General features: G+C 43.7%; 11 protein-coding genes and 3 long non-coding RNA genes across 17 annotated transcripts; 11 read left to right on the forward strand and 3 right to left on the reverse strand.

Annotated features, from left to right (window-relative positions):
* Positions 1–1,132: 1,132 nt before the first annotated feature.
* EVX2 (even-skipped homeobox 2) lies at positions 1,133–4,171 on the reverse strand. The gene is made up of 3 exons (XM_039554603.1): positions 3,748–4,171; positions 2,357–2,613; positions 1,133–1,786 (listed from the first exon to the last, which is right to left on the reverse strand). Exons 1-3 carry the CDS (start codon positions 4,169–4,171, stop codon positions 1,133–1,135), a joined length of 1,335 nt encoding a protein of 444 aa, XP_039410537.1.
* Positions 4,172–11,739: 7,568 nt separating this feature from the next.
* HOXD13 (homeobox D13) lies at positions 11,740–13,931 on the forward strand. Its single transcript, XM_039555556.1, has 2 exons — positions 11,740–12,448; positions 13,243–13,931. Exons 1-2 carry the CDS (start codon positions 11,740–11,742, stop codon positions 13,491–13,493), a joined length of 960 nt encoding a protein of 319 aa, XP_039411490.1. The 3' UTR covers positions 13,494–13,931.
* A 5,047-nt stretch (positions 13,932–18,978) lies between these two features.
* Positions 18,979–20,633, forward strand: HOXD12 (homeobox D12). Its single transcript, XM_010406741.1, has 2 exons — positions 18,979–19,615; positions 19,890–20,633. The coding sequence occupies exons 1-2, from the start codon at positions 19,054–19,056 to the stop codon at positions 20,126–20,128; spliced, it is 801 nt and encodes a 266-aa protein (XP_010405043.1). The 5' UTR covers positions 18,979–19,053; the 3' UTR covers positions 20,129–20,633.
* Positions 20,634–26,253: 5,620 nt separating this feature from the next.
* HOXD11 (homeobox D11) lies at positions 26,254–27,814 on the forward strand. The gene is made up of 2 exons (XM_010406740.1): positions 26,254–26,938; positions 27,512–27,814. Exons 1-2 carry the CDS (start codon positions 26,332–26,334, stop codon positions 27,745–27,747), a joined length of 843 nt encoding a protein of 280 aa, XP_010405042.1. The 5' UTR covers positions 26,254–26,331; the 3' UTR covers positions 27,748–27,814.
* A 7,529-nt stretch (positions 27,815–35,343) lies between these two features.
* HOXD10 (homeobox D10) lies at positions 35,344–38,455 on the forward strand. The gene is made up of 2 exons (XM_010406739.4): positions 35,344–36,162; positions 37,560–38,455. The coding sequence occupies exons 1-2, from the start codon at positions 35,421–35,423 to the stop codon at positions 37,835–37,837; spliced, it is 1,020 nt and encodes a 339-aa protein (XP_010405041.1). The 5' UTR covers positions 35,344–35,420; the 3' UTR covers positions 37,838–38,455.
* Positions 38,456–38,920: 465 nt separating this feature from the next.
* Positions 38,921–43,568, forward strand: HOXD9 (homeobox D9). Of its 3 annotated transcripts, XM_039555531.1 has the most exons (4): positions 38,921–38,937; positions 40,561–40,618; positions 42,025–42,642; positions 43,217–43,568. In XM_039555531.1, the coding sequence occupies exons 1-4, from the start codon at positions 38,935–38,937 to the stop codon at positions 43,456–43,458; spliced, it is 921 nt and encodes a 306-aa protein (XP_039411465.1). In that variant the 5' UTR covers positions 38,921–38,934; the 3' UTR covers positions 43,459–43,568. The 3 variants fall into 3 exon arrangements, with proteins under 3 accessions (XP_039411465.1, XP_039411468.1, XP_039411467.1); XM_039555534.1 differs by lacking the exon at positions 38,921–38,937 and having other exon boundaries at positions 40,466–40,618; XM_039555533.1 differs by lacking the exons at positions 38,921–38,937; positions 40,561–40,618 and having other exon boundaries at positions 41,731–42,642.
* A 3,000-nt stretch (positions 43,569–46,568) lies between these two features.
* LOC120410333 lies at positions 46,569–47,536 on the forward strand. The gene is made up of 2 exons (XR_005602416.1): positions 46,569–46,933; positions 47,175–47,536. It is a non-coding gene; the product is annotated as an uncharacterized LOC120410333 (long non-coding RNA).
* Positions 47,537–48,212: 676 nt separating this feature from the next.
* HOXD8 (homeobox D8) lies at positions 48,213–50,248 on the forward strand. The gene is given in 4 exon segments (XM_010406738.4): positions 48,213–48,390; positions 48,392–48,491; positions 48,494–48,832; positions 49,413–50,248. Coding segments are annotated over 4 exon segments (840 nt in total). The 5' UTR covers positions 48,213–48,285; the 3' UTR covers positions 49,709–50,248.
* Positions 50,249–53,079: 2,831 nt separating this feature from the next.
* On the forward strand, positions 53,080–68,146 carry HOXD4 (homeobox D4). 2 transcript variants are annotated; one of them, XM_039555020.1, is made up of 4 exons: positions 53,080–53,833; positions 61,921–61,947; positions 63,779–66,462; positions 66,867–68,146. In XM_039555020.1, exons 3-4 carry the CDS (start codon positions 66,054–66,056, stop codon positions 67,169–67,171), a joined length of 714 nt encoding a protein of 237 aa, XP_039410954.1. In that variant the 5' UTR covers positions 53,080–53,833; positions 61,921–61,947; positions 63,779–66,053; the 3' UTR covers positions 67,172–68,146. The 2 variants fall into 2 exon arrangements, with proteins under 2 accessions (XP_039410954.1, XP_010405039.1); XM_010406737.4 differs by lacking the exon at positions 53,080–53,833 and adding an exon at positions 57,405–60,693.
* Positions 68,147–71,983: 3,837 nt separating this feature from the next.
* LOC120410284 (collagen alpha-1(I) chain-like) lies at positions 71,984–78,347 on the forward strand. The gene is made up of 4 exons (XM_039555080.1): positions 71,984–72,426; positions 74,219–74,601; positions 77,171–77,488; positions 77,800–78,347. Exons 1-4 carry the CDS (start codon positions 71,984–71,986, stop codon positions 78,345–78,347), a joined length of 1,692 nt encoding a protein of 563 aa, XP_039411014.1.
* HOXD3 (homeobox D3) lies at positions 76,814–82,825 on the forward strand. The gene is made up of 4 exons (XM_039555019.1): positions 76,814–76,934; positions 77,661–77,744; positions 81,016–81,558; positions 81,987–82,825. The coding sequence occupies exons 3-4, from the start codon at positions 81,066–81,068 to the stop codon at positions 82,739–82,741; spliced, it is 1,248 nt and encodes a 415-aa protein (XP_039410953.1). The 5' UTR covers positions 76,814–76,934; positions 77,661–77,744; positions 81,016–81,065; the 3' UTR covers positions 82,742–82,825.
* Positions 82,826–85,012: 2,187 nt separating this feature from the next.
* On the reverse strand, positions 85,013–92,273 carry LOC109145694. The gene is made up of 3 exons (XR_005602331.1): positions 92,189–92,273; positions 88,503–90,859; positions 85,013–87,572 (listed from the first exon to the last, which is right to left on the reverse strand). It is a non-coding gene; the product is annotated as an uncharacterized LOC109145694 (long non-coding RNA).
* Positions 92,274–105,537: 13,264 nt separating this feature from the next.
* MTX2 (metaxin 2) lies at positions 105,538–139,452 on the forward strand. The gene is made up of 10 exons (XM_039555169.1): positions 105,538–105,673; positions 119,617–119,664; positions 120,640–120,686; positions 132,432–132,504; positions 133,757–133,833; positions 134,939–135,031; positions 135,750–135,788; positions 136,194–136,319; positions 136,935–137,011; positions 138,962–139,452. The coding sequence occupies exons 1-10, from the start codon at positions 105,556–105,558 to the stop codon at positions 139,167–139,169; spliced, it is 906 nt and encodes a 301-aa protein (XP_039411103.1). The 5' UTR covers positions 105,538–105,555; the 3' UTR covers positions 139,170–139,452.
* A 74,131-nt stretch (positions 139,453–213,583) lies between these two features.
* LOC104693842 lies at positions 213,584–228,384 on the reverse strand. Its single transcript, XR_002047142.1, has 3 exons — positions 228,311–228,384; positions 223,734–223,830; positions 213,584–214,386 (listed from the first exon to the last, which is right to left on the reverse strand). It is a non-coding gene; the product is annotated as an uncharacterized LOC104693842 (long non-coding RNA).
* Between the last annotated feature and the right edge of the window lie 58,028 nt (positions 228,385–286,412).

Below are 286,412 nucleotides of genomic sequence, written 5' to 3' on the forward strand. Positions count from 1 at the left end.
GCTCTTCACATTGGTGGAATATCAACTTAACAGAGAAAAGTCTACCCGGGGTGTCCAAGTTACCAAAATGAAAATTGGCAATTGAGATGATAAGAAAGTGGCTTTCTTGTGCGAAATCACTTCAGGTAAGAGAGATAACATTAAATAACATACATTCTATGCACCAAGAACAATGTTTTATGTACCAAGTCTCTTATCTGTCTCTTCTAATGACTTCCCTTAGCGGGTTGTTAGTACTTGACAGCAGGTCTCTGTGCGGGGAACTTTTTTCCAATTCCACATTCAAAGGAGGTCCATCAGAGAACATGATTGGCAATTTTCGTCATAATCTGCACATTATTAGCATCAAAATTGACATGGCAGTAACACTGGTGGTTTTTGATGTGCCTTTCTTCAAGTTCAAGGAAGTCCCTCCAGTAGCAGTGGTTTGGTATAGCAGGTCTCAGTTACCCAGTGGTGGCTTTTCAGAGGCAAAGACGCGATAGAGATGAGTGAGAAATAAATCCAAGAGCCGTTTTACCGAGAGAAGAAAAAGACGTCAAGAAAAATAATTAAATTTAGAAAAGTGTCTGGAAGGTAAATGCTTCAGGACAACAGCCTACACCTAGAGAGATTCAAGTATTTCCCAGATAGCGTGGATTATGGTAGTTAGAAAGCGTGATCTTAAAAAATGCCTCTCCCCATCCTGTCAGTGTCACACTTCCCGTTACTGGCCCGGACGCGGCTGCCTCATTAGCTACCGCTTGTTGTGTGGAAATACTCGAGACATTTTCCATTTACTCGAACTCAAACCGAAATAATAATTATTAAAAAAAAAATTAAAAAAAAAAAAAGGCCAGAAACACGTTCCCTTCCGCCGGCTGCCCCTCCCTGCCCCCGCCGGCCCGGTTGCCTGCACCCCGCAAAGCCCGGCAGCGCCCGGCAGCGAGCACCGCGGGGCCGCCTCCGCAGGGGCGCAGTGGGGCGCGGAGCGCCTTCCCCGCCGGTCCCGCGCCCCACGGCGGCGGGGCGGTCAGCAATAAAAAAATAGACAGAACTTTTTGGCCCAGTGCGGGGGCACCCCCCGCCCCGACCACCCCCATCCCCCCGCGACTCCCTCTACAAAACAGCCCCGGACTCGGGCCGGGGGTAGTTATCTTGTGAGCGGCGCCTCCTCCCGCTGGTCCGGCGAGGCGACCGCGGCCTTGCTGAGCACGGCGGCCGAGTAGGGCAGGAAGCCGCTCTCGGAGCGCTGCCCCGCCGCCGTGCAGGGGAAGTCGGCGGCCGCGCCGCCCCGCGAGCCCAGCGCCGAGGCCGCCGCCGCCGCCGCCGCCGCCGTCTGGCTGCTGTGGCAGCTGAGGCAGGAGCAGGGCGCCGAGCCCCCCGGCGGCCCCGAGCCCGCCGCCGCCGCTGCCGCCGCCGCCGCCGCCGCTGCCGCCGAGGCGGCCGCGCTGCTGTTGAGGCCGGCGGCGGCCGGCGTCTGGTACAGACCGGGGTGTCGGAAACTGCAGAGCAGCTCCGGGCGGGAATAGGGGTGCGAGAGGGCGCGGAAAGTGTCCAGCGGGCGGATGGAGGTGGCGAAGGGCGCGGCGGCGGCCCCCGAGGCAGCGGCGGCAGCGGCGGCAGCCGTGACCCCGACGTGCGGGTAGTAGTGGAGCGGGACGTGGGAGTGGAAAGGGTAGGGCAGACTGCCCGTGGCCGCCGCGTGGGTCATCATGTAGGTGTAGAAGCTGGGGTCGGCCGGGTGGGGCCAGGACATGGCCAGGCGCTGCCTCTTGTCCTTCATCCGCCGGTTCTGGAACCACACCTGCGGGGACACAAGCACAGCGCGGCCTCAGCTCCGCTCCACACCGCGCCCCGCCGCACCCGTTCCGCCGCGGACACCAGCGGGCACCCACCGACATCTATTGCTAAGGCTTGTAGGCGACCCCTCTCCCGCCCGGAGCAATCTCCCGTGACCTTGCCCGAGGGGAGCGGTGGGTACGGCCCCCTCTCTACTCGAGGGGGACCCCTTCGATCCGAATAAACATTTTCCCGTCGAATCGTCCCCTCCTCCCCACGCAGGACTGTGTCTTAAGGGTACTGACACTCCTTCCCCCTACACTTATTCTCTCCCCTCTTCACTTTAGGAAATAGGCTAACGCGATAAAAACTGAAGAGGAAAATGAAAATAAAAATAACAGTAATAACAACAACTTTAAAAAGCAAATTTCAAGTGCTGGTTGCAGAAAAGCAAACGGGCAAGAGAGTCGCTCATAGCTGTGGGCCCTGCGAGTCCTCCAACCGGAGAGCCCTGCCGGCCGCGGCCCGGGGGACCCGGGTACCGCTGGGCTGCGCGGGGCAGCCGCGGCTCGGTTGGGTGCGGAACGCGGCGTACCTTGATGGTGGTCTCGGGGAGATTGAGGGCGGCGGCCAGCTCACAGCGCCGCGGCCGCGACACGTAGTTCTCGCGGTAGAACTCCTTCTCCAGGCGGGCGATCTGCTCTCGGGTGAAGGCGGTGCGGTACCGGCGCACCTGGTCGGCCCCCGCCGCCGAGCCGCCCAGCGCGCCGCCGCTGTGCAGGCTGCCGATGCCGGCGGCGGGGGCGGTGGCGGCGGCGGGGGCGCTGGGCGTCGGGCTGCTCTCCGCGTAGCCTGCGGGGCGAGGGCACGGTGGTGAGAGCGGGAGACTCGGTGGCCCCCCAGTCCTCCCGGCCAGGCCGGACCGGGCCCGCTACACCCGTGCTCAAGGCCAGCTGTCATTCTTACAAATCCCTGCTGCTAACAGAATCGATAAATTTGGATTTGGAGGTTGTTTGTTGGTTATTGGTTGGTTGGTTGGTTGGTTTGGGGTTTTTTAATCCTTCGTAACCGCTTTATTTTTCAGATGGGGCGGGCTTGGAGACTGCAGGGCGGCCGAGCTCAGGGGAGAGTGGGCGAGGGCGCGGGCCGTAGCTCGGGGCCCGGCTCGGCGCTAGCCTGTTCCCCTTCGACTGCCGTTCTTTATTTTCGTTTGAGACGTACAAAATAAAAGCAGCCATAAAAGCCTTTTTTTTTTTTTTTTTTCCTCCAGGGTTACGTCGAGCATCCCTTCCTTTCTCTGGCACATTTGACAAAAAAGGCATGCACTGTGGCCCCTAGGAAATCCACCGTTCATCTGCCTCCACCTCCCAATAACCTCCAGCAATAATAACAGCCACCGTCCATCACCGTGCCCCGCAAAGAACGGGGAAGGAGACGCGGCTGTTTCAAACCTCCTCTTACAAGCAGAGGAAAAGTGAACAATGCCAAATTACCCCGAGGTGGACACTGACAGCACGTTGCATATACACAGAGAAGGACACACACAGTCAAATGCGGGCAGTTTCCTCGCATTCCCCCCTCTCTCTCTCTAATTTAATCTATGTATATACACTCATATACAGCTCAAGAGACGCCGAGAGCTCCAAGAGAGCGGGGAAATACACGGACAAAGCTTTGCCTAAATATAGGTGGGTGGATATTTGTGCCCACATATATTCTGGATATATATCTACGTATCAATGGATTTGGGCATACACACACACACACGAAGGCACCGACACAGGAGCTGCCCGGACAGTGTATCTCAGCTATCAGGGTAGCGCAGTAATTGCAATAATATTTTACAGCCTGGAGCTCTGTCTTCGCAGAAGAGAGAGCGCCGATGCAGAGGCGAGCAACTTTGGCGGTGGCGGTGGGTTTCCTTTGGTTTTTAAAGCCGGTTGGCAAAGAGCGGGGCTTAGATGAAGATGATAAAGGAAGAGTTACCTTTGTTACTGTTTTCCTTCAGCTGGGAGGAAGTCAGGCTGGCCGGGGAGCGGAGCGCGGAGCAGCCCACCTCCACATCACTGTTCATATCTGCCTCTTGAGCAACTTCGGAATAAAGGCTGATTTTCTTCCTGCTTTCCGACGGCGGGATTTCGGAGGAGACAGTGCTTTCACTGCTCGGATGCTGGAGATTGAATAAAGTGTCTATTTCAAATTTGCCTTTGGCGGAGATGTCCCCTATAGCGCTGTGCAGGGAGGCGGCAGTCAGTCTCGGGCTGAGGCGACCACTGTGCGGAGAATTTTCAAGGGCCTCCAACACCGCATTTCCAGCTGAGTCTGACAAATTCGAGAGCCTTTTGCCAGCTGTAGGGCTGTGCAGCCCTCTCTCCATCAGGATCATCTCTTTTCTTATTCTTTCCATCATCTCAGCTTTATAAAAAATGTCAAAGTTGCAGGGCTGGTCCTGTACTAATGATGAGCTGCAGCAGGGGCTAATTCACATTCAGCCCGGCAAGTGTCTCTAAATATTATTATCTGTTTTTGAGGGAGGTGTAAAAATTGTGGGATGCCAAAGCGAGGGAATGACTGGTCAAAATGACCCATACATCCTTTCTAGCCCGAAATGTCATTCATCAAAAAGTGGTGCTCGTCATTAAGGTACGAATGACGCTGTTCGAATAATCATTTATTGTAACAGGTTTATAAGCAAATAAATACAAGCTCCTGTCAGTGGATAATGAAGGCGGCTTCAGAGCAGACAAATATATCCAGGTGGAAAGAAAGAAAGACAAGAAGTGAGGAGTAAAGCTTCTGTCCTTAGCTTGATCAGATCCTGCTTGAATTGCTCTGGGGTTTGGCCTCTGGGGTGGAATTGACAGTCTGATTAATAAAATGAGCTGTGCAACATTTCCCCCTTCATTTAGGTGCATCATTATGCTCTGATTTTTGTTTTGTTGCCTTTTAGGTCCTAATGATGCAGCTTCTTTCTCATTTGTCCTCGGACAGAACTACACGCTAAATATTAGATAATGCTTTTCTTTATTATTATTTCTGAGGCGAATTTTAGATCACAAGGCAAGGAAATACTGGAAGAGGACCAGAGGATTGAGAACCTCCTGCCGCTGATATCTCTTTACTTTTCCCTCCCATTTCCAGACCACGTTAGTACTTTTATTTAGGAATTTACACTGACACCCCCACGCACCCCCTCACACGCACGGACCTTATGCCCAGACTTTATAAGTCTGCTGTACAGATTCAAGTAGTTACCTGGAGATTAAAATATTTGTTATAATCTAGTATATTACAACTCTATTATCTTTCTCTTCGTTGCATCCTTAAATATGATCTCATTTTTACTTTCTATAATCCTGCTTATCGACGAAGCTAGCTCGGGATTTTTCTTCCCTCTGGGAAAATACTGACTGTTGTACGGTATGATAGGGGAAGGAAATAACTGGAGAACATTAAATGCATTCGTGATTTAAAACACTCCGTGGGCGTCCATTTCATTCTCCCGGCAGGTTTCGCTCCAGCCCTCTGCTTCTTTCCTCCCCACCACCAATAAAACCTACGCATTTGAAAATTTTAAAATAATCATAGAATTAAATGATGGATGGGGGGTTATTGCCCGCAGGCTCCGACCTATCAGAAACATCACCTTAACACCCTCTCTCCAAAGTTACCTGTGGCTCAGTTAGCTCATCCCTCCGCTCTTTGCCGGGTGCCGCGGGGCGAAGCGTCGCCGCGCTGCAGGAGACACGGGCTGCCGCGCTCGGCAGACGTGACAGTCGGAAAGTCTCCCTTCAGCGGTAACTTTGCTAGTAATAATGACGCTGATAGCAACCATTTAAACGAAGATAAATCCTTTGTCGTTAGCATCTCTGGAGTGCGCTTCGATAGCTGCCCAACCTTTTTTCTCGCCGCGATTTTTTTTCACCCACATCATCTAGTGTTTAGACCCTGGGAATATGAGTTTCATCTCCCGGAGAAACACCCGAATGTTTCCTGTAATTAAACGCGGGTTTAATTTCTTTTCTTTTTTTTTTTTTTCGTGAGGAGAGCTGTTCCTGCTAATCTTGGTCACACGCATCTCCTATGTTCTTGTGCTCTTGCGCATTATTCATAGTTCGAAAATGGGATACTTGTCAGATTTTTTTTCAGTAACGTGTCAAAGTCTCCCTAAACATTCCACCAAATATTTAAGAAACATTCTAGACATTGTTTGCAAAATCCAGCCTTCTATGGATGACAGTTTTATGTCAGCCCTTTGAAATGTGAATTTAGACTGCAGTGTGGTGTCCTGCGTTTTACAGTCCCCAAACCAGATGAGTAAATGTCAACTTTTCCTTGCCCGCCGGCGCGGCGGAGGAGCGGGCCGGTGCGGAGGGGAGAGGAGCGGTGCGCAGGCCGCTGGGCCGCAGACGGCACCCGACGGGGTCCCCGGCAGGGCTGGGAGCTGAGGCTTCGGGCGCGCTCCCGGAGGGGCGAAGCGTGTCCCCGGGGTGTCCCCGCGGAGCGCGGCCGAGCAGACGCCCTGCCGGCGGCAGCTGGCACCGCCCCGCCCCGCCCCGCCCGGGGACGCGGCCCCGCCGCGGTCCCGCAGCCCTCGCTCCCCGCCGTGCCTGGCTCCGCAGCAGGCGGCGGCCCGGCCGCCGGTCCCGGCGGGGCGGAGGGGGAGCGGAAGCCTGCGGCCGGGTTTATTGCTGTCGTTTGGCGCCCTCGTCTGTTTTCTTACACGCTGTAACGCGACGAGCATCTTTCTCCCTGCTCCCTCGCAAACCGCAGCCGAGATACCACATCTCGGAGGCAATCGTATGTGCACACCACCAGAACAGGCACAGCTTTAGACTCAAAAAATGTTACTGCACCACTAAAAAGGAGAAAACGGGTTTTATGTTATTTGGAGCGGATGGAAAAGACTATGTGAAAAGCCTCAATGTGAGAAAAATAAGTTACACTCAAGTGCGGCTATGAATGATCTTTACTAGGGTTATATTTTGCACCTTTTAAATAATACTGATACCTTAGGTTATGTACAGAGTATCTTAAAATACAGCTAGATTCACATGCAAGGGTTATAAAATGTTATACAAGATGTTAATCTTCCACTAGGTAGAGGTAAGGTTACAAAACCGTTCCCTGCAATGCAGTTAATCAGTTCACCCCAAACCATCAGCTCCCTAATAAACTAGTTGTCTGTTGTTTATATTCCCGGAAAACTAGAGTTTTTTACTGCACTGATATTTATCTCTTAGGTTGTTTTTTTTTGTGTGCGTGTGTTGTCAGGAGGGTTTGTATTTTGGGGTGGTTGTTTTGTTTAGCTGTGTTTTTTTTATTGTTGCTTTTCTTTTGTGGTGTTCCAGTGGGGGCTTTTTTAGTTGTTTGGGTTTTTTTTTTTTTCCCAAATGGAATAGCATAGTCTACAAAATCTTTCTGAATATGTTTGCAGTTGTTCAAAACCAACAGCAAAGCCTGAAGAACCACGGACATTGAAGTGACATTAGTGGGCAAAGAGGGAGGAAGTTACAGAGACCGCTGAGAAACTGCCGAAATATGTGTGCTTTTGTTAGACTCTGTTTACTCAGTTGTTCTTGTAAGTTTAAATAGCTGTTTAGGCCTTTGGCCAGATTTTTACCTTGAAAGTTATTGCTGGAGGCATCAAAGAATATTTCAGTACTCATTTATTAAATCTTACCCGGGGAAAGGGGGTCACGTAGCTTAATTGAAATGAAGTTCGTATTAAATGAAACAAACATCTTGTGCAGCTTTTCACCAGTCAGAGCCTTCTTGGGAAGACGGGAGGGAATATCTACTTCCTACCCCGCAGCGGGGCAGGCTGCCAGTCGGGCCCCAGGGCCGCTCGCAGCGCTGGCGGAGACAGCCGCCTTAGCTCAGGGTGTCCGGGACGCGGCCCGCGGGGTGGGAGAAGGCGGCGGTGCGGTGCGGCGGTCGGGGGCGGTGCGGGGGCGCGGGGAGCCGGTCCCGGCGGGGGCCGCTCCGGGGGACCCGCGGCGCGGGGGCCGCGCTCGGCCCGGGCAGTGCCGGCGGCAGGCTCGGCGGCGCCACCTGGCGGCGCTTCGGCGGCACTGCCCGCCCTGCCCGTCCCGCCCTGCCCGTCCTGTCCTGCCCGTCCCGCCCTGCCCGTCCCACCTGTCCTACCCGCCGGCCCTACCCGCAGGCTCCACCTGACCTGCCCGACCTGCCCGTCGGCCCTGCCCACGGGTGCTGCCCTCCTTGCTCACCTGTCCTGCCCGCAGGTGCTGCCACCCTGTCGTCCAGCCCTGCCCGCCGGCTCTGCCCGTCGCCCCCCCGCCAGCCGGAGGCCATCTGGCGGGGCGGCTCCGCGCCCGCGGAGCGACTGTCCTGCGTGTCTGAGCAGGCAGCACGCTCCTGCTCAGCCCCGACTCTCCCCTCCGCCTCAGGCTGCCATATAAGCATAGGACCAGTCTTGGGGCGTGTTCAGTCCATATTGTCTGTTAAATGTCACTCGCGAGTGAAGGACACGAGCACAGCGTGTACCCGAGTCCCGCGGGCCCTGCACACCGTCCCTCCCCGCACTGCCCAGACAGACATCCACGGGACCCTACGCGAGCTTCATAGTTACATGATGTCTTCTGAGGCTGCCTTTGCACACAGACGGGGTTTAATGCAAACGATAAAGGCCACATCCGGTCGCCAAGGAACTCGGCCGAAGGTTCAGTTTAGGTTGCAACTGCGGCAGGCTGCCGAGCTGGTCCAAGGTCAGGGTCCCGAGGTCCCCGCGCTGCTTCAGAGCGGAGGTGGCAGTCAGAGATCGGCCAGCACCAGCCCGTGACCCGAGAGCTCAAGTTCAACGCCCGCAGTGCTCAGCCGCCCGTGGCCGCTGCGCCCAGGCCATGCGGGGAGCCCGAGAAAACTTCCTCCAGCTCGAAACGGATTATTTAAGGTTGAAGTAACTAAAGACATGAGAAGCTGTGGCACAGATCTGGAGGGGAAAATAGTTTAACGATTCTCCACGTGTTGCTGTTAAATCTTTTCGTTATCATAACTGGCTATTTTTTTAAAGGCATAGGGGAAAATGAAAGTTCTTCTGTTCTGTTTAGCTATTAAAAGCCCATACAAGTTCAAAGGTAACAACGGAACACAGTGGACACAGAGTAAGGTTTGGGAGACGTATAAATCGAGTGGTTTTGTTTGCGTTCTCTGTTTGTCCTGGACAATATTTTTTTTCCTACAGCAAACACTAGCATGAGAAGCAACTTCCTATGGACACGATTACCATCGGCAAATTCTGGCGAGGGAGGAGATAAAAAGTCGGGGGGGGGGGGGGTCCTGTAAGAGACGGATACTAAGCAGATGCTAAAATCCTGTGCTAAAAGTTTGAGTGGAATCCTAACTGTGTTAAATCATGGTAAATGCACTTGACTAAATGAGATAATTTCAGGATTGTAAAAATAATAAAAGAAAAAAAAAAAACACAACCTTTTCTTCTGGGGAGGCACAAACACGCCTGCAGCGGTGCTTTCTAGCTCATGTATTCTGCGGATTCCCGTGCAATGTGTCAACGGAAAATGCGACGTGACTCCGCGGGGCGCTGGCCACCCGCGGAAGCGCTGCCCAGGGAAGACAAGGACGGCCTCGCAGGCAGAGACGCCCGGCCAGAACGGCAGCTCCTCCTGCCCTGCCCGACAAGGAACTGAGCCTCGATGGGAACTGTTCTCCCTGGGCAAAGGAAGCGCCGGGCTGCTCGAGGCCTCCGCACGGTGCCCCGCACGGCCCCCGGGTTCGGGGGTGTGGGACGCATCCTGCCCCTTGTAAACTGGGTGGGTGCTCTCAGAGAACCGACCTTTGCTCATGAGATCATTTATTCCTGTGCATAATATCCTGCCGTGCAAGGCAATGCTGTTTTCTACACCCTTCACAAAGCAGCTCATTATAGAATTGAAGTTGTTGCTCATAAACCCGCCCAAAGAGTTTTTGGTGAACCGAGGGGCTCTCGCTGGAGCAGAGGTCTCGGCAGGGCTGAAGACCTCAAAGGGAGTCGCTGCGGCTGCACCGTGGTTTACTTTGATGCAATCGACCTCAAAAAGCTCCGAAACCCTGCGCTTTAGTTGTTCCTTACTTTCGCGTCCTTTTTGGAAAGGTCCTGACATGAGAGAAATTTTCACTGCATTTATTGAAAGAGGAAACACAACAGGACGTGGGAGTACACATAGAAAGATGTCCAGAGAAATAAAGTCCTTCGTTTCTCTGGACTTCTTTTTATAGCAACGTTTTCGCTAGGAAGTTGCTTTCAGGGACATAAAAGGGTGAGAAAATTGTTCTTCGACAAAACTTCCTTCTAATTACGGAGTGTTTTATGTCCTGAGAGTAAACACGGATTCGGCTTATAACCGAGAGAAACGTATTCACGCCTGGCTCACTTTTTAGCTGATTATGAAAGATTAATAGCAATTAAGCGGTCAGAGCTAATAAACATGAACTCGTCTATGCCATCCGGTTGTTGCCGTAATTATGGGCACTCGTTTGTCATTCCAAACCCCGCTTCCAGATACTGCCGATGATTATTAGACCTACAAAGTAGGGCTGCGGGTCGGGCGGCTGCTGCGGGACCTATCCCGCGACAGCCCAGCGATCCGGGGGCCCCCGCCACCACCTGCCCGGGCTGCTCAGCAAGGACACCCCCAGAGCCCCGAAATGGTGTCAGCCCAGAGTTTCTCCTCCATGGCGGCTGCCTCTCTTCTCTCATGCGCCTGAGCCTCCGTAGGGACAGTAAACAGAGCCCCAGCTATACGGTTTTCAGCGGCGTGGAGTTTCCGTGCCCTTCCCTGCGAAGCTGACACTTTTCCCAGCACCTTCTTGCCCTCCGCACCCAAGAGAGAGCTAAGTGTGCAATACACAACTGCGGAGCGACTGGAGTCAGTCCAGAGGGGTAGGGGTTGGGATTGTGGTTGAGGTTGCGGTTGGGGCTGTGGCTGGAGTTGGGAGTCGTCTTCGGAGCTTTCTCCACTTCCAGTACTTCGCGCTCCTTCATTTCCATCCCAACTCAGTGCGAGAGTCGAGAGACACGACAGAAGGATTGGCCACCGTCTTGGGAAGTCACCACGAGAACAGCCGTCAGTGTAAGCAAACTCTGTGTTTTAACTAGGCTGCCTTACCACGACACGAACTGACACTGCACGGGGAGAAAAAGCCACATCTAATGAGTGCCAGGTTTACCATCTTGCGCTGCACACAGACCCGGTGCCTTTTCCTAGCCGGTAGCAATATCGGGGGGTTTGGGGGGGTGGGGGGGGCAATGGGGGACTAAAGGGAGGGTTCTCCCCGGGACCGAGAGTTCAGTGAAGCCAGGGGGGACCCCTTTTCCCGTGTAACAAAGCCCTTCTACTCTATATATCGCCGGGAAGAAGGGAGGTGGGGAGGATGGAATACAAAGACTGTGTTGGGGTTTCCCCCTTCTTGCAGACGCAACAATGAGCTGGAGAAGGTCTCGCTGTGGATCCGGTGAGACCCCTGTCCGTGGCTGTAAAAAGGGCCCCTGCCCGCGGCCTCAAAAGGTCCAGTGGTACTCGGCTGGCCTTTTTGAAGCTGAGGGCAGGAGGAAGGGGGGGGATGAAAGCAACGGGGGCCCAGGTTGGTCCGGAGGGGCATCACCGCCGCTCGTCAGCCCAATCTCCCCCCGCTCCAGCGCCGGGGCCGTGGCGGGGCGGGAGCGCGGCGGCGGGGCGGGGGTGGGAGTAGAGGGTGGGGGAGCCGTCGGTGCGGACCGGGGGGCTGCGAGGCGAAAGGGGCAGTGCGGGCAGCGGGAGGGTCACATGTTCCGACGGCAGCCTATGAGCAGCCCCCCGGGCTGAGGCAAACTAATCTGGGGCCGGCCGCCCCCACCCCGGTCCCCCTCCCAACCTGGACTTCGTTTTTATAAACGTACCGCCAGGATCCAACCTGTTGGAGGCAAATAACCATCCGCATCATGCCCGGCCGGGGACCGAGCCGCCGCCGCCGCCGCCCGCGATGTGCAAGGCCATGAGCAAAGCAGCGAGCTGGGAGATGGACGGACTGCGCGGCGACAGCAGCGGCGGCGGCGGCGGCGGCGGAGGCGGCGGCGGAGCCCCCGGGCAGTGCCGTAATTTTCTCTCCTCGCCCGTTTTCGGGGCGGCGCACACGGGCCGAGCGGCCGCCGCCGCCGCCGCTGCCGCCGCCGCCTCGGGTTTTGCCTACGCCGGCGGAGGGGAGCGCTCGGGGGCGGCTGCGAGGCCCGACGCCCAGACCAAGGACTGCCCGGGCTCAACCACGCCGGCTGCCGCCCCCGCGCTGGGCTATGGGTATCACTTTGGCAATGGATACTATAGCTGCAGGATGTCCCACGGGGTTGGGATACAGCAAAACGCCCTGAAGTCTCCCCCCCATGCCTCCATTGGCGGCTTTCCCGTGGAAAAGTACATGGACGTCTCCAGCTTGACCAGCACGAGTGTCCCCGCCAATGAAGTCTCCTCCAGGGCAAAGGAAGTGTCCTTCTACCAGGGCTATACAACCCCCTACCAGCACGTTCCTGGGTACATAGACATGGTCTCAACGTTTGGCTCTGGGGAACCGAGACACGAAACATACATATCAATGGAGGGCTATCAGTCTTGGACTCTGGCTAATGGCTGGAATAGTCAGGTTTACTGTGCCAAAGATCAGACACAGAGCTCACACTTCTGGAAATCGTCCTTTCCAGGTACGAGAGGGGGAGAAATGGTCTGAGCAGAACTCTCCCGCGCCTTCTCCGCCTTCCCGTCCCCTCCCCCGCCCCCCGGGCTGCAGGGGCGGCCTGCCGACCTGGACAAGCTGCACAGACACGCATAGAGCAGGGTGGGGGCGGTGGATTTTCTCTTTTTCTCACTCCCCCCTCGGCCGCCCACCCCCGAGAAAATCCTCACCCTCAGCTTTCCATACCCGCGGGACTGACCCCAGAACCTCCGCGCCACCAGCGCCAGGGCACCGGACGCCCGACCCGCGAGCGCCGGGGCGGCCTCGGGCTCCTTCTCCCGCTGCTTCCCTCGGTGGCAGGGTTTGTAGTCGCGTTTGAAGTTTGCAGGACGGTGCTCGAAGGCTTGCTCTCCTCTGCCTCTCCGGCTGGCGACTGATGCGGCGGCCCCAGAGCACTTAAGAGACTGCGAGTAGTGAGGGCACAGAGGCACAAACCACATGCAAACAAACCCGCGAAACTCTCACCAACGCGATTTCTGTGTGTGCGCTGCCAGCACTGACCCGCTCTCAGCCCCCCAGCCAATGCCCCCGCCGCCCTGAATGCTCGGTTAGCGATGCATGCCTGAAAAGTGATGACAGTCCATCAAAGTTTTGGTGGTGCTTTACTAGAGTGCAAATAATGTGGCAGTGTAAATAATAATAAACTGTAAACAACCCGGCATTATTTATTTGCCCATGAAAACCAGTGCCCAACAAGTATCGGTTAAGCTTTAAACGCCTGTAATAAAATTCTAATTTTTCACATAATGTCTTTTACAATAGGGGACGTTGCACTAAACCAGCCCGATATGTGTGTCTACCGGCGTGGGAGAAAGAAGCGAGTGCCGTATACAAAACTGCAGCTTAAAGAACTCGAGAATGAATATGCCATTAACAAGTTCATTAACAAGGACAAGAGGCGAAGGATATCCGCAGCCACAAACCTGTCTGAGAGACAAGTTACCATTTGGTTTCAGAACAGGAGGGTGAAGGATAAGAAAATAGTCTCCAAACTGAAAGACAACGTATCCTGATACATTAGTTGTGGACAGCGATGAAAATATAAACTCAATTTACAACCAGCTGAAGACTTTTGGAAAGACTTGAAAATATATTTAATTTTTTTTTTTTGGTCCTTCCAGCGGTGGCGAAATTTCGGGAATTTTTTTCCGTGAAAGTCAGCGTTTTTCTCTCAGTGTAAGGGAGTGTTGACAAGCCTTGAACTGAATTATAGTTTCTTCATTTTGAAAATAATAATAACATTAATATTAATTATATTTTCTGTTCTTCCCTCTAGGCCAGTATAAACGAATTTAAATATGTTGAACGGTAACAGTTATAACTTTTTTTTAATGCTTAATTCTTCGGGGGGGGGGGGGGGTATTCTGTGATTTTTTTTCTCTGAGCAATATCCAGTGCCAAAAAGTGTCAGTTTTGATTTGGTATCGTAAACTTCAAAACACGCCGAGTGAAAAAAAAAGAAAATCAATCGGAAATGCAAGAAAGCCGGAATACGGACCCGTGGCAGCACCCGGCTTCTGCCAAACCTGCCTAGTCCATTGGGACCCGGCGAGAATTGAGTGGAGGGTTACTGGCTGCAGCAGAATTTTTAATTGCTTTTTCGAGGGAGGGAGAACCTCTCTGAGCTCTTGAGGGGCGCAGAGTCGCAGGCATGTCCCATCGCGCTTCCCGCTGCTGCAGGTTTGGGGTTGAGGTTGGGTTTGTGGGGTTTTTCCGCCGCAGTTTCGTTTTCAGTGCAAGCAGTCCATACTGCCGGGTTGAAAAGGGAGACCCGGTTGAAAAAGGGAAGAGGTTGTGTCCCGGGCGGGCGCTGCCGGACGGGGGCTGCGATGCTGAGCGCTCCGCGGAGGCGCAGATCGCGGCGCCTCGGGGCAGCGCTTTCAGCATGACGGACTGCCCATCTCGCCCTGCAGCCAGAGGAGAGGCTGCCCCTACAGAGGTGTGTATGGACCTGCACAGACCTGGCGGAAAATGTCCTCTCTACCCTGCTTGTCTGGACCAGCGCAAGACTCTTCTCCTTCCTCCCACCCAAAAAAAGTCCTTCTTGGACAAGCGAAGTTCATTATTAGCTTTTAATTTACAAAACTAAACGGGTGTTAATGACAGAAGCAATAAATAAGGAAATTCAAAAGATGCCATAATTTATACGGGCCGAAGGCTAAGATTTTGTCGATTTTTTTATTCTTTTAAACCTAGTGTGCATGTTATGATATACACAGGGTGATCAGACACGCTAATCAACAACTAGGAGAGAGAAACGGTATCCTCTCTGTTAATGTGCCTCGTCTAATTATTAAAATGTGTTCCAAACTAGTACTATTTATTATAACATACTATTGCTCTAAACACTTTGATTATCCTTGTATGTGGTAAGACATACGATAAGCCTATTTCTCCATAAACCATTTTTTAAAAATTTGTCTTAAGGTCCGCTTTTACTCTGTGTTGGAAATACAATCTGGACTTCCAAACTGTTAATGATGTTGCAAATCTTTTTCTGAACGTCTTTAATAAAACGATTTCTTTTCGCTATACATAAAAAGAGAGAAAGAAATTCGCTTTCTTTTGCCGCAAGGGGTTTCACGGGCTCCAGGTTTGCCTGGGATCCTATCGGGGACACTTACAGGACGCCGTTCCTGGGAAGTGAGAGGTAGATACAATGAGACGCGCATCAAAGGATGAAGAAGAGTATCCGAGAGTGCCTGGTCGATAGGAAAGGGGTTTTGGGAGAAAGAAATGTTGCCGGCGAGGAATACAGGGCGTGGGAAGCAGGCGAAAGGCTGTCTCTCCTTCTTCCTCCGAGCCCTGCTCTGCCTGCCCGGTGTCTGGCGGCCGAGGGCGGCCCGCCGCCCCTTTGTTCTCCATTTCCAAAACGTCCCGGCACTTGCCGCTTCCCCGGCGGCCGGGCGGCTGGGCCGGAGAGATGCCCCTCCGTTTTCTCCGCAACCGGCTGGCTCCATCGCGGGGTTATCTTCTGTCTCCTTCGCCCTCTTCCTTCCCCTTTCTACTCCGCTTGCACGCTCATGGCTTTTGTTTTCCCTGAACGGACGAAAAAAGTTCATTTCGGAGCAGTTCAGATTCTATCGCAAAGTGCATTTCTGTTTAATTCTATTATAAAAGAACACTTGTGATGCACATCATTTACGTGCCTGGAACAGCCCTCTCTGCTGATGCAACCTTGTTTTCTCCGAATGTTTTAAATTCTTGTCTTCTCCCCCTTGGCACCCCCACTCATCCACACATACTGCCATTAATTCTACAGAGGTTTTTCCTCCCACCGAGTCTCCCTGCAGACAGAAGGCCGGGCACTGCCAGAGCTGTTTTGTTTCCCGTCTGCGGAGCCATCGCGGGCTGTTCTCTTCCTCCTTCCAGGCTTAACCTTTGGCTTTGCCGGGCTCCGTGCTTTCAGAAGGCGCAGCTTTGCCGCGGCCAAAGCCGCCTTCCCTGGGCAGAAGGAAACCCGAACTGTCTGGCAAATCGGTACCAGATGGAAAGGAGTCGTCTCGTAGTTTCGTAAGAATGTGCAGAATCATTAAGAAGCCCGCAGCTACAGGCCGGAGGAAAGTGAGGCACACATCTGCCCGTCTACCTACCGGTTCAGATTAAAAGGGTTTTCCAAGCCTGGAGTTGGGGCATTGGTGAGCCTTATTCAAAACCTCCGTGGCCACAGCTTGGACTCTTCCAGGACATCAGTTACACGTGGGCCCGGGGCCGGGCTGCAGCCGCATAGCCCCAGCTGTAGTCGGCCACGGCTGCAGTCCGTGTTTAGAGAAAAGGGTATGATGATTCGCCTGAAATGTAGCGCACGTTATTGCAGATAATTAACATGTACCTCGACAAACTGAATTGCAAATGCACAGTGGCGCAGTGATGCATTTCTTGGCTCCTGTCAGGCAGCGCTATTTCCCAGCCATGTCTGAGGCAATCCTGCCATCTCCTGGACAACCCCTGGCATAGGCAGGAGAAACCATCTCCTCGCTTCAGGCGCTGCGTTTCCGAGTGATAAATGAGCGAGGGAGGCAGTTCGGTCGCGCGCAGAGCACCCTACGTCTGTAAACTGGAAGAATATGCCAGTGAAATTACAGCGTGTGGTCAGCTCTGATGTCCAGGCCTATCCGGATGCCTATTCAAAAACCAAGGGGAAAAAAAAAAGAGCGGAAAAGAGGAAAGGAGCGTGTGAAAGCAGGCCTCCGGGTCGCCCTGTTCCTCAGTGGTGATATTTCCTGTACAGACACAGGCGGGGGGACACCCGCGGCATTAACACACCGCCCCCCAAACCAGCAGCCGGCTGTGGCTGGAAAAAGCAGCACAAATCCGTACGAGGCTCTCCCTCCACTCCGCTCCGCTCCCCTCGGCTCCGAGGCCAGCTGCCTCTGGAACAAGATGTTTCTGTAAATGTTTTTCCATGTAGATTTAAACATTTTCCGCAACTGTGAGCGTCTCCAGCTATTCCAGGTTTTGATCTTCTTTTTTTTTTTTTCCTGCATTAATTAGCAATTACAAATGAGTTGAATATTAATTGAAAGCTCTGTTTTCTCTAGCCCCATAAAAGTTAGTTTGAAGTGTCACCTTTCTTTCCGGTAACTGGGAACTCACATCCATTCCTTGTGTTTATTGCAGACAAAAATATAGCCTTTGAACTGAATGTTCCTTTTCTCTTCCAAGAACCGAAAATCAGAGTCAGCTTTTTCATAAAAGGGGATTATGAAAAAAACTTATACCCATCTTCTTAGGGAACACAAAGTCAGAATACAAGCCACCTAATAAGAGGGAGATTCAATTGGTAGACATAACTCAAACAATAAAAATTAAAGGCAGTGGTCAGCAATATCCTCCAGCGGTGCTTGTGTGGTCCTGTGTGGTCTAGGAGAGAGCAATCATTTAAAGATTTTTTTTTCCAAGGCAATGAAATTACTGCAGAATTTCCCTCAATTTCCCATTAAACAGAAAGATGAATTTGATTAGGAGAATGTCAAGAAGGGCAGCGTCTCTGATCTCGCCTTAGAAATAAAACCAAGATTAAAAGTGTGATTAAGAGGATAATAACAGGGAAAATTAACCCTACATGCTAACTAGGTTCAAATTTTTAACCGAGGTAATGAAAGTGGCAAAGTCCGGGCATTAAGGCTTCGCTTGACGCCGGACTCGCACACGCTAGGGGAGATCTTCTTGGGAAAGAGGCCGAGGACAGAAACGCCCGGTGCGGGTGGCCGATCGGCTTCCAGAGTGTCCCGCGGGTTTGTGGGGCGGCGGGGCAGGGAGCGGCCGGGAGCGCGGAGCCGATGGGTACTCCACTCCTTCCCGAGCCTTCCAGCTCCTTGCCAGTGTCTTTGGGTGCAGCATACGGGGTCTTGCATCTTCTCGGTGGGAAGAACACTGTCTCGCGATCCTCACGGTTTGGGAAAGGACATGAGCAATCTCCTGAGAGGATGCTCTCAGATATGATTTTAATTACTCTGGGGCAATGGGGAAATGAGAGAGATAACGGAATAAATGGGCTCTTGTTTGATCAGTCAAAAATGTAAAAATATGTGTAACTCCCCAAAATAACACAGTAATAAAGCAGTGAGGGATAATTTTCTTCTCATGAGAGAAAAATCCCTCACACACAGCCTGGAACATAGCAGCGGACGACCCAGCTGAGGCTGACTGTCTCCTCTGCCCGCCGTTGCATTCACACCCTCTCTGCTGAAGACCAGACCTTGGCATTTTCTTTCTTGAAGCCTTTCGATTTTATTTATTTATTATTTGTTTCATCTCAGAGGGTTGCTCAAGTAATTCCGTGTTGTTGCTGTTGTTATTCTCTGTTGATGTTTGTTTGACTGTATTTTAAAGACAAAACAGACTCCGAGTTTTAGAAGCATTGCTCGCCTAGAAGCGCTTCCAAGTGAAGATGAAAGGCAAAAGGGGTAAAAAGGGCAGACGTGCGGACCTAAGAGAATACTCGTCATTTGTGTGCCAGAATGACTATCCCGGTAATATCCGATCGATTAAGACTTTATTTGCACGCATATGCAGATGCATATCATGCATTTAGGGGCAGAAGTAGATACGTGTGCCCTAAACATTCACATCTCATAGACATCACAAGTTATTTCCAGTCCTCGGTGCTCACTCTTACCGTGGGTATCGTTCTGGCCAGGAGGGTGCTGCCAGCCGGCGGGTACTGCCAGCCGGGGGACACCGCCGGCACGGGGGCTGCACCCGGGGCTGCCCTGTCCTCTCGGCAAATGTTTGTTTTCCTCTCATCTCCCCGCTGGCGCCGCAGCTCTGCCAACCCGCCCCGGCCACTTTTATAGAACCGGAGACCATGGTTTCCCCTCCCCCTTGCGAGCTCGATATTTTCATATTTCAAGTGTTATCATAAGACTTTTAAAATGTGGGGGTGAAGAGAAAGAAAAAAAAAGAGGGGGGGAAGGGGGGGCTCTGTGGCTCGGTCGCTGGAGGCGGTGCTGAAATTACCGGCTTTGAAGAACCTGTCTGCAAAGTTTCGTCCAATCGTTTCAGGCTTTCCGCTTATTCCCTGTTGTAACTAAATACCGCTGTAAGAACAGCTGAAGTCCTTTGTTGGAAATGTGTGATCGCAGTCTCTACAGATCTGGCTACGTTGGTTCTCTCTTGAATTTGCAATCTCCAGATTCCTTTTATTTTCCTAATTTGCGGGCTAATGGCAGTCAATTGGCGGCTCTGCCCACCATTTCCTACCCCCGGAGCTCGATCCCCTGGACTTGCTCAAGTTCGTGCGCAGCCCAGCCGCAGAGCCACGCGTTCGGCGGCGCGGCGCAGCCTTACCTCCCCGGCTCCGTTCCAATCAACATCAGCTCCAACGGCAACAAGGAGTGCCTGGAAGACAACAATAAATATTACGCCCACGATGCGAGCTCCAAACAAGAGGAGAGATGCAGGCAGAGGCAATCTTTTGCAAATGAACCAACTGTTACTCACACAGCCAACTTAAAGCCCGTCAAGTATGACCACTCGAGCCTGCAGAGAAGTTTGCATGGCTCGGCTGCTCTTTTTGAAGTGAATTCCTGCAATTCAAGCTTAAAGGAGGACGTCAAGAATTCCGTCAACTTGAACCTGACAGTTCAGCCCTCAGCAGTCCAGTCATGCCTCAGACCTTCAGTGCAGGATGGTATGCCTTAAATATCTCCCTTTAGTTAGAAGCGACCTAGCTATACGTTCTTTTTAAGAGATGCCTGTAATTACTTTGTAACCCTCTCTGTAACTCTTTCGGAGCGAAAATCGCTTAAACTGACTCGGAGGTTAGATAGAAATTGTGCTGTCAAATGTGCTTTGCCCAATTTTCTGACCTAATTTAGCTCTGTTATTTTGCGGGGCTTTTTTTCATATTCCTATATTTGCATATCCAGACTTGATCCACTAAATTATCCACGTGTTTGTTGTAGGTTTGCCTTGGTGTCCCACCCAGGGGAGATCAAGAAAGAAACGGAAACCATACACAAAACAACAAATTGCTGAATTGGAAAACGAGTTTCTCCTCAATGAGTTTATTAACCGACAGAAGAGGAAAGAACTATCAAGCAGACTGAATTTAAGCGATCAGCAAGTTAAAATTTGGTTTCAGAACCGGAGGATGAAAAAGAAAAGAGTAGTAATGCGAGAGCAGGCTCTTTCTATGTACTAGAGCAGAGTCCGCCCGTTCCTGCATGAACTTGTGCCCGGAGTGTTCACCCCTAGAGTAGAGCGTACGCGCCAGTGAAACGCGGGGAGCGTGTCTTTTTACCACTCGAAACGCGTAGGATCCCTGCGTAAGTAGGCAACGCTGAGTTCTTAGCCAAGATGAAGAAGACGAGCCGGACCAGCATGGAAACATGTATTATCAGCTTTTTACCTTTCTTTCTCCATTTATATAGATTTTCTCCTGCATCTTACCCTCTCTTTCCCCGGAGAACAAGCGGTGCTAAACTAAGATCGATTTATTTTATCTGTATGTAAACACCATTTTGCAGCAAAATAAAGGAATAACGCCTAGTAAAGACTTCAGCTCTGTGAGTCCCGGCTGCTCCCTTCATCTGCTGCCCTGCACGCCAGGGCAAGCCTGCGGCGCCGGCTTGTTTTGTGGTTTGGAGTAACCTGCTCGAGCAGCGATGGGGAAAGTGGTTAGCAAATAAACCTTTTTCTTCAGTCTTTTTTTTTTCCCCTTTCCACCCTCCCCCCGCCAGCCCCCGGAGCCGCAGATCCGACCGCAGCCCGGCGGAGAGTGCACGTGACAGCCGCGCAAGGCCCGCGCGTAACCTGAGCGCCGGCTCCGCGGTGGCCGCTCGGCTCCGCTCCGCTGGCGGCGGCCCGCCCCGACGGCAGAGCACGGCCGGGAGGCCCCTGTGCGCCCGCCGGCGGGGCCGCCGCCCCCGGGCCGCGGGCAGGGCTGCTCCACGGGCACGGCCGAGAGGTTTCTCTCTCGGGAAAAAGCTCCCCTCTGCCCCTCGCCGTGCGCCAGCCGCCTCCGGGGCAGCGCGGCGTCCCGCGGCGGCGCAGGGGCCCGCGGAGTCGGGCGCCGGGGCCTCCCCAGGTGGCCGGGCCGGGCCTTGCCCTTCCAGCGCTCCTGACTTTGGCCTTGTCCAAGGGCTGCCCCAAACAGGCGAAAGACAGCGGGCGGTGCCGGGGCAGAGGCACAGGCTCGGCGCGGCTGGGGGAGGCTGGGGCCCACGTCTCACCCCGAGGTGCTGCAGGCACAGGAGACGGGACAACACGGAGGTTTTGGTGGGATTGATTGTTTCACCAGTCAGTCCCCATGGCGGTTTCTGCACAGATTTTTATGAGGGAAAAGTGAGAACCGGTTTGGGGTTTGCCCAGGTATAGACCTCAGAGGATAACCCAACCAGAGGGGCTGGTAGCAGTGTCAGAGCCTTTTGATCATGGTTTTGGGACGAGAATGAAATCGATTTTCCCCGCATCTTGATGAGAGGCTTTCTTTGCCGAGAGCCGCCGGCCTCTGCAGCACCAAAGCAGTCAGACTGGCCAGAGCTCCAGTGCCTGAGGAAACTACACATTGCCCTAGCCTGATACCTCAGCATATACATTCTAAAAGAAAAATCTCACGGATTTTTAGGTCCGTATTAAAATGCCACCTAAGTCTTCGTTTCTCAACGAAGAGCGTTTCCATGCCTCCCAACGGTAATAATAATTAGGCTGGCAGAGGCTTCCTTCTTTTCTGGAATGTAAAGTAGGCTGAGATATGGTTGTTCGTGGCGTATACAACAAGGCTAAACAACCGCAGGGAACGGCACAAAGCTGCTACCTACTTACACAGGGCTATAGCCTTCCCGAAGGCAATAAACCCATTATTTCATAGTCATATTTGAACTTCGCTCCTACTCACTCCTGTCCTTGCAAGTACTGATCACGAGGGCACGGTAGTCCAGATGATTTTGGACATAAATCCCGGATTCCTAGGCGGGCAGAGATGAAGCCATTTTCCCGAAAGCTTTCCAGTGAGCCCCAAAGGTAACGCTCGGGTGGCGTTTCGGGGGGAGAAGGAAAACCAGCCCAAAGCATTTGTCGCCGCTCTTACCGCATTGCCCTATGCAGACAAAACCCTACCTCGCTCATGGCGGGGTGGCTGCTAGTAGGAAAGCGGGGACGAAGCCTCGCCGGGTGACAGCTCCCCGGGGGCAAGGGATGCACACCTAACCATCTAAAGCCACGGGAACCACTCCTTGGTCCCTCCAAATCTTCAATACGTTCATCCTCTGTGCTGGGAGTTGACGCATTGCGGACAATAAGGGTCTCTTCATCCAGTGGCATTGCCTAATTAAAAAAACTAGGAGCAACCCCAATGATGCAAGCCAGGAGAAAAGCAAAAACCAGATAAAGCCCCTTTTCTTACCCTCTCCTGCAGCACTACTCAGACGGCTACAGCCCATGAGAAATGGACCCCTTACAGTGTTCTTCCCTATCCTAGTCCTCCCCAGTACAACCCGTCTCTTTATTACATGGGTGATGTGAAATCCGAAGAGGAACCTCGGGTGAAAATACGTGAAAGGCAATATATTATTTATTAAACGCATCTGATCCACGATGATGGCTTATTGTGAAGCTCCTAGTCTAAATCGCCTACGGAGAGAGAAAAGACAGAGGAGGTAGGATCTAAATTGCAGTTTGCTGAGAAAGTATTTGTATTATATATCTCTGTACGTGTCTGTGTATCTATAGATGCACTTATTTCAGCAGTGCCCGTTGTGTGTAACCGTGTGTGCACACTCAGACGTACGTGTTTGTGGGCTCACACTGCACACAGACACATCGGCGGTAGAAAATGCTGCATGATTTCATCACGAGTGCCCGTACTACAGGTTTCATCCCTTCCTCTGAAGCAGTGGGCGAGGATGGTGGTTCGGGCGTGGGAGGCACACACACGCGTGGCAGAGCTGCAGACGCGGGGCGCGCCCTGCCTGTGTGGCTCTGCCTGTGCACACCCACCCGAGCTGTCCCCTGGGCACATGTGTGCACAAGCGTGTGCGACACGCCGGGTGGGCGTGCAGGCGATGCACCCGTGTGAGGTGGATGTACTCCACGCCCTTCGACTGGATTATTTCGGGTGTCTTATCAGGTGCCCCTTGTACCGGCTTCGCGGGTGTATGCGGGGCGGGATGGAGCAGCGGGCACCCGCTTGCTGCGCCCACGCCCGCGTCCCTCCGCAGCATGCAGGAGACGGTCCATCCCTTTATTTACTCAAACATCTTTGCATTTCCACGGCAGCCTAAACATGATAAAGCCCTTCCGAGGAGGCTCTCCATTCCTCCTCGTTTGATAAGGCTGCAAACGCAACTCGGCTTGCTGGGAATGGCTCTGGATGCCTTTGTGCTTCCTAAAAGAGCATAAATAATTAAAGTTTGGCAGAGAGGAAAAGCTTTCTTGCAGAACTGTAGTGGCAATAAATGAAATGACTCAGAATCTCTTCTCCAGTCGGTTTTTACGAGAGCTGCCAGACAGTGTCTGTTCACGTTCTCCAGATACTAGGGGCGCCATAACAAAGTTAAGGTCAAGTTAGTGTCTTATCTTGGGTGGCACAAAAATACCGCATCTTCTCCAGCCGGACCGGGTATATTTTTAAGCCCAAATGTTACGCAAGTCGCCTTAATTTCCACGGAGAGCATTTGGAAATGTCTCTTGGACCTGAATACTTGGTGATTCCAGGCAACGATTGCAGATGTTTCAAGACGCCTAACGGTAAAGTATTCGCCTGACTGTGTACACGATTTGCATTTATGTTTCGATGCTGCTTAATCTGCGTAAGGGAAAAAGAAAAAAAAAAAATAGTGGGGGGGGAGGGGGAGTTGTGGTGGTGCTGTTATTGTAATGTTCAGAGCTGGGCTGGGACCGACCCCAGGGTGAAAACGGTCTGGCAGGCGAGGACCCCCAGCTCTGCCTTATTCCAGCGGGGTCTCTGCTGTGATATTGGTCTCACATTCCCCAAATTAGATCGCTTCGTAAAGGACTGTTTTATAAAAGGGCTTTCGTACTTACAAATCGTCGCTATGTCTTTGAACTTGAATTAGTTGAAACCGGCTGGTTCCTGCGCCAAAATTTAATTGATGCTAGGCTTGTTGCATCGAAAAGAAGGTGAAGGATTCTGGCTAAGGCGTAATTAGTTGTTTGAACGGTAAAGAAAATGAAGATCCATAGGTTTCCAGAACCATCTCTCTTGACGAGATAGGCGATCAGAAACCTTGGGGGGGGGGAGCACAATCCAAACGGAGCCCTGCCATGCTTTGCTGCAAGGTCCAGGGTAATTAGTGACACAGGAGCCATTTTAACTGCGCAGACATCATTTTTGGGAGGTTGTTTTTTCTGTTGCAGCAGAATCAAGAGGGCTCGAAAGTCGATTAAGGGAGGGAATCGTGGTTCTGTGCTTTGATTTCTAGTGATAACTAGCAACTTGCGAGAGTCTATCTGCTGGGAGCAATGTGTGGCGTTTGAGGTGTTTTGCGAGTGAGGCACCAAAGCAAAAAAGAAAAGAAAAACTGTACAAAGAAAAGGAAAGAAAGGGGCGGCGGGGGGGGGGGGGGGGGGGAAGGGGGGGGTGGGGTGGGGTGGTTAGGAATGAGCTCCATAATATCTGCCTGGCTTTGGTATTTTTTATTTTCAGAAAGGGCAAGCTGGGCTGCAGCATGGAAGCCCCTTGGTAGCCCTCAACTGCTCTGGGGAGCCAGGGGATGCAGGAGGGGCCGTGGCGGTGGCGGCGGCGGGGCGGGGGGCAGGGTGCGGGGCGCAGCCCGGGCTGCGGGGCTCCCGCCCCCGGAGCCTCTCCGCATCGCGTAGCCGGGGGCGAGCAGGAGGCGCCTGTCGCAGCGGAGCCGAGTCCACAACGGGCACGGCAGCCTCGAGGAGCCGGGGAGCCCGCGGGCCTTCTCCCCTGCTGCCCGGAGCGCTCTGGGGCCGGTTCCCCACCTGCCGGGCTCTCCGCTTGCTATGGGACCTGGAGGCTGCCTTTGTGGAGGTGATGTGGGGCCTGTCGACTTGCCGGAGCCTCCGCCCGGGGATTGCCGGGCTGTCCGGAGGCGTCCGTGCTCGGCGTGGGGAGCTCGCCCAGATTTCGGGTTTACTTCAAGTGACATGTGGTGGAGCTAACCTGGCTATGCTGTACAGTGGCAGAAAAAAGCCATTCCCATAGAGAGCTGGCAAATGTTTCTGGAATGAGGAATTTGGTCGAGCATAGGTCTATTGCTGGCGTGTATTTATTCCCTTCTCTTTTCAGCCTTTGCGGCCCTGTTTATGCTTTCCTATACAAAATCATATTTCAAGGAAAAAAGGAAAATTGGCAAAAATGAGCCCTCGAAGGCAGGGCGGGAGCGGGGCTGGCGGCTGCTGTACGTGTCGCCTGCTCCCAAGTCTTGCTTTTCCCTTCCAATGAAAATGAACATTTTGGTGGGAGTTGGAGGCAGGGGAACAGAGGTCACTTTGTCTGCTGCTCTGCTTCCCAAGGAAACCGTGCTTGGTGGACTTTTCCTGCCATAGCTCTTTGCCTTACAGAGAGCCCAAAAGTATCTCCCTTTCATAAATCCGGCTGCTGAGAGATGTTCTGTTTGCATATTTCTCATTTCAGTTTGGCGCCCTGACACAAGTGCGCAGTGTTTGGGCTTATAAGCGAGGGAAAACGAGGTGATCGAAACTCAGGCTTTGAATTTCGTGACCGGTTTTGATGCCAACTGTGGATTGCAGGAGCCGGGCGGGCAGATCCGGTCGTACACTCGAATGTGTGAATGGGACTTGGCTTTCCTGAGTGAACCATCACCCACCCGCTCATCATCTGCTTGAGCGGAGAGTATCGCTCCCTCTAAGGAGGAAGCGATCACGTTTCCGAGCCGGGGGTGCCGGGTGAGCCCCAAGCCCTCGCTCCGGGGGCTGCCTTCCCCGACGGTGGCAGTGCTCCCCCTCTCTGCCCGGGGAGGCCGGGCGGAGATGCGGGCGGGGGGCTGCGCGCCGTGGGGCTCCGCTCCGGGCTCCGGCGGTGGGCAGGCGCCTGCCCGGGCGGCGCGGCCCCAGGTGATCCGCCGCACCACCTACGTGTATCTCACATCGCCTGCTGAAAGGATGAGACTTAAAACCGGCTATATTTGTACAAACGGCGCTCTCGCCTCCCCGTGCTGGGAGGGCTCTTTGGAGAGATCTTAGGAGCCTTTCCGAGGGGCTGATATAGATATAAGGACATTTCTACATCGCGTCACGTGACATAATTACCACTAGAATCAATCAAGATGAATTGCACGTCAGCACACGGTGGGGATTTTTTCTTAGTTGATCCTGTCCAAACCCTCTTGTGCAATAGATGGATCTTGTTCAATGCATTGAAGCCTCCTGGTTGCTTGCAATCGCAAAAAGGAAGACATGACTGAGTTTGACGATTGCAGTCACGGCACATCCAATATGTATCTGCCAGGGTGCGCTTATTACGTCTCACCCTCAGATTTCTCGACGAAACCCTCTTTTTTGTCTCAATCGTCATCCTGTCAAATGACTTTTCCTTATTCTTCTAATTTACCTCATGTTCAACCTGTGCGTGAAGTAGCATTCAGGGAATACGGATTAGAGCGCAGCAAATGGCAGTATAGGGGCAGTTATGCTCCTTATTACTCAGCTGAAGAGGTGATGCACAGAGACTTTCTGCAGCCTGCGAACAGAAGGACGGAAATGTTGTTCAAAACGGACCCTGTCTGCGGCCACCACGGACCGTCTCCTGCCGCCTCCAACTTCTACAGCTCGGTGGGGAGGAACGGCATCCTGCCGCAAGGCTTCGACCAGTTTTACGAGACAGCCCCCGGACCCCCGTACCAGCAGCACTCCGAGAGCGAGGGGGACGCGGAGAAGGGCGACTTGAAAGCCCAGAACAGCACTTGCAGTAAAACACCTTCCAGCCAGGAGAAGAAAGTGACACCAGCAAACAGCGCCGATTCCCCTTCTGGTGAGGCTGTTGCAGAGAAGAGCAACAGTTCAGGTAGGTATCAGTAGTAAATTGGGGGCAAGAGTACAAGGCCAACACTTTGTCAAGCCGCATTTTATGTGCAATTTTATAAGCATCCAAAGGATTTTATATATCCTATAAGATTTCCTTTACCGTTGTAAAGCGTGTTTACGATAGGAAACCAATTTAGGTGGGCTTAAGGTATTCTTGGAAGAGGATATTAATTGTTATTAAATTGTTGATTTGTCGGGGGGAGATGGAGAGATTTCACAGGTAGTGCTCAGAGCTGCCTTCGGCTCAGAGCTTAAGATCTTCGTTTGTTTGGGGCGGGGGGTGTGTGTGAGAGGAGTTTGAGAAACTTGGAATTTTTCCAGCCCATTTAAATATCTCTCTGTATTGCTCGAAGACCTCTCTTTTAAGGAGAAGTTGGGAAATATTAGCTTTTTTTGCTAAGTCACCCGGAGATTATAAGCGTCAGGAATATTTTTTGAAGTGCTAGAGGGCTGCTTTCCAGGCAATGGGATATTATCAAAGTCTCTGATCAAATCCTAGCTGAGCATGTTCGTAGCAACAGCGTAAATCAGATTCTTCTCTCTTGAATTTCAGCAATTCCCCAGCGATCAAGGAAAAAGAGGTGCCCCTATACCAAATATCAGATAAGAGAACTGGAACGGGAATTTTTCTTCAACGTGTACATAAACAAAGAGAAGAGACTGCAGCTGTCCAGAATGCTCAACCTCACTGACCGGCAAGTTAAAATCTGGTTCCAGAATCGAAGGATGAAAGAAAAGAAACTGAACAGAGATCGACTCCAATATTTCACTGGGAATCCCTTGTTTTGAAAAAAAAAAAAAAAGAAAAAAGAAAAAAAGGGGGGAAAAAGGAAAAAGAAAAAAAAAAAGAAAAAATTTAAAAGTAAAAGAGAGCAAGAGAATAGGAAGAAAGAAGAAAAACAAAGAATATCTCGGTCTCTCTGACCTACCATCTGAATGCAAAAGTTAATTTGTTTACTTGACACATCCACCCTGCGGAACTCAAAGTTTCATTTTCATGTGCAACTCCCCACGCTGAATGGCCACTGGAGATTTCGGGGCTTGGCGGAGCAGATTCCTGATAAGGGGAAACTAGGGTAAATCCAGCTGTCCACTCTCGAGTGTTTTTCGCCAAAGGTGCTTTTTTTCCCTCTCCCACAGTACCAGCAATGGACCTGCAGTGTGTCTGGTAGTTGTTGCTTACAATTCATTGAGTTCGGGGGGGGCTCTGTTGTTGCTTTTGAGCTAGGATAACACTTTCGTCCCTTTAAGTGAATGCGGTTTATTTAAGAGATGGTAAATGTACGCTCGCTATATATAAAATATATATATATATGTTTCTATTGTCATCCAAAAGCATGGGCCACTGTTTTTTTCATGTGAATAAATGGTTTCTAGCAAAGTTAAGGTTATAGCTTCCGTGCACTGTATGGGTTTCCATCTCCAAAGGATCCTAGCATTTTCCGGGCTAGAGCCAAGTTCAGTTAAATAATAACATGAGGAAGCCTAGCCGGGTTATTTAAAACGCATTTTAATTAAGTAATAGTACAGATGCCTAATTCTCCCTTTGTAGGTATGCGTACCTTCCCCGTTCGCTGTGAGACAGAGCCAACATGGCTGTCTGCAGACCATCACTTCTGATGGTGCTACCATTACTATAAACAACGAAAAAGGCTTTTTGTTTAACTGGTCAGGCTCCAAATAAGCCCCGAATCCCCAACGTCAATGACTGTTTACTTGTTAGTGAAGAGCAAGGCAGAAAGACCGAGGGCTCCGAGAGAGTCAGACAAGAGGGAGCTATAAACAATTGGCACTAGTTGGGGAGAAAAAAAAAAAAAAAGGAAGGAAAAAAAAAAAGGAAAAAACCACCCCAAACCAAAACCACAAAACCACCCCCAACACTTTGGAAGCAGAGGGGTGGTTCTCTTAGATCTGATTGCCGGCCAGGGCGAGCGGAGCGCGGCGCTGGCGGGAGCTAAGCTCAGCCCGCTGCCGAACGCGGCGGGCCCCGCCGGGGGCCGGCACCCGGAGGAGATCCGCTCCTCTCCTCGCCGCTTTATCTTGCGTGACCTGGCTGGGCTGTTTACAAAACCTTGAACTGTCTAGACAACACCATAAAACCCGAGGTTCTAAACAGCTTAATTGGGTTATATTATACACCTTCTGGTGGGTGAAAAAGAGATTTCCGCAATGTGCAATAAAGGCGACGAGTGAGAAAAGAATTTGCCTTTTTTGAATAGGACGAGGTGGCTCTCGCTACGCTCGCAGGCAGGGAAGGCAAAAGTGCCAACTAAGTCAGGAAAAGACCGAGAATTCAAAAAATAGAGAAATAGAAGAGGAGGGAGGCATGACTAAAAAAAATTTTTTTAAAACACTTTAGCAAGAAAAACATAAGTGTATGCCTTTGAACTTCCAAAATGTCAAGGTCATCACCTTTAACCTTTCTGAATAATTAGGCGCCTTAAGGTTCCTCTGTTATTTTCAACCACCACCCACTCTCTCTCTGTCTCACTCTCTCCCTCCCTCCCTCGCCCTCTCTCACACACACGCACAGCCACACACACACTTTTTACCGCAGAGCTGGCCATATCAGCAAATGCATCATAATGCAAAGAAAATCCCGGCTGGGTCGAGGTGAGCTCTCGGCGTCTTGCAGTGAGCGTACCCTGCTCCAATCCCTGCCAGCTGGAGCACGGGGGGGTCCTCACTTCCCTCCCTTTCTCTTCCGTGCCTTGGGAATTCGACCCAATTTTTTTTTTTTCTTTTTTTAGTTCATAAGAAAAAAAAAAAGGGGGGGGGTTTGCTTAGAAGAAAATTTTAAAAATTTGTCGTAATTTAGGAGAAAGACGGTATTTCTATGCAGTTTCCCCACAAAGCCCATTAACTAGAAATGCACGAAGTCGCGGGGAATTCCTCACAGCATTTTGCCTGACCTCATAGCAAAATACTCGCGTGTCTCCCGGTCCTTAATCCACAGGGCGAGAACGACCCGTTTGATTTTCTCTTCCCTGCAGTGCTTTAACACTCTGTCTCAGAGTATTAATACGCCTTCAAAATGCTAAGACACGGCAAAAGCGGGGCACGGAAACCGAAATACCGTAGCACTAATCTTGCATGAATGCTCAATGATAGCGGTGTTAAGTTTCTATTTGAAAAGAAAGGAAGAAACCCATGACTGAGAGCAAATTGAGCTGAGGAGAAAGACCTGGAGAGAAAATTCCCGGTGTCTGGCGGGCAGCGGCCACAGGAGGGCGCGCCCAGGCGCTGCAATGCCGCAGCCTCTGGTGCTCCAGTCTCTTTTCCCCCTAATAATAATTCCACTGCTAATAAAATATCTAATATATAAGTAACGGTAAGATTTCAGGGCCTTCCAAATGAGAAAATAAAGCATCAAAAAGATTTATTAAACAAATAACCCATAACCGTGACGTGCCGGAGAAATATGCCACTTTAAAAGAAATTTTTTTTGGTCGTAATCTTTTATAATGCATCCGAGCTTTTTAAAAAGTGCCATAATTTTAAGAAAGAAAAAACTCAAACCCCAAAGATATTCAGAATTCGTTCCCTAGAACGAAAATCTATCTACTCCTTTAAGGACAGCCTTAACGCGGGTGAAAAAAAAAGTAGTATAAAAAACGTGCATTTCCACAATTTATCTTCGATTCTTATTCCAGGATTTTCTTAAATAAACCTCTAGGTACAGAAAACATAATGTTAAAAACGTATTTTATTTAAAGGCGAGATTAATGTTAGCTCCTGAGAATGCTTATTTTTTAAAAGAAAGAGAGAGAGACTAAAGAGGAAAGGAGATATTTTTAATATCCTAACATCACCTTGCCAAGGCATTGCTGAATGAAGTCCCTCTCTTTAAAAGTCCTATGGAGATCTATTAAAATGAAAGTAGAGATTACAGAATTAAAGTGAATCTTATGAATTTCCTGGAAGTTCTCCAGCAACCGAACATGTTCTGTCTTTCTGAGATTTTTTTTATTTGGTGGGTTTGGTTTTTTTTTTTTCCTTCCAGTGTACACTTCTGGTCAGAACCTGAGGAAAGAAAGGGTTTCGCTGCTTTCTGCTTATTTTCAGAATTCATCGAAATCTATTTCGTGCTGGCTTAGCCATATTCTGCATTTTTAAAAGCCCAGTCTCTCGTGAACGCATTTGTTGGCACTTTGTCTGCTGGATTGTTGGTGTGTGGTTTTGGGTTTTTTTTTTTTTTTTTTTCAGAAGTTCATTGTTAACACTTTCCTAGAAATAGCCTTTCCGTCGGTAATAAAACGGCATTGTACAATCCAAAATCCTTGGGATCCTTGACGCCAGAGGTAGCCTTTGCAGGCAGAGCCGTATCCCGGAGGAAAATGCCCTGGTCTCTCGGTGGACATACACTCTCCAAGGAGGAAATGTTGAGCGAAGTTTTCGTGTTTGTTTTTCTTGGCATGAGAGGGCTCCTTGCTAGAGCCCACACCAACCCCGAGCCCATTAGGCTTCATACGAAGTGCTTTAACCCCCTCGCAATTACAGTGAGGCCGAACTCAGCGAATGTGAACGGGTGATGGGAGCCAGGGTGTGCTGTTAATTTTGAAAAATTATATCTGTACACCAGAACACGGAAATGCCGCTTTCTTCCTTTTTGAAACATTGTGTAAATGTGATGATTCTGTGCGAGTCTGTAACCTCTTCTATTTTTCCTTTTTACCCCTTTCTCAGTTAAATTCCTCTAGATAGAAAAGATTGTGAGCTATTTCCAAATGTCTTTGGGCTTGTCCTTTACATAGAACGAAAAGGGCATTTGCTTATTTTCTGATTAAAATATAAATGCGGCAGGAATCTGCCGGAAGATAAATGTCCAGCACAAATGCCGAGGCTGAGGGCTGCACCGGCCACCAATATACACGCTAAAATCTCATCAACTCATGCACTTTTGTGTCCACAGAAATATGGAAATACAATAGGAGAAGAGCTGGGGCTTCGGGCGAAGCTGAGTGTACGGTCAGTGCTACTGTGCGATCCTTACGCTCAAAAATAACACCTTTGAAGAAAACACCAGCGTGCTATTTTGTTTATTTTATAGGCTTTCATATTTAGGAAAAGGCATAGTGTCATTAGTATGTCGTGTCCGTCCCCTAACCTCGGTCAAAAAAAATCTAGAGGATCTGAGCCCTCAGCCCAGACGCCGACTCTTTCTATGAAAATATGGCACATAGAAATCCGGGCAATGTGACAGTTGCTTTATTAAAAGAAGAAAGGACACAATATTGTAGCCAATTTTTTTTTCTTAAATAAAACTATTCTTCAATGTCCCTGCAATATAACAGGATGGCATAAAATATACAGTCTGTGCGTTTAAAGATACCCTAAATAAAATGCTGAAATCGAGTAAATCAAAGGAAATTTACTAAAAGCTTCCTGGGTTCCAGACTATTTTTAAAATAAGACATTTCTTGCAATACCTTCGTTACTGAAGGCATCTGCAAAATATCTAGCTTCTTTCGTACCCCTCTCCCATCCCCCTCACATAATGAGACACAAACACAGCAAATTGCAACTATGAGAATGCTCGGCACAGCCGAGACAAAAACATAATCATATCACCAGTAATAAGGTTCAGGGAGATAAGGCAGTGAAAATTAAGCCCTGCTGCCATGTCTGGTAACCTCCAGTTTTTAGCCCTGACATTTGCTAGAGGAGAAAACTGTAATGTCCACCTATGCTTTATTACAAACAGTAATTTACATCTGCATGGACCCATTGGTTGGGGCATTTTTTCACCCTCGTTCGGAAAAATATGGGGCTCTGAGAGCAAAACCTTTATATTAATGTAGATTGTATATCTCATTTATTGCACAATATTGATTTATTTATTAATGTTAATTACTTTATTCCATTTTAATATGATTTAAAACAATAGTGACATTAAATGCCCAGAGCCTAAGTCCCCAGTTCCCCAGTGGCTCTCGCATGTTTATTCAACTTCTATCTACATCAAACTTAAACTTTCTACTGTTCATTTTCGATAAAAAATTGCTGCCCGTTTTAAAACCCCTCATGATTTACCGTGAGCGAAGGGTCTTACGGAGCCGTTTGCCAGTCCTGAACGCAATATTTAAATTATTATAATCACAACAGTCATCTGAGTTTCCCTGTAGTGACATGCATGAAATTAATATTTTCAATTACAAAAAATCAAAGAGCCCTCATGTCTAATCAGGAGCCCAGAATTCAGCTCCTCCAGCAGCAGCAGCAGCAGCAGCAACAGCAGCAGCAGCAGCAGCAGCGAGGCCGGCGTGGAAAGCAGCTCAGCATTTGCTTATTGTTTTAACTTTACTGTTGGGCAAAACCCGCCGCAAACCTCTGGGCTGATACTTTCAGCTGGGATATTTCTAGGACCCCTTTTCTTACAGTGTAAATAAAGATTATGAAAGAACCATTTGATGGGCATAAAATTCCTGATTAGATTTAATAGTCAAGTCTTAAACTGCGTCAAGAAAAATAGTATTTTGTTTCTTTAAACTCTGTGGGTTGTCCAGGCTGTTGTTGAAGAGGAGGAAATTGCTAGAAGGCGAGGGGGGGGACGCGGCGCTCGGAGGGAGCGTCGTGGGCTCCGCCGCGGCTTCTTCCCCGGCGCAGGCGAGTCTTAGCCATGGCTCTGATCATGATCTTACGTGGCCACCGCGCCGCAGCGCCCGCTGCTCGGCTCAGCCCGCGGCGCCGGCCAAGCGTGCCCGGGGAGGGCAGGGGCTGCGCCAGGCGCAGGGGATGCTGCCGAAAGAGCCTGCGAGCAGCGAATATTACGAAGGTAATATTTAAACTCTCCGGCAACCCAGGAGCTGGAGACTGCAGCTATAAAAGACACTGGCTCTTAACCTGACAATGATGTTGTATTTGAACAGCTGCGATAAGGTTTTAAAAGGTCTGTCTCATTGCCACCGCGAAATTTTAAATAGGGTTATTGTTTCCAGCAGTGTAAAGCGTACGGTAAAGTACAAAAACATCCAAATGCCAGGAAACAGAGGAAAATTCAAATCCGCGCTGGTGGAAAACGCATGTTTGTAAGTGTGCGAAAGACGCATTTAAATTTTTTTTATACTTTCACCTTCTGCCTGCTCTTGGGGATCTGAAAGGGTGTTTTGATGGTAGAAAGGCCCAAAATAAACAGGCGAATGAATCCGAAACAAAAATTATCAACAAGTTCACTTTGTGTGGATGAGGGTCCTTGACAACACTAGTCCCGGATAAGAAATACTCCAGTTTTGGGGGGAAAAAAAAAAAAAAAAAAAAGAGAGAGAGAATGGAAAGTAAAACGATAAAGAGTAATAAACAGTTTCTACCGCCACTATTTAAAACGTAGTAGCTGCGGGTGCAAATACGGGTAAGAAGTGGGAGGAAAAACAATAAAACACGTTTCAAATGTTGGGACGGAAAACTCTGATCTGCCATGTAGACAGTTACTGTTGCCTTCTGTTGGTTGCTTTCTTTGCTGTTTGTTTGCTTTATAATACAGATGCATTTATCATTCTTAAAAAAAAAAAAAAAGAAAAAGTTGCTTAAAGGAGTTAAAGGACTTGCAGTGAGGATATGAGTTTCTGCATGTTTTTTAATGAGCAATACTACAGAAGGAGAAATTACCTTTTTGATGCTTTCGGTTTGCAGGGCAAGTGAAAAACCCACTTTTTTTTTTTTTTTCCTCTCTCCCAGGCGGTCGGGAGAGAGCATTGTAAAATAATTTTAGGAATGTAGCTTCCCTATAAAATTCGAGTTATGACAAAAGTCCACCTTTTAATATTTGACGATTTGTGTTAAAACAAAAATTGACCTTCTCGGTTAGCAGCTAGGAAAAAAATCAATAGTATAATTTTCAATAATTCATAACGCGAACGCCATTATGCTAAATCTTAACTATTAATCTTATCCTTTACAAAGTCTCGATTGATTTGTTAATAAAATATCTTCCCGTGCGCGGCAACAGAGGGTATAACTCTTGAAAAAGCTTCAGAAGCAAGAAAATTACCGAGTAGCCCGAGAATGTAGATGAGGGTTTTATTGATCGCCCCTGATTCTCCTTAATACGCATTAATAAATCCCGCAACCTTTTGTCCCCGCACTTGTCAGCGGCGGGGCTTTTACAGGAGCCATGGCGGGCAGGCGCGGTTTTGCGCCCGCCGCGCCGCCCCGGGGGTTCCGCGGGCGCGGAGGTTGCGCGGCGCGGGGGGGCGCGGGCCGGGCCGGTGCCGCAGCGCGGGCGGCGGGCGCGGTGCGGTGCCGGCGCGGCGGCGCAGGGGGCGCTGTTGACCGCGGCGGGGCGCGGCGGGGCGGCGCGGCGGGGCGCGTCAGCGGCGGGGCGGCGGCGCGCGGGGCGGCGGGCGCTGCCATTGGCCCGCCTGTCATGTGGTCGCGCGGAGGCATCCGCAATTACACGGGAATGTTTTCCTAGAGATGTCAGCCTACAAAGGACACAATCTCTCTTCCTCAAATTCCGCCCCAAAATGTCCTTTCCCAACAGCTCTCCTGCCGCTAATACTTTTTTAGTAGATTCTCTCATCAGTGCGTGCAGGAGTGACAGTTTCTACTCCAACAGCGCCAGCATGTATATGCCACCTAGCACAGACATTGGGACGTATGGGATGCAAACCTGTGGACTCCTTCCGTCTCTGGCTAAGAGAGAAGTTAATCACCAAAATATGGGTATGAATGTACATCCTTATATACCTCAAGTAGACACTTGGACAGACCCGAACAGATCTTGTCGAATAGAGCAACCTGTTACACAGCAGGTCCCCACTTGTTCCTTCACTACAAATATTAAAGAAGAAAGCAATTGCTGCATGTATTCCGATAAGAGATCCAAACTCATTTCTGCAGACGTCCCTTCCTACCAGAGGCTGGTGTCTGAATCATGCCCCATTGAGAACCCCGAGGTTCCTGTCCCAGGATATTTTAGACTGAGCCAGACCTACGCCACTGGGAAAACCCAAGAGTACAATAATAGCCCTGAAACGAGTTCAACTGTAATGTTACAGTTAAACCCTCGCGGCAGCTCCAAACCGCAGATATCTGCTCAACTTCAGCTGGAAAAGAAAATGAATGAAAACCCGAACAACCAAGACAGCACCGCTAAAGTCTCTCAAGTGGAAAGTCCCGAGCCCAAGTCCACGTTGCAAGAGGAGCGGAGCTGTCTGCCCGAAGGCTCTGTGTCCAGCCCAGAAGTCCAGGAGAAGGAGAGTAAAGGTCTGTATTACCGAGTTTAAGCCGTGCCGTGGTGTAACTCCAACACGCCAGCGCCATAAAGCACGCTCGAATATACTAACGAGCATCACAGCCATCACATTTAATGCTAAGGAGTATCGGGCTGCAGGTGCTGTCTCTCTGAAGATTTTGGCAGGCAAAAATGCTACACAAAACGGTCCAAAGATTTTCCGTAGAGATCTGCCTCTCCCGTGCACGCAGACAGCCTCTGTGATGCGGGGAATATAGCCGTGTGCTCTGTAATGCGCTGCAGCAGCCAAAAGCAGCCCCATACCTCTAAAAAAAGCAGGTCCGGAGGTTGTAAAATACGAGCAGCTCAACTTTTCTCTCGTAGTATTTCGCCTTTTTTTTTTTTTATTTTATTTATTTATTTTCCACTGAGCCTTACTGCGGTTTGATTGCATTTAGAGTTAATTACGATCCTCTTAAAATAGTTGAGGAATAGGTGCTACCAGGCTGGGTAAAGTTGGAAAGAAATGCACAATGAAAACAGCAGCCCGCTATCTGCCTGGTCCAAGGGTTGAATATTTCAATGTGATGCTTTAGATAACCTTGGGTTGGTCTCCTAAAGTGCACCAGTATTTTGAAATGCTTTTGAAAGCTAAAAGTGGTAGCACACTGATTTTATTTTCCCTTCTAAAGTGCACTAACGCCTTTCTTTCAAACGGCGTGTATCGAAGAATCCCAAAACGAGAAATTTTCTCTTATCAAAATGTACTTTGCAACCTCTAGGTCGATTTTTACCCTCTGTGTGCATTGAGAATTTCTTTATCTGAATTATATTTAGTAGCCCAGGTCTAGCTTGATGTGGGGTAGATTTCTTTCTGGTGGGGAAAAGAAAACATAAAAGGAAAATGAAAAAAATTCCAAGACAGGGGGTCGTAATTTCTTGTATATCATTTTGTCTGGGAAATGTCTGTATCTGTTTATAGGTGTTCTTGTGTGATTCAGCTGATGTGTGTGGGGATGCTGCTTCAAAATACAGTGTGAGACTGTTTTGTAATTGGAATATTTTCGTGGCAATTGTCGTGGGAGCCCGAGTCGGCCATGGCGAGGCTAGACCCGTTAAGATGCGTCCATGGGGCGGATGGCAGGTTAAATATTGTTGAAATGTTAAACGCCAGCCGAAAACTTGAAAGACCCTTACTGGCAGGAGCAGGAGAGCGGGGTGGCCGCAGGGCAGGGTGCCGTGCTGGGGACAGGCGAGCCCAGCCTGGCAGCAGGTCCCCTCACTGAGCCCACACCTCACCCGAGCGGTGTTTAATGCCCACATCCACCATATCTGCCAGACACTGCAGAGGAGGGGTCATGGCCAAGGGTACACTCTAACAGTCTGAGGTATTTTGATTTTTTGTTTTCTTCTTCTTTGATTTTGATAGAGGAAATCAAGTCTGATACTCCAACAAGCAATTGGCTAACTGCAAAGAGTGGCAGAAAGAAGAGGTGTCCTTATACTAAACACCAAACACTGGAATTAGAGAAAGAGTTCTTATTCAATATGTATCTCACTCGAGAGCGCCGTCTAGAGATCAGTAAGAGCGTAAACCTCACTGACAGGCAGGTCAAGATTTGGTTTCAAAACCGCAGAATGAAGCTCAAGAAGATGAGCAGGGAGAACCGAATCCGGGAACTGACCGCTAATCTGACCTTCTCTTAAACCCTAACCCCGGGGGGGGCACCAGTGAGGAATGGGCACAGCACCGCCACTTGATAAAGGCAGGAGAGACTCTGGCAAAACCCGGCATTTTCCAGTTTTGTTTTGTTTTGTTTTCTGATAGAATGTGACTCTTCGTCCTTCTTTTAGCGCTGCAAGTGAATATGTATTACTATGATGAGTATATATAAAACCTAGCACGTGTAATTTATTTTTGTTCTCATCGTAATGCAGGGTAACTATTATTGAATATTATCATTTGGTCTTAACTTATTGGAACTGTCGAACATCCAAGCAATGTGACTTTTTCATGTTTTTACTAACAAAATGGTATTTATGTGGGGCTGTTACACGGGCCATAACATTTTGACTACATTCAATACTTTCAGAAAAAGAGCGGGGGGAAACTGTGGGGGCGGGGGGAAAGAGAAGCACATTATAATGTAACTATCCTCGCAAATGAACTTAGAGATTGTCCTTCGTAAAATGGAATATCTCCTTCTTCTCCATTGTAGACATTTCCTTGTGGTGCATATGTGGAATAGTAGTCGTTCAGCAGCAAATTGTCCTTCTTGTGCATGTTCTGTTTGCATGTATAATGCAATAAACTCTGTAAACTACTGCGGTTCCTTTGGTTTTCTACAACTGTTTAAAGCACGGATGCAGGTTGGTCTCCTGATCTTTCTCTATCAGCAACTTTTTGGACTGGTGTGCCTTTTTTACCATATTCTGGTCTTTGTGTGTGTCTGCCTGGCATTCTTTCTTTTCCTCCATTTTTTTCCCCTTCCCTTTTTTTTTTTTTCCTAAGGGGTGGGGTGGAGACTGGGCCGGGAAATGATGTAAACCTAATTAATTTATAAATGTGTCTGTAAACAATTGATTAATTGATAAAATGTTGTGTGCTGTTCACAGTCTGACAAACTGAATGCAAAAAATCCCAAAAAACAAACCAAAACGAAAAAAAAATCAAAACCAAACCAAACCAAAAAAAAAAAAAAAAAAAAAAAAAAAAAAGAGAGAGAGAGACCGGATAAAATAAGTTGTAAAATATTATGACCTAAACTGGACATCCTCATCCAATCAACTCGTACAACTCGTAAATGGTAAGTGATAAAAATATCTTTCTACTACAAGCTGTCAGGAATATGTGTGTCATTTTATTTGACGTTCGTACGTTGATTTTAAAAATATCACTCACTGTGTGCTTACAATGTGCAGGCTTTGATTTCTGTCTTTGCTCGCTAAAAAAAAAAAGAAGGAAAAAACAACAAAAACCCTCCATAATAAATGCAAAGCTGGGTATAAGTAAACGTTAAGGAGCTAGGTTTTCGGTCGGCTCAACAGCTTTCAAAAGACCGTGGATGGAAAAAATATTCCTTCCAAATATTCCCAGCATCTGGCGAGATTGGCTTTTTTTGAGCAGAAACCCTCCCAGGCGTGCTTACAAAAGTACACCAGCCTCTTCAGACCTACTTTTGTCACCCTGCACCGTTTCTGTTTGCTCAGAGATCGTTTTATTTCGCGCAATTCCATTTTAGTAGCACACATCCAGCTAATGACGTTCACGACTCTTAACCCTTTCTGTACACAGCTGAAAAATGGTATTAGCAGGGCTCTGAGCTGGAAGCTGGGGAAAGGCATGTGTGCGTGAAAGCGGGTGAATGCCCGTGTGAGCACGTATACTAAGTAGAACTGCAAATAGCTTGCAAATGAACATGACTTCAAATTGAAGTGCAAATACTTGGGCATACTTTCACCTTCAAACGGTACTGGAAAAGTAGCGTGGCTACTGTTTGGGAAGGGAAACCAGCTTGCTCAAAATCAACGCCCATTTCTCCCCTAAGCTGTTTCTAAATCAAGAAATTAAACTCAAGATAGTGCCAATATTGTGCGACTTGGTGACAGATACTGCTCATAATGCTGTTGGTGGCATTCTGTTTGCTCTTTCGTCGCTGATATTTAATTTAAGCCAGTACTTCCTCATGTGCACATTTACTCATAGGGAAGAGGTTATATATTCTTCAAACCAAGGCATCATCATTTTGAAACTTCGTGAGCTGCAAGCACCTAGGTACTTCGTGCTTCTTCCCGTTTCAAAAACAAACAGCAAAACGATGCTCAAAAAAAAAAAACCCCAACAAACCCACAAAAAACCCAAACAAACAAGAAAAAAATACCAAAAAAACCCGAAAACCCCAAACCAACAAAAGAACCCCAACTCCTCAAATATTGCATACATTCGCACGGCCTTTTCTTTTCCTTTAAAGATACTCGCTACACCACCAAAGAAGTTTCGGCAGTGGGAAGTAAACAGCTGGCTCCATACCAAGTGTTTAACGTATATAAAAAAGGAGGCTCACTCTAATCTGCCTCCTTCACCAATTTATATCTGTTTGAAGCGAGGGACAATTCTTCACCATACCACAAACCCTGCCTTTAGAAAGCAATATAATGGAACTTAAAAAATCGCAGAAGAAAATGCTGAAGTCAAAGGACCAAAAAAAGTAAAAAGGGGGAAAAATAAGGTAAAGGCAAAGGGGGAAAAAAAAAAAGAAAGAAAAAAAGGAAGAAAACAACCTAGGAGAGTAATAAATCATTAAATAAACAGGAATTTCAGTCCCTTCCTCATAACGGCCCGCGAGTAGGAAGTGTTTTCCCAGCGCTGCTGTCCGTGCCCCGGCGGGCTGTGCTGCGGGCTCGCCACTAACTCTCTGCGTTTCCTCCAGATCCCGACACAGCCACCGTCCCTCGCCCGGGGAAGCAGGCGTGGGCAGAAGACCATGGGTAATCCACTTTTCAATACTAACGGGGCATCGTTTCTCTCGGGCTAGAAAAACCAGGCCGGGAGGGAAGGGTGGGGAGGGAAGGCATGGAAAAGAAAGCAAAGTAGGCAAAAAAATTTCACGTAGGCATTGAACGTGGCTCCCCCTGAACTAGGGGCGGAGGAGACAGCTCTGCCGGCGAGCTGCAGTCAGCGACAGCCCCGTGCCCTCCGCGGGCCGGAGCCTGTCCGCCTGCACGGCCCCTGCCCGCGGCCGCCGCTGGCAGCTGCGGGGCCAGACGGCCTCCTCCGGGTTGCCTTTGCCCGCGTCCCTCCCGGGCCGCACTGGACACCTTAAGGGGGGCTCTGTTAGGGCTGTGTAGCCCCGAAGTTCTGCAGATAGAGGAGCATGTGTTCAGCCACACGTCAGTTGTGCTCAGAGACACAGGCTTTGCTGTTTCCATCCGTCCATTTTATTAGGGACACATTAATCTATAATCAAATACACCTCATAAAATTTTTATTGAAAGGCATAAAATCATTACAGAGGTCTTCCACCTGTTTTAAAACAATACAATGGGCATCTCTTTTTAAAAGTGTATCCTTTCCATGGAAACTTTCTGTCCGGGGGTGGGGGGAGCGGATAATAATACCCGCACATGCTCTGAAATATGGAAGTACCGCAATGTGCTTTTACTGTAACATTTTCCTGTTTTATGAGAAGTCGTTACAGTCCCAGCTTGCGATGGTTTGTTTTTACAGGCAAGAATCCCCCTTTCCCAGCGGGTTCCCTCAGCAGCTTGGAGTGTGATTAGCAAGCCAAGGCTGTTGGATTTATTTAAACACCCTGCCTCTCATTGATTAAGAAATGAATGGCAGAAATCACTCAAAGAAGGTGAAGAAATAGTCCGCACCCGCCGCGGCCGTGGGCTGCCAGCGCGGCCACGCCCGCCGCGCCCCGGGAAGGCAGGGCAGACAGGCGGGCAGCGAAGGCGGGCAGGGCGGGCGGGCAAGCAGGGCAGGAAGGCAAGCGAGGAGGGCAGGGGAGGGCAGGACGGGCAGGGCAGGACGGACAGGACGGGTGGGCAAGCGGGCAGCAGGGCAGGCAGGGCGGGCGGGCGGGTCGCCCCGGCGCGGTGCGGGGGCGCAGGCGGTGCGGCGCACCGTGCGGGGCCGTTGTTGATGATGATTTTTTTTTTTAATCACAGCAGCTCCAGTTTAGCGGATTGATTTACTCACAGTATTGGTAAATATGATCACGTGGGCTCCGCAACCAATGGTTGAGGGTTGCAGTCTGCAAAATACTACGATTGTTCTCCGGGAGGGTATCATATACAGTTAACAGTGTAACCTTTTATATGACTAAGAGGGGAGCCTAAAATGTCGTCTAGTGGCACCATAAGTAACTATTATGTCGATTCTCTCATAGGCCATGAAAGCGAAGAAGTTTATGGGAGTAGATTCGTCCAGGGAGGTCACAGTGCGACCTCCAGGCCATCAGGTGTTGCAGAGAGTTCAGATTTTTCCTCTTGTAGCTTTGCACCAAAATCTACCGTGTTTTCCACCTCCTGGTCCACTGTTCACCATCAGCCGTCTGCGGCAATGACCGGGATCTACCACCCCTATATGCACCAGCCCCACTTAGGGGCAGCCGACGCTGGCCGCTACGTGCGCTCCTGGATTGAGCCCTTCCCTGGCTTCCCGGGTGGCGGCGGCGGCGGAGGCGGCGGCAGCGGAGGCAGCAGCAGCGGCGGCTCCGTGTCCAGCTCCGGCTCCTCCAACGGGCGCCACTACGGAATAAAGCCGGAGACGGGAGCAGCCGCCTCCTCGTCTTCCTCCTCCTCTTCCTCCTCCTCCAAAAGGACTGAGTGCTCCTCGTCTCGGGAGTCCCAGGGGATCGGTGTGCCCGAGTACACGTGCAGCTCCTTCCTCCAGGAGCCCCGGGAGAAAGCGCCTGCCGGCAGCTCCAAGGACCCCGCCGCCTGCAGCCACAACCCCAGCCCGAACAGCGATCTGAAAGAGGAGAAACAGCAGCAACTTGACCCAAGTAAGTAAAAAAGAAAAAATAAAGAAAAAAAAAGAAAGAAAGAAGGACAAGAAAAAGAAAATAAATGAAAAAGGCAATCAAAACAAAATGGGGACTGGGGGAGACAGAGAGGAATAGAGACAGGAATCGGGGCAGAGAGAGAGGGAGAAAAAGAAAGAAAGAGAAGGAAATAGAGAAGGAAGGAAGGAAGGAAGGAAAGTAAGAAAGGAAGCAAGCAAGGAAGGAAGGAAGAAAGAGAGAGAGAGAAAGAAAGAAAGAAAGAAAGAAATTGCCCCTTTGATTTATTGCCGAAACCTGTAAGGCTCGAATGTGCAAAACTGATAGTTTTACTAACCTATAAAAACGTCTAGACGCCTACCCCAGCGCAAGCAGCAACAAGCACCCATAAAAGACTCCACATAACCACCTACCATCAAGACATCATTTGTACAGTAAACAGACTGGGGCATTAAGGCTTTTATGATAATTCCTCCAAAGTTGTGAAAACAGTCCATCCTTCGTTAAATTAATTTAACGACCTTTCTCTTCCCCCCCCCCACCCCCCCCCCTTCCCTGTATACCTCCCTTCTTCCAGATAACCCTGCAGCAAACTGGATCCACGCTCGTTCAACGAGGAAAAAGCGTTGTCCCTACACAAAGTATCAAACTCTGGAACTGGAAAAGGAATTTCTGTTTAACATGTACCTCACCCGAGACCGCCGTTACGAAGTAGCTAGGATTTTAAACCTCACAGAGAGACAGGTCAAAATCTGGTTTCAGAACAGAAGAATGAAAATGAAAAAGATGAACAAGGAGAAAGGCAATAAAGGAGACTAACGCTGGGGTAGAAACGCAGTTGGGGACTATTGATTTAGTTTTGCGTTTGGTTTTTTTTCGGGGTAGTGTGGGTTTTTTGTTGTTGGGGGTTGTTTTGGTTTTGGGTTGTGGCTGATTGGGTTTTTTTGGTTGTTTGGCTTTTTTTTTGTTTGGTTGCTGCTTTTTTTTTTTTTTTTTTTTTGTAGTTTGGTTTTAGTCTTCCTCTGCACCCTTAGCCCCCCATACATTCCTCCTCCTCCCACGCCGCTCCACCCCAGGGACTTTAAACAATTTTTTTTTTTTTTTTAATAGAAGTGAAACGTGGTCTATGTCAGGTATTTCGGAAAATTTTGTCTTGCTCGACAACGTGTTTTTCAGAGTCTCTTGATACTCCCCTCCTCCTTCCCAGACCATTTAGATGACAATATTGTGAGTGCACGTTAGCTTTGGGAACTCTATCTGATGTTAAATGTTTGACATGTTTCTTAAAAGTGATGTAGACTAGATAGTTATTTTGCCAAAATAAAGGTAAGGAAATTAATTATAATTACGATAATAAAATATATATTAAATTACAGTCGCTTAAATCAATGGGGGTTGCTGTGCTGTCCACGATCTACTAAGAGGAAATCTTTCCCCAAACTTCTGCTTTCTAGGTCTGTATCCTTCGCAATAGATGCCACAGAGAGGCCACGAGCTACTTCCCCCCTCCCTTTAGTGCACTGTTAGGAGGTTGTCTCATCCTTGGAGCCGCTCGCCATAGGCCTAACGCCTCCCGGTCCCCCGGCTAGCTGCCGTCCCTGCCCCCCGGTGACTGTTGTACTAATTAACCGCTCCGTGTCTCGAACTGCGGACCTGTTGTAATTGTTGTCAGTTATTACACAATAAAGTCTGCCGTGACCGAACGACAGCGCTGCGGTGAGAGGAGAAATCTGTGCGCCTCTCGCGATGTCCCCTGCGCAGCCGGCCCCGCCGCGCAGCCCCGCGCAGCTCCCGCGGAGCCCCCGCGGGCCGAGCGCGTCCGTGCCGGGGAGGCGGGAAAGGCCGGCCGAGCTGCCGGCCAGCAGCACCTCTGGCACCTTCCCCTGCCTCGCCTGAGCGACATTTGCTGGCAGAGGTCAGTGCGGAGAGGCCGGGTCTGTGCGCCCGCCTCGCCGTCTGTACGTACCTCCGTACCGTGCCTGGGCCTCAGGTACTAGCTCTCTTTCAAACATCAGCGATCCCTTGGGATCATTTAGGAAGTATTTCCACACCGGTCCTCAGGAGCCAAGGAAACACAGTGATGCCCATTAGGTTAAACATGTTTTTTAATCCTATTTTTATTTTTCCTGGTGGGTCGCTTCTAACCTCTGCTTTCTTTAACGGTGAGGCTGGAAGCTCTGTGGGGGGACACGGCTGCTGCCAAACGTTCGGCTTTGTTGGCGAGAGCTCATTTAGCAACTCTCCTCATGCCTTCTGCATTTATAAACACACATGACTTTATCAAGATAATTGAGATGAAGTTCATTGTAAAAAATGCTTTGTTTAAAGAGCAACCATTAAACTGAAGGACCCGTAAATATTTACGAGCAGTTCGGTTAATTCGAGATTAAGGGGAGAGCTGAGAGACCTGGTGTTTAATGTTTTTTACCTCTGTTTAAAAAAAAAAAAAAAAAAAAAAAAAAGAAGAAGAAGAAAAGAAGGCAAAAGCATGCATTGCCAGGAAAAGGTGTTGCATTGCTTCCCATCCATTGTCGAGAAGATACCTATAATTCTTTTAAAACAGGAAGAACCGTGGTATAATAAAACCATTGAGATGGCTAGACGTCTGGACCTAATGAGTTTACGATATGCTATGGCACTTTTCTTTGAAAGCACCTTATTTTGATGTTTGTGTTTGTTAGGGGGGAAAAAGGCAAAAAAATGCAGACAAACTAGGTCTTAAAACCTTGGACTATAAATTTCAATATGTCAGCGTTGGGCCAAGGCAACAGACTCAAAAAGGACCTGAAGGTCATGAAACAGAGATTTTACAAAGTTCACTTATTTGTTGAAATGTATTTTATTGGATATTCTACTGCAGTGAATCCTAGGATGCCAGCCTCAATATTTTCGCAAATACCTATAGAGGGGGGTGATCTATAACAACCCATAAACAGTATTCTTGTACACAAAACTGCATTATGTTGATTCCAGTAGAGGCTCTGTTAAGAAATCTTCACCAAGCCCTCACCATCTTTTTAATATTTTATAGCAGGCAGATTGACACATTTTACCTTGTTAATTTTTTCCCTTTTGTTTACCTGTTTTTAATATTGCATGCATTTATTTCAAAATGGCAGAAAGAAAACCAAACACCTCAATCGATGGAATGCAGTTCATCTATGGAAATTACTCTTAGTGTCAAAACAGATTAATTTAACTCCTGCCCGTTGGTTGTGTTAATATATGTTTGCACATATGCACAGTCTCGTGCACACGCATTATACCGAATAATTCACAGGCATTATTATGAAGGAGGGGGTGAACAAAGATTCATCTTTACTTTCATTTATAAAAATCAATCTATAAATACATAAAAGCACGGGCAAACAAAATAACATCTTCAATACAAAAATGTGTAACTCTGAAACTACCACACATGGAGATTTCGTGGTGTAATATGTGGGGAAACATGATCGAAAACGCGATAGCAGTCGTCTTCAAAGCTCAGGCGTCTTTCCTGGCTGCCATGTGTAAACGAGGCGCATTCTTTGTATGCAGTTAATTATAGCTCTGGCAAAAAAATAAAAGAGGGTCACCGAAATGTGCTAAGAAAATAGCACTGTAAACTTAACGGGGGGGAGGGGGAGGAGAAAAAAAAAAAAGAAGAAGAAAATAAAAAAGGAAGAAACCCGACCCCAAACCAGAAAGCAACGGGTGTATAGGTCAACACGGGCCCCGCCGGTATTCCGCAGTTTGAGTTTCTGGAGAGCCAGCGGCCGGCGGCGGGGCCGAAGGGCCGCGGGCAGCGCGGGCAGCGCGGAGCGGGGGGCGCTGCCTGCCGCTGCCACAGCGCACCGCCAGAGAGCGCCCGCGCTCCACCCTTGCGCGGCCGCCGCGCCCCCGCTCTGCGCGCCCGCGGCCGGGGGCACCCGCGGTTCCGCCGCTGGCACCGCGGCCCCACGCGGGGGACGGCGCTGGCCCGTGGAATGAGCGCCCTGGCGGGATGCACAGGAGGAGGGGCGGGGGTGTCTGGCACGGATGTGGGAAGCAGCCACTGCCCCTCTGTGCCCTCGGCAGGGTGAGGCAGTGTCTCTGTGCTGCCGCTCGCCCCCTGCCAGGCCCGGCCTCCTGCCTTCCTGCTGGTCTCTGGCGAAGGGCTTTTGCTGCTGTCTGTCCATGTGTGTGTGCCCGAGCCTTTCCCGCCTCCCCCGCCTTTCCCTCGGCTGCACAGGGGTCCCTAAGCCTCCGCGAGTTCCTAAAGGCGTGCGCCACGGGCAGCGGGGCCCCTGCCCGGAGGAGGGTGTCATTGCTGGTACGGGGCCCGTCGGGGTGCTCACATGCGGGGCAGCCGGGCTGGTCAGCGAGACAAAGCGAGTTAATCGGCATGGAGGCGTCGGGGTGGTCGAAGAGTGGGGTGTGATGGGGAAGGAGTCTGAGATGCCTTTTATGTAACCACAACTATTTTTTTGTCAGTTCACATCAGACGATCACACGTGGCTCTGGCTGGGCCCATATTATATTTCACCTACATTTTTCGTCTCTCTCCAAAATAGGGCGGACTCGAACTCCTGAGGGTTTCTCTCCGAAAAGCTGATTCCCACTCCAGGACGAAGCGGGAAAGAGAGGACTGGAGACGACGCTTCTCGGGGCATGGGGGCCAGCGGGGGTGGCCGGCCCGAGCGGGGGCAGCGCCGAGCCTGCCGGGCAGTGCTTTTCTTCCTTCCTTCCTCCCGGAGAACAGGGCTCACTTATTTCGGACCGAGTCCCTGAGCGGTGCTAACCGTTCACCCACACATTTTTATTTTTTTCCCCCTCCCTCTCTTTGCCTCGGTAATGACGTCCACCAAGGGTGAAATGATGGAAAGTATATTCATAGGCATGATTTCCATTAAATATCAATTAACCTGGAGCCTCAGCCATGCGTGCACGGCGTCAAGGGTAAATGTGCATCTCATTTCCCAGCGATCGGCTCGCCTGGAAGGAAATGACCCGGAGGGCCCGTTGGCAAGGGGGCCCGGCCGCTGCACACTGCCGCCCTACGGGCACCCCACTGCTCTCGCCTACACCCTGGAGTCCCTGCGATGGGCATCGGCTCCCTCTGAGGGGCTCTGCCCTTGCCGGCCGGCGATGCAGGCCGCGCTCTGGGCAGTGAAGCCTGGGTGAGCCGGGCGGTGTCGCCCCGGGCAGCGCGCCCGCGGTTATCGCGCGGGATCTGCGCGGCCGCCTCGCCCCTGCACGGCGGGGGTTTCAGCAGCTCCTGGCGAGCGCACACCGGAGGAGGGGGAGCGGGGGTGCCGAGGACGGGGTGGATCTGGGCAGGGCTGGGCCGGGTTTTTTTCTTGCCCGAGGAGCGGCACATGTAAACTGAAGCCAAAAGTCCCCCCTGAGCTCATGAGCGTGTGTGTGTGTGTGTGTGTGCGTGCGTGCGCGGGCTGCTGTGTGCCTAATAGGAAATAGTAAAAGCAGTGAGGCAGGTCATTTTGGGAGCGATTATAATCCAGTCCTGGTCACCACATACACAGAGAGCAGGAGCGGGGAGCGCACGGGCCAGCGACGGCGGCGGCGGCATGAGCGCGGCGTAGAAGCACCGGCCGGCGGCGGCGACGGCGGCGGCGGCGGCGTGAGCAGCGCCCCGTGCCCCCGCCCGCCGCTGCCCCCTCCCCGATGAGCTCCTACTTTGTCAACCCGCTGTACTCCAAGTACAAGGTGGCGGCGGCCGCGGCGGCGGCGGCGGGGGAGGCCATCAATTCCCCGTACTACGACTGTCACTTTCGCACCCGAGGTGAGCGGCCGACACGCCGCCGCCGCCGCCGCCGCTGCCGCCGCCGCTCTGCTCTACGGGAACGGCGCGGCCGCCGCCGGCTTCCCGCACCCCCGCGCCCGGCGGGGCGGGGGGCGGCGGCGGCGCGGCCGCGGGACTTTTACCACCCGGCCGGGGGGAGCCCCACGGCCGCCTACCAGCCACCTCCTCCTCCCCCCGCCGCGCCTCCGCCTCCTGCCCCCTGCAGCGGGGTTACCTGTCACGGGGAGCCCGCTAAATTTTACGGATACGATAACTTACAGAGACAGCAGATTTTTACGACACAGCAAGAGGCCGAGCTGGTACAATATCCTGACTGTAAATCGTCCAGTGCTAATATTGGCGAGGAACCAGACCACTTAAATCAGAGCTCGTCTCCTGCTCAAATGTTTCCCTGGATGAGACCACAAGGTTGGACGCAGTCAAAAATTTGCTTCCATCTCACGTCTGAGTTTGAAACTTTCTTTTCCTCCTCCTGCTTCTTTCTCGCTGACTCTCGCTCCCTGCCTCTGTCTCCCCCACTCCCTACCTCTCTCACCGCGATTCCTATCACCGCGGTGGCTTGCGATAATAAAGGGATGCAGTAAGCAAACAGAAACCTCTGCAGCAGGCAGCTGCCAACCCAAGAGTAGCCTTTGAGACGCGTCTCGGACTCTGAGGTGCAGCTGACACGCTCGCCCGTCTCCCGTCGCCGCTGCCTGAACGGGAAGGGTACAGGGTCGGGAGGGGATGGTATACAAGATGATAAAGTGACCCCGTAACATCCTATGCTGAGAGACAACTGAGGCGCTTCGTGCATTTACTATCGCTGTGTTTCTCTCACTCGTGTGTAAAGCTCTAGACTCCTCTCTGCCCTCTGCTTTCTCTCCCTGCGGTTCTGTGGGGCTTCTCTCGAGGGATTCCAGAGGGACCGGAGTCCTCGCTGCCTGGCTGTGCCTTGTTTTGAACGGCCACACCAATCTCCAAATCCCTATGTTTTTGTTTTAAACAGCAGCGCCGGGTAGGAGGAGAGGAAGACAAACATACAGCCGATTCCAGACTCTAGAGCTGGAAAAGGAATTCCTATTTAACCCCTATCTGACCAGGAAGAGAAGGATCGAGGTGTCCCACGCACTAGGACTCACCGAGAGGCAGGTAAAGATCTGGTTTCAGAACAGGAGGATGAAATGGAAAAAAGAGAACAACAAGGACAAATTCCCCGCTTCCAGACAGGAGGGAAAGGAAGGGGAGGCCAAAAAGGAAGCACATGATCTGGAAGAAGACAGAGCTGAAGGCCAGACGAATTAATTTTTGCCCCAAAAGTCTTCGCGAAAGTCAATCAAAAATAACCAGGGCTAAAGCCCGAGATCTTGGCTCATCTACCCCTGTACGTGATCTTGTCCTGGGACGAGTGACCCCATGTCCCTCTGTTTGACATTTCCCTGCTTCGGGTGCTTCACTTGTTTGTGCTTTTATTTTGTTTATAAGCGTATCCAGAATGATCTCTAGATTTAACATTTCATCTACTTATTTTTTTCAAATTTGATACAGAGTTTGTAGCAATAAATTTCTAATGATATATAAATATATATATATTTGCAATCTTAAAAGACGGTGATTGTGGGAAACGACATAAACTTCCTAATAATAGATATCAATAAGCAAGACATTTAACAACGCTTTATTAATCAAGACAAGTGCACTTGTACTATTTTAATTCTTGTTCTTATCTTGTGGTGAATAAATTAAATAAATTTAATAATCTTGAAGAAAATATCTTAGAAATATATTTAACCTTCTTTTATAATATTTGATTAAAATAAACCGAATTTATTCAATTATAAAATGTATCGGCTTCCCGATATCTCTTTTGTAATCCACTCCTCAAGAACCTTCAGACTTTCCACTGGTCTGGGCTAACTCTCCCCTGATCCTTACCCCCGTCTCTCCTCCGATGCTGGGTGTTTCTGAGGGGTCTGGGAATGGCACATTGCGTACAAAACCTGCTTTTGCTCCCTGCCACGAGTGCTGTGGGGCTGTGGTCCAAGCAGCGGCCAGCGGGGACTGCGCCCCACCTGCGAGCTGAGTCCAGCCTACGGGCCAGCCCGGGGAGTTCCCGACGTTTGCGCCTCGGCCTTGCTTTCGCCTTTTCCTGCCCCCTACCCCGGGCTGAGGGGCGGCCGTGCAGGGGACCACTGCCGGCAAACACGGCCCTTTACCCTGGGGAGCCATTTGCTGCCAGCCCGGCTTGGAGGGAGACGAGCCCGGAGAGCATTCCGGCCCCACGCCATCCCCAAGGGCTGCTCCAACCGGTGCAGGGCCTCCAGCCCCGCCACGCAAACCACGGCAAAACGGGCCCAGCCTCCCCCCGAGGACGGCTGACAGGCAGAGAAATGCAAAGCTTTCGCGACCCTGCGTGGGGTTTCTCGAGGGCTGTAATTCCTAGGAGTCCCAAACCATGCATAGACCGAGAGAAGGATGTTTCTACCACTAAATATTATCATATGATGTGTTTCCCAGCGGAGGCTGCAGCTGGTGAAGACAGAATCTGCCTCACGGTTCCCGGAACCACGGGAGGAAAGGTCCGCTCTGATTAGCACAACATTTTAATTTTTTCCTCCATCTCCCCTCCCTGCTCTTGCTCCCGCTCCGCGGTGGGGTCCTGCAGAGCATGGTATCAAACAGGACGGCCGAGAGCAGTCCTTTTTAGGAGTAGCAGGCAGAGGGTCGAGGCATGAGGTATAAATCCCCACCAAGATTTCTACGTCATTTTTTCCCTGCCGGCTGACGCTCCCCCGAGTAATGGCTCCGTGAAGGAAATCGAATGGACGCGCCAGAAACTGCGACAAACACGACATATAAATCTATTATCTGCCCAGAAAACGAGCGCGATCCCGACGAGGCCGGGGCTGAGCCGAGGCCTTGCTCGGAAAATCACAGCCAGGTTTTCGAGGAGGTGCCGGCCGCTGCTCTGTCAGCCCGCCGCTGGGCCCTTCTCTCGCATCCCACCGCTTCGCTCCCGGGAATACACCCAGCACGGCGAGAACCGCCATCCACGGGGATGGGCCTTGTAGGGCGGGTTTGGCTCATTTTGCTTCCCTTCCTCTTCCCCGCTCCCCACTACCGAGGCAGGCACGTTTCTACGGCTGCAAAGCGCCAGCTCTGGAGGGAGGCACGAGCAAGCGGAGCTATTGTTCTTGGTTTTATTTTAATCGCCTAGTTGGCTAAAGGTTGTAAACGAGGGGAAGCTGCAACAAAGCGGTGAAGTAAACATTTTTGCTGCATGGATTTGCATAAATACACGGGTATCCCTAGTGTCAAGGGAGGATGTGGGGCTGGTGGCTGCGCGTTTAAAGCAAGCCAGTGGCCCGACGCGCAAAACCCCCTCCCTTTCCAAAACAATACTCGTGCTAGTGGCACCGGCGTATTTGGTCTCCGGGCAGGAAAAGCCTCTTGCCTTTGCTGCGCTAGCGGCGGAGGCTGGACTCAACACGGTTCTGGCGGGCCTTGCTGCGGGGAAAGCCGTGCTGGTGCCGCCCGCTGCCATCCCGGGCTGCCCGCGAGGCGAAGGCACGTCGAAGACCTTCACACACCAGCGGAGCACTCCTTAGGCTAGTATTTGTCCGGAAAAGAGCTGCTGCGCTGCTGCGGTAGTTGTTTTTAATTAGCAGACAAAGAGAATAAAATTAAAATATTCCTGAAGAAGTTTCCGTTAGCGTTGCTCTCCTAGGACCGACTGGGAACGCAGCCACGCAGGCAAAAACTGACTTCCCTGAGCGCACATGATTGGTGAAGGCCTAGTGGTAACTGGAATCGCCCCTGTCTTACTCATTAAGAAAAACAAAACGTCGCTGTAGTTGTTAAGGTATTTAGTACCGCAGCCTGGCATCTGAATCTCTCCCTCGGTCTTACTTGGAAACTTGCTAAGAAAAAAGAAAACCGAGTCAGAAATTGACCCATGCGGCCACCGAGACCCCTGTAAAACCGGAGGCATCGGACTTCTGGCAAGGAAAAGCCGTAGCTGCGAGGGTTGCGGCGGGAGCGGCAGCGAGAGGCCGCCTGAGACGGCCACAGAGGGATGTACCGCGCTTTTGGTTTCCGCGGAATTTCTCCGTTCCCTTGAGGAGCAGCTCAGCGCGGCCGTGAGTGCTGCAGAGACACCAAGAAAGTTGCCATTGCCTCCTCCGAGGCAATATTCAAAGGTGTGCAACTGCCTGAAGCAGCGTGCTAAAAAGATCCAACATTGATCCTACATCTTTAGGCGCGTTTACTTTTGTTAGCAGTTACAATCAGCACGGAGGTCAAGGATTGAGGGCTCTGGCTATTCCCTGAAACAAAACTTGAGCAAGAAACATCCACAGTACTCCGTCTCCGAGCCGAGTATTCCTTGTGGACACAGGCCCATTTAAAATTTTTTAGAATACTTTCTAGGAATCGGATTTTCCCTGTTGGTGCACCGGGAAGGTTTTATCGGGGGCGGAGGCAGCCTGCACTGGGCGCGGTGACGGTGCCCGGCGCAACCTGCGGGAACCGCACACTGCGGGGTGGGGAAGAGGCTCGGACTATTTTTATGTCGGCGACGGCTTCCGCTTCAGTAGTGGGCGCTAAAGCAGATGTGATTTCTTTTAGTGCCCGGCAGAGCGGTGGGGAGGGGTGGGAGAAGAGGGTGGGGATGTGGGTTAAGCCCTCTTTCGTTTGGCAAGAAACGGATCCTTCGGCACAGTGCCCTGCCTCTCTGTATGCGGCTCCTCGACCGCTTGCCCCTCTCTCCGCGGCCCACGCGGATCTCCCGCGTCCCGGCCGTGCTCGCGGGGCTCCGCCACCGCGCCCGTGGCGCGCAGGCCGAGGGCAGGCGGGACCGAAGCCTCAGTAAAAGAGCAGCGCGCAGGCGAAAGAAACATGGCGCTGGGAAGCAGTATGTGCAAAATCCGCAAGGAATTGCAGTAAATTCCTTTTTGTTTGAAGAAAATTTACAACTTGGTAATAGACCTTTTTATGACCTATTTGGGCTCGTCATTGGCTGCGGCTGGTCATGTGCAGGCAGCGAGCGCTTTCATGGCCTTTTCCTGATTTCCCTGGCGAATTTCCCCCTGCATTCTGCCTTCAGAGAGCCTCAGCCCCTCTTTTCCTAACCTTTGTCTAGGCTGAGGTGTATGGCAGTCGCCCGCATGTTTGTGCCCCGCTCCCCCAAACCCGCGGCCGGTCCCGTCGCCGCCGCACTGACACTTCCCGGGCCCCGCGCCGCCTCCTCTCCCGCGCCCACGGAGGGATGCGCGGACCGCGCCGCCGCCGCGCTGCCTGCAGCCCCTCGCTCTTCTCCCACCGCCCGATACCCCCGCTGCCGCTATCTCCTCCACGGATTGCTACGAGGGTGCAAAATGGATTACAGCGACCCTCCCGGGCTTCTCCGCTGGCGGGCAATTCCGCGAACTGGTAAGCACTCAGTTCCCCTCGGGCTGGTCGCCGGTACTCCGCGATATGCGGCACGGCACCAGCTCCCCTGTCCTCCTGCCCCTGTTCGTCACCTGTCCCTCGAAACCCCTTATTCTTCCTTTTATTATTGCTATTACTATTTTTACCACTATGACTGTTGCTGTTGTTATTGCTATGGTAATTATCGGTGCTGTTACTATTATTAATAGTGGTTGTGGGCATACCGCAGAGTGAGAGCTGCTGTTGCGCGCGGGCTCTCACAGAAAATGTGCCGCGGGCCACGATGTCTCGGTGTTCCGCGGTGAGGGGCGGAAGCCTGGGGTGCAGTGCGCGCAGGCAGCGCCTCTCCTGCCGGTGGGGTTTCTTCCAATATAAGGCCTCTGGTTTTGGGATACTTTCCCCCCTGCCAGCCTGAAGCGTGCTGTGGCGATGCTCTGGTTTGTTTTCCCCATGGCGGAAGGGCGGTCGCGTAACTTTAAAGCTTAACAGGTGTTTTCGCAGGAGAATCGGGGTCAGTGCTCCCGCGGGGGCGGAGGGCGCGGGGCGGCTCCGCCGTGCGGTCGAGCCGGGGGCTGTGCCCGGGGCCAGCCTCGGGAGCCCCCGCCTGCCCCGCCGGACGTTTTCTCACATCCTTGTCCCGCTGCAGCGCGGAGCCAGGGCTGCGGCTCCGAGCTGCCCGGTGGGGCAGCACACGGGCCGGGCTCGGCAGCCGGGCAGCGCGGGGGCGGCTGCGCCGAGGCCACGGCCAGGAGCGCACGGCCGCGGTACGGCTCCTTACCCACGTGGAAATCATCGCGGGCTAAATGGGGGATGAGTTCTCGAAAATAAAACCAGCAACAAATCCCCGAGTTTATTTTGAAATATGTCGAGGAGATAGAAGAGTTATATAAACTCTACCTACGTTACCTATATATGTATATACATCCATATTCACATTGCCTATATACATATATATATATGTATTTACACATCTATTTCTCTCTGTAGAACACATATTCATTGTAAGTACGCATTTGTGAACGTATATATGCTTTACTCATTTCATCTTCATTTTCAAGCTGTTAGTGCACAGTAGAAAATCCGTCGTTTGGTATTTAGCGTTCACATCGACGGTCGGTGGTCGCAGTGCACCGTGCTGTCGCACTGCAGGAATTTACTGACTCGCCATTTACCCCAAAAGCAGCCAGTTAATTAACGGTGAAGCAAAACGCCTGACTAAACCATACACAGTGAGGGTGGAAAGGTGCGAGTCATGCTCCGGGTACATATTTTGAAGCCATAGAAGGAGTTGTTCTTTAATCCACCCCCGAGCACCCCCCCAGCCTGCTAAGCCCGAGCCCCACTACAGTAAGCTGTAAGATCTCTGTCCCCCACGCTTTGCCTGTTTGCACTAGCTGGCCGCCCTACGCTCCTGCAGGTCTTGGGGATTATTTGGGACGATTCATTTTCAACATAGCAACAGTCTTCAAGAGTAACATGGAAAATATGTGCTGCGTTAGGTTTCGCTCTCAGAATCCCTCCTAGGTGACACAGTAATTATAGCTACTTGACTATAAATCTCTCCAAAAACTTTGGAAAATCTCGTCCTTGAGCTGTTTTGAAATTATTTGCAGCCTGGGGAAAAAGAAGAAAACAAAAGCAGGATGTTCTAACGAATTCTAATGTGCATGTGTGTGTCTGCGGGTCCGTCTGCTGACACATACGGATACACATATGCATTTATGATTCCACTGGTTTGTGTGGGAGTTCGGCTTTTTTCTAAAGGGCTTCCTTCCTTGCTTGCTTTTGTTCTTATTCTTTTTTTTTCTCTGATGTATTTATTTATTTATTTATTTATTCTTTTTTATTAATATTCAAGTACACATAGGTCTGTTTATGCTCTTAAACATACCTATGGAATTGTAAGTATTAATAGCAAATAAACACGCGTTTATATATATGGCACATACATATATATTTATATGTACCTGTTTATATATACATGGCACATATGAGGACTGTATTTTATATCTATTTATACACCTATAAAACGTGGTATGAGTATAGATGTGTCGGTGTGCTGAAATTTTCGGAGCACAGGATTCACAGTCACATTTCTCGCACTTGCTTCGTTTCCCGATGTGTTCGACAGAATTTTTGACTCATCTCCTTTTTTTTTTTTTTTTTTTTGTGTTGGAAGGAAAGAGCCGATTCCCAGTCCACTCTTTACTGACGCACGAGCAGTATAAAAACACCATCACAAAGCAGCTGGCAGGAAGCGGCAGCCTTGTCTCCCTGGCGGTGCCGGGGTACCGCTGGCACTGGCTGCCATTTGGGAAGTCACGTTGGGCTCCCGCTTAGCTGCTGCAGGTTGCCTGGAAGAGAAGTGCAGCCTGTGTTCCCCAAGTCTGGCAGGGCTTTGGTGCAAGGAGGGGAGGCGATGTAAACTGCGGACCCGGGAAACCCAGTAAGATTAGGCAAAGATATACACGTTGGTTTTGCGTTCTTAAGAACTGAAAATCCCGTCGATTTATTTTCTCGTTCCTCAAACAAATATAATTTCCACGGGATGTTTTATGAGAGCTTGGGACAGAAAAAAAAAATCCGAACAAAGACGGTATTTCACCCCTCGGTTGGCAGGCAGCTGTTAAAGGTATTTACTGCTCTACTGCAGTGCGGCACTCAATGCTGCTGGATGGAGCAGTAGAGGAAAAAACAGGAAGCGAAAGGAAAAGATGAGGCGCAATAAACATTGCAGCAGGTCGCGGAGGCCGGGCGGGGCGCGGAGGAAGGGTCTCTGCGAGAGACAAGAGGCAATAAAGTGCATTCAGCGGCAGCAGGCTCTGCCCAAACTCAGCACTCGCCTCCCATCACCCGCGGGGGAGGGGGCGGCGAGAAGGGGAGGCAGCCCGCAATGCCCAGCGCCCCACGCCGGGAGCCATCCGAGCTGGAGCCTGCGCGAGTGCAGGGCGGCGGGGGTCACCTCAGCCGCCCGGCCTGCCCCGCCGTCGTGGCCCGGCTCCGCCGCCTCCGTCCGCGTGTGGGCGCACGCCCCGACGGGCCGGGACGCGGTCACCTGCCCGCGGCTCCCGCCTCAGGGCCGCCGGGCCGGGCCGTGGAGCGACCGCCGGGGGCGCGACAGGGCCCGGCCGCCGCCACCAGCCCTCATGTCTCCACGGCCTCTTCCAGGAGAAGGCGCTGTAGGACAAGCCTGGCCACTCTCCCCTCCGCGGGGCGAGGGGCCCACCGCCCGCCGGCAGCTTCCCCCACTGCCCGCCGGCCACGGAAGAGGCCCACCGGCGGGCGGGGGGCATGGGCAGGGCTCCACCGCCCTCCTCGGGCGTCTCCAGCCTCGACCCAGTTGCCCCACTCCCTCCAGCTCCGCGGCCTCCCGTCTCACCCGGCCCGCAGACCTGGCGCGCCCCGGTGCGCGCCCCTCGCGCTCTCCCTGCTAACCCGCAGTGCCGCGGGGCTCCCCTCGTGTGCCCGCTGCCCTCCCGGTCACCAGCCCGCCCTTTGAAGTCGGGCAGCCGCCTCTTCCCTCCTGTCCCTTTGATGCGGGTGCCAGAGCACCCTCCTTCCGCCGGCTCCCTTCCCGCGGGCAGAGCCCCGGCCCCGCACATCCACCCTTGCCTCCTGCAAGCCGGGCCCAGCAGAGTTCCCTGCCTCTGCTTCACCTGTTGCCTGCAGGCTTCACCTTCCCAAACCGTGCCCGGACACGACCCTGGCGGCACCCACCCTCACGGGCCGTGCCTACCCCGGCGAGACGCTCCCACGGCCCCCGGCCTCCCCTCCCTGCCCCGCACTCCTCGCCCTCTTCCCCCGCGGACCTAAGGTGTCGCCGCCGCTGCCCCCGTTTGATGTTGAGGCGCGGCTCGACGCCGCCCTGCCCGCTCCGGGCCTCTGCTGCCACCGGATCTGCCTGCGGGCGTGGGGTGCTGTGGGCAGGGGCCTTTGCATGCCCACATCCTGCTCGGCGAGGGCATGGGCGACGAGGTGACTGTTGAAAAGTCGGGGATATGATAAAAGCAGAGGGGCAAAATGTGTTGGACGCTATCAAGGTGCTAAGTAGGTCTTCAAAGTCAGAGATGGAGCCTGTAATTTTCTGGCAGTGTGGTCCTCAGGGTAAGATGCTGGTCATCATGTCTGTCAAGTAGCATTGAGAGTGATGGTGGCATACACATGTGATTCAATTCCCCCAACCTTTTTACCACAATTACCAGAGAGAAACCAATTGTTACTGTGTTGTTTCATTACAGCTCTTATCTGTCTCCAGATCGTGAGCCCCAAATATGAAAACTTGCATGAAAGCCTAGAGAATGAACTGGCCAGAGCTTCAAAGTCAACTTTCACATCTGCATTTTAGAATAGGAAATATGAAAATCGTTCTAATTCCCTCTTCAAAAATCTCATGGCTAGAATTACTCAGTTACTGAGAGATTCATCTTGTCCTTAAATGAGAGGGAGCTGTATCTCAATCATCAATTCCTCACTATCTCATAGCCTCACCTTTCACAGCCCCAGTGTCCTGGACACATGTGCCTGAAGCACATGCCCAGCCTGGCCACTCCATTTGCCAGGGGCTGACACTTCTGCAGGTTGGCCGCCATGCCACCTGCCTCACCATGGCTCCTCTCCTCCTGCACACGCCGGGCAGTCTCTCATCTCCAAAGCACAGCTTTCTCTTGCCCACAAGACAGGCCAAGAGAGCCAAAGCAGTCACAGACACTCAGGGAGGGATGTGATGTCTCCTGTACTGGCACAGGGCGTGGAGCCCACCCAGGGGCCCTGCTGCCTGGGACCTGACCTTTGCCATACCCAGCACTCAGTGCCAGGCTTGGGGCAAACACACTTGACTCTGCATAGTAGTTCTCATCCCAAACTATTTTCCCCACATTTTATTGCACTTTCTCATTTCACCCTACCCCTCATGTCCCAGTACATAGCCTTTTCTTGCACCTTCCCAGGGATGGCCGCTTTGGCTCCCTGCAGCTGCTTGCTGCTGAAGCCCTTCCTCCAGAGGCCAGTGAGGGTGATGTGCCTGGGGAGAAGGGTGACTTGAGACTACCACAAAGCCTGATCTAGGGCCCACCGTGGCCAGGCCCAGGTGCCTGAGTAAGGCTCAGGGAGCTCCAGGGAGCTTTTCCTTCTGCCTGCCCAGGACTGGGAGCACAGACCATGCTCTGAAAGAGACCCTGAAGTCAGCCCCATGCAAGGCAGCCCAATCCTCTCTCTGGGGTGGCTGACTGGATCCCCTGGATCTGTTACAGCTTCTCAGACTGTGCACTGTGTCTGAAATGTTGTCTTATGCACTGTCCTTGCCAGCTGTCCTGGGCAGGGGAGGCAGAAAAAGCTATTCCACAACTTAGGCCACTAAAAAAGCATGAAGGCGATGCTGTATGATTAAGGCCTTGACAAAGAGCAAGAAAAATAGTGGAATGCAAAGCCACTCTGGATCATAAAGAAGGAGCAGGGAAGGACCTCGGGATGCCTCTTGTTTTCTGAAGGAAAGCGAATTGTTCAGCTGTGACTGGAGCCATCTAAAGAACACAGCAAGAGCCGAGCTGCCCCTTTTGGATGACTTCACACTTGTGTAGCCAGATTCGTTAGGAAATGGCCGAGTAGGAGCAGACTCTGGTGTTAAACAGGCACCACCCAGTTGGTGCCACCACCCAGCAAGGAATTATTGCATTTGGCTCGTTTTTCAGAGCTGAGCCCCCGGGCGGAGGCGCACTCTCACCCGAGGGCCGGGCGAGTGGCCGGGTCCCCTCTGCACGCGGCCGGTCCCCGGCGGGGATGACACAGCTCCCCGCCCTCTGGCGAAGGTACAAACCCTTCCTGGGATGCACCAGAGGTGCTAGCCGCTCCGACGTTCTCATCTTAGCCATGATAGATTGGGAACTGATGCCCGGGTTTCCTCATGCTGTGTGACTGCCAGAGACATTTGACTTCCTGTGCTCGGGCTCCTTGAAATTCTCATTTGCTAACTCACACCTTGCTCCCTTCACACCAGGGCTCTTTTATTGTTTTATAACCGTCCTTAAACTTCCAGTCCTCAAAGATCTCATTGTGGCAGGCTTCACACTTTCTCCCTTTCCGAAGCCCTGTGCCCTCGCTGTTTGCAGCAGTTTGGTCACTTACAAAGGTCCCTCGTGCGCCCGGCGAACCTGCAGCCCCTGGCACAGCTCTCCCAAGTTTTTAAAAGAATAACTCAAAACCGTTTTGCAGGGGAGCCTCGCCAAAATGCCATAAACATCCAGGAAAAGGAGAAAAGGTTCCATCTTTCAGTTGTTTTGTTGTTGTTGTTGTTGTGTTTTTTGTTGTTTTGTTTTGTTGAGACTTTTTTCCCCTTTCCTCCTGACGATGGGCTTCCCTGTACCCTAAGAGCTATAAAGAAAGGTTCGAACGGGTACTCACAGCAAAACACCCCCGGGTCCTTTCCCAAGAGCACTTTGGGAGTGATAAGTCGCCTTTGTAGCTTTCCCTAAAACACGCTTCTCAAAAAGGCCGGCATAACGCCATGCAGCTGAACTTCCACCCATCCCCGCTATTTCGACCCGGTCCCATTTTACAGGACAGATTCAGAGAACCTTTATTCAGCGAATAAAAGTTTAAAGCTGAAGGTTATTTATGGTTCCACAGAGATAAGTCCTGAGTGGCTATTTAGAAGCACGTGATTCCAATAAACTTTGTTTTATGGCTTGAGAGTTGACAAGCCAAAATATAATTCCCACCATAAATTAGTTTAAGAGCATACAAGTGCAGATGCTTTCGTTCCTGGAAGCAGTAATCGGGAAAGTGTTAGCAGGGAACCGTCGGCGGAATGCGACCGTACAGGCACCTCTGCTCCCGGGTCCCCCAGGCCGCGGGGGGAGCGCACAGTAAGTCCGCTACCAGCCTCCCCTCCGCCGCCGCCGCGTCCGGGCTCTCGGGACCCGAGCACCTCCGCGGGAGCGGGGTGGCAGCGCTGCGCCGCCCGGCAACGCGGAACAGCTCTGCTGGGGAATGAGCAGGTACAGCTCAGGTGGCTGCGGCTGCGCCGGGATGGGCCGGCTGGTCTCTGTCTGAGATTTCTGAATTTAATGGGATTTCTTAGATGCAGATAAGCAATTAAAAAAATAATAATAGTAAAAAAATTTCTTTTAATAAAAAAAGAAGAAGATAAAAAGGAAAGGCTCGGTAAGGGAGTGCTTAGTGCCAAAATGTTGATATTAATCCACTCTTCTTGCAGGCTAGTGTTATCTAGAGTGGGCAGAACTTAAAAAAAAAAAAAATTAACAAGAAAGGTCTTGGGAAGCTCAGTGCAGTGAACTATTGATACCGAGGCAATTGCTCTGTGTTTAATACAATAACTCTCCAAGATATTGTAGAAAAGCAATAGAGGAGCTGAAAAATCACATACAGAAAAGAACCCCCCCCCCCCAATATTATTTATTTTTAAATATACGACGCATTTCAGGAGTATTAGACTAAGCGTGTGGATTTGTTTCCCTTACGTGATCTTTGAATATATTTAATGAAATATTTAAAGGAAAGTTCAAGTCAAATCTACCCTTCTATAATGCAAACAAAGACGCATGTGTCGTGGTCACTGATAGGTTGATTAGGTGATCTTAAAAGAGATGTATCTTAGAGTAATCAGATATTTATTCTAATAAAATTGTAGGTCTTTCTGTGCTCAGCACGGATATAATGCTGCATGGCGTATTTTGTGGGTGATGGTTTAGCAAAGGTGATCTGAATGTGACTGGATTCCCACAGAACAACAACAACAAAAAAAGGCCTTTGTTATTCTTCTTTTCCACCAGTAAAAGAAGGAGGTCTGGCTCTTCATCTCTTTAGAAATTATCCGGTATAAAATTTAGACTATGAATATTAAAAGTGAAAGATCACACCCCAGGCACAGGCAAAGCGTGTGTTCATAAAAAACTGCCTGAATGCAACGTGGTCCTCATTTGGAAGGGTCTTCCATCCCACCACTCCGCTGCTTGCAGGATTTACCACCAGCTCCTTTCTGCCTTCATCTATCAAACGTGGTTTGTAACTGTTCTCCAGAAATATCACCCGTATGTGGAATACAACAGTAACAAACGTTTTTATTGCAACAGGTTCGGCAGCATGGAAGAACATCCACAGTAAGTAACCTTTTATTTCTTGTAGAGTTTGCGTTGTTTGAAAATCCTGGTTCTTCCCTTCAGATTGAAAAAAAAAATAAAAATAAAAACGATGATTCCTGGTGAATATTGCTTCCCTCCCTCCTGCCCCCCTTCCTTCCCCCCCCAAAACAAAAAAAAGGACTATGTCAGCATGTGAAGGCTCTTGTGGAGTCCGTTTGTGGTACCATGTCATAATCCTGGCTAGCATTAAAAGCAGAGGTGCGGTCTCCTGGGGGTTTATTACAGGGCTGTACAGGTGTCGTCCTGCGCTTAAGCACTCCAATGCAACTAGCAGCGTTTCCATTTTAACTCGGCGGGACTGTACAGCGCCTCCCCGTGCAGAATCCGGACGGATCACGTTGTATCCCAGCACCTCATAACCTTGGCTACTCCCACTCTTTTCTTCGGACGGGATCCCAAGTAGAGCTGTGCCTGCTTTCTGATGTTCCCCTCGTCTGGCACAGACTGGTGGCTGGGTGAACGAGGCGGCAGGAGCTGGGGGCGGGCAGCGCTGGCCAACCGGGGCAGCCCAGCTACAGCCGGGTTCTGCGGGCGGTAGAGCTGATCCGCTGGTGCTAGAGGTCTGGGGGCAAGGGAGACTCTAAAGTGGATTTAAACGCTGTGAAGGCACGGAATGGAATGGGTATCAGAGCTTAGAAGGGCAATCTTTTAGTGTAGGGGTTTTCGCATCCCAGATGGTCCTGCCTGAGCTGCGGCAGGGGGGACCGAGGGGAGGGCAGAAGATCAGTGTGCACCAGGAAATGCTGTTGAACCTTTCTGGCTCCAGTGAGGAGCTAAGTGCATTGGTCCTGGTCCTCCAGGCAGAGACTGGCTTGTCTTTCAAAGAGGGAAGGAAAGCCTGCGACATTTGGAGATGCATTAGGTTGTACATTACCCTTCCCGCTTCTGCCAGCCCCGCTCTGACCGGGAGCATGTAAAGGAGAGGAGTGTTTGCGTGTGTGTTTGTTTGCGTTTCCCCGCTTCCTCTCCCTGCTTCCTGATAAATAATCTATTTCACTAGATGTGCCAAGCTTCCCCTGATCTTTTTGTCTTGCATTGCAATATTGGTTTTCGAGTCCTATAAATACGAACTAAAGAATCGCCTCCAGCGCTGCAGTTTTAACTGTGTTCCATAGGTAACTTTCCTCTCCCCATAGCTCAGTCCTGCACTACATGGACGCCCTTGGCATTTTATTCCAGGGCCGGCCCTAAATGTATGGATTACTTGTTTTCTGCCAACGTACATTTAGCATACTGATTATGAACCAGAATACAAAAAGGCTGATAGATCAAAAGTATTTTGTATGGGCAGTTGAACAGGAGGTGAATATATAACGCTTTTGTTCATCAATAACTCTTTGGCTTTGACCTGTCTGAGCAAGTCGTGCAATAAGGTGAAACGCAGGTCACAGCGTCTAACAAATATGAAAATGTGTAGTATTAAGCAGAACGGGGAGCTGCTGCTTCCCCAGCTCCATCGCTGCTCCCTGGGCAGCCCTCGGCGGGCTTGTCCGCTCCCGGGGGCTGCCCCAAACCATAGCTCTCTTTGGGGGGCGGAGGAGAGTTACCCTCCCAGTTCAGCCGGGTGGTTAAATAACCCCCACGAGGGCGGGGGGGGGGGGGCATCCCCCCTCCCCTCAGAGAAAGGATGAGAAAGCGGGGAGAGATGCTGAAAATAGCTGGGTGGAGATTTGAAGAATCCGGGGGGAGATTAAGGACATAAAGTCGTTTCCAGTTGCACTTGCTGTGAAGAAGGCACCACCGCAGTGGTAAGAAAACAGACGTTTCAAAATAGCATCTCTCATCTCAGGCAGTTGGGAGCTGGAGCCATCCAAACTACCCGGTACACATCGCTCGGATAAGCGCAACACCCCCAAATCTGCCCTCCGCAGTGGTTGGATGTATCACACCCGCACCATTATTTGTCCTTATGGTGCCTGTTTTAAATAGTGGAAGGAGAAGAGGTTGACCGCAGGACAGCAGTGAGGAGCTGGGTCAGACACAATTCATGAACTTTTGTACTCCTGTGTGCCGCTGTCGACAAAGTAAAAATAATGAAACTTTGTGATATGTTTGTAAATGATTTCGGCTGACCTCTCGCCCTGCCCTTCACCATAAACGCTACGGCGGGGAAAACCTGGGAGGGTGCGAGGCTGAGGCTCGCAGGCAGATCGCGGGGATAATAGCTAGACCAGCATAATAGGATGAAGGTAAATTTGGAAACTCTCTTTTTCCCGAGAGCAACTAACTCCAGCTTTTAACCTCATCTTTTTCACCAACCGCTGTTTCTGTTGTCGGCTGTTTTACTTCTGTTTCGATTTTTTTAAAATTCTTTTTTTATTTTGGGGGGATTTCTAATTATGGAGAATCTTTTCAGATTCGTGTTAGCCTAAATATTTAAAGACTCCTTCCTAAATTACTTTAAGCATTATTATTCTAAATAGCGCAATTTGATCGACCACGTCCATTTTCCATAGCGAGAACGTAAATGGCAGAGAATTTAAAGAAAACGGCAGGTCTTTCTGAGAATTTGGTAGGCGAAATTCGTCGCTATGAATTGATGGAGGGTCTTATAGCTCTATTGCAGCAATAATAACAAGCGTGAATCTTTTCCGAAATCCCACCTTCCTGCAAATCTGTATTTCAGAATTGAGTCCCAGCAGAATAGTTTGAATTCCTCAGAAGACAGTAAGAGACTAAGAGAATTGCAAAGACCTGCTATATTGTAGATGAAAACAGAATGTTATTACGTTGTCTATATATACCCTGTAGAACCGAATTTGTGTGATATTCATATAGTCACAGATTCGATTCTAGGGGAATATATGGTCGATGCAAAAACTTCACCTTTCTGCAAATGGTTAGAAGTTAAAATACTGGCGGAATCAAGAGGCATGTGCGTGCTGAACACTCAGAAATTTTAAAAGTTTTGCTGCCTCGCTCCTATTCGCTGGGTTTTAGGACGTTTCTTAAAACTTCAGTTGTCGTTCAAACCTAACTCTCAGTGACAATCTGTGAATTTAAACAGTTAAACTCACCAGAAGTTACAAATTTTCTGGGGGGAAAAAAAAAAAAAGGCATTATCTACCAATCAGTGAATGAGTATTTTAAAAGATACTCATAAATTAGCTAGATATGCCAGACGTTAGCAAAATTTCCCTGTCAAGGGTCCAGATCGCATCAAAATATTTACGACAGCAGCAAAAGCAGCATTCGCCTCACTGGAATGTATTTACTTGTGCTCCAGGAATGATATTGATGAATGAAGACGGAATTTATCGCATTAAACCCGTGATATTTTTAACCTAATTAAATGACGTCTCCAGTTCAATTGATTGAACTTTAGTGGTTAAAAGTGAACTCCTTCTTGCCATCTGCATGATTTTACATACATACATGTGTAGGTTTATAAATACACGCTGGCGTTTGCATCTGTGCATGCATACGTATGCACACGTATATATTGAGGCTTGAAAGTGAATGAGAAGTTACTGATTGCCTAATTTTATTCAGCAGAACTAAATTCTGGTAACTTTTGGATGACCTCTGCTAGACAAAGACAGGACAGATCTATTGTACATCATATTACCCTCTTCCTTAATGGCTTTTCTTTCTCTCGCCTGCTTATCAGTTTCTTCCCTTTTAACCCCGCTTCAGCTCATCTCTCTGTATATTCCTTTCGATTCTTTTTCTTATTTTATTTAAAGTGAGGTACCAAGCCCCGGTGGCGATCCTGGCTAGTAGATCAGACGGCAGGGCAGCATCCCCCGGGGATGGGGGAAGCCGGCTCAGACAAAAGGCTGTGGGCAGGGCAGCGGCCGCCGCCCCGGGGTACCCCTACACCTCCGGTACCTGGTTTGCGGGTGCGGCCCGCCGGAGAGGGGGGTCACTCGGTTAGAGGGATGTTATTGAGTGGAATCGCTGGAAATGCGGGGAAATGCGGCGGTGGGCGCCCGGCTCCCCATTGGCCGGGCCGGTCACATGCCCGCCTAACTTTATTCAGTTGACAGCAAGTAGGAGGGCTCTATGGCAGGGGAAAAAAAGACAACACGAGAAAAATTAGTATTTTCTACCTTCAGAAATTAATGGCCATGAGTTCGTATATGGTGAACTCTAAGTATGTGGATCCCAAATTTCCTCCTTGTGAGGAATATTTGCAGAATAGCTACTTAGGCGAGCAAGGGGCCGAGTACTACAGTGCCTCGCAGGGCTCTGATTTCCAGCACCAGGGACTCTACCCACGGTCAAACTACAGCGAGCAGCCCTTTAGCTGTAGCAATGCCCAGGGCTCTGCCGGGCAGCCGCGGGGTCACGGACAGGAGCAATCCGGCCCGGCGAGCCACTTCCCCGGCCCAGCAGAGCATTGTCCACCGCCTCCAATGTCCAACTCGCGAGCCTGCAGCCAGCAGCCGGCCCTCAAACCCCCAAACGGCTCCGCAGTTAAGCAGCCAGCAGTAGTTTATCCCTGGATGAAGAAAGTCCATGTTAACTCGGGTAAGGATCCTCTTCTTACTTTGCTCTTCTACCCTGCTTCCGATCGTCCTCAGCGGCGCTCTCCCGAGCCCCCGCCAGGCTCGTGGACGAGCTTTTTAAACCGAGGTGGCCAATTACACTCGCCATAAATTTTTATTGCTGAGGAAATAGGCCGTTGGCCATGCGGGGCTTTGCCGTGCAAGATAAAACTCCATTTTAGGAGCCTTCTAGAGGCTCCCACCCTACCTAGCTGCGTGTGCCTGTAGTGCCTGCCTCAAACGAGGGGGAAAGCAGCCCGGCCATTGTAAGCAACTGGGATGAATCCAGCTCGGCCACATGCTCGCAGCTCATAAGGTTTTCTTTTGTAAAGTCGGACCGGCAAGTCAAGATTAGCTTTGTAAAAGTTCTCCGTATTTTTTTCCCAGTGAATCCCAATTACAACGGAGGGGAACCTAAACGCTCCCGCACAGCTTACACCAGACAGCAAGTCCTAGAACTGGAAAAAGAATTTCATTTTAACAGGTACCTGACCAGGCGCCGCCGTATCGAGATAGCCCACACTTTGTGTCTCTCTGAGCGCCAGATCAAGATCTGGTTTCAGAACAGAAGAATGAAGTGGAAAAAAGATCACAAACTGCCCAACACGAAGGGCAGGTCTTCTTCCTCTGGTTCAAACCCCCATTTACAAACTGGTTCCAAGGACCATCAGACTGACTTGACAACTTTGTAGAAGAGGTGAAATTTTCCATTTCATCCTTCGCTTCTGACCAGTACTGTACATAACTGACACTGCCCAAGCAGAACCTGCATGTAGCAGCTAAGGACACGAGAAACTGTCATCTTTCTTTAAGGTACTGTTGTACAAAGGAGACAAAATGACGCTACTTTGGACTTTATTTTATTTGCCTCTGCTAGCACAACCTAAAAAAGGAAAACAAAAAAAGGGGAAAGAAAGAGAGAGGGAAAACCAACCAAACAAACCATCATGCAGGCAGTGGGAATTGGGAAAATATTAAATGAGACCTTCTGTCCTTAAAAAATAATAAATCATTGAAAATGAAACTGTCCTGTGTTTCAGTTTTGAATTCTAAAGGGAAGATTGGATGCTTTATTATGGGATTTATACTTTTAATTGTCTTTTTATCCCATGCAATTTCGGGAGGACGTATTTTGGGCAAGTTGAGGACAGGAAATTCATAGCATAGTCTTTTATTTGAACATAAAGACTAGTAATTGTGAACTTTTTTTTTTTGTACTGCTTTACCTTTCTCGGTGTAATGAAAATACTTGCCCATTTCCATAACGTCACAGAAGGTGTGCATAGAAATTAAGTGAAAACGGGTTATTTTGTGTTCTGGTAATGTTAATGTATTTATTTATTTGTTACATAGAAGAAGACAAAAAGAAAAATAGTCAAACCAAAAACGAGGAAGGGGAGCTGAAATACAGTATTTTTCCTTCCCAGTCTCATGAACACATATGTAATGTTTACTTGTCTTGAACGTACACAACTTTCTTGTCCCCCACCCCGTTTTCTTCTAAATTTCCTTCTTTGTGAATAGGAAAAGCGTCCCTGCTCCTTACCGTGTGCCATCCAGAGCTAACAGGCTTGAAATCTGTTTCCAAAGTCTGCTCTGCTCAGAGCTGTGCTTTAAACCATCGATACCTCATTTTAAAATGGAAAGAAAAAAAAAAGAAAAAAGAAAGAGGGGAGACCACAAAAAACAACCCCACAAAAACAAACAGCAGCCCAGACTGAAAAAATAATGTGATATAAATTGAGCCATTCAAAGCTGAAAGCTGAACACATTCTTTCAAACAAATTTAAAAATTCTTTTCTGCTAGGGAGAGAGAGAGATAGTCTATGTGGGTTGCTGCTTTGTTTTGTTTTGGGTTTATTTTGAGTTTTTGTGGCTTTGGTTTGTTTAGTTTTTAGGTTTGGGTGGGTTTTTTAAGGTTGGGTGGATTTTTTTGTGTTGTTTTGTGTTTGTTTGGGGTTTTTTGGTTTTTTTTAAGAACAGTGATTGTTTTTAAGCAAACCATGACACATGACTGCAATGGTTGGAAATCTCAGCAAGTTGCTTTCAAGAAACACGAAAGCCTTGGATGGGAGCAGAGCTGATCTAATACCCACGAATTTGTCCCTGACTGCTGGTTGCCAAAGTTTTAGTGCTCTGTAACTACGAAACCAAACCAAACCAGCTCCCTGAGCCACTTACACCTCCGCTCAGGCGGTTTTAAAGCTCAGCCCTTATCTCCTGTACCCTCAGGGCAGCCTAGGAGAGGGACCACATAGTCAAAATTGTAACGAGGTGATCCTTTTATTAAAGAGAAAAGTGGCAAAGAAGGAAACTCATAGCAAACACTGAAGGGAGGTGGAAAGAGCAGGGGGTGAGTTAACGTGCCCTTCTCCAGGCTGGATGCTTCCCACTGAGAACTCACAGCTTTCTGGGCTCGCTCACGAAAACACTGGCCAAAATGGGGTTGAATTAATTCTAAAATAAAAGGCGAGCTTTTCAACAAGAGTGTATTCGGCAACGTTAACTGTGGCCAGCAGTTAATTTCTGTCCTTTTCTCATCCCTTGAAGTCCGCAAAGTGTCTTTAAGACTTGGTCTTTTGTTTTAGAGCCTGGAGAAAACTCTTTGTTCTTCCTTAGGGTTAGCCCAGTTCTCAGACTTGCACATGGCAATACTTGAATATCTCCACGTCGTGATATTAAAGATGGATATTCCCGCATTATTCGCATCATTGTTTCTATGACAAAAAGCACCGAGTTCATACATAGTAAAGACGTCTTTTTTCTGACGCCTTCACGTTGAGAAGCTGAAAAGGTATTTTACTGAAGTTCGGCTAAATTGCAGGAACAGGTTCACCCAGAGGACAAATTTTCTATTCGATTAGTTGTATTTCAGCCGGGAAGAGTGACCTCTAAACCCTTAACCTTTTGGACCCAAACTACCCTTCCCTTTCTCTAGCATGGAGAGCAGCTAGCAGCAGCGCTTGAGGAGGGAATTCCTGAGACAAGTTTTCAAGTTTTGTTACACCACGTTCCTGCAGTAGTGGCCTTTCCTCTCTAGAGCTGCTCAAAGCCATCTTTTTGCTCTTCATACGTATCTATTGAAATAAAGAAGAAAAAAGGGTGTGAGGAAGTAAAACTCCTCTAACTACTCTTCTTGAAAATCCTCCTCCTGGAACCCCGCTGTTTTCTTAAAGCCTGATAAGTTGGCTGGGAGCAGGGCAAAAGTGCTGTTCGGGAGAGAGCTACCAACTCTGGCATCTGTGGTACAGCTCTGGAAAATAATGGCCTTGGATAAGTAAATCCTTGCTTTGTGCTTCTAATCAACCGAGATGGCTCCCGAAGTTAAAGGACCAACTTCTGCTCCCAAATTTCCTTCCCCCGCCCACTGAAGTCAAACAGGCGTGTAGCTGCTAGCAGAATTTGTCTCATTGTCTTTTGAAATGTTAATAACTCCAGGAAGAGTGTTGGCTTCAGCAGGCACAGCTCTTACAACCCTGTTTGCAAGTCCCATTTGAGCGAGGCTGGAGCCCTGTAGGTTTACATAGGTGTAATTGCACTGTAAGATCGGAGAATACGTGAAGTGAAGGTAGAGAGTACCAAACAGAAATAGCTCCCAGTGCCAATGCTCTGAATGGTCAGGAATGTCTGTAATAATGACCAGGAGCACCCACTGGTCGTTATCTCCCGTGCAAAAAGAACCCGAGGTTTATTTTTTAATGGTTTTAACCCTCCTCCAGAGTTATTTGGTGTATGAAGGGAAGCTGATTAATTTTGTTTATCACGGGTGAACGTTGTGCATTGGAGCCTTTGTTAAACGGTCGCATTGTCCAGCACTGCTCTCATCTCTGTTAAAGTGTGATGCTTTTAATAGACTTTGCTGATGTTTTGCTGCCATTGATTAAAGCGTTATTTATACTAACTGTCGCCTGTAGTTTTGATGTAAGCCTTCCACATAGTTTTGAAATAATAAAAGGTGTAGCAAAATAGATTCTGGTTTGTACCTTCAGCAAGCAGTTCTTACAAGGTGGGTCTCTCTTCTGTGAAAATTCTGGTCCCTCCCATCATTACAGTGTTAAAAGACGAGTGACTTTGCATAGCATCCTTCCAAATGTCCCTTTGAACAGGTTTGCTGTTTGCCTCAGCCATAATGGTGTGACTCTAGGCCAAGCTGGAGTCTATATTTACTTTTGGGCTACAGTTAAAAGTGCCTGTCATCCATTTGCTGCTGCTTTGCATTTAACAAGCCCTTCTAGAATGACTCCTGGATTTCTGCATGTGTGGTAGGAGGCAAGGAGCCACACCTGAAGTCACCTCGATGCCCGCACAGATGTGTTTCTTTTAGGTGAGTCCTGGAAAGAATCAATTAAATAAAGAAATGGAAATTTGAAATTGCAATGCAGAGAGTAGCTTTTCCTGAGCAGTAACCCTCACTTTGACAGTGGATACAAAAGAAAGACTACAAGAAAACACAACTTGGAGACTTTAAACTTTCCCATGCACCTATGGCAAGCATTTTTTTTTTTCTTCCCAGCGTAAGCACGTCAGACAATAACACATACAACTAGCCAGGAGAAGTCGATTGCACTATTTTTGTCATAAGTACTTGTCAGTGAGGGCTTGTCCTCTCCTGGAGCGTGGTCAAGGCACGAGTCCAAAAATACAGTCTCTGGCTCAGCCCGGGCAGGGAGCAGGGTGCGCAGCAGAAAGCATGTGCCCTTACTGCCCAAGTGCGCCGAGGGGAGCCTGAGGTTGCCTTTCTAAGCACACACTCGCTAAGTTTAAATATTGAGGCATATCTTGTGATTATACTTTCTCTCTCTGCTGTTTAATGGCTCCTCCTGTTACTCTCGATACATCAATACAGTTCTGTATATTATATCACCACTAGTCGTTAAGGTAAGAATGAAGAGGAAAGGCAGAGTCAATAGCAAACCCCACTTACTGTACAGTACAGTAAATAGGGACCTCTCGGTGCAGAGCCACACCGCTTCCAACGGCCATGTTTGTTAGCCCTTTTCCCTGATTCTTTTTTCCCTTTTTTTTTTTTTTCCCTCATTTCCCCCCAAGCCTAGAGACCAAAATAATCTTGCTAGGAACAGTCATAACAGGCAGAATTTCAAAGTGCAAGGAAGATGATAAGAATAGATTTCTACAAGTCCTGACCACGTGATTTGCGAAATAATTAATTCAGCACGTCCCTTAAGAAACACGGAGTCGTCATTAATCTGCCAAGCAAAGGACTCTATCAGACTTGAAAACTGAAGAGATCCCAAGAATATAATATACAAAGGGTGCAGTCGCTCTCCCTGCACACCTAGCTCTTTGGTAGCTGCTGAAAAAGAGACGCCCGGTACGTAAATATTTTTTACTTTTATTCCTCCTTATTTAAGCCTTAATGAACTCAGCTGTCAAACACTTGACAAATAGGGCACGCTGCTTCCTGATTTCCAGCGCGGCAGCGGCCGGGAACCGGACCGGGCGCAAGCGATGACCTTTGCTTCCCAGGGAGCGGGGGAAAGAGGATGAGCGCGGAGCGCCGCGGAGCGCCGCGGAGCAGGGAGGCTGATCGCCAGACCGCCTCCCGGAGTGGCGGCTCCGGCCGTGGCTGCCTGCGCGGGGAGGCGCGGAGCGAAGCGGAGGAAACAATGCGGCTGTCAGGGCAGCCGCTGCCCGGTCCCAGCGGCGGGGAAAGGCCCTCAGCTTTTCTCAAGCGGGGTCGTAAATTTTGCCGTGCGTCTTTGACAGCGGGCCCGGAGCCAGCGCCAGGCGCGCATTTCCCCCGCCGCCCGCACAAAGGCCGGCTCCGGCCCCGCTGCCCCGGCCGCCCTGCCCGCTCCTGCCCCGGCCGCCCGAGCAGCGCCGTCCGGCGCGGGGCTGCGGGGGAGTCCGGCCGCATCCAGCCCCCGGAGTGGGCATGCCGGCTTGCAAGTCCCCGATCAATAGCCCGGACTAGGGAAAAAATAGCGTTTGTGTTTTTATACAAAGCCACTCTCTATAAACTCCATAGAATACGGACGCGACTGAGATTTCTCTGTGAAATCCCAGTCAGATGGAAATACCTTCTGCAAACAGGATATTCTTTATTATCCCTTGCTGGAGTAATTTCTAAAAACCCTAGATTGTAGCTTTTTATTGCTTCCGTTTCGTTGGCAGGGCAGAGACAAAGTTTCCTATGTTATGAATTATACATTCAAACAATAACACATTAATTCAATTATTCAAAGATGACAAATGCTTATGTGCTGTGGTAGTGTCTAAGGAACAGATTTGCTACTTCACAAGAACTCCTACATTTTTATCAATGAAGTTTTATATTATCTTATTGGGCCGGGAAAGAAACTAAACTCCACCAAGACACGCAGTAAAATGGACCTGAACATAAATCGCAACCCTTTCATAAGAGCGTTTATTCTCGCATATAGCCCGGGCTATTTTATCAGTTTGACAATTGCCGGAGTTGTTGTTATAAATCATCATAAGTAATTCCTGAAAGGGTGCGAGGCTGCTGGGGGGCGGGCGGAGACTGTAAATCTTTCTGTTTTATTGCTGTATGAACATATGCTCCGATTGAAGAAGTCTTAGATCCTTTACTGGAGACAAATTCGCGCAAAGCTGGAGTCCCACCAGCCAAAGGATTAACATTTCCTTAATACTTTTTCAGTCCCCTTTAAAATATCTTAATTCTGGCAGTGGTGGTGAAGGTGCTCCTTTCTTTCAGCCGTCCTCCATTTTCACGTTAAATTTGCTTGGTTTTCTGGTGGTTTTGTTGTTGTTGTGTTTGTTTGTTTGTGTGGTTTGGTTTTTTTTGTTTGTTTTTTTTTGTTGTTGTTTGTTTGTTTTTTGGTTTTTTTTTTTAAAGCACTAGACTCTGAAAAGACACCGAAGGGCTGTGAGGCTTTCTCCGGGGGTTCCGAACTGCCCTCCAAAAAGGCATTTTCTTCTGAATCCTCTTCGTGTTCTTTGCTCGTGTCCAGCTTTTCCCCTCGCACTTTTGTGTAGGAAGCTAAAGACCTCTCCGTCATCCAAAACGCCTAAACAGCGGCCAGAATTATGTTCGGCTTTGTGTGCATGTACACAAGTATGCAGAACACGCTGTGCGTGTAGGGGTTGCTGTATGTACACACAGACACGCGAGCGCGGGGGGCTCGGCAAAACTACCCAGACACCAAAATATATGGCTGACTGAAAAGGATATAAAGAACCATTACCTCTTACTTGAGGCGAGATTTAAGTGCATCATTTCGAAGAAATATAGGATTATAAATCCGAAGCCGTACACAATAATTTACATTGAACTTACGTTTCCATCACTGGACTCCAATCTTTTTATAACTGGTTTGCAAAGTCAGGAAAAGCAATGTAATTTAGATAAATGTTACAATGCACTTACGGTTAGTATTGTAAGGTAATACGTTACTGTCACATCCCCATGCTTTGGATGGTAATGAAATCATAGCAGATGTTAGATTAGGTGTGGTGTATTTATAGCTACAGATATGTTACAAAAAAAAAATCAAACAGAGAAGCTAACATATATATTTGTTTCCTTTTGCCTAACTGGTATTGTTGGGGAGCTTTGTGGGCACACATGACAGATATACACAGGGTTTGCTCCATGTCTCTTCATACACACAGAGCAGGGAGGCAGGCTCAGGGCAGACACACACACGCACAAATGTCATGAGGGTTTTTTTCCCAGCGCTTGTTTAGCCTCCAGACAGGGGTAATCCCCGCTGCCCCGCATCTTCCCGGTCCAGAGAAGGAGAAAGCAAAAAGTCGCGCAAGCCAGTGGGCCCCAGCGCCTGTCCGCCAGAGCAGCGTTGCTGCGGAGCTGCCCCCGGCACATGCTCCCGGCCGCAGCCGGTTCCAAATACCTCTTCTGTCTCCGCTGGGAATTTCTGCGCGCTGGGATCATCCCGCGGAATTCACCTTTTTCCTCTGCTCCGCCAGCCCCACGGGGCGCGTAAGTGCGGGGGCCGCGGCGGCGGAGCGGCGCGGGAAGAGAGCGGGCTGGGCAGCGCGGTCGGGCGCGCAGGGGCGCGGGGGCCGCCCGCCCCACGGGGCCCGGCGCGGCAGCCCCGCTGCGCGGGGGCGCGGGGAGCGCGCCAGCCTCGGCCCCGGCGCGCTGCTCTGCGATCACGTGGGCAAATATGCCTGTATTTTAAGGCAGTGCCTATATTTCTGATTATAAAGGGATTTCTCCTGCTCGCCCCCAAAATTCATCAATGGCCGCACGATTTAAAACCAAAACAAAACAGGAGCCGGCCAATTGCTGTCGTTGGTTCCAGGAGGCTGATGGCTAAAGGGTTGTGTGTTGATTTTTTTTTTAAAGCCCAACAAATTCCGATTTCCACTCGCTCTCTTTTATTGGTAGTTGAGCCTGAGCCTGTTTTCGTTCTATCGGGAATTCTGGTGTATGGAAATATTTGTAAAACCGCAAGATCAGGTTTAGGAGAGTATTGTCTGCAGACAAAGGGTGAAGGATATATTCTAAGAACTGCAAGCGCAGATCCTGAAAAGTGAGGAACCCAGGTTTATGATAAATTGATACACAGGTAAGCAACTGCATGACAAAATGGGACGTTTAACCGCAGGGGCTGTATTATCTCCTTTGCTCAGAGATGGTCTGGAATTTGTTTGCAATCTCTGCCCATAGAGGCAAACGTATGGAGTGGTCTCCACCTACTTGAACGTTTTAAGCTGTATCTTCTTTTTACTATGTTCTTTAAATAAAAAGTGAACTCATTTCCAAAAGCTAGGGGAATACGTTTAACCCTATCCTTTCCTCAATTTTCGGTGGTTTCAGGAAGGGAATTACAAATAAGTAAACAAACGAGGGAGAGAACTTTGCTAGATGCTCCCATTGCCAAAGTGAGATTGAGCATCACGTTAATGCGTTGCTGCGGTTAGCCGGGCAGGGGGTAGCCGCGTTGATTTGTAAAGGGCGGTTTAAAATAGGCTCATCGGTAACGTAGCCCCTGCATAGGGTCTCTTAAATATTCGTGCCAAGTGTCTTCCCGAACCTTTTTCCCTGGCCGTGCATTCGTGCTCCTTAGTGGCTGTTGTTTTCCTTCCGCAGTTGTTTTAGTACTGCTATTACCGGTGTGCTCATGCCTTCGAGTTACACATGCTAGTTGAAGCAAGGCTTGATATTTATCTACCGAGAAGTTTCTTGCCCTGCATTTGTGTGGTTTGATCAATAAGACGGTGGGAAGATGCCTGGGGGGGACCGGTGCCTCTCTGGGCGGACTGGGGGTCTGGAAGCGACCACACAGCCTCCCCGCGTACACTTACAGCTCAGCTCCCGCTTGGGCTGTTGTAACTAGCCCGACTCTCCCAGGAATGCCTGTTTCTACTGACTGGTGGCTTGCCTGGAGCCCGGGTGAACTCTCGGTTATGTCTGTTGTAAAGCCCCTGCGTAAAGCCCGGCGTTGTGCTGTCGAGCAGGAGCGTGTGTAAGGCTGGAACGGACCCTGCCTGCCCCGAGTCACCCGGGCAAGTCCTCGGCGGGGGTCGGAGTGCCCCGAAGGAACAGGGTGGGAGAGCAGGGGAAAAGGAGATAGTTAGGGTGTTTATTTATTTATTTTTTTTTAATGTTGCATGTTGCTCTGCTCGATCAGAAGTTAAAAGCACTGAACATTTTTCTTAGCTGTATGCCTCCAAGCTGCTGGCCTGCCAAGTTAGTCAGCTGAATCCAATTACTGCAAGCAGCATTTCATTTGGCTCGATGGAAGCACTCACTTATAACTTCACCTAAAATTTCAATAATACCTATATTGGTCCCACGCCTGAATAAGTCTAAAGATTTCCCTGGGTTCAGCTCCGGCAACGTCTTCGCCGAGCGCTGGGAGCCGAGCACAACCCCAGCGTGCCCAGACTCCTCTCTCTGCAGTACGAACTTTGGGGGTTATTCCTGTGGCCGTGGAAGTCTTGGTATTTGGCCAAGCTCTGGCTAAATAAAGCATGTCTAGAGCTAGAATGCTATTGCTTGTGAGGCTGAGAAGCTGCTTCGGAAAGGGATGAGAAGTCGATAATTAATTAGGCACAAAATGAAAACTTACCGTGTTAATCAACAGCGGCTAACAATGACTTGGTCTGCAATATTATGATCTCTCCGCTCAGGGGCTAAGGTGCAACCCACCTTAGGTTGCCTTCATACACCGTGTAAAGTGCTATTTCTAATGAATTCTCTTTAAAAAAATAAAGCACTTAAAGTTGACATACGCCCACGTGAATACATTATATAAGACGTTACCGGGACAGGCCCGGGCCAGGAACCTGAGCGAGCATCATGTGTAATCATGAAGCTCCACTTCCCTAACTTCAGTTTGCCAGCATAAATTAAGGTGATTTGGAAGGGGAATGTAGCATCCTACTGAGTTTGGTTAGGGAGAGAGAAGACTTGGTGGAAAGTTGTGAGGTCTGTTGTGTTGTGAGCTATCGGAGGCGCTTCCGTTGGTTGTTCATTAAGTGGTGAGTTATTGCTATACGAGCCAAAGGTCATTTCAAAGGCTTATGGTGGCTAGATATCGTCTTTATAATGACCTGGGCTTCTTTGTGGGGGATTTTTTGGCACTCTAAAGTTCTTAAAGTCCTGAATCGACACATTGCACAGACAAAGGCAAAATACTCATTTCGAGACGCAAATGTTTGCAGCGCATTTTCAATGCTGGGGCTTCTTCGCTTATCTTTCTCTCTGTCTTACTCAGTATCTGGGGGGAGAAATGGAGAGAGACCCGCGCTAGCTTCGTTTCCGCTGAACTCTTCGCGGGCCGTGGGTGCGGGCGGCGGGAGACGCGCTTGTGACCGTCGAAGGTGCCCGCAGCTCCCTCGAAAGGCGCTCCCGTACCCCCGTGCGCTGCCTCCCCTCGCCCCGGCCCGGCCTGGACTGGGGGCTCGGGGGGACAGGCGCGGTTCCGCGGCCGGTGCGCCGGGCCCGTCGGAGCGGCTGCCGCAGGCCGCCCTGCCCGGGTCCGACCCGCAACCGGAGTATTTTGCACAGTTTTTTGCTCCCCGCCTCTCTCAAGGCGCTATTAATAAATGAAGAGAAACATCTGCCCTTTGTCTGGTAAAAGATCTGACGCGGACGGAAAGACACGGTGAAGGGCTGCGGACGAGATGTGCATTTATTAACAAAGTCCTAAGGAAGAAAGTCCAAAACAAAGCAGTTTCCACTGAGAGTTATCACTTCTGTTGCAGGTCCGTGCCCACGGATTATCCAAAGGAACCTGAAGATCCTACTCACACAGTTAAAGTCAAAAATCAAGAAAAAACGTAGGTTTGGTGAGTTCTCTAAATTTCCTTTTCCATCCATCTCTCGCTTTCCCTATCGCGACAGGCCAGTCGCAGGGAGCACAGCCCGGTCCCGGTCCCGGCCCCAGCCCTGGCCCTGGCCCTGGCACCGGCCCGCCGAGCGGGGAGAGCCGCTCGGTCGAGCCCGCCGGCGGCGGCACCCGGGGCACGCCGCCGCACACGTCAGATAAAGAACGGCCCGCAGAAAGCCCCGCTGAAAGCAGCCCCTGCTCCGCGGAAGCCGAGCCCGGCTGGGGAGCAGCCGAGGCCTGGGCCCAGCGGCGGGGAGCGGGTGGCTCCCTGTGGGGGTTCCGCAGCTGGTTTAATAGGCCCCACGGCGGCCACCGCTCTGTGTCTCGCGGGGCCCCTTCGTGCTCCCCAGTGCTCTCAGTGCCCTCAAAGACGAGACATCCCCCGGCTCAGGCGCAGCCCCAGCGGCGGCTGCCCAGTTCCCTGCTTGCGGCCGGGTCCGGCGGCGGCTCCAGCGCTTTCCTTATATACAGGGCTGCCCCGGGCCGGCAGCCGGGAAACGTGCCGAGCAGGGGATTCTTTTGCCGGGCTCCCTCCTACGCGCCGGCTGCTTTGCACTTCTGAAAGTGCCGGGGCTTGGGAAGTGTTTTCCTTTTCATTCCTGGCCGGAGCGTTTACTGCCACGGCGCTAGCAGTCATAAATTTTGTTACAACCGCAATGACAGGTGCATTGATATGCACCCTGAGAGCTCCGGCTGCTTTAATAACCGCTTCGCTGGCCGCTCTCACCGCCTCTTATTTATTCGGTATCATATTAGATATTGATCCGAAGCAGAATTAAGTGTAGTGGAAGTTTTAGTAGAGAACTGCTTAATATGAAAGTGTCGGTAGGAAAGCGGCTGGCAGTGCCGGGCCGGAGTCAGCCTGGGCCAGCCGGGTTCCACGCACACGCACGGGTGGACGCTTGGGCTCTCAGCTGCTCTCCAGGCAGAGCTGTGAGAGGGTCGGCATCCCCTAAAGACACTGGAACCAGTGGCAGGACAAAAAGCCCCATTATCATGTGCAACGCCTAACAGTTCAGATGAGGTTAACCTTTCTGGAGAGGAGGAAGGGAAATCTGAAGCACAGACATGGATACTTTGCGTTTTCCTACCCTCGGTGCCTCCGAGCCCACCTCCCACGGCTCGGCCTCACCATTTGGATGTCACTTTTTTTTTTTCCCCTGGAGGCTATTTCTGGCCAAACCACCAAGTGTTGAGCCCCCGCTTTGGTGTTACCTATAAAAACATCACCCCAGGCCTTTCGCTCGTGGAAAATCAAACCCTGGATAGGTCTCCCTCTCCCTCTTTCTCTCCCTCTCTCTCTTTTTAAGATCTAAAGATGAGCCACCAACAGTTGAGCATTGTCCATGTGATTTATGGCCCATAGCCTCCTTTTTAGGTTCAAGCAGAGTTCACAAGCAGTTGGTATTTCAGAAAAGAAATAAGGCTTTTAACAGCTTAACAGCAATATTCTTTCTTAAGATTCTGTGTATTCTTTTGGGAACTATATTTCACAAGGCTTATAAAAGCCTACGCTTAAGGCAGTGTTGCGCTAACAAAAGTCCTCAGTCCAGACCGGTCCCGAAAATGTAGATGATAGAAGTGGGAAAACAGCAACAAAGTTCTTGGCCAAAACTACTTCCAAGACTAGTCAAGATTATCACATAGTATTAGAACTCATCTTTATCGCCACCGTCCATTTCTATAGACTTTTTAAACTAAAATTTTCCAGTAGAGGAAAACAGTTCCCGTTTCCGTCAGCTTCACAGCTCATCTCGAGCTTTTGTTTAGGAAAGAAAAAGACCCCGGCGGTTTGTGACACGGGATAAACCGCCGAGAGCGGCCGTGGATCGCAGCTCGCTGAGGTTATTTTGTCTTAGAGAGATGTGTTTCCCGGTTAATTGCAGAGAACAGATCAACGGTACTTGACAGGACCAACGGTACTTGCGAGATAAAGAGGAGTACTCTCCTCGTATTGCTTAAGTATAGGCTGGAGAACCATAATCGTCGGACACCTTTGAAAGATTTCTAGCTACTTTTCTCTGGTATGTTAGTAGGCTTAAATCCTGCAGAAATACAAGGAAGTCTTAAGATATGTTGAGTTACAGACTTAGATTGTCAGGTGAAGTATGAGCTAATTTACAAAATTACCAAAACTGTCAGAGAAAACCCCTATCCCACAAGAAAAATAAGAGCACGGAATATCAAAAATCCGCACCAAAATTGCAGAACAGTTTCCATCTTGTACTAAGCGCAGAGAAGTTTTGGGAGCAGCATGGAGAAAGGTAACAGCACTCTGCCTCAAAACATCTGCCCTAAGGGGACCGACCGTGCATTTTCGGTGGGAGCAGCCTCATGTGGGAGCCGGGGGGCGGGGAGGGGAGAGCCATAAGTTTGCAGGCTGAAAAAAGAAAAGAACCCTCTAAAAATTATCTCAAATATCTCAGGTTCTTTCTACTGCGTACAAATAAAAGGGACGAGAAACGTTGGGTGAGGGAATTTAATTCATCACAGAATTAAAATAGAGGAGCTGACCTGCGACTTCCTTTATAGTGCAAAGTGAAGGGAGTGAATGGCGCCGGTTATACTTTAACTCTGGAGGAATCCGGGGAAAGAAGAAGGGCGGGTTTACAAAGGGGACGGGATTTTTCTGCCTCTGCCCGGCCGCAGCCCGGGCTCCATCCATCATGTCAACCGTGCACAGCCGTGCGCACGCGTGCCGAGCGGGGGGCGCGGGTGCACTCGGCCGAAATGGGCCGGTGGGTCTTTAGGGACACCAGCCAGCGCAGTTGCTCACTGAGAGCCCTTGCCCACAACTGTGCGGTCCGATCCAGCCAAACTCGAGCGGGAACGGTCCAAAGGCAACACAAAGCAAATAAAGCATGCCCTAAAATGCTTCAAAAGGTGGCCTGTATGAAGTCCCGCCAATGTGTTCCCGTTCCCCCCTGCACCATCGATCTCGGATGACTCTTTCCCTGCGGCGCCCCGGTCTTTCCCTGGTGTACTCTGCTCTCTCCCTGGTGTGGCCCAGTTTACCCTGACTCCTGCCTGGCGACCCTGCTCCTCCCCTTTTGTCCCTTGGTCCTTCTTTGGGTCCCCTGCTCCTTCCTTGATGTCTCCCAGCCCTCCCCGGGTTGGGAGGCCGAGGGTGTCGGGGTGCGGGGGGTGCCGGGACCGGCCCGTGCCGGCCGCTACCCGCCAGTTTCCCCTGCTAAAAGTGTCTTTTGTGTCCCTGCTGTTTCCCTCCCCAGGTGGCTGCGAGTGGCCCGGGCCGACGACGTGAGGCGCGGGGCTGCGGTCAATGTTATTTGAGCGGGGGCCGCGGGCCTCGGCGATCACAGAGCAGAGGATGCAGAAAGCCGCCTACTACGACAACGCGGGGCTCTTCGGGGGCTACACCTACAGCAAGGCCGACGCCTACCCCTACGGCGCGGCCCACCAGCCCTACGGCCAGGCCGGCTTGGACGGCGAGTACCCCGGCTCCGCCTGCTCCGTCCAGGGCTCGGCGCCCGGCCGCGCTCCGGCCCACAAGGGCAGCGAGCTGAGCGGGAGCTGCATGCGGCCGGGCGGGGGCGGCCCCGGGGGCAGTCAGCCCCCGGGGATCGGCGAGCATCAGCCCCCGGCCCTGCCGCCTTCCTCCCCGCCCAACCCCCCTCCCAGTGTGCCCCCTCCGAAAAAAGCCAAGGGGGGCCCCAACTCCTCGGGCTCGGCCAGCGCCACCATCAGCAAGCAGATATTTCCTTGGATGAAAGAGTCCCGGCAGAACTCCAAGCAGAAAAGCACCTGCGCCCCCCAGGTAGCCCAACACCCGCGCCCCGACCCACTGGTCGCCCGGGGAGCCGGGCTGAACCCCTCGGGCTGAACCCCTCGGCCTGAGCCCCCTGGCTCCGCGCCTTGTCCCCAACTCCTCCAGCTGCCATCGCCCCCCTCCCTCCCACCCCGCGGGGATCCCAGCCCTGCCGGGCGCTGCAGGTGGGACAGGCTGGGGGCGGGGTCCGGGGACTCCTGGACGGGCGGCCGCTGGTGGTCTCTGGGGGGAGGCAGCTGCGGGAGGGTGTGTATGTCGGGCAGGGAGGAGTGGGAGGCTACCTCCAGGCCCTCTGCGCCCCCTCCCCGGGCGCCGACAGAGCGAGAGGGGATAGCAGTTTTCCGAGGGACCCCGGGAGAAAGTGGGGGAGGTGTCTTTCGGGGGAGGCCAATGTCTCTTTGTGCCTCTTCCCTGCAGGAGAGAGCTGCGAGGACAAGAGCCCCCCCGGGCCGGCCTCCAAGAGGGTGCGCACAGCCTACACCAGCGCGCAGCTGGTGGAGCTGGAGAAGGAGTTTCACTTCAACCGCTACCTGTGCCGGCCGCGCCGCGTGGAGATGGCCAACCTGCTCAACCTGACCGAGCGGCAGATCAAGATCTGGTTCCAGAACCGCCGGATGAAGTACAAAAAGGACCAGAAAGCCAAAGGCATCATGCACTCCCCCGTCGGACAGTCCCCGGATCGAAGCCCCCCTCTAAGTGGCCCAAACCACGTCGGCTACTCCAGCCAGCTCCCCGGCGTCAACAGCCTCAGCTACGACGCGCCCTCGCCCACCTCCTTCGCCAAGTCCCAGCAGAGCATGTACGGGCTGGCCGCCTACACGGCGCCGCTGAGCAGCTGCCTGCCGCAGCAGAAGCGCTACGCGGGCGCGGAGTACGACCCCCACCCCATGCAGAGCGGCGGCGGCGGCTTCGCCAACCCCAGCCTGCAGGGCAGCCCCGTCTACGTGGGGGGCAACTTCGTGGACTCGATGCCGGCCTCAGGCCCCATGTTCAACCTGGGGCACCTGCAGCACCCCTCCTCCGCCAGCGTGGACTACAGCTGCGCCGCCCAGATCCCCGGCGGCCACCACCACGGACCTTGCGACCCCCACCCTACCTACACGGACCTTTCATCTCACCACACCTCTCAGGGACGGATGCAGGAGGCGCCCAAGCTCACGCATCTGTAGCGGGGCGGCGGCCGGCGGGCCCCGCTCCCCTCTCCATTACCTCACTTTTCTGACGGGACAGTGTTACTGTGCTCTCGAGTGCCAACAGTATTAGTGGATTTGTCTCCCCTAGCAGCTCCCTTCTTGCTTCCGCAGCCCCGAGTAGGTCCGTGAGCAGGAGCCTTTCTCTTAGAGCTGTTTTAAGCATGACAGTGCAATATACTGCCAACCGAGGGACTGATAAGCTGGTAATGATGTACTTGAAGGTAAGTCTTAGAGATGCTGTAGTGTTAGCAGCGCGTCATGCTGAGGTGTTTTAGACCAGTCGTGAGCCGTCGGAACTCGCCCGCGCGTAAGCTTATTTCAGAGAAGTTAATTTATGAGTTCTTCCGTAACGTAAGGATCGCATTGGACTAAATGATATGTATTTATTATTTTAAGCGAGACATTTTTTGTATCACTGATTATTTATCCTCGTCTTAATGTATTTATGTGGGTATTTGTAGAGTTTCTTCACCAATACTTCGGGAGAGGGATTCAGGTCCATGGTGACTTACATTTCACCTATTTAGTATAATCGGTCTGAGCTAGTTGAGAGAGTAGTCTTGAACAGTTGTAACAGTGGCTGGTGTTTGTAGTTTATGTAAGGATTAATTAAGACAGCAAGTCGTAAATCATTAATAGAGTAAATCAAACTGTGGCATCACACAAAGAGCCGTTACACTTAAAAAAATATTGAAACTATTTTTAAAGTATTTATTTCTAATCGGCTGGCCCCACTCAAGCGCCTCGGTGGCTTGGCTGGCAGCTGGCTCGGCCGGGTGAAGCCACCTTTAGTTGGAAGCGCAGCCGCTTTGAGGAGGCAATCTACAAAGCGGGGCTCTTGGCCATCTTGTTTCAGATCAAATCCTGCATACAAAAACCTCGGTGAGGTTAACATTTATTTATTGGCTGGGTATCTATCGTGCATATTATTATTATTTTGGTGGGCTATTTTATTTTTCTTTCCTTTTTCCTCTCTTTTTTTTTTTTTTAAGTTACACTCTGGCTATCCAAAATAGAAAATAAATTAGAAGCTTAGAAGGCAAAAGAAATTAGAAACCCTCTGATAGTGCTAATTTCATTAGGGTCTCCATAGCAATCCGCGCAGCAGCTGCCGCCTCCTTTGTTATTTTTATACTGTTGTCTTTATACTAACCATAAATCAATTTTTAGACATCTTTGGAAGCCCGAGCTTTTCCTCTTGTTTTGTTTTTTTTTTTTTCATAAATGTAAACTTTGAAAGAAAATTGACAATCAGATACACACAGCCGAAGGGAGACGCTGAGACGGGGTGCGGGCAGTGGCCGGGCGGTGCCGCCGCGCTCCCTCGGTGCCCGGCAAGGACAGTCCCACCCCGCCTGACCGCGGCAGGGGGGTACCACCACCTCTTCCTGCCACAAGCAGGACAGTTAACACGGGGAAGAAAAAGTAAAAAGAAGAGAAAACGCTAGGAAAAAGAAAGGGAACGATGCTCTGAACTCTTGTGTTTCCTCCTCTCTAGTTACACGGCTGTATTGAATTCCTCGCTGGATTTACAGAGATACTTCTTTTGTAAACGCTGTGATTAAAGTCTCTTCCTGACAGTACATATCGCTCTGAGAAGACTATTCTTATCTCTTTCTAAAAGTGTCGAGTTAAATATTAATCCAAACTTCTGAATTCCCCACCAAAGTGTCTGACGCATCACTTTCCAGTTTGACAAACACTGCAGCTCCTACTCCATCCTCTAATGACAGACATGGCATTCCTATTGTGAGAAATATTCTACCACCTCCAATCCTGGTCAACACAGACAAGTTTTCTTTTATTTATTCTTCTTTTCTTTGCTATCCCTACTTTTTTCCTCACCATTTGGTATTTATGTTCAGCTGAACACTAACAATTCAAAATATTACTTAGGGTTTTATTTTCCCCTCTGTGAGATTTCAACAATGCTGTGCTACAGTGAAAAGTGTATCTTTTGGTAAATTTCACTTTTAATCAAGCAAATTTGGATATATGTGTTACAGATCTGTAAACAAAACAGAACAGAATAAACTGCTTTGTTTGGAGATATATTTTAACCCTTTTAAGCCCTAAAATTGTATTCTGTGGAAGTTATCACACAAATTGTTTCTTAGAAGAGCCACCCAGGAGTAAACAAAACATACAAACAACACAAAAAGTAATGCTAGACACCACTTGTGATTTATACTTCTGTAATATTCCATAAATATATACACATCTTTGTCTCTCCAAAACTTTCTGGAATCAATGTGCCCACAAATGAAATTGTCCATGTAGGTTTTTTTGCGTGTTCTTGAAACACAATATATTTCACGTCACCTGCTTCTATTTGCGAAGCAGCAAGGCACCACCATTTCTGCAGGACACCCAGCACCCTTTTCCCTTTTGCTTTGTGCTCTGTAGGCTGTTAGTCAAACAGCATCTACTCCGACTTACACTATTAGTCCTTCACTAAATCTGTTAAGAAAGAAAAGGCTGTTTAGAGATGTGGGGAAGGAAGGGAGTTCAGAGGAACCCTGACCACAAACACAGTGTTACTGAGGCCCACTGCCCTGAATTGCTTTCATATTGCAGAAAGATGGGGTCTGCAGACATGGTTTCCAGTGGGGGAGGAGGAGGAGCATGCGTGAGGGAGAATCTTCCTGTAAATAAATTCACTTTCTTCTCCATGACTCTGGCAGAGGCGTCTTGTTTGTAATGTGATAGAAGTCCATGATGATAGCCTAATTATTAGAAACAATGTAACTTTAGCAAGATCGCTGGCATTTTTACAATGTTTGTACAAGCATCAGCAATCTAGAGGAGAGATACACTTTGGCACAAGCCAGACTTTTTCTTGGCCCATCATTTTAAAACCCATAAGTTATAAACAACCCCCTTTCACACTCAATAGGAACTCAGCTCCTTTGCAGCAGCATCTGATGTGATGAACTCCAGTCACCTATTTAAAACACAACTAGACAGCCAAGGCCAGGCCTGGGGCTGATCTTAGCCTTGCCTTTCTTTACAAACAGGAAGCATAGCACCCCTTCCTCTCCTTCCCTGCGCCCTCCATCTGCTCCAGACCCATAAAATGGTCAGTGAGCCAGGGCCTCTAAATGCTGGCAGTGATGCTGCACTGCTTGGGATAGGGAGCTGCTGACTGGTTGAGAGGTGTCAGGGGTGCATCAAACCTCGGTGAGGCCATGCAAATTCTTCAGATCAGTGGGGTTTGAATCTCCACTTGTTGGTTTGGTGGGTTTACAGTAACCCACCCTTTAATGGTGCTCCAGCAGTTTCCCCGGTGCAAAAAGGAGCTGAGGCTTTGTGTTATCTCCATGCAGTCAGTGCAGGGCTATGCTATCCCTTTGCATCCTGTTTCTTTTTGAGGGGGGCCCATCAATGTCCCACTGTCTATGGCTTGGTTAGCAGCACCAGGGCAGGGAAACCTAGACAGGCACAGCCAGGAGCTTCCAGGGATGCCACAGTTTTTTAGGTGCCACTTGTGTTGGGCTGGAAAAACAAATCCAAATGCCTCCTGCTCCATTAGCAAGTACTTCCTGGACAGACACTGCAGGCTCCCAGCCCTGGACCCTGGGCAGGCCAGGGAGGGACTCAGGGGCACCCTGCATGGCTTCCACCATGAGACCACACCAGGGTCATCTGGGACTGCAGACAGCCATGTCCAAAGATGAAGAGGAGGCAGATGGCTGCAGATGGCAGGAGGCAAGGGCATGCAGGGAAGAGGCTGTCTAAGAAATAGGGAGCCCACCAGCTTCAACTAGAAGTCCCCTGACTTTCTTGAGGGCCACCTGGGTAATTTTGGCTCTGTGGCAAAAAGTCTGAAGGCAGGATCCACCGCTGGGGTCTCTGCACTCCTCCAGCCCCATGGGAAGCCCTTTGAAACAGCCTGCAGGGACGTCCAGGCACTAAAAGGACTTTGGCCAGGGGGAAAAAACAGGGTAAAGGGGATGGGGGTGCTGGTCTACCACTGGAAGGGTGCCTTGCTGACAGCTGTTGGCTGAGGAGGGAGAAAAGGAGCTTCAGGTTGTGATGCCATCCTTCTATATGTCAGCCTGCTGGGTGTGCCCAGTGGCCATGCCCAATGGCAGCCTGGTGAAGGCGTAGTGTGCTGCACAGTGGACAGGCCCAGATGTCCAGCACTCCACTGCAGACCTGCCTGGAACAAAAGCTGGAGCCGGACAGGCAGCACAAAGGGGCTGGTGCTGCCAGGGCAATGAGGGCAGTGGCAGCTGGCTGGTTGCCACGTGATGTTATACATTGATGAACAAGTTACCTCTGCTTTTAAAAGTGCAAGATAAGCTGGACCAGAGCTCTGTTGGCTGCAGCCACTTTCCAGGGATTGAATGGCAAGTTAATCCCTGAACAGGCAATGTCTCTGTTCCCATGTGAGAAGCAGCAGTGGGTACCCCGTGGTCCTTGCTTGGAGTGGGGCTGCCGGGGGAGTGAGAGGGCTGGCTCTATTAAGGGTCATCAATCACACAAAGAGCACTTTTTACTCGACAGTGGTTCCTCCTACTTCTGCTTGGGCCTGAGCCAGCTGGGACCCGAGCAGAAACCCCACCCAGCAGAAGCAGAACGCAGTCCCAGGGCCTGAGAGCCATGGACTAACAGTGCAGGACTGAACCCCTTTGGTCACAAAGGCTGAGATACAAAATGGGACATATTGAGGTATCTGTGCCTGCACATCCCCAGGCCTCTGTAGATGCTGCTCAGGAGCAGAGGCGAGTCTTTGTCTGTGTTTCTGGAGCCCAGGGTCTCAAAGCTTTCCAAACTCTCTGGGATGAATTGCAGAAAGGCTCAGCTGCAATGACAATAAGGACAGAGCTGAGTGAAAACAGCAAGGAATTGGTACTAGACAGGATGGACATCTTCTGGGTAAAAATACACATGAATATAGAACTTGAATGCTAGGGTTTATTTTTTTATTTGCTGATGTGCAGTTTTTCTTGCAACAGCTGAAGTTTTGGGAATGGTAGGCAACCCCATACTGAGTGAGCTACACAGCCTCAATCTTTCCTCCAAGAAACCTGGGCCACATTTTAGGATCTTTGGGAGCAAGAAGGGCTAGACAAGACAGAAATCTTGGCTGCAAACTTGTTGACACCTCTGTTTTGCACACAGCAGCACGGCTTACCTTGACACCTCTGGGTTATCAATATATGTAATATTTCCATCCCACCAAATTCACAGCCATGGGACAGGAAACAGGGCTTTAAATGGCAAGGGGCCAGTGTGGAATCACTCTTCAGAGCAAATCTTTACAGAAGGAGGGATAGACTTTCCTCTTCTCTGTGTCCATATAGAGGGTCTTTGTAGGTAATCCTACATACTGGGAGAACAGAGGTCCCTGCCTCAGGGGTCATCTGGGAAAGGGGAACTTGTGGCAGGGAAATATTGATGGCAGAGGGAAACACACCTTCCTGAGGATTGCTGTGACTGCCTGAAAGGGCTGTGCTAGTGTGGGAGCTGAGGCTGGCTCCCCTGCTGTGTCAGAACAATTCCCCATCTCTGCCCTGGAATCTCTGTTCATCCCTGGTTTTATTCACATTTTACAAAATAAACTCCCAAGAGCTTCCCCTCCTCCTCTAATAGCCTTTCTCCCAGGAGCCTTTGGTGGTTTGTTTGTGCTAACAGGGCCACTGCTTAAATACCCAGTGTTTGCTTACCTCCCTTCAGGATGCCCACCCACACCCTAGCTGTCTCCACACCATGGATATACATTCCCACTCACCACTGAGAACCAGCTTTCCCCAGCTGGCAGTGTTGTAGCAGCAGAGGGCAAGGACAAGGTAATGTTTGAACCAGACCTTCCAGGTCTGGGGGCTGGGGAGGGATCTGTTGGATCTCCTGTATGTTAGTCATTGTGAAAAGCACAGAGGGTAGAGCGTGGACTCTTGTTCTAGGGAGAAAGACCACATGTCCCAGTCTCAAGGCAGTGTCTGTGGCTCAGGGCTGCCATTGCCTTCAACACACATGCTGCTCAAGCAGGTGCCCTAAGGTGAGTTGCTGGTGTCTGCAACCAACGGGACTCAGGGCTTTTTGGCTGGAATTTTTCCTACATCATGTCTTGGTTCCACAGTGGCTTTCTCAGGCTTTGCAGAGGCCCACATGTTTCCAGAAACATGGTGACACAAGGACTCATTGTTCTCACAGAGGTTTTTGCCTCAGCAGCTCCCCTGTCTTGTGCCATCGCTTGACTGCTCACACAGACATCCCTAAACCTCCCAGCCATTCTCAAACTGTCTTTGACAGCATCATGTTCTTCATGTTCTTCTTTTTGCCACTTTTCTTCTTCCTCCTTTTAACTTCCAAGGAGTTCTTTGTCTTTCCCATTAGACTCCTTGTAAAAAACCAGCTGCAGTCAGTCTATTCTATCACTGGAACTTAACTGTTTAAGTCTGAACACTGTGAAATTCCTGCATGTAGGAAAAGCCCTCTCTCAAAAACCAGAGCATCAATAAGAGATGCTTTGCCTATATTTAGCTACTGATTTCTGCTTTTGTAACCCCTTAACAGTCCTGCCAAAACAAACGGGTAATGAACACGAAACTCGTAACAGAAATCTGGCTGGGTAAATGGAAAGATTGTATGTTGGTGTGAACACAGACAGCTCTTCTAGCATTTAAAACAGTCTTAGGTGTAATTAAACCAGTTGCATTCTGCAAACACAAGACTCAAGTAATGCAGCAGCCCTGCTTTGGAGCCAATTTTCTTTCTTTCCCTGCAGGCAGGAATTTTTACAGCAGGGGAGACTGAAGAGCACAGATGCTCTCCTGCATGGACTGCTATTCTCTGCTGAAGAGAAAACCTGGTGTTCCCAGGCTTCTGATTTTCGGAAGATAACATCTTCCAAACCGCTTTGATTGCCATGGGAGTGCTGAGCAAGTTTGCATCATGCAGAATTTAACCCCTTCTTCAAAATGTATGTTTCCTGACAAAGTGCATTTGATTTAAACTGTTCTTCTAATTTATACCCGCATCCTCTGAAAATAGAAATTTAGGTGATACTCCATTATTAGGGTATCAGGGCAGCACAGCCCATCACAGTGAGCAAGTCTGTATCAGGAGAACACCAAGCTTCAGGGCTCTGAGCTTTCAGTGACTGCTGTGTCTGTAGACTTGAAGTTCAAGCATCTTGAAGACATAATCTGTATAGCCAGCCTTTGCTCTGTAACAGTTGTTTTACAGCAGATGGGCAGTCTTAGCTGGGGAGAAACTGTGGCTGATAGGAGGTCGTGTTGCTGATCAGAGTCCTTATGAAGGGAAACACTCCCATACCTTTGCAGACTTGCGTATGCCTGTCCCAGCAATGTGTCCTCTCAGGGCTCCTACAGGAAAAAACCCAAATAGATCTGCTCTGAATTCATCAGCTGGGTATAATGGTGGAGCTGAGCTGCAGTGCACAAATCTCCATGGGAAAGAGGTGATGCTGAGTCAGTGAAATGATCTGATTACATCTCCCCATGATATCCTTTTTCTGTCGCCAGTCCAGCCCTCTGAAATCCGCAGGAGAACCAGTGGAATTTTTCCTTCTCTGGGGATTCTGGCTGCCTTCATGAGGTTGGCACCATGCTCGGTCCTTGCAAAATTTGTGGCCTCTTCCTGACCACAGCAAATGGCACTTTGGCCAAGAGCTTGTAGAGCTGCTTGAGCTGTTGAGTGGAAGGCACTTGATGATGGATGAAGGTATATAAATTTCATGCTTTTATTTAGAAATAAAATATGTTTTCTAATAAAGTACAACCCTTGAATTTCCCAGCTGACTCCACATCCACCTACTAAGAATTAGAAGGGTGAAGGTCTAATTCAAAGCAGCATGATGTACCCCTTCTTTGTGTTCCTTGTCTGTCCAGTCCCAAGTCACCAAAGCCCAAGTGTGCTCCGCCCAGCACACCCTTTTGCTGTTTTGAACTGCACTAACACGTGGTTATCAGCTGAGGCATTGGATGAAACCCATCATTATCCAAATCAAACATCAGCGTGGCTCAGACTGGATGGTCAAGTGTCACTTGGAGACATTTAGGGAAAGATGATCACTTCGGGAGTCCAGATTTCACCTCCTTCACCTTGTTGCTGTTTCCTGCCATTCTGGGGGATAGAAAATCAAGAGAGAGTGGGAGGATTTTGCTGGGTAGAGCAACTTGGTGCTCTCCGCCAACTGCAAACCCTCAGTAAACAATGCCGAATAGCCAAGGGAAAAATAAAAGTCCATTAACGGTGTGAGCCCGTTAACGGTGAGGGGATTCACTTTTGAGAGGCTGCAGAGCACTTATCTAATGGAACGAGACCATTAAGTGCCATGAGGTGCAGTAGCATCCCGCCCCTCGCCCCAGCCTCCGGGTGTGGACACCTGGGTGTGCCCGCGTGGGCTCCCATGGGAACCTCCAGGAGCCTGGCCGGCAGCAGGGCGAGGGAGAGCGCAGACCTGCACCTGGGCGGGAGCCCGGATAGCGGGAAAGCGCCGGCTCACTCACCTTCCAAACTCCCAGCAAACGTCCCAAGTGTGCCGGGGGAACGGCTTGTTCCGGGGAATCCCGGGACGGCGCGCGGGACTGCCCACCTGCAGCCCCGCGCCAGCCCTTGGCAGCCGGGCGTGTACAGGGGAGCTGGCGGCGCCCGGGACCCCCGGCGCGGCCTCCCCCTCCGGGCTCCCATTGGCCGCGGGCGGGACGTGCCGCCCCGCTCCAGGGCCTATATTAGGGCAATATTGCCCCGGTGGGGCGCGGTGTTGCCCCGTGGGTCATGGACCTGGGGTACTTTGCTCTCGCCTTTCCGCCGGGGCTGCGCCGCGGGGCCCCGCAGGTCCCGTACCCCCAGCGAGGAGACGACGCCTTCCTGGCGCTGGGCACCACGGCCAGCGCCGCCGCCCCCTCGGCAGGCGCTGGGGTACGCGGCCGCTCCCCCCGCGGCGCTGGGCGCCGGCTACCGGCCGTCCCGGGGAGCCGGACCGCCGGGCTACGCCACGTCCATCCTTCCCGGGAGCGGCCGCCCGGCGCCGCCGCCGGACCCCGACAGCCCCTGCCTCTGCCTCGGCGCGGGCGGCGGGGGGCTGCGGCACCTCTCGCCCTGCCCCGGGGCCGCCCCCGCGCCCGGCTCCCCTACTCCCGCGGCGGCCCCGGCGGCGCCCCGCACCTTCGAGTGGATGCGAGCGAAGCGGAGCCCGCCCGGGAGAAGTGAGTGCGGCGGCGGGGAGCGGGTGGGGGCTGCTCTCATCCCGGCTCCCCTCTGCCCGTCTCCTGCCTCGACCCCCGCCCCGCTTCCTCCCCCTGCCCTTGCTCCTGCTGAAGCGCGGTGTTTTTCGGCGTTGCAGGCGGTGCGGCGCCGTGCGGGGGGGAACCTCCCGCCTGCCCCGCACGCCACCAGCTTCAGCACCCGGCAGCTCACGGAGCTGGAGAAGGAGTTTCACTTCAGCGGTACCTGTCGCGGGCCCGCCGCCTCGAGGTGGCCCGCTCGCTGCGCCTCCGCGACGCCCAGGTGAAGGTCTGGTTCCAGAACCGCCGCATGAAGCAGAAGAAGCGAGAACGGGAGGCGCTCGCCGCCCCCGCCGCCGCGCCCGCGGGTGTCCCGGGCGGCCCCGAGTGAGGCTCCGCCGCCCCCACGGCGGGGCCCGCGGGGACGTCGGGGCTGGGCTGGAAGCTGCGGCCGGCGGGGTACCCGGGTGTCCTTTCATGCGGGACTGCTGCGGTGCAGTTCCGCTGCTTTTTCTGTTGCAACTTTATGTACAGTTTTATTTATGAGGATTCAGGGAAAATCGCCGGCCCGGAGCGCCTCTGCTCGGTGTCGGACCGGGCCGAGGCAGCGGGCGGACGCAGCTGGGAGCCAGGGGAGAGCGCTGCTCCCCCAGGGCAGGGCAGTGAGCGGCTCTGCCAACTCCCCTGGGTTCAGTGGGCGGTGGGTGCGTGGAAGGGCTGCCACACGCTCCCGACCTTTTCTTCGTTTTGCATTTAAAAAGACAGATCCATGGGCTCGAGGAGAGTTGGTGCAGAAGGGGAGAAACCCAAAGAAAGCGGAGCAGGGAAACTTCCTCTTACGGGAAGGGTCAGGGATGGTCATGGCATGAGTCCAAGATCCCCTTTTGAAAGAAGTGTCCTTGTCTTCTGCCCTGCCCTTTGCAAGATTGCTGCAAAAAAGAGGCGGTTTTTGCTTGTATTTATTTGTCATTCATTCATTCCCATTCCTTTTCCTGATGTGGCTGATTTAGTCAAAAATCTGGTTTTGACAGAAAAAACTACGAGGTAAAATTTAAAAACAAATAAAGTCTTAAGAGGAGCATCTCTTCCCTTTCAAACTGCAGAGGTGCTGGAATTTCCCTTGCAGAGGCTCTGGGTGGCCCAAGACTGGCCAGCAGCCACTCTGTTGCCTCCCAGCTCCCTTCACATGTCCCTAGACAATATAAAGCCTCTTACAGCATCTAGGGACAGACTCTCAGTTCATCTAGCTCTCTCAGTCTTCATTGTACTTATGGCTAAAAAATTGCATCATATTAAATAAGTTTGCAACAAATCTCACCACATGCAAAATCTCAAGACCTGTTAAAGCTCAGAAAGATCATTGAGTTTGACCAAAGACTAAAAGGCCAAGAGGATTCCTGGGTCTTTTACTTGGATACTTGCATAAAAAAGATTGGCAATGTTCCCATCAATAAAATAACGGTATCAAAGTGGAGAAAGGAACTGAATTTAGACTTTTTTCCCATTTGTGACTGGAAAGCGTAACAGCAATGTGGAGAGGAATGACATATGGATTTATGTGAAGGTGATTTTATTTATTTGTGGACAGGTCTTTTATTTTGGACAAGTCTCTTTTTGCCCTGGATTTCTGCTGGGTATTGGACTTCGGAGTGAAGAACCAATTATGGGTCCAGGGGAGACAGACCTCAAGGGGACCTGTGAAATGCACTGGGTCCCTGTCTGGAAGCCAGCCCCAGACACCAACAGCTGTTTGTCTTTGTTGGATGCTTGCTGGGTAAAACGAGCACAGAGAGAGGATGAAGATGGATGTCTGAAGTCAGAAAGTCTGCAACACAGAAGATTGTTACTCTCTGTAATACCTTCCATTCCCTCAGGTGCCCTTCTGCTTAAGGCTTTCTTCTGAAGACTTCTGCTGAGGGACTGGGAAGCCACTGCTGATGGAAGCTTCAGCAGAGGTTGGTGGGAGCCCTGGGAAACTACTTCCAAAAGCTGGGCAGGCAAGTTGTGATGATGTTGTGGCAACAGGTCAACAGCTAAATGGGGGCAGGAGCCTCCTTGGCAGGGACATGGGTGTTCCCCCCAGGGAACATCCAAAGGAAGGGACTTCCCAAGACAGAAGTGTTTGGTCACATGTCATATCCTGACTGTACTGGCAAAGGACAATAATGCTAGAGGCTCATGGTTGTGCATGCACACAGGCACATTTTTGTTCTGTATATAGTGTTATGGTTCATGTCCCTTGGGCTGGTTCACTTCATGGGATAGCCCTAAAAATTCCCAGGGTTGAAGTACTCATGTGAAACTAGTTGCAACCAAAATATGTGGTTTGCAGTTCTTCATTAAAGTAATGACACCAAATAAGCATTTATACTGCAGGCTGATCATTCATTAAAAACAAGAAATAATACTTCTGCCACCTTTTTCTTTTTCTTTTTTTTTTTTGAGGGTGCTATTTAAAGCAAAATAAAGCAAAATGTGGTAAAATTAATGAAAATTTGAATAAATCAACTTTGTTTAGCAAGTTGAATTTTAAAGGCAAGTAAACTAACCATCTCTTTTCTGCAGCTGTCTTAAAGGTGCATTTTGCGAACTCCTCTGCTACTACTCTTTGGTTTTTTTTTTTTCTTAATACTACAAGTGAGCATAGACATATAGCCAGAATAACCCATCTTTCTCAGAACATATGTTTCACATATTAGAAAATAGCTGTATTTTCAGTTGCCTCCAAATTCGTCACATGTCTATGGGGTTGCTTGTTTGTCAGCCTTTTATTTTCCTAGTAATTTTGACATTTGTGCCAGGCACTTTAGGTCAGAGGAATGCTTTCTATACTGCTGGCATGCTCCTGCACTACCAACATGGAAAGAAAGATTCTCATTGATTTCAGTGATGCTGGATCAGACCATTAGAGAACACTAAGTCTTTTACAATGAATGTTTTCATGACATATATTGTCCTGAATAAATAAATATATGTGCTGGCCTTGTAGCAGTGCACAATTCTGTATCCATCAAAATGACACAGACTGAATACACGGAGATTTACTCTGAAATTAAGATGAAACCTTACGACTCTTTTATGGCAGTCTGAATCAATTTAGTGGTATGGACATAACTATATTCTGTCTTAAGAACCAGAACTTAGTATTAAGTGTAATTTCCGCTCACGTGACAGGGCCAGTTTAATAGGATCTTTCTCTTCACACACAGTTTTAGCTGTATGAGGATTAGATATTGCTCCTTTGCACTATTCTGTCAGCAAGATATCCAGAGGAAGGACCTAATGCAAGTCACGTGCCAATTCTTGAATAATTAAATAAAAATGCCTGTGATATCCATGGGTGCACACATGAGACAAATAAATGATAGATAAGGTCTAAGATTCACTCATTTAACATTAATCCCAAGAGTTGTGTCTCACACATGCTCAATTTGATGCCTAGCAGTTGGAAACAGGTTTTAGATTTGGCAGCTAGAGGTAAGAGCATAAGGTGCAGTTTTCACTGCAATCGGAGAAAATATTCCAGACTGGACTCAGTAGATACCCACAACCATATAATTTATTGCAAATTATAAAACTACTATTTCCTGGCCTTATTTTTCCTCAGCCACCATCAGAAACCTCAGAAAGATCATTCTCTTTCAGTCATATATTAATTTTTGCCTACTGACTGTTGCTCAAAGGGCCACAGGCTACAAAGGGATATGAACAAAGTAATTTTTTATGTGTTTCCATTTTGCCTGAAACAGAACAAAAATATTGATTTGGAAGGCTTCCAAGAGGAAAAAAAGTTGTTAAATTACTGTTCCTACGTGGCATATGTGAAGGTAGAGATTTCATATTCTTTGGATAGGTAACTGATAACAGAAAATTGCACCTCTTTGAAAATCAAGCTTAGGTAAGAACCCAGGCTTGCTTGGGTATCTGGCTTCCCAAGCGGAACGGATTTAGTATGTTACTGCTTGGAATTACAGCAAAGGGAACACTTTGCTGAGGGTCAAACCAACGACTCTGTTTTATGGTATGAACTGCATATCCAAATTTATTTTGACCGTGCAAGTAGCCAACAGTAAGATAGAAAACAAAAATACGCAACCCAGTTCCTATATTTTAATCTCCTTTTAAAAGTGTCCCTCTCCTTTATTTATGGTACAGCCTGGAACTGTGGCTTATGCAAATAATGGTACAGACTACAAGCAGAGGAGAACAGACTACTACTTCTTCTAAGAAAAATCTTTGTAGTCAGAATTACAAAATGCAAACACCTCTTTGGAGTTCCAAGAACTTGTCTTTAACAGCTAAGAATCATACTTATGATTTGTCCTGCACTGCTCTGTCAGCCTAAGTTCCAAGGAACCCCCAAGAATGCTTGCAAATCCCTGGTGACTGAAGAGAAGTGGGTATGGAGAGAAACTCCAAATGAGACATGGCTGTTACCAGTTTATCAATAAGAGGTGACTGAAGTTTAGGGGACACACATTTTATTCTATTTGCAATATATGGCTATATACAGCTGTATGTTTATGTGATTCATTCAATCTCAACCATGGTTTTTTCATGATTTTTCCTAGTATCAGTGAACTAAGGAGTCTTTGCCCAAGGAAAGTCACCTTGATAAAGAAAGGTGAACCAAATGACAAATCATTCTCCTCCCTATCATAACAATATCTGTTATTCCACGACTACTTAACCACATCTCTAAAATGTGCCTCAGATAATTCTGGAAATTATATAGGGAAAAGACACTTCACAGAGACAGTGTCTTACTGTAGTTTAGCTTTATCTGGAAGCCTTTTGCTGTTCTCGATCATCAGCCAAGCGAACAAAGTAACCCTCAGCTGTACAATATGTAAATCTTCCTTGGCTGTTAAAGCCAATTTACTCTTGCACAGAATGTTAAAATCTCAGATGGAGATACAGTCCCGACACCTTTTTGTAAACTGTACAAGGCTTCCTTTATATTGAAAAACTTTAGACCACTGGTCCACAAAAGAGCTTTTCATAAACAATTTTGGTACTCTTGTGGGTTTTTTCCTCAAAAGACAACAGCCACTGGTGATTAGCAGATTGAAAACCAGCAGTTTAAGTAAACAAACAAACACAGGAACAAATCCAGTCAGTTTCTTTTCTACTAGCCTAGCAGACTTCCTACCACCTGGAAAACAGATCTCTTTTACTATGCTTCATCAGCAAGCATAGTGTTGCAAATAGTAACTCAAAAAAAATTTTCATTTTATTTTGAAAAATGTGGCATTTTTAACCAGGATGGCATATTATGTCTTATGAAAGTGTTTAACAGGTCTAACTCATTCAGTCTGGCCCGTGGCCCTGACCTTAGAGTGATACCCCTACACCGACCAGCATGGGGGACATACCTAACCTGGGTGCTTGAGCCCTTACACAGAGAACAAAGACCTTTGCAATGCATCAATTCATGCTGCTGTGGGTGTGCATAAAATTACACACAGGTGTGAATTCAGTGGATCAGGAGACCTGCTTCTATGGGGCAAAAGGAACCATTCCTTCTGCCCATGCAGCCAATGAAAACCACCTGAAACCCAGTAATATGATTTTGGTGACATTAGTATAGCAGGAGAATCTGAGAGCTAAGGCTTTCCTGCCATTACTCTTCATCTTAATGGCTGTGCTACACTAAATCTACATTCCTAATGCCTCTTTTTATGTTCCTTTAACAAGTAAGCTAGATTAAACACTATAAAGTTTAGAGTGGTATTTGAAAATAGATAAAAATATCAGTAAATTTTTTAATGACTAACTCAGATCTGATTTTGCACAGTTACTGTTCAGATAATGGAAACAGTTTCTAATCCTGGCAATCTCTAGTATTAGATCCATATCTTAAGCATAGATATTGGTATAATTATTTTTAATATGTAGACATTTATAGATTTATAAATTACACAATTTATGTGGAGTGACATTTTCTTCAACATCCAAGTGTATCAAATCCAATGATAATTATCAAACAGTGTTAAAAGCCTATCAATAAAATAATCTATCTTTCCCTTTAGAAATCCAGCCAAGTAAAAGTGTAGTAGGTACACGACACCAATGAGCTATCAAACCCATTTTCTCATGCTAGAGAGACTAGACCTCAAACCGTGCATGTAACAGGGTGACATCTTCTAATAGGTCCAAGATTTTGTAAAATTTTGTAATTGTAACCAGCACTGTGAGCACTGTGAGCACTGTGACTTTCATTTCAATGTGACTAGGCAGAAAGTTAAAAAAAATGGGACAGGACTGGATGAACACTCTTAATGTCACGTCTCACTTAAGAAATGGACCACCTGGTGCTTCTGGTTGCCTTTCAAATGTAGTACCAAATCAAATAGATAGATTTGATAATCTGATTTGGGACTTTAAATGCGTGAATTGTTGCAGCAAGAGTTATACAAGAAAATGGCTATGACAAGTCTGGTGTAATTATAAATGTGAAAGAAAAAAATAAATCCAAACAAGAATAAAAACATTACATCCTGTCTGCAGGTTGTCAGTGTCATCTGTGATGTTGTTGTGTCCATCACCCACGATCTAAGGCCTGCAATAGAGCTCACCCACTCCAGAGGCAGATGGCCATACTTTCAAGAATTGGAAGAGCACAGCTTTGGCCTGTTTTTCTGAAGAAAAATTTCCTAAATTTGAAGTCCATTGTATTTAATAAAAAACGATGGTACGATGGCATATCTAGATGTTGGCATCAGTCACATCCAGACAGGGACACCGAGATCTGCAGTCACTGCCAGCCTGCAATTTGTGTCCTAAAGTCTTTATCAGCTGCAGCCTGAGCCTCACCAGTGGCCACATGACGTACAGGCAGTGTAACTAATTGCACACATTTGCTGGATTTGTCAGTCTCAGGGCTTGTTCTGCATTGGTCCTCTTTGAATCCAACTCTGCTGATAGTTCAGACAGACTGGCCATCTGACTCATCAGTGCAAGTCTCCTGTACCAGCAATAATTTAACTGAACACATTTAGTTCTAAACATCTGACTAAGAAGGTTTCAGATCCTAGCAACATTACGCTTGCAACTTTTGCCAGCCTCCGGGGAATTGAGAGGAAGTAATGGATTTGGAACATCCTGCATACACATGGCTGTTAGCTGGACTAGGCTGGAATTTAGCTGGATTAAACTGAAATTTAGCTAGCTTGTGCTCTCTGCACACTTATGGAAACTGAATATGGCTCATGTGGCTCAAAGTATTTCTCAACCAGGCGTTCCTTTTCCATGTCCCAGTGTTCAAAAAGATTAAAAGTGTATCTTATTTGCAAAATGTTCTGAAATCATGGCTGCACTACTTTTTATTTCTGCTTGTTCTGTCTCTACAAAGACCAAAGAAAACACCTGGTGCTTTTCTCACATCCTTCTCCTGGTGCCAGGAAAAGGATCAATCTGATCTGCCACATCCCCTCACAAATCTCAAGAGGTATCCAGCTTCACCAACTCATACCTACAAGCAAGAAGACCATATGTTTTTAATGTATATACATTCAAGTTATTTCAGTCAGCATAATTTTTTTCTTTACCACAGTCGTACCCTGGGGAGAAACTATGTCAAGTATGAACTTCTACGGCTGTAATGAAGATATGGCAAAGCTTTCCTTGTTCCTTTTATGGAACAAGACAATGATTTTAGATGGAATAGATTCAACTTCTGGAGATTCTGATATGTTGTATCCATAGAATCAGTTCTCAGCCTCCCTTAAAAATATAGCATGGCACTTCGATATGGTCAGGCTAAGTGCCTAAACTGGGGGTGTTGGAAAAAAAACCCACTAGAGAAAACTTCTTATCTATGAGGCACGTGGGGGAAATGATTCAGAAAATAAAGTCACTTCCATGTAAGCTTTTTAAAAGAGGAGGTTTCCCATTCAGAGGTAAAAATTTTATAAAAGATCATTCAGCTCTGCAGCATTTAGCTCTAAAAATGGAAAAGTCAGTATAAACAATGGGTTGCTTCTATAAGGACTGAGTAATCAGGTAGAACTGGTCACAACTCTTTTGCTGAAGTGAAATGAACAGCATGAAAAGCCAAGACCTAAGCCCCATCCTGGCTCAGCAGTGATGGCATTCATGCAAGATCAACAAGGCTCATGTCCCTGCTCCTCCATGTTGGTCTCCCTAAAGCACTTCCCAGGGATGTGGAGGTTGAATGGGATGGTTTGGATCTGATTAACTCTCTACCAAACTTTATTCTCAGGTGTTCTAAGACTTCTATGCATATGACTGACGAGGGGGTTTTGTAGGTGGGTCTTGCTCCCTCTCCCTTTCTAAGATCTTGTAAAGGGCTTTTGGTTTTATCCTGGTGTGGAACAGCAACACATCCTTAATCTCAAAAAATCTTTTGGGACAAGGCAACCATTTCCTGCCCAGCTCTACAATTAATCACGGCGCATCCCTCTTACAGTGCGTTGCAGATAAATAATTCATTACAGCTGCCTCTTCCCTCCATGCAGGCTAGGCAGTTTTGATCATTTCTACAGAAGAAGAAAAAAGTTAATTCCTTCTATACTGGCCTCCAGAAAAGGATTTAGACCCTCTCACAAGGAACTTTGATGAATTAATAAACCTCCTCCTCATGCTTGTCCAGAAACTGAGTTCAATTGCAGCTCCCTAATTTTCCAGATAACATCTGTAGAGTTTGAGAAGACTTGCCTAACCAGTGCCTACAGTCAAACTGTGAACAATTATTATTTTCATTAACAAGATGGATCTAGATTTTGCTACAGTATGATTTACACAAATATCAGGATGAACCTTTACAGGCATTGCTACTGCAAGCTGGAGTCATAATTGCTGCTTTGACATTCATGCTGTTTTGACAATGCAGTCCTGATCCATGCTTTAAAAAAAAGACTTGTTGGTGTCTGGTCAACTAGGGATTAAAAAAAGATAGACAAGTATGGAACCAGCCTGTTAACACAGGTTGAGTTCAAGGAAACCAAAGGCAGAGTTTGGCAGGAAGGCAGCGTGGACCTATGCAGTAGCACAGGCAGGGAAACCAGGACAAAGCTGTTGTCTCCCTTCTGGAAGCTCCTGCTTGCAGGTCCCTCTGACCTGAGATTTTGTTTTAAAGCATCCTGATCCCACAAAGCATAAGCTATGTGAAACTTACTGCTCTAAATCCACCACTTGCATGGAGAAACAAGCTCCATGGGCAGCTGAGACACTCTCATGGTCCTGGGCCCCACCTGGGACACCCTCCCCTCCAGTGGCCTGGTGGATCTATTTGAAACTCAATCCAGGTCATTGTCCTCTTTGCCTACCCATGGCTCCTCCTTACTTGGACTCTGACTTGTGAGCTGATGTCCCTGTCCCCATGGAGGTGCCTGCTGTCCTGGGCTGAGAGCACCGGGATGTGCTGTAGAGGCTGTTCCCTGCCCACCTGCAGAGCTCTTCTGGGAAAGCTCAGGTAAAGCTGGGAAGATCAAGGTCTGACTTCGAGATATTGGGTATTTCAGAGCACAGAGCAAGCTTCCTCAGCAGCTGCTGGGAATGACAGGGATATGCAAGAGCCTAGGGGCTGGTAACACCTCCAGTGAATAAAATAGTGAAGTTTGGGTTTCTGCACAGCTGCTTTGATGTCCACTCAGTGCAGCTGCAGGGATGACAGATGTGCTAAAGTAGACCTGGCATCCCTGAAAATCTGACCCTGCTGAATAAAAGAAGGCAGAAAAGGAGCTGAGAAAAGGAGATGAAAATGATTAATCAAATGGCTTTCATACAGTTTGAGATTCCCTATTTTCTTTCAGAAATGCTATTCTTGTATCTCTTAAAACTCTAATAAACACTTTCTATCTTCATGTAGGTTGCTGGAAATGCATCAGCATTATTTTGTTCGTCAATTAAGTATGCAGATCTTCCTTACATGCAAAGTGGTTAATGTTAATACTCTGACTATTGCATTTTTATAGATGGATGTTCCTAGAAATCATATCTTATCTTGTTTACACAACAATTAGACCCTTTTGAGCCTACCTGATTATGAAAATAAGGGAATACTGTCAGTGGCATGCAATTCATTTTATTAGAATGAAAATCTATTGTAAGGTACACCTGAACTGTCATAAACCCAACATTATTTCTTACTCCATCATGGACACTACCACAAAACATTCATGCCAACTTCCCAAGGAAGTGCATTGGAGCTACAGAGGTGAGTTTGGCCTCAATTTTGAATTCAGGTTCCATATAAAATGGTATCTCCTTAGTAAACTCAGAGGACCATACGTGTAACTGAAAAATTTGCAACTTGGCTCATGCTTGAGTAGTTTTGGCACCATTCCTCATACTGAACAGTGGATTGCATGAAACGGCTGATAGGCAAACACTTGTCTTAAAAGTACACTAAATGCTTTATGAGATCCATTTGATCATACTAGTCCAGATTAATCTGTTTCTGTTGGTCTGTGTACTTTGCCAGACTGTTTAGTGTACAGAGAACCTCTGGCATGAAGTCATGCTAGAAACACCCTCCTGCTGCTGCCTGGCACTGGATGTGTTGGCAGGGAAGGACTTATTCAAGTCTTCCTTTATTGTAGAGATTTCCAGCAGCCATAATAGCTCTTTAAAGACACTGACAGGTAGCATAATGCTGAGCAGCCCCCAGGATGCCCTAAGTTACACCAGAGGGGTAGCCTGGCTGTGGGCCAGGCAAGGAGAAGGCATTTCAGTGCTGGCTTTTCCCCCCATGTCTCTTTACTGCTTGGCCTTTCCTCAAAACTCCAGCCGTACCACACAAGCAGCCTTCAGACATTTCACCCATAAACAAAATTTCTGCACAGTTCTCCTTGACAGAACCGTTGCTAATTGAATCTGTGACTGTCAGCACTCCTCCTGTGTCTTGGAAAGGCCTGAATTGTTAGAGACCTGCTCCACAGAAATGCAGAGCAGTGTTTTGGGCAGATGTCCCCAGTTGTGTGCTGAGAAAGCGCTCTGATGAGGTCTGTCGAGCAGCATGTGGCCCCAGCTTGTTGTCTTGTGATGAAGAAAGGTTATACTGCAACACAGATCAACTCTGCAGTGTCCTCTACCACCTCAACAGTGCTCTGAAGAGGAATATTTGCTATCAGTGCTGGGGTGATACAATACTCTTGTATCCACCTTAAACTGGACTTAGCCCATAATGTGCTTCATAAACTCGAGAACTGTGTGTGACACCTAGCAGTGTTCTCAGTTTTGGAGAAACTAAGTTAAATGCCTTAATTTTCTGGTGATTTGTTTAATCTTATCTACTGTCATATATATGGCTAGCTAGACTATAATTTGAATGGCCAGCAATAGCGTTACAAAGCAAAGAGCTTGAAAAAATGCACAAGACCAAAAGTCTTTCATTGCCATCTCACAATTCCTTTTGCAAAATATTCCTAACAATTGTATCTGCAAAGGACTCGTAATGCAGGTAAAGGTATGCACTGTTGTTAGCCATAGGTTTTGTAAAATATTAACAGAGAACCAGAGATGTTAAAAGTTGTCTAAATAATATTATGGGAACTAATAAGAACAGTTGCTTTTTCCTAGGCAGAATATTAATCCTATTCAAGTTCCATTCTATTTAAAGTGGAATGCTTGTATATGTGTCCTAGCCCTGCTTCACCCGTGGACAGTTTAACCCTAGGAATTAACACCTTACATGGTAAAGGCAGCCCATGTGGAGAGATGGGCTATGAGAAAACTGAGCTCCACCTTTTTGGTGTGCCCGTGTAAGCACCCCTCATCAAGGGCTGACCTTCTGAAATGCAAAGCCCAGGGGACAGTGTAATTCTGCTTTTAGTTTCCCTTGAAATCCTATCTGAAAGCGCATCCTTCTCTGCATTCAAATCAGAGGGACCAGCACCCTGAGATCTGCTGTGAAGCCTTTACAATCTATGGAAGCTAGGGAGCTTTCCATGGCATGGAGCAAGAATTACCAGAAAGAAATTTGTTAATGGTGAGGCCATCTGAAGAAACAATTCACATGCAGACCCTGCAGGAAGCCAGGCTTACAAGAATGATGCATTTCCTCGAAAAGCTGAGGGAGGAGAGAGGTGTATTGAATAAATTGAAGGTGGGGATGCAGTCAGTTTCATTGCTCCTATCTATTGTCACTGGAGATCTCCCTGGAGGATTTCCTACAAGGTACTCTGCTGAAACAGTCCTTTTAGTGGGAGCAGGGAGGAGGACAGGGAATGCAGAGACAAAAGTACTGCCCCAATCTCCTGTCCCAGAGACAGAAGCCTGAGCGTCTGTGTTCTGCCACTTGTTGGAGGCATGGTCTGAGCATCACTCAGTTTTCCTCCTGTTTTGGCTAACTGTTTGGATCTGGCAGCAGATTGCTGTTGATATTTATTTGTTCATACTTGCTAGATTACTTCCTGATTTTTGTTCCCTAATTTAGTTTGCATCATCCACCTCCATTTCTGCAGATGACTTCTTTGTATCAAACTGAGCTCTACAGAGAAACATTCTTTTTTAATTGGGTGCTAATATATGGATTTGACCTTGTTTATCCCTAGTTTAAGCTCAGCCTTTTGCCCCATGGCTTGTGTTTTTAGCCTTCTAAGTACTGCTGGTGATGAAAGGACCCAAAGAGCACAAACCAGCTTAATTTAGACTCTTGCAATCTCTTAATACAAAGCCACTCAGCTTCTCAAGACTGCTCAGAGCTTCTGTAATTTCAATGCTATTCAACTTACAGCTGTAATTAGAAATGGAGCTTTCATCAGCATTTAAAAATAATCAGTTCAGTTCTCTTCCACATCACTGTTTTAAGTCCTCAGTCCATTGTTCCAATGCATTCACTGGCTCTTCTGCTTTTGCTACTGCTCTAATAGCATGCTTCCACTATTATGGGAAAAATATATTCAATGTATTCATATGAAGAATGATTCAGTAGTAAGTGTCACCAGAGGAGTTTCACATACTTTACAAACATTAATACATTTATACATCCCACGTCTTCTGTACGTAAAATATTTAAGATTTTACAGGACTGAAATGTTGTGCTGTCTGTCCTTCACGGTAGAGTAAGTCATACTTGATATAATGAGATATTCTTACTAAAGTGTGGCTAAAGAAATGAGGAATAAGAGGCACTGCAGGATAATGGAACAAGTAATTCACATATCCTTTATCTTCTCTGCAATCAACATACTGGGTATGTAATTTTATAGCACTTTCCAACACCTAAATAGTCTTTATGTGATAGAATTAAGACCAAGAAATTAATGGTTGCTTAAAGGCAAGGTGTACATTCCAAAAAGCAGAGTTTGTCTTCTGGAATTAAGACTCCCAACTAGGGATGAAGAAAAAGGCAGCTGTACCCTTTAGTTCTAACCTATCGCCCCAGACGCTTCGGGAGGCATTTCGTTGTTCTGTTTCCTTGTGTCCCTGTGCCCAAGCTAAGGGCGCAGAGGCCGAGCAGGCAGTGCCGCGCTGGGAGTTCCCGGGGGTTTGCCCTCAGGCTGGGATAACAGAGGGGACTGTCGCTCCCAGGCCGGGGTGCTCGGAGATTCCCGGCCCCGCACAGCACCGCTCCGCGCCCACGCGCGGCAGCCCCGGTGCAGCCGCGGGGCCCCGCCCCGGCCCCGGATGCAGTCGCTGGCCCGCCGGGGGCGCGGCGCCCAGTTCCTGTGCGTGCCCTCGGTCCGCCCGCCCTCCCTCCGCGACATGTCGCTGGTGGCCGAGGCCTTCGTGACTCAGCTGGCCGGTGAGGGGCGGGGGCGGGCGGGCCGCGGGGCCGCGCTCCGGGCCGCGGGGTGAGGGCGGCGGCGGCAGCGCCGCCGAACTGCCGCGGCCTCAGACCCTGGGGTGACCCCTCGGGATGGGGCGGGGCGCCGCGGGGAGGGGGCTGTGGTTGGCTGAGGGCGGGCGGCGGTGCCGTACGGAGGCCGGCCCCGGAGGACAGGGACAGGTCACCCCGCACGGCTTCGCACCGAGCACAGCCGTGCGCGGCCGCCAGGTCCGCTCCGCTGTGGGCTCCCTAACCCCGGCTGTACCGGGGCGCATCGTTACTTTGATTTAATAACTTTTCTTTCTTTGAAACGACTTAACGTTCTTCCGTGATCCAAAAAACCACGTCATGTTTATAATTCTCGCAGCTGGCGTTGAGCCCCGCTGTGTGGGAGAGCTCGGTGCGGCGTGCTGCCCTGCCCGTGCCCACGGGTGCGTGCCGTGTCCTCGCGGGGAGCCTCGGAAGCGTGACGGGACCTTTGCTACCTGTTAGTGCTCCTGTGAGCCGCTGCAGCTGCGCCGTCTAAACCGGACGTGACCTTGAGATGTAACAGAAGTGTGCGTCACTGTGGAGTTATTTAGCAAAAAATTATAATAATATGCTCTTGAGGAAAAAGTCAAAACATGAGCCTTAGATAATGCCTGGCTAGGAAGTTCAAAACACAGTGTGTTGCATGCTTAAAATAAGTGCTTTGGTCAATTTATCCTTTCTTCTTACTCCCTGTTCTTGATTTTTTGCTGCTACACAAGCTCCCAAACAATAAATACTGCAAGGGAACAGCATGTTGATTAATACTGACCTTGAGTTGAGGAGGAAGCTGGAGTTTTGTGCCAGGAGCTGTGTCTTCTTCCAGTCAGTAAAGGCCTCAACATAGGAATCTGATTTGAATTCTCTATTATGAATGTACCCTGACTTGTCGGTCATGTGAAGGTAGTGGATCTTTAATCTAGGTCTGTAGAGGTACCCATAGACAAGCTTGAAAGTTGTGCTGGCCTCTTGAGTTGGCAGTTGCTAATACATAGATGTTAGCACAAGCCATGCTTATGTTCTGAGGGCCAGAACCCTGCATCCTTGGGATATGGAGAATACTGTCATGATCAACATTGCTTCATGCTATTTACTTACTTACTTTATGATCTCTTTAGTGTATTTTATTCATGTTGTGAAAGACAAGGATAATCACATACATGAGTAGATCTTGATCTGTGCTCTGTAACCTTTTTGAATATTTTAGAGAGACAGCTTGCTAATACTTATTTTTTCTGGAATTACAAATACAAACTCTATATGTATATATGTACATTGCTCTCTTATTCAAAAGCTGTTGTTTCACAGCTTCTTGCTAAACAAGCAAATTGTTGTGGAATACAATGAGAGATCCAAATTAAGTATAGAATAAAGAAAATACATATTTGAAGAATGGGAAATAAGAAGACAAAGTTTTGCAACAACTGGCTTTTCCCTTCTGTGCTGAAGTGTTCTTGTGTTCCTGGAGAAATTCTTACCTGCTCTTTGGGGTTGTTGCATCATGCTGCTTTTACTAGTCTCAGACTCATGTGTTAACAATTTTACTGTTAAGGTGGTGCTTTGAGGGCATCAGAGCTGCTCAAGTACTTCTGGACCCTCCTCTGGTTTAGTAAGCTTAAAAGCAGTAGTACTTGGTCTTTTACCTGTCAGTCACAGGTTAAATAATGCTCACTTTGATTTTATAGGTAAAGTAATATGTAAGCATCTAACATAAAAATACCATCAGTACTCCTCCATTTCTGCAGAATGGAAATGGTTGGTGCTTATTTTATTAATCTTGTACTTCTTCAGGATATGCAGCTACTTACTGTTTCTCAAGCTACAGTACAAATAGTTTAAGACCTGTCCACTGAAACATTCTATAAAACAAAATTATTACTTTGTCTTTGCTTTCCCAAAAGCAAATCAGTTTCAAAAGAAGTTATCTGCCTTAAAAATAAAAGATACCGTTTCCAGTGGGTCATGACATTTCTAGCTTGTCTGTATTAAGCACCAGGTCTAGACTGGAAGTAAGTAATGGTAAAATCACTCAAATTGTTCATATGAAAGATTTTTCAAATTAAAAGAAAGTTAACCAGGATCTTGGCAAGTACCCACCACACATCTGGATTTCCTGAGATGTTAACACAGACAGAGGGAGTGTTCATTCTGGTACTAAGAAGATGTAAATATCCCCCAAATCTAGGAATATTTGTGAGGAAGAAAAATGTTGTATCTGCAAGGAAAAAATACAGTGACTATTGACTAAGATGCTATTGTTTTAATATCATCTTATCCCATATCTGTGGTTGTGAATGAGAATTTTTTCCACATTCCTAAAAATGAAATTTCATTGGCTTTTTGTTGGGGGTCCTATTCATGAAGATGTCACTTTGTCGTAGCAGTTGCAACAAGCTGCTGCTGTTCTTAACATGTAACAGCTATAATGCACGAGTCCTTACATACAAGTGTTTAAGACAATCAAGTCAACATAATTTGTTTTCTAGAAATGTTCTAAAAGCTGAGGGGAGGCTTTTAGTGGAGAAGGGGATCGTAATTTTCTTTAACACACCAACTTTTCGTGTATGTATTTGAATATTCTTTTTAAAGTACTACCTGTCTTCACCTTGCCTGTGCCTTGTACATTCACTTCTGATGTGCCTGTTCACTGTCTCAGCACAAACTGAAACACAGAAAACACCATCTGAATGTAAGAAAAACTTTTTTCAGTGTGAGGATGATTTAACATTGGAGCAGGTTGCTCAGTGCAGTTGTGGAGTCTCCACCCTTGGAGGAGAGTGGGGATGGCAATCTGCTGCAGCTTACCCTGGACATCCCAGAAGTGTCTTCCAACTTCTGTGCCCATCAGTTCTCACCCTACTTGCAGTGCTGCAGTAATTCAGCAGCCTCTCTGAGCAACATGCATTCACCTGAACGTGCTGGGCACAGCCTGCTGCTCTAATGCATTAATGATTAAATACAGAGTGATGACTGAATCACCTGCATGGAGTGTAATGCTTGTATTAGTGGCATTCAGCTATTCAGAAATATAAAGAGGTTGATACTATGTCTCAAGGAATAATAAACAAATATTTCCATAGCTTCATGAATTGCAAGCATTCATGAAAAAGAAGCATCACGGTTTAAATCATCCATTTCTAAACTGTAGAAAATATTAATTGAATAATATGGTAGAGGATTTATTTAGAGTAGCTCAGCATCAATCACATATTAACAGGATAGGAAATGAGTGTTTATACTGTAAGAAGAATTAGAGTGCCAGCTTTCAAGTGGTCTACAACATTAATCTTTCTAACTAGTAGTTTGGAGAAGCTAACTGCTCAAATAATCTCTAAAAGATTATTGAAAATATATTTAATTGATCACTAAATTACTCAATATGCTTTATTTTTTTTTTTTCCCCAAAATACATTAGTTTTAGGTCAGTGATCAAAGGAGAGAAAATAATATTGTTGTTTGTCCTGTGATCTCTGGAAAACAACTTCTGTGTATTGCTGTGATGTCCAAGGGTCTTAGGCTGTTTTTAATACTAAGGGAAATAAATCCAGTGTAAAAAGCAGATACCCTTCTACCTTTAGGTATTTTACGTTCATAGTGAGTCTACCTCCAGTGTGACATGCCAGAGTCCAAATAAATCTTTGACATGCATGTTTTATGTATTGACACAAGCTTCAATTTGGCTGAGAACAAATTCATAGGGAACAAAACCTCACCACCTAAATTGTTCCCACACATAAAGACATGGTATTTAAACTGAGTACGTATTTTGTACATCAGATTGCGCATAGGTAAGTGTTAGTGCTTCCTCCATGTGTAAGATGAAAAAAATAGTTATTCTTGCTTAAAATAGGTTGTTGGCAGCAGAGACTGTTTAAGCCTGCTGCAGAGGTTCTTGTAATGAAAAATTTTAGTTTATTTGAAAATACCAAATTTGTCAGGCTACATGATTTTATCTTACAGTGTTTTTTACATGTGTGCTTTTCGTTTGGTAATCAAGCTGGAAGGAATCCTTTTTAACTCTTGTTCAGTTTCAGTAAGGAAGTTTCTTATGTTTCTCCTGCCAGTTTATGCTCAGACATGTTTCATGGCTTGAGGTGGACCAATCCTTTGAGTGGATTGCTTATCCAATCTTTTTTTTAGGTCAGGGAAAACATTGCTTTCACAATTATGGGAGTAGAGTACATATTTCATTTTGAAATATTGTTATTTCTTGTTTTTAAGCAGCAGCATAATTACAGTTTATAATAGAGCATGCTTCTATAATTGTTTCTGTCTCTGTTAAGACTAAGCAGTCTTTCTCTAATCATAATTTTATTGTTACATGTTTTCTGCTAAAGTGATGTCTTCTCATTCCAGAAATGAGATTGCTCTAGAAATAGTGGTAACAAAATTGGTAAACCAAAAGTAGCACCTATTTTGATATTGTCCAGTTTGAATTTCAAGTAAACTTTCATTGGCTGATGAAACCACGACAAGTGGTTTGAATGAGAGTGCTCTTTAGGAGCCTCAGCTCAATAGGTCATAGAAAAAAATAGCAAATCATGAGAATGACTTTGGAGAGGAACCAGATTTTTCTTCTCTTTCTCACTCTTTTTTTCTCTCTGGTCCTCGGATGCTCTGTTCTCTGACTGTCCTCAGGAATAACCTGGTCTGTTCCTGTAGGTTTGGACCAGGTGAGTCACTTTTTTTTTGAAACAAGAATAAATGAAAGTGCTTGGTTGCTGTTCTTTGCTCTAGTTGAACAGGCATTACATGTTGCTACACTGCTGGGTGTTTTCAGCTGTCTGTTTTGAAAGTGAGTGAGAAACTGCAGCTGCATGCAAGCCATGGCAAGGACAGAGAGAAAGTACACACCATGCTCTCAAATTTGTTATTACCTTTAAATTCTAGTCTTCAGTTATTGAGAAGATGACATAGCTATCACATGAACATGGACGTTCTAGTACAGGCTGGAAGAAGTTATATGTAGTAATAAAACCCATGAAATGCTCAGGAAGAATTGGAAACATCAAAGGAAAAAATTCCAATGATGCTGCAAAGAATGCAGGAAAAGTCTCATTGGGTAGGATGAGAGCTCAACCAAAAAAATTGGTTTGTACATACTGAATTGGAAAGTAGACATGCTGAGAGATGGGACTTTTTAACAGTTCTGCCTTTTAGCTGTGGTATGATGACAGTGAAGGCAATGCAATGTTTGTAGTCCTAGCAAGAACTTTCAAAGTTCAATTGCACATGTGTTTCTTTTTGCATTTGATTGCCATGTTGGAGAAACTTTGGATGCATCAGAGTGTTCTCACTGAAAGCCTTGGAAAAGAAATGAGGAAGACTGTGAGGGTATGATTAAGAGAACAGGGTGAATGTTTTCAGGTTTTGAAGCAGGGAGTCTGCAGTGTTTCCCAGAAGTGAGGGAGAGCGTAAGAGGTGCTACGGCAAATACCATGATCTGGTTTGGGGTGACTTAAAGGCTCTGAGCCCTAAAGCAGCATCTTCCCACTTGCTAGCAGCACTTGGCTGCCTGACTGCAGCAGTGCTAACTGTCTGCATTTCTACCCTGCAGAGCTCTCCTGCCTAGACATCTCAGCTCATCTTGCACCTTTGCACGACTGGTGCTGCTGTGCTTAGGGCTGTGGGCAGGATAGGGAATGAGACAGTGAAGGGGAGCCTTAATGAAAAGCCAGAGGGGCCAGGGCTGGGTGAGCAGGAATTGTGTGTGTGGGAAGCAGCTTTTGGAGCAGGTATGGGATACTGATGTCCTGTCTGGTGAGACAGATGCGTTGGATCTTTGTTATGGATCAGAGCAGGGGTGCTGTGGATGAGAAAGCAGGGAACTCCTTGGGGCACCTTCACAGAAGTGGTGGTCAGACTGCCTGCCAAACATCCTTGGGGGGAGGAGGAGTTCAGACTATCACAGAAAAGAGGGGTCCTAATCTAGGAGAGCTTTCAAAGGGCTGATTTAAAGTATACAAATATAGATATCATGGCTAAGAAATGTCCCAGTTCAGTAAGGCATTAATTAATATCATGCCTCCACTGTCCTCTTCACAGCTCCTGTGCTTGAAGTTTGATTTCTTGGGTCAGGGCCAAAGAGAAGCAAGGGAGTTAAGTAGCACAAAGGGAGGGGATTGATTTAGAGATCTATAAAAAGCTAATTTTAAGAATTACAGTGCTTCTTTGAGATGGAGCATTTATGCTGAATATCGGAAATAAGTAAAATAACTCCAGCTTGTCAGGACTTTATAAATAAATCTTTTGAGATCATTTAGCTGGCACACTCTCTGATTTTTCTGAAGAAATCCAGATGTTGATTTAGGAACAACTTTTATTTATGGATTTGATTTTGTTGAGATTTTTTTGGCCTCGTCTCCTCACAGGATCTCCCTCCTGTGGCCTGCCCAAGCAGCAAGAGTGCTAAGCACCCTGGAGGGTTGAGCCACAGATGTGTAACTCAAAGACAGTAACAGAATTATGCTTAAATACATGCAATTAATAGCTCTCTTGGAGGGTGAAGAAGTAGATTATGTCATGGTAAATGGCTGCTGCAGTAATGTCACATCCTGACTCTCATAGTGGTACAGCTACAGGAAACTCAAGTTTGAGAATTGCTGCTGAGATTGAGTCTTTACATTGACTGTCTGCTCAATCGATAATTACTGAATGGTCATGTTTTATCTGGATTGTAATAGCTCTGCAGAGGAGGCCAGGGACAGATTTAAGCAAATGATGTAATTATTTGATACATGATTTAATGCATAGTGTTTAAAGAGTGTGAAAGTTGGTTTTCATTTGGCAAGGCACTATGAAACATGTTTTGGTCTTTTGTCAGCACAGCCAGGGAGTTGCTGATGCTTTCGTTTTTTCTTGGCCCTTGTTAGTTTACAGGATCAGGCAATTACATGAAATTGATGTGTACTCCGTGTGGGTAGGTTGAACTGGTGGGTCTTAAGGAAGCTAATTCACAACTTTCTCATACTTCCTTTATTGATCACTCTTAATGTATGAGATGTAGACATTTAACTGCTTTGGTTCCAAAGTGGCTGCAGCTTCACTGTGTTAGTCAAAATGTACCCCTCCACTTATTTCCTGGATACAAGAAACACATCAGTTCCTGGCATTTTCTTTTTAAACAATGTATTCCTACTTGAAAATACCGATTTGTATTAAGAAGAGTATGAACTGCTTCTTTTTTGATGCATTTTAACATCAAGTGTCTTGTAATCCTCCTTCCTTCTGCAGTTCTGGGGAATAGCTTTCCATGTGCTTTTCTTTTGGTTGCTACATTTAGGACATTGTGGTCCCTTCCAACTCAGAATATTCTGTGATTCTTTGGTATTGAGCAGCAGGTCCCCACCATATCACCAGTCTTAGGAAACCAAAAGTACTTTCCCTGCTGATTGTTGTGATGTTTGCTTCATGGCATTTAGAGACTAGTAAGTAATGTTGTTGGATATGGATGTTGCCCGGATGTAAGACTGAATTTCTTTTTAGTGTTTACTCTTGTGAAAAAGCAGTTTTGAGAATCCTCATTATATTTTAATCAAATTTGTACCTAGGGAGATGCTAAAGGAAACTATGTGAAAATAATGCATAAATTAATCTCTCCAGCTGTAATACTGCAATACTGCAATACAGTGATTCAGATTAATGCCAAGTGTTTTTGTTTGCTTGTTTTTAATAGATGATATCTTGCCTCTTGTAGTAGGCCTTTAATGCCGTGTGAACCAGACTGGTAAATACAGATGTTTTTAGCTTTCCTCTTTTTTTATGTAAGTTTAATATCAAAGTGTTTAAGAAGATTATAACAAAAAGGAAACTGATCCATGCAAATGTGGTGATTTTGGAGAAGGAGTGGTCTTTATTTTTATCTGATCCATAAAAGCTTCATAACATTTCATGAAATGGCTCTATCAAAGAAGGTCAAATATTCCCAGGCCAGGTCCTAGCCTCACCTACACAACAGCACACAGTGAACTGCATGGGCAAGATTGTTAGTCTGCTGAGTACTGCATTTACAAAAACAGAAGATATCAAACAAAAAATTGATGGCAAACTGAGAATTTAGTAAATTTTAGTTTAGAGGAGATTAGGGGCAGACATTATCTTGATTTACTTCTCACTGTATAGTAAGTGCGAAATAATCGATGAGATAATAACATTTGGTATTAATTCTTTAGCCTTGATTCTTATTAGGCATAGGCTAGTTCTATAACAGAATATTATTTCTATCTTCATTGCCTTTCAAAAATATTCTTGTCCCAACAGAATTCCATGGTATTGCTGAGAGCTGGGAACAGCCTAATTTCAAGTTGAGTGTTTTCCTACAAAAACTTTTAAGTTGTTGATGACTTAATTTCCCATGCAGGAGGGAACATCTTGATGCCTGGATCTAGAGGTCTCTGGCTTTTGTCTGTGGCTGGTATTCGAGAATGCCGCAGCTTGCCAGCAAGCTAAATTAGTGGCAGACTATGGGGCAAATCGCACTGCCTACCCTACTGCTGAAACTGGCTATTCATACTAGACCAACTGAAGTGGCTAAATTGTTGTTTAGCATATTCCACAATTTAATATGCAAAGTATTTTGTGTCTTCTCATTTTCACAGTCAGAGTCTTATTTTTTAAGTAAGAGGATTAAAGGCATAACTGTAAACCATTTATTTCGTTACATCTCTTTCATCATCATCAAGCTGCTTGGGGAAGGTGGATAAAAATGTCTGTTTCCCCCATACATCCCGGCAGCACTGAGACAGGATGAAGTTTCCCAGTAATTTGGAGTGTAGAAGTTGTAATCGAGTTTTATGCACTCATAAATAGATTCTGAACAGCCCAGACAAAGAGTTGGTGGGGCTGAGGCACTGCAGAGCATCTTGGAAATGTGGTGCTTCTTCTTGAAAAGACTTCACTGGGGGAATGTTAGTGCAGCCTCTCATTCTTTGAATTAAAATTCACCAATGTGCAAGTGTAGTATATCCTGTTTTGAGAGCTTTAGTTGGAGCTGAGATGTGTAGGCCTCAGGTGAGCTGCTGATCCCCTGCTGATAGTGGAGTCCAGTGCTCTTGAGTATGTCTTCTTACAGCATGTATGCATTCTTTTCTCTTACTGTCCCAAAAGTATTTGGGTTGATAAAGTCTTATTGAAATGTCAGTCAGAAACATCTGGAAACATTGGAATCAAATTGCTGTTTGAATGTCAATCTCTGGTCTTAATGTTGCTCAAGTAAAACATTTCACCACAAAATCTGAAAAGTGCACCTAATGCTATAGAGTTTTAGTGGCAAAGAATTTGATGTGACTGTCATGATTCATTCTGTGTTTTGGAAGTTTTTCTAAGGAGCAAAACTTATGTTTTTTCTAAGTCATTTTCTGATATGACAGGTGAAGAGTTAGGAATCTGTTTCAATAGTTACAAACCTGAGTACTTAAAACTCCACTGGGAACATGCAACATACCAGTTCACAGAATTTTCTTCTAATTTGACACTAAGAACCCTATTACCACTTTGAAATCTTCAGCATTTTCTATGCTAAACTGTTAATAAGTAAAACAATTAGACTAACAAATACATTGAGCTTAGTGAAATTTTCATGCATTTTTAGTTATCCACAAAACCAAAGAAGATTTGGTGTAGGTTTGGTTGCTGTTTAACTTCCCCAGTTGTTGGGGTGCTGTGTCTGCTGAGTTCTCATCACCCAGGATAACAAGGCTTATGTAGTGATGCTTTCTGTGTCCATGTCTTTTTAATTCTCATTCCCCTCTTACTTTTGAACTCATGCCCTTTTCAGACAATGTTAATGGGTGGGGGGAGGGAGGGTGCGGGGGGGGAATAATCCCACAGATTGTTTCCCATAGGCTGTTTCTTATAACTGGCATTATTGTTTTAATCAACAAGTAGTGTGGTAGAGGAGAAGTAGGGAAAGACAATAGTATGAGATTTGATTGTCGTGAACAGCAGACAATCCACATGAAAGACTAAATATTTGAATTTGTTAACCATGGGAAAAGTTTTGGTAGGGTGGGAAAACAATTTTTACTAAAGACTGCAAGCCTGAGAGACAGACCCATTGAAAACCACACAATAGTAATTCCTCTGATTATGGGGGCAGAAGGAAGAACCAAATAGTTCCTTATTCTTAAGAAATATAGAGAAGCTGTTCCTGTAAGGCATGCTTCCAGGCAGTTATTTCATCCTGTGAGCAACTAATGATAAAAATGTCTGTTGCGTAGGATCTAACACATAAATGTTGAAAGCTTCTGAAGCTGAATTGACATCACATTTGTTAATTTTCTCTTTATATACTGAGTGCCACAGTAGCCGTGGTTAGGAGAGAAATGAACATCTACAGACCAGAAGATTATAGTTGCCAAAGGATAAACTGGATTTGACTTCATTAGTGCACAAATGATAAGTTTGTGAGGAGTTATTATAGCATTAATCAACTTGATGGATTGGAAATATGACAGAACTGAAGCAGCGTGTAATATTAGTGCCTATTATTCTACAAATTATGTCTTCACCTACATTCATAAGGCAAGAGTCATTGCCGCACATTAAAGATGTTACACACTTTCTCCTCTTGTGGAGGCATGTGACAACTCCTCAGTGATTCCTCCTCCTCTCTTCCCCAGCTGCTCTCTGGTCTCCCTTAGCTGCATGTTCTCACCTTGTAACTAATCAGAGGCAGCATGGGAGCTCATACTTGAATTTAGCTTGTACCTTACGAACCTGGACCTCCTATGTAGCAGTGTATATTTAAACTTCTTGCTTCATCAGAAAAAAATGTTTCATACTCTAGACATCTTGGAAGAGAGAGAATGAGCAGAAATTGTAAGGTATGGGACAGATAGTGAATGGGTACTTAATTATTTGATTTCCAGAGTATTGCACAGGTATTTGTACCTCTGGTATTGCTGAACACGATCTGCATGCAATTCTGAATTCATACTGCAGAGTTTGTTTACTTTCTATGGCTATGGATAATAACATGTGAATCTTAATGTGAAACTGATAATTTAAAAATCCAGTCTGTATAGCAATAATGAAATCAGTTACCTTTGATCTGCTTTGCATGCAAAGAACTGAAGCCTTTGGTTCAAGGCTTGTGAGCATGTGTCTACCTCATCCAAGCATGGTCAGAATTGTGACCTCTCTCTGGGACTGTCAGGTGCCAGGTGCAGGGTGTATTCATTAATTTTTTTACAACTGCTCAAGTTTGGAGTTTAAGGTGTACACATAATGAAGGAGATTTTAATTTGGCTGTTTGTCCTTGTTTCATTTACTTGTCAAAACCATATATTATTACACAACTCAACTATGAATGAGTGAACACAAAAGCTTTAAACTACCCTTGTCCTTTCCTTCCCTCAAGTTGCGTGTCTGCTCTTGTGTACTAGGACTGTGGGATAAAGACTTAGTATAATGACTAATAAAATTAGGGTCAGCAGATATGGTTCATGAAAATATGTATGTGAGTAGATTGTGGAAGTAAGATTTAAGCTGAAAAGGGCAAACAAGATACAAACAATATTCCACTTGTATTTTAGTTTGTAGCATGGATATGGCATGCCTTAGCAGCAGTGTAGTTTTGGATTCTGTGTGGCAAGAAGCTGGGGGGGTGTGTGTGTGTATATTATATCTCTATATCTCCATGGCTGCATATAGTCTAGAGCCAAAATCAGACTGGAATTAGAATCTGAATTTCTTGAAAAGTACCTAGTTCTTTTGTTGGAAAATGGAAAGTTTGCTTGATTTTTGTGGTCCAGAAGTATTTCAGCCATGTTCTTGTGTAAAAAATAGGCAACTTCCAGTTTGGGCTGAAATCCAAGAATTAGTTATAAATCTGACATTTCAGTCAGAAGAGGATCAGGCAAAAAGTTTCAGTAGGAATGGGCCCATGCAATTGAAGCTCTCTGTCCCATTTTGGGCCTGTAAGAAGGATGTTTTCACTGTTTGGCTGGAGCATTTACAAGATCATTGTAACTTTGTCACTTACTTACTTCTACAAGTATCTCAGAGTCCAGAACTGATAAGTTTGCTAAAATATAGTAGTAACATTCTTAATTTCCTCATTCCATTTGCTCCTGCAAGACTTCAGTGGACTTGAAGAAATGTATATTAGATAAATTATTTTAAATGGTTAAGGTTTGTCTTGGTGTGACTTTATGATGTGTATCCCATATTGCTGCCCTATGCCCAGAAATTAATTCTTGTGCCTTTCTATGCCCCTAAACTGAGCATGAGAGGGGGAAGGAAAAACTGAGCAAAACTTTTTCAAAGCAGTTTGCATCTTGTTCAAGGTCACACGGAGGTTGCGGCTCTTTTTTTTCCCAGCTGTGGCAGGGGAGCGAGGAAGCACCCATCTTGCTGCCCCCAGGTCAGTTTTTGGCCAGTTGTTCAGTTTCTTTTTCTCCGGAGAGAGACTGAGAGTTGAATTTTTTTTCCTTCCCTGGAATTTTGGATTTTCTCCCTTTTCCACTGGACTGCTTCAATATCAGAGCACATTGGGAGGACTTTCCACCGGGCACAGAGGGCCTGGCCCTGGGCCAAGCCCCAGCTCCGAGGAGACCAAAGGGAGGACTCGAACACTTTCCCAGGTTTTTTTCTCCGCAGTGAGAGATTTTATTATTTAGCATTATTTTCCTTTTCCAGTGTGTTTGGTAAATAAATAGTTTTTATCTCTTTCACTTTCCTTTGGGGAAAATTTATTTTTCCCTGAACCTGGTGGGGGAGGGGTGGTGACCTGCCTCCTCTCAGAGGATATATTTCTAAATTTGGCCAAACCAGCACAAGATTGTAGTACTGCAGACACTCTCTTAGTCTCTTTTTATTTAAAGATGTAAATGTACTTCCACCTCAAGAATTTTCACTCCAGGGCAAAACTTTAGTGGAGGGATGTAAAACCAATAGCTGCTACGATAAAATATCAAACATTTTTTCATGGCACTTAAATGTGATTAGTTGCTTTCTCATGCCCATACTAGTATAACTCTGATAGGCTCTGTGCCTTAATGTTAGAGGCAGTGACCTTCACAAAACTGCGTACAGTGTTTTAAGCTTTACATTCTGTGTGACTTCCATAAAAGTTAATACTTCATGAGTATCCAAAAGGAATGATAGTTAGAAAACTGTGCATTTTTTTAGTTCGGGTTCTAAAGGCAAAGATGCAAAGCCTTACTTAAGTGACATATTTATGCTTGATCCACACATAGCTATTTATAGATATAATTGCTTTAAAAAAATAATTTACATGATTAGAGCATAAATTTTGCGTACAAATAGCTATTTTGGGTAGAATGCAAGTTTGAACTGATATTTAAAAATAGATTTTTAATCAGACATTAACAAGGAATGTAATGAATACAAAACAATGTGATGAACTGTTACCTTAATGCTACCATTAACAGTAAATTGGTACTGATTATTATTTTTGCCTTCTCTTATATTTGAATGGTGTTATGATTGATTACATGCAATGGTTCTCAACTGGAGGATGTGAGTGTCTTTTATTTCCTTGCCACATTTTTTTTAACAACTGCTCAACTGTTTTGAACTGATGATTCAGTTTTTTGAATGCATATTGACATTCCCATTTTAGGGTTGAGCAGTACATAACTTACAGCAATAGGCAGCTCTAGTCATCCTGGTGGGCAGAGTTCCGACATGCCCTTTTATCTCTTCTTGCAACATTACATTCTAGGACTTTCATCTCTGTTATGTCCCTCTGTGAGCAGGAGAGAAGTACAGGAGAAGAGAGTGACAGTGGGACATTTTTAGGGCAGGTTAAATATTGCATCAGCATCTTTGCAGTCTAAATTCTTGCTCTGGGTAACATTTGTGTTCAGTTAGCATTTGCAAGTACATTGGCATTCAGCTTGCTTAATTAATTTCTTCTCTTTCCACAGCCGCAGAGCCTTGGCCTGAAAATGCTGCATTGTATCAGCAACTGAAGGGTAGGTACACTGGTTTTGGCAATTAAGAATTACTTTATTTTTAGAAAACACATTAAATATGCACTAAGATAATTAACTGCAAGGAAGCACAGAAACTGTTAAAATAGTCCTTTGTGTTTTTTGTTTGGTCAGAGGTTTTAGTTATGCTTGCATCTGCCAGTATAAACTAGCTATTCATGGCCTATAAGGTCCTTGGTTTATTATTGACTCATTATATTGGCTGCTGTAGCCAGTGTAAAATGATGTGGTTGCAGGCACAGTTGGCAGATTTACTGCACCAATAGCTGAGGCAGCAGATTTTTGAAGTCTTGTGGTAAAGTGGGCTCTCAGTAAAAAGGAACTGTTAAAATGTATAGGCTAGGATGGTTCACTCTCCCTTTAGCAGCTCTTCATATATCATCAGATCACATTATGGCCCCCATTTGGGGCTCAGCAGCCTGCTACAGTTGTCAGAAGACTGCAAAGTAATGAAGACTAATAGGTAGCAGCTCTAGTCTTCTAAGCATGGAATTTTTATTGCAGTGAACTTGTCATCTTTCTTTTGTGTGACAGACCTAGACACAGTGTGCAATATTAGCTGCAAGCTGCTTTTATAGGTTTCTGAATACTTTTTAGCCAGAGGAAGTATGAAGATGCGGTTTTATTTAACTTTGATTAGAAGGAGAGTAATTGGCATAAAAGTCAGGCATTTATTTTTTTTTCTTGTAGTGTTTTTTATTGAACATTGGTGGTAATATATGATAAGTGCAATTGCATTTGCAGGAGAAAAATTCTGGTATTTTTTTTTCCTGTGTTTTAATATTCATATCATAGATTTTCTAGTCCAGCTGCATAATAATTATATATGTGCTCCTTGTTTTATGCATAAGAAATGCAACCCAGAATGGTTTACAGTTACAGGTCAGTAGCTAAATGGGCACTGTTTTTTTGTAATTGTGTGGTTTATTTTTTTCTTCTTTTTTTTTCTTTCAACAGAGGAACAGATTTTGCTTTCTGATAATGCATCTTCCCTTGCTGTTCAGGTAAAATATAATATTTTCTAAACTAAAGATGTTAGTTCAAGTTTATTTTTTAAATTACTACCTATCTAAAGTAACTATATTTTGCTAAAATATTAATTTAAGAATTATTTCTGCCAAAATCAATTACTTACTTCCTGCATCTGATTTGCTTTACATTGTCATTGAAGTGCCAGAGCCTAAAGGATTTGAGGATTTTGAAAGTCCTATGTAGAGTGCCGCTCCTTGTGTTCCTATTTATACTGGTCTGTGTTCAGTATCTGCTTGCCTACATACTCTGGGGACTGTGCATGGTTCATACCATTTGTCACTTGTTATGCATGTTTGTCTTGTAACATCTTGCATGATGTTTGCCAGTTATTTAATTCTCATAGCTAATACTGCCCCAGACTCCAGGCGTATTTGCTTCATGCTGTGAGAATCACCTCTTTCTATGTTTCTGGTAGGTTTTTTTTCAATTTCATCATGTGTACAGGCTCCAATGTGGTTTTTAGAAATAGTCCATATAATTGACAAACTTGCACCTCTAATTGACTTAATAGCACCTCTGTGGCTGTGAAGTCCATGTAATCTCCATTAACCTGTTAGGTTCAGTAACCCCAAATCTCAAGGGGATGTTTTCCCCATTAGTAGTGATGGCCTGGCTGTCAGAGTGGTGGGGAGCCGGATGTCTATAAGGTTCTTGATCTCCAAAGCAAGTTTGTGGCTGCTTTCCTTAGCAGGGAGTTGCACTTTCTCCTGCTTCTTGCTTTTTGTGTGTGGTCTAGCTCAGAGAAGCTTGAGCAAGCAGTCTTCGAGGGCTGTCCAAAGAGATCACATCTCATTTACCAGAAATGGGACACTTGGAGATTGTAACTGATGTTACTGGTAAAAAGGTAGGGATCCTTTGATCATGGTAGTTCCAGGATCTCAACTTTTTTCCTTCCAGTCTGGCACTCTAGGAGATACCTCTAAGAGTAAATTTGATCACAGCAAGAAGATAGCTTTATCCTTTGTTGGAAAGAGGAATCATCTCTAATATGCCTAATAAATGGGGCAGTGTTTATTTGTTTGAGTAGTATGTTTTATGTTGTGCTTCCCATGATGCAAATAATTTTGTCTGTTGCTTACTTGATCTCAGTGTTCCTTTTTACCCCAGCAACTGTATTTTTGGGGGTGCTCATGAATTTTCTTCTCATCTAACTATACATGTATGTGTGGCTTGTATTTAAAACACAAACCCCCCCCGCAACTCACCAACAAAATAACCCTAAAATTTCCTTTTCTAATGCATCATTTTTCTTTACTGTTTGTAGTACATTGTTATCCTACACATGTCACTTAGATGATAAATTAACTATAATATATTAAAAATGCTTGTTTTTCTTCAATATTCTCTAGCTGGACAGCTGATAGTAGCCATGACTATAAATATGGCTCTGGTAGATATCTGATCTTAAACTTTATAGAACAATTCTGTATTGGGGATTTGTACTGATTTTTAAGAATCTGTGTAACATGGTTGTGACTGTGAAAGAATAACTATTCTTGGTATCTGTATCCACTGTGAAATGGTACTAGGATATGTAGTGATCAGAGGGGTTTAAATACATCAGCATGTTTTGCATAAGGAAATCGCCAAGATCCTCTCTTTCAGAATTTGCTTTTTATTTTGATGAGAGCCTGTCTGTTTATTGGATTTTTTTTTTAAGGGGGTAGTGGGAGTTGGGGGGTGTGTGTCTTTCTCAAAGGAAAGTTTGGGAATGAGGGATAGGAGGAGAAACAGGAGCTGGTACCTGGGACTTTTTTCCTACTACTATTACTCTTTTTCCCCCTGTTACTGATTTGGCACATGAATTTTGCCAGAGCAGGTACATAGCTTGTTTGTCCTTGTTGAACTTCCATGTGGTGAAAACATCAGAAATTTGAGTCAAAAGAACTTGTGGAATCAGCCACCATCAAATCTTTAAGAGACACGGGTAACAGCAAGGCTTGGAATGTGCTGCAGCCAGTCTTTCAGGTATTTTATAAAATCTCCTTGTAGCCCCTCTTTGTAAAGCTGCTCTCAGATAGGTCTCAGAGGGAGGTACATGCTGGTATCTACACATAAAATAATGGATACAATCCAGTGCTACAGTAAGTAATTAGTCAGAGTAAAACTCCGCTGTTTTGAAGTTGCCAACCCTGCAACACGGAAAGCATTTCACGTACTTCTTGTCAATGGAGCAGATGAAGCAGACAGCAGAGCAAGATACTCTTACTGCAGATGTAATTAATGAGTAGAGAGGGCTGCAGGTTGAATATAGGAAGCTGGTTGAGTCTTGCTGTTTTAATAATGATTGGGCTTACATCTTCTCATTGTGCAATAAAATCTACATGTAATAGCTACACGTCAGATGAGAGAAGGGGTGACAGTGTTCTGGGAATTGCTAAGTAACTGTGCTGGTGCCTTCAGTAGTTAAAAACCAACCAAACACAAAAATCCTTCTCATCTTGTGGAACTTCTCTGTTGATTCTGGTAGGGTTGTTTATTTTTGTTTGTTTGTTTTTTAATTCATTTTCTGCTCATTGTTTATTTTGGAAACAGACTAATTTAGCAATTTCTTTGTCTTTTACTGGGTTCAGATTCTTTGTATTTTCTGAAAATACAACATCAAGTGAGCAAGTTCATTATCTCTGGTACATCTTGGTAGTTGCACTCCTTGTTCGTTAACTTGAAGTAGTGTGTTATAGAGCCAAGTCCACTTGATCTCGGGCTGCAAAGCCTTGATACTGAAAGAAATTTTATTTTCACTGCAAATGAATTAAAATCAAGGGAAAATAATCAGTAATGATTATCCAGCTATTGGAAAGAGATTGTAACAGAATGAAGGCTCTGTTCTTGTGAGACACTCATCCCTCTTCCCATCAAGGTTAATGAAAACACACCTCCTGGGTAACATGACTCATGGTTAAAACCATTGTCCATGTATTTATTGTGCAGCTACCATTATACGGCATTCCTGCTAATCAGGCTTAGCTCAGTAAAAAAAGCCACCAAACCCAATACACAAATACATCTCAATAATAAAACAACACCACAACTTCAAGGAGGGAAAAATGGAGTTTGAAGTAGATTAAAACTGAACTACTGTATGAGAGTGTATTTCAGTCTGAAGCAGAGGGCCTATCCAGGCTCTGTCTCCTTATTGATGCCTGGTGCAGGTAAAGCCATTTTGTTTAGTGCCTGGGTGCAAGTAGTGTGGCTGAGTAGGAGGGAGGGGGTTAATACAGCTGCACTCTGCCAGGCCTCTTGCCTCAAATGGCAGCTCAAAGCATCTCTTGCACTGTTCCAACTTGTCAGGAAGAGGAATGTGGATGTTGAGACTGCCTCTTTTATTACAGGTTCTTCTGGAATCTTTATGCAGGTAGTCTCATAGTCTTGCTCAAAATTGGCTGTCTAAAATATTCAAAATTCTGGAAATTCTGACAGCTATCCTGAGATTAGAGAGCCTGCAGCTCATTTTGTTAAGATATGTATTAATTGCTTGTGCAGTTGATGTCCTTGTAAGTGGTCTTAATATATTCCAGGCAAATGCTTTTAGAATTGTCTGTTCTTAGTCCTGAATGACAGAATGAAGTTTTGGCAATTTAAAATTGTGTTACACAGACCAATTGGTTATTTACTTCAACAAGTAATCAAATGAATGTGTAAATCATACATGATTAATTGCCCTTGACAGATTTGTGATTTTTTTCTCTGTGTTTGTGTGTGTATGAATTGTGGTTTGGTTTTTCTCTAGACAAAACATTAGCAGAAATTTGAACTTGTTGCTGAGTCTTAAACAAAGGCTTGGTACTGAAATGAAAATCTGCCAATCCCTTTTTTTTAAAGAAATAAAAGCTGGAATTCTTCATGATGAGAAATGCAGTATCAACATAATCAATCTAGCAGCATAGTGTTGTTGCTGAAAACATGCTTAAATCCCAAGCTGTACAGGTACTGTTTGTGAGTGAAACATCTTTCATGTAGTTCTAAGATGAAATTACCTCTGAATGAATAGAATCTTCATTTATCTTCAAAACCTCTGTGCTACCAGTGAATCCACTCTTTCCACATTCTACAACAAGAATTACATTATACCATTAGAGCAGTGCCATGATGCAGTATAAAATAGATTGTTTTGGAGAATGAACGTGGCTTTGCTATAAATTACATTCACAGGTACAGAGGAATTTGTTATTTTGTTTAAAATAGTCACAAATATAATTAAGATCTTAATTTATGTTAAACTACACATGTGGCCATTACCATAACTGGATTAGGAATTTAATCTGTCACTCAAGCAATGATACTGAACAGTTTTCATTTATAACCTTAGACACACTATTTCAGTTAAAGGGACTGCAGCTGTTTGATATGAAAACTGAATTATTCTGTAGATTTGTTCATGGGTTTTAATTTTAAAATGTGTTCCTGCAATAAAGTAGAGGGTAACTCTTCAGTTGTCATCACATGCTGTCCATTGTATGCTCATGAAATAACATGAAAATGAAAACAGAAAACGCATTTCACTCTTCCTTCCTAACAGTATTGTGTGAGTGCCTTTAGAAGTGCTGCTGAATAAGAGATGGCTTGGAATGGCTCGTTCTTTATTAAAAACTAATCATGAATATATCTTCTTCAAATGAAGCCTGGTCTGTGCCATCTGAAAATAGTGTTCCTCATGTGGGGACATAAATTGTGAACTATTTGAGTCTTGGCATAAGTAATTTCATTCTTGCCTCTGATCTCAGAAACTGCAATCTGGATGTGATTTACTTCAAGTTGTAACTCATTTTTAATGAGTGTATGTGTTTGCTCATATGTGTTTTTCTGGGAGGGAACTGTAGGGGAAGGGGAGAGCATTGTGATGGAGCTCTGACAGGGTGATTTGCTGCCTGATATGTGTCGTGTGTCCAGCTGATGGTGTCCAAACAGCCCTTCCTTAGCTGGGCAGGGCAAAGAGGAAGGGAGAGCAAGAGTAAAAATCACACCTAAACCAATTACCTCTAGGAATAAATACAAAACTCCTCCCTCCCTGCTCCTATGCCTTCCTATTGTATTTCATGCACAGTCACTTTCCATACTTGTCATCCCAGGAAGACACAGTGGCACCCCTTTCTTGCATTGTTCTGAGGGTGGCAGCAGCAGCAGCGGAGATGAGAATGTCAGTCACGTGTGAGAAGAGGAGGGAGGGGAGGGAGGAGGAAGGGAAGGGTGGGGTGAGTTGTCCTGTGCCTGGCTGTGGTTTCTGGGCCCTGGGCTTTTGAACTGTGCCAAATCAGCACAAAAGTCATTGTTCTGATTACTTTTTTACATAATTGAAATCCAACATCCTACTTACATTTTGAATTTTAAATTGGATGGGCTATAAGAAAAAGCAAGCCTTACATGGATTGTGTCCTTTAAGCAATGCTGTTGTAAATATACTCCATAATTCTGGCAGGAGGTGTCACCTGCCATGACTGAAATGAATGATAGGCATAAGATATTTGATTAATTTTGTAACAAGTGTCACCTCAAAGCTTCCTATCAGCCCTGTTCACATAGTACCAGTACTTTGTTCTCTCACAGCAAAACCACAAACTTCCCTCTTCCACCTGACTTTTAAAACAGAGTGGCTCATGCTGTTCTCTGTGAGCAGAAGGCAGTGCAATACAAACCACAGTCCTTTGTGGATCAATGTGCAGTGGGGCAGGAAAGGCACTGAGAGGCTTCTCCATACTTTTCTTCAATTTGTTGTCCACAACTCTTTCTTCCCTACTCTGTAACAGTAAATATTGGGATGGTAGGGAAGAACATAAATAATTAGTCTGGTTGCATCTCTTTGCCTCCCTCTTATCCTTTTCTCCTCATGGATATGCAGAAACCTCCATTTCTGTCTACATCAAAGTCTCCCATTAAAAACTGGGTGCACAGGGGCAGTAGCAGCACTGTAGATTCAATGGTTTCAGTCTGGAAAAAGGGAGGTATCATTGCTAAAAATGTATTTTTCACATTTCTTCCTTCCCTTTTTGGGTGCCAGGTAATGTGACAGGTAGAGAGGCTGGAAGAGTGTGAGAGAGGAGACTGTTAGCCTGCAGGAAAGAGGCAGAGAGCATGTGTAGGAGAGAAGCTGACAGATCCTATTAAACCAAATTTTTATTTTTTAATGCCTTTATCTGTTTCTTACATTAAACTCATCCAAAGAAAGGACACACTTTGTTCCAGAAATAACTGTACATATGTGTTTGTAGCAGACATATTAACCATAAGCTGCTAAGCTGGACAGTTTTCCCGACATCTGTCTCAGCCATTGACCAGTGTCAATACTGCACAAGAAATATGACCCCAGTTTTTAAAATTACCATAATGCAAATAATCAGTAGAATATATGGATAAAGGAGGCAGTCTTGCTCATACCAGGGGAATAAACTCAAGTTATTTCCTATCTGAATTTAATTATTCTTGTTTTATGCTGCATTAACTAGTATAAGCCATGAAATTATTCATTGCTTTTAAAAGCCTGAGAGTGTTAGTTTGATGTCCTTCAGTTGTAGTGAATTCTATATATTTGTGCTCTAAGGAAGTTTCCTTTATTTGTGTAAGTTTGCTGGGCAGTCACCTTGTGATCTTCTGTAATATGGGCAAGGGTAAATAAGAGTGTTAATTGCTCCTCTCAAAGTTAACTCTTTGAATAGGTGTTAAGCATAAAACCTGCCCCCCCCAATTTACCCTTTCCAGCAGGAATTCAGTTCTGTTACCCTGCTCGGAGTCTGTTTGGAAGAGTCGTTTTCAAAGGATCAATAAACTTTTTCAGTGAACATCTTTACAATTACTTTGGACCAGAAAACTTTAGATGAAGAAATGTGTATTAGTTTTACTACAGACATGAGAGCTAATTTTTTTCCTCCTCTTCTGAAGAATTGCTGCTGCTGTAGTATTATTGGGTGAGAATCCTGGTTGAGGAGGATCCAGGTTGAGGCCTATAGTAGTCAGCCTCTTAGTTCTTTGGTAATACACTTTTTTTTTTTTCCAGAGGAGAAGAGAGCTGGAAATTTAATGCTGTTATTTGGAATTACAGGCATCTTTACAAGGTAGAACAGGCTGTGCTTAGTTAAATGTCTTGTTTCTAGTTTTGCTGTGAGTGCTTTGCTTGCCATTTTTAGGTGAATTTTCACAAGGGTGTCATTAACTAGCTTGTGTGTTATTGGAATTCAGTTGGCCCCTTTCAGTCCTTTTTTAAGTTGATCAGCCAAATTTATGATGTTAACAATAATCTCTGATGTACTAGAATAAGCCTGGGCCCTTGATCTCTCAGACTGCTCAGCTTTTGATGCTGTGTCTTTGAAGGGGTGTTGATGTCTTCATAAATCTCAGCAAAACTGCACTGGGGTGGTTTCAGCCTTCCATCTCTTGCCCAAAAGCACTTACAGGAGCTGAGCACACTCCCATTTGCTCACAGGAAAATATTTCTCTCACAAGAAAAGCAGGGGTAACTTGCCTGCTCAAACTGTGTATGTGAGAAGGGAAACAAGATGTTCTGAGCTGAAGTAATCAGTGTTCCATGGCATCTTTTATCAGAGTTGGAAGCCATGGTGGTCTGATACCATCTGCACACCAAATGTGCTGGTTCTTGACATTCTGCATGAGTGGTCAAAAAGGGAACAAATCCTCCCTTGATCACTGGGCTAAAGCATGTAATGAGATAAAGACTCAGAGAAATTGCTGCTTTGTCCTATATTCTCTCTCTAGGATTTCTTTGATCTGTTGCAATTTCAACTATTTTTGTAATAGTTCGTGCCACTTAAGGTCTAACATCAGTTCTTTTCTAATGTCTAGCATATCTAGTTGAATGCATCAGAAAAAATTTTGAGATTTTCTGGCAGTGGGTATTTATAGGAATGCATTGGTCATGATCCTTGTCCATGTTTTTTTCTAAAAGAAACCATAATTTCCATAAATATGGAATGCATTCACTTGAAAAGTCAAAACCACCTCTGTTGTTAATGCTAATAATTTCCAAAGCATGTCAGTTACATCAATGAAAAAATGTAAGTACTCATAGTAATGCAAATTGCAAGGCTTATTTCTTAGGCTGAGCCCTCCTAGTTTGGGATAGTACTGTCTTCTTAGTTACTGATTCACATGGGTTTTTTAGTTGACTTGAAGGGTGTCCAGTGGACTATTAGTTTAAGCTGAAGCAAGAAGTAGATACTGACCTACTTCTCTAGTTAATGATTAGTTAAGCAGTGTAGATCCAATAAGGATTAAATTTGTCTTATATTGTGGACCTTTCCTTCATTTTGCTGCAGAACGAGGAGCACTTAAAATTGAACAGGTCATGCTGTGGATACAAGTTACAGCTCATAATAGACAGACGTACTGGTCTTTTTGTTCCCTGGGCTTCTATCTTTTAAAAGATGTAATAGCAGGGTTTTTAAAAAAATTCTTTTCTTAGGTTGATTGTATTTTATATTAGGTTATACTATTAATATTACATACTGTATTACATATTTAGGTTTATTTCATCATTCATCTTAAAGCCAATCCTAAATATGGACAAAGACTGAAGTGGAACAGGTCTTGGCATGGGGATGCTGAAGGGGGTTGCTGGAAGAAGCCTTGTAAAGGTGCTAAAGGGGCAGCTCCAGTAGTCAGTGGTCACTGTTTCAGAGCCTCGCAGGAAGACCGATGTGCTAAATGCAGAACTGGATGGGTTTTAAGCCTATCATTCTTCAGTTAGTCTCCCATTTAATGAAGCATTCATCAGGACTGAAGATGACTATTCTGAGGAAGTTTTCTCAGGTTTTTGGTTTGGTGTTTACTTTAGGGTCTTACTAATTTTTTTTTTCTTTTTGTTTTTTTTAACTGAGGGTAGAGTGAATGATTTCTAACATTACTAGAATCTGTGCTCTTATTATGAAGTGTAGCAAACATTTTTATGTCGTTAATATTTATTTCCACAATAGAGCTCAAATCTAGTTCATCCTTATCTCTTCTCTTTTTTTTACAAAGTTCAAAAAGGCACATGGACCCAGTGTGTTTGCATTTTTGAAATTACAAAATGTCAGCATATTCTCAAGTCCCTTTGTACTAGGCCAGAGACTGAGGTGAAATTTCCCTTCCAGGTAATAAGAGTTGATATTCCTTGCTCTGTGGATGTTTATTGAGCAGAAGGGGAGAAAGAAAGGTCAGATGTGATGAAAACTAGTGTAAACTCTTTAAACTGAAAAGATTTTCAGAGGCACAGACTATTTTTTGTAGAAACCTTGTGCTACATAGGAGCCTGTGTACAGTGCAGTATACAGTAGGCAATAATCTGAAGCAACTTGTGTAACCTAAGTATTCTGTGCAAGCATGTCCTATTTTTGATACGCTGATACGAAAAAGTAAAAGTAGTTCTCTGATTCACCTCCTTTTCCTTAAATGTGTCTCTGCACTTGTAGCTTTTCACTTATTCATGTGTTGCCCTAACTCCAGTGCAATTCAGACTTTCTTTTTCTTCTAGACTTGCAGTCTGAATAGTACATGGCAGTTACAAAATTCATCTCTGCAGAATTGCAGAGTTAATTTAATGCCTTACTGTGAAAGAAATTAATTCAGTAAGCCTAGACCAGTGATGAAATTCTTTGGACCTGTTGTTTGGTGCCATTTGTTCCACTGCAGCACAGTACTGTTGAGAATATGGTGTTAGCTGCTGGTAGAGCTTTCAGAAGAATGAAGTCTGTGTACCAGTTGAGTTGGTATATATTTTTGGTGTCCGGCAGTGGCATAGGAGCATGTATGTGATCTAAACCAAAGTCTGTGTTCTTGTCTCTTAACTGTTTCCGAAGAAGTTACATATAAAGCCCCAGTTTGGGCAGAAAACATGCTACATGTAACAGCAGCTGGAGCAGCATGGACATTGCCAGGTCCTGCAGAGACAGCAGGCAAAGGAACAGATCTAGGACTGAGACAGAACAATGCCTAAATTACTTACATTACTGAAGAATTAGTCCTTTGGGTATTCTTACTGTTGGCATGGAATTTGTGGTGCCAAGATAGCAAGATCCCCAATTTTTGATGTATTCTGATGGGAGCACAGACTTGGTAAGTGATATGCTGTCAAACATGGCCAGTGCTTTGTATTTTGTGTGATGGCTGCATCCTTAAGCAGTAATAGAGGTTCTATTTGGGATGAAACACTCTGGAGACCAATTTATTGCTAGATAGTGCAGGACCTGAAGTATTTGACTTATGTTGACCATGACTACTACCCTCTCCTTATATAGCTGTCTATGTCTCTGTCTGTATGTGTATTGGCTTCCTAGCAGAGCTTTAAGTTAGTTGCGCTGAGGAAGTCAGAAGATGTAGAAATCCACATTTCTGATATATTTTGTAGAGCCTTCACAGTTCTGAGATGGGCTCTTGTCAGCTGTAATGAATGTCTTGTGTAGCAGTTTGTGACCATAGTTTAAATTGAGATTCGGATTCGAGTCAGGTCATCTAAACATGCAGGAGCCAAATATCGTAATGGACTATGCAGTTCTTCAGTTTGGTGGGAAAAGGACCAAAGTTTTTGGCTTTTTTTCCCTGGATGGGTTAGAGTTTGTAAATAAGCCTTGAAGAGCACAGGTGAGAGGAGAGGAGCTGTTGAGGTTATTTTTGTTTCCTTGATGAAGCCACAAAGTTAGGAACAGGGCTGATGATAGTTCATGACTTAAGGTCTCATTTGGTGCAGAGATGAGCAAATCTTAAGGTCAAGGTTTAGGTTGCTTTCATGTTTGTGATTAGAGTCTGAGCAGCTAAAGATGTGAGAGTGCAGTTTACTTCCAGATCCTGCAATCTGAAGAGCAGGGAGGAGGTTTGTGTAGAAAGTGCTGTGTTACAACAGCATTTTTCTTCATGGTGGGAGCCTTGTTGCTGTAGGCTTTTTTTACCTCAAGTCATGTTGTTTAAATAGGCAATAGATTAATTTTGGAGTCTGGAGTTGTGATCTGTCTAATTGCAGAGACAAAATGAATGATAGGACTTAGCTGAGCTGTGAGAGTCTCTAGAGATTAAGAGATTCCTTATTTGCCATGTTCTGTCCAAAGTGCAAATACTTCTCTTGACATTTTGGTATTTCAACAGAAACAGCCTATGGATTTTGTGGTAGTGGCAGGTGCTGACAGAAATTGTTAGCCTACTGAGAGTGCTTTGAATCGAAGCACAGAGATAGAAGGAAACAGTAAATTGATCACTTATGCTCTCCATGAATCCCATAAATTAAAAATAATATTTTGTCCCAAACCAGATTTGTGCTCTGACTGTATCATAGAGCAAAACTTCTGGCAGCTGTTGTAATTGTAATACGGGAAGGTGCCATATGTGTTTGCCATGTTACACAACATGAACTTGACTAGCCAGCTTTAGCCAGAAGAAATGAGTACTGTGGTTTTCAAAAGGGGCAAAATGTCACTTGATTTTGTACAGCCACAGCACTAATTGTGTCTGAAAGGTACTGACTGCTTCTTTGCCCATCTTGAAAAAAACAGTAAAAATAGATGAAACTGCATTAGAAGAATTCCAGTCAGTGACTGAATGATAAACAGTTGTCTAATGAAGTTAAAATCCCTTTGTTTTTCTTTTGCTTACGCTTCTTTCTTCCTAAAAACAGTATGCAAGGAACTATACTTCCTAAGTGTGTGCTAGGAACTAGCTAACACAGTCAAATGTATTGAGAACACCACATTTGTTTGCCACTGGTATATTAATGCTTTTCAAATGCAACTCTTTGTTTCCAGGCCTTTTTGCAAATGTGCAATCTGCCAATCCGGGTGATTTGCAGGGCAAATGCCGAGTACATGTCCCCATCTGGTAAGTGTGGCCTTCATTTAGATTACTGTGTTATACCTCCATTTTGATACCATGGCAACTATGCCTTGTCTTGCTGATAACAGTCGGGCAGTGCTACTGTGTGTGGGTTGCCTTTCCCCCTCCTCTCCAGTGCAGTTTCTCCTCTGCAAACAATCAAAGCGATGAAATGCAAAGGAACATTGGCACAATGTGTAACAGTACCGTATAAAGTGTTCAGACAGTTCAGTGCCTGGTGGAAACCTCTCAAATGTCCTAAAGCAGAAAGACATGTGTCCAAAAGTGGCTTTATTCTGCAGCCAGGGAATATCCCAGGAAATGCTGTTATATTTTCCTATTACTGGAGTGAAACAATACCAGAGAAAGGTTCTCTTTTGCTACCCTGTGTGGGAGTTGATTGCCAGGATGTTGATACAGGAGACCAAAGGGTGCAGTCACTGTTAAGGGTGACAGGTGATTTTAAATCAGATCCATGAGACTGCCTGGAAAAAAATCCAAACCAACCACCAAAAAGTTAAGTATTAGAAGGGTACACAGCCTGTTTTTGTTGGAGGTGACTGCTTAAAAATGCCCAGACGCCAGCTGCAAAGCTTGCCTAAAAATCAGAAAGAATTACAGAGTGCAGGGTGCAGAAGTCCGGCGATCCTCTCACTCTGTCCCAGATTTCTGTTGTGTGAGGAGGTCCATATTTACTGATTACCTGGTGGCCATATGGAAGTGCCTGTCAGTATATGTCTGCCAACTATATGGGTTCTAGTGCTGCTACTGATATTTTTTCTTAAAGCAGTGAAATGAGGCTATATTAAAAACCAGCAAAATATGCAGGTATATGAATTATTTGTTAGCAAATAGAACTTTGAAATGCTGAATCCAGGCACATAGAAGCATCTTGCAGGTGCAGGACTAAGACTGGTGATAGTTACATGGTATGGCTTCTCTGCCACTCACACCTCATGTCCACACTTGCTGGCATCTAATGTTGTAATTTAGGTCTGAACACTGCCTTCTTCTTCTAAAAACGAAGAGCACAAGAGGGAAAATGATACTGCTTCAATTTTAAATGTAGGCAGAATTACTTGTATTCTTTTTGCCCTTACTCCTGGAGTCCTTTACTATTTTTACTCACTTTTACTCACTTACCTTGTTTCTTTTCTTTATATTGATTTATGATAATTCAGAGAAGGTTTGCATTTGTTCCCTTCTCTCTCCCCACCACCCTCTGTCTCGTTACTACAATACACTTCTCCTTTTACAGGCAAAGTACCCTTTATTCATGTGGGAAATCAAGTAGTATCTGAACTTGGGCCCATAGTCCAGTTTGTAAAAGCCAAGGTAATAGTACATTGTTTTCATTAATTAGTGAGTGTTAATCCTGCTTAGCATTGTGCTGATTTAGTGTGCTTTTCTGGAATGTTACTGAATTTGTTAAAACAGTATAGGAATATGTTGCTGTTGTCTCCAGGGACGGTGAAAATTATGACACGGAATTCCAGGATAAAAGGGGATTATTGCATTAATTATCACCTCGTTTATATAACTTGGTTCACAATAGAGAAATGACATTATTGGCTGCTTGACCATACACCTCCCAGAGTGATTGGCTGAATGCTACAATGCCTATTTCAAAATATTTTCTTCAGTAAACCAAAACAAGACCATGCAGGTGCAAGATAGAGAGTTAGTTTACAAAATCGTCTTTCACTATTTCTCAGCTAAAGCATGAGAAAGGAAAACTTCACAAAATGCTTCAGCAGCTGGAAAATTCCTCTGCTCCTGCTTTTTAGCATCCACAGGAATATAGTGCTGTTTTAAAAGAAAGGTATAGTTTTATACAAACAGGAGTTTGTGAGGTGAAAATGTTTCTCTTTGTCATTTCCTCTAATTCTGCAAGTAAATTCTATGCGGGATAGCTGCATACCAGTGCCAATTTCTGAGACTCTTTTTCTAGATGCTTTGTCTCTGGGTCTCAGAGGTCTTAAACCCAGAACTGACTGTTTTAAATCCTGAAGTGTCAGATACCATTCAGATTTGCCTTTATTCTCCCACTCCCCCAGCCTTCCCCTCTGTTTTAAAAAATGCCATGTTTTCACTGAGAAGTTGAATCTGTATCACAGATGTAAATTTGTGTTTACTTCTTGCCATAGAGATACACTAACCAGGAGGCTGTGAGCTTAAAGTATGTTCATCCATAACTGCTATTTAAATTTCTTGTAGATTATCTTAGATTTCTTAGAGATTAGATTAGTTACATTATGATGATTTGGTTTTAATCCTAAAGGATACCGTATGTAAAAATTGAGTGTGTAATTTGTTACTGAACTATGTAAGAGATTAGGATCTGAGCCAAAGCTCATTGACTTTAAGGGTCCTTGGGTCATATGTTGCTGAATATTCCAGTATCTGTTCTTACGTGTGTCTTTTTTCTTTTCCCCATTAGGGCCATTCTCTTAGTGATGGACTGGATGAAGTCCAAAAAGCTGAGATGAAAGCCTACATGGAATTGGTCAATAATATGCTCTTGACAGCAGAGGTACAGCAAACCCTAGTTTGAGGAGTTCCATGCACTTACATAAGTGGCTGTAGGCAAGAAAGCTTTAGGATTTTTCCCCATAGTGGAAATACTGCTGTTCTTAGATTAGGTTGTCAACTTTTGAGGTGAAAGGAGACAGGCATAAATTCTCTTACACTGTGGATTGCTTGCTGATGTGTTCCTGTAGCCATGTGTGATTCCCCTTACCTATCTGAAGTGTGTCACACAGCTGTAGAAGTAACTGACCAGAAAATGCTGGTGGTTCCTGGGGTCCTACCCCACCCCGTGGCTGGCCAGGCACCCCGCTGTCACTGTCCCCATGTGCACGCTGTGTGTGATGGGAGGCTGGGACCCTCTGGTGCGTGTCTGTGGCCAGTTCAGGTAGTGCAGTCCCAGCATGGGAGCAGTGTTGGAAGCACTGGGAAGATGCAGGTGGCTGAGGAGCTGAGGGCTGGTCACCTCTGCCTTGAGTTGGGTGTGGTGTGGGCAAGAGGAGCAGGCTTTTAATCTCAGCATAGTTTTGGTGCTGGTGAAGTAAGGACTAGCAACTGGGCTTTTGCCTTCCAGTTTTAATTTCTTTTGTACGTCAAAGGTCTAAGAGAAGAAATGAAATGGAAATTTTAATCTAATTTAGAAAAGAAAATTCTGCAGTGAAAAATGATTGTCTCTGTATTCTCCTTTATTAGGAAGTTTTAGTAAGTGTTCTTTCTTTTCCTAGCTCTATCTTCAGTGGTGTGATGATGTTACAGTAGAGGAGGTGAGTGGTTCCGCAGCATTTATCTTAATTAAAATTTAATGAGAAAACACTTTTGCTCACAACTGCAAGTCCCTACTCATAAATGAAACATGGGGGTTTATACCATTAATGATAAAGTCTTTTCACTTTAATTTCACTTGCATACGCATTTTAGGGAAGCTGTGTTACTGGAGGGAGCTGGCTGCAGAATAGATACAGGCTTTGTATATGTTTCTGAAATAATAGCTTTAAACAGTTATGCTGCAAATTACGGATTCTGTGCAAATAGTTACAGCATACACACAACTGCCTTTCTCTTCTGTGGCTCCCTTTCTGAGAGGAATGTTTAAATATTAGCTGTTTTGTTCAAGAGATATCTGTGTTTTCTTGTGTTATAACACAGTACCTTTCTGTTTTTAAACAAAGATTACTCACCCAAGGTACGGCTCTCCTTATCCGTGGCCTCTTAACCGCATTTTGTCCTATCAGAAGCAGTGGGAGGTTAGGCGAAAGATGAAAGCCATTGGATGGGCTGGAAAGACACTTGAACAGGTCAGTATGAAAAGTGAACCTGATTTCTTTGCCCTGTTTTCCTTTTCCTTTCCTTTTCCTTTCCTTTCTTTTGTAATAGGCTTTGGAGAGTAGCACGTTCCTGAAACAGATGTAGTAAAATGTATGTTCTGTTCTTAAAACATTACCTGGACTGAGGTATTTGCCTTTGGCAGCAATAAATCTTAAAATTATGTGCAACCTGATGGGGTGGGAGGAAGGCTGTTTTGCTATGAGTGAACAACTCTGTCAGTGTTAGTTTAGGCCGTAGTCCTGAAAATAGGTTGTAAGTTCTGTGCCCTGCTTCCTGTATGATGCTAATAGGCACTCTGTGGGATTGTGACAGCTTGTGAGGTTTAAGTCAGCACCTTTCATTAAGCTTAGTTATAAATGTTATGGGAAGCACTTAATCAGAATTGCCTTACATCAAATGTTAGATTAAGTAACACTTAGCTACCTGCCCACTGTGTAGGTTTGAATGACTTTAACAGCTTTTGATATTCCAGCATGTTATATTCCTTGTTCCCACTGTCGGTGCAAATAGAAGAAGGAGGTTATTTCTTGCAATGGTGTTTTTTCCTGACAAAATGGATCTTTCTTTCTTGTGTGTTTTGATAGGTGCTTGAAGATGTAGATCAGTGCTGTCATGCTCTCTCCCAGAGATTAGGAACACAACCATATTTCTTCAATAAGCAGTAAGTTACTCTTCATTGAAATACTGCATCCAGCAATATGAGAAATAGATATATACCCACATACATACAAATGTGTATATATGAAACTCCTGTTTTATTTTAATGCAGTGTGATTAGTTGCAAAAATACAAATGTATGACTGGAATCTAAACATGAAATTTAAAGATTTTAAAGGGAAAGCTTCTGTAAGTTTGTTGTATTTATGATTTAGTTTTGCTCTTGCTTATCTTCTCTACAGATTCTACCACAACTTACGTAGGCTACAAATGTACATTTTTATACAGTTAGTTTCTTATTAAAAGTGATACTCTTAGAGCTTTACTTGAATTTCTTGGCTAACATTCTCTACTAGAGGAGTGAATGTGTGTCGTGCCAACCTGATCAGGACAGCTTGTCTTAACAGCAGGAGCAGTTCTGAATGAGCTGAATTAGCATGAGGGTGCCTGTGAGTTCTAAGAACTGGGGGAGAAGCTAGCTGGTCCACAAAGAGCTAGATGCAAAGTGAAAACCAGGATTCACATTGCCCGGAGAGAAAAAGGAAATGACCTGACCTCCATGGAATGTCCTCTGCTCTCACCAGTTTCTTTCAATTGCAATGTGCTCTTTAACATTTTTTTTCTCTCCAATAATTCAATATCTTTGAAATGTTACAGACTTAAATAACCTCACATTAGCTCTCTCTTGTCTCCTGTGCATAGATCAGTGTAGAAATGCTCAGGTCTGGATTTCAGTTTACTACATTTGGACAGGGAGATGTCTTCAAATGGCAGCATTTGGTTACTTTTCTGCATTGTGTCTTTGCCCCTTAATGCATCCCAAGTTGAGACTAGTTGGGTAGTGTTAATTCAGAGGACACAGAAATGTGCCTTATAGAAGACGATTTTAAATTGCGTCTTCTCCTGTGATTATTAAGCATAGTATCTCTTAAATTTCCTTTCTGTATTTCTAAAGAATTCTAACTTGGGGATTTTATGTTGGTTGGTTGTTAACCAGGCTTTTTTTGGTACAGTTTCAACCTTTAAACTTTTTAGCTCTGTGAAATATTGCTAAGTATGTGGTTTTAGTCCATTATTTTTCAGTCTTTGACTTCTGGGAGTCTTTGGGAGTTAAATAAGAAAAGCCGCCTGTTGCTGACAGATTAAAGTTTGTTATGCAGGGGTCCGTATCTCCACTGGAGAGTGCTTAGTGATCCACAAATAAAAAGGCAAAAAATTTTATCAGTTAGGAAAGCTTCATGCTGCATACCTTGAACACTAGTAAAGGGGGACTCTGAAGTTATTAATATATTTGAAAAAAAAAAAATTTGCACGTGGACTACTTACATACATGGACTACTTAAAGGTCCAAGGTGACAATTCAGAAGGGTCATACCTAAAATAAGGTAGGACTGAAAACATTCCCAAAATATCTGTTTTCTTCTGTGTCGTCCCCTTTCAGAAAACAGATGTTTCCAGCTGCTGCCATCATGGAATTCCCTTCCTTGTTGGTTGAATAGTTTCCAGCTGTTGCAGAGCACAAAAAAAGGAACGAGAGTCTTAAGCTTCCACTCTCCTCCTTTTTTTTTTCCTTGTGAGATAATAGTTGGGTTTTTTTAATAGACATCTGCAGAAGAAAAAGAAGAGCCCCAAAACACCTGATAAGCATTTGCCCTTGTTACAGGATTAAAACGTGGAGTATGGTTTTAAACTAGATCAATAACTCTGTCTGATCTAAGAGATGTTATTTCTACATTTCCAAGCTCCCTAAAGCTAGGAAAATGCCATACTGAGAACAAGCAGGGTTCTTAATATACCCAATACACAGATTTCATGCATTTGGTTTAGTGTTGCTTGATTTCATGCTAGTTCTTAGACTGCATGGCTATCTACAGGTTACTCAGAACAGCAGGGTTTTTCTTGATCAGGACTTGCCTTCCAAAATACCCATCTTTTTTTCTGTTTGCTTTTACAGACCAACTGAATTAGATGCTCTGGTGTTTGGACATCTGTTCACAATCCTTACTACTCAGCTAATCACTGATGAACTCTCTGAAAAAGTGAAGAACTACAGTAATCTCACAGCATTTTGTCGGCGAATAGAGCAGCAGTACTTTGAGGGTCATGAGAAAGACAGCTCTACAGCTGCAGCCCGATCTTCCAAGAGGTCCTTGCTGAGATAAGCATGGTGCTTGGTGTGGATCATGTTGCAGTTTTGGGTTTATCATTGTTCAATAAATTGATTTTGAGAATGGAAATGTGTGTTAGCTCTTTGAAGCTGCCAAATCATTCTGGGGCAAGAAAGAATGTTAAATACAGTTTTTGTGTTGTAGAATACACCGTGCACATTTAATCTGAAATGTCTGTATGAGCATTTCCACTTTAATAGCCTGTATGCCACTTACTGTAAAGTGACCTTGGAAAAATATTGTATCTGTTTCAAAAAAATAAAACACTGAAAGTTTATTTCTGATCTTTCTAAATGCCTTTTTTACTCAATTCAATGTCTGTGTAGGTCACGAGTGGGATCCTTTTACCAGGACGCTTGGAAGAAAGTTGTAAACTAGTTAGAATGATTAGGCTGGGAATGAAAGGACTCATTAGAGATCTTAAAGTTTGTCTGCCTCAGCTAAAACTTATTCAGAAATGTCTTGGAGCTCTGTAGCACACAACTAGTGATCTTACTCAGTTCCTATTTTTGTGTCAAAGTAGCTTCTGGCTGTCAATGCTTCATCTTGTGTGTGCGCTGTGCCTCTGCTTTTATTTCTCATTCACCTTTGGTTTTTTGATTATAATTTTTTTCTTTCTGTAATTTCCCAGTTTTAATCCCCAGCTTGTCCTGCTATTTATTTAAGAAATTAATTTGCCAGGTGTCTGCCTCCCTGTTCCCACTTCCAGTATGTTAACATTGCTTCTGAACTTTGATGTACCAGATGTAGTTCTCATAGAGAAAGGACTTACTATGAGCCTGTAGCTGGCATGTCTCCATCCTGCCTCTGTGTTATCATTGGTACATGTAGCCACAATGGTACAGAAGTAAACAAAGAAATATCATTGTGGTGCTCCAAAAACCCTGGCAACATTGAACTTTTAAAGGGAGAATTCTTGTGTGTAGGCAAGGACTGATCTGGCTAGTATTATTTCAAGTGCATTAAGTGGTACTGCTCTGCTCTGTTAGTTGTACTTGATGCTTTTTCAAAAGCACCAGCAACTCCAGGAACATGCTGGTGGCAAAAACAAACCTTGTGCATGCAGGAAGTCATGGGCACGAGTGGTAACCAGGTCAGGCTGTTTGGCTGGTTGGAACCATTGTGTTCTTACTTTGAAATATGTTCTTTTGACTATATGCTTCAGTGTCAAAACATTTAATGGCTTGAACTGGTTATACAATGGTCATGGGGTTTTGGCTGCCATTTCCTTCTCTCTTAAAAAGCGAGCTGAAAGCAGCTGCATGCCTTGGACTGGCTGGGTCTCCCAGGACAGGTTCCCGAACCACTCCTGCTTACTCATTTCTTTTGCTGGGGGCCACTCTTGCCAGCTGGACTGGAAAACGGAGCTGAATTTGTACTGCCTGTTTTTTGAGATAACAGTTCTAAGTCCTACTGCAGTCAAATCCACTAAGTATCAGTATGTAAGGGCATCTTGGTCTTTCATTAAACCACTCTTGCCAGAAGAGGTCAATTGCCCTTGTCCTGCATTTCAGTCTTAAAATTTCATGTCTCTACATTGAATACCTTTATAAACTAAACCCCATCAGCTCCTGACTGCTTAGTGACCAGTTCCACTATCAAAGCAGTTGGTAGCTGAGAACCCAGACATTTCTTTCAAACTTGCTTTTCTGCATTAATTCAACTCCTGAAAAAAAAACTGGAAAAGAATTTTTTGAGTGTTGGTGGGTGGAGGTTTTTTTTGTTTGTTTTTTTTTAAGTTTGGAGAGAACACTGTGATACATGCTACTTTGAGCACTCATAGACTAAAGTTAGCGTGCCATGGGGATGGGGAAATCCTGTGTGAACACTCAAGTATCTAAGTCCAGAGTAATTAAACTGGTCTTTTACCCTTCTGCTATTTGCAAAGCACCAATCATGATGAAAGATTTTAAGCTAGCTTCTGTTGTTTTAGCGATCTTGCTACCAGTAGACTGAACTACAGGAGTAATTTACTTAATGGATTGCTAAACCTACCTATTAATTTTTATGCAGTCCGAAAATGTGCAAGTGGGCATGTGTTCCTCCTCTTTCAAGGCTGCAGTGGCCATTAGCCACCTTGTAACCAAATTTCAGCAATTGCTTTGAAACAGCATTGAATGAAACTTTTTATATTCTGGCAAGGTGAGGCAGAGGAAGCTCTGGTAATACAACACCTTGAATACTGAACAGCAAGTTATTGCAAATTTTGTGCAGTAACATACAACGGGCTTTATAACTTCAGAGTAGTAAAATCCCCACAGAGTGATTGATATGCATATGCTTTGAATGTCTCATCTAGAAAATAAATGCTGTGGAAGTGGTTGGGCAAAAGATACTGATCTCTTGCAAACAAAGTTTGTGTAAATCCACCTGAGGTACTCAGACTCCACTTAAGGATACAGAGACAGGCAAATCACATTGAGTTTTCAATATTGAAGTGAGAGGACAAGCAGAGACTGAGCTCTCAAGTTACACTGAAGTTTCTGAAAGTTTAACCACCCCTCATTCCTTGTGTGTGACTTTGATAATTTCATTTAAATGGAAAAAAGCATCCCTTACTTCCTTGACTGAAAAGGATTCTTTCTGTATGGCATGTTCGCTACAGGGCTGGTTTGTCGTTCAGGCTGCACCTCATTCTAGGTGATACCTAAACTTAGAAGGAAAAATCTTGGCTTTGCTACCAGTGTTGAAAATAGCTATTAAAATCCTAGCCAAAAGACATACTTTGTACTTCATAAATACAAGAAAACATTATGCTTTTTTAAGTGACATTGGTAGCATGACAAGTGCTGTGGAGCAGACTGGGCTGAGCTCCAAGGACCAACGCTCGCTTGGCAAGCCGTGCTTTAACTCAGTGAAGCTGCAGTTTTTTACACTGATTGCTCCTGAAACGCTGTGCACAGTTCAGGAAAAAGAATGAGAAGTTTTAACACCACCAGCAATAAAACAAATTAAGGGTGGAAGAAACCCCCCAAACCAACCCAAACATGATAGCCTCTGTAGCAAGGGGATTGAGCAAGGACACTGACCTGCCTTCTCCAAGGTGATGTAGCGAGGGCTTTCTGCTGGTCTGAGTGGCCCTCTAGCAGACAAGGCTGTGCATGTGCAGTCTGTGAGAATTTTAGCCTTGGGTTGTGGGTGTTTCTAGAAGATCTCCCATGACTGAAGCACAACTGCTGCACAAGAGACAGGAATCAGGCCAGGAAGGCTGTGGTTTATTTCACATAGTGGAACACTGGCGATGATGATTTTCTTTCTAGCTTTTCAGGCTCAAACCCACAAAGTTCCTACACGCTATTTTGAGTGAAGAGAGATAGCTAGAACTTCTAAAGTTTCCCCAAATTAAGACAAAATTTAGGTTTCTAACAGAAAGAATGTCAGGAGCACCATGGATTATCATACACTTTCTGAATATGCCCCACCAGGAAATGCAGGAATTACTCAACCAAAACAGCACACAAAGTCACAAAAGTTCTCAGAGCTACAAGTGGATAGACATACCTGAGTTTGAGTTTGATTACAAATCACTTGCCTATTGTGGTTTGCTTCTCACAGTCTTTTTGTTCCACAAGTTAATAGCTCCGTAAGTAGGTGCTCAAGTTAGAAAGTAGCAGATACTTTCTTCACCTGATGGAGCTAAAAGAATTGGGAAAATCCTAGTGAAACCAGGACTGCTCCTCCATTCCTCACATGCTTCTTTGGGATTGTGGAATGGACTAATCTTGCTCAGCACAGACCCCCCTCAGCACAGTTACCTGCTCATGCCCTTGCTGGATTTTGGTGTCTGCTCCTATCAGAAATATGCATGGTGCCAGTTCCAGATGTGAAGGTCTCGTTTGCCTGACCAGCACAGCACTGTACACACAGCTGAACTGTAGATCCTGTGTGCCCTGTGCCACTGCAAGTATGGCACAGGAAAAGGAGCAACCACCCATCTCCACCACATGCTGTGGCAAACCAGATGGTGATTTGAGAGTGGCCAGGATCTCAGCCACAGGCTAATTTATAGTATTGGATCATTGTTTCCAGCTGACAGTCCATCCTGATCTTCTGGTTTTCCTGTCCCTCTCTGAAGCAAGTTCTCCTTGACTGGGTAGCCTCTTGATGCTGCCTTTTATGATGTGATGAGATTTCAAGAAAGACATGTGAAGGGGCTTTGGTGGGAGCAGCTTTGGTAGGATCTATCACTTTTCTTATATCAGTTATAAAAATTTTAGTATTGCATGGTGTTAATGAGATATTAATCTGCTGTTTTCTCTGCCTTTTTTTTTATTTCTCCTTTTCCTCCCCAGGGAAAGAAAAATAACCTGACAATCTCCTGCCTCTCAAATATACTTAAAGCTCAGTGTAGTGGAAAAAAAGAGGCTATAGCATAGCCTCATGGAGAATACTGCTGAGCTGCACTTAATGATGCCTCTTAGGATCAGCTGTGCTGCTAGAAAGCACTTCATTTCCTGTGGCTTTCTTTCTTTATAAGCAGAGTGCAGCTCCAATGGCTCTCACAACAATTAGCACCCACTTGTTCTGCAGGTTTGAAGTTTTTTGCATTAGTCAGGTTGAGAAATTCATGGTATTAATCATGACTGAAGTTGTTATTTATCACCTGCTGGGTGAGAAATAATAATTTTGGCACTACTGGGGCAGCAGGCCAGAAGTACCAAATTAAGTAAAACATCTAAACACCAGCAAGGATCATTTCTCTGATTAATGAATTGTTACAAAGAAAAACTGCTACTCGTTATCTGATCTTAGGATAAAAGTAGGAGTAGGAAGTAGAAAGCATTAGCAAAGTCAGGCTCTAGCCTGATGCAGTTTGAAACTTCCTGGCTGATCTCTCTTCTGTCATTCTCTGACTAACACACACTCATCTGCTTCACAGATTTGCTCACATCCCCAGTGCCAACTTTGTAAAAAACCAGCATTTGGCAGGGAGCTTGAGGCCCGTTGTGTAACTGCCTTGAAAGAAATGAAAGACTTTAAGTTTCTAGGGCTTGTCTAGGCTGGAAGGTTTTGCCATGGGAGCAGCTACCAGCCTGGCAAAATACCATTGTGTGAAGGCAATAACAGGCGTGCAGGAAACAAAATTGGTGACCTCAGTAGAGTGAAGTTCACACCCAGGTAACTGTATCCATACTGGGGCCCTTAGGCACCTATGGGACTAAAAGGGCCCACAAATTACAGCTGCCTGAGCAGATGTATCCCACATGTATCTCACATACAAAAAGGGTTGGCCTACACAGAAGTGGCTGCATTGAAATGAGGTCTGTGTGTGCTGCTACAACGCGAAGCCACCAAATCACCATGACACCGTGTCCCCTCCCTGACACCCCATTGCAGGGAGCTGAGGGGCTACTGTGTAGCAGTGCCCACAGAAGTGCTAATTCCTGAGTTCTTAAATGAGATGTAAAAATTGAGTGTTAGCCTTGACTATGGTCAAAGAACCCAGCCTGGGAGAGAAGCACCACCTCTGAAAACCCTGAATGTTGATTCTTTGCTTGTTGAGACTTACAAGAAAAAGTTTGAACAGTGAGAGCTTTAGAGACCCCTTTCGGCTCCAAGTAATTCATTATCTAGAAAGAAAGGACAGGCTTCTTTCAGGAAGAGTATCAACCGTTCCCATTTATTGCTGCAGACCTCAAATTTGGTGCTAGTTGAGAAAAAGAACTTCACAGTGTTGACACAGATGGACTACCATCCATGCTACACATGACATCTGTGGCAGCCAAAGTAACTCCTGTCTACAAGCTGGTGTGCTCAGGAGCTGACTTGAAACAATAAGCTGACATGAGAGGTCAACATGAACTCACCCCTCTCCTGACAGTAGCCCTGGGTTGACAGTACTCGGTTGACAGTAACCCAGTTTGTCAATAAACACGTTTTTTGTAAGTAAGCTTTGTGTCACATTGATGTTTTCTCATCTAGATTTTTTTATGCCTAAAAGTTTATTCTGCATTTAAGAAGAAAATTAGAGATCTTAGGCATGTAGGGCATGATGGTCACTTTCCCTACAAGGACTGCTCAAATTATCAGTCTTCCAGTCTGTGTTCTCAGTTCACATAGAAAGATTTGAAATAAGAATGAAAAGGATGATCATTCACAGAAAACATAGGCAGCAGCAAAGGGCTTGTTGCAAACAAAAGACAATTTTCTGAGGCTAAGCAGGAAGTCACCAGCATGTATCTGAATGAACCTTGTTGTAGGTACCATGGGGAGGAACCAGTGCATCTTAGCCATGACAAATTCTGTAGAGCTGCAAAGAAGACCAATCATCACCCAGCTGGTCTGGTCAGACTATGGCATCACCCCAGACCATCTACCTCTTCCAAGGTTATCTTCTCTCTGGATGAATTTACCCTTTCTATCACTTCTTGCTGCCAAAAATTTGTCAACAGTAACTCCACCTCCCTGGTCATACATCTCAGGTTTTCCCTGCTGTGATCTCATGGCTGGTGACATCTCTTTTGACTTTTGGCTACAAAATACAATTTTGTCCAAGTTTCTTGACTTTGAAGACATCTGTTTCTGGTTACACCATTCTCTCACTGCTGAGATCAACAGTTTTTTCACCAATGCACAGGATTTTTGCATGAGATAATCTTGTGGAAATGATCCTTTGTCTCTCAGTTGTTATCACATGACTGTTAGATTAAGAGCTAGCCACTTTCTGTTCTTGTCAAGACAGTGAAAACTTCTCTTTAGGTCCACTGCTGTTTCTAACTTAACTTCTGTAAATTCCTCCCTAAAATTCCTCTGCAGTTTTTACTGGCTCCTTTCCTCATAAGTGTGTAGCACCTTGATCTATGATGCCTCCTAGCTAAGAAGTATATAACAGAGATTACTGACTATCACCATGATCTCTTTCATTTTCAGCCTGAAGTCTGTGTTGTGGCATGTTTATGAAGTTGATAAAGACCAGTAGTTTGGGGGCATTATGGGAAGGGTAAGTTTTTATCTACTTAAATAAACTTTTCAGCATATTTTGTCAAAGGTTATAACATTTTGCAAAAGACGGGTAGGCTTCTGCATGTGTGTGTAAAGACCAAAGGGCTGACCATGACTTGTGTATTACACACAAGTGTGAGTGCAAAGGTCTTGCTGTTATGCCAAAGCACATTTGAGGCAAAGCCCAAAACCACTGCTGTGGAAAAAGCTGCCCATCACCTGATGGAAATGCTTTTGACACACACAGGACAGCTCCTGCAGATCTGTTTCTATGGAGGCGCTTTCGTTTGGTTCAGTGCATCTTCCTGGGGCCCTTCCTGCTGCCCCTTCTCTCTGATATCCTTTCATGATTCCCCTGCCCTTTCTGATGCTTCAGGGTCTTCCTGCACTGAGAAGAGGAAGGGGCCCGCTCCTGGGTAAGGTTTTCACACCTGTGGACTTGATTCCTCCCTCTGCTTCAAAAGAGATTCCATGTGCCAGTAAAAGCTCTTTAGTGCGACTGGAGAAACGAGCATGCTTTCAAGGATTTGTTTAGGCAAAGAGAGTCATCCTACAAGCTTGCATCCTCGTGCTCTGTGTATCCATAGTGAGTCCAAAAGCTGCTGCCACAGGAAACACATTGTGTTTCCAAAATATTAAAATGCCTAAAATTTGCTTTCTAACTCAATAATCACAAACAGTTCCAATAACAATGTAACTGATGTTAACTGGGATTTTTTAAAAGATTGACAAAATTCAACATCGGAAAAATGGGAAGTCAGATTAAAACTCATACAGATAATGCAGTTCTCTCAAATTTCATTGGCATTTATGTCTTATAACACAAAAAAGTTATCAATGTAGTCATAAACTCTGATTTACTGAGAAGCAGGCTGGGAAAAGCTTGGAAGGGGAAGGAGCAGATTCTTCACTTCTGAGGGGTTAAAAGCTCAAAATGCTTAAATGAGGCTTCCAAAAGAGGGAAAACTAGCAGCAGTAAAAGAATGGAGCTCCCTTCCAGTCCTTAGCTCAGTGAATTTGTCAGTGCATTGTCCTCCTCACCGGGGGGATTTGGAGCCATCTCTTGCACTGAAGCCAAGAGAAACTATTTGATGCATCTTATTTGAAATGCCACTGATTTGCAATGAAACGAGTGATTTCTAGCTGAAGATTATAAAATACTTGGTGAATTTAACCAAGTGGATGAGTCACACAGAAAAACCTGCCCGACATACGAGTAAGTCAAGCCACAGCAGTTGCAAGTAATTTGTCCCAAATGTGAGCAGGGCAAAATCTAGAGCAGGAGGCTGAAGGCTGGTTTCCCAGCTCCACGCTCCAACCACCACACTGCACTCTTTGCTGCTTTTTTAACCACAACAGCCTCTGAAAATCACCCTTCAAAGGCATTTTTTGGTAGTAATAAATGAACCATCAAAACCTAAACAAAGAACCCAGCAGCTGAGATGATGCAACTTAACAAACAGAAATTACTAAGATTGCCTTGTCCTCTGCTTATTTCCAGAAGAATAAAGCCCAGGTCATTTATAAAGCCTTCCCCCTTCCCCTCTCCTTTACAGTCCCTTGGGAGTCACCCAGGAGACAGCACCACCTTCTTCTGCTTCCCCATGTTTAAAATATATTCATTCCAGTTTTCAAATTGCTATTTTGTAGTGCTAAATCTCTACCCACACTAATTTCTCCAGGTCAGAATCTGACCCTGATTTGAACAAAATCTGGAGTCAAATATTCACACCAGAATGCTTTTGCCTTGCTGCATGTCAGATGCCATCTCCCTGCAAATGTTTCACACACCTTGGAGTGCAGCTTGTGGAACTGATGAGGTGAAGAGCACTGCAGAGCAGCTCTGTGCTGGTAATCACAGGACTGAAGAAACACATACATCATCTGCCACATAGGTTGGCATTTCAAGTAAAAAACCTTCACAATGTGTAAGATGTTGGACAAATGATGGCCATATGCATGTTTGTCTCTGTGCAGATGTCTTTGCATTCTCAGCTAGGAAAGAGCTGATGTAGGCTTTTTTGTGCCGACAGTTTAATATTAGTGACACAGTTTATGTCCTCTGCAAAAACAATAATGGAGGATAAGGTGACATAAATTATTTGCAAATCGTTTGACATATGCAGGGCATTGTCCTTGCAATAATCACCATCAGTCTGTCAGTTTAAGATATGAACCATGCCACTGCCATTTTATATCATTGTGTTAAGCTTTCACATGTTGTAATTTTACAGATTTGTTCTTTGGAGAACACTGCAACACAAATCAAATTGTATTATGTTTAGTTCTATGCTGTGTGGAGCACCTCCCTGCAATTAGGGGCGGGGGGAGATGAGGAGCAAGCAAACAGTCCTAGATAAGAGGCAGCTCCTCAAAAGTTCGGATATTTCCTAGATACCATTACTCAACTTTCATGGTCATTATTCAAAGCAAGAAGAATTATTTAAATTCATGCTAACATGAGTTGCTGGCTGCATGAACAAAGTGAGCACTGGAAAGCACCATACTGACAGATTAATTTAAAACACCCTTGTCTGTTTTGTTTTGCTGTAACAGTCCAGCACAACATTTGATTCTTATGAATAATGTGGGCTTTTCTAAAGTAAATAAAATGATTTTGACTCACAGAAGATCCCTTTGAGACCCAGTAGGTACCTGTAGTATTAACTTTGCTTTCCACAGATGTGCAGAATGGTTCTGGAATAGCAATGAACTCAGCATTGTCTCTTTCATTTCTGGAAAATTAATTCCTGTGGTATAGTTTAGAAAAAGGCCTAAAGCTGACCACTTATTTTTAGTCTTTTGTTTTTTAAATCTGAACCACAGATTACTGTGGGAGCTCACAAGTGTATTCTAAACATATTCAGTGCCAGACACCTTCGATTAACCATTTGCGAACTGTAAGTGTGCTTAATTGGTAAAGGAGTCAGTAGGAAATACTGTAATATACATTCTGGAGTACCACATTTCAGTGACTTTTTACTATATTTTGAATAGAGAAATGTGATTTGTTTTCCCCTGGGAAAATTCCCCACATTCAGTTGTCAGCAGAACAGAATCTTTCTGCTTCCAGTGAGCCCTTAAAGCAGAAAGATTTATTGCACTTACACCCTTGAAAGAACATATCTTTTTCTTTGAAGGCAGCCATTATCACCATCCCATTTTATATCTTTTCTGATAAGTGCAGGCAGTAAAGCAGATAAACTCCTTGCATACCAATTAAAGACACATGCACACTAAGACACTGTATACTATCAGAGATGCTCAGAGTAATATTCCTTCTAGCACAGTAGATATATCTACGGAGTTTGACTTTTATTATTCTCAGCTTTACACCTCTGACATTTCTAGAACCATGGAGGAAATTAATGAATTCTCACTCAAGGCTCCATTGTCTAATCTTGCCCTAGTGCTCATGAATTATGGAAAATGACATATCAACTGATGACGCACAACAGGCTATTTTAAAACTACCCTTTTTAACATAACCTGGACCATGAGAGGTTCCTCACTGAATTTCATGCAGTCATCTGACAAAATATTGGTCTCATGTAAATTGATACCGTAATTGATACCTTGCCTCACTTCCTAGCATCCAAAACATTGTGGTCAGTTTTATGCACAAAACATACAACAGCCAAACCACTGAACCTCAGGAAACCTCCTTTTTATTTTTTCTAACTCTCAGATAGGATGCTGAACCTGCAGCCTTAACTCTTGGCAACCTGCCTTGGAGTTTTCTGTTCTGAGATCTCCGTGGAGAAACAAGGGTTCAGTAACATTTTAAAGTTCTCAAGCACAACATCCTCCACCCATCTATGTAACTGCTGCTTCTTCTAGTGCCTTTTTCCAGGCACAGAAAAAGGCCTCTGCTCCCCCGGAGCAGTGAGACCCAGGGGATTTGTGTGAGGAGACTCTCCCCCCCAGCTGAGACCACTGAAACCACCAAGTAAGGCCTGGGAGCAGCTGCCAGCCCCAGGGCTGGCTGGTAACGTTGCACTCGGCAGTCAGAAGCCACCCTGCCCGTGATGCCCTTGGCTAGGACATGTCCCACAGTTCTCTGTCCCAGTTGGGGTAGGACCCGCTCCGCTGGGTTTCTTTCAAAGCAACTAAAAGCAGCCAGACGTTTCCACAGGCAGTCAACGCCAGCAGTGCCAGTTTGCCCAGAGGAGTGGTTTGGGCAGCCCTGCAGGATCGGACAGGCACCCAGCCCCGCGCTCCTCCTGCAGCTGGGCCTGCAGCGGGCTCGAGGCTGCTCCCCAAGCACCGCACAACCAAGGAGCCCCACACACTCAGCTTCTTTCTCCTTCTGTGCTTCAATTTAAAACTATAGATTTACTCGGGACAATTTTGTTGGATAGAAAATTATCTGTCTGCATTATTACCTGTGAACTTATTTTACCTCTCCAAGGATCTCACCCAGGGTTTTCCCTGAAGAACAGTGTCTCAGCACATCAATGTGCACAATGGCTAGATACCAGTTTTCTGTCAGGGTTCCCTTTAGATAAGAAACTATGGAAAGCAATACATCTCATTCAAAAGATCTGAAAGAGCTGAAGATACAGAAAGCACTAATCAGTAATTAATACAAATAAAAGAAACAATCTTTCATGTAGGTGGTAATAATAACACTCTGGAGTTTGTTCTAATCCATCTTTTTGTCAAATGAAGCACCAGGGAATTTGTCTGCAACAATCAGTATTTTCAGAGCTTCTGCTTTGATTTGCAATATGGGGTTTAAGTCCTGTGTTAACACAGGGCTCAGAATAAATAATCAAAGAGAATGGGTTTAAAATCAATAATCAGGGCTTTAATACGCAGAGAAATTCTCCTATACTTTTATGCCCTGCTTACAAGTCAATTTTCCAAATTAACAAGCCCTCTTTTCACGTCGCATAGGAATTGCAAAAGCATGACAATGTCCCATTGCACAAATCCTGACAGTGCCCTTTCTTCCATATTAAACCACTGGGAACAGCTGGAATAAGGGGCTTCTACCCTTTCTCTCCAGAGAAACAGTGTCTTCCAGAACATCAGGCAGTCTTGAAATTCTTTAAATAGCCCTGTATTCGTTATATTTAATGACAATTACACAAGTGACTTCTTGACTGCAAATATGATTCATTACTCTGCAGCAGAAGTAATACCTCTATTAGACTATGCATTGAGCTAACCCAAAATAGCTGCTGAAGAATAGATTTTACTGAACTACTCCATGGATAGATTTCAAAAAATATTATAATCTTATGTAAAAAGAACAGATTATCCTGCCATGTAATTATTTAGCACTACGCCTAAATCTTCAGGTAAAGTAAATTCCAAATGTTGACAGCCATAAACAATAAGGAGTTTTTAGGAACAATTTGTCTGGAACTTGCCAGGAGTTATAAAGCCCTATTTTAAATAAAACACTTTGCATTCAATATTTGGTCACCCTTCAGCTCCATTATTGCAATCACTCTTCAAGTTAAAAACCAAAAAAAAAAAGACAGAGAGAAAAAGAGAAATTTAAAAGCAATTTGTTCTTCTGGGTAAATTGAGTTGGAATCAGGTATTTTCTACCTTGCTAGACCTGAGGACACAGCTCCAGCTCCCTCCCCAGCCTGGAGTAATGCAGAAAGTTTAACCCTGCTGAGGACAGCACGATCCCAGGGTCTGCAAGCCCATCTTTAGCAGAATGGTGCTGCCCTGCTATTGATTTTGATGCCTACACAGTGCCAAACATAAGGGCTTCAGTGCAAGGTTTCCTTTCCAAGAAGCCTGGAAATGATCTCAAAAGATGTGTCTTCCCTACATGGAGACATCCCTATTTCACTCATGCACTATCACTGTCGTCCTAGGAATGGATTGCTCACAGGCCTGCACTCAACTTCTTCAGGTCATCCTCAGCATTCCAAGCAGACGTTCAAAGCAGGATGTTTGACACAGCCAGATCCATGCCCTTGCTCTCAGGGCAGACAGGAAGTGAAGACTAGGGAAAAATCGGAGTCTCACTCCCTCCTTGTCACTGATGCCAGCTGTGGTTTATCTGTGAACTTCAGAGAGCCCAAAGTTTCATCTGTATTGTTCAGGATTTCTGCAAGCAAGGCAGCCAGGTATGCTCTAGGGGTAAATACAACCATGCCAGCTTTCAAAAGAAGCCACAGAAATACCCCACCGCCTTCCCACAGATGATATTAAACACATGTGCAGTGATCTTTCGGTTTCTCTTTTATTCCTTTTCATAGCAGTTGCTCTGTGCAACCTTCCAGACAACAGCTGCTGCCAAAGAGGAAGGCTGGGACGCCTGAGCTGTACTCACTATGAAATTATCCAGGTGGGTGCTCTCAGCTCAGCTTTAAAATGTTTACAATTTTTTCAGCTTCCTGTCCAGGTGTTGTCCCTGTTAGCTTGATAAGAGCAACAGCAACTTAAACCAAACCTCACAACACACAACGGCTGTTGCCACTGCCGAAAAACCTCACTGAGGCAGTCTCAGAGTAATCCCAGTGCCCCAGCTCACTGTGCATCTCTCTGTTCTAGCTTGTAAAATGGCATTCAACAATCCTGGTATCTAATATAAAACCCATCATAAGTAATAATTAAGGATTAAATCAGATTACTTCCAGGCTTGTTTGCCCTTGATAATAATACAATTAATTCTCCAGAGGGAAAAATAAGACAATCTTAGGAAAACAAAGCACAAATAAAGTCCATAAAATGCAGAGGAAATATTTCCAATATTAATTTTGTAATATGGAGTATTCATTTTGCAATATAGTGGTGACATAAAATATGCAGCAGCAACAAACAGAGGAAAGCTGATGGACTGCCAAAGCTGTTTCTCCTTAAAATGCACATTTCTCCAGAGCAGTTGGGCTTGGTGCTGAGATGAGACTGCCTACATAGACATTTTCAAAGGGCTCTTTCAAGGATGATGTGCCACTCTCAGCTCTGACGTGTGATCAGAATTAAGAAAACCACGAAAACCCAGCCAGGCTGTGGCACAGCCTTAGAGAAGAGGGCCATAAGAGATAATGTTTGAGGTCTCATGGGGTGTTACCATGCCTGCTGCCTTCATGTCAGCTCTGTTTATAGACAGCAATGTGTTGGTGGCAGGCAGGGATGGCCGTGTGATTTGAGAGCAGTGAGGCACTGGAAGAATGTGCCCAAAGAAACTGTGGATGTCCCATTCCTGGAAGTGTTCAAGGCCAGGTTGGATGGGGCTTTGAGCAACCTGGTCTAGTGGAAGGTGCCCCTGCCTGTGGCAGGGGGTTGAAACTGGATGATCTTTAAGGTTCCTTCCAACTCAAGCCATCATGTGATACACTTTTGGCAAAATGAGTCTGCCCATGAGTTATCGTGGACTCCAAATAAAGGAAGATGTGCTACTGAGTTGGGGTGACTTTCAAGGGAGCTGAGAGGACAGCAATCTCCACAAGAGCTGCAAAGGACAGATTCATTTGACTGATTGCATGATGTTTGAATTAATGGCCAGGAAAAGAGCTATTCTGGTGCCCTTGCTCACAGGCTGCTTCAGGGAACTGTAGCTGTGCTGTCTGCTCGAGTGTGCAGCAAAAACAATGCACTCCTCGACATGCAGCCAGCAAGGCAGGAGCACAGCTGGTGCAGCAAGCCTTTCCTGGATCAATTTTACAAGGCTGAGTACCTGATACATAATGAATGTTCAATAGGCTCAAGTGCAAATACTTTGCAAGGAGCAGGCTGTTAGTCAAACCAACGCTGCTCTAACTTTTGAAACATTTTGTTTATTCGCAAGGCAGGCAGCAGAGACAAAGCAAAGCAGGGCACAGTGTGAATCTCAGCACCAAGCAACTTTGGCTCATGTCTTTGTGTCTCTTGGTTTTTGAGGCTGGGAAAAACTCACTAATTAAATCCTTGTAGCTCCTGGGAGGAAAGGGGTGGGGAACGATTGCTATTGTATAGCAGTGGTCCAGCATGTGTTTGACATGTGGGAAAACCTGGTTCAAGCCCTTGGTGCTGAGGGGCACTGTTTTGGGGGGGGGGTGTGTGTGTCAATTCTTGAGAAAATACTGTCATGCTATTCTTGGTGCATGTAAGAAATCTGGCTTCTTTCAGGTTTTCAGTAACCGTACAAAACTGAAACAAGTTCCACAGCTAAAATTAAATTCACAAGCTGTAGCAAGCTTGCAGGCTGGAACAAACTTGCAAGCAACAACCTGCTTCCAACATCCCATTTGAATGTAATGCTTACATTTCTAAGCATTTCAGGATCACAACGGGCTTCTAGTTAAATGGAACTAGCTCCACACTAGAATCTGCTCTACATGCCTCACATGATCTCTCTCCAGGTTTGCTTTTGTGGCAGCCTTCTCTGCTTTTGAGACATCTCCACTAGTAAGTGAAAAAAAGTCTCAGAAAAGACAAAACAAAGGCAAGAAAAATTACAAGCCAGCCCAGTCCTGGTTTCCAATTTCTGACCCCAGTGGTCACCTCCTACCAGCAGTTCTGAAGCTGTGACTGTTGTTCCTTCTTTGCTTCAGCTACCTGGAAATTCAGATTGCAAACTCCTTGGTCACACATCTCTTAAGAAATTTTCCCTAGAGTATAAATGCACTTCCACATTTCCCCATGAAGGAACACAGCTACTTAACCAATAAAGGAAACTCCTCATTGAGATCTTGTTTACAGGAGTTCAGTCTATAGTCTTCATAAGAGGATATGTGAGAGCTGATACAGATACATACACTGAGGAACCAAATCATGTTCTATTTCTGTGTGATCAAGATAACCTGTATTAAACTGTTAGCAGTCATTTAAATATTTAAACGATCGCACAAAGTAGTAGATCGCACAAAGAATAAGAAAAGATGAAGTTTAATCAGATGGCTCAGTTGTACTGAATGTATCTGTGGTGTTTCTCATTATATGTGAATGGAAAAGCATTTAGTTACTAAAAAATTTCTCACTTACAGTCATCATAGGCATCACAGCCTTAGGAGTCAGTGATTTGCATGGCCCAAACCATTTGATAATCTGTTCGGCTGTGGAACACGCAGAGAATCTCAACTGCCAAGCAGTTTCTCGAGCCCATGGGATGCATCTTGTTGTTATGGATAGTTCCAGAAATAGCACCTGCATATATAATGTTAAAGCAATTGTTTTGCTTATATTTGAGGGAATTCAAGTGAACTTGACTAAGGTACTCCTTGGATGTCTAGTCAAATTTGGAAAAATGTTCAAAGTACACTTTTCAAAATCACCTTTAAGTTCCATGGAAGTCACTTAAAGTTAGGCATACACCACAGTGCTCTGCTAGTTGGCAGTGATACATATGCACAATTTTGAGTACTATTTATACAGGACTAAACCATAAGCAGTATGATAACATGCTCATCATTTATGAGAATAAAAATTATTAAAAATCCCCATATTACTGTAACAAATGCAACTGTTTCTTAAAACATACACTTCTCTAAATAATTTATAGCTTGTGTATATATGTATGGTGCAGCTACACCACAGGGACTGGGTCCCATGGCCACTATGCAGGAGATGCTCACTTGTGTCCTGGAGATGAGGTTTTTGCCAGGCTCTGTGAGTGACTAGTGGAGTGGCACCTGCAGAGATTGCACTACTACAGAGTGCTGAAGCTCCAAGCTCAAATAAACTAGTTTATTGGTAAAAAAACGGGTTTTACTGGTTTACTTGGAGTTTGTGTTTACCCTGCTTGTTGGAGGGTTGGCTGATTGTGATAGATTTTTTCACAAGAATAGGAACAGACACAGTAGCAGAATAGTGGCACAAGTACCCTCAAAACTTCCCTGGGACAATGCATGGAAAAGTTTTTCAGCATCTGTTTAATTTTTTTTTAACAGAAACAAACCAACCCATTTTTCTCTTAACTTCTTATCAGAAATGGTTAAACGTTTTTATTTAAGAAAATAATTTTAAGCCACAGCAAATCCCAGCCATTCTGATTAAGATTTTAGAAGACTATAAGCAGTTCAAAAAATGCTTTCATAATTACAAATCAGGGTTGGTTTTAACTCTTCCAACACCTATATGAGAAAAGCAGGAATAAGATGATATATCTTTGTCTATTAGAAACAGTATCAAAATGCTCTGATTTCACTAAGCTTATTTCTGAAATATCCCTTCTTATGAACTTCCTAAAAGAATCCAGAACTATTTAACACATTAGGAAATACTTCATAAGAAACCTTCTCTGCTTTTATAGTGTGGCTTTACTGAGACTTACCAAGCACTTCTGGCACGCTTGTTCATGGGCCAAAGTTACTCAAATCAAATTAAAGAGAGTTTGTGTGTACATGCATATTTGTACACAGACTCAGAGGAGTCCACACAGGTGTAATAGACTGGAATAGAAAGAAGAAAACACAATGAACTCTCTTCAGACGGAAGACATAAATATAATTGGAAGGAATTGCAAATATGTAACGTGCTACAAAAGGTATTTCCCACTGTGCTGATTCATTCTCATTAAATGGTAAAATTAGCTTTGATATTACTACTCAAAACTGGTGTGATATTATAGTTAAATGCTACTTCACCACTAATATGTTATTATAAATTGAACTTTTACTGGAATATTCAAACAATCTATTGGAATAAGTGCATATTAATTTTGTTTTTCCATGAACACAAATGCCTTCCTAGCAAGTGGGAACATCATGTTACAGTGAAGAAATATTTAAAACTCTTCATTTACAACCCCACGTATCTAAACAGCCAGCATTAGGACACGGAATTTATTTTCTCTGTGACAATTTAAGCCTTTCCCCCACCCCTTTTTATGTGTCATGGCTCCAGGGCTCTTCACAGCAAGGCCCTGCAGAGTCAGAAACAAATCATCGTTTGCAGTCAGCATATTCAGAGGTCTTGTTCCTATTAACTCTGGCTTAAGAGCAGGGTCCAAGTCCAGAGCTGTGTTTTGATCCTCTTCCTCTTTCAGCTGGTACTCCAAGACCATCTGGGAGTCCCTGCAATCACTGTATACCCCCTGATTTAGACTGTTAATGTCTGTAATGACACAGAGCTGGTGCTGACCCGCTCTTCATTCCCAGACACCCTTATTACATGCTCCCCTGGCTACAAAAAAAATTCCTGCATACTTTAAAGCAATCTAGGGCTGATTTATTCAGTGCACCTGCATGAGACTTGAGGGAACACGCTGCACCGCCCAGTGCCTCCCAGGCGCGCGCATTCCCTCTCAGACTTCTTGGTCATGACCCTGATCCTCCTCTCTCAGCTCTGCATTGCATATCTGAAATGCTTCTCAGGGAAACATGTCCAAAGGGTGTTGGTTGAGCAGTGGGGAGATGGGGGCAGGACGCCTGTGCTGGGTCTGGTGACATCTGCTGCCGTTTGCATTGCCTGACCCCTTGGTGTGCTTTCCTGGCCATGGGAAGTGCCTCATGGCTTTCACAGCACATCAGAAGATGGAAATGGTCATGCATGTTCATGGAGAAGGCATGAAACTGGAAGTTTTGGAGAGAAGCAGGAGCATGGTAGGCATTACTGTTTTCTGAAATGAAAGCTGGTCTTTCCATGATTTCAAAAAAGTAGAAGTGCCCTGGAAATCTTACAAGTCCAGCATCTGGATCTTCCTTTCCTACATTAGGACTTTTGTCTGGATGACTCAGAGAGGAATTCCCCTTGAGTTACACAGAAAACCAGATAAAATGAGAGGCCAGTGATCTCCCTGTACAGACAGCACTTCAGCTAATGTGCACATGCACAAGGGCATCGCTCCAACAAAGGAAGCAAGAGGCCTTCTTTGGACAGCCTAGATTAGTTTGAGGACTAATCATGGAGTGTTTGCTCCACAAGGCTGTGTATATTTCAGGCACTGTTCTCCTCTCCAACTCTTTAAACAGGGAAACACTTATTTCCAAAGATTCCAGGCTCAAGTTTGGTCTCCTTCTGACACTTCAAATCCTCTCAATGTGCCTGCTGCTGCTAAGCTACATGGTGGCATGAGGTAATTTATTTGGGATCAGGGTTAAAGTGTTAACGAGAATACCATATTTTTCTGAAGCTTGGCAGAATGGAGAGCAGCATTCTCAGCTGAGAGAAAGAAAAAAACAAATTCTCAGCACATACTGGAGCCAAGAAGCATATGGAGCCATTTTAGTCCATGGTTGCATAGCTTCTTCTCAGGTTTCAGTGGAGTAAACCTGAAGGGCAGTTTGAATCCTAACACATGTGCAGCAAGTCCCTGCATTCAGGATTACTATAAAAGTAGGTTAATTGGAGCCCTTCTCCAGTGAGGTGCTGAGAGCCATCAGCTCCACTTGGAGTTTAGAGCACTGGTATGTTTAGCACCTTAAAGGACTGGGCTTCTAAATGTTTCTTCTGCTGATAGCACACTTGCTAGGAGGATTGATTTGACAAGGGTAGCAATGTATGGCCATTAAATTGTTTGCAGATTTGACCTATCTGTCCATAATAAGAAATAATATCTGAAGTGCCATAACTCTGTCAAACATTTCAAAGGAATACTTGTTTAAAGACTGAATGCATTATGTAATCTCATAATGTCAGATTAGGACATAAAACTATGGAACATGACACAGAGCAGCATTACAAGACATACTATGTCAGAAATAGTGCAAACAATTTCTTCTGGACTTCTCACATGTTATCAGTTTGAGAAGTGACTATGATGCATTTCAAATTTCTTCTGGCAGCTGGAGACAAAATGATGTGGCAAAAAAATGACTAGAAATATCATCCAGGGGCTCTTGAAAAATAATTTTTCTATAGTAAAACAGTACAGACCTGCAGATTTTGTCCTTATGTGAGAAAACATATGGGGAAAATGGGAAGAGAGAAAGAAGAGCAGAACGATCAAAATCAAGGAAAAGTAACAGAGCTTAGTCCTGTGTGCCATTAACTGAATCATAGTTGCCAGCTAACAGCCCCAAAACAATTCCTAACAAACGAAATGTAAAAATCTGTTACCTATAACCAGGACAAGGGCTTAAGAGTTACCTAATGCTTACGCCTGTGATTTCATAAACACCACTTTTCTCCTTTTGGATTTATTTTTATTATATGCTCTTTGCCTGGGTATGAGACTACCAAGGAAAGATAAATATCTTTCACTTTGAAAGATGTATTTGATTTCTTTTAAGTATAAAGCACTTTGGAATTTGGGGAAATAGAAAAGCAAAATAAATTCCCACAAACTAAATCTAAAATCAAGACAGGTATAAAAAAAAACAGAGCTGAGAGGAGAAAAAGAAATAAACCAGCAATGAAATAAACAGTGATGGTTTTTTATGAGAGTCATAATAAAGAAAAATTATTTTAACTTTCCTTAAGTGACAACTAGTAGAAAAATAGATTGCAGTTTAAAAAGTAACACTGAGCATGCTAGGCTGGTGAACATCAACTGGAGTTGCTTTTTCCTGTGATTTTCCTTTAATGTTTAATCTTAGTAATTTTTATGACTTATTCAATTCAAAGTATGTATAAATGTATAGATGTATATAAAAGTATATATGATTGTCATATGCAGCATTTTTGTGAATTAAAATTTAATCAAGCAGAAGCATATGGTGGGCACCTTCAGCAACATCTGTCTTGGCCAGTGTGGAATAACAGAGCCCACAAATCAGTCTTGTGATTGAAAAAGTCATGATTTTCATTCTCACATCCCACCTCCACCAACATGCACTGCTGAGAACAGAAGAGGGGTTACAATGAAGCTGTACCAGGGTGCAGATCAGCTTCTGCTCAGCTCTTGTTTTCCCTCTGCAAAACAGTGTGTGGAGAAGGGACTATGGCCCTCCAAAAGACCTCAGAAATGAAGAGTTCAGGCCTGTCAAAGCAGCACTAATGCAGCACTCTCTCGGGTGTGACACCTCTTCTTGAAGGAGATTGGGGTACAGCAGGGAAGTGGGACCCAGATACAGCCTCTCAGGTCCTGCCATGATGCTGTGCCTTGGGGAAAGGGTGACAGAAGATGGATGCCAAGATACGGCTCTGACGGGGACCAGCTGAGCAGACTCCGGGTTTTTGTCTTGCTTGCCTTGGCACAGCTAGCGCCAAGCTGGTCCTGTGCCTCGGGAGCCAGAGTTTTAGTGAGAAATGTGCAAGTGCTGCTCTGCTTGGCACAGCGGATTTTGAATGAGTTTGTCTCCCTCTGTGAGCCACGTGGACATGTGAAGCATGGGTGCACATCACACTTGGGTGAGAGCTGTGAGCTCTCTGTGCTTCCCTACTCAGCACGGGTTTCAGCCCCTGGCTGCCCTTGCCCCAGCAGGCCGTCGAGCTGTGCCCTGGCTCTTTGCACAGGCGGCATCTCACAGGCTGCGCTTTGCTTCTGCCACAGGACAAGCTGTTGGCAGCATCACTGCAAGCCTGGGACCCACACTTCTCTCAAGGGACAGGTGATGCCTCCCACCTTCCCCTCTCTGTGTCTCTCCATGCAGGAACTGTGCAGAGCAGGGCTGTTGGGAAGCTGGGACCAAGCTGTGCTGAGCAGCCTTAGCTTTGGTAGCAGCCTGTGCAGGACGTGCTGCTCACCTCAAACGTCGGTGGTCGGTGACGACTCCCCATGGATGGCTGCTCTCTGAAACCTGTCAGCCAGCACCTCCACATTAGCAGATGCTCACTGGGTCAGTATTATGTTGCATTAGATGTAATAATGCTTTGTTCACTCCTTTTTCTTGCTAATAACTAGCTGCTTACTTACATCCCTTCTGGTCAGCCCTGTCTGTCAAGTGACATGTCTGTCAAAATACACATTATTCAAAATGGACCTGTTGCCAGCTCTGTGAGGCTGGGGGATGGGCTCCTGTATCATATCACTCTTCCCTTCCATACATCTCAATTTCCTGCTTTCTGCATGATTAATGCACATTTGCTTCCCTCTACATAATGTAGACAGCAAAGAATGAATTATGCTGCTTCATTACATTAACAGGTAACATGTCTTTCCATACCTATATACACTAATCACTGCTTTCTTGTGCCTTGTGCTTGTAAATGAGCTAGATTGAAAGAGTAAGCACAGAATAATGGCATGTTATGCTCCTGTAATGTAATAGAAATCAGAGAGGGACAAGAAGGCATTTCTCCTACTACAGAGTTAGTTTAGTAAATTTTCATGATTTTAAAGTCACCACTATCCTCATAACACCTACATTCGACCTTTGATATTGAGCTTGCGTAGTTTTTACTAAGTTCAAGAAAAAGAAGATTTCCTTTGTTGCAGTTGATAGAAAATGGATATAAGGGACTGAAAACAACTAATCTATACATCAGAAATGTAGACTACAAGATATTGTTTACATATGGTTAATCTCTGCCAAAACTTAATACTAAATAAATAAGCCAATATTGGCACTCTCCCCAATATTGTATCTGTAAATAACAATATTATGTGGACTTGAACACATTAGTAGCTTGAAAACAGAGAGCAATAGCTGATGCTATAAAATACACAGAATCAATCCTGTTTGGACATTTATTGTATTAATACTATTTTCAATTTATTTACCAGCAAAGCGCTTTTATTACTGACTACTGACTACGTATGAATGAGAATGTATGTGGGTGTTGTACACTCAAACATGTGCATATTAGCTGTTCTGCCTGGTTCAAAAATTCCCTAAGAGGACAGCAATATCATATCACACCTAGCAGCAGCAGCATATAGTATACCATACAGGCACAACACAAGAGAATACTGATGTCACAGATCCAGTCAGAATTTAGTTACAAGCATTATTAACCAAACACAATTTGATTGGAAAAATTAGCACTATCAGCTGATCCTTGAGAAATGCTTTGGGATCTTTAACCAGAAGTAAGAAACCAGCTGTTGGTAGTTGTTTGTCTTTTTTTCCTCTCTTACTTTAAAGAGCCTCCAGAAGCTTATGTAGAAAGAAAATCAATTAAATAAAAATGGACAATGATAAAGAAGTCAAGAGAGCAATTTTAAAATCAATACATTTCTTCAAAAGAAGCTCTCAAGGTGGTTGCAGAATATGGAACATAAGCTTGACATACCAAGCAGACACAATGTCAAGAACCAAAGGAAGATCCCAAAATAGTTTCATGTTTATCAGAAAGGATGGCATGGAAAGATTTGTAATAACCCAAGGTCAATCAAACCCAATCGTCTATTGCCTGCCCTGAATGCTGGAGGAAGGTAATGAAGTTTCAGACACTAGGCCATGTCTTTAAGTGGACAATATTCATGTTTGAAGAGCCCAGCACCTCAAGAGCCAGCCAAGAATGAACTTCTGTGGTAGCAAATATCAGCAGAAATGTCACCAACTTCTGCTCTAAATACAAGACATAATTCTTCAATTTTCAAATAAACATGTCACAGACATAATCCCCCCCACAAACCCTACATTTAAACAATAAAACTCTGCCAAAGTAAAATGTTCCATTATTCATGCAATTTTCTCTCCAAGGAAAGGACTGAAGAAAGGACAGACCACATGTGAAATGTTTGTCATTAGTCATCAATGTTAGTTAGTGGTTTGATGCACTTTTGGGTGGTTCTCAGTGAGGCAAGGACAGTACAAGAGCTTATATGGACTAGTGGAGAAATCAAGGAATAAAAACCTTCAACAAAAAAATGAACTTCACCTTACTGTTTGCTTACAAACTTATGGGCAACTTTATGAAACCATCAGAGATAAAAATCACTTAAATAATCATAAATATAGTGATGTCAAACTATTTCACATGAAAAATAATTGACAGGAAAGGGTCTTAAAAATGAATAGTGAATTGATACAGTTAGCTGTGTTTTAGAGCTGCTTCTAAATTTGCAAACCATAAAACTCAGTCCAGAAAATATCTTGACCTCTTTTGATGTGTCAGATTAAGGCAGAATTAAATGCGACACAAGTAGTAAGGCAGAGTATTTAGGTTAAAAATTCTTAGCCATATTCACTTTTCAATTCAAAAGTATTTTTATTGCAAGTTCATGATTCTAAACACATAGTCTAAAAGAGGACTTTAAAGAAATTACTTTTTTTTTTTGGTGCAAAACATCTGTGTGGTGATATACCATGACAGGCGTGAGGCGTGCAAACACAACTCAGAGCAACTGGCACTTCTGTCAGCACTGAAAGCACTGATGTAATTTGGTATTTGTGGTAAGCCCCAAATATTCCTCTTGCAGCACAACATTTGTTGCCTACTTCCTTTGGAATTTCTGAGCAGGAATCAAGTTCAGCTATATCGTGTTCTATTTCTTCCCCTAAACAAGGTTTTCTTTTATGAATTCTTCAGTATCAAATGCTCACAAGTTCACATATGTACTTAAATATTTGGAAGTCCTACCTCTTCCCAAAACCAGACTTGTTGACTTTTCCTTTAGCTATGACTGTTTGCAGATTTCTCATCCATGCTTACGTTGATGAAACAAAACAATGTTTTAATCTTCCCCTTAGCCAATACAGTATTTTCTTTAATTTAGTCACAAACAAATTGTAATGACATTTTTAAAATTAAATTTTTATTTATGTGTAAGGCGTACCTCCAGATCATTAACACTGAATCTTTAATACAGTCACTGTGCTTTTAGAAGTTGACATCTCACCAACATAACATGTTTTTCCACAGGTAGTGGCCAAATTGTATGGTCATGACAGAGAGAGCATCGGTGATACCGTATGTCCAGCTCTCCTGTGGTTCATTCTCTGGGGTGTTAGGTAAGTGCTACTGCATAGGCATCAATAAGCACATTAATCTGGCAGCATCATTACCAGCAAAACTTAAAAACAGGCCTGACTTCCTCTACAGCAGCTCACTGAACAGTGACTTACTGCTGCTGCTGCCTGTAGGAGCACACAGAGCTCACAGTCACAGCCAGTGCAGCCACCCTGCTCATCGCTCCTCTTCTGCCCATGCTGCTCCCTTTAGGGATGGAGTAAAGGACAATCCACCTGCTAATGTGCCATATACTGTCTGTTTTAAAATAAAGATTAGCAGCATGGGGGCCATGCCAAGTGAAGCCCCACATGAGTACCTGCAAGGACTCTCTGCCTTGAAGAAGTAACTGCCTGGGAAAAAAACAGTCTCACTGTCCTGGAGATCAAACAAAATACAAAATTTAAATCACAGATTAGTGTGTCCTCTATCTCCATGTGTCAAACCTGCCAAATTCATTGGCAGCCACCAAAGGTCTTGCTCAGCCAGTGAGCTCTGCAGGCAGATGTGGGGCAAAGCTGAGGCGACTCTTTGGGATAATCTCTTGTCTATAACTTTGATAGTAATTACACATTTGGAAGTATAATGAGTATATCAGATACAACCTCATAAGGTACAGGAAGACTTTACTGGCTGCTTGTCAGCTGAAGTCCTATCAGGACTTCAGTTCACAACACTAGATCTCCAAAAATATTTTCCATAAAATACAATGATTTCTGAAGTTAATTTTGTATAAAGTCCTCTCTTTTTTACAGCTGCTGTCTGAATGTGAGATGTTTGTGATCTGATCATGCCAGCAGTGATGTCTGGGATCAGCAAAACTCTAACAAAAACACACAGAACTTGAAAAAAAAAACCCACCCCCAAAGACCAAATGAGTGTTATATTTCAACATTTACATTTCAACATATACACTGCAGATATTTGAAAGTAATATTCCCTCACCCTTTGCATATACACCTCTGACTTGTATATAAGAAAACTGAAAACCCAACAAAAGGAAACAGAACAAATTAATAGTCCTTTCCTTAAGCAAATTAAATTTCACTCTGCTAAATTAGTTGACTTTCAAAGTTTACCCCAGGGGAATCATGTAAGTTTGGAGGGTTTATCTGAACAAATAAATATGAAAATGGGGATGAAGAATGTGAGGTGGCTAGGGGAGCAGATGGGCCCAGAAAGGTGTGTCTAGTTATCTTAAAAGAAAGTTCATTGAAAGGGAGAACTACCACCACCTCCACATAAGACTACTGATTATTGACTCAAAGGGACTTAGTGTGTGTGGATAGAAGGAGGAAATATTCCTCACAACCCATTACAAAGAGTGCTGCACCAGCTTGGACAGGGAACCAAAAGAGAAGGCAATACAGAACGATACTGGTTTTTTCAAGGTGGTCCAAGTTAAGGCAGAGTGAGGGCATTCCCCTTCTGACATAAGTGGTCTGTAGAGTGGACAATATTTCAAACCACCCCAGACACATGAACTGAGATTACACAGATGTCTAAGAACTGTAGCTCAGCTCCAGAGCATCTTCTCTCTGGTACTTCAGACACATAGGGTTTCTGTCACAATAACTCTTACAGCTGAAGAATAAGAAAAGGACCAGATCAAGTAGAAAAGACAAATGATTGTGTGGCTACTTTAAAAATAATTCTTGTGGAGTCAACATGGAGTGTCACCTCCCATGGCTAGGGATCATTTGCTCCTGCAGACTTACGGTCTATTGCCTTACCAGAAGGCATTCAGTGCCCTGCCATACAGACTCTCCTGGGACAAACACTTATTTTTCTTTATTTTGTAGATTTTATTAAAGGTGATTATTGCTACACGAGTTTCTAAAATTTGTGATGTGGGCTACCTGTACAATGGTTGACGATTATAATTGAATGAGTAGACAGAGGTACATTAAAAAGACTCCCACAATTTCTCAAATTATGAAAGTATAGAGTGAGTCCCCAGTACAAGGAAAACTCAAACACATCTCGATTCAGATGTAACTTCGCTAACTGCCACAGGCAGATCCTCACTAGTATGGTTCTTGTGACATGGTGATCTGACTAATATCTGAAGACACTTTACATGCTGGCTGCATTGATAGAGAGCAGGAAGTGTAACCTTTGACCAGAGAGTAATAACAGTGTGAGCTTTTCTGCAAACAAAACCTAGAAGAATTAATGTTCAGTATCAGTCACAAAGTGCATTTAGGACTCTCTATAAATCTAACTGAAGCATTTAATGAAATTATCATCTTCCTGTGTAATTTGAAACAGATGTAGGAGCTTTGCCAAAACAAAAAGGATGTTTGAACTCCCCAAGGACTAGGGCTAGAACCAAAAGAGTGTATGACACCGAAGGGTAGGGGGCTTTCACAGGCTCTTCTCTAGTATCTCAAATTCCTATGTGGGACTTCATTGTCTGGAAGAACCACCTCTGGATGGGTCCTCCAGCATCAATATGCTGAGCAGAGGCCACTCACCTCCAGTCATTTGGAAGTACTGAGGAGAGCAAGCTTATGATGTCTTTAAAAAAGAAACCACCATAGATTTTCCATTCTGTGCGTCCTTTTGTTTTTACACTCCCCATATATATCACAGTTCACACATCAGAAGATTTTTCTGTCATATGAAAAGTTTAGATTCAATTTCCTCTAGCTCTTCCTCATCTGTCTGATTAAAAATCTCTCTGCTCCATTTCCTGACAGAGTCTCTCCAAGAAGTATCAGAGCAGGATTCCATCTGAGCACTGTGGTATCCTCAATGGCTACTACTGCAAATAGGAGTGGCTGGTCTTTTTTTTACTCTGTATATGCTGGTACCAGGCTTATCTACAAAACTTATCTCATAAAAAATCAGCTTGCAGGCTCAAGTACATAAATATTAGTAAATAAGAGATGGACCAACAGATACATTGTAAATTGTTTTCTATTAACTAATTAAAGATGGCTTATTCTAATGAAGTGTTTGGTGTCAGCTAGGTTGTTTCTTTCTTCATTTGAGGAAGATTAATTTGGCTTATTTTCTACTTAACTTTCATCATAATCAATTTTAATTTTGATTTTCTATTTAATCTGCTTTTATAATGACTTTTTAAATCACCATATCTGAGCTCCCCTAACATGAAGCTTTTTTATGACCTTGCTGAAGATTTCTTTCTGATGTCAGAACCCCTGTGTGAGCAGGTGTTACATGCTTTGGCAGTGATAGAATTATTCTTTCATAGTCTATAGAAGCTCTTAAGCTGCCTTCATCCCCATAGCATCCAAACTCCGCTGAGTAGCACATTAACTGACAAGACTAACATCCATCATCTCTGCCTCACTCTCCTCGCCTGAAGAAGTGTGCATGTAGGGGACTGCATGGTTTGGGTGGGGTTTGCACTGTGTTTTATTTTTAAATGTCCCTGCCTCTAGGTATGTACCTGGGAAAAATTCTCCCGTCACTTACAGCAGAGGCCGCAGAGAAGTTTCTAAAGGTCTTTCACTCCTGCCATTATTTACACCTGTATCTCCAGTCAGTCTCTATGTTATCCAGAAATGAAATTTATCATGACAAATGCTCTAGTACAAGTGTTAAAAAAGGACCCCTTCTTAAGCATTTTAAAGAGCATTTTATAATGATTAAGTCTTCTGCATCTATAGTCGGAAGTGCTTTCCAAGCATAAGATTTTTTTCATATGGTGTTCAAAGTATGCATAATACTTGTAACTGGAACCATTGCTCCTTACATATATAGCTATGGGTAAAAACAGATCCAGTTGAAGCTTCACCAGTAAGTAAAAGCTGCTGCTAAAGACTGTCCTTAACTTTGTGGCTTACTTGTGGTTTTACTCATTTAGCTTGATATTCTAGGAACATCTTCAAGGTAAGGGGATGAAAATACAGATGATAATGCAGCAGTCCAGTGTGAGGGTATTCAACCTCAGAGAGCTGGACAGTCACTCTGTTATTAAGAGATGTCATGAAAACAAAACATAATTGCAGATGAATATCTTGGCAGTGTAATCGTGTTAACTTCAAAAACCCTGTAGAGGTACCACTCCCTTACCACACTTATAAGATGGATTAGGAAAGCTGTATTACTATCCATCCATGACATGGTTATCCTGTGATTGTATCCCCTTATCTCACTTATGGTCTTAACTTCTGGGGCACTCCTCCTCAGTCTCGGCTCACTGCCACTCTTCCTCAGGGAGAGGAGCTGCCAGGTCCTCCGGCACTCTGCTGCCCTTGTGGCAAGATGCAGCATCATATTAAACAGGAAACAGACCCACTTCAGTGTGCCATTAAATATGCAGATGATAAAATGCTCCTGGACTGCAGGAGTTCTCATCTAATCTAATATGGTCAGTGTTAATCACAGTCCAGTGAAATATCAACTCATATGATTTTTTTTACCAGTTGTGGTGCATTCGTAAACCTTCAGTTCTTAAACTCTGGGGATTTCTTGAAGAACACAGACAAATTTTGACATTATTTTGTAGCCCCATGAAAACAGGATTCAAGTATATAAGGCATCAACACCACGAGAATGCAGAGAACCAAAATATATTACTTTAAAGAAAATTTCATTATGTGGGAAGGGTTAGAGTTGTGACTTTTGAATTCTTAGTTTTGATATTGCTGATGTTGCCAAGTATAAACTAGTCCTTGCTGACAGATCTATAAGGAGAACTTGAACTGGAAATTGTCATACATCCCAGTTTTCCCTGCTTTGTTTGGAGCAGGTCAGTTTTCCTGTTCCTATTTCCCAAGAAATCCCCATTAATTATCCCCCTCACTCTTGCCACAAAGACACTTGTACCATTTCCTGTTGGATTTCACCCTCCACCTCCCTGTGCAATTAGCAAAGGAGTTTTTATTCATGCTTCAATTTCTTCCCACTACTGCTGTTCTTCTGCTCTCTCCCCATCTCTCACAGCTCCTTCCCTTTCTTCTGCTGTCGGATTTTTCTCCATCCCCTCACTCTCGATGTTAACCCTCCTCCCACACCTTCTGTGCTCTCCCTCCCCTCCATTTTGTGTCCCTGTCACTCCGGCAGCAGAAGTCAAACTACCCTCCCTGTCCCTTGATGGTATTTCAGAGCTCCAGAGCCAGCTCAATTTCGTGGTGCTGCAAGCAGCGGCAGGGGACAGGTGGGATACGGCTGCCACAGGGGAGGGAGCAGGGAGGCAGCACAAAGGGCACAGCGAGGAGGCTGCACGGCGAGCAGGGGCTGCTGCGACACGAAGGATGTTCGACATTGCAGCTCCACAAAACACAAGCTGCTGCCAGGTCTGGGGAGCGCACAATGGCCGATTCCTTTGTCCATGAACACAGTAGCTGACTCGCTACTTTACAAATACTGGGATATCCTGAAGATGAAAGGAACAATGCACACTACATTTACAGTCTCGTAATTAGCATTTGGCACCAGAGAACCCATTAAAAAAGTCATGACTTTCCTGTGGGCAAATACGTACTAAAAGCACAACATAGCCTTTGAATACTACTGACCCAATGATCCAAAGAAAACAACGAAAGAAGTGCTTTTAACTTCCCATGAGCTGAGATGTGGGAGCTCACTGTTACACTCCTGTGTTCTGGGACTCTGAGTCTGCTCACTCTGGCCCTGGGAATCTCTGCCACAGGTGCATTTGCAAAACTTCCCCTTTCTTTTTTTTTAAAGAGATCACATTATGGTGAACAGCGTTGGTATGCAGCAGCAAAAATACACATTCTTGCAAATGTCTTGTATCCCACGGTGGGGAATACTGACTGGACATTTCACTGGCACGAAGACCCTGTCGTGTAGCTCACCATATCAAAGGCCATGCACCCCACACATCCCACAGTCTGCTGTCAGTTTGTGCACTGACAGCTACATCAATCTCTATGTTGTTTCAAACCTACTCAGTATGATCCTGAGCTGTCATTCCCAATCACACACAGTCTTCCCATCACCCCAATCAAGTAACCTGCCTACTGACCCACTAGAGCAAAGACACACCAGGAAAAGGGAAAATGAGTCAGAGAAAGTAACCAAATTTTACATTTATATCTTTGTTCCGCTAGATGTATACAAAACTGAAACAGCCTTAATTAAGGCTCTATTAAGCAGCCTTAATAAAGAAGAGGAGAAATGCCTTCTGGCCAACACCAAATTAATCTGTAACTTTTGCTGTCACAGAAGTCACAGAGGATATTCCATGATAATTCTGGGTAGAGGGTGCTGGGAAACTGGCATTCAGTGAGTTATAATCTGTATTCATTTTACATATAATTTTCTGTGGAATTCTCTGTTCTCATGTAATCTGCAGGGAATTCAACCAGGAAAAATATCAGAATTGATTCTTCATATAGGCCAATCCCAGCAAACAACTTTAACTCCTCTTAAAGTAGCTTTGAATTTCAAGGTTGTGTGACCAGATTTTCTGGGGACCAGCACACAACAATTATGGCCAAGATATGTGAGTAATCCTTCAGAACTGAACCCTGAAATGAGCAAGGCAATCTGTTATGGTGTTTCTGGATCAGTATGAAAAGAAAACTAAAGAACCCTTTAGATAATTCCATAGAAGAAACTCTCCTACCTAGAAAATCTGTGAGAACCAGGGAAACTCAACAGAGGTCTTGCATTCTCACCATCCTAGGTATTGTCAGTATAAGCAGGGGTTTTTTTTTGCCTAGTTCAGGTCTTTTATATGACCTTCCTAAGTTTGGGTGAAAAAAAGTGCCTCAGTTGCATGGTAAACCTTGCAGAAATATTACACTCTGAATGGCTGTTTTTAACACGTTACAAAGGTCCAGATGACATGAGAGGGCTTAAACTTTCCCTTTGTAAAAATCCAACAGACTGTTTATTTTTACTATAAAATCTGGTAACGTTTTAGGACAGTTATCTTGGTACAGCCACATTACAAAAATGTTACTTTTTTTTTTTTCTTTTGATATATTTCCTATACAGATTACAAAGTGTATCTTAATGTTAAGAGGGAAAACTCCCCAACTTTCTTTGAGCATACAGGGGAGTCTGGAAATGTCAGCCTGTTTTCTGTCACAGGCTTTTCTCTTTATCAAATCCTATTATGTCCAAGTCTTAGCATATCTTAATACTGGGGAGAATTTCGTACTGAGCAGCCTGATGCATATGGTCATCTGTCTTCAGCCCAGTGCAAGAGATGACAGAGTTTCTTCAGTACCATTGTAGTGATTATATTCCTGCTTTGGCCCAAAAGCAGCATGTTGTTACCTCAAGATGCAGAGGAGACCTGGCCACTAACCAACATTCACAATATATTTCTTTCTCTTTCTTCGTTGAAACCTACAGTGCTGGGGAGGTAAGTCACCTTCTGCAGACAAAAATGCAGCACTGCATTAACTGGAAATTATGTAGTCAGTAGTAAACAGCAAATGTGCAAGTGCTGTGATGGATCAACACTGTAATGTCTCTGTGGGGATATGGTACAAATGCACGAAGGAAGAGATCTCTGACACCATTTAAAGCTCATTCAAAATATCATGTCAACCTACAATACCCACACTTTATCAAATGGATATTTTAAGATGAAGTCTTGAATGCTGATTATGTTTGCAATGTTGATGGGATTGCTCTCACCGTGCAGTCCTGTTCTGCTTTGACTGGAAAAATATTTTAGGCCGAATTCATCCTCACTTTCTCTAGTAACATTAACACTAAAGCTAGAGCCTATTCTTGGCCTATTTGTTTCCATTCTTGTTTTAAAAAATAGAGTGCATTTTAGAGATAGCTTCTTCCTCTATAAGACATAGTCTGATAATGAAAACATCATTAATCTATAGTATGGAGTCCGATAGATCTGTGACAAAACACCTTGTAAATGGCTCTAACAGAGTACTATTGACTGATTCTGTCAATACTTAGTAAGGAATTTGTTGCAATATCACAGAATCATAGAACAGTTCAGGTTGGAGGGGACCTCTGGGACACCATCTGATCCAGCCTCGTACTCAAAACAAGTCCAACTAGATGGGTTTGCTCAGGGCCTTGTCTTGTCAAATTTTGACTGCCTCCAAGGAAGAAGATGTTGCCTCTCTGGGCCCCTACTCCAGTGCTTAACCACCCTCACGGTGAATTTTTTTTTTTTTTACATCCCATAAAATTCTCCCATGTCACAGCTTGCATTTGTTGCCTTTTGGTCCTATCACCTTGTGCCTCTGAGAAGGGTCCCTCTTCTCCACAGCCTCTGATTGTCGTACGCAGCAATAACTCCCCCTCTCCCTGTTCTTCTCTTAAGGCTAAAAAAGCCCACTTCCCTCAGCCTCTGCTTGTACATCAGGTGCTCCAGAGGCCATCCTGGTGGGCTCTGCTGGACTCATTCCAACATGCCACCAACCAGAAAACCCAAAACACGAGTCACCCACCCTGATGTGGTGGGAATAATCACTACTTTTGTGCATGCGGCTAAAATTTTGCTATGAGGGCAACAGTACGTTGTTGGCCTTATTTACCACAAAAACACACTGCTGTCTGCTTTTTAGCTTCTTGTCTGCTGGGATATTCAGGCCTTTCTTTTTTGCAACACTGCTTCCACTGTCCAGTTGGTACAGTTGCATGGGACTATTTTGTCCTACTTGCAAGAAGTTGCTCTTGCCTACACTGAAACCCTGAGGTCACTGCCAGCCCATTACTTCAGCCTGTCAAGGTCCCTCAGGAGAGTATCCCTGTGCTCCAGCACAGCTGTGCTCCCCACAACTTTGTGTCATGCACAAGCTCGCAGATCGTGCCCTCCCTGCCATTGTCTGGGCTGTTAAAGATGTTGAATCTTCTGGCCCCAGTGCCAACACCTGCTAGCCAGATTTTGCGTGGCTGAACACAGCCCTTTGAGCCTGGTGGGCCAGCCAATTTCCCTCTTGCCTTAACATCCATTTATTCTGGGCAAATCGACCATTTCCCCTACAAGGATACTATAGGAGACTTTGACACAGGCCACAGCCAAAGCAGACTACATCCACCACTCTTCCCACATTCACATAGTCATTCATCTTGCCAGGTCATTCAGACTTCTGCAAATCAGAATGGCTCTTCTTGTGCTTTGAAGAGGTTGCCCTTGAAGGTACAATATTAACGTAAATTAAATATATAGGTATATATTTTGAACACTGCTTAGGAGAGTACACTTTATCATACTTAAATAATTAAGAATTGGAAGACTTACTTTAAGGAAGGTTTTACTTTGGTGTGCCTGGTGCTGTCTACTGGCTTCTCATTCAGAAAATGGAGAAACAGCACAAACAAAATCAATGCAAGCTTGTCACCAAAAACTGCAGATTCACACTGTCTTGGGCAACAGCAGTTTCTTTTGGGGACATTTCAGCAACATTGCAGGTGCTGACAGCCACCTGGACAAGAGAATTATTATATAAGCTTTGAGCAGTATGAATTGCAACAGGAATGAATTGCAACAAGAATGAATTGCAAATCATCAGGTCTTCCCCACAAAAGGGAGACTACAGAGATAAGATTAGTTGAATGACAGGCACAATACACTACATCCAAATGCAGTTGGAATGTACATTTTTGTCTTTTTAATTGCTCATCTCTCAGGTCTGGCTTTTCACTTGTGTTGAGATTCATAATTCATAATTACAAAGCAGATAATGGCCTGAATTTAAGATTTTAGGGAATAATTTTTACACAGAGTTGATTATATGGCACTACAAAGAGACTCCCATGAAACAAAGATGTGTTTATGAAGTGATTCATGATCAGTGTGAAAATGCAGTTAATGCATTTGGGCTACTCTGTCCCACCTAGGGAGCACCTGTTGCTTTATTAGAATAGAGTACACTTAAAAGAAGTTATTTCTGTTGTGAACTCATTATTTTTGTTGGTGATAAAAATCATAGGTGGCTTCAGAAATGCCTATGTGAATTTTGCCACTATCTTAACTGAACAAGTTGCCTTTTGGGCAGAACCATGACTTTGACAAGCTCCTGGCCACCTGGGCAGAGCCACTCTCCTGCTGCACATCCCTCTGATCCATGGGTTAGAGTGGGAGAGCAAACAGGGCCTCTGTCTGACAGCAGGACTTGCAGATCCTAACAGAATACAGATCCTTTGGAGCACTTCACACATGTACTCTGAGAATAAATAAAACATGAAGCACACTACAGTAGCCCCAATTAGGAGCAGCACCACACTGTGTGAGATGGAAATACATTGCCATATAAACCATGCAAATTTTCAGAAGTATCCAAGAGATATTTTCCAAATATTTGCAGATGTACCAAAGGAGAGACGAAGTAACATGGGGTGAAAGTAGTAAAATTATTTCCTTCCCATTTTGTTAAAGAAAGGTTTAGAAGGAGCTGCAGCTGTGATTACATGTAGAGGGAAATTCCAACAGTGTGGTAAATTATTTATTAATATTGATGCACTATCAATCAGCATAGTGCATTTATGGAGTATTCAAAGTTAGAGAGAGGCTAATTAGCAGTCTAGAGTGAAGGCCATTTGAGAAAGCACAGCAGAGACTTTGGCTTAGATTTACAGTGGTGTTTATGTAGAGATTTTATGGGTGCATTGAATCTGTACATTCAGTGGTTTCATAAAGTTAGTTACTCACTACTTCATAGAGAAAAAATAAACCAGACCAGACAGAAGTTTTTCCAGGTCAGCTGTAATGGAAATGCACACACTGGACAGGAAGAGGAGTTCCTTCAGACCAATCCGTTACATCACTTCCAAAATTGCTCATTTGAGGTAAGAAAAATGATAGTTAGGTTATTTAGCCAAGAAAATACTGAATTTCCATTCACCCCTCTAAAGCATGTTTCTCTGTTTGGGCAATATAAAAAGATACCTACTACAAGAGTTAAAGACTGTTAAAGATTTTGGATATTATGTGAACAGACCCACATGCATACTTGTTTTCCCCTGACATAACATCTATTGTACAGCAACACAGATTAATTACAATGGTTTCAGGAGATTTTCTACAGCATTTACAGCATGAAGATTCATCAGTGTGCCTATTGAAAGCTGTAACTTTTGAGAATATTTAGAATGGTAATGCCTGAGTTTCAAAATTACATTTTTGAAGTGAGAAGACTTGTCCACAGATTAAATTTTACTTATAATTTCAAGCAATAAATCAACCATTTGTTTTTCTTGCTAAAACGATGCCTGATGACAGCCACTTTACTGAAGTGATTTGGTTCGTATTGTTTTAAAGCCAATTGTCAAAATCAACTCTCCTCCTTTCTTTAACATTCCTGTAAGGGTTAATGCCTGCCTTGTGCAGGTTCATTCACATTTCTATTCAATTTCATTGAGAAATGAAAAAAAAAAAAAAGTAGATTTGAAACTGTAATTCAGATTTCATTTTAAACTGCTTATCTCTGTTCGTCTTCTGATTAAACATAATTTTTTTGGAACCAAAATGTCACGTTATCTTTATGACCACATGCTCCATCAAAGCAGTAAAAGCTCGAAGGTTTACTGCAAAAAGGGTTCCCCTTACTGGTGTCTCAGTGTACTACAGCACTCAGATCCCCTTTATGGTTTTAAACCACTAAAATCATTTAACCAGAAGCAGCTGCTGGTGGTGTCTTGATCTGGGGACCCCTCCGGCAGTCTTTGTTCAAGGCTTATGTGTATGTTTAACAAACATATGCCAAATCATCAATAAATACTGGCTACTGGTTGCTGGGTTTGCAAGTGTCTTTATGATATTTGATACTTTTCCATAGGAGGGACATATTTGTGTGTGTGTGTGTGTCAGCAAACACTTTGTGCTGAGATCCCAATCGCAGTATTTACAGCTATAATACAGACACATTATAGTTATATAGGATAGCTGAAAGATTTTATTGGCGTTTACATAGAGTGGCTACAAAAAAGACTGAGTGACAATTATTTAAGTCATCCCATAAGTGCTGCTGAAGCCATTATCCCCTGACAGTCTGCACAGAGGATTCCAAAACCTCATGGCTGCATAGAGAGGGTGCTTGCCAGAGCAGAGAAGGTCAACTTCAGCAATGCATTTTCACACTGTCACACAAAGAACCCCACAGGGCAGAGCTCAGCAAATCGAGCTGTACAGCTAATCCTTGAAGAGAGGATCCATCGCTTAAAACAGCTCTACCAAAAATGAGTGGAATAAGTTTTTAAGTCCTGAAAGCTCAGTATTTCCCATGGCTAGTCCTTGCCAGAATAAGGAATACCTGGCTCCTGTTTTTATTTCAAAAAGGCTAGAAGAAACACACTTCTGCTTTCCATTTGGAACATTGGAAGAAATCTTCCTCCATTTCCCATGGCATGCAGCTAGGCACTTTACACTGAAATTTTTTCTGCTGGTATGGGTACACCTATGATACACAGAGAGCACAAGGTGGGAATGTCTGTAGATGCTCCCCTTCACACTGAAGGCAAATTAGTAACCTTAACCTGGAAGGCTGAATAAATATGGCTGCTGCAGTCAGGTCAGGGGCTTAGAAAAGTCTCAGGTGCCCAGGCTAACCAGGCTCCTCAGCTGGGTAGTTCTGCCATCACAGGGTTAGGCTCACCTCTGGCAGCGACAGGGACTGTGCTGGAGTGTGAGGTGAAGGATGCACACTGCCCATCAGCACTGGGGGCAGAGCTACAGCCTCTCCACACGCTTCCTCTCATATACATTGTTTGCATATGCCCCCACACTTATTCCCAGCTACACAGGCAGATGTACTTTTCATTGGCTGTCAGAAAGTTGGCTTGACAGAGAAGGTTCCTTCCCTGACAAATTCTCTCCTGTGGCTGGGGTACAAACAGCTCATCTTGACATGCGGTCTCCTAAATGATTGCTGGATTGCAAAAAAAAAAAAAGTAAAAAAATCCAGAACATAGCCCTTTACTCCCTCCTCCACACAGTTCATATGCAGGTATGTGCCCCATGCAGGCACAAGTCAACTCCCAAATGTCTTCCCAAGACAAGCAGCTCCCAGTATACCAAAGAAGAAAAAAGTGAGTGTAGCAGGGCTGAACATGCTACAAATCACCAGCAGCACAGCTAAGCCTGGCTCTTGCTAAGCAGAGAGTGGCTGTTCCTATCCTGATTACGGCCCATGCCAGAGTCCCCAAGGAGGCCACAAGGCTGCCTGGGAGAGACTGTCACATCAGGCAAACGTAGACAGATCCAGCAAACCTTTCCTGCCCAGACATCCCTTGATCAATAATCACAGGGCTCATTTTGTAACACCCCGCGCTGTGGTGGGATTCTCTCTTTCAAGTCCCACCTGCAGGTTTTTAAGACTCTCAGCTGTGAGGTTTGGCTTTGGAGGCTGTGTTTTTTAACCATTTCCAGTCTGAATGGAGAAAAGATATTCCACAATGCCTATATTTGAAGTATTTTTTATTGTCAGGCATCAGAAGAAGATTCAGTGAATATAGTACCCCATCAGCTACCCGGCTGGGATTCAAAAAATGGATGGAAACTGTATTCAGAAAATACATGTAAGTTCTCAGTCACACAACATCCCAAAATCACATTCTTATGTGAAGTTATTAAACTGTAAATTCCTGACCATTTTTGAGGATTTCCTCTTCATTTTATGAGGTAGTAATGGCACTGGAAATCCATACTGTGCTTCTAACTACTTCTCAGGCCAAATGCAGTGGAAGCAAGTCATAATGCTAGAATGCTGCCACAAATTAAACCAAAGCACAACAGCCTGATGCTTCCTTTCCAGTAGTTATTACTGTTATCGCTTTTCCTCTCCCTTGTATTTTCAGGCAAAAAGATGAATTGTCTAACACTCCTTTGGAATCTCATATCCTCTACTCCAAGCACTAATCCAAATGAGAGTACTGCCAGGAGATTCCCACATCAGCTTTCAAGAAAATCAAGCTTCCCTGAAGTAATATTTAATTTAAGGTTGAAAAGTCTTAAATTATGGTTGGTAGAAAAACTTAAAGTGTTACTGTGCCCTGGCTTGCTTTCAAAGGAAGGAGAACCTGTCCTACAAGTGGCCAAGAGTCTGAAGTGTCTGTCTGGCCAGGATGTACATTGTAACTAATTTAGGCATCTGCTTTTGATGATGGCTTTTTGGGCTGTTGTGGGAAGCATCCTGCACTAATAATCATGTATGCCATTTTTGGCAGCAGGCCTGTTTCCTTAATTAAAGTAATTTCATTCATACAATCAATAAACACACATTTCCTTCCCAAATATATTTTGAAAAAATGTTAATTTAGATAGAGTAATAGAGTATTTGGCCATGCTGTAATAATATTAAATCAATATTTGAAGGAGATTAGGGAACATCATTGAGAATATCAATATCTTCACTAAAGGATTAATAGTTTGTCACATACTTAACAATAACTTAAAAAAAATTCCATATTTAAGCAACATAGACCAACTAACAAGGAAAGTCTGTATAAAGGCTGCTTTTTGGTGCCAAATCTAAACCCCTCCCCCCCAAATATATAAAGGCAGAATGACAAATTAAGTTTACTTTGGTACTTAGGATTTTCTAAATCAGCTTCTTAACATTGCTTGAAGTATATTTTATACTCTGGAACACTTTAAAAACCGGCATGCTTTATTTCTGACTTTCACACTTAACTAAGAAGTTTAACTACAGGCTTGAACACAACAGAGAATTCCTTTTGAGAACTGCAGAATTTCAGATTAGACCCCCACCAGTCTACTCCAAAAAGCACCTTTCTCTAAGCAGAAGCAAAGGAGCATTAATTAGGCAGTTCCTATTTATCTTTTCCTGGCACATGGCCTCTCCACCATGTGATGAAGCAATGAAGGTGTGTGTGTTTGGGGCAGTGGGAGCTCCCGGAGCACCCACTGTGCAGTCTCAGGGTGGGCAGGTGCATAGAGCTGCCCTTCAAACCATCCCACTTCCATCCTACCAGCATCTCTATCAGAGCTGATTTCCTGCCTCCCCACCCAGGAAAGTCCTCCCTCTCTTCACCTCAGATTTGAAGCCATAAAACCTGACTGTTGGTGCTATGCAGAGCCTGCAGCTCTGCCTTTCGTTCCTCCATGGCAGAGAAGCTCAGAGGAACCTTTCACCATAGCAGCCATGGTGGTGGAGTCAGGCTTTCCAGGACTGGAAAGAAAGTATAAGAGAAGGGTCCCTGAATGGAAGAAAAAACCCCTATCAAGGGGTGATGAGAGGCACCAGTGCAGAACCCCATTTTGCATAATGAAATCTTTTCCTGCCTTCTCTGCTTTCACTGCGTGGACACAGCAAGGCCTGATGTAAAGTGGGCATCACACTGTATCCCTGCCTGGTCCTTGCTCTCTCCTTCATTTCTGTCTGCACACTTGGACTGTGAGCTCCCTGCTCCTCTAGCTTTGTGTTTGCACAGCTTCAAACCCTGTGGGGGTGGCAGCTGTAAGACTGGATCAGGAGGAACTTCTCAAAGTAAACTGCAAGGATAACAAAGCATCCAGCCATGCTGAGTGATGCTTGGATGCTCTCACCTGAAAAGCAGAAGTAGTTACATGGATGGGGCTGCCCAAAAGAGCTGAGCTGGAGCAGGAGATAATGTAACGTGTGACTCAGGGCAGCAAAACCACAACAGGTGCCCAAAGCTTTATCTGTAGGTAAAAGGTGAAGTTCACCGTGCAACCGTGCCCCAGTTCTGTGATAACTGAGAGGTGTGGATGGAGAGTTCCTAACAACCACCTTCAGTGTGTTCCTGAACCCAGAAGGAGGTTTTCAAAGCACACTGCTGTGTTAAGGAAGAGAAATAAAGCATGCTCAGCATTAGAGAGCCCCAAGTACCCATACCCCTTTTTGAAATGCGGTGTGGTTTTAGTATTTATGTGTGTTTTCTTAAATTAGTGTTGGAGGGTAAAAAGGATTACATGGATGAGTACCTCTTTCTTGCCTTAACTGGAAGGATTAATTCACAGAATTGATCTAGACTTATTAGCTTCACTCAATGTGAGTAGTTGGTCTCTGTTTGAGATTCACCCAGCAGTAGTTCCATGAACAGAAAAGTAGCTAGTGAATGGCCTGGGATAAGCAGCAGTTCTTGTCCTGTGCTGCAGATTTATTGTATTTTTGGCTGACTATAGAAAATAATCTACTTTAGAGTGTTTATAGGAAGCTATCAGAATTTCTTGTTGTGTATAATTTTCATTTATTTGGAAATTAATATAGTCTGCAGTGTATATAAATTTCACAAACTTAAAGCTGGCAAACACATAGCACACGCTCTTGAGAAATACTGTGAAAGTCTCCCAAGGCTTGTTTTTTCCCCCATCTAAAATCCACATTGAAGGAAGCAGCTGGCTGCCACTCTTAAATCTCTGCAAAATGATGCAGAAATAACCCATTTCTCATTTCCAAAAAGATGACTTAATTCTATCTGTGTGTTACTGCAAAGTGAGCATACATTCCCCAATCTCTTCCCACTTACATTATTGTAAGTCAAGTGACTTCAGCGCAACTAATCCTGATTTATATCGTAAAGAGAGACATAAGGGCTCTAAATTTCCTCACTGTTTTTTTTTTTTTTCATACAGTATTTTCTCCTTCTGGTAGTTATCCATTAGCCTATAAATCTCAGTAGTCCTAAACTCATACTGCTCATTAATTTTTGAAGTGCTTTGGCCTATTTTTAGCAATATACTCGAGCCAGCTCTGGCAGTCGTATCTCCTGATCCCGTGAGAAGATGCCATTCTGAGGAATTTCGTCTCAGCTTTATGGCCATGCAGGACCCTGCCTGTAAACTGCTCTGATGCCTTACTGCACATGGCTTAGGGGTGCCAGAGCACTTGCTCAGCAGTGTAACATTTGAACTTTTTGAGTCCTTTGCTCAGCAGTGTAATATTTGAACTTTTATATTCACAGCTTCTGTAAATTCTGTCATTAATAAAAGTTACCAACTCAAACCCCCAGTTTTCAGCATGGTCCCTCTAAATATTCCCAAGGGAAAGGAGGAACCCCCATAGGTTTCCAAGGAACTCGCCCCCTTCCTTACCACTCTCCAGATGACATTTTGACACCTGCTAAGCAGAACAGGTATCAGATTGAAGCTGGAGCAACAATGTTAATCAATTCAGTATCAGTTAAGAGATTGTTCAATTCACTACAGGGATGAAAGGGAGTTTTAGGACTTTTAATCCACACTGTAGCTTAAGAATCAAATGACACACTTAAGGAACAAAACATTAGAAGCGTGGTACCACCAGAATGTTTGCCCTGCCTCATCAAGCCTTTACATTATGACTTTAAGTCAGGTTCAAGGGTTTTAGAAAGTTGATAACCCTCTCTTCAATTGTTACAAGGCACTGTATTTGCATCTAATAGTTGTTCATTAAAGAGTGATATCACTAGAGATTTAATGGTTTATAAAGCCCCTGTTCAGCCTCCCCATGCATACAAACTTCCCTAAAGTGTCAGTTGTGGGAAGTGATGTTATTTTTGTACAGGAAACTGAAATTATTGCATAGCAAAACATCAGCCTTACATCCCTCTGCTTATACATTTCTAAATTATGTAGTAATTTGTATTTACACAGTTTACATGCTTTCTATTATTTGAATGATTTAAAATAATATTTCAGAGCATTCTTACAGCTGTAATACTTCAACCTTCCCAAATGCTGAGACAATTCCTTTAAGAAGGAATACTCTTTATCATTCTTTTGCCATCAGCACACCACCACTGAATTTAGACAGCATTACTCCCTTTTTATAGTGAAGCATAAGAAATTAAGTGATTTGTCTCAAATCATACACCAAATAGTGTATGCACACCCAGGAATTGAGTTTGGAATTCTTCATTCCCCATTCCTCTAATGCAAGTGGCACAGTATGATAAGGACACGTTTCAGCAGCGTAACCTTTCCATGCCATTTTGCTTAAAAATAATTGTTCATTTTGTCTCTGCATAGGGTTGCTATTGAATGATGGCTACACTTCTACTCCTGAGACATTTGCCTATCACCTGCCATGATAAGAAATTAAAACTGTATTTATAATTTGCAATATGCTTCAGGGCTTCTGTGGATCAAAGGTGCATTGGAAATGGAAAGTATTTCATAATTTTAACTGAACAGCTTAGCTTCAGAGTTGTTTCTCTGCAAGTATTAAATTAGCATTTCCTCTTCTAGTTGCTGTCTTTTGGTCTCTGCTATCTTTAATGTGAATTTGCAACTGTCAAAATGAATAATATGCAGCATCAATTTAAACCCTGCTTTTCGATAAGTTCAGCATAATAGTTTCACTTTGTCTCGATTCTGTTGATTGCTATTAAATTCTGGATTGTTTTAAATTCCTTGAGAACATCTTGGAAGTATCAATTATAAACTGTAGGCATTTATTAGAATTCAGCTTGAGGTAGAACACTCATTTGGCTGGAAAACTTTATGTCCTTTGCACTTAATACAGAAGAGGTCAAGGAAATATAATTTGCTATTAAGAAAGTAGAATGTTTGAAGAGGAAATCTTATGAATTATTGCAGAGATTAGAAAAGAGAGAAACGAACCTTCAAAAAGAGCATAGATGGAGATGAAGAACCACACACAACTTGCTTTATGGCCATCTACATAGTTCATGACTGGTCAAAGACATTGGAAGAAGATTGACTTGAAAACATGAAGCTCAGAAGTAATAACAGCTCTCCCCATTCACAAAACAGACTTCCCTCTGAGCTGGAAATGGAAAACGTAGTCATCAATTCCTGCAGGTCAAAAGATTTCTATAATAATATGGCTCACAACACAGCCCCTAAGAAACTTGTTGTTTCTACATGACTGGATGTTGTAGTGGGCCAGAGCTGGGAATGCTGTTTGACAGTAAAACCCTGCATAAGTCCTCCCCCCTTTTTCTTCTAAGTATTTGTTATTCCAAATGTTTATTGATACTCAGAATAAACAGCAGCATCCATGGTTTTTCTCCACTGGCACAGACACTTTTCAGTCTCAGCTATTTATACAGTATTGTATAAAAAATATCCTTATCTCTCTGCTTTGCAAAAAATGAAATGCTTGTTATCACTCAGATCAATATCAGGAACGGACTGAGAAAACAATGCCTAGAAAGAGATTAGTTGGTCTAGAACTCAAAAACTGGAATTACAACTCAGACTGGATGATATTGAAATCTTGTTGGCTGTTCATTCAAGAGTATGGACGATCCCGTAAGATCATCTGGAGAGTGTTTATAGCATGCTTGATATATATTCACATTTTTTTTATATCTTAATTGTTACTTTATATATTCTGTCTCTACAAACCATCCAGTATGTGAATTTCGGAGTTGTATGCAAATATTAATCAACCATTACTTAGCTCAGATGAAGATATTCATTCTTTTTAATCCACATCTTGCTTTTAAATCCTGCCTTGACTTCTTGCACTTTACTCTAAACATCATATTTTCTATTAATTTTTCCAACTGAAGTCATCACTAATGTTGATAAACTGATTACTAAGTCTTCTTGATTAAAGCTCAAATGGGAACCAGATAGCTATCAAATGTGTACTGGTCCCTTTTTTAATTTTTTGTTTCAGGGATGCTGACAATTTCAACCAGCAAGATTCTGTAGTGCTTATAGGAGTCTCAAGTTTCTTACTGCCCTGATTGGGAGCAATACCCTGTTATTTGCGCCAGACCTATAAAAAGGAAGGGTACAGCCTTGGCTTGTGGCCAGCTTAATTTTGGCCTTGATTCTAGGGTTGCAGGTGAAACATCATCATATACCTGGACAGTTATTTGTGCTTGAAATTACATGTCTAAGTTATCTGGTAGAATCACTGATGTAACCTTTGGCACAGGTAAAATCCCAGCATGAATCAGTCATCTTCGATGTGATTAAAATGCATGTACCTGAACATCAATTCTTAATACACAGTAATATTTCCAATAAACAATTCACTCAGTAGGGGAGGAGAATAGGAAATTTTCATGCCAGTGATGTATGTCATCTTAAGGAAATGCATAGACATGAGATTTAATCAAACTGGGAAAGAAGTGGGAAAAAACGATTACACTTTCAGGACCTCAAAGCCCATAAGATCAAAAGAATAATATATAAAAAAAATATAATTATAGGTTTAAATGAAGAGAGAGGAAGAGCAGAATGACAAAGAAACTAAAGGTACATGGTAGAACATATTTTTTTCCCTAAAGTATTATGTAAACATTTCAGTTCCAGTTTTAATCTCTCTTCCTGTTATCCCCAGTCTTAGTTGTTTTTCCTATCATTTATTTATTCCATCTCAGTTTGTCATTTATCCCCCTTCTTTCCATTCATATGTTTTTAACTTTAGTCCTTGACTACAGCCCAGTAAGTCTAGCATGGCACCTATCTTATCTTTTCTATTAAAAAATGTCCTTCTGAAAACTAGTATTGAGATTCTCTTTCTTTTTTTTCAGAACAATAAGTTGATCTGGCAGAGGACTTCTGGAGAGGCTATTTCATTATTAAACCGAGCCAACTACCTTAGATGGAAGTGGCTAAATAAGAACGGGTGATTCGTAAATAGCTGTGCATGCACACAATTCAAATCTGGGGCTTCCTGCGGTGATGGTATTTATTGTTTTCAAATCTAAGCATTCCTGCAATACATAGTGAAGCCAGGAAACTGAGCTTAAAAAGCCATTTTAGTTTTGTCCACTTTTTTGCCAGACAAGTTTGAATTCTCTTTGGAGGCTTTGTGCATGGTGTTAAGTTGCAACTGCCTTCCCTTTTACTTTTCATCTCTCTCCCCTCATGCCATCACAGGAAGCAATCAAGTAACTGGGGAGAAAAGAACTAGAGTGGACAGAGGCTTTCTGGAGAGTCAGGGAAGACAGAGGTTGTGGTTCTACTTCCCTTCCTAGGAAATTACTTTCCAAACCCACTGTGGAATCTCACCTAATTGTGAAGTAGGAAACTTGCTGGTCCTCAGCCTAAACTCAGTACCTTTAAGATAGAGCCTACTCTTGTTCTTGAGCTTTTCCAGGGCTGTTAACTTCCTCTCACCAGGAACTGAACAGAGCCCATGCCTGGTTACAATAAATATCAGAACATTCGTGCTGCTTATGTTCCCCACAATGCTGATGGGGAAAGAGGACAAATGGCATGTCATCAGCACCATTCAGCCACAGAATAAGTCTGCTGCTTTATTCAGTGCCCAGAAATCCAGACTTACACTGACGTCAGAGCTGCAGTGAATCCCAGCATGTACTGGAAGCTGTGAGGGCTTGCAAAGCCTCGTGTCTCACGAGAGCCAGGCTGTTCCCCTGGACTCTGCGGGGCCCAGACACAACCAGGGAAGCAGAACAGAAGCCTCCTTGCAGGCTCCCTGACATCTGCACCCCACTTCCAGGTCAGATAAAGCTTTGTGCCACTGAGAACAATTTGTGGGTAAAAGTTTGGTTTATTGGGTTGACATGACACAGGCCACTCTGTTTTCCATAGAAAAGACAGCAACTGGAAACTGAGCAGAGAATTACACAGAGCTGTAATGACTGTGTACACCACACAACATTCATCATTGCTATTGAAGACTGACTGGGACCATAATAAATACATGACTATTTGATATATGTCCTCAAAAAGGTCATCCAGAAGCATATCCTGGGAAGCCCCTCCTGGCACGGTGTGTAAGACCAGCCAAATTGTTTTAAGTCACCAGTATATTTTTAGAGTTCATTTAAAGTGTTTTGTCATGTATGTTCCCTTTTGCAGAATGATACATCACCACTGACAGTCAGTGCATGCTGTTTTCATAGCCTAACTTTCATAAATATTATGAACAAATATCACAGTGGTATTGTTATAATGAATTACAGTGATGTGTTTCTTGAGAGAGTGCCAATGACTGGTTTATATCCTCTGTGATGTTACTGTCATAAGAAACGTGGCACAAATCCTTTCCCAAGGTTCAGCAGTATGTTTAGGGCAATAATGCTACACATTTTTTCTTCTTTAAACAGTTCTCTGAGCCTTGATGTACAGCCTTTTAAAATTTTATTTTAATATGGTCAATGATCTAACAACACTTATTATGTTTGAAGTTGCTTTATTGTGATCTGGAAATAATTTTCATCTGACTCTCACCAACAGCCAAACATAATAAAAGATGTATAAGCCAAGTAATGTTACACAGAGGCTCTCAAGACTACATGAGGTTCTCATACAGTTGTACAGTCCTGCAGTACCATAGTGCAGCAGCTAAGTAGAAAAGGAAGCACTGAGCTCTTCCCATGTGCTGGTAGTTTATCTGGGAGGGAAAGAATATTTAGCAGTGCTGCAGAGAACCCTCGCCAGGTTTCTGCCCTCAGACCTGTCCTTTAGAGGCTGGGTACAAGCTGAGCTTTCCCTGGGTGTGTTTTACTTCCAGTCCCTGGGCACTGCCTATGTACAAGGAGTGGTACCTTCCCAGCCCCCCCAAAAACCTTCCCAGATTAACCACTTCCTTCAGGAATGATGTGCCAGCAGGCACCCTTAGAAAGACAAGTCTGGGTGAACACGAAACTCATTTTTAGAAGATCTGTAGCAGGGGAAAAAATGTCATATGTTTGCCAGCTGCTTGTCTCGATACAGGCTTGTAGTTGGAGCTATTAAAAACATAAGATTTTAAACTTTTTATTTTTCGTGGTTTTTAATCTAGCCTATACTGTGAGAACAATAATTCATTTAACTCCAGCTGTGTTCCACCACATTCATTTCAATAATGTTTGCTCTAGTGAACATACAGAATTAAGCACCTGTGTGTTCTGAAGTGGCATAGATACTTTGTCTTAGGCCCTCGAAAGTAGTTCTGCACAAAAATATACTAAGGGAGAATTATATGGAAATATATATGTGGCCATGGCTGAAATGGCATTATTTGCTAACAGATACACTGCACAGTATGGTACACATTTTTAAACACACAGAATAAGATATAAAAGCAATTACCTTTGCAACTTTGTGACTCCACCTAACATGTTAAATGCTGCCTTCACAATAGTAACCCATCCATAAGAAATTCTAAATGCCTGCTGTAAGCATCCTGAGGACTTTTGGATCTCACAGTGTTTCCCATGCAAAGATATTTCTCTCATTAAAAAATCAAAAACCCAAACCCCCCCCAATGAAATGCAAGCAAGAATATTTCCAGAATAAGGAGATCAAAAGTAGTGAGTGAAAACAAAAAACTCTTTGCCTAAAGAACGAAATACCCTAAGGGGCCCAGAGCCACATTTTTTTAATGTGACAGGTACTTAGAAGTGTAATTGATGGGGCAGTTAACATGGCTCTTGACCAAAACAGTTCATATGCAATATCAATGTCACATTTATAACATACCAAAAATCATGCTAATATGTATTCCATGAAAACACAGCTACTTCATAAAATAGGACAAAAAAGACCTCTGATGTTAGCAAATATATTCAAAGTTTAAGTTTGAAGGGGTATATTATTGTTTTGGATTCCTTCTACAAATAGACAAGGAATAAACTTTCAAAAGCTCCCTCATTTCTGTTGCATTAGGCTGTGCTACCTTTGCTACAAATACAACGAAGGAAATTGTCTGTAGTCCAGGTTTACAGTGGAAACCAACTGCCTCCCACACCAGGGAGAGGGACGACCAGGCCATTTATCAAAGATCACTCATGCCTAAAGCCACAGGTCACTTTTCAAGCCAAAGGATAATAGTTTTTCCTTTCAACTGCAAATTCCAGTCTAGACATGCTTTAGGATGCCTTTTGAAATGTCTTTTTGGTTAAAGTGTGCTCCAGTGTCAGTTACTCTTGTCTGAGGTTTCTTTACACGAGCCCACAGCCACCTGCCTTCCACAGGCAGCAGGAAAGCCTGAAGCAGATAGGCACAGGAGTTCCTCAGTGTGTGGGGTTTTTTTGCAGGCTGGTATTCACTGACTCCCTGGTGCCTACAGCACTTATAATTACTATATGTATACATTATATAGATATCCATATACACATAAATTGGTATTATTTTACCTTGTAAGCATAGTTTACCACACAGGTTTGATGCACAATGAAGCAGAGGAACAAAGGGACACATACAGTGAAGGTGTGACTCTACAGGTATTCTGTTTGCTCTCATAGGGTGTGGTAAGCTCCAGAAAAACTTATGGAAAGACAGTTGCTGCCACAAGATCCTTAGAGCCCAGCTCTGTCATCAAACTACACATGCTGCAACTTGATAGTCTCCTGACAATGTTAACTGGTTGCCTGATATCATATGGGAACTTCGGGCACACCATAACGAAAATTAATCTTAGTAACTATCTGCAGCCCTCTGAGACAGCTTGCTACTAATTACAAAGCTTACATTTATTACAGGTACATGGGGTCACTGTTGACATTTCAGCTCTTAATGGCCTTTCTTCAAGTACACACCAGAGCACAGCATGTCTCTGTTGTTTAGTGCCATGCAGACCTCACACCGCCAGTGGAGCCAGCAGCAGCCTGCAGTGACAAATTCACTAGTTGTGATCAAAGTTCCTACTGTATCTTAACAGCTGCTACAGAGAAAAGCATCAGGAGTGAGGATGAAGTTGTTCTTTACCAAATGACTTCAAAGAGTTACAAACTGCAGCACACTGCCGGCTGCCTGGAGGCAGTTTGAGGTGGCTAAGTGTGAGTCACCTGAAGAAAATGCATTTCCCTCAACCCTGAAAAGCAGAGCCAAGGTACACTAAGACACTGCAAGCTCTCTCTGCCATACTCTTCTTCCCTCTCTCCTACAGACTATAATCTCCAGAAGCTGTCAGTCCTACTATTTGTGTGAACATTAATTTCATGGAAAGATAGCAATTCTCCCTTAGAGTAGCTCATCTCTCCAGGCTACATACCAGTTAAACTAAATGTCTATTAAAAAAAAAAAACCCAAACCCTAAGCTCTCAGATACCAACACATGGTAGTCGTAAATATCAATTTATGAATCATGACTAGCTTGGAAAATATGAACAAAGATGAAAGTATTGAAAACAGTGACTGAAATCTTTATGACTGAACATGCTGAATTTGACTGGTTATGATTAATGGGGGTCACATTTTGTCCCTCATAAATAGCTGAGTAATTGCTGTAAATCCATGAAAATATTCTCAAAAAGTGAAAGGTTTTAGCACAAACATCAACCCACACAGGAAATGTGCAATGCGTTACTACAGAGCTGTTTAAAATCCAAATTCTTTACAGCCTGTGGTATGACAACACCACTTTCCCTTCAGCTCCTGGCATCATCTTCCACTTCTTCACCCAAACAGGATCACAAAACATGGCGAATACAATTCCAACTTTGTAAAAGTTATTATTAAAAAAACACACACACATTATTGGCTACTCTGACATTTTACTTCTTAAAAAAATGTTTACAGATGCCTACAGATCTGATAACATCACTAATGTATCAGCTAATAACTGCTGGGGCTGAAATGAGGATGTGAAAATGGTCTTCAGTGTTTGAACAGCAATACAAATGCCCGCACTGAGTTCATTTGGTTAGAGAAACCATGAGAGAACTTAGATTTCTCTGTCACAAATGGGGGTCTCTGTGACGTCACACTCAGAAGATGATCAAACTGCCCACAATGGGGAGAAATGAAAAATAACATTTGATGTGTCCTTAGAGCTTGGAGACCACTTCTTGCCCTGCCACCCACCAAGCTGTCCCCCAGTCTGCTGGCCCTTAGTCAGGAAAACTCCTTGCATGGCTTGTCATAGTTTCCATGGGTACTAGATCTATCTCCTTAGGCTGAAAAAGCATTTCCCTTTTTAAATGGGAAAAGCTTCTGCATTTGAATCTTCTGCCACTTTACCTAGAGAGTCCTCATGGACTTTTCAGGTAGACTTCATGGTTAAAATATTTTAGCTTCACCTCAGGAACTGACTGCTTAACCAGAGCCTCAGTGGTGATTTAACATCCTCCCAGAAGTCCACACACAAGTTCTTCCAACTTAAAATCTTGCTGCTAAAAACTGAAGATGCAGCAAGGTGTATTTATCAAAGTCATTTCCGTATTTGATGAATTCCACCAAGCTGTGCAAGCTACATTATCGAACTGTATCTGCCTTAAGTTAAAAATATCAGCCAGCAAATGCCAGACAGGGTATAAGAATGTTCCTTGTTGCTGCATATTTACTCAATCAACTCTGCAGACAGGAGCATAAATGACCCACAGGGAATATCTTTCAGCTGTCAAGCAAAACTCAGTTTGGTTTACTGAAGCACCAAAGGTTTTTATGTTCAGACAGCCCTTTTGTCTGCAGATTCTCCTCTAATGAAAATCTGAAAACATTTGCATGACTTTTAGATTTCTTCAGAGATTTTGTGTTCTATACTTCCAGTATGGATAAGGAACATAAGTTTTCAAAGTAAATAAAAAAAATTCCTAAGTTAACAATGAAAATACATTTTCATTCCAAGGGACTTTGTATTTTTTTCTCAAAGAAGAATGTAAAATTTTATCCTTTGACTTGTTTTCTTCATCTGCCTTGAATAGAATTGCCAAAATTTTACCAACATAGCGCCTTTTCCTATTGAAAACAAAGATAATTCCCCTTTTTTTGTTCTTTGAAGACAGTTTTTAAAAAAAGGACACTTTCCTTCTCAGTATCCTCGGACAGCAGTAAATCTGACTTTCTGCAGAGATCCCTTGAATGTGTCTTTCCCTCAAGCCTGCTACTCACACCAGGTAAGAGAGGCTGGTCAGTAATGAACTAAACGTCCCCAAGTCAGTGACTCCTGTGCAACACTGCACATACACTACAGCTTAAAACTAGAAAAAGAGAGAAGGCTAAATGTATCTAGTTTGTGGCTGTTCAATTTCAAGAAAAAAAAAAAAAGGCTTTTTAAAAATTAGCAATTATTAAAAAAAAAAAAAAAGTTTTTTCAAAAGCCAAGAAGCCTACATAAAGCCTACAGAATGAAATACACTGTACTAGAAGTTTAGGTAATGTGTCTGACACAGAACAAGAAGAAAACAAAGCAGTCCAAACCCCCTCTGCACAGATGGCTCAATTGGAAAGCAAAGGAATCTTTCAAAGGTAGAAGACCAGCATAAAATCCAAAACAACAAAATCACCAGAAAGCTTTCTGAAGTGAGCACAGAAAAATCCCATAAAATAAAGCAGCTCAAATGTAAACAGGAAATATGGAGGGCTAAAAAAGAACTTGAGGAGCAACTTGCAAATGATGCTCAAACTGATAGTAAAACATTCTTTGAACACATCAAAAGCAGGAAGCTATCTTGTGATTAGTGGGACCAGTTGATGACAAAGGCATAAAAAGGATGATAATACCACTGCAGACACTCAGTGAACTATTTGTTTCCACCTTTACTGCTGAGGTTGTTCAGGAGATTCTTATGCTTGACATACCAGTTGTAGCACAAAGGTAAGAATTTTCTTTTAAATTTGTAATGAAGTTCAAGACTATTTAGAGAAGACCAATTAAAATCATCAGGGGTAGAGAGCAGCTATCTCCAACACTATATAGTCTAGGACCCTTCTGTTGAAAAGGGAGAGCTAAAAAGGAGACATCACCACAGTTTACGATATCAGAAAAAAAGTGAAGAGCTGAATGCAACCAGGATCAAACTGAATAAAAGTCCTGCAATACTTGAAAAAGTAGTAGTGGACACTCCATGAAATAATACTAATACTAATAGTAGACTGATTTAATCAGAGTGAAAGTACTTTCCACAGTGAGTAGTGGACCTCTGAAACTTGATGCTAACAGCCTCTTGTGGCAGCAACAGACAGTACCAACGACTGCATGTGAGAATGAGGCAAGTTAATGGGAAATGTGTTCATGAACACTAATAAGACTATGCAGGTATATGGCCTCTAATATCTGTAATACACCAGCTGTGATGCTGACAGAATATGAGAAGAGACCATGGAAGTGGCCAAGTTTGCATATTAGCCCTAAAAGCCTCTCCTACTGCCACTGCTGGAGGCAGAAGCAGGCTGGACTCATTCATCACTGGTTTCCTGGAGTCAGGCATTTCTTTTTCACGAACTTTTGCCCAGCTTGTGCCTCTCAGCTGGTGTTGTGTTGTTTTTAATTTCTCAGTCAAACAGACCATCCTATAACAGGCTGTGTCATTTCCATCCTTTCCAATACACTGCCATTGCTCCAACCACTCGGGTACAGGTGTTCTTCTGTGGCTGAGGTGTGAGAGAAGTAGGAATGATTCATTAGGGAATATTCCAAACCAAAATGATATATACCATACCACAGCAGCAGTTATGGAGGAAAAAACCCCTTTGTGTGCTGTAGATTTAATTCTCAACATTAAATACTTCTGTTTTAAATGAAGGGGCCAGAAATACAGGAAACACGTCCAGAAAATTGTATGAGCATCGATTAACCAGGGCATTGCAGAAGTCAGTAACCTAGTGAGACTGAGTCTAAGAATAAAAAGTAAAAACATAAAGGAAAAGCTGGGGAACACTGGATCACAGTTATAAAGGAAATGTAGTCTTCTGAAGAGTAATTTCTGCAGCTTCTAATCTGCAGTGTTGCGAAGTGTTCAACAGCAGCCAAAATTACCAAAAAGATGAATATCCTAAAGGGATTGTAAATTACAGCACATTAACAGAAGTCACTTGGATATGATCATTAGTACAAAAAATAATGCATCAAGCAGCAGCACCCCCACTGTCCTTCACTAACAATCAGAGGAAACACAGATTCCTCAGTGCACATGCACCAGACTCCCATCTGGAATATCCTGTATTTCCTTTCTCCTCAGAGTCTGATGGAAGGTGATAACAGATACTACAAATCATCAGCACAAGCTCACTTATTGGCTCGATGGAAATTCTGTGCAAAAAGATGTTGACAACAGTATTCCAACCATCTCTTTTTCTGATTTGTTGGTGCAGTACAACAAACAATCATCAGAGAGTTTTACAACCATTGCAGTTGTGTTTTCTATTTATAACTACTGGAATGTGAATTTATGGTCTGCGAAAGGCTTTAGAGTTCTGACTGACAGACTGAGAGCCTTTTTATTTCATAAACACAACATGATTTAATAAGCAAGAAATCAGGAAGCTGATTCTAAGAAATGAACCTCCAGAAAGTATTTTTCAACCCGAAGACAACCATGCTAATAAGTCTGAGGTTATCCTCCTGGCGTTGTTACGCACAGATGCACATGTGTTGCTGCACAGAAACACAGCAAGTTGCAGCGTTTATACAAACTCCTAAAAGGGAGAAAGTGTTGGAAAAGCTTGCTGGAAGGCAGCTGAATCAGAAACCCACCATAAGAAATAAATGACTTTTCAAAGGAAGCATAATACCTGCTTTTACTAAGGACCATTTATTAGGGACTAACACATCGTTTATTTTGAGTGCAGCTTTGGAAAATAAAATTTGCAAGGGCCACTATGGTTAAATCTGAAGATTAAATTACTAGCTTGGAGTTTTTAAAACATACTGTGCTAGTTTAACCTTGCTCCTCTTAAAGTCAAGAACAGATTTTTCCAATGGTTTTAAGAGGAAAGGAACTGAAGCAAGCAGAGCTATTGCAGAAGTTCTGCCATGGAGGTACTCCAGCTTTCCTCTTTACAGGAGTATTAGTTACATTTTTATGTGGATATCTAGACAATCTGGGCTGTAAGAGCAGGCTGAAAAGAAAGTTCTTATTAGTCCAATGGGCCTGGGAGTTCAATCAGAATTCTAAATATTTTCCTGAATGAACTTCATGTAAGAATTTAGTGATGGGTCACAACTTTCTAAATGAAAAAGCTGTTGACAGAATTACACTGTTCAACTTCAGAAGCTCTCAATAAATGCTATAACATGGCTTTAACATGCTTTCCAAACATGGCTATAACAGGCTTTCCAAAAGCCTTAAAAACATTAATACTTTTAGTCTAAAACACCTCTAAACTGGGCTATATCCATGATCATCCCCCACTTTTTTAATACAGATGAGGGAGACAAAAATATAGAAGCTGTAGCAAAGAACCTACACAGCCAATACAGCCACACCACATGGAAATCTGGGGCCATTCAAGCCACTCTCCTGCAGAGAAAGGGAGAAGTAAGGGAATTGCTGGTGAGGAAAATATTGACCAGTGCAGTTCACTGCTAGAAGATACCTTCCTATCTGAAAACCCTGGGGTTCCAGGCTGGAAGCTGCACAGTAAGTCAGCCAAGCAGTCATTATTGAGTGAGGAAAGAAAAACAATTAGTCCTTGGAGGCAGGAAGGGTCTGAAACAACCTGGACAGTCAAAAAAAAAAAAAAAAAAAAAAAAAAAAAAAAAAAAAAAAAAAAAAAAAGGGCATGAAGTAATAATTGGAGTCTGGTCCCATTTTACCCAGGCAGGGTGAGGTTCACCTAATTCCAGCTGTCTAACAGTTAGGGGAGTGCCAGCTGAGCTGGCTATCCATCTTTCCTTTAGCATTAATGGAAGGACCAAGGCACTGCCAGGGCGCTCCTAGCTCATCCCTCCATTTCAGAACAACTTCCAGGACAACAAACTGCAGGAAACTGATGATGTGAAACCCACCTTGGGAGTGTGACCTAACAGTTATCTTAAGATGAAGCAAATTTTCAGGGAATAACAGACCTCCAGCTAGCTGGACCCAGGTCTGTGCCTGTGGTCTCAGACAGCAGAGAGCTGTTCCATCTGTAGCTGCACTGCATAATCCCTCATTTTGTGCCATCTGCACAGAACCCAATGTAGTGCACAACTAAGCAGTGTCCCAGTCTCATTTGGGCTCACATGCACCAAAGAAGTTGATAAAATAATGCCATGTTTTATGAAGTACATACAGATCCAGGGTTTGAAATGACTACAGGAATTTTAAAGGCTGCATTTTTACAGTCAGATTTAGCTGCTTAAGTGAATGGCTGAAAAAGTTCAGCACTTACTGTCACCAAATGCAACCTGTCCTTGAACTTGTACAGAAAAACTGTGCTTTACACCTTCACATTTCTTCTGGCATATGCCCTTAGAATACGAACGTCCACCACCATTCGTAATTAACTGGACACACTGCAGCTTCCTCACCTTTAACATGAGTTGCAGAGGTCAGTTAACTGTAATGATAGCTTCAAGTGTTCTACTTGTTTTCCCCGAGGAAAATATTGCTATGATTTGCAATGAAAAATGACTGGGAACATTTTCCAAAACAGCAAACAAAAATTACATCTTTCAGCAGTGGGAATAGATCTTCCACTTATTTTTTAGGCACAGCTTCCTTTTGATATTATGGAGATGGAAGGGCTTGTTTTCTCAGAAGCAACTTAGAAACGTCATCTAGAAGTTTCAGAAAGGTAATGATTAAAGGCAATATTATATCCCATCCCTTAGAAAGGAATCAGTTTTAAAATTCATCCCTGACCTGCACTTCTCCCTCTAGGCACACTATACACCAGGCTAACATCTGCACATCTGTTCTTCAAACCTGTGTCTGTCAAATGGAGAAATACACAAAATAAGCTACTGTCTAAATCAACAAGGTATTGTATTACACTTTGTGGTTCCCATTAACTCAAAGCAATCAAACTCTTGAAAATGAAACCTTATCATTAATCATATGTAATTTTACATGAAGAAAGATAATTACAATTAAGATCTACCTAAATAGGAAAATGCGAACATTTATTCAGATTGTGATTTGTGCAAGTTCTGTCTGAAAAATGCTCAAGAAAGTGATATTCAAAATGTCACAGTCTGTCTCTGTACTTCTTTGTCCTACTAAGTTCCCTTATCTTCTGCAATCTTGATTCCCTGGATGACCCTTTTAACATACTATCTTGATGACACACCTGCTCATTAGCCATGCCTGGCTAGATGCATACTTCACTGTTAACACTGTTTCAGAGTTTTTTTTCCCCCCTGAAATGCTATCTGTAACAAGGTCCCAAAAGCTTCTGCAAAAACAACCCAACGATATTAAGAGATGAGATTTGACACAAGCATAATTTGCAGGGCCAATAAGCAATATTTGTTTTCTTTCAGCTGCTGCTAGATGTGATCTCCACTAAGACAGGAAAAAGAAGTAGAGGTAGAAGAATTCTAGTAAACAATCCAGAATAAATAATACTTCATGAAAGAACTAAATGCATAGCAAGCACTGGAGGCTTCTGAGCTGAACCTACTCACATTTAGTGGTGGGTCATTGCTCCTATCTCCCAGTGAGGTCAATAGATTCTTCTCTAGCCACACAAGCACCACTTGAAATTGGGAGAGGCAATGGACTTCCATGGCATCTCAAAACTGTCTGGAAGCAGAGGTCTGATGAAATTCTGTGTCTGTTGTCAGCTTGCTTGTTGAAGAGAGAGAAGATAAGAACTTTGTCTAAGACAATGCTGTAAAACACTAAATGATTTCAAAATATTTCACGCTAAAATCAAGGATCTCCTTCAGACTCCTTAAACATCCTAGGCACCCAAGTGCTGTTCACATATCCCCATACAGTTCTGCTTGCAAAGCAAATGTTTTGTATGTACTGATACTCGTACATGGACAACATAAATACTGTGAGCTACTGGGGTCTGCCCTAAAATTAACACGTAACAGTGAGAAATGGAACTATTAGGACATATTGTGGTAATTTGTTAAGAGTCAAAGGACAGAAAGAACAGCCATCACAACCCATACATGAATTATTCACACAGTACCTGTGGAAACTGGCATTGAAATGTTTCCATTTGAAGACCTGATTACAAAGCACATACTTCAGTATTTTGCTGAATTGAATCTTGGACAAATTATGATGTTTACTTATCACCAAGAATGAAAGTTTGTTTGGAATCTCTCACATTCCAGTTCCCAAAACTTCACAGTTACAGCATATAACTGTATCAACTCTGGTGCAAAAGAATTTACATTAGAGAGTAATGGAACAGACAAGTCTTAATCAAAATTAGAACTATTGCTCCTGAAAAACACAAGACACACCCACAGCTAATACTGCCTCTCTCACTCATGCTAATTGAGATCTTCTTCAGTTTCTACAAATGCACAGGAACTCAACATTTAGCTCTACTTTCACAACTTGATTCCTATAATTTCCTGGGACTGGCCACCATAAAATCGTTCCATGAAGTATTTCTGCTTGATGTTGTCCAGTTTTAGAAGTGGCTCATATAAAATGAAACATTTAAGATTAATTTTTCAGAATTTATAACAATGCTGCTCCTATCACTTGCTCACACAGCTAGAAGTACAGTGGGTGTTTTTCATCTTGACGTTCTTTCCACAGACAGATTAAATAGGATGGCTTTACTGCTCTGCACACGTTTGGCATGCTCCTAGCAGCCAGAGGCACAGGAAGAGACAAGTCCTGCAGGCACCATTGCTAGAACAGCATGAATAGTCCTACACTTCCCTTCAGTTTGAACATTGGTCCCAGCCACCTATGGCCTGCACACAGATGAACAGTGGAACAACACAAAATTACAGCAAACAAGAGGAGGAGGAAGTGTCCTCTCCAGTCAAGACAAACATATAAATTGACCAGTCAACACTATATTAAATACCTTAAAAAAGAAAAAAAATTCAGTTGAATTTTGACTTCCTTTCATCACAGTTAATGATGCTGCTTACAATATTTTAGCATCTTACCAGCTTTTCATACAAGTGTGCTCAGCTACTGTTGCAATGCTCAGTGTTTAACCCTACATCACCCCTGGCCCAGCACATGTGACTGCTGCCAACAGAACACACACTCGGGGAGTTTAAATCTCAGCACTGAACAACACTTGAATGTTTCCTCTCCCAGTACTACAAATGCTTGCAATAAATTACTTACAAAATATAGGTCTGATTCACCACTGCGTTACACCATTTGTACACAGCTGACTTCAACAGAATTACAGGAGCGTAAAAGAAGTAGGGGAGGGGTGAAGCGAGCCCTGTGTGCAGATAATTAACCATCTTTTTCATTGAACCATAATATACTTTCTCCATAAACTGGCAACAGAACCAATCAGTGTACACATTTCATTTCAAACACAAAGTAATTTTAGGAGCTAGCATTATTGTACCGTTTGAAATATTCTCTGTTCTCATCAAATGATTCCCCCTGTAATTGATGTCATAAAGAATATCTGTGTTAAGCTGTCTTCATTTCCACAGTTTTCAATCCTTATGATGATCAATTATTTATATACAGACTAGATGAAAGGCAAGATTGTAATGACTCCAAGAGATTTAAGAGTGATATAATAAATCTTGAAAGCAGAACTCAAGTGGGTGACGGTAACAAAAACCAGTCCTGGACAATCATATTTTACTATTTTTAGAAGTTTCCCTTCATCCCCTCCCCTAAAGAGATTGCCAAAGCAGCATTTCCTCCTGAAGCCCTCCTCCTTTTGTGACAGCATAAACCTTTTTGCCCATGAGATCCTTGCCACCCTCATCCCTTTCAGCTTATTCTTCCTTAAGGAGAGCAACAAATATGTGCTTTTTCCTTTTCATCAGCCCAATCATTTTGGTTACCAGGAGGACCTCACTAAGTTCCAGGGGAAATTCCTTGATCTAATTTTTAAGGAAGTTCCTCTTGTACAAAGTACATTAACACATCTTTATCCCCTCCTCATGATGACTCAGGGCTCCAATGTTTACATCTGTATCCAAACTTCCCCCAACCGTCTTTGGCTTTGGTTTATGGCCACAACAAATAAGCCTTGTCACCAGTCAGTACCCACGTCATGTGTAAATTAGAAAGGGCATAGACTTCACACGATTCTTACCAGATATGAAAAAGAAAGCAGGAAAAAAATACCAGTCAATTAAATAAATAAAAGATTTGAACCATACTTCCATCTGCTTCCTTTTTCCTCACAATTCTCTAAAAAGATTCAACAGCTAGGGATCATCAGTCTATTTTCTATGATCCAGTGAACCATCAAAGAAGAAATTAACTAACTAGATGAAACCAGGGCACATGCCTAAGCATGTGGGTTCAGGCCTGCTTCCAAGTTTAGCTTCCAGCCATGTTTAGGGACATACAGCCCTATTAACTGTTCAAACAAACCAACCCACAGCAAAAGATATCCTTTGGATTTCATAAAGACATCATCCCAGTCTTGCGAGTCTTTTTCATGCTTGCAGTAATTCTTCCTAGTATCTTAGACCCATGCATCAGGTTTTAAAATAGATTTATGAACATATGTTGCAACGTTAACCAATGATTTCAGTAACCAAATTTGGAGAACTGTAAATAACTTGATTTCCAAATTTGCTCTTCATTGCATGAACCCACCCCAAGCTCAGCTGAATGGTCAACTTGGACAACAAAAACAAAGGATCAGTAATTCTGCAAAGTTAAGGTCAAAATCTATGGGTAAATATAGGGCAAATTCCAAAGCCTTTAAATAATACAAAACTCGCTAGCGTTTTGTTTCAACAAGCACTTCAGAATTTTATTACTTATATTAAAAAGATGTACAGTAAGTACGCCTTGCAATATGAGCTTACATTTTCAGTGTACTAAAAGAAGTGCTTCCTACTGTAGACAATTTATGTGATTAAAAAATTACACATTCGAGGATCAAGTTTTGCAGGAAAAAAATGGCAGTTTTTCTCAATTAAAATTCACAAAATATGGTCCTAATTGATTTGTGGAACAATAAACATAGCCATGGCTACAATTAGTGCCAAAGTCTTTCGCCAATTTGTTTCTTTCTCTCCTTTGGGATTTCTCCTTTTCATAATACACTTGCAAGAAACAATAACTCTTCAAAACGTCTGCATGGAGTTAATTCTAAACAATAAAGCAATCCAGTCCAGAAAGCAGCTAAGATTGAGCTCATGTCAACAGGTAGAATTTACAGTCCCACAAAAAGAAATGCTCAACATTCAACTATTTAGCTGCAATAAATTAGACTTTCACTGTGTTCTTCTTATCACCACAATCTATAGATGAAAAGCAGCATATAGGAGTTAATTTTTAATTTTATTTATTACCACAGGCAGGATTTTCTAGTAGCATTCTGTTCCTTAATGTGAAACTAGGGATCAAAACTTTATGATGACCTGAAGCTGATTTCTTAACAGTTTTGATTTCCTCCTCCTCATAGTCACCATAAATCTTGTTTTCCTCCTCAAAACTTCAGATGTTTCTAACTTCTTATCTATCAGCCTCTAAAGTGCTTCCAGACTCCCACAAATGTTTTAGCAGACTCCACAGGCTTGCTTGCCACCCTGCTAAATGTCAGGCCATACATCTCTTGGGGGGAGTTCCCCACTGAAAAAGCCATACCCTGGCAAAAAGCAGGTAGGGAGGACTCAGAGGCACCCCAGTCATGGCTGTATTTAAAGTCTGAACCCATGCTGTCATCCTTGCCTAGCATACAAACCGACTGGAGAAGCCTGTGCTTAAATTTCCCAGGCTAAAGCAGGACACGGGCTTCAGCAACTCCCCATGTCTGCAATCCCACGGTCCCAAGTCTGTGGCCCACATCCTGCAGGAACCATTCCCTAAATGCTCTGCAGTGGCACTGTATGACTGATCTCCACAGGAACATGTGACTCCCAGATCATGGGTCACGTCGTGCTTCATCCAACACCTTGATAGCCAAGACACCATCATCTATGTCTCCAGCCTTCAAACTGGTTGTCTTAAAATAGGAGGGGTGGGGATGGAGGAAAAAGAGCACAGACGCTGGAGAGCAGGGTGGTGAGGAAGGATTAAGCATGAGGACTAGAATAATAACAAAGTATTTCGAATCTGCTCCATCTTCGCTTTTTACAAATCACAGCCACCAGAACAGGCCAATAGAACAGACACGGTTCTGTTCTATCTGACCTTGATACTTGGTTGAATGACTTTCAAGTGTTTTCAAACCAGGCAAAACCAGGATTTTCTTCCCAGCTTCACTCTGACCGGTCAGGAATTGTCACATTTCTAGGGAAACCACTGGGCAAAGTCAGAAGGAGAGGACTGGGAATTTAAAATGTGTACATAGCTGTAAGAGCTGCTTCTGTAATACAAAATGCTAACAGCAGCGGAGCTCAAAGACATTCTTTTACCCAAAAGTAATCTTAAAAAAACCCCACAACCCAAAAGCCATGTAATAAAGGATATCCTGATACTGAAAAACAAGCAGCATAACATGAAAGGACAGTATGGCACGGAATAAGAAATCTTGTGTGACACACTGGCTCCTCATGTGAAAAATGGTCTAAGATGCCATTCATTACTTTGGTCTGCAGTTCTTAAAGAATACAAAGTGAATATACAAAAGGCTTCTCTCTTTCGACAGCAGTATCCTTTCAAGGGTGGCTGTATGTTTGATTAATATCCAGCTACCTAAGGCATAAGGTGCCACTTTTCTGTTGCATGAAATGACACCAGACTCCTTGTCATGTTTCCTGATGGTGTTTTCATGTTCAATTATGTTGGTTTTTAAGCTGTTTGTTTTCCTTCTACTGTTTGCATGGGCTTATGTGAATAGTTTTTGGGTCATGTGGCTTTTGTCACGTGTGGCAGAGCTTACAGTATTTTATACCTACATAAGTAAGTACTGAGAATATCCTGCCTTATCACTGCATTTGACTCCTAGATGCAGCATTCACAGAAAAAATCCTCTTGTGTGAAGAGCTGAATGTCTACAGATGTGTTTGACAGAATGAGCTTTTCTGCTTAAAACTCTTTCCAAATCATGTCTCTCTCAGTAAAATGAGAGAGAGGTCATAAAATGGAAATCCATGTTTGATGGGAAACACAATGCTAAGAAAATACCATCATGTTCTGAAACAGAAAAAAATGTGAAAAGTTACGTGATGTCATTGGAGACCATTATTTACCTCTACAAAATTAGAGGGGGAAAAAAGAAAATCAGCTGCAACCCTGTTTATTTAGCTTTTCCCACATCTAGGTCGTCCTGTCTCTGTTGGATGTTCCACTAGGTACAAGAAAAACAGACTATTTTTCCTGAGGAAAACCAGATGCTTTTTTAAAAAAACCCAACAATTTTAAGTGACCATTCTGTTCCACCTTCTGCCTTGTCTGCAGCTGCCAGGGCTTCCTACTCATCTCTGCCCCATTTTCAACTGCAGGCAACGGGAGTCTGCTGGGAAGCACAGGAATGAATCAACGTTCCCAGGATTTCTTCTCTCCCCACACACCCTAACGTGGCTCTTCCTGCTGATGTAAAGAGTTGCACTGACAGTTATAAAATTACCCTTCTGATTCCAATTATGTTTCCAGGCAGATGCCGCTAGGTTACATTCTGTTTGGATGCATTCTTATTATTTACTCAATCACATTTCTCAAGGGCAGGAGTATTGCCTAGTATAGTAGTTGCTTAGTATTAGCAAAGGGCAGATAACTCTACATCTGTTCTCAAGCACCTCCCTCCATTGCTGCATGCTCCTTCCCCCTCTTTGAGATCTTCTCTGCCTCAACATTTCTGTCCACTTTGCCAAGTCCCTCAAACATCTGCTTCCTCCACCCCTCCTCTTGTGCTCAAGAATGTATCCGGCAAAAACCTGGAATGATTTTCCACATGAGAAACCTATTCTTCCCTCTTTTGGTCTTGCCCCAGGAGAACACCTCTCCCAGCACAAAGAAGTCTCTGGATTGCAGTTTCTAGTGATGTCAATCTTCTTTGCCTGCCTCTGCTTTCCTTTTCACTGCACAGGGCTGTGGCAATCTCTCAAAAGCAGCTTAACAGAGCATGATTTGGTCTCTCCTCAGTTTACCTTTGCCTTCAGCGATTACCCCCAAGTCTCTTCCACATGGCCTCTACTGCAGGTGTGCAAATTTCTCATCTTTTTTCCTCCAGCCAGTCCATGACCACCTCCTGAACCTCCCCCCTCAGGCTCCAGCTGCGTTCTTTTCACTCTTTTCTTTGAAAATGGAAATACAGAACAAATTCTTCCTCCTGAAACACATACACAAAATCCAACCACACAAAAACACAGCAACCAACTTCTTTCATCTCTTGGCTCATTCTGTGATGTCAACACCATTACAAAGTTTTTTTTTTTTTTCACACCGCTTCCAGCCAAGATCCTCTTTAGCGTGACTTTCCTCCTCACATTTCAATAAATATGCTGTCATTATAGTTTCAAGATATTGTTTCCTAGACAAATCTCACAATTATGCATTCAATTTTCATTCCCTCCACGTATCATTATTTTTAACACTCTCCAGTGCATATGTTCAAATAAATATTTACATCCTCACAACCCTCTTAATTGCAATGACAACATCGCATCCCAGGCACCTTCTTTCTTCTACTGATCCTTTAGAAAGACTCTCCCTTCTTTCCCCCAGGTCCTGTGGGACTTCTGCTTTGTACCACACAAATGTTATTCTTTAGGTTATTTTGGCCTAATTTCAAGACTAAAGACTTGTTTGTTAACTTCCCAGGTTCACAGCAGCAATCTCTGTCAGCATCACTGAAACCGAATGGATACGCAGCCATCAGCTAATACTGTCTCTGCCCGGCTCCGTGGGGTCCCGCATGCACCCACAGATGCACGGGTGGGTTCAGTGTTATAGTCAGCAGCAAAGAGGCGAGAAGGGCATTTGCGGGTGTTCCGGCAGCAGCATTTATTCCTGCTACAGTCAAACATTGCAGAGGCAAATACCAACACGATCCCAAAGCTCACAGTTTTATCCGGGGTGGGGAAAAGGCGGGACTAGGGAACGGGGACCAATGGGGGAGCTCTGGGGGAGTGACGAGGGGTAGAGGCCAACAGGCAACCGGGGAATCCAAACTGGGACAGATTAACATAACAGAACAAGCATCCTGGGAGAAGCCTTTCTGGTCACCCGAACATAAAGTGGTTCTTGTGGTACTGGGGACTTGTCTTACTGAAAACTCTCTGTCCCTTGTAAAGTATGTTTACTGGCCACTACAATCAGCTACAGCCCAGCACAACTTGAGGATATTCTTCCTCCTTCCTCTATTTTAAGCACCTCCCACCCATCTCTTGATCTCAATCACAATGAACTACACCACATGATTACTTGACTATTTGTGTCACAAATTTGAGAAGATTCTCTTTGCCTTGAGCTCTCTAGTCTTTGCATTCAGACCAGGTCTAGTTTTCTCAGCTGAAAGTCCCCATAGCTCTCACCCCTTTGCAGCTTGGCTGAAAATTCTTCTTTCTTCATCTAATGGAAGAAGCTTTGCCTCATTGAAAAACAAAGAAAACATTGAAAAAAAACCCCAAACCCTCTTCTAGATTTAGCTCTAGGCCTTCTCTTTAAGCATCTTTTGAGTTGCTACTTCTTCCTTACTGCATTTTCTTTTCAAATTTTCTAATGGAACAAATACAATACTCATTTGATTTCTCAGGGCTTAGAAACATAGAGTTTAAAATGATGATGAAAAACCAGACCAAAATTACTCACCACTCTCCTCTTCCCCTAAACTAATCAGAGCTCATACACCAGACAGGAAGGGGTAAAATAGCTTTGGAGACCAAGGCAGCTGGTCTCATCAGAAAACCGCACCCAGCTGTTTTATATATGGGACAGGAAGAGGAAATTAGAAGCTAGAGTGGGAGGCTAATTCCCTGTTCAGAACCTTAACGTGAAAAGACTGCTGTATTAAAGGCTGTATTTGTCTGTACCACGTAAAGATTTGAACAAATAGGAAGTATTGTCACTTTTGCATGGAAAAAAGAGGAAAGCATTTTTATTTATTTTTCTTATGGCTAGTGCCTTTTTTCCCTTAATATGACAGCTTTGCTTTGAATATGTTTTACTAGGATACTGAAAATTTAAACTGGTTTTGTTGGATTTACCTTTCCAATTTTTTGCCAAGTTTGTATGTGTTTTCCTTTAAGCAGTCATTTGTCATAAACTACAAACTATGAAAACTAATATATTTTCTAAGAAGGTTTTAGCCTTGACTCTGTGCCAATTTAAACAGTTCTCCCACTATAAACTTTACTCCCAGAATGCATGTTAGGTGTCCAAAATACTCGTATTAAATTCCTACAGCCTACCAAACAGCTGGTTAGGACTATTAAAGGTCACTGGGACAATCAGGGATTTCTTTCTTTCAGTTTGTGAAACACTCTGGGAAAATACTGTAAATTTAACTTTTAACCCGCATAATATCAGAAGAAGCAAAAAGAATGAGATACCTGTTCTTCCCCTGCTCTTACTCTCTGAATAATATATCCATTTCTTTATTATAGTGGTAATGTCTTTAATACCTAAGTTAATTCATTAGTTTATGACAAGAAGCCCTGCTCATAATGATGGAGAGGAATAAATACTGAGTCTCAAAAATACAGCTTTTGATTTCATAATTTTTTTCATTAGGCATGGTTTATATTACAAGCAATACACGAGACAGCTTAGACTTGCCAATCTCGTAATAATTTGAATCAGAACTACTATAAGATGAAGGAAACACATTTCTAAACCTCATCACAATCTTTATCTTCATTCTTATTTTTCCTTTCCTTAATAAAAAGACACAGGCAATATCACACTCCCTATGAATCAGTGAAGACTAATGAAATCATACTTTACACACTTGAAATGAGAACTAAGTCAAAAATAAATATGGAAATTAGCACAATGTATTTAGAACTTTACCATTACTGCAGTAAAAACTCCAGCAACATAATAAAAAAGACCCATAATGACTGCAGATCTATTTCATGGACTCATAGTTTCCCTTTTCATCATGGACTATAACTTTTAAAAATGAAAAGTTTAATTTCTTGGGTTTAGTTACTAAACTCTTGCATAATGTGTTTATTACATAATGACAAAGTTTTAATACCAAACCATTTGGCTTATGTGAGCGACAAGCAACACTATCTTTACCTGGTTCTCATAATAATTTGAGTTCAGTGGGTGTAAATTACTGTATTTTTCTCTTTTAATTAAAGAGATTTTAATTAAAGATCCTTAAAGAATAGAGTGTGAGAAAAGAAAGTATTGCTGTTGATAGTGGATATTGCTAGAACGTTTTCAGTTCCACAACATTTGTGGAATGGGATTTTCTTCAGCTGCATGTGCCATCTGTAATGATGATTTTTCTTTCAAGTTTGGGAATATCAAACAGAAGACTAAGTGGCTCTGGTTATCCAGAGACGTCACTTGCTGCAGACGCCTCACAGTGGCTCCACACCAGTTGGATTTTGATGGCATTCCACCTTCTATAGGACGACTTACACATATGGTAGATTCCCAGATTTAATCTCAACTTGTCTCAAAATAAAACCAGTCCTGTGCTTGGAATCCTAGTATTTTCCTGTCAGTGTTAGATATTGTTGTTTACACCTATGCCAGTGTTTTTTTATACTACAACAGCACCATAATGCCAATGAAATGTGTTACTTCCAAGTGTTTGGCATCTCTGGAATAGAAATGGAGTATGTAAGCTGCAAATGAAGTTTTCTTCACATAAAGGATTGATTTCTGTGAGTAACCGCGCTGAAACCACTTGAATGACTTGCTTTCTAAGAATTCTGGAGGCTTACATACATAGTAGAATCTTATATGAAATATTCTTCAGATTATTGATCTCTGATGAATACATATTGAATATAGGAGGAGGAATAAAAATCATTACAGTCCCTCTAGCCTTGATGCCTATTATGATATTAAAAAAGATACTTGCACTGATTTGTGCATGCAAAAATACAAAGGCATAAAATGTGCACCAGTGTTCTTACACGTGACTTTACAGAGCGGCCAGCGCACCAGCAGCTTCCTGCAACAGCACCTCTGCAGCGTTACCCACTTTCCTCTGGGAACGAGTGTGAATCCACACGGGCCTCTGAAGGGGATGGGAAGAAATGCATTCCATTACACCTTCGTTGCAAACTTCTAATTCTTTTGGCAAACATCAGTAGAAAGAAAATTTCTTTGCCCAAATAGATGTATTACAAAAATTAGTATGTTGACTTTGCTATGCTGCTTTTAATGCCCCCCCCCTTTTTTTTTAACATGGAAAAAGACTGGAACAGAAAGGCTATTTAATAAAAAATGTAGGAAACTGTTATTCTTCTAGATATATGTGTGTAAAATTCAGTAAAAAAAACTGATTAGCTCTAACAGAACCTACATTCCAGGCAACCATGTGTTGTATCTTCAGTCTACAAACCAGAGTAAGTTGTAAAGTGGAAGCAAACAGAATCTATATTAAAAACTAATGATGTAAAAAATGTCTTCAGTAATAATAATCTAAAATGTGAGTAACCTCAGACATGCTGCTTTCCTCCATTATGGAAATTTAAAAATATATTTTCTCAATTCAACTGTATTCCACACAGTTAGCAATACCTCCTCACCCTATTACATAAAGCAAACCTTGTCAAGTGCAATGTGGAGCTACTGCCTATGCAATAAAGATGTATTTGTTTGTCTTTATAACAGGATTTTCTCAATTTATCTTCATTCAGATTTGTTAAATATTCATTTATTCATTGCAGAGTATTGTGTATTTCCTTACTCTGCACTCAGTCAAAGTGTTAATAAGCGACCTTAACTACAAACCATATTTTCTGTCATTCGGTTGTTTCTAAATATACCAGGAAGCACTTGAATATACACTAAATATACCAGGAAGCACAGCATGATGGAGGCATTTTCTCCTCTTGTCCTTTCTATCACTGACACAAAAAAGCATATTTCATAAAAATGAGTCTGATGCTTTGTGTTACTGACTCTGCTCTTTCAGATTCTGGAAATAAGGCCATTACTGCGCAGCAGGAATGGAAATTCATTTTTATGTAGCTTTTTCTATGGCATTAAATGGTTATTTCTCATTACTCCTTATAAAATGAAGCCTCCCTATCTCAGGGACCCTCTCTGTATCCTTTATATGGTTCAGGGCCAAACAATTCAGTGAATATGGTGTCACGCAAATTCACACAGACCAAGTTATTTCTGTGAAACGTTTTACTGCTGAAAAAGCAGAAGACAGAGGGAAAAAAAATGCCCATCACGTTTGAAGCTGGAGTCCTTGTGTGAGTGGAAAACACATGCTTTAGCAGCTGCCTCTTTGTAGAAGCTGAAGCAGGTCAGTTCTGGCTGGCAGGCAACTTAGAATTTGGACATGTTTGCTAATGTAAGGAAAAGCTCCCAAAAATTTAATGTGAGTGGGGGTAGGGTCAGAACTGAGCCACAAGTATGCATTGCATCAGACTTCAGACATGGTAACAATTCATATTTAAATCCTAGTACTCCTCTGCTGTCTCACACATGGCCTCAGTTCTCCAAGGAGGCCTGTCTCCTTTGGTCTGAGTGCTGTACTCATCTTGGGGTTGCTCCACATAACCAGGACTCATCGGTTACTGATTAATCTGAACCCTCTGTAATGGGAGTGAGACAGGGAATGGCCCAGCCTACTCCAGCCCTATTGAGTGGGCTGTAGGACATCCAGGACCTCTTGCCACGTGCCACTTGTGAAGCTCTTCGTGAGTTCCTCATCCCCCCTTCGCGGTCTCGGCTCAGTGAAGATTTGTGTAGATGGTTCCAAGGATAAGGGAGGTTGGACTGCTGCATTCCTACACACTGGATTTTACCTGAGGATTTAGAAAAGGATATGTCATGCTCTAAATTTTGGAAAAAATCTTTTATTCAAAACAAGACACAGAATTCCTTCCCACCCACTTGAAACACAGAGCCAGTAGATGGGAACCAGGAATGAGAACAATTGTAAATTTCCCAGAATAGCTGGGATACAAATGTTATAAAATGTGAAAAAAAGCAAGCAACACATCTCATTTGAAGTCTCCTTGATCCTGTAAGGGTTTCTGATTGAATGAACTGCAATTGCTTCAGGAATACTGGTGATGCCAAGATCTTTGCCATCCTTAAGTAATATATATGAAATTAATGGGAAGGGATTGTAAAGTTGGGTGTAAAGTAGTTTGAAAAATTTCCCTGGACCCCACAGTCTGAGTTATTTTGAAGCCTCTGATAAGTCTGTTGAGCCACTGAATTTTTTCAGAGGACTGTCTAAACTGCTCAAGCCCCCACTCCCCATTGTGGGGGCCCATTGTGCCTGGCCCATTGTGGGGGCCAGGACACTGCCTGGACTCCCTCCACAGCACCTCCTGTGCTGTGCATGTAGAACCCCTGCTTCTCAGCACACATATCATGCACTGGAATTTGCAAGATCTCTACAAAGCGTATTCCACATTCTCTACATCAAAGGAATCCTTTTGCTGCAGAACTGGGACTTTTACAACTCCATTCTGCTACATTAAAGGGACTGGATTGAGGATCTTTGCCATTTGTGCAAGACTTCCTTCTTGTGTGTTTACTTGGGGTTAAGCAAACAACTTATTTTTATATGGCCCTCAAAACCAGCATGAAAGCACCAGAAAATCAGCTGCAGCGAGCTGTGTTCTGCTACCAGCAGCAAAACAGAGGGAGACTTCAACATCTGTGATTTTATTTAGAACAACTGTGCCTAGGACAATTACTACAACTGCTGTTTGACAGGCACTGAAATCTCATTTGCCTAATCAAATTCAGTTCAGCAGTCCAAAAAGGACTGGTGTGATCATCTGATGGTCACCCACATAAAAGAGGTGTGCAGCTCTAACAGATTCTCCACCACGCAGACTGCTGTCACCAGCACCTCCTACTGGCTGTGTGAGCAGCAGAGAGCATCCCTGCCACAGCTGAGGGGTTTTTTTCCTTTGGGATGGACACACCTCAGGTGATTAATTCACAATGCTGCTGTTCATGTTTTATTTATTCTTTGGATAATTTCACAAACAAGGCTGGAATTAATACTTGTTAGAAAGAAAACAACTCCCTGATGAACTCCAATCTCATCTGTCAAGAACAGAAACACATGTTCTTGGGGATGGGGATTGGCTTCAATATGCCCCCTTTTGCAGTAGTATCAGGATCTCTTTTGTTCTTTATGTCTTTTTTGATGTCAGGCTATGACAGAAAATGCACACGGCAGCTTTTAGGACCCAACACCTTTCCTACACCAGGATTTAGAATCTTCATAAACATGGGATTGCTCATTCCTAAAATCAAGGAAATTAGTAGAGCTGTTAAATGTGGAAGATTAGCCAAAACACAAAAAAGGAAGAAAAACCTTGTATTCATTAATTCCTTCTGGTACTCGTTTGATGTCTTTCCCTGTTCTGGATATCTGCGCTTTCTGATTCATGTTAAGCAGCAAAGACACTCAGTCTAGATGCCCAAGGTTAGCATGCTGGTGGCCATCACTTCCAGCTTAACAGGTTGTTTTGTTTTATAAAGACTGTTTTGTTTTATAAAGCCATTTTTGAGTTGCGGATATTCCAGCTAAATTCTAGCTGGAACTGGAAAATTCCCTACTTTGGATGAGAAGTGCATGGGTAAAGCCATGAGAATGATTTAAGCCTGTCTAGAAATGACTGCTGTTACACACTTGTCAGTGATCGGCTGCCAGGGTGGACGGGACTGAGCGTGCGTGCCTCAGTGCGTGTACAGGGTGGGAAAACCCCACCAAACACAACTGGCTCCCAGTGGGCCGCTGCTGTACTCTCCTGGCGTGCCGGAGCTTCTTGCATCAGTGCTGCCAGTATTGATGTATGCAGACTTGTCTTGTGAAAGGCAACATTTTAAAAGCTGAATTTACACAGCACTTTGCTGTTATGAGGAGAGTTCCAAAGGTCCCCTCAGTCCAAAGGGGATTTGTAGTGCCCTTGAAATACCTTGCTTTATTAGAGAGATACAAGATACTTCTCCCTGTAAACTCAGGTGAAGTGCCATAACCAGCTCTTTAGGAAAGTTCATGGACTGAGGAAGAAAGGAGATGGGCACAAAAGGGACACGTTCCTGTTTATGTTGTAGCAACAAACTGCCACTAGTTCCTTTTACAACTTGCTAAGGCATCACAGACCAGCAGCCCCGCAGTGTCTGGCTGGTGACAGCTGTGGCTGTGTAATGACCTTCCAGGGCATGAATGAGAGGCTGCATTATGCTCCTCGCCACCTCAGTTTTGGAAGAAGGAAGGGTGTTAAATCCAAGGATCTCTCCCATCTCTGCCCTTTAATTGTGGCAGCACCCCCAGAGGAAAAAAAAGTCCTACATAGCAAAGGTGGGAACCTGCCTCAAAATGCTGCCTGAGCTGAAATATGTGGATTTGCTGTGGGTGTTCACTAATTTTCACAAAATTGCAGAATGTCAGAAAAAGACAATATCTTATTCTTCCACATACCCTCACTCAGATTGAGTAATTTTCCTGTAACAGCCAGAAAGCTTGTTTCTGTGCTGTTCTGCATTGAGTCTGCCTTTCAAAATCAACTCTTGTGTCAGAGTAGTGCTGGGCTCTTTACTTGCCTAAGGCACTGAGCATCTTTCACCTCTGCACACAGTTGTCATGACAAATCATTCCCATTACAAGCTTCTCATCTCCTAATTTGCATTCTTCTCCACCTTCTTTTATTAAGTGTTCAGACTACTCCTGCACATGGGAGTGGTTTCAAGTGGTGGTGCCGGAGGGATCCATCTGAACAGGGCCTGTCGCTGAACAGTGGCCCCAGCCAGAAAGGCTCCTTGCACTGTGACCCTGGCATATTCCAGAAGTGACATGTATTCCAAGTGTGACACGTGGTGCTGTGACAGACCCAGCCTGGGCTCCTTGTCCCTGCCGGCTCCCCTTTCAGTGGAGCATCCCTGGCAGGGGAGTGCTAGCCTGTCACTTGGGACTGCCCTGGGGATGGGAAACATCTCCCATTTGGAACCAGGCAATGCCATCAAACGTGTACATGGACACCATGGCCTAAACCAATCTCCAGGGACCAAATTCAGGGACTAAGTGGAGGAAGGCAGAAGTTGCATGATGAAAAATGTCCCTCAATGTGACCTTCCCTAAGAAGGGACCAGGAACTGGTGTTGATTTCCCCAGCTCTGAGTTCCTAGAACTCTGACTCCAGGTTTCGGGGAGAGATAAAACTCAAGTGCACCTGTGCTGGGCATTGATGCCTCACACCACCTCCCCACATCCTCTCTGAATGTCAGGTAGCTCAGCGTGCTTGGCGCTTTCTACGGCTGAGAATCTGTCTTCATCTGCTATTTATAGGACAAACCCTTGTTCAGCATTCTTATCACTTTTCTGTCCCTGATTTGATTTTCTCTTTGCCCCCAAATTCAATTTTCCAGCAAATTATCCCAGCTGCTCGCAAGCCTCCCCCGAGCGCTGGCAGCGGGGTGCGTTCCTTTGTGGCACACGCCGCTCATCGCGACCACCGCCGCCCAGCGAACGCCGACGGACACACAGCGGCCGCGCCGCCCTCTCTGCGAGGGAGCTGCCACGCCGGGCCTGGCAGCGACAGAGCAGGGACTGCCCGAGGGCGGCAGCGCCGGGGCCTTTCCGGCCCGGAGGGGGCGAGCTCCGTTCGGCAGGGCCGCGCCCGAAGGAGCCGCGGCGCCGGGCGGGGCCGCGCAAGATGGCGGCGGCCGCCCCTCACCGCCCCGGCTTTGTACCCGCGCTGCGGCCCCGCGCGCGGCCGCCCGCCAACAGCGACACCCAGCGGCGCCTCGGCTCCGCCGCCGCCTGCTGCCGCTGCGTCACGGCGCGCTCGCCCTTCCGCGCGTGACGTCACAACGCGCTGCCCGTTGTGCGCGTGACGTCACGGCGCGGGCCGCACCACGGAGGCCCGGCCCAGCGCTGCGGTCTGGCGCGGCCCGGCCCTGGAGAGGTTTGGTCGCAGCCATCATCCGTGAGAGCCACCGGGGAGCAGCGAATCCATCACGGGGCACGGGAGAACGGCTCATCCCCTGCGAGGGCCTGTAATCACCGAGTGGTTTGGCTTGGAAGGGAACTTTAAAGCCCCTCTAGTCCAACCCTCGTGCACCTTCCACTAGACCATTGTGACCACCCTGAATGTTTCTGGGATGGGATATTCACCACCTCTCTGGCCAACCTGCTCCAGTGTTTTATCACCATCATCACTGAAATTTCCTTGTATCTAATCTAAATCGACTCTCCTTTAGTTTAAAACCATTATCCTTTGTTCTGTTACAACAGGCCCTGTTAAAAAGTTTGGCCCCATCACAATCAGCTGTTCTGAAGTGTAGTAGGTGGTGAGCCATGACAATGTGACAAGCAAGTGATTCTTTTCTGCACTTTCTACAATTCTCTACCTTCAGCTGACAATTTCAGTATTCTCTGGTACAGGTTGTGAAAGTCTGTGGCCTTTGATAGGAAGACCATTTTCCTTTATCTTTATCCTTTCTTTATCTGCTTAGGTATTTGTATATTTGCCCAACAAAAATATGTTTACAATTGCATATTTCTAACAATGAAAACATGACTAGACAAAATCACAGTATTTGCTGAACCACCTGATTGGTTGTTTATTCATACAACAATTAAAAACTCTGAAATTGTACTTGAAAAAATAAGAGCTGCTGTATTTAAATTGAACACTGAGTACATACCAAGTTTCATATTCCAAATAGATGGTTTTGCATAAATGCAATACCTGAAAGGACCCTGAAGCACTGCACATTTCAAGTTGTCATTAAATGTGTGCCCGACCCTATTTGTGTAATATACAATAAAGACCATTGCTGTAATACAAGTCGACCTAATGGATCAGGTCAGGGATAAAAACCACGTGGCCTGATGAGTCTGCAGAGGGTATGAAAAGGATGTATGGAAGAAAATTAAAGGATCACTTATATAGCGATTACTGTAAAAAATACACATCTACAGTTTCCAGGAAGCTCAAAATCCCCATGAAGTTCAGTACCAGCTCTCACTCTTATTCCAGGATGAGATGGATTTGACAACGCTGAGTTTGACTGAGGCGTTTCCTTTGCTGTCTCAGACTCCCTTTTTACAAGTCGCCAGTGTCTAATAAGCAGCTAGTCTTGGTTTCTGTTTTCTGTTGGAAAAAGTGACAGGTGACAGCTCCATGCGTACTCTGAAACTCAGTTGTTCTGAACACAGATCAAGCTCTGATTCTGTGTGCTTTTCAGTAAGTTCTTTATTTGCACCTTTTCCTACTGAAGTATGAGTGTGGGAACTTTATTGTCACCAGCTGCAATACTACCTGCTGATATGCTAGAGAGTTCACTTGGATTTTTAGTTTTTGTCTTCCCAGGCGTGTCCTGCCAATGGCTCCATACACATTTTCCTGGGCTGGCACCTCCCTTACTGCCCGCTGCTTGTGTCAGAGCAATTATTCCTGTAAAATTGCCTTTGGATGAAGTGTTCTCTTCTTCTTCATGATGAATTATAATTAAAAAATTTAAATAATTCTTGTACTGTTCCACTGAGGTTTTTGTTCCAACTCACAATCTTGAAGTCTTACCAATGACTCACCCCAAATTGTTCTCTGAACCAAATCGTCACAAACTTTTGCAACAAACTTTTATCATTCCCCTCAGAGGTATGCACAGTCCAAAGGGAACAAGCTTGCCCTCCCAGCCTGTGCTAGGTTCAGTGTTACACAGGCAGGTCTCCAGTGTATGTTTGCTTTCCACAGCACCCAGCTCCCTCCAACCAGCCCCCTGAGTTGAGGAACTAAAGAGGACCCACAGCATGGCAGTAATGAATGAAGTTCCACAACTACAGCCCAGGGATGCAGGATAGGGATTAATAGAGGGAGTGATGGAGGCCATGACTTCACATGGTGAATCCATGACTGATTTTTATAACACTTTCTTCTTATAATGTCATTGTGAAAAACTGTAGCCTGTATCTTGGTCACTCGGTGGGGTGTGCAGTCTTCACTGTCTGTCTGTGTGGTTCATAATTAGCCATCTTCACCTAGAGTTAAAGGAAAGCTGTTTAGAGTATAGGAAACCAGACCCAGAAATAAAGCCAGCTTTATTTATTATTATTACTTGCAAGGATAATTCACTCTATTTCAGTCAATTTGCATGTGTGGGGAGATGCTCATTGCTCCAGTGCTTCAGGCTGAATACTTTTCTTAATTCCCTTTTACTCATGTAACCATAGCTATTTAAGCCCAATTAACAATGGTCTTTACAGCCCTTGGTTTCATGGGGGATAAGGTCCCCACCTCTGTTGGAAGATCTGAGGTGTGACCCTGCAGGTGGTTTGCTGCATTACCAGGATCACAGGCTCAGGGGAGCTCACCCTGCTCAGGGGTCCTCACTGTACCCCTCGGTGCCCATCACCCCTCTGCACACCTCCTGCAGCTCCTCCTCAGCCCAGAGCCTGCTCCAGCCTTGCTGCCAACGCTGAGAGTGAGGGATAACAATGTCTAGTTCTGGTGACTGATTCTAGCCTTCTAAAAACTATTTTAGTACTATGGGACTTGAGCATCTAGATGCTACTGCAGCTGGATAATAATAGAAACCAATGATACATGCGAGTGCTTGAATTATAGGAATTATTTCAGAACAGTAGGACAGAAATGGCCCTTTTCTCAGCCCCTCCAGCTTATTGAAACTGGTTGTCTTTTCTGGCTTTTCTTAGTACACCATAACCGCTATTTACATCTAATTTATTATAAGCACATGTTGAGTAATAGACCATCAGGCTTTTGGAGCTTCTATTTTCAGTCACATTGTACCGCTGCTGAATAAGAAATGCAACTGCTGAAATTTGTTTTCAATGGTATGTTGATTAAAAGCTGCTTGAGTTTAAAATTTCCAACCATCTAAAATGAAAACCCTTCACATGCTTCATGTCCCTGGCCAGCCAGAGAGTTTATTTCCTACAGTGTATAAATAATGGATTTTGCTGTTTATATGTATCCATCATCAAACTACGTTAAATTCTCAATTGGCAGTGAGAATTGTCTTGCAGTGAAGCTAACTAGCTGGAACTAATTTTGAAATGGGTATAGTGCATAATTATGGTAACCTAGTGTACAGGGACTGATCTACCTGAATCAGTCATATCTGATGAAGAAAAACATGAATAAAAATTACATTGAAAACATAGCTGCCTGCTTATAAACTAAATCAATTTTTTTTAGGGATTTAAATTCCTTAGCAGAAAACAAGTGTCAAAGTCGAATATATTTCACACTAGGTTCTTCAGCCAACACTTTAAGCATAACCATTGGTAACAGTTTATGAATAATTTTGCCTCTGGAGAGGGGAAAAAGATGTCCATGGAAAAAGTTAAAACATTCAAACAAACTTCATGGTTTTAAAATTGACTTTGCCTTTAAATATTTTAGGTTTGTAGTACCCGGGAAATATGTAGTAGGAAAAAAAGACAGTACCAGTGTTGATTTCCATAATGGGGAAGTTCTTGGTAGAAAGGAGGTTGCCAACAGAAGGATTCAGCAAGGATGAACTTAGCAGTGAAGCACTGGAAGGAAATTGGTAAAAAGACATGGAAGGAGGTATGAAGGGGAAGATAATTTAAGGGGATTAAATTCAGAGAGATTTGCCAGTCGTGTTGGAGTTTGAGGATATCTGAACTAGAGAGGGACTGGGGGAAGGGATGAAGCCTTTGAACACAGAGAAATTTATGGGCCTCTGAAAGCAGAGATAAAGATAAGTCCTTTCAGAGATAGCTGAAGATGAAAGATACACAATTAATCTAACTTTGGGAGATATATCTAGCTAAGGGAGCTGCAAGATTTAAAACTTCTGTTCTGCATGACATGTCTTATGGCGTTGTATCTCCCTGGGTAACACCCTGTGGCTGGATGAAGAAGGATTCACATTACCTTCCAGCTCCATGCCTTGCCAGGTTCATATTGTTTTTCCAGTGTTATTGGCCAGCCATGAGCTTTCTGACAAACCAGAGTAGTAAGGCTTTGCTATACCATTATTTTTTCACCTTAAAAAAAGGAAGAAGCACTTGCATCTAATGTTTACCTTGAATGTAGCTCATCAAGAACCCAGTCACTGAAAGACTCTGTAGGTGACTGACTGCTGGTTTGTTATTTGCATGCAGTGGTAAGACAGGTGCTGAGACTTTTGCCGGCACTCAAGTAACAAAAGTACTTCTCTAACAGCAGCTATGGTTTATTTTAGTTTGATTAATGCCAGGGTAGCAAACAGCATGGGAAGAAACACAAATAAGAATGTAACATCTTTGCAAATATGCCCAAATCATCTTGGGGAAGGGGGAATTGTAGACTGCACACAGCTTGGCTAAACTGGAATGGGTCAGAGGTCAGAGTTCAAACTTTTGCAGTTGTGGGTACATAGGTTTCTTAAGGAATTTTTCAAGTCTGTGTTTAAAAGCCACAAGTAAAAGCTCCATTCCTCTCCTACTGAGGAAATTATTCCTCAGATTATCATAATTCATGATCAGTAAGTATTTCTTGATACTCAGTATATGTTTTTGCTTCTCAGTTGCTCTCTGGATTCTGATGTTCCTTGAGAATCCTGCTGAAAAATGCCTTTCCTTCACCGGTGGTCTTCTTCAAATATAAGTAGGCTGTTATCATGTCCCCCATTAATCATTTCTTAGCCAAGCAATTTATATTTTTAACTCTTCTAATGTCTCCTCATAAATCAATCCTCTTAGTCTTTGGATCATGTTTGGTGCTCTACTCTGAACTCTCAAATTTGTCAATATCCAGAAACGTGTATAATATTCCAGATGGAGCTGTACCAGCAGCATGCAGGAAGTGGTATTTGTTCCTTTCTCAGTGATGTGAAGCTATTTACCCTGTCCAATATAGTATTGGCCTTTTCACGCCATATCCCATTACCAATTCACGTCATTTAGCATGAGCTGTCTCCCTACAGCTCTTTCATCATTATTGCATCTGAGATTTCTCCTTCCTGTTTTTCCTTCTCAGATGCTCTCCCAGGATGCACTATTTTCCAACTTGAATCTCCTTTAGTTATTTTGTTTCCATGGTTCTAGCTTTTGTAGGAAATTCTCTATTATTTTCTTTGTACACTATCTTGCTGTCTTTCGTACTCGTATCTCTGAGTTTCATCCAAGTGCTGTGTACTCTCTTTTCCAGATCATTAATAAAGAAGTCCAACAGACTGCTCCTAGCAGTCATCCACATGGCAGCCAGGAGACAGTTCCCACCACCTTGCTACATTGCAGCTTATTTCCTGTAATCTCATTACCTCAGCAATTTAAAACCCACATGGAAATGGCTGAGCCAATGTGAATTACTTTTTCAGCTAAGGTCCTGTGAGATACATCGGGCCCCTATTAAAGCTCATCTGCACTTGGATAGTCCCCTGCCCTTGCTTGAGGCCCTGCACCCAAGGCTCACTGAAGACGAGTGACCATTAGGAAGAGAAACTGGATTTACAGGAGAGTCTGTCTGCAGTACCCTTGCTGTTGTTTGAGGTGGTAATGTTAATATTTCTCTCTGCTCTATTTTTTCAGTCATTTGGCTCGTGCACAGTGAACATAAAGGAGTTTAACCAATTCTTTTAAGTCCTGTAGAATGCATTTTGTCTAGGTTTTTTTATTTGTTCACATTTCCCTTATGTGTTTCCGTATATGTCCTTTATCAGTTGTTGCAGTTTCTTTCGCAGGATCCTCATGCCACTCTCTCTCAGTGCTCCCAGCATTTCTTCCTTTTTTTTCCCGCTGAGAAAATACTTGAAAAGGAACTTAATGTCAGAGCCATTTCTGAATCTTTCATTTACTCTTCTCATGTGTGAAAGGATCTGTTCTTACTAGCATTTCTTTTCTTCAAAGAATACTTATTAAAGCCTTTGAAAGAACCAAGGTCAATCTCCTTGAACTCTTTGCTTTACATGAAATTTTGCAATATGTCTTTTTCAACTGATTTGGAAGGGCTGAAGGTTTTGGGGAGGGGTGTCTTTTGGGTTTGGGATCGGGCTTAAGGTGTGTTTATATTTTACTTGCAATTCTTGATTGACCAAACAGTCAGAAGAGAATAATTTGTCTTTTTATTTAGCTCCACTGTTTCTGTGAGGAAAATGAAATCTTTGTTGTGAACAAACTTTTGCTCCATAACTTGATACCAGTCTTATTTTTTCTGTAGCTCTGGTGAATTGACACTGTTTGAAATTAGCATAACTGACCTGGATTTCTTATGCTAGACCCTGAAAGTGGATCAGAGTATATCTAGTTTTTCTTCATTTCATCATTTCCATGTATAATTACATTTAGTGATCTCCAGAATAAGATGAAATTGAATGATTTTGCACTCTTTAAATTACACAACTAAAAAAATCATTAGAAACATAGCCTTGGATGACAGTAACTTCTTCAAATAATTGATGAGAGAAGAAGTGGAACATGATAGCTATCAGAAACGAGTCTTAGCTCTCAACACAAAAAGGAAGTAAGAAACACAGTGAAAGACAAATTTATGTCTCATATTGCCTCTGTGATACTTCTTTCAGTTTGAAAGATTTTGGTAAGTGATAAGTAATCAGCATAAATGTCTTAAGGAACAGACAGGTATTACTTTCTCTCCTATTAAAGGTGGGAAAGCAAAGCGATGGCAGGCAAATTGACCATGTGGTATGAACAAGACCTATAGTGAGGTAAAAAAATCTCTTTCTTATTTCATTTACCAGCATTCTTTGCCACTTGGTGTGGTATGCTTAAAATAACAATAAGCACACAAAAGTACTAGGAAATAATGTTGCAGGAGATTTCTCCTGTTGTTAGGAGAAAGGCATGAGGCTGGTCTAATAATTCACATTTCTAATACTTAACATTCTGAGTTATATTCCTGGATAGAGAAATTTTTTTGAGATGCTGTCTGGTTCTATCAACATCTAAGTTTAAGTTATTAGGGGTATTCTTACAGTGACTAATTTGACTACAGGTAGGGCTCACTCTTTCAGAAATTCCTTGGAATGTGCTGCAATGACTGCCTGTAGTCCTCTTGGATATGGTAGCAGTGTACTGTAGCCGGGTTAATTGACAGAACCATTGTTTCCCCCACTGCATATTGTCCTTTTTCCATACTGCTGGATGCAGCTAAAGTTCAATACTGTCTATGCAAAGTCTGCTATTGATTTCCATGTGCTATGAATCCATTGTACTTAGGCAGAATGGACTCAGAGCAGCATGTTTTTTCTGCATGTGTCATCTGATGTTCTGCTACAGCCTGGTGCCTTAAATGTGAATCTTATCAAAGAAATTGATAAAAATTGTGAAAAGTGCCACCCTTAGCAGGTCAGGTCTCTGGCTTTAATTTGATTCCTTTTAAACAGAGGAATGTCTAATTTTATATGGAATGCAGTAAATATCAATGTTGAGTTAGAATAGAATTTAACAAAGTATTCTTGGCTTACTCAGAGAGGAGAAGGAAAGAGATATCAATTAATAGTAGTTAAGAGCCTACATGTAATGAATGGCTAATTTCAGTCATGTTGTTAGAAAATAGGTGACTTCCTTATAAAACTGTATCATAGTTAGCACTCTTTCTGTTATTGAAAAGAAACAAAAGAATGGTCTGTAGCATGGCATGAAGCCTATGCTACATTTTACCTTTAATGGCGATCTCTTCAGATCCAAGTTTTAGGCAGACTCATGAGTTATATTGCAGCAAACTTCCATTTTTATTGCTTGTTATGAATGTGAGTTTTATGGAAAACAGGACTCTCAAGCCAACAGCTTTGTGCTCTTATAAAAATTTAAAGTTGTTTTTTTTTTAACCTAGGACTAGCAGAGTATTGTTTCCTCACTGTGTGCAAGCTTGAGAAATGAAAGCACCTGAAGAACAGCCTGCAGTTAGGTGACTAACTGCAAATGTGTGTGGTCTGAAGATGGAACAGGCAACATTTAGGCATTGGCTGTTTTTCTGGCTGCCTTCACTCAGAATAGGTGTTGTGGGGGGCTCCTCCACCTTTCCTCTGCACAGCTGCTCAGGAGATGCCATTGGTGTGTACACAGCCGGAAATGTTTAATGCCTCCCAGTTGTGGACTGCTTGAACCTCATGGCTGGTAGGTGCCAGCAGCAATATTTCAGCCTCCTTCTCTGCTGGGTCAGGGTTGGTGGTGGCTGTGGGCACTGGGAGCAGCTGGGAGCAGAGCGAGGGGGTCCTGCCTGGCCCCAGCCCAGCAGCACAGCTCTCATGGAGGTGTGCCAAGCTGATTTTGTAGGTCTGCAGTGGCAGTCTTCATACAGTTGCATATGAGTTATCTGAATTTATTGTTAGAAAAACCCCTCTGTTACTTGAAACATGTTCTTCATGCTTTCTGATGTTTTTTCATCATACTGGAAAGGAATGTGGTTATATTAACATTTGATTATCTCTGGTGGTTTGCCTCTGCTGTTGCATTTCTGTAGCCGATGTTTTCCTTTTTTGGGCTGAAATGCTTTTCCCCTCGTTGTGCAGCCCCTGTCCCTTGCTGTGTGCACAGTAACCCCTGGCAACACCCGGGACCTTGGCACAAACACGATGGATGGGACTCCCCGTGCTCGAGCACACGTCTCTGGCGCCCACCAGGCTGGGGACACCACGCTGGGGGCTGTGTGGCCTGACACGCTCCCTCGTGAGCTGCCAGAAGCCCTTGTCCCTGGCTGGGCTTTGTTCCTTAGCAGCAATGCAGCGAATGAAGGTGCTGTGAACCTCTTTGTGGTTTACAGCATGTGAGGTTTGCAGACTCGTCCATCACTGGGCTTATTTTGTTTCAGCAGGTTTCGCTGACATCAGTAATGACACAATGAGGTCAGCACTGAATTCTTCTGCAAATCTGTCCTCTAAGGAATTTGTTTTTCCCCAGTAAACCTGTAAATAAATAAATCTGGAACTCTATAGTGATTTAGCTTCTTGAGACACTTCAGCTCAGCAGTGGTGTGTGAGTTTCAGAGAAGACCTGGTTTTGCCTGGTTGGGTGGCTGGGTTGGCAGAGGTCAGGTCATCTGTCCAAGGGCTTCACCAGGAGAAGGATGGATTTGGGTTGGACCCAGGCATGTCCTGGATCTGCCATTCCAATTCAGTGAGTAGCGTTATTTTGCTTTTCCCCTTACGCTTATGCATCCAGAATGCACTAAACAGCAACGCTGGTTTCAAATAATGCTTCTGATAGTGAAACAAGGAAAAATGTGGTGATCTTAAGACAACTTGAATTAACGGAAACCCCTGGGAGCGTCTGAACACAAAAGTTGACCCACTGAGTATTTTGCCATCTGCTTTCTTTTGGAAGAAATATTCCAGAGAAAGTTGGGAAAAAGTCATGAGTGCTTTTGAGCTAGAATTGTGATATTATTTCCTGAAGATTTATTGCCTTTTGATGGCAGTCTTTCAGCATAAACTCATGAGTAGTTATGTTGTGAAGGAATTAGGAACTTTTGTGGCTTGTCTTTAATTTACAAATCAGCAAGAGTATATCTCTCTGAGGTGACGTGATCTTGAGTAATTTACATTATATGACATGGCAACTTTCTCCTATGTGCAAATTGCCCTCCAGGAACGTGACAAAGTGGCAGTCACTCACATTTAGCTGCTGGCTTATAACACAAAATTTAGAGCCATCTCAAAAGTTTTTTGGATCCGTGAGTGGTCCATTACAAAAGAAGAGATCCAAAAACTGAATTTGAATCAAACTGGAGTGTCGTCTGTAATTTCAATTTGTTTGTTCATCTTGTCTTTCAGTACAACTTATATTTTGAAAGGCCTTTTTGTGTTCGGTATTTCTTTGTTTAGAAACACCCTTTTGCATATTTAAGTCCTTCCATATGTCTGTGCACATTTAATTTTTGTTACATTTTTTGTCTTATTTTATTTTCCTTCAGGATCTGAACAATATGTTAAATATGCATGTCTGTGCTGTTTCTCTCTACCCTTATTGCCTAATTAGGAGAATATTTTCCCATTTGTGCCCGCTAATAGAAGATTTCTAAAAAAATTCCACAGATCTAGACTTATTGTTAGGTTCTTTTTTGGAAGGAGTTATTCTCCTGATGAAAATACAACCATTGTATCAATTTAATATTCAGTCTAACTCCCTGAATCCTATGTTTATGGCAAAGGATCAAGTCAATAAGGCTTTATGACTTTGTCACAGTAGAGTCCTTTCCTCATTCAAGGAATAAATCCCAGGCCACACAGAAACCCATTATGTATTCTTGATATGTAAACCATACCAGAATAAAATTTAATAACAGTAATGAAACTAAATCAACGTGACAAATTTCAAATAATGCAGTGGAACATTTTTTTTATCATCCAGCTGTTAAGACTAACTGAAATGGCAGAATCATGATGTGCAGAGCCCTGCAGAAAAACGCTATGGATTTTGCTGCTGCTTCTGCAACAAGAAACAACCTTTATCAAGAAAACATCTGCTGAGTTCCTGTTGCAATCACTGGCAGCTGAAACCAGTGCACAGTAAATTACTTTCCCCATTCCATCAGCTCTGTTCTTTATTCCTCTGATACAGTGTGCAGTGCACCACCAGTAGTTGTTAGAATATCTGTGCTGTATATATGCTTGCTCCTATAAATAAAGAGGTAAACTACAACAGGCAAGAGTCCGCATACATAAGGTTTCTGTTTCCTACTCCTTGCACATGTTTAAAAGGGGATAAAAACTAGATTTAAGGGACATCAGTCTCATTTTAATTGCAAAGATAACCTGCCTCAGATTCTATGGCAAGGAAGATCGTCTGGATAGTAAAGAAATAAATATTTTCTGCCACATTTTTGATTGATTAAAATCAGCGCATAGTTTGGACCTGGCCTAGTTTTTGTTAAGTCCCTTGTCTACTGTTGGCAGATTTTTGAAAGCTGTAGATCTCCATTGGTGTATGCTACTGGAGAGTGAGCTAACAAAGGCTGTGTTAACTAACAAATCATGCTCCCAGAGCTGTGGAGGTTGCTGACATGATGGATGGTGCTGCAATGACAGGTAGGGCCCTGCTTAGCCCCCCTTCAGTGGCTCATGAGACTTTGGAAGGCCTTGTACATTGGTTGCATGTCAGGACTTCCTATAAAGTCAAGTCAATCCCAGTATGAAAGGCCCAAGGAGAAGAGCCAGTTAAACCACAGCTTTCCCTGTGCGGTCAGTTAGCTGCTTCACATCAGAGCTGGCTGCTGGTGCAGAGGGGTACTACACATGGCTGGGTTTGCTCCACCTGTGGAAACCATGGGAGTGTGAAGAAACCAGATCCTCTGAAAATAAAGCAGTCATGGTGTAGGTAGTGGTCTAATAAGTAAATAAATAAATATATAAGGGGGCTGTGGTGGGACTCCATCCACATGTCCACCCTATGCTCACCACTCTGGCAGCTCTTGGTCCTCTGGAGAGGGCCTGGAGGTGGCAAGACCCTCCTGGGACTGGATGGCTTAGGCACATGGTGCTGGTGGATCTGCAGCTGTAGGAAGAGAACACATGGCTTACATGCTCTTAGAAGGGTGACAAAAGTCTGTTCCTTCTTTGAGGGGAAGTGAAGAAGGTGGACCTGCCTCAGGGAGAGTTCTGCATGTGGACCAGACTGTTCCCCTTGTGCATTGACCCTTCCTGTTTATGCATTACTTCCATTGGCGTGACAGTTAAAAACAACTCAGATCCTGGTAGTGTTTTTAATATATATGTCCTGCAACTGTAAAGGGATATTCCCTACTTAAATGATTCAGTATTTTTTAATTACTGAATGTGCTTTCGCCTCTGTGAAGCCTTCATCTTGTTGTGCTTGCAGAGCTATTTATACTCTGTCTTGCCTTGGGACTCCTTTCAGAACAGTTGTTATTCAACCTTTCTGAAGAAAAGTCTTTAAGCTCTGAAAGCAGGCAATAAAAAACTAGAAGGCACACAACACAACAAATAATACTAGTTGCACCAAATCCTATTAATTATTTTTAAACGTCCTTCAGCTCAATTACAGAGGAAACTATTGGCCTCTTGGTTTAGAATAAAAGCAGGGAAGCTGCATGATGGGCTATTGTAACCCTTCCCCTGCACTCTGATGGGAATGGAGAACAGGCTTGTGTTCACTGCCCTCACTGTGTACATAAGGTCAATGTGTCAGAAAATAGTCTGTCGAGCTGCTACTTTCAAGAGCTTTCATGCCCTGATTATGAATTTTATTTTATTGTTAATTTTACTTTTAAGATTGACATGAATCTCATTGCATTATGCACACAACACTTTTTTTTTTTTTTTAATATGTATAAAGGAAGAACTAAAATACTCCTGAACTGTCTACCCACTTCACAGAAATGTTAGGCAGTGGACCCAAATGTGACCCAAATGACAGGATGGGAATTGCTCTCTCTGGGATTTCACAAGGGGATAGGGAGTCACGTGTAGTCACAATGGTATGTTTTCTCATAAAACTACTGAGTCATTGCAACCAAAATAATTTCAAGGAAGGGCCATAGTTTCAAAATCTTTGGTTTAGAAAGTAGTGGGAAATTTTTTTAATTTTTGAAGGACTTGTGTCAACATTTTCTTAATAGAAAACAAAAATTGTTTGAAGTTACATTTTCCTTTGAAACTCAGGCTAACTCAATACAAGCTTAAGTGTTCAAAAAGGAAATATTAGTATCTTGAAATAAGGATATGTTTGATTCCCTGTCACATTTTATTTTCAATTTTGTGAATTTTGATATCTCGTATTTTTTTAACACAAGGAAGCCTTTCTTGACTTGTTCATAATTATACAGAATCTGAAACAAATTAATTTGGAATAAACATTCAAACTGTTATTAACCTGACTGAACTTTGAGTGAGGTCTCCTATGACTGACCACAAAGTAAGAGACATTTGTTATTCACGTTGTCTGCCTCTTTCCTGGGTTGGCTCTGAGATAGCCCATGTGTCATGCATGCATGTTACCCATCCCTGAATGACATTTTGGAAAAAATGAATTCTCAATGTATCCTTTTGGAGAGTTCTGAAGATCCTGGACTTGTTACATCATCTCTTGGTTAGCAGAGGCTGAGAAGATGCTTTCCAGCTCACTTGCTTTCACTAGATAAGCATCTATTTTGGGAGATGAAACAGGCAGTAGCTGGTGCAATGTACATCAGGTAGTAGGTTGTCTAAGAAAAGCAGTCATTGGGTTTAAGTGTTTTGAAACACATATAAGTCTTTAAAAATATGTTTAAAATGAGAAAAAAATTGTACCTGTTGTGTGTCAGTGTTCTCACAGTCTAACCTAGCAACTTTTAAAATTCTACCTTCCTGCTTGCTGGTAACTGGTATTCACTCAAACGTGTATTGCAGAGCCAGTATAAAGCAAAATAAGCTGTGTGCAGGTACAGTGACCTCGCTGGTAACTGGTGTTCTGGCTGAAGTGTAACATGCTCTCGTGAGCTGGGCAGTATCAAATTTCACTGTATATTTCACAATCCTTTTTATAGCCCATCACTTTGCTTTTACTAATCTTATTTCAATTTCCATGCCATAAATCCACAGGAAGGTGGGGCTGTGTTTTCAGGAGGTAGTCCGGGAGCTTTCCCATGCAACAGGAACCACCAAACCTCTGACCCAGTCACAGCATACTTGTGGTGGGGGCTGTTTGTGACTGTGGTTTGTGACCAGGACAACACTCGCCCGAAGTCCCACGGACAGCTTAAACTGTAGGGTATTAAATTCCATTTTGGACAAGCCTCATTTAAATTTTGGTTTCCAAAGATGTAGGATGACAAAAGTGTGTCAGGCGCAAGAGGGCATGACATCCCTGCCTGATAGTCCATCACAAGAAGGACCATGCCCAGAAGTAAATGTACTCAAGCATTCCTCTAGCTATGAACTATGAGGCCAGAAAAGCCAGGCATTGATTCCTGGACTCATCTATCCCTGTTCTATAGAATGCCTAGGTTTGACTTTAAAATTAACTCATTGAATAACAAGAGGTGTTTTATAATTTGCAGTTAAAGTTGTGACAGCTAGAACTTTCATTTATTTACCTTTTACCTTACACTGAGGCCATGTGAATAATAAAGGTTAAGAAAATCCTCAGTATAGGAATTATTTGTATAGCTCATTCTATCAATTTCCCCACAAGTATAAGGTAAAAATCAGCCTCTTGTGACAGCTATGACTAAGAGGACTGATCTGTTGCAACGTCTGTGGTGCTTTGCAGGTATCATAGCAAACCAGAATAATTTAGCAGGCTCTAGTAATATTCAGCCTTTTCTTCAAAGACCTTCTCTAGAGAAAATCAGGATTTCTGACTACATGTTCTCATGTTTGAAAAATCCAGACTAATAGTTTTAAAATCCCCAAATGTTGTTATTTTTATAATATTCATTAAAGAATGGCTTAAGGTTTTTTGATAATTATACTGTTATTAATCTTTGAACTTTTATGTGGCTTTATTGTTCCCTAACCAACTGAGCTTATAATTCTATTGCTATATTTGTGGTTGGCCAGGCATGACACATTGTACCAGACTAACTTAATTTTTTTTTTCCATTCTGTTATTAACAGTCTAGTGGTTTTTTTTTGGTTTTTTTTTTAATAGCAGGAATCTATAAAATCTTGTAGTTGACTCTTAAAGTACAGAGGAGAATTGGTACATGGTGGTAAAGTTCCAGCCTCGTGCAAAAACAGGAATATGAAATAATGAAGGAAAACTAGTGTTCCTTACTGACAGCCTTCTAAAACAAGAAGTTAAGTAATTGTTAACATAAAGGAAAGTGAATAAATTTGTGGTTGGCATTTAAATACACTTGCCTAAGGAATGAATATATGGATTTAATGTAATTATATTAATTATAATGAATGTTTTTATTACTGCCATGATGACAGTACACATTGTGAAGTGGGCTGAAGTTCTCAAGAACTTTCTTTTGTGATTTTCACTTTAGAGAACACTGTAGCTAGTGTAGCAGTCAAATTTGCAACAGTGACAATGCAGCAGGAAATTTTCAATTTCAGTGTAAATGCCTGTATCTCTGATAACCTGTTTTCAGGTGCTCATAAAATTGCAGGGCTCTGCAGTCACACGGAACCCCCTAGAGGCTGCTGAACAAATTATCACGGGTGGTGGTGGGTGCTTAAAAAATCAGTTGCTTCCAATTGTCGTAAGAATTTAACATCCTGTTTTTGTCTTTCTACAGCCGCGGTTCTCTCAGTAGTTCCAAAGCTGCATTCCTGCATGTTTTTAACAGGATGCAACTGCCATTTCCTTATTTTGTATGGCTATTTTTATTAGATTACAATTACTTTACATTATGATTGATTGAAGGCTAAAACTCAGCTATTCATTTGATGTTCATATCATAAAAAATATTTCTTTGAAGTTAGAATTCTTCTAAAAAAAATATTTCCCCTCAATTTTGAACAGTTTGCTAAATTAATGAACAGCCATTGTAGTAGAGAAGAGTGCTGTGTTCTATTTATGCACAATCTGTATTGCTTTGCATGAATTGAGCTCATGTTAGAAAGGGATGAAATCACTTGAAATTGTGTAAAAAAATTTTGCTTTGTTAGAAAGACATGCTTGCTTTAAAGACTACATAATGCATTGTATGCACACCTCATTTATTACTCCATGCTTTTCTGCTGCTGTAAAACTGCTGTCAGAACAGACCATGCTAGCAAAAAAATTCTCAGTTTCTTGGTAAAGCTAAATAAAATCAAATATAAAGTTTGTGATACATTAAATCACAAATATAAATATATTCTTTACAGCCGGCTGTTATGTCTAAATGTGCACATTTTAAAATGGAAACATTTATCCAACATGCTGATTAGCAATTTCAGTTCTGAAAAGCCTGATTACATTTAAGATGCAAAAGATTAAAATGACTAAACAGATAATGTTAATAGTTCATCTTCCTTGATGGGTTTATATGTTTAAAGTCACAAAAGTTACACCAGAACTTCTTGTGTAGTAAACTCACCAGAAATAGTGTGGTTGTAATGTCTCTCACTGCAGGTTGTAATCTCTTATGGCCACTGTTTGAAGGAAAGCTTCTGGCTGGGAATGCCTGTCTGTGTTTCTTTTATGATATTTATACCCTACACCCTCCCCCCCCCCCCCCCCCCCCATCTAGTTTAAACTACAAACTATATAATAGATGGTTGTACTAAAACTGCCTGAAAAGAAGAACAAACAGTTATCTTAATTACTAGTAGAACTCTAACTCCTGTAGAAGTTCATATTTGCTCTTAGTAATTAATTTTTCAACTATTCTTCTGCTCTGTGAATATAATTAATTAAAAGAAAAAAAAAGTCTGGGTTTACATTTTGTCTAATCCAATCCTGGTTACAGCTTAATTCTCCCATTTTGTTATCTATTTCTTATAGATTTGAACATGCAAATGCAGAGGTAAAAATATTGTTAGCCTTTTTTTATACATTGGCAATCAGTGGTTCAAAAGTTCATGCAATACCATATGTCCTAAGAATATTTATCTAAATCTAAAGTAATATGGAACTGTCAAATAGGATCCTACATGGTAACAAATGATGGAATGCAGGGGAACTCTTAGATTTAGCCTTTTTTTTTTTTGTCCAACAAGCTAATGCAATAAGACCAATAATAAAAGGTTGTGTAGTAGGCCAAAAGTCTGTGACAGATAAAAAAGAAATGTTGGAAACCGATGAAGCTTTTGCACAATTAGATTTTTTGAGGCAGTGCTGTAAGGATTGTCCAGGGCCTGTTCAGTTCTGATTGATGGTAAAATCATAACTACATCATATTAGCTGTAGAGTTCACTGACAGGTTACTGCAGATTAATATTGCTACTGCTGCTCACTTACCATCAAACTGGTGGAAATATGAATTGAGCTGCTCCTACAACAAACCCTGCATATTAAGAGGTAGGGTGTTTTACTGAACCATCTCCCTTCAGTTGTTAGGGAAGGGGATGCAAACAACATTTATCTCCCAGGTATCCAGATATATAGTAACATACTAGTTAGTTTTTCCAGGGGACTTTGATGATGCTGACCACTTAGCATCATGCACACTTAGTGTTGCTTTGAGGTTTAGTTTATGATTAAAATTACAGTTGCAAATGATAATGAATGGTATTTTTCAGTGATTGAAATACTTCATCTCAAGCAAAAAGCAATAGCATGTAGTAGCTACACGCTTTTTGTGGAAGATGAAGTAAGAGATATTTTTAGGGCCCAGGCTGAGGGAGATGCTGCACCCATTCAGTTCTGGCTGAAGACATGGGGCTGGGGTGAACTGGAAATCAGCCCAAGGTGCCTGGCTCTGGTTGTGACATGAAGCCCAGGACTATGATTCCCCAATTGCCATAGTAGAGGCAATATTCTGTGGATTTGAAGTCACGAAGAGCCTTCTGGTTTTTGTTTCTTTCTCTGTTGATATTGGGACTTTATTCTGCAGGATCTCCTCTCACCTGGCACCTCTGGCACACTCCAAATACCAACTGATATTTACTCTCTGCCCCACAGGCCTTGAGAGATGAACTCTTTCTCTTTGGAGGAAAACCCAACTCTGGCCATTTCCCCTGCATGCCCTGTAGGTATTTTCTTCCCTTTCCCATTGCCAGTGATTGTGATAAGTACTGTTTCTCACCATTTCTAAATGTGACAAAAGCATACTGACATCCCATGGTAGGCACCTCTCACCTGCTCCTATCCCAACTGCTCTACATATTTCATAAAAATCTGCCTAAACCCTTCTGTTTCTTTCCTCACAGGCCAACACTGCATCAGAATGCCTTTGGCTAGTGAAAAAGATGCATTCCATAACAAACAAAAAGTTTAAAAAGTCCACTTAGTTGTGCAAAAGGGCAGCTAGAGGAAAGGTACTGCTGGTGGGTAGTTGAAGAGGAAGCAAGATCCCTACTGCTGAAGCTGGCAACCATGGAAAACATTGGCCACCAGTTGCCCAAAGCAGCGTTTACTTCTGCCTTCTGCTTTGAGCTTTGAACTACACTTCTCCCGTGATCACCTTAGCGAGCTCCTCTGCCTCAGTTTTACCATCTGCAAAGTGAGAATAATCCTGCCAGGAACATGGCGAGAAGCAATTCGTTAGTGCTTTCTGGGACTCGGAACAGGAAATGTACCACCAAAGTGCACAGGTTTACAAAAACAGTTCCCCAAGTGTAACATAATAGCATTTGAGATTTTAAAAATGTTGGCATGAATCTTAACTGCAAATCTCAGCTGAGTTAAATGTATTTTTTGTCAAGGAGACATTGTTTTTTTTATGATAGCTACCTTGTGATTCATGAGTTACCATGCTATACAAATACCAGAAGGCATAAGTGAATTATAGACATTTCTCAGGAGTGGCACAGCAGTTCTCCATTACCCAATTCAGTTAAAATATCCTATTTATCATACTTTCCTTTTTTTTTTTTTAATGGATGAATCCTGCAGTTTTCAGTTAAGTGAAAAATCTCTGTGAGGGAACATGCTCTTTGGTTGGAAATGAGTTTGGATAAGAATTGCAGCTTATGTTATAAAAACAATTTAAGAAAATGATATATAATAGTCTCACTGTAAATTATACATCTTCAGTGGCATTTAATAGCCTTCATTCCTATCAGTTGCACATTTATTTTATAAGACACCTAGATTCTTGTATCTACGTGTTTTTGGATATTATTTCCCCTTGACACATATAACATTTAAATTAAAGTGCACCAGTCTTTTAGAAAAGTTTTGCATGTGTTTGTCTGAGGATATAGGAGGTTGGCAAATTTTTGGTGAGACACTGTTCATTGAAAAATACCTATCTGTGAGTATGAAAAACACTTTGGGATATGCAAAATCTTTCAGTGAAAAACACCAGGTTCAGAGCAGAATTTCTACTTCAGTCCAAAAAAAAGCCAATGTGAGACCAGGAGCTGACATATCTACCTGTCACATGTGGAAGACCCAGGTTCAAGTCCCTCCAGGAATTTGAACGTGGGCTCTCTGCATTCAGGTGGGTGCCCTGGCAATGGGGCAGGGTTAGACCATGTGTTGCTGGGTTTTAGAAAAAGTCAGACTATTTTGCTTTTCTTTCCAGGGCAACATGAGGATTCTTTGGAGACTTTGCAATTTTCCGGGATAGATAAAACTGTTTCTTTGACATCACTTCTCTGTAGTCCATGTTTTTGAAACTTTTTAGGAGAATGGATAAGCATAGAGTCTCTTACAAGTTAAATGCATTACAGGGGCAAATTTTTCCATGACATAAACTTGTTGACTTCCAAGTTGGTCTTACTACCAGCAGGATTGAATTTGGCCAGTAGACAGTATTTATACAATAAAGAGCAACATATTTAGTAAGGAGAGGATCAAATGTTCATGTGGGGACAGGGGGGAGGAGGACATATGGGGGTGAGCTGTAGAGAAGCAAGGGGAAAGCAGAAAGGAAAAGGTCATAGCATGAAAGGGTGCTGTGAATTCCAAAAGTGTCTAATTAGGTTTCTGGCTCTGGAATTTGCCTTTGCCCCAAGCCAAGAAGCCCAGCTGTTTTACAACAGGGCTTTTGCCTCCTAGCAATGACTGCAGACAATGTGTGACCTAAACTGCAAGTGTATTTATAAGGACAACTTCCTTCACTTTTCTCAACAGATTCCATAAAATATGTTCAAATGTTATTTAGAAGGTCGCATAACTGTTTCAGTTTTTTATGCACTTTTCTTGCTTTTATTGGGCATCTAAATACAATTTGGAAAAGTCCTAAAAAGAGGGGAATGACTTTCATTAAAGGCACTCTTCTGAACTTCTAGTCTATTGCATTATTTTTAAAAAGTGTCAATCTTCAAAATTAAATGTTTGATGGAATATTAAATTTGATGAATCATTGCCAGTTTCCATGTTTTTTAGCTTTTATATACCACATTAAAGCATTCATTAATGTCACACAACCCTGCTTTGATTGAGTCCTAAAAGGTTAATGATACAGGCTGGTATTCTGAGCTTTACTGTTTGCAGGCAGTTTGTGGTGAATGCAAAGTGCTTTGAAATTCTAACAAAGAGAAATCTTGCATTTTTCTCTGTTTCAAGTCCAGAAAGTGTTCTCAACTGATCTGGATGTGCTAAATAAACTAGACTTACCACCATTAAACTACAATAATTTTTTGTTTGTTTTATTTTGTTGTTTGATTTTTTTTTTCCCCCTTACAGGACGTATTCAAATTTAACACTAAAAAGCTTCATATTCACACGACTCCTCAGAGAAGGGTGGAGTAAGATGCATACAAACCCCATGTTTGCTGTCCATCTACTTCTGTTGGTATCTCTAAGCTGCCTTGTCAGTTGATTTGGGAGGCTGCAGCTACATTTTCCCCATTTTGAAAGTGAGCCAGTCCAGAATTATTCCCTACTCTTAGATATGCCAAATATTTTACAAATTATCAGAAGCTTAAAAAAAAAATGTTATTTTAGTGTAGCAGTTGTGGACACATTCTTGAAGTTAGGCTTTGAATGAGTCAAAGTGCAGGTTGAAGATACAAATATTTTGCCCACTGCCCTCTTGGCAATGGCCAAGCTGGGTAGCCTGTTCAAGTACAGGCATTTTTATACACTTAGGAAAGCGTTGCATTTATGTTACCTGAAAAATCCTTGGGTGAATGAGCAGTATGGGCAGCACAACAAAGGAAATAATATTTCCAAAGTCTGTCCTCCTAACTACACTGTGTCCAGATTTCATGAAATTTGAACTCTGGAAATGAGCTTCTTGACAAAGTCATGTGTGAAGTTAATTTTGCTTTAAGATGGTATTGAGGTTCTGCTCTGAGGGGAGTTGTTAGTAAAACAAATGACTCTAACTGTTTTAGTATGGAAGACAAATCAAAGCATTTCCATGAAGTAACAGGGGTGACCAGCTGTAACTTAACCATTTCCTGAGCAAATACAAGCTGCTCTATTGGATGGGGGATAGTTCCCATGTTAGCCATTGTACAGAGAAAAATAAAAGTTCATATAAAAGAGCCCACCAAGGGTTATATGGCTGCAATTGTTTCCAAATTGAAACAACCTAGTATCTGTTTATGATTGTCAGTATCATGTTATATTGTTCTTGTAGAAAACATAAAACCTAAAAGTCTGCAGTATTGCCTCTAAACACCCAGCGGCTGCAGCCAGGAGACTTCAGAGCCAATGCGTTCAAACAGAGGGAGGATAAAAAGCAAAAATTAATAAAAAGTGGACCTTGATTTTATTTATAATTGTAATGTAATTTTGATGAGGTGCTTCATTTGACCATAGAAGAGCAAAAGGCCAAGCCTAAGCTGATGAGATTAAGACACTTAAACTTGCATCCTTTAAATGTTTCTTTCTTTTATTCAAGCATTGAAGATGAGAAGGAAGAAGCAATAAATCTGAATTTCAACTTTTTCACCATGGCTCATGTTCCCACAGTTCAGAATGGTGCCCATTAGTTTTCTGAGCCACTCAGATGTACACTATGCTATCATATTAGCACACTTACATAAGAATATTCATTTGCATTTTCACAGTTATTTCCTTTGCATTGTGTATGGCAACTGACACAGAAAACAAGTGAGCAAAGATGTGATTCTCCACACAACAAAACTATCCCTTGGAAGAAGCTACGAAACAATTCAGTGTCTCAGAGACAGGGATTTTGTGACTCAATACAAATATAAACTATTTTATTTTTTTTCAGATAATGCCAAAGTGTTCTTGCTAATGAGATCATGTTTTTAAAAACAATGCATACTTGGACTTGAAAGCAGCTGATGGAAAGATAGAACATTCATTTGTTGGTAAATCAGATGTATTTTCAAGCACTGTCATACTGGTTAACTACAGTGGCTTTTTATTTTCTGATTTTAGCAGTTCCAGATTTCCCTGTGTTATTTCTAGCAGTCCAAACATTTAGGTTTAAACAAATTTAATGTAAGATACAGACAATCTGCCCACAAGGTATACAGATATTATGTGGGTATCTGCAGTCCACACGCCTCTCTGTAGGAACAGGACCATGATGATGACGACACCACCACCACCACCACCAAGAAAGACAGAGGAAAAGAGGGAAAGAAAAAAAAGAATACATCATCTGGTTAATCCTATCTTAAAGATACTTCAAAGCAAATTATGCAGAGTAGCTCTTATCAACTGCAGCTGCTTAGTAGGAATATCATGTGAGCAACACAGTTTGTAGGATAATGGATTTATGTCTAGCAGGAAGTCAAATGTGTGATGACTTCATGCAGATTTTGTTAGGAATAATGTTGCTAATATTTCTTCCCATCCTGACAATGTCATAGAAAAACAATGAAAATTTCGTATTTGAAACCCGTATCAGATGACATGGGGAATGCAGATGAGAGGAAGCTTTATTTCAAGGGCAGATTGCATTAGGAATTATTCCTTTTAGAGTTGTCCTTGCCAGAAGCAAAGCTCTTAGCTTTCCTGATTCAAAAATAAGGGGCACATCTTCACATGGAGTAAGTGTCACTGTTCTCTAAAAGCCAACAGTGAGATGGTAATTTATGATTTGGCGCACGTACTGATGAGTCTGATAGATGAGTTTATATTGCTTGCTCATAAACAAACCCCGTTAGTTCTAGTTCTCAAATTAGGACTCTATATATTCACAGGTGCTCAGAAAATGAAAGAGAAAAATAATCATACTTGCCAAACTTGAAAAACTCAGCACTTCCTATTTTAAACCAGTTGTTATGTGTCTCGTAATAATTTCGTATTTTATTATCCTTGCCTACAGTGGTCTTTTACCATGTCTGTATAACCTTCATTTCTAATGGTCTCGAAGGACATACTTGGTATTTCCAGAACAAAACAAAATTGAAACATACACCCAGAAACCACACACATGCACACAGAGTCCCAAAGTACTGTAAATGCTTAAGGCTTGATTCAAAGCCCATGGAGGTTTCTGTGTGGGATCTGGGGTATGCTGACTGTCAGTTTGGTGCTGTGACATGCCGAACAGCAGCTGAGCCTCTTGTCTTCCCCCTGGCTCCTCTAGCCAGCAGCACTTGTGGGGTAATTCAGAGATGTTCAGCCTCTGTGGAGATGGTACTTTGTGTCAGCATGAAACAGCCTCATCTGGTGACCATCACTGGTGAAACACAGATCCCAGGGGGTAAAAATGCTGCTCAGTCCACCAGCAGGCTTTAGAAAAAGGAAGACTAATAATGACTTGTGTGGAGAGAAAAGCCATAGAAATTTTCTTAACTAATTGTTTGTTTTTATAAGTTTATGGAAAGAGAAGAAGTGATCCAACAATGTAAATGGCAAAGTATTTGAAATGGCTAATGAATTTAAAGACTTGACAGTAGGAACTGTACTGAATTGTTGCAACTGATTCTTACTCGTACTGCAGCAGGTTTTCCGGGAATAGTACAGGCATGAACCACTTACTCCAGAGAGGTCCCAGTTTTAACTGGGAATCTGTCCTCTTGCAGCGGGGGGATGGGGTGCACATGTGGCATGCACACTTACAGAGCACGCACACACACGCAGCTGTGCCGCTGTGTGCCTTGGCATGCAGGTAATAAATTAGCAGGTATACCCCTATGCATTTTCATTTCCTTCTGCGCCATCTCGAGCTGTACTACATGTATTACATATGCTTAGGTCACAGAAGGGTTAGGGACATAACTACTGGATCCCAAAGGACAAGTGGAGCAAAGCCAGCATAATCTCTGCATCCAGCTCTTTACTATTATTCTCTGATCATGAAAAGCCCAGTGAACTCGGAACATACACTTTAATCCAACAGCTGTTTGCATATCAGAGGCTAAAACCATAAATAAAATCTCAAGAGAAAGACTTTTCATGCATGGTCAAAGCAGGCAGGAAACCAGAGTCCTTTTTCTGTCATGGCAGCAACTCTGAAAGACCAGCTCAAGTTTTCTGTGCAGGCTGCTGGAGGCTTTAGGCTGCAGTGCTCTTCCCGTGCATGGATTGTCTGCTCCCTGCCCTTTTCTTTTCTGTTTGGGCAGCTCCCAGCAAAAAGAAGTTCCTATCAAAGCAGAGCACTAGAATTACATAAATGTTTAGTGCTCTTAACTATAACAAGTAGCAAATATCCTCATATATTCCTGTCCCTCCTCATGGGATCCCTGACTATAAACTTAGGTGGTCTGAACTCAAAAGTATAGTCCTGGAATTGCACCCTATCTGTTTGCTCTTTTTGACATAAGGGCTATATTCTCTCCCGCAGGCTGGTATCTTCCTTTTTTCTCTGTAGGAAACTCAGTGCTTCTGTTTTACAGATATCTTTCAGGCATGATTAAATTCACCTCAAAGGAATGGGATTTAACTGAAAGAAGGCCAACTGGTATTTTTTAACCATGCCCAAGAATCCATGCTTCATAAATAACAACTGGTGAGACCATCACCGTGTGCAGTCAGAATGCCACCAGATGAACTTCAAGGAAAAAGCGTGTCTTTTTCACACTGTGTTTAAAGGACAGAAGACATATATTTTAGAAAGAATACCTTTCTCCTCTCCCCTCGCTGCTTTTTTTCCATAAATTCAGTCTTGTAAACAGCTGTGTGAGTTTTAGTGACAAAGGCACAAGAATTTCTTATGCTGCCCTATAACATCTCACTTATTTGTCTTTATTTTTCCACTGAGCTGTTTTTCTTTAATTTAATATATTTTAAAGGCTTGCTCCTCAATCCTTGCACAATTCAGTTTCGGCATCAGATGTAAATTTTCTGTTTGAGAGAAGGAATTTCTTTTGTAAAGATGCAGTCCTGATTTAAAGACTTCAAATGATCTACCACATCCTGTGGTAGGTTGTTCCAATGATTAATGGCCCATGCTAGAGAAAGTACAACAGCTTCCAACCGTTGGATATTATTGTGCCTTTTTCTGTAAGACTAAATAGCTATTTGTTATCAGAAATCTCTTCCTTATGTAGATACCTGCAGACTTTGATTAAGTCACTTTTTAACTCCTTCTTGGATAACCTTAATAGATTAAGGCATGTTTTCCTGGCTCTTTATTTCTTTGAATGTTGGGGGGGTTTTAAACCTTTTTTTTTTTTTTTCAGTTTCATAATGCACTTCAAGAACCAACCTAATATTCCCATGAGTTTTTCACTAATGCTATTTTCAGGTATGATAGCCCCTTCTGAAATCCAGTTAAGGCTGTGTATCTTCTTGCCTTTACATCCTCCTCTGTATATTGCATTAAAAGTCTGTGATTCTTTGTTTAGCTACCATTATTCCCAAATCCCAGCTGAGGCCCTGAGCTGCTCTGCAGGCTCTTCTCCTCAGCCCTGCCATGGCTTTCACTGCTGCACTCCAGGGCTGTTCTAATGCCATGCAGTTGTGGACCCTGGATCGAGCTGCTAGGAAAGCAGCCAAGCTGTGAGAAAGAGCTGCATGAAAAAGATCTGGAGAAAGCCTTGTTGTGAGGCTTTTGTCCAGTGGCGTCCAAGCTGCATTTAAGGTCAGGCTTTTTGCCCTTGGTCCTTGCTGAAGTTACATTGTAAGTGTATCTCTGCCCGCCTTTTACTGTGCCAAGCCCCACCTGGCCTTGCTGACCTGACTTCCTTGCTTGACCCCAGACCAGCCTTGGCCCTATGGACTTGTCTGGGATGTGTGGATTTTGGCTGACTCTGGTTACTGCTCCTATATGGGCAGTGTGTCCCTGCCCCTGCCTTGCTGTTACCATCAGCTGTAGAACAGGAGAGGAACAAGGCCTGTGAGCCCTCAACAGAGCATGGTGACTTTCAGTTCCCAGTTACTCAATATCATCTCTTTGTTTGGTTTAGTCCATTCAATGGGACTATGTAGCTTTGGCGGGGTTTTTAACTTTATTACCAGAACTTGCTATTTCATCAAAGAAACTAAGACTACGTTTGTCTAACAAGACTTCCCTGAAAATGTGCCAAGATGAATGTTCTGCTGCCGTCATTTAATTATGTACTGATTTTCTCCAGTGTTAAGCTTCCAAGACTGGGATGATGCCTCTTTTCATCTTAATAGGGTGAATGTCTATTAGTCATCATGTTTACCATTTTAAAACATTAGCATGACTTTAGCTTCTTTTATAGTCCTCTCAGACTCTTCCAGCTTTTAAAAAAAGTCAGTGCATGTGGATCAGAGTGTTCTCTGGCAAGATGCTTTCATACCCGAGTAGAAGTTGGCCAGTACCATTTATTTACTGCTGGGTAATATTTCTCTACTGGCTGATGGAACAAGAAGATGCTCCACAGTCACTTCAGAATCTGTGAGCACTCCCACACACAGAAGTGCTGGCACAAGTATGAAGTAAATGCAACCATCAGAAGGAGTTTAAAAAGAGTTCAAATATTTGCAGAAAGATTAAAAGATCGAATTTTCCATTATTCTCCTCTGCAATGGAGACAGAAGAGTAGCCCTGGCTGTAAGTCCTCCCTGTATTATATTAAATAGTGCCTGCCCTGAACTTGTTTAATTTACACCTTGTTTTACTATCCCAGCCCAAGCCTCATCTAGAATTACCATTGAGTCCATAGTCCTCAGACCCCTTCACGGAGAAGCTGGAAGCTTCAGCCCAGTTCTGGTCCAGCTGCGAGGAGCTGCCTTCCCACTGCTTGGGCAGGCACAAAGCACCCTCAGTGCTCCTGATGGCTCCTGACCCTATTCTCAAAAGCACTTCAGTTCTCAGTGACAGGGCAGGAAGTGCTGCAGTTTTGGGTCATGCAGAGACATTTTCACTCATATTCTAGTGCAAAAACCGGACAACGAACCCAACGAACCCAACTGTTTTGTTTTGGTTTTTTGTTTGTTTTGTTTTTTACAAAAGAAAGCACAGTGAAATTAGCCCCAGAGTGAGCAATTATTGGTGAAATAATTTGTTTTAGGAGTTAAAAGACGTGAAGAAGTGGTCAAAATAATCCAGATGACTCTAAAAAAGAATAAGTATGAGAAATAATTGAAGTCACCAATAAGCCAATACGGGCAAAATATTTTATGTTCTTTTCCTTTTACTTTGCTTTACTTGGAAAACTTTCTGAGTTGAAGAATATATTGAGAGATTTCATAATATGTTAGATAAAAATATATTAATAAACGACTTGCTGTTATTAAAGTACACTGCTAAAAACTCAAGGTATCCTTTTCCAATCTGTAACCAAAATTTCACATCTCTGTAGCTTCATCTCTTGAGCTTCACTCATCATTTTTCCTAAGTGGAACTTAACTATTAATTTATTAGACTGTGCCAGCGAGAAAAACAAAGGCAAGGGGAAACAAAGTAATGTTCCTAATAACTCATTTCTTAGACCAAGATCCTCCCAGCCTGCTGTAGTAAAGACACTCATATGGTAGAGGTTTGTGCTTCTTCTAGGATATAGCACTTGCTGTGTCTGGGTTCGATCAGAGTCCCGTTGCAGTCAATGGGAGTTTTGTGCTAAAATGTATCTTGTATGCTGTCACATGGGCAAACGTCCACCTCAGGCTACAGCAGAAGCAAAATCACCACATTTGTTTTCACTTCTAACCTGCTGAAAGTAGGATTATATTACTTGTATATTTCATTCTGATTCTCTTTTTTAAAAACTCTGATTTAAACAAAGATACCACTGTGGTATAATCCGATACCAAGTACTGTGTGAGAGGCTGGACAAGTCAATTACAACTGAAATTGCAGACTTCCTTTACTGTTGCCTTGCTTTTAACTCAATGTTTTTCTTCATAGGCAATCGACATGTAATTTCCTTTCTTCAGCTCATACTTTCGTGTCTCACGAACACCAGCAGTGGCACTGTTCACTCTGAATTCCCAGATTTTCCTCACATTGTGCCACATCCTTCATATTATTTAACTCCATCTTTCCCCTGAACAGATATATTACAGGGGAAAAGTGAACATAGCTTCTAACAAGTTATCAAATGAGTGCAGCAACACTGAGCCATGCTGAACACTGACTGAGTCAATTTTCCACTGTCCAAAATGCAGTTATTAGTATTTTGCTGAGATAACTCAAGGGGCAGAAACACTCTTCCAGTGACTGGTTAAAACTGATTTTTGCTTGTGACCAGCATGAATGCTGACCTTTGGCTTCTTGACTGATCTTTGCATCTCCTAGAAAGTTCATGGAAAGGTCACAGAGCGGCACCAACTTCCTCCGTGTGTGCATGTGCCTGTGTGCCTGCATGTGCGTGTGTGCGCGTGGGGACGCCCTCCTGACACTGGCTCCATGGAAGGGCTGGCCTTGCCCACTGATGGCTTTGGTTTCATGTTTGTGGAAATCTGGACCCACTTAAACCAACAGCAAACCAGGCAAAAGGGCACGTAATTCTTTATTTACCAAGAACCTTTGTTTGCTTCACTTTTCACTGGCAATTGCTCCCTATTCAGCTTCAAAGTTTTCAGTTCAGATACACTCTTAGCTTAAGGAAACGGTGCCACACAGAATATCTTTTTTTTGTAAAAACAGAAGGACTAAAACATGACTAGAAACAACTACAAAAGAAAACGGCTACCATGGCTTTTTCTGAAATACACGCATATTGAAAAAAATGAGTTCTTTCCTTAGATTGCTTTGTCATAGCTGCATCAGAAGAATAAAAATGTTTTCTTGTATATCCTTTAGCTGATTCCTTTCACTGAAAAGTTCAGTGCTGCTTGTCACTGCAAAAGAGAGCTATGAATCTCGTGAAAGCTGCTTTGTTGACACCATCAGCTGTACAACATACGCTTCCAAACCAGACCTCCGAAAGCAGCACTGTTAGAGGGTTTTAAATCTCTGCTCAGAAACTGCATCTATTTCCAAACAGCAAGAATAGCTCTGAAATTGTGAAAAATGCACTCAAGTCATATTTAGAATGATTGTATGTGGGGGATATAACAATACTTTTCAAGACTGTAAGCACTGCGTATATTCATATCTTGTGCTATTTATCTTGCAGATATACAGCGCTAGAAGTTGCTGGCTGCAAGCTGGCAAGCTTGTAGCAGTGAGAAGGAAAGATCTCTCAGTTTGTCACTGGCCGTATATCAATGCAGCTGTGCCCTTTGATTACACAGAGGGCTCCTCCAGCCATTAATAATAGGAAACACTTTTTGTCTGGTGAATGCATCTTGACGCCATCCTCTAACACCTAGGCTTTGCAGTGAGGTAGAAGAGGCAAATTAAGGATGGAGCTTGTTCATTTTACATTTACACTAGATGTGTAAGCAAGGATAACCTTTGTTTTCCTCAGAAAAGAAAATACGCCATTCTTTTTCCTACCACCACAGTGACTGATTTTTTACAGAAACAATATGCACTGCCAATTACAACTTGCTGAGGAAGTGACACTAATGAATCACAATAATGCTGCCACAGCATCACAGAAAGTCCTGTGACGCCAGCCTTTTAGATTAATTGCATCACATATAATAGCCAAGCCACATCTGCTAACCAGGTGTATGAATGTAAAAGATTTTCCCAAAAAAGCAGAGCTTAGAGAAAATCAATATATAGGGAATGAAGTCCTAGGTATGAATACTGCATTGCCAAAATTAGATAGCTATCTGAAATTGTCACAAATAATTGATGCGAAGATTGGAAAATTCTAAACTGGTGTAAATCGTTTAACACCAGAGAGCACTACAAGAGGCATTTCATGCTTGACCTGCAAAATTAATCAAAATTAATACTAAGCTCATGTGGCACGCTGTTGTTCTTACCTATTGCAGCACAGTGTATCCGAGCTGCTCCAGAAAGGTGTTCGCAGTGAGTGGAGCAGGGAACCTCTCTGGGTCTGGCCTACACTGATCATCTTCCACAGCATCTTTGACACAATAGGAGAAAGCTGTAGACCATTTGTCTTAACACTGCTTTTAGTCATGTGTCGGAACCTTGCTTTAACCCATCCCAATTTTTATTTAAGATTGGGCCTTTTGAGTAGTGAAAAAGCTCAACAAGAAACTATGAGCCCCCTGAAAACAAGCCCTGCTCTTGCTAGCCATTATTTTACCTGCTCTGATCTTCAGCTGCTAGAGGTAGCCACTCCATCACTCAGGCCATGAATGGATTTGCACTGGAGGAAAGGGTTCCACAAAATGCAGCTGTTTTGGAGGTATTCCAAATGTCACACAGAAAGGTATCATTCCCATCTCTGCGTTTATCCCAAAAGAGTGCCCTGTGTTTATATTTTGGTAGAACCCACAGTTGCTTCATTGATGGTCCTGTGACTATGATATGTTCCTCTTAAATCTGTGCTGACAACTTATTTGGGTCACGGAGTCAGAGTTTAATTTCCTCAGGTTAGATTTATTCCCTCAACTGCAAATAAATAAGAAAGAGCATGTTTGTTGCTGAGTCAAACACAGAGCTGAAAGTCTCCAAGGTGGAGCCTTTGGCCAACATGCTGTGCCTCTTTTTTCACTTACTGGCTTCATGATTTGAGAATTTGGAAGCTGAGGCCATTGCAGGATGCTCCCCAGCCTCAGCTGCCCACCTTGTTCCATGGGTGTCTCTCTTTACTGAATCCCTTCTCAGGTGGTCAGGCAGTATGTCATTCTGGGAACCACAGAAAAGCCTTGGCAAGAGAACCTACCCCGAGTTATGTCACTGACGCAACACCGTAAAAAAAAAAAAAAAAAAAAAAAAAAAAAATTATATGGTGCTGTTCTTCCACAGACACATAACAGCTGGAAACTACCATCTATCCATATGAATGCCCAAATAGGAATTTGGCATGATATATGTTTGGCTAAATTTCACCAAGAGAACAAATCAGTCAGCTTAATGTATTTTTTTAGAAATCAAAAAAACTATACAAAGTCTTTTTTTTTTTGCTATTTTTATAAACTACCTGTCCCAAATACAGTTGTTATGTTGGTCACTGAATTTAAATGATGAATTTCCTTCTTTTAAGGCTAAGAGGAAAAGATCACTAAGTTTCTTATCAGGAGATAGTGATAGACTTTTCAAAAATGCATAGCATCTTGAAAGTTTGGTTTCATATCACCATTTATATTCCTGAGAAATAGACATGTCTCACATTCTGTAGCAGTGTTTTGTGACATTCGGATTTACAATGCTCAAGTTTAAGTCTCTAGCCCTTTGCAGTCTGTCAAAAACAGCTTCTCTGACCATTTATTTTTGTCTTCTGTGCTCAGTCTGAATATCTTTTGTAAATTTATACTTGACAACCCTCGTATTTCAGCAGCTGGCTTTGTTTCACAATCTACCTTGCTTGCTCTGTTGCATTAGCTGAAACAACAAATTTAATCCATGATGTCAATAGTAAATTATAGTGGAGATATAATATATGCCTGACATCACTAAGGTCAAGGCCATGGTGGAAATATTGCAAATAGATCCAAAGGGTCTGCTCATTGTGGTAGGTGCTTGCTGCACATTTTATATTACGAGAAACAGATTAGTGCCACACACTGCATTATGTTAGCCTTTTAGTTACAGCCCGCATACAACTCCAGCTAATGTAAGAACGCTCCCTCAATGTGAAGAGAGGTTCCAGAGAAGTTTGCTATGTCATTATATTTCATATTTTCTAACTGATAAATAATTAAAACAAGAATTACTTTACTGAAAAGATTCATTTAGAGCGCACATTTTCCATTACTCTAACTGTTTGAAGGGGTTGGGGGAAACATTTATTGCATACCTTACCTAAACTACCTTGCCATTTAAGTATCTAAATTACCTCAGTGAATTCTGAGCACAGAAGTGGTTGATGAATTGCTTTTTGCATAAATGCACTTCCCCTTTCCTAGAACCTAATTTTGTGTATAAACATACACACACACGCACACACACACAAGCACACACACACACTCGCGCAGAGAATAAAGCAACTACTGAGCTCTCTCAAGAAGAACATTGAAGCCTGGAATTTTCTCTGTGCAATGAAGTTTTTCTAAACATTTCTTCTATTATATGCCTATAATATCCTTGGACTCTCTGAGGACCAGCCAAAAATGGGCTCTTCTACAATGGTGAAAGAACCATTAATGAATCATTTTCTCCTGTGTGAAAGTGCTCATTGCTGCTAATTTGTTCATTTTTTACAGCCAGAGCTTTTTAAAAGTAAAAATTAACTTTCAGCTTAAAAGTCCATTTATTGTCCAAGGGGAAAAAAATTGTGCCAAGTGAACCATAAACAAATTCAATGTATGGCAGACTATGGAGATTTTCATTCCATTGATCTCTATTATTTTTTTTATCTGGCATAAAGAGCACCAACAACCCAAGGACTTTCAATCTGCAATTCATCCCTTTAACTTGGCTCTAAAGTATTTTCATTCCTTAACACAAAAGGAAGGGCCAAATTTACAAAGCTGCAGCATATACACCAGAGCACAGCTATGGTGCTTGTCTTTCCCCATGCCCTGGCTGGATGTATGGGATTTAATAGTTTCCTCCTCAGAAGAGTGGGTTACCTTTTGTTCCTGGTGTCCCTAATGCTGAATGGGGAAGGCTTATGTTGGTGCTAACCCATTTCAAATTAGTTTTAAGAATGTGAGTAACCCCACAAGCTGCAGAAACAAGCGGGGAAAATTGCTTGAATCAAGATCTTTACAAACAAATCTATATTTTTGAAAATAACCACCTCTGCAGGAGCTTTGATCATCATGTGCTTTTATCTATGTCCTTTACTCCTTCATTCAAATCCATGCCAGATTCGGGTGACCAACCGTAATTATCACTTATCTTGTCGCTGTATTTTGTGTTCTACAAGCAATGGTTGATGGGTTTGGGTCAGTTCTTGTGGGCCAGGAGTCGACACCATCTTTTGCCCATTGTAATATCTGTTAGTCAAAGCAGCAAAGAAATGGAATCACAGACCACATGATAATCCTTTCCTGATGTTGTCTGGCAAGCTTAAATGAGGTAGGATGACCCAATGGAATTACTGAATCTTATGCTTCTGATCTTTGGGCTGGTCCTTTAGGAAGGGCGGTTTTCATTATTGATAATTTGGTGGTCGACTGCCATGAAGGTAATTGCTTTAAGGATATAAGTACTAATGAAAACCCCAAATCCTGTGATAGTTTCTGGTATGCAACCAAAAAATAGAAAATAGAAAGTGGAACTGGTGACTCAGTATGGGCTGCTTTAATGACTCTTTAATCTCTCCCATAAAAGAAGTTTAAATAATGCTGTTACATGCTGATGCTCTTAGCACTTGCTTTGGTGCATGATGTATGGCCAGTGTCTGCTCCAAGAATCAACAAATGTACATTATTCCATTAGCAGTTTTCTGTTTTCTACAAAGCTTTACAATTTATTAGTTATTTATGTTAATGTACTAGTGCCTTATTTTACATATTTATAATATCTTCTTTCCTCTGCCATGAAAAGCAATGAAAAGTTTAGGTATTGCAGATCAGTTCAGCTTACATAACATTTACAAAATGTTGTTTATAAAAACAGTTTCATAGGTAGTTCTTTCTGTGCTTGGGACTGCTGTTTTAACTTATGTGAAAGTCTCACTGACATCAAAACAAGACTGAGGCTTTTCTAATTCTCTGCTCTTTCTTTCCGTCTGCTTTTCAGAAAGGGGGAGGAACTCAAGCTGTATGAACAGAGATGCCACTTTTTCCCCAGTAAAATTTGGGAGAAGTGTAGGACAAGGAAGAACATCAACAAAAGGCTGAAGATAAGAAGGTTTCAGTAGGAGGAAGAACTGATAGGGCAGAATGTAGTGGAGCTCCAGAGGGTTTCTGAAAGCATATCTATTCAATAAAAATGTAGCTGGTATCACTGGCTACCCAGCAACTTATTCCTGTGCCTGCATTTTGCAGCAGGGGATGGTACAACTTGGATACAAATCAGTTACTTCTGGCTGATTGTCTTTCCTCGATTTCCATGGCACATGGTCTTTACAGCACTTACCAACTCTGAACATTGTCAGCATCATGGCTGCAGAACAGACTTCCTAAATTCCTCTTTTGAAGATGTCTCCATTACACCCAGCATCTCAGTTCTGCCTGTACAAGTGTTTTAGCACAATGATGTCACTCTGGGCTAAGTGCAAGCAAAGGCACTGGGTTAGTGTGATGCTCTTAGTTTTGGGTGATGACTGTATGAGGTCAGTACCGGAGCATCTCTATCCAGCACTGCAATTTAAAAGCACTTGTGTGGGGTGATAAGAGTTTCATATTTCAGGATGCAAATTATTTGTTGGTTCCCCATGTGTGACTTCAGTTTATGTTTTTAGCAGTGCTTATGTCCTCTAATCACATATTATCAATGCTTTGGGGTAAATTCTACTCATTCAACTCAATGACCTACTCTACTACATGACCTCAGCAAAGGCTCAGGTTCATTAGCAACTGATGTCTCCTCGGTGGCCTGTGTGAAGTGAGTTGCCTGTTGATGCAGTTCCTAGATATTTTATTACTGCATTTTCAGACATTTTTAGTTGCACATCTGCCTGTGCTAGTGAACGTCCCTGAACACAATGACAGTGAAAGAATATTTTAATAAAAATGATAACACACTGTTTCAGACACAGATCTGCTTTATCTCTAGAGGAGTTTCAAAGTTACAAAGCCTTTTGATTAGCTGGAAACCACATCTGACTTCGCTTTTTCTGTCCCCATGATGTGACTCAGCTTAAGCCACATTGGTTCCTAAATCCCTGTGTAAAACAATGACGGATGTCACGCAGATGAGAATCCTTTCTTGACTAAAGGCTGCATCCACACCGACAACCCCCTTTGCACAGCCCTCCTAACAGACAGGAGAGGCAAACGGGTTCCAGCTCTGCTGAGGTGACATCAATTCATCTCAGTGACAGAGACCTGTGCTTAGTTTCCAACACCCCAAACACTCCCAGTCCCAGAAAGCACCTGTGAACCACATTTATGTCTTCCAACAAATTTTCATTTACTTGCCTTTTCAGAGATTTCATTCCTGACATTTCTGAAAGCAGTTCTCAGATGTAGAGAAATCCTTTTCTTTCCAAGAACATTTCCAAGGCTCTGGATTATTTCGGGTTAAGTTGGATATAAGAATTTAAAGGTAAATTTATCTAAATTAAAAAAAAAAAAAAAAAAGAGCTTGTAAATGATCTCAAGCTGGAGCTAACATCAACTTGTCAGTTTGCCTTTTATATTTTCTGGATGGCCAGAAGGGAGAAATCCGATCCCAAACCCAACAGTTTAAAATTACCCATCTTATTCTACCTAACAATGAAAAAAATTACCATTATAACACCCATAATGTTGATGAATATCAGAAGCTTTTTAAGAGTCCTGATGGGATATCAGGAGTGGTCAGGATCTGGCTGATGGGATGACAGGATTTTGTTGGTCAGATAAAATCTGATATACAAGAGTAAATTAAAAATGCAGAGCAAAATATTCACCCTTAAAGAAGAAAACTAATACCAACATTGCTGTAATAATGCTGCTTCTACCATTTTAGCTAAATAGGAACACCTCTGTCCCTCCTGCCACAGCACCCCATGCCACTGCACTTGCTGTGAATTCACTCCAAAGGTGTGGTGCAGTGAGAGTAGGTGCAGGAGCTGAGGATGAATTTTTGACTGGGAAAGCAGTGTGTGCAAGGATAATACTTTTCAGAAGAACTTGTATCAGGACCCAGAATGCCAATGGTTTTTCTCCTGCCAAGCAAGCCAAGCTCATACTTCTGGTTCCTGAACAAGTGCTACAATATACACAACTGCCCCGATGACACATTGCACACTGCAGCCTTCCTCCTAGACCTTCCACTCTCTCCAAATGGCAGCCTTCCTGAATTAAAATATAAATAAAACCTTCTATAAAAGGGCAAGAAAAGGAGAGTTCTGTTTTCTGCAGAAAACCCAGCTGATTTGAAAATAAATATAGGGGAAATATTTGGCAACCAAGAGTAAATGTTATTTCTCTTCGAACTTGTAAAAATCAGAAAACCAAATAGTCTTAAAATGTGCTCTCTGTCTCTGGTCTTCCAGCACCAAGCTTACTCAGAGTTCAGAATGTTGACAGAAATAAATTACAAATCAGTTTATAAGGAAAAAACGGGAGCAATTTTTACAGGATTTTATTGTTTGCAGGATCATATATCTTGCTAGGGCTTGAAGAACACTGCTTTGGATTTCTCATACAGCAGGTAACTTCTTTGGGGAAATTAAGAAGCAAATTAAAGTGCTGTTTATGGCCACTGAATCGCTCTGAAAGCATATATTATTTATTATGAACATGTTATTCTTACAGATGTATGTGCTACTATCATAAATTATTATTTGCACTGAAGCAGCCCCTTAGGCCATATCTGAGAGAGGAAACCCAGGGTATGTCTGGAGTGTGCACCCACCGGTGGGAGTGCCTGCTCCAGCCATCTCGGAGCCTCCTGCAGGTAAGACCCAGGTGTGCTTGGATTTTCTTATCCCAGCTTCTCCCTCATCCTTCCATGGAAAGGACACTGAAGGGTATGGTTCTGAGAAGAGCCCCAAGTATCCCAAAGCTGCCTCAGGGTTCCCAGATGCCAGCTCCCAGCATGTACCACCAGCTGCCCCAACCCTGAAAAACACATTTGTGACCTGGACCCCTTGTACTGGGAACCACAACAACCAAGAGCAGTTATCTAAGTTCCTGCATCAATGCTTTACAGCCTTATGTACTAGATGCTTCATAGATAAAGATCAGAGATCTGCCCTCAAGAGTGTACAAGAGTCCAACAGAAGGAATAAATAAATTGAACTTCAGAAAAAATCTGTTATTTTTTAAAAAACTGTTTTAACACTTGGGGAGGTAGCAAAGCCATGTGAAGAAGTTCTGACAAAAAATCCCAGTAAAACTACTATTTTTTACTATTATTTATCTAGACAAAGTGAAACTGAAATGACAAATGCACAACCAAATGCTGAAAGGTTTGATCTTGCTCAGGCATGAATGGGTAGATTGTTTTCCATAGCTCGGGACCTTCTGATTAGATAATTTGTTCATGATTATTTGTCAAAATGAGACATTTTCAAGGGAAAGTTTCAATGGCTCCTTTGTCAGGAAAAGTTTCTTAGCTTTGTTCTGCAGTTGAAAACATGGCTAAAAGAGAATAGGCAGACTAGCAGAAGAGTCACAGACTCAAAACAGGTGAGACCTGCCTGGGAAGTGGCCAATGCACTCAAATAGTTCATATCATGACCTGCAGAACCAGGGATCACATCTACCATCCATTTATCCATTTATTTGTTCCTTTTCCTTTTTTTGCTACGGTTTCTATTTCTCCTTTCTACTAACATTTTACAAAGGGTTTTGTTGTTTTATTTTCTTTTTTTCCACAAAGGTTCTTTATCTCCTTCAGATCATTCCTCTCACCTCCAAAAGCAAGGACTTGCATGCCCTCAGTGCTGGGGTATCATGTCAGCTCCTGTATATTCAAACCTGTGTTTTGTCAGCCCCCTCTAGTGCAGCTCACAAAGACAAGGTAACCCTCCAACCCTATTGAAAACTGCAGCATATCTTTGTAGCAGCTAGAAACAGGTATTTGCCCTCCCTTCCCTGCTGAAGTTGCACTCACAGAACACCACAAAAATTCAGGATTCTACTTATAGCATGTACAAGATTTTATGAAAAAACCCAAACAACATGAACCCTGTAAAGAGACCTTACATTTCTTTCATCTTAGCATTTGTGTCTGCTCTGCTGGCAGAGAGCTCTAATTGTCAGGGACACAATAGGCTGTGCTTTTATCTGTGATTAATAGACATGATCTTTCCCGAATGATAAATGCAGGTAGGTAAAGTCTCTGTGACTGTATCTATGCTCTATCATAGATTATCAAAACCCCTACAATGTGGACATGATAATAAGTATCCATGGTGTCTAAAAATGCTGGCTAAGAGCTCCTAATGTCTAGAATTCATTTTTTATTATTTTTATGTGGCTTTGTGGGGGAATATCCCCCACAGCATTGAAATTCAGTTTCTTGGTTGTTGTTCAGCTCTCTGTTCTGGGGATTTGCCCCACATTCCTCATTGAGATTCCCTTTAAGCAGGAAGAGGGATCAGTGCCCTGAGCAAAAGGACAGTGTGGACCTACAGAAGCATGCACCATCCCTAGTGTGGCTCTTGTGGGGACAAAAGGGCACAAATGGATCTTACAGAAACCTGCAACGCTCTCTTGCCCCCTTGCCAAGGTGGTGCCACAGCTACTGCCCCTCAAAGGAAGCAGTATCATGTCCTTTCTTTCTGATAGCAACATTTCAACTTCTTGTATGTACAAGTACCAGTTTATAACACTTGGTATCAGGTAATAAATTGGAAATAAAGGGCATATCAGCAAGAGCATACAACAGCATAATAGTTTAAAAAGAAATACAAATCTCAGCTGTTACTCTGCCAGTGACTCAGAGAAAAGAAAGAATATAGAAAGAAAATCGCTGGCATTTATAAGCCCACATAAGAATACTAAAATACAAAGCTGCTTATGAGTATTTTGTAATGAAATACTGTCCTGATAACAGATTTTGTTTTAATTTTGTGCTTATATGTGATTTTAATGTATCCAAACTATTTTCATACATTGTTAAAGGCATTTTCTCTTTCGATTAGGTACAACAAAATTAAAGGTTTCTTAAATATAATTGCCTGGAAAAGGGAGTTGTTGGTACACTTTTAAGTAAGTCCCATGACTGACATCTCTAGCATGTTGAAATAAATACACAAGTAAAGTTAATCACTACATGTTTTAAAAGAAGGAATTGCCATAACTTTTATGTATGACTACATTACAATGTTTAGATAAATTTCTTGATATAGGTCATTAAAGAGGGACCAATTCATTTTTGTCTGTCTTAAAAAGGGCTCAGAAAAACATGATTCCTCATCAAACATCCACTGAAAAGACAACTCACTGTAATATACTGAGATAAAAAATGGGTTCAGGAGGAGAACATGCTTCTTTATCTGGTGGGTCCATTATCCCAGTTGTACTTGACAGCCAATGAAGAGTCACATAAAGTTTACATTAATTGATTTTATTGTTAATCTGCTTGAAATTTTGTAAGTCAAAAGGAAAAAAACCACCTGAAAAACATGCAATCAGCCACTTTATATTGTGTTTAACTGTACAAAAATGCTGCTCTTCCAGAGATCCAATCACCAGCAAGCTGCAGAATGCTTTGCAATTTTTACACACACTTTTCTTTCATCTAAAGCCAAAGACTGTCTATATGATACATTGCCACCTCTAACATTTATATTTCACCAGTGTGGCCTGCGATGTACCATTACAATGGTGCTGAGCCCACCTACCTCTAACATCTCTTCTCATGGGGTATTTTCTCCCAACAGTGCTGGAGATGGCCTGTAACCCAAAAAAAAAGTTTTCTCAGCACAGGAAGTTTACAACACAGGAGATTTCAGTGCAAAACCACACAAAAAAGACCTTACTATTGGCACATGTTTGTTGGGGTCTGCCCCCCCCCGCCATGTAGCCCTGGGAGAGGGGTCCTGGGGGGACAGACACGGGGTTTCGCTGCCCCTGCTCAGCCTCGTTCCCCATTGGTTGGTTTGTGTTCCCCCGTGTGGGCAAGGACCCTCGGGTCCCGGGATTGAGCAGTTCCTCAGCAGAGCCCCGGCCATGCGGCTGGAGAAATAAACATCTCTCTGAAACATCTATCAAGAATCAGTCCATGTATGTTCTTTCCACAGGCCTCATTGTCTGATACATGTATTGCAGTATCCTCACTGTAACACATGTTTCTATACATTTCATTAGCAAAGATGGAAAAACTACAGTGTAAAGGAAATCTCTACTCAGAGGAGACTTTATTAACTTCCTTAACTTCTTTTCTCGTGACTGGCGTTGGAAGTGCTGTGATAACTGGCTAAGTTCTACCTGGTTATCACTTTAACCTTACTCTGCTCCACATACTGCCGTCTATAATGCATCCAATTAGTCAGCAGAGTAGGATGTTAGTTGTGTTCTGGAACTAAATACTACCTGTTTAGAAAAGATCTGATATGGCACTGCTAACCAGAGGTGGGCAAAACACTCCACTCAAGTAATTTATTTATCAGAAGATGACAATTTTTTTTTAATTCCCCAAATGTAATAAAACCTTTTTTTTGTCTTTAGTTTCAACCCTAAAAGATTTATCAAGATACTTCTAATTGTGCAACATTTCTGAATACTTAGTACTGAGTTTACGGCGTGTAGCTAGAGTCAAATTTGCTTGTGCTAATTGTCGACAATTGAGGTGATGATTATTTCATCAACAGCAAGCTTGGTTCCTAAGGGTTTGACTTGGAGGGAGCCCAAGTCACTCCTGTCTGCTGATGAAGCTGTTCCACTGTGTTACCCTCCTGTCAAAATGGGTTAACATAGTGTAGCCCATGGCCACCATGCTACAAGCGTAGCATTTCTAAATGAAAGGTCCTGACAAAAGAGGGAGATGAAATCCTGTCATAGAAAGGAGCTTTTCTTTGCTCACTCCCAGTGAGTTACCCAGCTCACCGAGGACAGACATTCACTGCATGCACACATCTGGCCCAGCCTCTCTTCATGTAACATCATTCATCAAGTCCTGTCGTGTTAGCCTTGCTGCCCACATTCCCCCAGCACGCCACGGAAAACTTTCCTCTCAGCACCTTACATTTCACTGCCTCGTAGGCATCCTTTGTTCACTTTAACAACAAAATGGTGCCATTCAGGGGCTGTAGCAACATAATTGGTAGTTACACAGCACAGTCCTCCAGTCACCGAGAGGTCTGCAAGTGCATGGTCAGGCTAGGATTGCTGCAGTGTCATTCACTGCTCCAGAAAATGCAAACTTAATATTTTCGTGATGCATCTTGTCTCTGTGATTTCAAGAATGCTTTGTAAATATTCGTTCTCTCCATGTACATACTAGGTGAAGCTGGGAAGTATTAAGTCTCTGTGGAATATGAGAGGAGGAAAACATAATTATACTTGTCTCATTGCTGCAATATAGATGCTGTGAACCCTGGTGGTCAAAAGCACTATTTCTGCTCTTTGAACATAATTTCAAATTTTTCCACTTCATAGTTCAGTCCTGACAGCAAAGTAGGCCAGTGTATTGCAAGTTTATGAATTTTGAGACCAGACTCATGAGACTGAGGTGTCCTGCTGCCTGTGAAATGGAAGGCTGCAAAGGCAGTGCCTCCCAGGTATGACATCCATGGAAGAAGCATGGACAGGACCATCAGGCAGCCTATGCAATTGATAGTTTGGACCATTCCTGAAAGGGTGATATTTTAGCTTTTATTTTTATTGCATTTTTATGTGTTGAGTACCTGTCTGAGGCCATTTTTAACAGGCTTCCATCACTTATACTTAGCTCATTATCAGTGAGGACAAGGGGAGAAGCTCCTTACTTGTGTACTTTAATACACACTCCAGTCAGTTCATGAGTAGGTAGATATGGGAAATGTGAGGTACCTGCAATCTCCTGATTCCTTTTACCCCATTGTGGTTCTTGTGGTTCTGGGAGGGGTGTTTTCATGTACTTCCACACACGTTTATCAGTTTCATCTTCTCCAACTACCCCTCAAAGCCTGGGTTTTGTCTCTTTGCCTTATCCAGCACCCTTACGCCTGCTCCTTTCTCTGCTGTCTGTTCTAGATTACTACACTAGACTATCATTCTCCAAAAGAAGAGTATGGGGGTTTTTTTATTCATAATTTTCTCCATCACATCCCATTTGTCTCCTCAGTCATCACAACTCTCTTATCTTGTCAGGCTCAAAACCTTGGCATCATCATTAGGTATTTGCTTTCTCTTGCCAGTATCTACTCTACTACTCAGTATTATAGATAACCTTCTCCTAATATATCTGTTTTCATCTCTTTCTGTACATCTTCTTCTCACTGTTGGAACTATGGAATGACTCAGCTCTATGCAGCCTTTCCTTGACATGGCTCTGTTTGTATTTGTTTAATAAGATTCACCTCAAACAGTCATTTAAAATTTAGGCATGTAGACAGATAGAGCAGTAGGTCTGTCAACCTGTGAATCACTTGGATCAGTCTTTGAGTTGAACAAATAACAATTAACTCAAAAATAATAAACTCTTGAGGTTTACTAACAAAGAACCAGCCAGTTCTGCCAGCATTGCACTGTAGATGAACAGAGCACAGGTTTATTCGTAAACACCAAATTAACCTACATATTTCAGAAGAAAAATGAATTGCTAAGGATCTATGTTCTTTCCTCAATATTTGACATGCAACAATATTGTGTCACTGTGCCCTGAATATTTTGGTGCTTGTCTGTGACACAGTCCACAAGGCACAACAGCTACGAAATGTAGATCCTTCCGAGCCATTTCATGCTTGTCAGGTTGGCAACCAATTTGTGCTGGTGATGAGACTTGTCTGAGTTGCTGGGCATTGCAGGCCTGTTTCTGTTTACCTTGCCAGCCCATTTGCAGCCAGCTGTTCTCCAGCAGGAGACAATGTTAAAGCAAACACACACATGGATATTGTCCATAATAATTAAGATCCCAAGGCAGCAAGTCCCTTAAACATGTGCTTAACTTTGTTTAATCACGTGACCAGTCTAAAGCTTCTCCTGAAATGTCTTCTATACTTGTCCAAACTATTAACATTTCCTCCAGGTGATAAAAAATTAAGTATGTTGGTCTTCCATGCATGTGTCATCCAAAAATACCCACATAGCTTCAGAGTGGGCATTTTCCTGCAGCTGTTTGAAAATTTTTTTCATATTTTTGATTCCTCCCCCTGTTGATTCTCTGACAGTACTTCTGCCTGCCAAATTGTCAATTTGTTGATAATTTCTCTTCTCACTTGTTATATCTATTGTTATTTAAAAATAGAAGACTCTTCGTTCATGTTAATAAAACTGTTTATATATCCTATCTCTTCACGCAAGATACCAAGGCTTATGTGCTTTGTGGGAATAAATGTGCTTAATAAATGTCTTTGAATGATCATCTTGGCCATTATCATCAGTATTTAGGAGATGAGCTTCCACATATTTTGTTGGTATGCATTACAAGATTAAAAGTTGATGATACACAGAAATGGAAGTAGATATCTGTAGCAACTCATAGTCTTGGAGGAAACTTAGCGATTAGACAGATAAAGCCTGATGTAATAAAAGGTCTTAAGACACGTGACTTGTAAATAGCCAGTCATGGACTCAAACATTTTTCTGAGGGACAGCCCTCTTTTGCTTCAGAGCATCTTTTGCTTTTTGTTTTTGCAAATTCCCAATTTGGGTCTGCCAGGTGAAGTACTTCGGTAAAACAGAGTTGCCCCTGTGGAAGAGAAGTTTTGATGGGTTATAAGGCTGCAAGGACACAGAACAAAACTTCTCTTCCCAGAAGGGTGTCATTTGTCAAGAAACCAAAACAGAGGTTTGGTGCAGCTGGGCAAATCAGACCTGCCTGCAGTACAAGCAGGCTCACTGTAACTTAGCTGGAGCTTTCAGCTAGCACAGTCCTGAGCTCTGGGTAGTGTGTCTTTGTCTTAAGCAGCTCCAAGAAAAACTATCAGTAGTTTTAGAGGTGAAAATCTCTAAGAGGAAGTAATTTAAGACTCTGAGCAGCCTTTACTGCAAAGCTTTTCTGCCCATTACTGCTCTGACTGGAAGTCTATCACAAACTTGAAGTAAAAAAGCAAATAAAATCTCATGACAGTTTTATACAAGTTTCTCTGCCATGGTTAATTCTTAGCCTGCTACACAATATATACACAGCAAATACTGCTTCTCAGGATCTGAGTATCAAAAACCTCCTCATCTCAAAACTTGTTTCAGACAGCTGTATGCAAGCCAAAACCTCCTGCTTCGTCATTGGCTCCCATGAAATAGAGAGGAGCTATGCTGCTTCTTTCCCAGCCTCACATGGTGGTCTGAGGAAATACCAGAGCGGACATCTCAGCACCACGCCGTGTTCCTCTGGAAAAATAACCCATGACACCGAAAAAAGAAAAAAAAGCTCCACAATGGTTACTGCCAAATGCCATTAACCTGCTATCAACAAAAATCTACACCGTTGCATGACAACAGATCAGTGTTTCTGTGTATGGCGAAGCATAGTGGAGCCATCTGCTCACAGTGTGTGGCCTGAGTCTTGGGCTGCAAGAGTGCCTGAAAATTTCGTAGCACATTTCTGAATGTCCCATCTCTACTGCAGATGTTTCCATCTGCACAGTAGTGTGGTGCAGCACATCTCACGTACCGTAGCATTTGCAGTTTCTTAATCTCTTCAATGGGTGGTTCTAATCATGCTGGTTATCATTTGCAACCACCATTCTTCCCCTCATGACTGGATGGCATGAGATACATTAATGGTGGTAGTTCCTCTCTGCAGCAGCTGTCAGAGGCCCTCAGCCTTCTGAAACATTGCTAGAAATGTACCAGAAAAAAAATCCTTTAAGCCTTTTTGGAGCTTTTCAACAGTAAAATAATAAAAACAGTGAACTAGTATGTCAATCTTACTATTTCAGCTATAACACAAGCCAAGGCATGTGCTGGTATCTACCCCAGCCCTTTGATGGGAGCCAGTGGCCATGTGCAGCCACACTGTGTTCACTGGGCTTGCAGAACTAAGTGCAGGACCACGGTTTCTGCTGGCTCTGCACATGCTGAAAAGTAACTTTCCTACTGCAGTCACCTGAGGAACCTGCTTATATAAGTCAAGAAAGAAGAATCTGGCCTTTGGCATACAGTCTTACCATGTCCCACAGAGTAAGTAATGATCTACAGTGCCCAATAAAACACAGCTATAGTGGAGTGAATGTCATGATTGTTACAAGGTCCAGATACACTGTATCAGACAGCAAGTGCAGCATTAGGTGTTCACAGTCGGCAGCAGTTGTAGGGTACCTTGTGTTAGCACTTGTTAGCATTACTCCAGGAGGAGCTTGTGTGCATTAGTCAAAGCGGCCAGCTCAGAAGGGGGTCTGCCAGCCCTGCGGTTCAATCCTCCTCCCATACACCTCACACCTCAGAGCTGAGAAAGCCAGAACTCATCCAGACTGGTTTTTTCTTACACTGGCTGGCAAAATTGGCCAAGCAGAGCACTATACTGGCCCTCCTAAGAGGGATATGGCAACTTGCAGCCCCTGGTGTACTGGCAAGGTCTGAGGAGTGAGCTCATTAAGGCTCAGTCCATACTCTTTCTGGCCCTCTTTTGTATTGGAGTAACAGTGATCTGATAGGAACGGGAATAAAGTAAAACCAGCAAGCTTTTGTTAGATTTTAAAGTGACAGTGTCACTGGTGAATGGATGATGCTGGAAAATGGTGGTGGTGCTTTAGAGACACCCAGTGATCCACCCAGTGATCAGGCACACCATCAGCAATCATATGGAATGAGCGAAAAATGCCCTTCTGGAAATGCATAAGTATGTTGGCCTTTGGCCTTTGACAAATACTATGTAGGGTGGTTTTTCGTTGTGTTTTTGTTCGGCTCAGAAGTAAATAATGTACGTTTTATAACCATCAAAAAAATTCTCTGCTTTCCCTCTTCAAATCACCGTTAGAATAAATGACACAGACAACTGTTGTCCAAATAAGTAGACTGACTGATGCTTTTAACATTGATATTCTTTTTTCCCCCCCTCTGCATTTGGAAATCATAGAGAAGAAATAGCAGCTATGCAACTTCAAAGAACTTTCTAGCACTGGATGTCATTAGAGATATTGCAGCTGTTCTTCCTTACTCAGATGGCTCTGGCTCTCAGATGCAGCCTGTTCTAAACAACAGTAAGTAGGGAATGGACAATAGTTTACTCACTTTAAGTTTTGGTGTACATATATACCAGAAGGTATATATACCAATCTGTACCAGAAGGTATATGCCTTCCAATTTGATTTAAAAATTCTGCTGACCTTGCTCACAGCTAAACTATGGGAGCCTTGAGCTGACCGAGATGCTTTACTGGTTAATGGACTGAATTGGTGTAAACTGTGAGGAAGGGGTGGGTGTGTGCTTTGGCGGGTGCTATGAAGTGCCCTGAGCAAGGCAGAACTTCAGGGGGATAGGGGGGCTCCAGGCAGTGTGACTGGATCCATCCTAAGCCTTTGGTCCCAGGGACCAAAAGCATTTCAGGAGGAGTTATTTATCCTGTCTGCTACAGGAACGGTGACACAAGATAAGGAGACTTTACTGTCCAGAATGCCCAGGACATCATAACTTTGGCTTCATTTCTGTATTAGACTCTCAGGTACCCTGATGCAACTGGCTGTATGGTTTGTATAAAAAAACTCCCTTCCCAGGAAAAAATGGGACTACCGGTCTTACCATCACTCATCCTAGTATAAGGCCAAAGCAGTTATCTGTCACTCAATAACTTATTTTGTTGTTTTTGCTGTTCTTGCTAATCATCAAAATTTTAATGTATCAGTCCTTCCCATAGCATTCCACATCATCCTGTATTGCTTTCACAGAATCATAGAGTATCTTGAATTTAAAAGACCCACCAAGATCATCGTGTCCAACTCCTGATATGGGCCATAAGCCAGATCCTTCTGCTTATCCCCCATCTCACCTCCCTAACAGGGCATACCATGTACGTGCTGATTCAGCAAAATACACAATGCTACCAAGGGAGCAGAGTGACAAGAACGAGATGTCCTGGTACCAAATGGGGACATTCCCTTTTCCTGGAAATGCTCAAGGCCTGGTAAGTTTGCATTTCCTCTGCATATGGACGGACTTCCCCAGTGGGATAAGCAGTTTAGCCAGTTATTTGTGTTGTGACTGGGCTTGCCATTAATAGTTAATATTGTCTGGCACTGAATGTATTGTTACCAGGCCTCTAAGGTATCACATTTGAAGGGCACAATTCACACTTCTCAGAAGTATTATTCCAAGCTTCCTGCCAGCTCCTTAGTTTACTCAGGCTTCTTATTTCCATGGCTATTTTTGCAGTGACAAAGGCTGGAAACATAAGACCCAATTCTCTGCCAGAGAGAAGTGTGCCCTGGCTGCCTGCGCTGGGGCACCACAGGGCATTCCATGGGCTCTTGGAAAACCACAGCCACCCCAGCAGGGACTCCCCAGCTCTGGTTACAAGCCTGGAGCCAGCCAGTCACACTGATGTGTCTCTCCTTCAGGACCACAGTAAAGCACTTCTACCAGCCTGAAAGCCATGAATTTCCCTACCCAGCTTTTCATTATGAAAATCTGCTATTTCTTTTTCACTTTGCTCTTGTAGCCAGGTGGGTGTGGGACTTCCTTTTACTCAGGCTCCATGTCCTGGCCTCCACTGTACTACGAGACCTCCACATTTGATATCTGCAGGCAGCAACTAGCAAATGAGAATCACCCAGCAGCTGATAATGTTTTATTGAAAGTGGGTAAATATAAGGCCCAAGGCACAAAGTATCATGAGCCACAATACTGAAGGGAAGGTGGGAAACTAAACAGGAGACAAATGCATTGCTCTGTACTTCCAAGTCAAGAAATAAGAACATTCTTTCAAAACGGCAGATAATGAGTATAGAAAAATACCTACAACCATGAAAATGTGAAGCTAGTATTTTCAGGGTTACATTTGTTCCAGTTTAATGGACTGTATCTAGTATATATTAAAACACTCCTAAGCAATACTTCTCTAGTTAAAGATGGGTCAGGTTTTTTCACTGGAAACACAAATTTCTGGGCATATAGTTCAGCCTGAGCATGTGATAGAACTGTTGTGTCTGGGTGTGGTTCCTCCCTCCCTACACAAGACTATCTAAACTAGCTATGTTGTTTTTACTTAGAACAATGAACACAAAGATATTGTTTTGGGGCTCCATCCAAATATGGCCGATTTCCCTTTAACAAGAAAGAGGATTTAAAATGGAATGGGAATGGTGGAACAAGTTCTTGCTGTAAGAAGATCCACTACTTGCAATGGATGAAGATTGACTCACTTTCAGAATTATTTCCAATGCAGAGTTCTGTCAGCATCTGGCACAGTTAGTGGGATATTACTGGAATATACACAGTGAAGAGTTTAGTCCAATGAGGATATTAGGATATTAGCAAAGATGCTAGTGTGGCTTTCCACTTCAAGATATGCACAGTGCAGATTATGCTGAACAGTAGCAACAGATCTTGTCTACACATGGAGTTATGCCTCCAAAATCATGTCTGGATCCTCCCTATTCCAGAAAAAAAAAAGTGTGCTTGATCCTGTGCTTAAGTAATTTTCACTGTAAATTAAAATAACAGAAAGGAAAAAGTTTTTTTCTTCAGTAAGTGAGTCTATACATAGCATTCTTTAAATATCTTTCGCATTATAAAGTCATATCCTACCCCAACCTAGCTCTGAATTGCAGATAATATTGTATTTATAAAGCGTACATTCTCACGGGATAAGAAATACTGCTCAAAATGCCATCCAAATGTTGAAAATGTAATATTTACACTGGATAGGTGCCATCCTTGTCTGGTAGGCTAATGGATCAGAAAAAACTGTCTGTGAAAAGACTACTGTGGCAGTGGCTGGGAGTCCAGCAGTTTCTTTTCCCCTCCCTCCCCTTTTACCAAAATTGTACTTCCTGGTGTTATGGTTTAAATCAGATTTTGAGAAGTCCATTATGATGCATCTGTTTAAAATATCACGAGGAAGCACAATTCAATAACACTAAATGTACAAAAGCTGGGGCTGTGAATTAATACTGTCTCCTGCTTAACTTAGTGCCTCTTGTGTTACAGCATCATTGACACACAGTTTCACATCTTCCAAAATGTGTCATGAACTGTAAACAGCCAGTTGTGCCTTCGAATGTCTTCCCATGCCCTTGCATCATCTACATCAGACCCTGTGGTCTTACATAAAGCAATCCAACCTTGTTGACTTTAAAATAATATTTTATTTGAGTTATGCTGTAGTTACAGGAAATCAAAATGTTATATACCTATTTGTCTTTTTGGCAGTTTATACTTTGTGTTGCCATTTATATTACCTGGAGAAAAAACCTCCAGATAACCCATGCAAATTATTTGTAGAGGAGCTAATTTCTATTTCTTCTAAAGCCAATTTTAAACCTCCTCCAAATGGCTGATAAAAAGTATTATGAGGCAGTTGATGAAAACGTGGCTCCAATGAAGTCAGTGAGTTTTGTGACTGACTTCAGGAGAGCCAAGACTTCACCCATTATCTCTTTCTGTAGCATAGGGTCCAGCTGTATTAAAGTAAAAAAAAAAAAACAAAAAACCATCAACAAAAGACTGAAGCTATTAATCAACCTAGAAAGATCTGGTTAATGTATTGCAAGGTAGGCCTCTGTTGCATGGTGTGTGCCTTTAAATTCTGCAAGCATTTAAAGAAACCCTGCCAAAAAAGTGATACATGTGCAGCCCCAGCCCCGGAGCCCAGATAATATCCATCCTGCCTACTGCAACTATCATGCTCTGCAATAACTGGGCTTTCCTTCCTCACCCTCTGAGGCCCTTCTGACAGGCAGACTGCACACTTCCCTAGGCAGAACTCCAGTGTTTGCTTGTTGCAGCTGGAGTTGCAAGGCAATGTCGGATACTGAAAGGACTGGGGATGAAGCTGGATGTAAACAACAGGAGTTCCAGTCTTGTGTAATGCAGGGTCAGACATTTGCCCTTTCTTACGTTCATTTAAACATAACCTACAGTCACCTGGTGTATCTTTCTCTTCTGAATTTTACATCACATTAAGCTGATATGAAAATTCCATTGTGGAAGTAATGCCGCATACTCAAAACCACCCATCACAAATCAGAATGCTAAATTTAGGAAGAAAAGGTTTTCTTACCATTGAAACCCAGATGTCACACACATAAGCATGTACCCCGATTCCTGGTCGTAAGCCCCAGTGAACAAATGGGATTCTTCACACTGTGATATTGTACAAGTACTTGCTCAGGCAGAGAGCAGCACGAAATAGCAAACAGCTGATCAACCAGATGACAGAGTTATGTTTTGAAGACCACATTTAAAAACAAAAGTGGTGTTGTTCTGCACACCATAGCCTAAAGAGGGAATTTCTAGGAATGTGTCCAAAATCCAACAAATATTAGTATTGATTCTGAAAAGTCTTTCAGTAAAGCAAACTAACTCGAAACCCCTTCATTTCACTTAAAAACTCTTCAAACTTACGTGGGCGTGCACACACCTTAGCCACATGTATATGGAATTCTGTAATGCTTTGCTGACTTTTTAAATCATCTATGTTCAAAGCTTTGATCACAGTGCTGCTACACTGTTTGCCTTTTTGCAGCCTTTACATTTTATTTGGTGAGGGAAGATTAAAATTTCATTAGAGAGAAAAGAAAATCATTATTTATCTTTCATTGAAAACTTGTGTTTCCATAGATGGTGTAGAGCTCAGAGTTTTAAAAAATGCAGTAGACAATGTGATGTGGTAATTTTCTTCTGCTTTAAAAGTACAACTTTCTGTGAGCATTAGTAACTGCAGTCATTACTGTAAAATTATGGAAGACATATAAAAATCTGAGATGGAAGAAAAGGAAGGTTTTTGCTCCTTTTTCAAATGTACTTTATTTCTGTAATTTGTCACTAAATATATATATGAATTACCCAGTAATATCCTCATTGTCTTAATCAGAGGTGATTAACATAAGGGTATACAAAACATTATCAGTTTTGAAACAGTGAGATAAATATACATTTTAAGGCTGTATGGTCTGCACATGCACAGAGGACTAGCCAATTATGTCCAAAGAGAAATACTTATTTTTAGAAACCAGCCTTAATTCAAGACAGCTAAACTAAAGCAAGCACTGCTCTATACTATACCTACAACTTTCCCATTCATTCAGACGTCTCAAAATAAAGAACAACACTGTTTCTCTTTTTCTTTGTAACCCTGCCTTGATACACAGTGTAGAGATTCAAAGCGACTGAAATGCACAGAGTTGTTAGAATTTCTACTAAAACTAACTTCATGGTTATTTTTTTCCCTCTTAGTGAGAACAAGGCTCGTTGTTCCTGCTCATATATCGTCTGTTTTTCAGCCAGCTTTCCCCTATGGATCCCTCACTGCCCGCTCCCCGCCGAGGCTGCTCTGGCTGCACTTCAGCGGGCACCAGCTCAGGCTCAAAGACAAGCCAGGCTTAGGCAGCGAGTCACTATTTTTCGTACAGTGGCCTTGAACATCAGCATTGCCACATGAGAACCAGCCATCTTCACCTGAATAAACCGAAAGTTAAAACATTTTCTACCCACAATTTCCTTGTTTTATTACTATTACTCCCCTCCCTCCCTTCCCTCCCCCCCTCCCGCGTTAAGTTTCGGGCGGCTCTGGCAAACGGCTCCATGTGACGACGGCAGCGTGGTCGCTTCCTTCTCGGCCAGCCACCGGCAAATACCGCTGGAGCCTCAAGGGACGGACATCCCGAGGGGGAAGCGATGTCCCGAGAACCTGGCATCCCCGCCTCGCCTGCTTCCTCAATGCCCGCACCCCAGCAACCGGGCGCTGCCGGCGCCCGAAGCAGCGCGGACACAAGCGTAGCCCTTTCCCACGGGCACGGACAGCCGGCACGGCACGGGGGGAGCGCGGCGAGCGGCGGCGGCCTGTCCTGTCCCGTCCTGTCCCATCCTGTCCCGTCCTGTCCTGTCCCGTCCTGTCCCGTCCTGTCCCGTCCCGTCCTGTCCCGTCCTGTCCCGTCCCGTCCCGTCCCGCTGTGTCCCCCGCCCGCCGCGGCCGTGTGCGGCGGTGCTCGCCCGGTCACCGTCCCGACCGTGCCTTCTCCCTGAGCAGCACCGACGGCGAGGGAAATGCTGAACTTACTTGGTTCCTGCGGCGGCCCCGGAGGCGCGGAGGGCGAGCACTCTCTGCCGCCTCGCCCGCCCCTGGCTCGGGACGCCCTGCCCCGGGCGCGGGGGAGCCGGGACGGCGGGCCGAAGCCGTCGGGAGCCCGCTCCGCCGCTGCCTGCCCCGCCAGGAGCCTTCCAGCCCAGCTATACCCGTATTGTTTTCCTCGCACCATTTTTTTTTTTTTTTTTGATTTGCAAGAAGACGCCAAAATCCCCGTAAATGGCTCATTTCTGGGGTGGGGGGCGCTCCCGGCGGCCCGCGGGGGTCGCGGCGCGGGGCCCGCCACATTCCCGCTCCCACAGCGCCGCCTGGCGGCCCGCCCGCGCCCCGCGCCCGCCCGCGCCGCCGTCCCCGCGGCCCGCCGGGAACACGCGGGGATCGCCATAAACGAACCCCCCGTGACCCATATTCAGTTCAAGTGCAATCTTTCTTCTTTTTTTTCCGCCCCCCCCCTTTTCTTTTTCCTCCCGGATCCTCTTTCAAGCCCACTCCACGCTGCCGCGCTATTACATGCTAATTTAATTTTACTATGGACGATATTTTCAGCATTTGCTGAGGACAGTAAATTTTGTAGTTTATGTTATTTCACTTTTTATGACTTTTTAACACTTAATAAAATTTTATTAGAGCACTTTTGTGTTTACAAGGCCACAAAACTCTTGGCAGGTTGTCAGAAGTCCTTTTTATTATGATCCTACTGATATACTGCGAGTAATGAAATAATCATGTCCAGAAATGTATCAAAGGCCAGAGGGATTATCCAATTTAATGGCTCTACAGATGCGCTGTGAGGGATACGGACAGGCAACGCGTCGACAGGCTAAAAGGCGTGTGCGAGGCGGAGGAGCCCTGCTTAATTTCTTTCCCATTGCAGGCTGGTGCTGTGTTATCCTGGAGGCTCCGGGCTCGGTCAGGTGACTCCCGGTGCTTTCAAGAAAAAGGGATTTATTCTGGTGCGAAAAGCTCTTCTCTTTTTATTTTTCTTAGGTGTGCATCTAATGCTGACGCGCTTTCTCTGGTGTTTCCACTGCTTGTGACACTCAGTGAAACACAATTTACTGGAAAACCCCCAATGTCATCGTGCCATTGTGCAGCAAACAGTGGCTTTGGGCGTTAGGATTTAGTCATGCAGCCAACAAATAAAGACACAGAAGAAAAGAAAGACCAAAATAAACAAACATAAAAAAAAATCAAAAGCAGAACAAGCTGGTGAGATCAAATACAAGTGAGATATTTAAGAGCATTCTATGAAATTATTGTTTTTTGCTTTTGTCTTAGCAAGCACAGGGTTGTGGGAGTGCTCTCGTTTGTGCATGTGCCTTCCTTCCACAATGGTCTGTTTTTCTGCACTGCTGCAGTGCTATAGTCTGAGATACTGCAGCTGTTTTTAAGGCAATTTCCTTTTATTTTAAATAATTGTTCATTTAACATATGTTGTTAAACTCATTCTTGCGTCAAAAGGAGGCTATTATACTTCCTGACCCTGACAGCAAGGTGGGTGGCTTTGTTTTATAATTAAATTTGCTGTGTTCAATTTCATATTTTTCTTTCTCTGCTGCTTCCTAAAGACATGCCAGAAAAGATAAAAGGTAGCAATAGTACCAGGAACACTTCAATGCCAATTTTGTCTCTTTAACACACATTGTTCCAGACTTTCAAGCTTCACAGGGACACTAGAAGGATATTCTTTCACAATTTTACAATTACTTGTGTAATTCCCTGTGATTTTAACCCTGCCCCATTAAAGTCTCCAACAAGAACATATTTCATAATTTTCAAAGCAAAAAGAGGACTTTCTTCTTCCAGCACAAACATATGTATTGTATTCCAAGGTATCTCATGATACTGCCAATAGAGATTTCTTTTTAAGAAAACAGGCACTATCTGTGTATTTTTAAAATATGCTTGAATAATTCACAAGGACTTTACAAACAGATCTGAAGACAAGGTTAGAAGTGATCAAAGAATTTATCTTCAAAATTATGACAATATATTAGAGGACCACATGTTTGTATATTTATTCATATAGTGAATCTGCTTCACTTTGGAAGAGTGCCTCCAAATCAATGGGGCTTCTGGAGGAGTTAAAATAATGTACAGTGTTAGTAAATATGCCAGAACTTGGCCCAGGAGAAGTAATATAAATCATTAAATGCAGTTTAGCATCAGGACAGAAGTTTTGTTTTTCCAGAACAATATCATCTACTGTAAATCACATGTTTGCAGGTCAAGGTCAATTTAAACTTCTTAAACCTTTAACAGCAATCAAACTGGAAACCTGCAGGATGAAATGATGTGATAAAAGAAGTGATGGACTGGAAACTGTTAAATTTGGAAGAGGAGTGGTTGCTATTGTTCTTTTGAGAGAAAGAGCAAACTTTGAAATGCTTTGAATATAAATATGTAAACATGCCACACATTATTTAATCAATGAAGCATCTAACTAATTTAACCCTTTCCTGGGGGGCTTCCATTTTTTCTGGAACATCAGAAAAGGCCTGAGAAGCAGTTCCCACCGTCATGGAAACAGAAACAGAGAGGCAAGATTCAGTATCTGGACCTGGACTGGTGCCTGTAGGAGGTGTGCAAGGCTGGCAAGATAGTCCTGGCTGAAAGAGAACAACCTTTGTGGAATAATTTAAGGCAGCAGCATGACTAAGGATGACCCTGTCCCATGCAAGCACCAATGCCACCCCCTGGAGAGGTCCCTCAGACCCCAATGGGCACTGTCAGGGCAGTTATGTGGGTTGAGACATTCCCCTCATACCAAGGAAGGCCAGAAGATGGTACATGGGGAACATGGGTCCAGGGAGAAATCTGTGGATACTCTGCGACGGTACTTACACATAACCCCTGTTTCTGACTCAGTCATTCTCTTTACCAGCCCATCAAGCAGGTGCACTAGTGAAATGCAGCACACTTGGCACATGGGCCATTGCCAAAACTACTGATGCCCTGGTGAACGTGAGAAGATACATATTAATCATTTCAACAGGCCAAATCTTACCCCTATTCAAGTCAGTGGAACTTGTGCCATTGTTGACAATGAGACTAAAAGTGCAGTCATGATTAATTAGTTATTAATAGGCAGTTACCTGTGAGCTTTGTAATGACTCTGTACTACCAAAAGCACAAAGCTAGAGCACAGTACGCTATAGACTGATGGACAAGCAATAGTAGATCAACAACTTATTTACACGCAACATGCCAACATCACGAAACTCAACCCAGAAGTCTTTAAATAAAGAAGAGAAGGTGTTCTGTAAAAGCCATTTTTGTTTTAGCCATAGAACTCCTATGCATAAGAGTGGCATTTGTGCAGTTAAAGCACATTCAATTTTCTAAAAACAAATTTTAGGTTGATGATGAAGCCAGAAAGTCAAGTACACTCCCTTCTGAAATCTATTAAGGGACTTCAATCAGGTCTTTAATTTTCCTTTTCCAAAACTGCTGGCAAAACAAGCAATAGGTACTTTTTCAGCTGGTTGTTATTTTTAGTTTTTGGATGGCAAATCATTTGCTTGTTGAAAGCTGCCATTTCCCAAATCAGGAGAAAATGTAACAAAAATTACAGGTCCCTCAAAGTGATGAAAACATTCCCTGGGCCTTGGTTACTATTACTTGAGAAGGAAGACTATAGATTAGATATTAACATACTCCCCTGGTATTCAGGAGGCCATAAGACAATCCCTTCTCAGGAAATTAGAGCACAGACTGGAGTCCACATCTGCCACATCCCAAATGAGTGCCTAATGCCTAAGTGATGGGATCTTTCCAGTGAGGCCACTCCAGGGAGCTCACGGGATGAGAGAAAATAACAGCAAAGTTTAATTAACCTGTCTCATGAATTTTTAATAAAATTCCTGAAGTTTGGGGAGTTTGTGGCTTGTGATTGAGGCTGGAACTCCTGCCTAGGTAATAAATTGAGAAAAACACACATTCCTATCAAAACTCTATCCTTTTTTTTCCGTGTAGTTATCTGCTACAAAGTTTAGTATGCTGCAGTTGTATTAAAGAACAAAAGTACATGAAGATAATGATATAAACCTAAAGTATATAAAAATAAGACAGTTGAAGTGCTACCTACATTGCAGTTTTATTATAGTTTAATGGACATACGCCAATGAGCATTGTGCCTCTGTGTCCAATCTGATAGATGTACCCCATAAAAGCTTTCCTCAGAAGAAAGTCAGATAAGTGAAACTCAGTAGAAAAATGGCTGTACTTTCTGCAGCTATAGATTATTCAATCAATGAAACTCCTATCTAACTCAATACTACCCACATCCTTGGATTTACTTTCTGAACTCTCATCTGAAGTACAAACTGGCTCCCCCAGTTTCCTCTTATAAGTGTGGTAATTTTGAAAGCCCAGAAACCCTTCCTGAGGAGTAAGCAGTAGCTCCAGACTATGGGTTTTGTGGCTGAGACCAGAAAAGAATAGCATTTACAGTTTTCAAAACAAAGCTTGGGATTTGCCTGAACATAATTATCATTTGTAATGAATTGTCATTGAAGTTCTTAAGCTGAGTGGTAGTTATGCAATCATTTAATGTTTTCTATTATTTTGGCTTAGTCCCATTTTTCTTCTCTGTTGTTTTCACTCCATATAATTCTATCTGTCTGACTATCTATCTATCTATCTATCTATTTATCTATCTCATTACTAGTTCTCAAGAAATTGTCAATATTTCTTTTACTGTCTGTTTCCTGGTAACTTAAGAAGACAACTTTACTAACGGTAACCATAGCAATAGAGAAACAGAGTCTAACATGACCACTTTGAAAAACCCAATTCAGAGTAACTATAATGAATCCGAGATGCAGTTCTTAGCTGGAGGAATTATAGACAGCAAACTCAACTGGAGAACTTCCTACCTTATGCTGGAAAGTCCTACCAGACTTCTGTACTCATTCTGCTGACCTGTTAGGGATTAGGGGCTCTTTCTTATGTTATTTAACACCCCTGTATGTGCTCTGTGCCTTCTGCATGTGAAGCATTGGCACAAGTAACAAACATGGCAAGGGTGCTCCCAGAGCCACTGGGAAGTGTCTGGCTGCCCAAGGCCTGCTCTAGTTACTTTCACAGGAAAGGCCCCTGCAACTTTGTGAGTACAGGATTATCTTTATAACCATTTTCCAGATGAGAAACTGAGGCACTTGGTTTGAAGGTATTTAGGTCCCTAGGGAAGTCCCTCTAGCTGCTCTGTTCTCACAGAACCTGCATGACTTCTCTTTTTCACCTTTACCTGCCTAAAATGTCCTGGTGAGTTTAAATGATATCTTCAAGGTTTCCCAGATTTGAGAGGCAAATGAGGAAGATGAATTCATGCCCCTCAGGTTACTAGATTAGCCCTTAAGCATGGCAGGTTAAGGCAGCATGTCGTCTCCAACAGCAATCTGCCCTCACCTTCCTGAGTAAACATGGTGTGGAAGGGAAGGATACGCAGGGCTCTCATGAGCAAGTGGGTGCTGGGGCAGCTCTGGCAGAGGGATTAATCTCAGGTGTCACATGTGGCCCAGCACATGCAGGTGCCTGGGATTTAGGGTATTTAGGAGCAGTGCCAGCACAAGAGCCAGTGCACAGGGAAGCCAGGTCCAATGGCTTTCCTCTCCCTTTTATGTTGGGATGGAGAAAAAGGTCTGTTTTCCCCTGGTGGCTGGGGACATTTCAAGCATCATGTCTTTGATTCAAATTCTGCCTTTAAGAGAGCATTCTGGAGACTGTCTGCAGCTCACCCTGGTCTCTCAGACCATGTTGCTTCTCCCTCTCTCCTTGCATAGTCCCAGCCATACTGCTGGGAAGTTTGCCAGGGGAGAAGCAGGGCTGATACAACTTGCAGGCTTTTTTTCCCATCTTGATCTGTGTGCATTTCTTTCCTGATGCACTCTGAGGAAAAGGTGAGGAGATATTTATATCTCCCTTATCAATGAGAATTACCGGGATCTTAAAAAACCATTTAGAAGTGCTGTAACAATGAACGTTACACTGGCAGTAGCTCTTTAAAGGTTTCTCATGTAAATAAAGACTGTCTCCAAGAAGAGTCCCATACATAATATTACACAGTAATCATTAGCTTTAAAAATTATTACAAACAAAATAAAATTCAACATGTCAAAATGGATTTGTATTATGTGACCATTCAAAGCTTACTAAAGTGACAAACTTTAAAAAACTGGAATGCTTAAAAGTCAGCACTTGTTCATGTGCTAGTTTGATTTAAAGAAGACTCCAGAGGCTTTCTTGAATTATATATTATTATATATTATAGTCTCATGAATTATTCCCCAGACTTCAATGCTGGCCAAAATAGGGCTGCCACTAGGCCCCAAGTCTCTCCCTCTGTGTGATCTGGCTTTTCACAGAAGTTTCAAACCTGACAGTCCTTCCTCTCACGTCCATCCTCTTGGCAACTGTTTATTTTCCATGGGGAATTCTGGGCCTTTATCTTCACTCACGCTTAAAAAAAAATGTGTTTTGAAACGCTTTAACACTTCTACTAATGCAGCATTTTCTTGGTGCGTAACATAAGCTTGGGGCCTTTTCTTGTGGCTTGAAGGTGAGCTGGGGCACGTCTGTGCAGTGCTGCAGCAGTGCCCGAGCGGGTGCCCCACTGCCCAGCCCGGCTGCTGCGGCTCCGCCGCAGCACATCACCACCCCTGCTGTGGAAATTGGTGATGTCCAAACAAGCAGTGCCTGCTCTGGGAATGGGAGTCAGGCAGGAGGCATAGACAGCCAGGGCAGGAGTGGAAGCTACAAAGAAGGGGTTTGGTCATCCTTCACCATAAGGGCCATGACGTCAGTCTGGCTCAAGGAATGTTCAGGGGTCTGGTCAGTTTTTTAGACTAGTTGAAACGAGTCTTCTGTGAGTGAAAGTTTTAGCAGTTCATCCAGCAGGACAATTTTGTACATCAGGTTGCTGTGATTTAAGTGACATCCTTTTTATCACAATGACATTGAACCAACCTGAAAAATGTTTCAAGATACTAAATCCTTCAAGCTTGATATTTGGAATGGTGTCCTCTTTCAAAATTGCAATTTTCCCATCACTGATGACATCTTTGTATTATGGAGTCCCTTATCTTTCATTCTAATAATATTGCACAGACCTGTCTTTGTGACGCACTGAAGACCTGTGATAAAGTGATGCAGTGAATTTTCTCCCTGGGATATAAGAAAGAGATGTCTCCTGGACAGCTTCCGTTCCTTTTTTTTTTTTCTTTTCATAAATTCTACAAAATCCTGCTACAAAACAGGAGATAATTCAAGCCAGATAAACTTGTTATCAGATATCAGATATTTTTGACACAGTAACAATATCACAGGAAGAAGGCAATCATAAAGGCATATCAAATATGATACTTATTTTTAAAGTGTCTAAATGTTTTGTTCATATTATTCACATGTCTTCACTGCTTCAAATTGTTACTGTCCAAACACTTTTCAGCCATTTCCTTGTAGGCTAACATTATGGTAGGGTGATTGTATGTCAGTTAAACAGCACATTCTTTTAAAAATACCACCAGAACCAGGCAGGACCTGATCCACTGCCCATGGAAAATCAATTAAAGCCTTTCACTTCTAAAGCCTCTGAGCTGGTTGGTCTCATAGTGAATATTAGTAAGAGATAGGTAGATAAGAGCCACTTTCTTGAAAGATTTGTACCATTCTCTGTGTACTCCCCATGTAAACCTGTGCTTGCTAAGTCAGTAGGCCTGTGTACACAAAAGATTCACAAAATAGGATGCTGTGTGGAGAGAGAGAGAGATCTAAAAATTCCTGTACATACTATAAGAAACATACATTGACATCAAAGCATTGCCTCTTGTACATAATAATCAATTCAGACTGTGGAGAGAGAAGAGGGTCCATTTTAGTTGTTAGTCCATTAAAAAATGTTTTTAGTTGGCAATACACCTGGGATGATCACCCTGTATTACAGAACTTGCTGCAAATGCTCCAGACATACAATTTAATCAAAATATCAAATATCTTTCACTACAGTCCAGTTAACCTCTGTAAACTAAACTATAACTGAAGGGACTTTCCTCATGAGGTGAACTTCTGGCAGTGGAGATATAAACACACTTCGTGGGCTGAGTCTTTTTCCACTAACCTACTTTGGTTTTGGCGCAGTTAAAAATAAGAGAGGAGAGGTTGGAAGGGTCAGCCACTTCCCGACATCTAAAATCTTTATCAGTACCAGCAACCCCTCTGCTGGTGTCAGTGATTTGTGGTATTGTTGTTTATCTGTGTATCACTCACTCGGATGCACTGTTTAGATCCAAAGGTCTTGGGACCATTTGCAATCTCTTCTAGGCTTGCTGTACCAGACAGGGCAGACATCTGGCTGTCAGTTATAATTGCATCCTGCACCAGAAGTTGTTTTTAAACACTCCTGATTCCCTTTGAATGCAGGGCTGTGATGCACAACAGTTTCAAGCCATTACTGCAAGAGGCAAAGTCAATCCATGACTTTAGCCGAGTTTTAAACAAGATTTATGAGAGACGGTGGGGAGGGGGGCCATTTTACAAAAGGGTGGCTGTTTGAGCCTGCTTGGGTTTTAATGATACAGCAGTTTCCTTTCCAGCTCATACAACTTATTCTTTGAACGCTGACAGAAATAGTCAGAAATATATTTGTGGTGTTGCCATGTTTACTGTTTCCTGTTGTCTTTCTTTGGAAGTATTTTAACAGAAATTAGGACTTCACATAAAAACTCTACAGGCTCTGGGATGAAAGGATTTACTATTAGGTTTCCTTCTCACTCTAACTTGGTGGACGGTGATTTAAACCCTACAGACTCATGACAGGATATGATGCCAATTAAAAGCATGAAACCTAATTTTTTGACAGAATAATCACATAATCCCCTTTCTATTATCTGGCTAAAGGATTATTGACAGCACCTTTATTTCTCAGCCCAAATCTTGGATTTATTAGGCTAACAAACTGCTCTTGTTTAAATTATACAGGCCAATGAATATTGTTGAATGTCCAGGCACAGGACTGCATTCAATATTGTAAAGGGATGTTTTTCCCCTGGTAATTGTCACACTGGGTCAAGAATGCGCAGAAACCTAAGTGGACAGCTGGTTTTGGTTGAAAGCAGAGTTCTGATTTGCTGTTTAATACCAAATCAATTATAAAGTAATTTAATAACAAATCTTATAAAATAAAACATTGCAGTGAACAATTCAGCTGGAATTTCTTCCAAGATCTGAATCCAGTTTGCATGAAGTACATAGGAAGTTCAGTGAAAAAATGTAACTGGAGTACAGAAAAGAAAGATGTCAAGTCCTGCCTCTCTGAGTTGCCAGCCATGACTGCTTGAGCCCCATACATGATCTACATTGTTTTGTGAAAGCAAGACTTTTGGTAAGGTACACCATGCTGATGCACTGCTGAAACTGGACTATCCCTCTGTTTTGACCTCATCTGATGCCAGTGAAGAGCCCAGGGGCCAGTATTTGCCATTCAGTTCAGCCCCAGGTGAACTACTGTCTAGATTATACATGGGTTTCCCCTGGAAAAGTTTCGCATTTACATGCCTTTTGTGCAGCAGTGTCTGAAATGAGGAGGAATTTCTCTCTCTCTGTCACATACATGCTCACATAAACTGGAGCCTGCAATTTCCCTAATCACTAAAATCCCTTCTCCCCACGTGTAAGTTGTTAACCTTCATTACATCCCTAGGGAGACATACACTAAGCAGAGGCCTGTTAAAATGAAAATAACCATCCCTCCAAATTGCCAAATCATCATATTAAAAAGTCCCCTTCTTATAAAGCAAGGTTCATCATTTGCAGTGCCAAGCTAATCCCTGCTCAGAGTTGAATGTAATTACTTCTGCTATATGATTTTATTTTTAAAAATACTTCATTGGCTTCTGCAGCAATACAACGGTAACTATTCTGTTAAATCTTCTTAAAGTCACATGTTTTAAGATGAAGATACACCTTACAGTTATGAGAAAATTCATATGGAGACTGCTTTCACGTGTATACATACATTGTTTTCTTTGAGCTTCAAGGTTAATTTTTACCCTGTGTGTTTTCCAGATGCACGTAGGATTTCCCCCTCATTTCCTGTCTCATTCCTAATCTAAAATCTATTGCCATTTCATAATAATTAAAAAACGAGCAGGGCTATTGAGTGAGCAGAGGAACTCCGGTGCTGAGGCGGGTGTGTTAGTCGTTCTGAACCACCATTTTCTCGCTGTTGCATGTGGGCTGCAAAATGGTGGTTCTATGATTTTGATGAACAGGGACCTGCACTACACTCATCGTGCGCGCTCGTCGTGCGGTCATGAAAAATGCCCTCACCCTGGCTAAAAAGAGGCCGTCTTCTCTCGCCAGTGCTTGCCTTTGTGCCTGATTCCCTGCGCTTTCACAGCCCTCGGTCTCCTCAGGACTGCTCGTAATTCCTCTGTGAGATCTACAAAGCAACTAAATGCTAATTTCTAATTTAAATTTTCTCAGGAGTAGCCACAGTGCTTGTGTGCATGACATACAACCCCAAATGGTAAGAGGACAAAATCACAGTAATTTTGTGCCTTGTGTGTTTATTAATAGAGGACCAAATGTCACACAGGCAGCAGTCTCAGGACCAGTTTGTAAGGAGAATGAATGTTTTGCTTGTGAATAAATGGTCCCTCCAGATCAAGGTTGAGGTCATTGGCAAGATCTAGGCATAAGCTCATTCTAAAGCTATGTGCACATGCGAATAAAAGAATTAATACTTGACTGTCAGTATCGGTCTTTCATAAGAGTTATGTTCAGCCTAGTTTTTTTTTCTAAAAAAGTTGGATACAAACAGTTTATTCCACACTTCAGTGTAAATATGCTGCTGGCAAAATAGCAGCCAAAGCAGGCAGTGACCTTGGCTACCACTAGCTAGCTATCAGAGAGCTCCAAAAAAGAGGGTTGTGAAAACTCTAACGAAATGAAAATTGTGTGCGATTGCCCATAGCAGGATGAGCATCCTCTTTTGCCTGGAAAGAAATAATTTCCTTTCACCAAGGTAGGCAGCTGCTGTAGCACATTAGAGAAAGCAGCTTCACAGTGTGCCAGTAACCACGGATGATACACAAATACGCTCGCAGTTGAGAATCTATGTGTACTTTCTCCCCAGATAAAATAGATTCACGGCAACAGTATTTATAGTCTGCACAACAATATTATTTTTCTCTCTTTGGTTTGCAAGGGTTGTAAATAGAAAAAAGAAATGACTAAGCTATTAAATCTAGGAATAACAAGGCTCTTAAAGCCAGGTTTATTGTACCGGGGTAGGTAAAAGCTTTACGTTTTTTGATCTGCGGGTGTTAAATATCCTGTCTGCGCCAGGATCCCTGCTCGGCTGTTATTTATCTCCGAATCTTTGGGAAAAAGGCGCGGGCAGATGTCCCTAAACTGCGGGCACCACCTGGCGGCAGCGTGCGGCGGGCCGGGCCGGGCCGGGCCGGGCGCGGCTCCCCGCGGGTCCCGCAGCCCCCGCACGGCCGGAGGGAGGGGGGCTCCTCTTTGGAGGAAAATGAAATGAAACGGTCCCTAGTGTTTTGATTTTACTGACTCCTAAGCGCTCAAGCCAAGTGTTATCCAATTTTCCCCATACAATCTGTTTGGAGAGCTAGCAGTGCATTTCAAAATGGCTTATTTTGATGACATGGTCATAATTCTAAATAATTTGATTTCCAAATATACACATCATATGGTGGCCTTGCCAGAAAACCGTTCTATTGAAAGTCTTCTGCCTTAAGATTTAAACTAAATAGAGGAGAAACGATTACATGATCCAAGCACCTTTCTGGGGGAAGGGAGTGGGGTGCTGGGAAAAAAAAAGCTAAACAAAGAAAATATTTTTCAAACCCAAAAGCTTCTTTCTGAGGGTCATGAACTGGAGACATTGCGGGTTCTGTCAAAAATCTGAAGAGGAAATGAAAAATAGCACTTGCTCCTTTTGAATGCATGTGTGTGTGTTTTCTTTCCTTGATGGCTGGAGGAGCCTGCATTCTGACGAGGTTTCACAGTGCACTAGAAAATGCAGAAATATGGCATAATCCCTTGGTTCCTTCAAATCAAAAATCAGAGAGTGTGTTTAACATACAAGAACTCTCTCTGTGTGTGTACTAGCCTGTATCTGCAAAGCAGACCTTCCACGTATATATATATATTGTATGTATGGTGGAATTTAAATCTTCAGTCTCCAATAAAATTGTATTCTGTAATAAAACTGCTGCACCTTGACTCCAGACTACACTCAATCCCAAATTAAACACCCCATTTACTCTACTGTAACAAGCAGAAAGGTTTGCTACAGTGAACACTATTACAGACAGGAAAGGCATATTATCATTCTCTTTACCTTTTGTACATTTGACAGCAACACCTAAACAGCCCCTGTGAGTCATATTTTTCTCTAGTTCCTGACTCCTCTTACAAGAAAGAATTGATGAAGGGAAAAGGTGGATTGAAACATGATACTTAATTTCACATCACTCCCTTAATTATTTAGCAAGACAGACAGACAGCTCCAGACATTTAAAAGCAAGCAGGTAGCGTATTTTACTACAAAATGTCTTCCTGGATTTCATGAATAACTCAGTGTCATAAACAGAAACAGCTGGCCTGCTGAAGGCTGTGTGGATTTCTTTATGCATTATATATAATGTAAATGCTTCCCACATAATGCACACGAACTATCCGCTTCATATCAATGTTTGTAACCCACAAATACCATAAGTAATATACCAGGGATATAAAATTAGGGGACTTAAACTTGTTAATTCAGGTTATATATTTAAATGCCATTGTTTAGTGGCCATTTATCTTTTGTTTAAAGGTCTAACTGTTTCAGATGCATACTGTTCTTGGGTGCTAATTTTCCTATCTTTCTCTAGGAAAGCCATTACAGAATTTTGATGTTTTTGTTGTGGTTATTAAATTAGAAATGGGAGTTCACTGAGGGTAACAGGAGGAGGGAAAGGCTGTTGGTGCTGCTTCGTCACGCCAAGTGTGGCCCAGGGGAGCCCTGTACGCTGTGCCTGGGGCTGGGCCGAGGCTTTCAGCTGTACTCGGAGGGGAGATTCCCTCTAGCGGACTGAGGGGGAATTTTATTCCCCTTTTCGTGCCCCATCCTAGTCTTCATTTATTAAATACAAGGTACCTTCTCTAAGGATATTCTCGGCGACTAACCTTCATGCATGAGACAGGAGCTGAAAGTTAATAAAGAAGGTATTTCTAATCAACTGTGGTGATGTGAGGCACGGAGAAGTCATACTAGTAAGCCAAGAATGTGAATCCCCAGGCCTCTCACAGCTGAAGATAATCTGAAAAGAGTTACAAGTTTGAAGTTTTTTTAGATCAGATGTCTAAAATGAACAAGGACGGCTCCATTCCCAGACATCTGATCTAAACCCTTTGAGTCTTGGGAATTTTGACTCCAGATGCAGGTTCCAGCACTGCAGATGATCCTTATCTTTAATGGGACCAACTCAAACAACCACACATAGATTTGTTGCCATTGCAAAGGACCCAAAAAAAGAAGTTGGCTCCCAGCCTGTAGATTCAGGGGAATTAATTCCTAGAGCACAAGTAGTCTGAGTTTGGCTCACCTCTGTTTAAAAGTGGAGTAGCCTAGGAAAAAGAAACAGGCCAGGAAAGATGAAGAATAAAGCATATGACTGAATTTTAAGTTTTCCTGGGCCCATGCAGGGCCCTGTTCATAGTATTGCTGGGCTAGAGACTCTATTAACATCTACTGTAAGTTTTGTTCTGAGGGATCAGATTTCTGGAGCCTGAGACCAGTTATGATACATCAGAGAAAGCCTCATAATAGGAAGCTTTATTGCCTTCTGCTAAGTGAGCCAAAGTCAGGGGCTTTCCCTTGTAAGCATAAGGCTGGGAAGAGGGGAAGGGGGAAGGAGGAAGGGGGAGGGAGGTATTTTTTTCTTTTTGCCTGATGTGTTTCATCCTTCCCCACCTCCAACATCAAAGTGTTTGCTAGGGCAAGTCAGCCCTGTGATTCTGGAGCTGTGTATTTCCCCTCTCCCAGTAGTTTCCATGCCCATTTCCTATGCCCCAGCTGCCAGAGCACTAACTCTCTGCTGCTTTAATCACTCCATTAATCAAGCCTTTGCAGTGATCAGCACACTAGCTCTCACTGCCACAAGGAAGCCTGTTACTTCTTCAGGACACATAATCTCCCACTAGCCCTCCAAGGATTTTTACTCAACTGAGCCATATTGATCCACCAGCTAAAAAGGGTATTTCACTCCATTTTGAATTAGCTGTGTTTTTAACATAATGTAGCTCACAAAAGGCACAACTCGAGAATAATTCTTATATTAAGGGCACTATGAAGGTGAAAAGACACAGTCATTTCGTAGCTAAGCTTCACAGACACTGTGATTTCATTAAACAGACAAACACTGCCATCAAATCAAAGATCAGCAGATACAAACAAGTCGTTTCTGCTGGCTCCTAGAGAGCCATGATTGCATCCCCATGGGCATGGGGGACTGTCATATAAAGGCATGTGTACAGACAGTCTCCAGTCCAGTTAGAGTGGTTTATTAACTACTATTTTTGTACTGGGTGGTGCCAAAAGATGGCAGATCCTATTATGCTAGGAGACTTTGAAAAATTTAAAATGTAGCCATAAAACAAAAGATCACAGTAAAGCCATACACAGAGCAAAAAAAATTACAGGAAAACTTAGTAACCTTCAGTGGCCTCTTACACTTCTGACTCTTGCAAGGGGAACAGTTTGGTACTTGAAAACTATTTTGCAGTGCCTTTTGGAGAGCAAAGACTGGGCACTGCTGACTTTCAGGATGAGGGTGTCATTTCCAAAAGTTAAGGGGAAGCATGGAGATTCCTGCATGCTCAGGGAAGATGCAGCTCCTGCTTGGTGCAAGGTAAGGCAAGGCTTGTCCCTCGGTAGCTCTGACTGCCTTTGCTAGGAAACCTGCCTTCCCATACATCTGTCCTCCAGCATGCCTTGCCTTTTCCTGAGCCATCCATTTCTGAAGCCAGGAAAATCAGGAAAAAGGAAGGAAACCCCAGAGCTGCACTAGAAAATACTCTCACCACTACCACCATCACTCCATCAATATGTGAGAGTGAAGGCAAAGGGGTGGGATGTGAAAACAGTAGCAGAGAGGAACTGAGCTTGGAGTTTGAGAATCCTAGCCTGCTGAGAAGGACAAAATCCTTCCAGTTGTGTCAAAAAACCTAGCAAAGAGCAGTTTCTGCAGGAGTGGAGACTGGAAGAATTGAAAGTGAGAGCAGTGTGCTTGCTGATGGCCATGGGGGGCACATAAAACAGGTGTATTGATGATCGACAGCTTTGAGTTTCCAGACATAAACACATTCTAAAATTGTTAAAGTCCAGTTTATATAGCTATTAATTCCCTTCCCAAATCCAGACTTGAATTCTTCAGTGTAGGCCAGAATGGGGCAAAGCACTTGTCTGATGTGAATGCACACAGGCCACGTGTGCACAAACACACACACTCATTCTTGGGGTGAATACCTGCAAAAAGATCAGCAGCAAATAGAAGTGATACACCTTGAGCAGTTTCTGAGTACAAATACTGATGCCATACAATCAGAACAAGAATTTTGCAGAATCATTTCACTGAAACGTTTACTTTTCTATCTGCTGTGATTGCATGTTTAAGCTTTCCTTTCTGTATATTACTGCTCGTTTTCCTGTTTAAGTTCTCTAGCTCTTGTTTTGTAAATGCGCATCAAATCCAAATGACATGTTTGCATGTGTATACTCAATGAACAACACAAATTATTTATCCCTTGGGATAAAGGACTTGAAAATGCAGATGGTCTTGATACAGTCTGATAGGAATGCAAACAGGAAAATATCTTTGTTGACTTATTTCTTAGTAATCAGTAATAATTAGTTATTGTCTAGAGATTCATTATATTATTTCATAAACCTTGCAACAAACAATAGTGAAATGAAATCAACTTTGATTTTCTTAGGATTCCTAAAGATAAAATCAGATAACTTCCTTAGCAAAACAACAAAAACTCCATTTTCCATTGTTTTTTTTGTCTACGTCAAATTTAAAGGCAAAAATCAAGATAACTAAAAGCGCCACAGAATTTTATCTTACCCCTCACTTCCATGGTTTTTCAACCAGGCTATTTATTTAATTTTTTAAAAGTTTCATACATCAAATTACCCTCATTAGATATCAATATTAAATCTGTTGTGTGGTTTTAGCTCTGAAATTATTTCCCTTTCTCACCGCTTTTGGACCAATTATTTCCATGTTCTGCTTCCCCATTTCAGCTGAGGAAACAAATCAAAATCTTTCCCTCTGTCACTGTTCCATAGGCTGTTTAGATTCCAGATAGTCAGATCTATCTCTTGCAATGACTTAGCAATTTTTCAAGAATGTTTCAATTTGTGGATTAATATTGGCAGGAGACTAATAGCTGTATTTGGCTTTAGTAAAACTCTGTTGTATAATGCTAATCCTTTCCCTGACTTCCAGTGTGAGGTAATCACAAACTTACTCTGAGGGCTGGCACACACAGCTGTACTCATGTCAGGGCAAATCAAATGCGAAAAAAGATCCCAGGGAGAAAATGTAAAAGGATGTGAGCATGACTGAAGGAGTGAAAACATCCAAGGAATGTTCCTCTTTCAGCCCTTTTTGCAGAACTGTGAACTTGCACTGTCACAGACTCTGCTGTTACTCCTCCTGGCCCTATCAAGTCTCTCTCCCTCTCTTCTTCCCTGCTTGCTCTTCTGCCTTACCTCTGTCTAGATCTGTTAGTGTTCATCCACCAACCTAAAGCAGTCTTCAGACATGTTCAGTGTCTTGTTCTTATTGTGTTTCATACACTGATAGCACACATCAAGCAGGAATGGCTTAACCAATTGGTCAAGTGCAATGATGGCTCACTATTTAAGGTGGTTGTTGTTAATATTATTAATTATTAATTTTGGTATAACTTCAGAAATACCAGTAATGTGTTTTTATTTTTCCACATGTAAGGCAACTAGCTCTTAGGCTATATTTTTTAATGCATCTATCTGCTAGTGTGCATTAAAATAAAATAGAAGGGAAATTCTATTTCCCTTGGACAGTGAACTAATGCAGACTAAAGCTATCTGAATATCTGTGTGGGTAAGAGATGACTTTGAGTCAGGGCAGGTGGGGTTTCCTGAGGCTGGGATACAAGCCTGATTGAAAATAAATTTTTTTTCTATTGCATATATGTTGTGTGAGTTGTTATGGAGTTCCCTGTGGTTTTGCTTTACAGCATAACTACCAATGGCCAGAAACTGTGCAGTTAGCATTACAATTTCATTTAATAGAAATTAAAAGAATCCCTGTATATGTCCATTTTAATATGGGAATAATCAAATTAGCACCCTACTAGAAAAGCTTAACTAATACAGAAAAATAACAAGTGAAGTTACTGAAAATAAAAGATACTACATGTTGATATGTGTTGGTATTGATATATGAAGCTGTTCTACTAATCTTCAAGAACTGCTTATCTTGTAAATCTGTGCTTTATACCTCGTGGTGTTTGACCTCTTGATAGATGGAGTCAGCACAACTGTGTGTAGACTGGTGCTTTAGAGGGACCAGTGTTTGCCTCAGTCACTGATGGCAGTTTGGGAATTTAAAAAAAGAGAGGAATGTCTCAGTCAGGTCTACCAACTAAAATGTCACAGAGGATGGAGAAATCTTCACCTAAGAACCAGCCTGATGTAAGGAAATGCACTCTACTGTGAGACTGCCCTTTTCTGACAGTTTTTAGAGGAGACTGACCACATCCTGGGGAGAAATTGTGGGATTGCTGTAGAAAGACATGGCATCCCCCATTGGACTCTCCATCAGTCCCCAGCAAACAGGCTCCCATGAAGCTGCCTGCTCTTAGCTGGTTCTGCTGACAGAACAGGGCCCGGGAGTCCAAGCTCACTCAGGGCAAAATTAAATTTACCTACATACTGCCTAGTAATTACTACCAAACTGGGCTGTAATTCATCATTGGCCAGCTAGAATCTGTAAGCTCAGCACCTGGGGATAACTACTGGGGTGCATTATCTATAAAAACACAAAATTACTTGGGTGGATAAGGCACACACTTATCCTCCTTTCATATAAAATTGATTTTAGAAAAACATGCTAAGAAAGAAAGGATAATATCCCTGTATTATGGACATTTCTTCCTAATCTTTCCATAATTTCTTTAGAACTCAAGTACAGGAATGAGGACACAAATCTGAAAAAACACTATCTTCAATCTCTAGCCCAATCTGCCATGGATTCTGTCCAACACACTTGTCTGCCTTATTCTTTCAGCTTTTTAAGTGTAAGTAGTATTAATTCACCTTTGTAAAGTGCTATGAATTCTTTAGATGGAAAAAGTGTTGTGTATGTTGAACCCTGAACTCAATTTTGGCAGGTAAGTGAAGAAATTGATTTTGAGCCTATATTTATTTGCAGTTTTAAATTGCACTAACTTCCTTTGAATTACTCCAAGTGCACAAATGTGTAATTGGCAGCAGAATTCCTCCCATACGTTCTTACAGACCATTTGTCTAGACACAGAACTACAGCAGGCAAGCAGACATCAGAATCTGTCTCTTTGTATCTTAAATTGTTTTCTAAAACCAATAAAATCAGCTTCAGTTTTATAGTGTTTGTTTGGGTTTTTTATTTTTTTTTTTTAATGAACTGCTAAAATCTAACTTTTTTGTTCTTTTTTTTAATATGCAGTGCAGAAATTTAACCATGCTACAATGGAGTACAGTGAGGGTCAAATTCTACTCTCTATTATTTGAAAAGTTAGATAATGTAAATTAGTTGGTATCAGAACTGCTTCTTTAGGTTTATCTTTTTGATCTGTTGCAATACAGGTGTGAAATATATTTATTTCATTTTGCAATAGCTGAGGTTTTTGTAATGGCTGCTGAAAGTAGTATTGAATTTTTATCTTTTAATAAATAATATTTATAGATTTAGAAAAAATCATTAGATATGAATTATAGCTACTGTAATCATTGTAAATACATTAACAACAAATGGTCAAGCCAAATTAGAAAAGCTCTATTAAAAATTAAATAAAAAGATCTATTGAGTAAACAGATGTCTCTTCACAGCAGACATATCCCCACATTTATTGACTGAAGCTTCTAAGTATTAGGAAATGACCAACCACAACAAAACAGTACTAAAATAATGCTGCCTAAAATACAACTTGCAATGTTTCCTTGATTGGGCATGATCAGGAGGGTAATTAACAGATTTGTGTGTAATACTCTCAGAAATCCACTGGCTTCTATATGGAGATCTAAATGATATGCTTACAAATAATTAAAGAGTTCAGGGAGCAATCTTTAAAAGAAGAGCTCTCATCCAAGATGACTGTACTTTGAAGGTGATCATCTCCCTCTTGAGGTCCTTTTTTTACCTTCTGCAGATAAAGGTTCAAGAGGACAGTAGAGAAGAAAATTGCAGCAAATGGACTATGAACTTTAGCAAGGTAGAGCCCTCAACTCCAATTTGATTCAACACAAATAGAGTGGGGAATGTGTAAAATCTGGTAGGATTGGGCCCCCAACCGCTATAAGCTTGTTACAAGAACTTATTCAGCAAATAAGTATGTGACATAAAATGGATAATCCTACAGTGTCAATGCCCATATTTAAAAAGTACTTAAAGAAGATTATACTTCAATTATTATGCTACTTTGCTTTTACAGAGGGCTAAATCTGAGGCTTTAGATTTAACAGCAGGGCTAACTTCCAGGCTAAACCAAAGCTAGTTTAAGGAATTGAAATGGCTCCAGTTCTTGATTTAAAACAGGTTTTTACTCTCAGTGATCTCTGGCAGTAAACACACATATTTTTCTTTTCAAGATGGTTTATGATCAGTGATTTTAGTTCACTCCACATTACTCTACCACATGTCCTGAACTGCTTGGGACAATCCCAGATTAGGAAGCACATTCATAGGTCTCACACAAAGACTATTTTATACAGAAATAACAGAATTTTCTAACATCTGTTCACAACCCATTTAGTAATAAGCTCATATACCTTGACACTTCTAAAGAAGGTCTTCCTAGAAGTTACCATTATCTCTGGGAGACAAAGCAGCCAGGTGGGGTTTGCACACGCACCTTCTTTAAAACTAAATCTTATTATCACTGATGTTGTTGTAGAAGCCATTAAATTCTGTCCTTGCTTCCAAGGTGGAACACCTTAGCTCAAACTGAATGGCTCTGTTGTGTGGCAGATCTGAAATACACAAGGGCAATGGTGAATACTCCCTGCCTACCTATGAGTGACAGAAAATCATCATATCGTGTCACAAAGGGAAGAAAGAGCCATGACCAAGGGAAAAGGAAACCCATGGAACCATCTCCATACTGTAGTCTCTGAACTGGTAGAGAGACCATTAGTCTCCCAAGAAAGAAGCCATGAGCTATTGCCCTTTGACATTTACAGTTTCTATTTCAGACCAGAAGGAAGGTTCATGCACTCAAAAGTTCAAGTGTCTTTTTTTCTCAGTGATGAAAATCACTCTTATAAAATGTCACTTATCCCTATAAACTTGCTACTCTGACTCCTTCACAGACTCATAACATCAAATCCTCATAAGAATGATGCCTGTTAGGCACTCAGATGACTACCATTCAAAATTTGGACTGTCTGGACAGTAACAGACTGTTCTCTGATGTGGGTCCTTGCTTTTTTAATACTTGAATGATAAAGTTTATTGCAGTTTTAGTGCCCATTCCGTTTCCACAGATACCCTGATTTAATGTGAGGCAGTTGATTTATTATGAGGCACAATGTGAATACTTGTTTTCACCTCCTTCCCTTACCCACACCCCATTCCCATGTGTTCTGGTTGAAAAGTTCTGCAGCATGTAAGTGCCATCATCATCAACACCGACATCATTCAACCCTCTTTGTAAGGATGCTTTTACACTGAGTGCTGAAGCCCACAACCTTTACAGTCCGAGCAAACTAAGTTGGTCAGGTCAATGCTATTTCGGCATGTGTGCATGACTTACAGTGATATTTTTCATTGTAAGAAAGGTACACTGTAATAAACAAGAGACACAAAAATCCAGTAGTGTTTGGAGTACTTAACAGTCAGAATGATTTCTAATTTTTAGGGCAACTTTTTGAGGAAAGCAATGACACTGCAAGTAAAAATAATAAAGCCTCCCACAAAATCATTCATTAAAACAACAATTGAAATGTACATATTAAATGACACAATTGACATACATCTGGGTATTTAAAATCTATTTATATTCTAGTGGGAAGAATGCTCCCTGCTGCTGCCTGGCCTGCTGCAGATTAGAGTAACGGTGCTGCGTCACTTAATGTTGTGTGGTAACTCTTATGTTCCATCTGAAAACATGTTAGAGATAAAAAAGAAATAATAACAGGAAAGAGAAATTACAGGGTATAATGCACAGAAGAGAGATGTTTTCAGCTGAGATTTGAAATCAGATTGAGAGTCAATGAGGTAGAGAGATAAAGAAAGGCTGTTCCAGATGGCGGGAACTGCAGAGCAGAAGGCTGTCTTACCACCAATTAATTGAATGAAACCCACCCACCAGTTTCCCATCCTGACTCTTTTCCCGAACCATGCTAGGCTCAAACCTTGTGGTGTGAAACCACAAGAACTCGATGTGAAAAATTCCATGCTCTTGGCATGCTGTGGTGAGAAACTCCCATGTACAGATCCATCTGCAGCAAGGCCCTGCATTCAGACAAAACTTTTCCACATGTCAGAGTTAAGCCCAACAGATGATCCTACAGGAGCCCATCCCTGCCCAGTGGTGAGCACCTCCACCCCCAGATCGCTTCACACATCTTGGGAGTTGCTGCTCATCCCCAAGGCAGCAGGCTCATACAACAGGATAGGTGCTGCTCTCTGGGCAGAGAGCACCATACAAGGGGAGGCTTTTGTGGGTGTGCTGGGAGGGAGCTCATGTACAGTATCTTTGTTGTGAGGCCACACCAGTGTCCATGGCACCTTATCTATGGCTAGTTCAGCCTTCTACACAAGCAGAGGCACCCATGAGATGCAGAGTGCTAATACCAACATAGCGTAGCACTTTGTCAGAGCCCAAAGGAAATTCCTCCCATTCAGGGCTGGGTACACAAACATCATACTAATATGCTTCTTCAGAGAACCCCTACACATCTGAAGTTTAATGCAACATAAAACAACCACTGTGATAATTACCCTTGCACAGTGGAATTCACGAAAGTGAATGTAAATATTAATCACATAATGTATATATTGTAACAAGAGAAAGCCTGCATCAAACAGTATTTCTAAGCACATCTCACCAAACATGGATAAATCCTGACCACTAAGCT

Source organism: Corvus cornix, chromosome 7 (assembly GCF_000738735.6).
Source record: "Corvus cornix cornix isolate S_Up_H32 chromosome 7, ASM73873v5, whole genome shotgun sequence".
NCBI classification, from domain to species: domain Eukaryota; kingdom Metazoa; phylum Chordata; class Aves; order Passeriformes; family Corvidae; genus Corvus; species Corvus cornix.

What these genes read in the sequence shown, in the direction of transcription:
- EVX2 (XM_039554603.1), bottom strand. Translation starts at nt 4,171, where the DNA reads ATGATGGAAAGAATAAGAAAAGAGATGATCCTGATGGAGAGAGGGCTG. An exon ending in GAAGGAAAACAGTAACAAAG is followed by an intron (nt 2,614 to 3,747) that starts GTAACTCTTCCT and finishes CTCGCCCCGCAG; the next exon opens with GCTACGCGGAGAGCAGCCCG. An exon ending in TCCCCGAGACCACCATCAAG is followed by an intron (nt 1,787 to 2,356) that starts GTACGCCGCGTT and finishes GTGTCCCCGCAG; the next exon opens with GTGTGGTTCCAGAACCGGCG.
- HOXD13 (XM_039555556.1), top strand. Translation starts at nt 11,740, where the DNA reads ATGTGCAAGGCCATGAGCAAAGCAGCGAGCTGGGAGATGGACGGACTG. An exon ending in CTGGAAATCGTCCTTTCCAG is followed by an intron (nt 12,449 to 13,242) that starts GTACGAGAGGGG and finishes CTTTTACAATAG; the next exon opens with GGGACGTTGCACTAAACCAG.
- HOXD12 (XM_010406741.1), top strand. Translation starts at nt 19,054, where the DNA reads ATGTGTGATCGCAGTCTCTACAGATCTGGCTACGTTGGTTCTCTCTTG. An exon ending in CAGACCTTCAGTGCAGGATG is followed by an intron (nt 19,616 to 19,889) that starts GTATGCCTTAAA and finishes TGTTTGTTGTAG; the next exon opens with GTTTGCCTTGGTGTCCCACC.
- HOXD11 (XM_010406740.1), top strand. Translation starts at nt 26,332, where the DNA reads ATGACTGAGTTTGACGATTGCAGTCACGGCACATCCAATATGTATCTG. An exon ending in AGAGAAGAGCAACAGTTCAG is followed by an intron (nt 26,939 to 27,511) that starts GTAGGTATCAGT and finishes CTTGAATTTCAG; the next exon opens with CAATTCCCCAGCGATCAAGG.
- HOXD10 (XM_010406739.4), top strand. Translation starts at nt 35,421, where the DNA reads ATGTCCTTTCCCAACAGCTCTCCTGCCGCTAATACTTTTTTAGTAGAT. An exon ending in CCAGGAGAAGGAGAGTAAAG is followed by an intron (nt 36,163 to 37,559) that starts GTCTGTATTACC and finishes TGATTTTGATAG; the next exon opens with AGGAAATCAAGTCTGATACT.
- HOXD9 (XM_039555531.1), top strand. An exon ending in GCGTGGGCAGAAGACCATGG is followed by an intron (nt 40,619 to 42,024) that starts GTAATCCACTTT and finishes ATTCTCTCATAG; the next exon opens with GCCATGAAAGCGAAGAAGTT. An exon ending in ACAGCAGCAACTTGACCCAA is followed by an intron (nt 42,643 to 43,216) that starts GTAAGTAAAAAA and finishes CCCTTCTTCCAG; the next exon opens with ATAACCCTGCAGCAAACTGG.
- HOXD4 (XM_039555020.1), top strand. Translation starts at nt 66,054, where the DNA reads ATGGCCATGAGTTCGTATATGGTGAACTCTAAGTATGTGGATCCCAAA. An exon ending in GAAAGTCCATGTTAACTCGG is followed by an intron (nt 66,463 to 66,866) that starts GTAAGGATCCTC and finishes TTTTTTTCCCAG; the next exon opens with TGAATCCCAATTACAACGGA.
- LOC120410284 (XM_039555080.1), top strand. Translation starts at nt 71,984, where the DNA reads ATGAGCGCGGAGCGCCGCGGAGCGCCGCGGAGCAGGGAGGCTGATCGC. An exon ending in CGGACTAGGGAAAAAATAGC is followed by an intron (nt 72,427 to 74,218) that starts GTTTGTGTTTTT and finishes TTCCCGGTCCAG; the next exon opens with AGAAGGAGAAAGCAAAAAGT. An exon ending in TGCTCCCCGCCTCTCTCAAG is followed by an intron (nt 77,489 to 77,799) that starts GCGCTATTAATA and finishes CTATCGCGACAG; the next exon opens with GCCAGTCGCAGGGAGCACAG.
- HOXD3 (XM_039555019.1), top strand. Translation starts at nt 81,066, where the DNA reads ATGTTATTTGAGCGGGGGCCGCGGGCCTCGGCGATCACAGAGCAGAGG. An exon ending in GAAAAGCACCTGCGCCCCCC is followed by an intron (nt 81,559 to 81,986) that starts AGGTAGCCCAAC and finishes GCCTCTTCCCTG; the next exon opens with CAGGAGAGAGCTGCGAGGAC.
- MTX2 (XM_039555169.1), top strand. Translation starts at nt 105,556, where the DNA reads ATGCAGTCGCTGGCCCGCCGGGGGCGCGGCGCCCAGTTCCTGTGCGTG. An exon ending in ATTGTATCAGCAACTGAAGG is followed by an intron (nt 119,665 to 120,639) that starts GTAGGTACACTG and finishes TTCTTTCAACAG; the next exon opens with AGGAACAGATTTTGCTTTCT. An exon ending in CGAGTACATGTCCCCATCTG is followed by an intron (nt 132,505 to 133,756) that starts GTAAGTGTGGCC and finishes CTCCTTTTACAG; the next exon opens with GCAAAGTACCCTTTATTCAT.